This window comes from Lissotriton helveticus, chromosome 7, assembly GCF_964261635.1.
Source record: "Lissotriton helveticus chromosome 7, aLisHel1.1, whole genome shotgun sequence".
NCBI lineage: Eukaryota > Metazoa > Chordata > Amphibia > Caudata > Salamandridae > Lissotriton > Lissotriton helveticus.
The window spans coordinates 145,684,991-145,973,348 of NC_136068.1; the positions used below are offsets into that span (position 1 = coordinate 145,684,991).

The 288,358-nt window shown below is 45.5% G+C and overlaps 3 protein-coding genes across 10 annotated transcripts in view; 2 read left to right on the forward strand and 1 right to left on the reverse strand.

Moving 5' to 3' along the window:
* The window catches only part of EFCAB8 (EF-hand calcium binding domain 8), a 1,715,964-nt gene extending 1,683,262 nt beyond the window's left edge, over nt 1-32,702 (forward strand). For all 7 annotated transcript variants that reach the window (XM_078651814.1, XM_078651813.1, XM_078651812.1 and 4 more), the window contains one exon: nt 32,103-32,702. In XM_078651814.1, coding sequence (XP_078507940.1) covers nt 32,103-32,336 — 234 coding nt within the window. In that variant the 3' untranslated portion in view covers nt 32,337-32,702. The remainder of the gene's footprint in view (nt 1-32,102) is intronic.
* Nucleotides 32,703-77,461: 44,759 nt separating this feature from the next.
* On the reverse strand, nt 77,462-198,896 carry FAM217B (family with sequence similarity 217 member B). Of its 2 annotated transcripts, none has more exons than XM_078651820.1 (5): nt 198,781-198,896; nt 179,471-179,621; nt 153,284-153,395; nt 152,041-152,126; nt 77,462-78,703 (listed from the first exon to the last, which is right to left on the reverse strand). In XM_078651820.1, the coding sequence occupies exons 2-5, from the start codon at nt 179,554-179,556 to the stop codon at nt 77,524-77,526; spliced, it is 1,464 nt and encodes a 487-aa protein (XP_078507946.1). In that variant the 5' UTR covers nt 179,557-179,621; nt 198,781-198,896; the 3' UTR covers nt 77,462-77,523. The 2 variants fall into 2 exon arrangements, with proteins under 2 accessions (XP_078507946.1, XP_078507945.1); XM_078651819.1 differs by having other exon boundaries at nt 198,491-198,896.
* Nucleotides 198,897-199,744: 848 nt separating this feature from the next.
* Nucleotides 199,745-212,959, forward strand: PPP1R3D (protein phosphatase 1 regulatory subunit 3D). The gene has a single exon (XM_078651821.1). It carries the CDS (start codon nt 201,231-201,233, stop codon nt 202,173-202,175), a length of 945 nt encoding a protein of 314 aa, XP_078507947.1. The 5' UTR covers nt 199,745-201,230; the 3' UTR covers nt 202,176-212,959.
* Nucleotides 212,960-288,358: the final 75,399 nt, after the last annotated feature.

Here is a 288,358-nt window from a genome sequence, read left to right on the forward strand (position 1 = left end):
AAAAGACATGCTCCGTATGGGAGAATACACGTATCCAGATATCATTAAAATGTTAAAGGTCCTGTTGCCCGCAGGGGTATATGAGAAACTCAAGGAAAAAGAATGGGAGGTGGGAGAGAAAAAGATCGATTGGGCAGTTCTAGAAGCTGAAGATAAGGCACGAGTACCAGGTACCGGTCTTGGAGATAAATGTAAAGAATTACCTGAACTGTTAATACAAGTTTTGCCCAGACTATTAGCAACTAAAAAGGAAGACTGGGATGCAATCTCAGCATGTAAACAGAAACAAGACGAAGACACTAGTGATTTTTACTCTAGATTTGAAAAATGTTTTATTATAAACAGTGGCCTCAAGACGAGTAGTGAATCATACCCTCATCTTTTTGTTACTAAACTAGTCGAGAATTCAAGTCCACAAGTTAAGAATCGAGTTTTGAAAGTCGAAAGTACCTGGCAAGCTAATACCCCGTCCCAAATGTTACAGATGCTTCAATATCACCAGAATAGAATCAGAGAAGAGCAAGAACATGAGAGAAAACGTATGAAAGACACGAAAATGAAAGTACTAGTTGCACAATCTGTTCCTCAAGACAGTCAGAAGAGGGGTCCGAATCAAGCCAGTCATCCTGCAGCTCCCGTTAAAGGAAACTGCAATTATTGTAAACAGCCAGGTCATTTTATAAACGAGTGTGCAGTTCTGAAACACAACATAGCTACCGGTAAGACTAAAGAAAGACCACGTCCGCCTAGACAAGAGCAAGTTTCACAGACTTCTCAGCCACAGAATGCACAACAGACAGTTACTGTACCGCAGCCTATCGCTGCAACACAGCATGTTACACAGCAGATGTACCAGTATGCACAGTCTGAGTATCCAGAGTATCAACCGTATTCATGAAACAGCCTAGAGAGGGAGGTAGGCTTGCCTCTCATCGAGATACCTGTAGATCAAGAAGGTCCCTATGTTCATAGTCAAGTACTAGGGAAAGACAGAAAGTTTCTGATTGATACAGGGGCAAGTAGGACCACTATAAGTCACGCCGAAGTTCCAGGGGCTCCGCTCTCAGGCTCTAGAAATGTTTCCCTTGGATTTTCAGGAAAACCTATTGTAAATGAAATATCAAAGCCAGTTACTCTAGAAGTAGGTCCATTGTCCCGCACTACTGATCTGTTACTTACTAAGTCATGTCCAGAGAATCTATTAGGCATTAAAACACTGAAAGAGTTAGGTGCAGTTATATGCTGTTCCCCAGAGGGAATACGATTGTTCCTACGCGACTTCAAGGGTCACTATGTATTACGAGATTTTGATCCAAGATTGTCTAATGTTCCGCAGCATCTATGGGCGCAAGGTCCAACTGATGTTGGTTATATGCAAATCACACCCCATCGTGTGACTCTCAAGCCAGGTGTAGTCCTGCCACGAATAAGACAGTACAGATTGCCACCTGAGGCTGTAGCAGCCTTATCCAAAATTATTGATGAGCTCATGGCTCAAGGAGTAATTGTAGAAACTGACTCCAATGTATGTAATTCTCCGATCATTCCAGTCATGAAACGTACTGATCCAAATGCACCTCCAGTATATCGATTAGTGATTGATCTCCGAGAACTTAATAAATGTATTATTCCCCAGTATCCAGTTGTCCCAGATATCTCTTCCCTATTGACAGCCATTGATTCTGAAGCCTCATTTTTTTACTGTCATAGACCTCAAGAACGCATTTTTCAGTGTCCCCATTCATCCAGACAGCCAGTTTCTTTTCGGATTTTGCTTAAATGGAAGGAGCTATATGTTCACACGCGCTCCTCAAGGTTTCACAGAAAGTCCTAGTATTTACAGTCAAGCACTCAAGAGACAACTAGACAACATTCACATGCCAACTGACACCGCCCTGCTCCAGTATGTCGATGATCTCCTGATCACAGCCCGTTCTGAACGTGCTTGCGAGCGAGCATCCCTTATAGTCTTGTATTTCCTAGCCGAGATGGGACACAAGGTGTCCCCTTCGAAGCTTCAATTCTGTGTCCAGCAAGTGGTCTACTTAGGACACTTACTGTCCAAGAGGGGTAGGCAGTTGACACCAGACCGTATCCAGTTAATAGCGAGTCTTCCTCAGCCAAGGACCCAGAAGGAGGTACGTGCTTTTAATGGCCTCACTTCTTATTGCAGACAATGGATTCCTCAGTATGCATTTCTAGCCAAACCACTGATACAGTTAACGACACAGGAGGCAGCCGTATCGACTGTCCTCCCTTGGACATCTGAACATACACTTAGTTTCAATGAGTTAAAGAAAGCCTTATGTCAAGCTCCAGTTCTAGCAACACCGAACTACAGTAAGCCTTTTACACTTTTCGTCACTGAACGCGAAGGTACAGCATTATCTGTTCTCACACAAGATCAAGCAGGACAATACAAGCCTTGTGCTTATTTTTCAAGCACATTAGATCCTGTAGCCCAGGCTCTGCCTGCGTGCCTCAAGTCAGTTGCAGCCACAGCACTAGCTATCAGACAAAGTGATTCCATAGTCTTAGGACACTCCCTGACAGTACAAGTTCCACACTCCGTGGAAGTTCTTTTAAACCGAACACAAACTCAGCACTTGACAATTGCACGTTTAACAGGTTATGAATTGACACTGTTCCAGCCACACATAGAAATCAGACGCTGCAACGTTTTAAATCCTGCTACATTGTTACCATCAGGTACTTCGAATTCTGCCACACACGACTGTGTGGAAGTAGTTAACATCATGACAAAGCCAAGACAAGATCTGACAGATATTCCATTACCAGATCCCGACCTGACACTTTATGTGGATGGTTCATGTATGAGAACAAGTACAGGAGAACTAGTAGCCGCGTATGCAGTGACTACTGACACTGAAGTTATTGAAACACACCGCATTGACACCCTGTCTGCTCAAGCAGCGGAGCTAGTGACTCTGACTCAAGCCTGCATACACGCCAAGAACCTGAAAGTTAATGTTTACACCGATTCACGTTACGCATTTGGAGTTGTACACGACTTCGGAGTGCTCTGGCAGGAGAGAGGTTTCATGACTTCTCATGGAACCAAGATTCAGCATGGTCTCCTTATTCAGGCTCTGTTAGATGCCATACATTTACCGACATCCATTGCTATCATGAAGTGCAAAGCACATACGAAAGTTACTGACACTATTTCTCAAGGTAATGATCTAGCAGATCGCACAGCCAAGCTTACAGCTCAGACTCCAGACACTTCAGTTAATCCGACACACACACACACTCCAGATCCGACTACCTGTATGACAGTCAAAGACCCTACTCAAGATGTCATAGATATCCAGTTACATGCTACTCCCGATGAAATCAAGAAATGGTCCGAACAAGGAGGGGTCCAGACAGATCAGGGATGGTTAACAAAGGGTAGAGCCACATGGTTTCTCCCCGACTCCATGGTTCAAGTCATTATCAATACCGCACATAGTCCAGCACATTTAGGAGAAAAAGCTATGTTAGACAGTATCCAGAATATTTGGTTCAACAAGCATTTACGAGCTGCAGCCAAGCAGAAAGTCCGTACCTGTATGATATGTTGCCAGTTCAATCCAGGTAAAAGTGTCCCGGTGGAACAAGGTGGATTCCAGCCCCCTGACCACCCTTTTGAAGTCCTCCAGATGGATTATATTCAGATGGAGCGATGTCGAGGTTTCAAGTATGTCCTTGTAGTTGTATGCGCTTTGTCCAGATGGACGGAGGCATATCCAGTCCCAGATTACACAGCCGCGACCACTGCCAAGCAGTTGGTTCGTGAGTTCTTCCCCCGTTATGGACTCCCTAGAGTCGTATATTCTGATAACGGTCAGCCATTCTCATCTGAACTCATGAAACACGTGTCCCTTTTGTTAGGGTACCAGTGGAAGTTCCATTGTGTACGCCATCCTGAAGCAGCCGGTCTCGTAGAGAGACATAATCAGACCCTGAAAATTCGAATTGCAAAAGTTTGTCAAGAGAAAGGTGTGGACTGGCTCATAGCTCTGCCGGTCGCCCTGTTCTATATGCGCATGGTCGCACATTCCAGATCAGGTCTGTCCCCGTATGAGGTCGTTTTCGGCCGCCCCCCTAACATGTGGGGTACACCTAGACCTCGAAGTATTACCGATGTTTCAAGTAATATGCTGACAGATTACCTAGCTTCCTTGATCTCTGCCCTCAACTCTTGTCGTTCCCAGGTTGCCGCCGCATTTCCAGACAATACCGAGGTGGCACCGCATGAAATCGTTCCCGGATCCATGGTCCTAGTGCGAAATTTCGATCGCTCAAGTCCACTGGAGCCTCGCTGGAAGGAGCCCCGACAGGTCCTCCTGGCCACCCGCACAGCCGTGAAGTTGGAGGGACGCAAAGGCTGGGTGCATCTTTCGCACATCAAAAAGTTTTATGGATTGAAGCCAGTCTCAAAGAACATTTCCCAGGATTTAAAGGACTGCCAAAGTACTATTCTTAAGGACTGTCCCGCAAAAGACATTGCTACGAACCCTTCCCTGTTAGAGAAAACTCCGCAACAGGAGTATAAGCTTAAGTTAAGGTCTAGTAAAATAAGTCAGCCAGTTTGATTGTCTAAGTCCTCCCCTAGGTGAAACGGTTAGACCGGTTTCTGACATGTATAAAATAGACCCCCATAGTGAGAGAGTTAGTCAAAACTCAATCCGATGTATCGTTTTTCTATGTTTCATATTATTTCTCAGTATTATGATTTCCTGCACCAGTTATGCGTTTTATCTGTATTTTCCAGTTTCTCATGTAAATAAGTCCTCTAATGCTACAGTAGAGCACACGTTTAGTGATCTGCCTCCTCATGAACTCTCTTACCGCCTCGCTATGCGTAACAATTCTTTTATCCGCATGTTACATTATTCACACCAGACCAGCAATGCCACTAATTGTTGGGTGTGTGGTCGACTCCCCCCTTTCCAGACCCCGAAGGGAGTTCTGCCACTCTTTCCTTATCCGTTTTCACATAATGGTTCGTGTGGAGCATGGTCCACGTTAACGTCATCCTCAACAGATATGTCTTTCCTTAACAGTACATGTTTCCCAGACAAGCAAGGTCTTCCCCACAGAACAGGGTTAGATCTAGAAAATGAAGTTTACAATTTAGGTAATTATTCTTCGAATTTCATGGTCCTGAATGTTCAGTCTGATTCTACTCCAGACTTACCTGCTATTTCAGTACTACCAGTCAAAGGCGAATTATGTGTTAGAAATAATGGTTCCGTACATGTAGGACATAGCGATTGTACTACTATTGTCAAATATAGTGACAGTGGGAAATCTATTTTCAAAGCTTCACGTCATTCTTATTTTATTTGTGGTCAGACCGCATATGTTCGTCTGCCCCTCAATTGGGAGGGAACCTGTTACATTGCCTTCCTACTGCCACCTGTTTTCCTAGCCCCATCTGATTATCATAGAAACACACATCTAGTACACATTAGACATAAAAGGGAGATCGAGTCCCCGATTGTCGATTATACTGAAACTGCTCTAGAACAGTATACAGATTTCAATAGAGGTTTCTTCTTTTTTATAGGACCTATCCAGAATAGTAAGCTAATTCGTAGGTTAACCAGAACCCTTGAAGCAGTAGTTAATGAGACTGCCTCTGCTCTAGGTAACTTAACTGAAGAGCAATCTGCTATGAGATTTGTCGTTTTACAGAATCGTCTCGTCCTTGACGTCATATTGGCCGATAGGGGCGGGGCCTGTAGAGTCATCGGATCTAGTTGCTGCATTTTCATTCCAAATAACGCACCGTCTGTTTATTCAGCTATAACCAGACTCCATAAAATTGCCCATCTGTTACACCAAGATCCAGGCACCTGGACATGGTCCGGTTGGTTCTGGAATATAATTTCCGCTTGGGGATGGAAAGTCTTGTCCTTTCTAGGTATTGCAGTAGCGATCATGTTCAGCTGCTGTCTCTGTATACAATGTGGCCCTGCGATTTGCGGCATTTGTGCTACCTCTTGTATTCCTAGTCCCAAGTCCCGTTCTAAAACCCGTTCCCAGAAAATTCGAGACGAGCAAATGATACTGTATGAAATGATAGATGGTATCATGAATATTGATGTTTCCTGATGGAAACGTAGTGACAAGGAGGGAATGTGGAAAAGTAAATTTTGCCATGTTCTGTGTCCCTACGAGTCCTCCATCATATGTTATGTGTGCATGATTAATATGCATATGTATTCCCCATGTTTGATTAAAGACGCAATTACAGTTGTGTCCATCACTAGTATGCCAGTTTCCAGTTCTCGTGAAAGCTACGAGTATTAGGCCTATGTAAAGCTACGTTGCCACGTTTCTTAGTGTGCACGTTATTTCATTGTAAAGTTCCCGTTTCCAGGCCTCAAAAGGGCCTGGACACCAGATTCAGCTCCTGTCTCCTGAAGCCCTCGCTGAGGAGCGATACAGCCCCCACCTGTGTTCCTGACCCTTCACTTACTTCCTGCCTTGCAGTGCCCGGTTCAGCCTGGCTCTGCCTCTGAGTCTGCCAAGAGTATGTTATGATTCTAGTTATCAGTCCAGCCCTCCTTCTCTGCATTCCTAAGCTACTGAACCGCATCAATAGTTTCCGTCATTGTCTAGCCTTAACGTCTCCATGTAAGAGAAATACTGCATTTAATGGTCATTTAATATTCTTCATCACGCACTACATGTAGAATAATGCATGCTCCAGTCTTAGAGTCCGTTAGCCTCTCCTCTCCTGACTCTTAGTTTATATCAACATGTTCTCTAAACATCAGATACTAGATACTGTTTAGGTACATGTCGCCCTGACTCTCCAGACTTCAGTCTCTGCTCCTAGCACAGAGTTCGTAGCCCCCAGCTTCTCCTAGTAACACGTCATTGCCAGTTTGCGCGCACCATTAGGTCAGAGGTCCCGGCTCCTTAGGTAGCCCCCTCCATGTTTCCGCCCCATTCATGACATATTCTGTTACGTTTGCATCACATGTCTATGTATACGCCTCTGTTACACCTACTTTCACCCTTATCTTTCGCGATTGCTATTGACCACACCCACTGCTCCGCCTATCGTATGTATTGTAATGCAACTGTTTTAGTATATATGATCGTGTATTGTTATTAAATGTTAGCGCGCTCATCCCAGATCCTGCCCGGCAGCTGTCGGGGCCCCCCTGTCAGGCCCTGCCATCCTATTCCTGTGCAGGTTGTCCTGTTCCTGTCCTTTATACTGTAATAAACCTGCAAAACTCCTACTACCTCGAATCTTGACTCTTATTTATTGAGCTATCTGTTATTGCTATGCCTAGACAAAAATAGATCCGGTATTATTTATTTATATACCACAGTTGGCCTCAGGGCTCAATGCCCTATACCACTGCCAACCAGTGCAAAAGTGCTTGTGCTCCCTCCTCTAAACATAGTAGAATTGGCTTAGAACCAATTGGCATATTTAATGTACTTGTAAGACCCTAGTAAATTGGAAATATAGGTACCCAGGGCCTGTATGTTAATGCTACAAGTGAGCCTGCAGCACTTACTGTGCCACCCACTCAGGTGGCCCTTTAAACATGTCTCAGGCCTGCCATTGAAGCTGGTGTGCACAGTTTCTAAACTGCAATTTTGACCTGGCAAAATAAACCTTTTGCCAGGCCCAAACCTTCCTTTTCAAAACATATAAGTCACCCCAGGGTAGGCCCTGGATAGCCTAGAGCAGAGGTATTCAATCTGTGGGGCACGACCCCCAGGGGGGTCGTGGAGTCCTTGGAAGGGGGTCGCAGATTCTGCAGAGTGCAGTTCCTGGGGTTGGGCTGATCGAGGGTGCTCACGACGGAGGCCTAATTCACACCGAGGTGTGAAAAACATCAAAGCCTCATTAACAAGTAAAAGGTCTTTTAAAGACCTGTCAAGTACTCAGGTGTGGCTGTGTGTGTGTCCCTGAATCTGTTTTTGCCAGGCTCACATACACGAGCTGGGCAGGGGGGGGGTGGTGGGTGGGCTGGGGGAGAAGGCTGTGGTGTGCATCATGCAAAGCATTATCCTGATATTAAAGGTAAGCTTTAACAGTTTGGGAGAATCTTTATTCTTCTGTGCTGAATTACTGAATTGTTCAATTAGTCACTCTTCCTCCACATAACCAGTGTTGGTGTCCACTATAGCGGGGTAAGGCAGAAGATTACAGGCGCTATCTAGTGGTGGTGTCAAATAACAGCAAAAGTCCCCCAAAAATACAAACACATTTTCTGTGTATTAAAAGGTTTTCAGTAGCAAAACAGAATTTTTCCTCCAATGCTGAAAATTCTTTTATTGTAGCATATTTAAAGTTATAGTAATTTCAAAGGGTAACTAAAAAAAATCAATGAATGTTGCATCTGAAAAGGAACAGGGATATTCTAAGTAAGTCTATTTTGCAGCACGTCTGGTAGATAATAACAATAGTACGTAATTTCATAGAAAGAATGAATGGACTACAAATTGAGAGGGGGGGGCTGGGGGAGCAGGCTGTAGTGTAGCCCTTTGAGTTCAATGGATGTTGCGCGCCTGGAGCTGTGGGTCCCGTGACACGTCCCCCCCGCCCAGCAGGGAGGCACAGAAAAGGAGGGTGGATGAATGATGGGTGGATGGATGGATGTAAGGATGAAGGATGGATGGATGTGTGAAAAGGTGTGTGGATGAATGATGAGTGGATGGATAAAAGGGTGTGTGGATGGATGAAAGAGTGGATGGATGAATGAAAGGGTGGATGGATGGATGGAAGGATGAAAGGGTAGATGGATGAAGGATGTATGGATGGATGAAGGATGTATGGATGGATAAAAGGTTGCATGGATGAATGATGGGTGGATGTGTGAAAAGATGGGTGAATGGATGGATGAAAGGGTGGATGGATGAAGGATGGATGTATGGAAGGAAGGATGAAAGGGTGGATGGATGAAGGATAGATGGATGAAGGATAGATGTATGGATGGCAGGATGAAAGGGTGGTTGGATGAAGGATGGATGGATGGATGAAAGGGTGGATGGATGGATGGATAAAAGGTTGCATGGGTGAATGATGCATGGATGGATGTTTGAAAAGGTGGGGGATGAATGATGGGTGGATGGATGGATGAAAGGGTGGACGCATAAAGGATGGTTGGATGGATGGAAGGATGAAAGAGTGGATGGATGAAGGATGGATGTATGGATGGATAAAAGGTTGCATGGATGAATGATGCATGGATGGATGTGTGAAAAGGTGGGGGGATGAATGATGGGTGGATGGATGGATGACAGGGTGGATGGATGTATGGATGAAAGGGTGGATGGATGAAGGATGGATGTATGGATGGGAGGATGAAAGGGTGGATGGATGTATGGATGGATAAAAGGTTGCATGGATGAATGATGCATGGATGGATGTGTGAAAAGGTGGGGGGATGAATGATGGGTGGATGGATGGATGAAAGGGTGGGTGGATGGATGTATGGATGAAAGGGTGGATGGATGAAGGATGGATGGGAGGATGAAAGGGTGGATGGATGGATGGATGGATAAAAGGTTGCATAGATGAATGATGGATGGATGTGTGAAAAGGTGGCTGGATGAATGATGGGTGGATGAATGGAAGGGTGGATGGGTAAAGGATGGATGTATGGATGGAAGGATTAAAGGGTGGATGGATGGATGAAGGATGGATGTTTGGATGGAAGAATGAAAGGCAGGATGGATGGATTTGTGAAAGTGTGGGTGGATGAATGATGGATGGATGTGATGAGGTCTAACAGGCGCATTTATGGTTGGCAAAAGTTGATGATGAGGAGTACCAGTTTCTAGAAACTTTTGTTGGAAGGGGGTCCTTACGCCTAGAAAGGTTTTACAAGGGGGTCTCGGCATCAAAAAGTTTGAAGACCTCTGGCCTAGAGGGTAGGGTGCAGTGTATTCAAAAAGTTGGGTATGTTCTTCCTACGTTTTACATGTCCTGATAGGGATCGTTTTTCACTATTGCATGGCTTACCTCTCCTATAGGATAACATTGGAGTTACCATGTTACATTTAATAAGCTGTAATTTCCAAATGGGAGAAGGTAATCAGTTTATATTTGGTGTTTTTGGAATTGTAATGAAAAATCCTAACTTATGTTGAATTCAAAGTCTTAGCCATTTAGTTCCTGTAGCCTGTGTCTGGGTTCCATGACTGGGTGCAGCTGACAGTTGGGCCTTATGTATCCCGCCTAAACAGCCACACACAATAGAGAGATTAGGTGTGCCTTGATGGGCTACTACTGGAAGGTTGGGAGGGTGAAGCTTTGCACAGCCCTAATTATACTTGAATATGCTGTGTCCTGCCCCACACAAAGGGCTGCATACCCCCTGCAGTTAGTCTGGAGCCAGGCCAGGAAAGGCAATATGCCTTTGGACTTCAAAAGGAACACTAGAAACTTCACCCCTAACTTCAAAGGCACAAGTGGGTATAAATACTGGTCCTCAGACATCAACTCTTCAATCCACTTCCAGATCTGTGGCTTCTGTGCCTGGAAGAAGGACTGCTGTGCAGCTGAAGGACTGCCTCTCTGCTGCACTGCTGCCTTGCTGTGCTGCTTCTATGCTGCGCAGACTTTTTGACAGGACCTGCATCCCTTGAAGTCAGAACCCCAGAGCGACTCTAGGGGCTAGTTGGCTGGCCTCCTGTCTTGAGCCTCCGGGACAGAAGGGTCCAACAACCATGACCCAGCACCTGGACTCTACCATCTATGTGTCTAACCTGCCAAGTGGTGCCACTCAAGTCCTAGACCCTTAGAAGTGGGAATAAAGGGATCCGCCAGCCTCTGTTCATCCAGAGTAACAGAAGTATCTCCTCTGCTGCGTGGTTCAACCCTGGGCAGAATCAACGCATCGCTGCTATTGTGTAAATTGGAACCATCCCAAAGACCTACATTGCAGCCCGTCTCCGCATCGGAACCGCAGCTGCTCAACGCATCCTCAGCACAGGCTCTCACATCTCTCCGTGATGGCAGTCTTGACGATGATGCCGGACTCTGCATCACAGCCTCACAGCTCCTCGGAAACTATGCATTGCCCCAACTGCGCGGCACATCCTCGACTTCATACTTCGCAATACAAACCTTGCACGACGGTACCCTCAATGACTATGCAGGATCTGACACTGCAGCCTTGCCGCATCTGAGAACAGATGCATCACTTTGGTTGCACAACTCACTTTCGACTTGGATCCTAGCAACACTCCACAAACCAGGATTTAAGGTAATCTGTTTGTGGGCTTAAGTGGGTTCCTGTAGCCGGCCCGCACTCCATCGCGGTCGAATTGAACTTGTGACTTTGTCTCGGTTTGGCGCTAACCGATATCCACAGTTTGCGCTTTACTTCTTTTGGTGCTATTTTCACTAAGATCTTTAAAATTTAATATCTCTGTTTCTACTAATTGGATATTTGTTGTTTTGGTCTTATTTTACTTATTTTGTGGTGCACAAATACTTTACACATTGCCTCTGAGTTAAGCCTGCCTACTCTATGCCAAGCTACCCATGTGTTGAGCACAGGTTCATCTAGGGTTTGCTTGTGAATTCACCCTGAGAAGAATTGTGGTTATTGCTTAAGAAGGGTTTCACTCCCCCCAACCAATGACTCAATTTCTTACAGTTATTTAAAGACAAAAAACATTTTCACAAAAAACGTCACACATACTGACAGAAATAAGTCAATATTTCCACCTTCAATTTACTGAACTGTAAAATACCAAATTGTATCACGTAGTACACTACGCTGTTAAACCATCTTTTCAGAAACATAATACAGTTTAAATAAGTTTTGATTGATTGATTGATGAGGTGTGTATGTAGGTCACAACTACCATCCAGGCTCTGCATTAGCATATGTGGTAACTTCACAGGTGGGAAGTCTTTCTGACTTGCCCAGTTAATACTTTTTTTTTAAACACAAATCTGAGGTCGATGATTTGATATCACATGCTATATTTTACATTTTGATTTTCAGGATATACTTTCTCACTTAATACACCACTGCAGTGCAATCTTTGGAAATCGAAAACCATCAGGTTTCCATGTTACTTGAGGCAAAGAGCCATTAGCCATGTTTCTTTATGTTTTGGAGAATACTGGGACAGTTGGACACAGTGCCTTGCACCATGTTGCTTTTCGACACTTATGTTGTTTACCTGTTAGCATCCCACAAATAACCACCATCAGATGAGCAACCTTATCTGTCCCATTAGACAGTGGGTTTTAAGATAAGATCTAGCTCCTCTCTTTCCATTAAAAGCATTTTTTGTTTCCCCCTCCATGGCTTCCTCATCCCCCGACATTGCTTCGCCCATGCCCTTCTGATCCATCCCACCTTTGTGCTGCTTTCCCCCAACATCACCGTTGACCCCCCCCCCATGTCGTTGCTTTCAACTCCGATGTATTGCATCCTCCGACCAGCACTACTTTTTAGGTCTCGCCTACACACAGCATGCACTCTGCTGCAAGATGTATTGTTTACAATTCAGTGGACTTACAGTCCACCCACAGCATACCATTAGTTCATTTTTGCTGTCACTCTCGTTTACAATCTTTCGATAGCTTAGCTGCCATCAGAGGCTTCTCTTCCTTTCTTGTGTTAGCTCCTCCCTGGAGCATGGATCAAGTACGTGTTCTTCCTCATCTTTGTTCTTCCTCGACTTTTTGCAATTCACTATTTTTATTGAATAGTTGTTTCAGTATTATTTCTGGACATGAAATGTGCTTTCCTATTATTTACACAGACATACGGCTTCTTATTTATATTGCTTTCATCCTATCGGCCATCATTATTGACGCTTTAGTTACTTACACCCACAAATGTATTACTGTATGCCACTCTACTCTAAGCCACTCCCACCACTCCACTCTGTGCCACTCAGCTCCATGCCATTCCACTCTACACCACTCTATGCCACTCTTCGCTACTCCATGCCCCTCTACTCCCCTCCACCCCACTGTATGCCACTCTAGTATACTCTACACTACGCCACTCCTCTCTATTCGACTCCACTCCACGCCACTCCTCTCTATTCCACTCCACTCCACTCCACTCCTCTCTATTCCACTCCACGCCCCTCTGTTCTACTTCATGCCACTCTGTTCTACTCCATGCCACTCTACTCTGTCACTGTACTCTACTCTATGCCACTCCACTCTAATCTAAGCAACTCCACTCTAATCTGCGTTACTCCACTCTATTCTATGCCACTCTACTCTATTCTACGCCACTTCACTCCAAGCTATGCCACTCCAATATATTCCACTCCACTCTACAGCAGTCATGTGGTGGAAGAATAAACTAAGGATCATGTGGACAGCAGTATTGAATATCCAAATAGTAAATAAGATCTGAAACCTTCTGAGAGGATACCAAGATAAAACTCCAAACGCGTTTGCAGGAACAGGGCATAAATGGATTATCTGCTGATATACCAAAACGTAACCCCAGCCTGTGTGCTCAAGTGTTAACCCCAGTGTTTGGAGCTGTAATATGTGGGCAAGGAATACTGGCATCCTAGAATGGAAGCATAAGGGTCCAGATTAATAAAAAGTGCCCTCACAAGTTCTCAAAGAGCTACAGCATGATCAGCCTGTTGGATATAACAAGCACAATCTATGCCAAGCACCTTTTACAAGTACTGGATGCCTGGGTCAACAGGGATGGAGTGCTCTTGAAGACACAGTTAGGATTTAGGAGCGGGCATCACAAACGTGAAACTTAGATATTTTTCTCTCCTTGCATGTTTTTTGAATTCCAATTTTCAGTGAGTACAGATACATCGTCATCTTCGTGAAACACCATATCACAAATGAAACACTTTTCTACATCCATTTTCACTATATCTCACAGCAACTCGCAAGAACCTGTAACACATAAATGAAACATTTTTGATTAACAAAAAAATAAACAATAACAACAAAGTTACAAAACAAAACACAAACAATAGCACACTTTTTATTTCAAAAGTTAACTGTAATATTTAAGTTCCTTCACACTTTGTCATACAAGTCAACGAAAAAATTATACAAACTTTGTCTATCTGACATATTCCATGATTATTTGATATTATGGTCATCAGAAACAATTTTTGATGTTATTTTTGACTTTCCCGTCCCTAAAAACATATAAAATGATACCTCACATGGGCATATAAACAGTTATGCCCTATATCTCAAATAATGGGCAGCCATTTTGAAAAATCTGCCATATTGGATTAACGCGTCATGATAGACTGGTAGACTTTTCACCATCGTTTTCTCCGGAAAAATTTCAATAAGAATATACTCAAAGAGTTATTTCAAAAAGAAGGCTAGGAAAATAATTAAAAAAAAGATATTAAACAAGAAAAAGAAAGCGCTGGGGGGAATATTATAACAGGCCTAAGACTCAGCAAAGGCCAGATGGGCAAGGGAAATGGAAGAGTTACTGGGGGTCACAGTGGCTGCCCAAGACAGGGAAAAGAAACAGGGAGTAATAGGGGTGGGAACATGGTAAAATACAAGGTAAAAGGGAAAACCAAGTCAGGGTTCATAGTAAAAAGGGAAAACACAGACAAGACCCATAGTGTCAGAAGGTCACTGTAGACAAAATTACAGAAACACAGGTCCTAATGATTGAAAAAGTTACGGTAATGCTCAAAACGGAACAGAATGGTTGCTACTCATCTGTTGATGAAGTTGCTTCAGTGGGGAAGAAAGCTCTCCAGGGCAGACCTGTGGTAACCTAAGAGAATGATATAAGGAGTACGTGTGTGGGGACCTGTGGTAAAAGTACCATTAACGGTGACAGAGCTGTGATAAGGGAATGACTGCAAATTGTTCCATTTCAATAAAAGACTCAGTTATTTATTTATTTATTTATTTATTCGGATTTGTAATGCACATGGCTGCCTCAGCAACGAGGCGTCCCAGCATGACCAGAGACCAAAGACAAGAGCCTGAAAGTGCAACAGAGTGTTAAACAGCAGAAGTAGGAAAGAGCCAGGTCTTTAAGGCTTTTCGAAACGCCAGATGATTCGGAGTAGCTCTAATAGGAGCCGGGAGCGAGGTCCAAAGTTTCGCCGCCAGACAGTGGAACGAACGCTTCCCGGCCCTTGCTCTCCAGACTCAAGGGGTGCAGAGCAACGCTAGGTTGGCAGATCTCAGCGGACGCCCAGGCACATAGGGCTCCAACAAATTAGATAGCCCTAATGGAGCCTGGCGAGTCAAGATCTTATGTGATATGCACAGCGCCTTGAACTGAATGCGCTCTTCGACAGGCAACCATTGGAGTTTGGGGAGCACATGCGCCACTGAGCAAGATCTAGGCATTGCAACCAGAATCCGGGCCACCGCATTCTGGACCCTCTGCAGGCGCTTGATGCTGGCCTTATTGACGCCCAAGTAGAGGGAATTACCCTAGTCCAGTCTGAACAGAATTGACGCCTGGACAATGTTCTGGCGCACCTTGGGAGGAAAGAAACCAAGCAAAGGTTTCAAGCCTCTCAGAAGCCCGAAGCAGACCCCTGCAACGGCTTTCGATTGTTTGTCAAAGGGCAAGCCGTTGTCAAACCACACACCCAAGATCATCACAACCTCCTTAGGGAGTGGGCGGGTTTGAGACGATCCGGCCAGCACTGCTCGGACCATAGCTCCCGGTCCTTCCCAAACAGCAAAATCTCCGATTTACTGGCGTGCAACTGTAAACAGTTCGCCGCCATCCAGTCAGAGACAGCAAGGAGATCCTCTTTGAACTTACCCAAATTGGTATTGCATTTCTTCGAGAAAGCGATCACCAATTTGGTGTCGTCGGCATTCGACACCAAGGACATCCCCCTGCCCTTTGTTATGTCTGTGAATCACATTAAACCACAGGTGGGGTGACACATGCAAGGAAAGAAGTAGGCAAATACAGTGCTATAGCAATTCCTTTTCAGGCATCAGTAGTTAAGAGTGTTCTAGTAAAGACAGTAGTGCATCTCGGCATATTTGTTCAGTCCTTGTTCCACAGTATTCCATCGTAAAATATGTTTACTCTCTTTTTATCTTAGGATCAGTTCACGTTTACCACCTCTAGAAGCTGGTTTCACAAGTTCCAGTCCCCAAAATTTTTTTTCGATTGGGGTAGTGGTCATGATAATGATCTGTTAGTGCTGGCCCCACTTTGGTTCTGTTGATGCTTTGTTGCATGGACAAATAATCACATAAATTACATATGTGGAATTGCAATGTATTCAGTCCCTGTTCTTATAGACATTGCGATGGTTGTACTTGAATTCCAATTGTTTGTTACTACCCAGTTTGCATGCATTACAATCGTTGCAGGTATAAAAACCACAATGCTTGCTAAGAAAGTTGGGTCCTTGCTGTTTGCGCTTGTCCACAAGTTCATACCTACAAAGGATGTGTTTTAGGTTTCGGGCTCTCCTGAAGCCTATTTGTGGAAAGTTTTCCATCTTGTCCGTTAGAGATGCGTTATTGGTCAGAAGCTACCAATATTTTCCCAAGGTTTTGTGGATGTGATGGTGGCCTTTATGGAATTCTGTCAGAAACCTGGTCTTGTTGGGCTTATCCGTTTTCATGGTCGTTTTGGGTTGGGGTAATGTTTTCCGAGAAAGGGTTTCACAGTCTTTGGCATTTTTCACTAACAAATCCCTAGGGTACCCTTGTTGTGTCAGTCTCTCTATTAGGTTTTGCGATTTCTCTCTGTAGGTGTTCAGATTACAGCAGTTTCTCCTCATCCGTTTGAATTCACCTTTGGGGATGTTAATATGGTTTTCAGTGGATGGCAGCTGTCTGCTCTGAGAATCGAGTTGGCCGCTGTCGGTTTCCTGAACTCTCTAGTTTGTAATTTGTTTTCTTCTACATAAATTGAAATATCCAAAAAGTCAATTTCTGATGCTGAGATGATAGATGTGGTTTGGATATTCCTTCTGTTTAAATTGATATCTAAAAGAAACACGTAGTGATAGATTCCTTACCTTAGAATTACCCCCACGCATCAGACTGGATCCAGAAAGTTTTTCATCAGCAGTACCCCTGCGCATCTGTAGGCGTCGTCGTGCAGCTCCGCGTGCGTCGTTGTCGTCATTGGCGCCGTGATGACGTTGTCGTAGCTACCCACGCGCGCTGACGTCAGTTCTTTCTTTTTCCGCACCAGCAAGCGCAGATCCGGGAAGAGCAAGTACCCCAGTCAATTTTTGACTGACTTTTTTGAGGCCTTTTACTTCATTTTTTCGATCGACTCTTGGTGTCGTAGGGATGCCCGGTTTCAAGAACTGTGGGAACTGTCATCGCAAGATGTCGGTGACGGACCCCCACCGTGTGTCTCTACTGCCTGGGGCCCGTCCAGGACCCCAAGTCGTGCCCTGACTGCCCGGCCATGGTACCTAAGACTTTGCGGAAGCGGTCCCGAAAGTTGCTTGAAGCCCGGCAGTCGGCTCCGCGCCGATCAAGGTCCCGGTCCCGTGGGAGGTCAAGGGACCAGTCACGGAGTCGTCATCACCACTCCTCTGGATCTAAGTCTTCGCACTCGGGTCAGGTAAGTCGAAGCATTCCAAGAAGAAGTCGAAGAAGCATCGTCCCTCTTCGACTTCCCCTCACCCGTTGTGCAACGTGGCTGAGGGTGCGGGCAGAGCCACCCCTGCTGCTCCGGCGGAAACTCTTGCACCTGGGCAGGCGTCGCCCCCACACCCGGGAAGGAGGAGTAGACTGGGGGCGAGGCCTGCCCAGGTGCAAGAGTTTCTTGCGGCCATGGCCCGACCCTTTGGGCAGTCTAGCCCCGCCGGTGCGCCCATGGGCCCCACAGGCCAGACGGAGGGTCCTGCCTTACCATCTCCGGCGGCTGCGGCCCCGGTGTCGCCACAGGCCCCCCATGGATCCGGTATTGGACCCCGACCGACGCTGGTTGACCTCGTTATACCACCACTGGCATTAGTCTCCCCGGCACCGCTTCTTACGTCGCCCCCTCCTCAGGACGACGTCGTCCCCAGCTTCAGCCCGGACACGGCGCCGGTTCGGCGTCGCTCGATGCTGATACCGAAGCCGATGGGGCCTTTCATGCCTTATGTCCGTCCTCCTTATTTTGGGCCTGTTCCACACACTTCGAAGGAAGGGGAGGACTGTGAGGGGTCTGAGGACCCTCAAGCACAGGGCTGTGCTTATGATCAGGGCTGGGCGGAGGATTTGGGGGAGGCCAGTGGTCTTGACACCTCACCTGACCCTGGCATGCTGTCTCCTCCTACCGTGGCTACGGAGGAGAGAGCCAGTTACGCAGTGGTGTTGAGTAGGGCAGCCGAGGCTCTCTACCTCAAACTCCCTATAGTGGGCGTCAGGACTAACCTCCAGACAGAAGTGCTTCAACCGGCGGCTACCTCTTCGGAGCCTTTGTTGCCGTTTAATGAAGCGCTGACAGACGTTCTTGTGGGCAACTGGTCCAGGCCCAACACAGGGGCTCCTGTGTATAGGTACGTGGCCCGACGCCATCGCCAGGTCCGGGTGACCTCCTCTTCCTCACCCAACATCCCACCCCCGAGAGCTTGGTGGTCCAAGCCTCTGCTTCCCAAAGCGCGTTCCCTACCGCACCTCCGGATAGGGAATCCAAGAAGCTGGATCAGTTTGGCAAGAAACTGTTTTCATCTGCTAGCTTAGGGCTGCGGTCGGTGAACACCGCATGCCTCTTGGGCCATCATACCCACTTTCTATGGGACACGGTTGCGCAGGTGCTGCCCAAATGCCCGGAGGAGGCCCAGGCAGTTCTCTTCCAAGCGATTGCGGCCCGGAGAGATGCAGCAAAGTTCACCATACGTTGTGGGCTGGATACCGCCTACTCACTGGGCAGGTCGATTACCACGACGGTGGCGCTTCGGCGCCATGCCTGTTGAGGACAACTGGCTTCTCGGGGATGTCCAGAACACCTTGATAGACATGCCCTTTGATGGCATCTGCCTTTTTGGCAACAAGGCAGACAGTGCGTTGGAGCGCTTCAAGGACTCCAGGGCTACGGCCAAGTCCCTGGGCCTGTTGGCCGCTCGGCTTCCTCCACCTTCTGCTTTTTGCTCCTTTCGTGGACACGGAAGGGGCGCCCCACAGCGTTCACAAATCCACAGGCCACAGCATTAACAACCTCAGCGTGGCCACGGACGTGGGAACAGTCGAGGCGGTTCAGGGGGCCAGCGAGCGGGCGGGCCAGTCCACCTCCACTTCAAAGCCTGCCTGGTCCGACTTTTCAGGCCCATCAGACGCCAGTGTGTGGATGAATACGCCATCACCTCCACCACTGGCGCGACATCACTTCGGACAAGTAGGTGCTGCAAATTGTCCGAGGGGGCTACTCCCTCCCCTTCGAGGCAACCCATCCAGCCATGCCACCTCAGTACCACCGCATGTCGAGAGATCACTAGGTGCTTCTCCAGCAGGAAGTTGCGGCACTCTTGGCCAAGGGGGCAATCGAGCGTGTTCCGACGCCAGAAGTAGGTTGTGGTTGTTATTCCCACTACTTTCTGGTCCCAAAGAAGGACAAAGGGGGCCTGCGTCCTATCTTAGACCTTCGGAACATCAACTGCTACCTCCAGAAGGAGAAGTTCAAGATGCTCACGCTGGCTCAGGTCTTGTCTGCCCTAGACCCGCAAGACTGGATGGTAGCGTTGGACTTGCAGGACACCTATTTCCATGTCCCGGTCCTGCCTACCCACAGACGCTACCTGCGATTCACGGTAAGCCACAAGCATTTTCAGTTCACCCTGCTCCCCTTTGGCCTTACCAGCGCCCCTCGGGTGTTCACGAAAGTGATGACGGTGGTCGCAGCTCATCTGCGCAGATCAGGGTTTTCAGTCTTCCCCTATCCCAACGATTGGTTGTTGAAGGCAGGCTCAACCTAGTCAGTTGTCTCCCACCTCCAAACGACGGCCGACCTCCTGCATTTGCTGGGGTCAACGTGCCGAAGTCACATCTGATTCCCTCGCAGAAGCTCCTTTTCATCGGAGCAGTTCTGGACTCTGCGCGGTTTCGGGTTTATCCTCCAGAACAGCGAGTCCGGGACATTCAGGCTATGATTCCGATCTTTCGGCCTCTGTCCTGGGTTTCGTCAGGATGACCCTTAGGCTGCTGGGCTTGATGGCCTCCTGCATCCTGCTTGTGGATCATGCCAGATGGCATATGCGGGCTCTACAGTAGGACCTGATGTTCCAGTGGGCACAACATCAGGGCAACCTGTCCGATCACGTCCAGATCTCGGAGGGCACTGCACGGCAATTGCAGTGGTGGCTCACGAATCGCGATTGGGTCAATGGCAGATCCCTCTCCCTTCCCCAACCGGAGCATACAGTTGTGATGGACACGTCCCTTCTGGGATGGGGCGGCCACATGGGGGAGGCAGAGATCAGAGGCCTCTGGTATCCGGTGGAGTCCCAGCTTCACATCAACCTGTTGGAGCTTTGGGCGATCTGACTGGCACTGAAGGCATTCCTTCCCTCTGTCCTGGGAAGTGTAGTGCCGGTGTTCACGGACAACACCACCGCCATGTGGTACTGCAACAAGCAGGACGGGGTGGGGTCGTGGACCCTATGCCAAGAGGCTCTGCGTCTCTGGGCTTGGCTGGAACATCAGGGAATGTCCCTGGTGGTTCATTACCTGGCAGGTTCTCTGAACGCCAGGGCGGACGAACTCGGCGCATACAAAAGGGGGTGGTGATGGACGGAGCATCTGAACCAATCAAACACTCACACCCAGTCAACAGATCTGGGTTTAATCCATCACCGTTCTTTAGCCCACTCTGCCACCCCAGTTCAGACATGGCAAATGCAAATCAGTCTGACCCTGTGCCTCATGGGAACAGTCCAGCCAGAACTGCCAAGCCATGCCTTCCCTGGACTGGAAACAAACTTCCTAGGACCGGTTTCTGGCATTTCAGCCGTCTTCAGCCAGCCTTGCTTGAATCCAGCGGCAAAGTGGGCAAGGGACTCACGTCTGAGCATATCCTGCCAACTTATGGCGAACAAAGCGGTACAAAAGGGGGTAGTGATGGATGAAGCACCTGAACCAATCAAACACTCACACCCAGTCAACAGATCTGGGTTTAATCCATCACCGTTCTTTAGCCCACTCTGCCACCCCAGTTCAGACATGGCCATATGCAAATCAGTCTGACCATGTTCCTAGGACCGGTTTCTGGCATTTCAGCAGAAGACGGCTGAAATGCCAGAAACCGGTCCTAGGAAGCTTGTTTCTGGTCCAGGAAAGGCATGGCTTGGCAGTTCGGGCTGGACTGTTCCCATGAGGCACAGGGTCAGACTGCTTTGCATATAGCCATGTCTGAACTGGGGTGGCAGATTGGGCTAAAGAACGGTGATGGATTAAACCCAGATCTGTTGACTGGGTGTGAGTGTTTCATTGGTTCAGATGCTCCGTCCATCACCCCCCCCCCTTTTGTACCGCTTTGTTCGCCATAAGTTGGCAGGGTATGCTCAGACGTGAGTCCCTTGCTCACTTTGCCACCGGATTCAAGCAAGCCTGGCTGAAGACGGCTGAAATGCCAGAAACCGGTCCTAGGAAGCTTGTTTCCGGTCCAGGGAAGGCATGGCTTGGCAGTTCGGGCTGGACTGTTCCCATGAGGCACAGGGTCAGACTGATTTGCATATGGCCATGTCTGAACTGGGGTGGCAGAGTTGGCTAAAGAACGGTGATGGATTAAACCCAGATCTGTTGACTGGGTGTGAGTGTTTGATTGGTTCAGATGCTCCTTTCATCACCACCCCCTTTTGCACTCCCTTCTGTACAGGGCGGACAAACTCAGCCGTCGGTGCATGTTGGATCACAAATGGCGTCTGAACTCGGACTTGGCGCAAGGTCTCTTTCAGCAGTGGGGAGAGCCTTGATTAGATCTGTTCACCACCAAAGAGAAAGTGCAATGTCATCAGTTCTGCGCGTTGGAATTTCCAAGGCGGCACTCACTCGGTGACGCTTTTCGGAGCGAGTGGAGTTGCGATCTGTTGTACGCCTTTCCGCCTATACCTCTTCTGCCCAGAGTGCTGAAGAAGATCAGGCGCGACCGGGCCCAAGTCATCCTTCTGGCTCCGGACTTGGCTCGAAGAGTACGGCATCCCGAGCTACTCAGTATGAGCATTGAGCCCCTGATCCGTCTGCCTCTTCGGGAGGGTCTTCGGTCGCAGCAGCAGGGGACGGTCCTCCACCCGAACCTGTCCAGTTGCCACCTCCTTGCGTGGATATTGAGCGGCGGCAGTTGATGTCTTTCGACCTGCCTCCCGAAGTCTGTAATGTTATTGTGGCAGCCAGGCGTCCCTCCACAAAAACGGTATACGCCTGTAGGTGGAATAAGTTTATGGCATGGTGCACAGCAAAGGCTGTGGATCCCCTTTCTATCCCTCTTTCAGAGGTCCCGGTTTTTCTTCTTTCTTTGGCCCAGCAGGGCTCTGCTCTGGGCACTATCAAGGGCTATCTCTCGGCCATTTCCGCCTTTCTAAGGCTTCCAGATCAGCCTTCCCTTTTCAAGTCCCCTGTTGTAAATAGATTCTTGAAAGGCATCACACACATGTTTCCTCCTGTTCCTTTCGTGATGCCTCAGTGGGACTTGAATCTAGTTCTTACCTTTCTGATGTGCGCTCCCTTTGATCCACTTCATAATTGCCCTCTTCGTCTTCTGACTCTAAAGACTGCTTTCCTGGTTGCCATCACCTCTGCATGAAGAGTGAGTGAGCTCCAGGCTCTCTCTTCTAACCCTCCTTTTCTCTCTGTCCATCTGGACAAAGTTGTTCTGAGGACTCATCCTTTTTTTCTGCCAAAAGTTATCATTGCCTTTCACATCGGGCAGACCATCACTTTTCCCACCTTCTTTCCGCCTCCGCATCCCTCTAAAGAGGAAGAGAGGCTCCACCGTCTGGACCCAAAACGTGCGCTCTCCTTCTATCTGAGTCGCACACAACAGTTCCGGGTGGATGACCAGCTCTTTGTTGGCTACGTGGGTGCCAAGAAGGGTCGGGCTTTGCACAAACGGACCATCTCTCAGTGGGTCGTTCTGTGCATAAAGGTTTGCTACTCCTTGGCTAAAAAGGAGCCTCCGGTGGGGTTGCGCGCCCATTCTACCATGGCAACGGCGGCCACTACTGCTCTGGGACACGGTGTTCCCTTGCAGGACATTTGTCAGGCAGCTACGTGGGCCTCGCTGCACACGCTTACCAAGCACTACTGCCTGGACAACCAGGTCCGGAGAGATGGCTTCTTTGGCCGTTCTGTTCTCCAGGATTTTCTGGTGTGACCTTGGTTCGCAGACCCACCACCGGGTTTGGTATTGCTGGGGTATCTATTCTAAGGTTAGGAATCTATCACTATGTGTTTCTTTCGGATGCACAAGTTACTTACCTCAGGTAATGACATATCTGTAAGAAACATTAGTAGTGATAGATTCCTTACCGTCCCACCCATCCTCCCTGTTCTGCGAACTGATTTCTAGGGTTAAGGTCATCCCTTTCAGGGCCCTAGTATCATGGCACCAATGGACAGTATCTTGCATGGCTCTGCGTTGCTGGCGCGAAACGTCGTGTACAGAACTGACGTCAGCGTGCGTGGGCGCGTCTAAGTAGCTCCAACGAAGTCATCACGGCGCTAATGATGCACGTGGAGCCGCGCGAAGACGCCTACCGAGGCACAGGGGTACTGCTGACGAAAAACTTTCCGGATCCAGTCTGATGCCTAGGGGTAATTCTAAGGTAAGGAATCTATCACTACTAATGTTTCTTACAGATATATTGTTACCGAAGTAACTTGTGCTTTATGCAGGAATTCATCAAAGGTGGTTTGTGTACCCTGCCAAATGCAAAGAATATCGTCAATGTAACGTCCCCAGTACAATATATGGGAGTGTAGGTGGAGAAGGTGTCATCCCAAAACTAATACTTTTCAACTGGCCTCATAAAGATACAAGCATACGGTGGAGCAAATTTAGCTCTCATGGCGCTTCCCTGTAGCTGCAAATAGTATTTGGAATTGAGGGAGAAAACGTTGTTAATTAGGCTGAAATACAGCATCTCCAAGATCATCTGGTTTGATTCCATGTAGTGGACAGATTTGGTGGCTAGTGCTTTGCAAACTGCTTTCATACCATCCTCATGGTGAATTGAGGTATAAAGACTGACTACATCTATATTTGTCAGAATACAATCTTTATCCCATGGAATGTTATTAAGTTTGAGTAGGATGTCCTTAGTGTCTTGTATGTACGAGGGGAGATCCTTCATGAGTGGCTGTAGTTGTTGGTTAATATATTCTCCTATCTTGGAGCAGATGGAATTCACCCCTGCAATGATTGGCCTCCCTGGTGGTTTCATATCACTCTTGTGTATTTTTGGGAGTAGATAGAGGGTTGCCATGGTAGGGTGTTATATAAACAGATTATTCCGTTCCTCCAAGGTAAGTAGATTCTTGGCGTACCATCCCTCAAGTTTTATTCTTAGATCTTGAAGAATTCTTTTGGTTGGATTGTTAGGAAGTTCCTTGTAACACAATGTGTCATTCAGTTGTCTTTGAGCCTCTCTGATGTAGTCATCAGCATGTAGAAGCAAAACGTTGCCCCCCTTGTCCGCTTCTTTAACCCCTTCCATGCTGATGACGGCCCCCGACCGTCATGCATCACGGTGGGCGTGTGCTGATGACGACTGGGGGCCGTCATGATCCGGCCCACTCTTCAAAACGACCGCACAGGCGCAGAATCGTGGCCGCGCCCAAGGGGTTAATGACTAGGTCGGGTTGTTTTTCAACTCCCTTAAGATGTTCATTTCTTGGTTTCTTAGGTTTGTGGGTAGATAGTGTTTCTTTTTTGATATTTTTGATGTTCTCTAGCTAGGTCCCTTGAGACTGCCGTAAAGAATAAATCAATGGTATTGCCACTGGGTAACTGAGGACAAAAGGTTGATTTGGAGCATACTGTGTTATATGCAGAATAAGTGGTGTCAATGTCCAACTCACATGCCAAGGCGAGTGGGGATGATGATTGCTACTCTGGATCATCAGCAAATGTGGTTAACAAATGTATGTTCTCCAAATCCTGGACTGTCAATGAACTTGTGATCGTTGTTCTTAATTTTCTGGGTGTGGGTGGTTTTTCGTAGAAAAAGGCAGTTAGTTTAAGTTTCTGCGTGAACGTGAAGAGTTCTATCATGGTTTTGGTAAGGTCCCAGAAGGCTGTGGGACAAAAAGAGAGTCTCTTGTTCAAAACCTCTTGCTGTAAATCAGTGTTGGGTTGGCCTGAGATATTAACCATTAACTTGTTGGATTCTTGTGTTTGGTCTTGTGTCTTCTCCGTGCTCTGGTTATTACTCCCCCTGCTGGTTTTGTTGTTGATGTACTTGGGGCGTTTTCCAATGTAGTTCTGGTGTCTGGGGTAGATGGGTTCCGAAAACCTAGCTGATGTCTTAAAATCTCCAATAAAAAATTCATACCCACTATGGTGATTGTTGCTACAATTTCTGCTCCAGGAGATTCGGCCTCTGAGCTGGTGACTGTATCTTGTGTTTGTCGCTGTTAGGAAGTGGTTGTTCCTTTGGGGATGTTATCGTAACGCTTAGCGAAGGTGTAGACCCTTCCCAGTTGATAGTGTATTTGGTCTCGCCGCAATTTTCTATTTTTTCTCTGTATTAGGGCTTCCTCGTATTCATCTACAACTCTGTTACGTATATCTTAGTCTTTGTTGGTGATGTACCCCCAATTAGAGTCTTCTATTTTCTTTGTGAGGTCATCCACTTCTGTTTTGTTTGTATTGTGCTCTTCTTCCACAATATCAATTGACTGACAGATCATAATATTTGAAGCTTCCCTCAAGTTTTCTTTCCATCTCGTGATTTGGTCTGGTCTGGTTGTCTCAACTGGTGGAAATATAAGATCCGAAGGCCTCTCGGAATTCTGTCTGCTTCTAAGTACTTCTTAAGACTTGCTGCTTCCCACAATTTCGTCGTTTCTTTTTTGAGTGCCCTTTCCAAGGCCTGAAAGATGGACTTTGCAGATTGGGGATTGAGTCTTTTGGGTTGAACAAGTGTTCCTGGTATTAAAACAACTTCTTGTATAAGACGGTTACGGTGCTCTCTCCGATCTCTGCAATTGGCCATAAGTCATGAGTTCAAAGCTTGTTCTGTGTATTCAAGATATTTCAGGGTTGACTTTGTGTGACAAGGAACCAGTTCACAGATAATGAAGGGTAGGAAGAGTGAATGAAACTGGGATACACGCTACCGTTGTAGTAACCCAATAGGATGATGGTGTGCGCCTAACAAATGGCTACACCCAAAAGCCATTAAAAGGGAGATAATGCGAGTGGTTGGTGGAGGTTTGTACCCCTTAAATTTGAAAAAATGACCAAAATAATATCCAAAGGTTTTGTTTCATCAAACTGTGCTTGCTACTAGTTTATTTGTATTGGTTAGACATAGTATTGCTGCAAACGACAGAACAGCCGACACATGTTTCGCCCATTGGCCAGTTGGCTGAGGGCTTTTTCAAGGCTGAAACGTGAGAATATCACCATGCATATGTGGTACATATAAGTGCATAATATACACTTGGAGTGAAACCAGACAAAAGAATGTGCAGGAATTGAAGGTGAATGCGAATAAAACCCTGAGGGCAAGAACATTTAAGGGTAGGGGAATGGAGACGTCGTGAACAGAGGAGCACAAGAGTGAGCAGGAAGAGAAAGAAAATGGGGATAAAGGTAAAAGAACAAAAGTAAAGTTGTAGATGAAAATACAAATTCGAATTACATCATAAACAATGGTCTTACGACTTGCAATGGTGCATCATTACAACATGAAATCATTATAACTAGACTTTCAAGGAGAGAGACACATGGCTACATTAATAATAACATCATATTTGCATAGATCAACATTCTCAAAATAATAGTAAGTACTTGTATGTGTGGCAGGTGTTTACACATTTGCTACCTTACAAATTCAGAAAGTCCCTTAGCATATATATATAACAATAGAATGTAAAAAGAAAAATCAGTTGCTTACCAAAATAAAATCAAGATACGTTCCCTACAAACTGAAATGTAAGAAACTGCGTCTTAGAATACAGGAATAAAACCCAAGAGAAAAGGAGAGGCAAAACGCAAATCAGTAAAGTCCCAAAGAAGGGTGCGCTTATAAAGCAGAAGATCCAATTGCCATGTTGACTTGGTAAGTTCCACAAACTGAGGCTAATAGGGCACATGCTGTACAACAAAACTTGAATCACGGGTGGGCTAGATTATGAAGTGTTCAGCCATGTGAAACATAATGAAAAGCAACCTGGACTGCATGCACACTAACTGATGAGGCTGGAAAGGCTAATGCATTTGCATTGTAAATAGTTGGAAACATGCACAGGATAAAGGAAGCAGACAGGGTGGTTACATACTGCAATGTAAATAAGGCCCAAAATAGATCACGAAAGAGAACCAAGCTCAGGTCAAAGGACGCGCATGAAAAGAGAGAAAATCGAAGACAACATATATCATAAACAAAACGGCAAAAGTGCAAGACACGACGCTTGAAAATTAAACTAAGGAAAAACTCGGGTCCAGGGACACACATTAATTGAAAGGCGAGGTCCATTAACTTACTAGATAGTGCGATGCAAAGGGCATGGTCTCTGTGGTCCAGAGAAGAGGAGTGAAGTTCAAGGCTGAGTCACGCTGGGACTTATGACCTCTCACCCAAAATGCGACACGTGTAGTGTCAATCGACTGGGCACTCGAAGGGCTATGAAAGAGTTACTTTGAAAAGAGGGTGAAGAAAATAATGTTAAAACATGTACTAAACAAGAAAAAGAAAGCGAAGGGGAGAATATTATAACAGGCCCTAAGTAAAAAGGGGGAAAAAGATAAATGCCAGAAGGAAAAAATAAGACTCAACAAAGGCCAGATGGGCAATGGAAATGGAAGAGTTACTGGGGGTCATAGTGGCTGCCCGAGACATGGAAAAGAAACGGAGTAATAGGGGTGGGAACACTGTAAAATACAAGGTAACCATCAGCATTTTTTATCAAAACGTGTGGGGTAACTATACAAAAAGGGGCACTTTCCAACAATAATTTATTGCATCTGGGCAGTATTTACTATTGCAAATACATAATGATTCAGGGGAAACTCGAAAAGATCGGAATATTTAATAAGTATCTCTTCTGAATTGCTTTTTAAACCTATAGCTTGTTGTGTAGTTTATTTGAGAACTGTGTTGTTAAATGCACACATTGCTTTCTAGTTTAAAACTATATCTCAAATAGAGCCTTTTGGTGGTCCCTCCAACCCCCTTCTGGAGGGCGGGCATCACCCACTTAATACAATACAATCAGTTATTATTGCTCACCCCCCATTTTAAAATGTCTCCAGCCGCCACTGACAAAGAGGTTTGAGTTAATAGTTTTTTCCTACCTTGGGGGAAGATTTAGAGTTACCTGACATCTCTTCAAAGAGTTTCACTGATGAAACTATAGACATGGTGGGTTTCAGAGAATTGTTATTTAGATTTAAAAACATAAAGTGTATTTGTAAAGCACACGTTCACCTGTGGGCATCTTGGCGCTGAATAACAGATGCTTTTTATATGTATATTAAAAACAGGTAGGCAGCATGTACTTTGTATATTTCAGAAACAAGCCACTCAGTTCTAGTTTGAGAAGACCAGAGTGACCTGGGTAGGATTTTAAATCCCAGCCGCCCTGAATCTGTACTACCTATTCAGCCTTACGAAAAATATGTTTAAAAACTCATCCTAAAGTATTCTCTGGGAAAAGTGGGAGACTGGGTTCCAGCACAAAATTATTCAGAGGAAAGATAGGATTCCATGTGTACTCAAGGTCAGTAATATACCCATAACTATTAGAGATGATGTTTCAAAGGAGTTAGGCAAACTATAAGCTGCAGAGATTTTAGAATGGGTTGAGTCCTCGGACTGGGTTGCTCCTTTGGCAGTGGCACGAAGTGCCAATGGCAAATTCAGATTGTGCATTGGCTTAAGCGACCTTAATAGAAATTTCTCAAGGTACTAATTTCTTCTGACAGAAATCAACAAAATGCTGTCCTACCAAGGTCATCAAATGGTTTATCTCTACTGACCGTTCTGCAGCGTACCACAGTTTCAGCTGCACCTAGAGAGCGAGAATCTTACTGCATTAATTACACTGTTTGAATGATTCCGCTTACTAAGGGTACCATTTGGTCTCGCTTCTAAGGCGTCTATGGTTCAGAGACTTATGCATGAATTATTTAAAGGTATTGAAAAATGGATATTTTCCAAGATGACATTTTGGTGGTGGGAAAGACCAACTCAGAACATGACTCTAAACTTGCCAAAGTTTTGAGTATTTTTTAGAAGGAGGGCCTTACCGCAGACTACTGTCAATCCAAATTTGCCAGGAGAAGTTTTACTTATCTATGTCATGAGGTTAGTTGTGAGGCAATCAGTACTAAGAAGGAGTTAGTGCAGGAAATAAGGAACTGCCCTGCTCCCAAAAGAAAGGATGATGTGAGAGCATTTGTGGTTCATGCAGTGTTTTACCCACAATTTGTCAAACATTTCTCTTACAAGACATATCACATACATGTTTTAAGCCCAAAAATAAAATTGAGTGGTTTTCTGAATGTCCAACGGCCCCCCAAAATGTTAAAAGATCACATTTGAAAATGTCTTACCCTTACAAGGATTGGATTCAAAATGAAGGCATATGGTCACTACTGATGCAAGAGGTGAAAGTATTGGTGCAGTATTAACGCTGTTTGACAGTACTGGTAAGGAGAGTATTGTCACTTTTACTTCACATTCACTGACTCACACAGCAGAAAAATATTCTATTGACCAAGAAGCTATAGCATGCATTTGGGGTCTAAGGCATTATAGACCATATATTTGGAGCATGTGATCCTATGCGGTGACCACAAACCACTGACTAAAGTCTGTATGACAAAGGGGTTGTACAGTGCATATCCATGTATTGCTTGCATGTCTGTGAAATTGTTTGAAAATAATATCAAAGTGCAGTATATGCCAGGGGTAAAGAAAGAGTAGCATATTTCCTTAGTCGGGTAGCCTTCCCTCTGAAGAATACACCTGAAGATGATTTTGAGAAATGTTGTGTGTGCAGATGTGAATGACAGAGTCAGAATTGAGGGTATTTGTTGTGAAGAGTGGTGTGATGCTCAAGATAAGGATTTGGTACTAAAAGAAGTACATAAAATGGTTGTTGAGGGTTGGCCGGAGAAGTCATTACATAATGTACATGCCTACTGGGAATTGAAACATGAATTGGCGATTGACAAGAACAAAATCATGGGGAATGGGAATGTAACTCCATCTGAAAGTCTTAAGAATGAAGACATTGGATATGTATCATGAATGGCACTAAAGAACTAAGAAGTCTCAAAACTAAAAGTGGTTTGGATATGACAATTGAGAAGAAAGTAAGGGAGTGTATTGTTTGCGATAATTCTGACAAATCTCACACCAACTGAAGACCGCTATTATGCCTCATTAACAGTCACAGTATGCCATTGAAGAGAATCGGTATTGATATTACAGGAACAATTCTTGAAGGTGATGAACAGAAATATCTCATTGTCATAATGGACTATTTTTCAAAATGGCTGGAAATTGAGATTGCACATAAAGCTGAGTCTATTTCTATAGTGAAATTTCTTGAGAAAATACTTCTGAAGGCGGGGTTACCGAAAGTCTTTGTCAGTGATCCACAATTTCTGTCTAAAATCTTACATAGGTGCATAAAACTACTTCAATTTACCATCCTGCTGGGAATGGTGCAGTGAAACAGTTCAATAGAGTTACTAAGAGAATGATTCAGCTGGCCAAGAACATTAAGTTAGGGTGAAAAAAAGAGTTATTACACATGTTGTGGGCACATTGTGTTCCTTGTGTTTCTACTAGTTGTCGTCCTTTCGGCCTTATGAGCGGTAAAAGCCATTGTTGAAGGACAACCTGAGCTTCTGTTATGTAATGTGAATTTTACTTATACTGCTCTGTCTACTGGCACCACCGCTGTTACCTCTGGTGCTACTATTGCTAATGCTTCAATGTATAAATGCTACTGCTATTACCAATACCACTATTACTGCCATTGATACTACTATTGTAATAACGCAAATACTACAACTGTGGCTATTACTATCAGTTGTAGTATTATGGACAGTTTTATCAGTAATTTAACAACAGCACGTGCAGTATTAGTAGTAATACAGCTACCAGTGACAGAACCACTCATGGTATTAGTAATGCTTGTAGTTGTCACAATGCTTGTAGCAGTACTAATAGAGGTAAATGTAGTAGTAGGGGGGTTAAGTTTAAGTGGGACCAGTAAGTAGTAACAAAATAGGTAGAACTGGTAGTCGTCCCTGTAGTGATATTTGTAGTCGTACAGCTAGTATTAATAGTGAGACCATTATTTGTAGTGTCATGCCATATTTTAAGTATAATCAATACTAATAGTAACAATCAGTAATATATAAGCAACAATAGTAGGGATGGTGTTTGAAGCACATGTCTGCCAGATGAATGTCGTTTGGGTATAGGTAGGATTGGCAAGTACATATCGATGGGGATCACAGGTACAGAGTCTATTACAGCTAGGGACAGGAAAACCATGTATGTGAGTTTACTCGTGAAAAGTAAAAAAAAAAAAAGGCAATGTGTTACTTTTACCCCTATGTCGCTGTAATGTATTTGCAAAGTTTACTTCGTCTCTTCTTTTGATGTGACACCCTGTTTCAGGGTTTGAGGAAAATTTACAAAATGGGGGACACCATAAAGATCAAAAATGCTTGTTAAAAGTAAAACATAAGTAGAATGGAAAGTTTATGATTGTGAAATCCAGTAGAAGTTACATATTATTATTATTAAGGCATTGGATTTTAGTTTGTAAAATGCAGTATTTTTAAATCTGGAGGCCATGTATCCAGATTCTAGCACGTAAAGTAGTTAAAGGTTTTATCAAGGCCTTTATTAAGCCATCACTTGTCTAACAAAGCACTAAACAAACTTGCTTGTAATGTTGTTTTCGGTTCCAACTATATCTTATGTTTGTTTCTTTTACCTAGCCACGGATCTATAGCTCAATAAATATCTCAGACTTGCAAAATATTTCTCAGCCACAAGTTCCTGAAGCAGTACTGGAAACACAGATGCTTCAAACTCAAGTCGATAACCAGAAAAAAATCCTAATGCCAGGCAAGAAGTCACTTTCTGACATTTTTGGGCATCCTGTTAAGAATGCGTGGAAAGCAAGTCAGACGTCCTCTTCCTGCAGCTCCCCTGCACCTGCCTCCCTATGAAGAAGTGAAGCTTGTTCAATGAACTACATCTTAGGCAAAAGTAATGCAACTGTATAATATGGTAAAAATAAGTCAGAGGACAGCACAGTATATGAGCTTTAAGTAATTCTGTGTTTTTTCAACCAGTACAAAATGATTTTACAAGTGTGGCTGTTGAATAGAATATACCGTAACAAGTCTCCGTAAAATGTACTTTTTTACTCTCAAAAACATAAGGCATGAGGCATTTGATCATAGTAATGCATCCTGAGAGAATGATAGTGTCCTGAAAACATTGTTTTTGAAAGTGATACGTTTTATTTGATGTTAAAAGTTCTTATATCCTTTGTTTTGTTCTATTTAATTAAATGTTTGCATATTATTACACCACAGTGCTATAATTAATTGCTTTGAATGATGAGAACAACAGCACTATTGAACCTCTCCAGAGTTGAGATTCAGTTGAAGTGGGTACACACTTTCACACAAAAACACAAAGATACATGGCTAGAAACAGACATGAACAACAGTCAATTACGAGAAACGAACTGGTAAATCCAAAGAATCACCCATTGAATTTCCTCCAACACTGGGATACTATGTGGAAGTTCTTCCCGCCAGTGTGTTCTCTTCTAAATCTTGCACTTCCTCCAGATATTGGAGGGTCTTCCATACCCACTAAGCTCTAAATGAAGAATAACACCATTAAGTAGAGGTAGGTGGTAACAGGGTGTTTTCCAAAAATCTGCAGATGCAATGTGTGCCAACCTCTCAGTTATCTATCTCATTCAGAGGTGGTGGAACTGCTTTATTTTTTGTTGAGGTCGCAGTTTCTGCTGCTTCACAAAAAGCCCGCTGGCTAAATGGCATCAGAATGCTAACACTGTTTAGGTCGTTTTTGCCAGTGGTGTTTTTCGCTGCCCTGCACTATCATGCAAGACGTTACAGTCCATGGGATGTAAATGACAACAATGCCCTGCATGGACTAGGAGAAATGTCTCAACCCTGAAAAGTCATTGCTTTTTTGTTTTTCAAGAATAAATCCTTGCTTTTTGAATTAAAATACATCTGATTTGGCATTAACAGTTTCACAGAACGTGGCTCTCGCAGAATTGTAAGAAGCATTTTAATTAAAAAACATCTGACTTTGCATTAACAGTTTCACAGAACTTGGCTCTCACAGTATTGTAAGAAGCATTTTCACGTAAAATCTCAGCTAGGACCATAAAGAAGTTTTGATATGGCAGATTGCGCTCAGGTCAGCAAAGAATTTTACGCTCAGCGTCTTGGTTGCTCATTCACTCATATCAAAATGACTCCCTAAGTAGGATGTATGACGGTACGACGCGGGCTATTACCACGCGTACCGTTACAACGCGTGTTTTACAACGCAAGTCGTTATCACGACTTGCGCTGTAGGGTGCGGACTTAGGAATTTTTTAATTTACTATTCCAACACCAGTCCCCGTGGATAGTAGGGAAGGTGTTGGAATAGTAAATTAACTATTCCTTGTCCTTGAGTGCCCTCCAGCGCAAGTCGTGGTTACGACTTGCGTTGTAAGAGACGCGTCGTAATGGTAGCGCGGGGTAACATCCGCATCGTAAAGGATGTTCCCCCCCTAAGTATTTTAAGAGTTCTGGAGAGCAGGTGTTTAGCAGATGCTCAAAAGACTACCCACCGGAGTGGCTTTACAGCCCAGTACCGGTATGTTTTATGTAAGATGTGTTTTCACTAACGTGTTAAGTAGTGTGATTAGATTATTAACTGCGTTAGAATGATAGGTGATTCATAAAGTATTCTCCCAAAACAATCAGAGAGCATCCTCCCCATCGCCTGCAGCATCCTCCGTCCCTGAGAGTTAGCCTAATACTTTGGTAGCTATCCAAACATTGGAGACCTGGAATGCCTGTCAATGTTTTAAAAGCAGAGTGTGCTCTAAGAATATTTTTAGGGCATGTGCTGACAGAATCTTTCGGTATGAAAAGCATCCAATGATCCATAGTCTAGTTAGATTAGGACTTAGTATTTTGAAACAAAACCGAACCCTTATGGGTTTTGAACCTAATTGATAAAAAACGCCTTTATTTCTGTTCTTTATATTATTTTTTCTGATTTTTGCTACTGTTTTACAATGTTTCTTGTCATTTGTCTTAATCAAAAGATATCACAAATAGTGCCTGAATTCTAATGCAGCTTTATTAGGAAGCATTTATTACACTATATACTGGTGTATGCACCGGATTTCAGAGTCACCGAGTCTGAGATGCCACGCATAATCAGTGACGGTTCCTCCGCTAAGGCGGAGAAGCGTCGCTCCACTGCTTTGAAGCAGTGCTAGAAAGGAAAAAGAAAATGATAATAACAATGTTATTTTCATTTTATTTTGTCCCTCTGTGGCAGTTTTGAGTGACAGGGCGGGGTGCTCTGCTCGTAGGGCAGGGGAGAAGTGGTAGCCCTCTCCTAAGTGTGCAATGACTGGCTGGCCCTCTCGAGACGACCAGTCATTGCGCACTTCACATGTTGTCCCTGCAGGCTGCGTTACAGCCTGCAGGCAGAACATGCCTAGGCCCCCACTCTGGGCTGAGCGCCGAACCACGACGGTCAGACCAATCACAATGCTGCATTGAAGCGTTGTGATTGGTCAGGGGAGCCTAGCTGCCTGCTTCCTGTTCAGAGGAGAGAGGACGGAGAGACATAGTGGTATGGTAAGTTATGGAGAAAAAAATTATAATCCCCTTACCCCACACCACGCCCCACCATCCCGATCCATGCCGGCGAGTCTCTCGCCGGTCTAAAATGTCAAGATCAAATGCATATATGTCCATATAAGTAGAAAAATTCTGTCAGGTTTTCTTTTCTCATTGCTAAAATGTCATGTGTCCTTAGGTCTAACCAACATCCTTATGGTCTAAGGAATCTAGTCATGGTTACCTGTCCAAATACTAGGTCATTGGGTCAAAGATCATACGATTATTTGGCACTAGTGGCATTATTCCTGAGTAAATCGTAGGGATTTAAAGACATTAAGATGCTCTGGAAATTGCACACCCACATACTTAATGTGGAAATGTCCACAGGTAAGCTAGGTAATAACCTCCTCAGGGTAGCAAAAGAGTCCCATTAGACTACTTCAGATTTGTTAAGTTTAACTGACACAAAGGATTCATCAATAATCAACCTATGCTCACTGCTTTTCTGACAATAAAAGGTCCCTTTAACGGGAAGCAAGTGATGTTCACAATAGAAGCAGACCCAATTCATGCTGCTGAGGTATTTTACTCTTGAGATGAGATAAATGAAATTGCGACTGACACGCTGTACTTTACCAGGTATTGAGATAAATCCTACTATATTTACTGCATGTGATCAAGTTGAACGTCCAATCACATATGCTGAACATCAGGCAATTTTTAATGGTACTTGTGTATTCCTCAGCAGCAGCCCTAATGTAGTCATTATCTTTGAAGGGACAGACATGACCTGCTGTGGCTGTTGTGGGACAGCGTCAGGAGGAGAGAGGAACATTGAGATATGTGATCCGGAGTGGATTGACCTTTGAAGAATGTGCGACTACCAGTCCTCCCCACTCCACTCCTCCATGATATATTAGAATTCCATAGTTAGGGACCCTTTACTAAGAAGGAAAAGCTTCCAGACTGAAGTAACGTAACTAGAGATTAGTGCTCTGGTATTGTATGTGGTTGCAGAGAGTGCATGTATGATCATTTTCTATGAAGGGAAATACATAGGGGTTCACACAGTTTTGTGGTCCAGATTCCTTTGTGGGCCAAGTAAGGGCTGAAACATGTCGAACTGAGCAGTACATGAGTGGTATAATTAAGTCTCATATGTCCCATTATATATTTTAAACGTTCCTTCACTGCTGTTCAATAAAACTAGGGTGTCCTTTTGGTAGGTGAAAGGGATTTTTAAGTAGCTCCCTTTGACTCTACCTACACTTTCCCTCAGTCTGTTGACGAATGCCTGGCCGACCTTAGAGGATGCTTTGGGCACGGGATAGCTGATGATGAAGCATGACATCCCGTTCTTTTTAAACATATGACTGTGGGGTCCCATAAGAGGCACGCTGGGATATTTGGTCCACCTGTAATAGAAGAATTTTTCAAACGGCAGGGTGACCTAGCCCCAAATTAGGGCTGATCTGACGAGGGCACGTTAATTTGTTGGTGTTTGTCTGTTTCAAGGGAGAGCACAAACGCCTGCCCTAAAAATCTTTCACTTTCCCCTGGTCCGATTAAATTGAATGGGTACGCGTGTTATGGGCTACATATACGCCCATTCTCAGAGACATAGGCAGAGTATGGGAATTACTAGAGTTATGTTGGCTGAACTTATCAAGATACACATACAAGTAAGGCAGTATCATTTGCAGGTTAGAAGTACTGCAGTTTTGCCTGCTGTACATATGTGTAAAACCCCTTAACTATTAAAGACATTATAGGAATGTGCCTGACATCTCGGAAAGAAATTTCCTTTTCAGTAATGCAGAAAACACGTCAAATAGGTGCAATGAATCCCAATAAGACCCCTTTAGATAAATATATAATTATGACTAAGGGACTAATTTATGAGGAAGTCACGCGGTGGAGCACTGCTAGTCACCTTGCTGCGCTGAGCTGCGAGACAGAGAAAGGGCAGGACTGTGTCGTATTTAAGGCAATACAGCACATTCCTGTCCTTTCCCCTGTGCTGGCGCCCTTTTGGAAGCCTAGCGCTAACACAGGCATCCTTCATCATGGTGCAAGGGTGTCTGTGTTGCATGCAGGATTGTTTTTGTGCAGGAAGGGGCACGTTCCTGCACGAAACCAATCTTGGGAGGCCTACTCCTCTTACTATGTGTGCTATATAGATAAAGAGAGAAACAAGGAGAAATGGAGATATTTCTCCTCGTTACACTTCCCCTGGGAAAGTGTACGTTTTTACCGCATCCCCTGGTTTACAAGTTCTTGCAAATCTGGGGATGCAACAAAATCCATGGGAGTTGCTTGGGAACGCCCGCGCAGTGTACATGGAACGCCTACCCAGGGCAGAGTAATGCAAAGCTGCGATTTGCGCTGCATTGGGTTACACCAGATTTTGTAAGCTACTCAGAGCCAAGTGAAGTGGCTTGGCGTGGCTATAAAAATCTGACTAAGAGGTTTGCGTCACACATGTAACAAATGGTTCAAACGTGACACAAGTATCTCATAAATGAGGCCCTACGTGTTTACCTCTAGGTATGGCACCAGTGGTATAACAGCGCAGAGCATGAGAAATGGCCTTTGCTAAGGTATACAGTGAAACACATGGTAACTCCATCCTTTGTAGCAATTACTGATGTTTTAAGAAAAATACAGGAAGAACTGTGAGCCATTTGTACGAAGCATTTTTGCGATCGCTAACTGCCTGTTTCACAGAATCAGGCTGTTTGGAATCGCAAAAATGCCTTTTCATATGCACAAACCGAAAATTGCGATTTAGTAATAAGTTACTGAATCACAAATTGGGTTTATTGCGAAACAATACTGATTCAATATTTGGAAGGTGCATGTTTAGGGCATCCCTTCCAAATATCGAATCGGATTGGTATGTATTAATGTTCTGCAAACAGGTTCCGGTCACATAAGATTCATCTTTTACCACCTCCTCAAAAGAGATGCTAAGCCATTTGCAAACGAAATGAGGTCTCCAAGGGAGCCCTTGTCTGTTGTGAATGTGGTCAAAAACATGTTTTAGTAGTAGGCAGTGGTTGGACCACCCGCTACTCTTCAAAAAATTAAACTTAAACTTTTCATTTTTTTTTTCATGCATACAATTTTCCTTTAAGGTAAACGGGTTGCATATAAAAAAAGTATTTTATTTAGGAGCAGTTAGACATGGTGGTTTGTTGATCTCAGCAGGCAACCCTCCCTGTGGTGGCTGTGCTTCATAGTGTGTCGCAATCCATGTGTGCAGCAGAATGCAGCGCACATAGAAAGAGGAAGTAACCAGAAGAAATACAGACAAGTTGAAGCGTGAAGATGGCAGCCGTACTCCAAGAGTGCTCCGGACCCCTCCATCATCCACTTCACATTTGCCACCATCGGCTGCCATCCATTCCCCTAATTCAGCATCAAAGCTTTGCCATAATCCATACAGCACACCGGCGGCGAGAAACATTGCACCATCGGGTGACATTCCCGCCCTGCGCCCGGATCCCCGAGGCACACAGATCACAAGATGGCGGCGTCCGCCGGCTGCGCCTCGGGGTTGTAGCCTGTACCGGGCGCTTTGGAGCCCGTGGCTGAGACACCGTTGCTGAGGATTGGGGCCCCCTGTTTGCAGCGGTTCCCTGCCCGGGTGCCAGGCAACCCACCTGGAAGAGGAGAAAGGCTGAGAGACGAGGTCCTGAGATGACCATACTTCTGAGCAGCCCGGAGAGAGACATCCTGCCATGAGGCCTTCCGGGGCTGCGGCCGGGGCCTGCACTGTGGGTACACCATCTGGCTGACAGGTGGTATAAGGACTGGAGGATCGGCCTGGGCAGGGTGCTCCTTTCTGTGACTGCCTGTGGCCCAATGAGGGTGCCCCTGTGGACCGCCGATGCGCAGTGTCGCAGCTGTTTGTGGGGGGGAGGTGCCGAGGCCTCCCCTGGATATCCTTCCCGGCTTGGTGTGGCTTCGGCTGAGTTTCAAGGGTCCGCTTTGCGCGAGGTGGGTGGCTGGGTGAATCGGCTGCTGGGGTCGCACAGCTGGGGCCTCAGGAGAGGGTCCCTTCCTCCCCTTCATCTTTCAGCCACCATTTGCCTTCATGCCCGGACTCCAGGGACTCAGTCAAATCATGGCCTTTGGCCCAGACCCCTGAGGCACTGGACTGGGCTATGCTTGGGAAACTTCCTCACACTTTTTGTATGCAGACTGGACCCTGGGCCCCGAACCCCACCCTGAAGTGATTCGCTGATCGGACCCCCAGGGTGAACTGTAACGCATGTGGGGGAAATTGCGAGAGCCAGAGTCAACTGCGGGACCCCCGTTGCCTGGCTGGGCTCTGCATGTGCAAGTTACCCTTAGACCCCCTTGCACGCGGCGCAGGGGGAGCGCGCTGAGCCCTCCGGGAACTTCCAAGACTGGACCTCCTGCTGTACCGATTGAGGTGCAGACGTGCTGTGTGGGGGGCCGACTGGGCTGGAGTGGCTTTGTTCGGCTGCCGCCGAGACCTGCGGGTGGGGTGACGCCTGGAGCTTCCTGGGTGGAGGGCTCGGCTGCGAGGTCGTGCAGCGGTGGCCTTTCTGGGGCCTCTCTGCTCCGCCTGGCTAGGTCCAGTGCCTCTGCGTTCCGAAGCACCCCCATCTGAGCGGACGTAGCCCCCTCTCAGCACCTACGATGGGGAGAGACCGTGGCCCTAAGTTATCCGAAGGCCAAACTCAAACTAAAATGGAACAATATACTACAAGTGATAGGGGTCCGGCGGAAGGGGCACTTGGGGATTTATCCTCGCCGTGGACCGGTCTAGCGACAATCCTGCTGGCCATTGGCACCTCTCAGGCCTCGGTGGATGGCAAGATCGGTGAGGTCCGGTTGGAAATGGCCCTCATTCGCCAGGACCTGCACAACCCTGCATCTCCACAGTTGAGGATGAACTCAGTCACATAAAGGAACAGGTATTCCACTACAAACACATACTAAAAAGCTGCACCGAAGGGCTGAAGATGCCAAAAACAGGACGCGCTGTAATAACCTCCGCCTAGTGGGGTTTCCGGAGGGGGCCGAGCAAGGCCAGACAGCATCCTTTGTGGAAACCTGGCTGAGCTCTTGGATGCCTAAAGAAGCACTATTGACATGGTTTGCCATTGAACGTGCCCACCGCTCTCTTGCCCCTAAACCGGCACCCGCACCGTTCTATCATCGCCAGGATCTTAAACTTCAAGGACAGAGATGCCATCCTGAATGCAGCCCGGGCCCACAGCACCTTGAAGTTTCAGAACCACACCGTAATGCTTTTTCCAGACTATACTAGGGAGGTTCAGACCCAACGACACTCATATACAGTGGCTCTTTTTCGAGTCCCAACAATCCGCATGGACCTGGCTGACTGAAGAGCGGCCCCTCCGAATCCACTCTGCATCCATGACCGGGACGTCCAGATCACAGAGGACTGGCCCACTCTCTCCTAAGCAGCAAAAGAGGTGCATGCAGGGGCCAAGGGTCGCGTAGAGGGGCATCTGAGTCACCAGGCTTGGTTGCCCATGGATCCAAAACCATGGCAGGCCCTCTCACCTCACAGGATCGAGGTCGGGAGAGCTATGCGGACGAACTGCATCTCGGCCCCGGAGGCTACAGACTCCGATCTTTCCAGAAGCCGTACACTTTAGGGAATCAGCCGGAGGCACAGAAGCACAGATCTAGGAGGTCCCGTTTGGATAAGAGTGGGAGATATCTCCCGCGGAAACACAGAACTCAGAGGCATGCTAAGGACACTACCATATCCGATATTGTGGAAGGGTCCACCACGAAGTTCCCAGCTAGCCGTTTCAGTTTAGCTTGTTGTTGTTGTGATTTTCTGTCTTTTTTTCAGGGCTACAGACGCTTCAGTTCCCAAGTATAAGGTGAGGGTGGTAGGGCGGGGACCGTTGTCCTCCATGTAGTTTTAGGTCTGAATTTGCCATGGTTTTCTTTCTTTATTGTTTACAGCACCTTGACATTTGGTTACCGAGCCAACACCGCAATAACGCACACCACTAGGCACGAACTGCGATCGCGCAATTGCACTGAAGTGCACCAGCTCCTCTGGAATCCAGCGCCCTTTGACCCAATTGCTCCGCATACCAGTCACGACACAGACGACCGCCACAGGTAAGTCCCTCCATGTTCTATCCTAGAATGTGAACGGACTACTAGATCGCATCAAGTGAGCGGCGGCCCTAAAATACCCCCAGCGCCACACACCTGATATACTCTTGCTCCAGGAGACCTATCTCTTGGAGACCCAGTGCCCCTTTCTCGTACGATACGGGTTTGACAGGGTGTGGCACTGATTTCGAACGAGGCTTGCGGGGATTTCAATCCTGTTACTCCCAGCCACATCACGTCGGCCCTCCAAGGCCGGTTTGTGACTGTGTCCGGGAAGCTAGAAGGGAACACCTTCAACTTGGCATCCATATAGGTCCCGCCCACTATGCTTACCTCCTCCCTGCGGCACTTCACTGATATAATCTCCTCCCTACCCCAGGGGCAGACTGTAATAGGGGGCAACTTCAATGCAGTTATGCAACTGTCGCTTGACGCAACTGGCATACCCTCCCCAACGAGATTAGCCCATGCAAAGAAATTAGCTGAATGGGCAGCTGCCCTCGGTCTGTGTGAAGTCTGGAGGGTCTGGAATCCCAGAGGCTCCCAGTTCACCCACACCTCAGCAGCCCACCGCACGCACTCCAGCATCGACCTGATCCTCCAGCCTGTCCCCAACTGTCACAGAGTCTCAACCAGTGCCATCCTCCCCTGGGAAATCTAAGACCACTAAACCCTATCGCTACACTTGGGTGGAACCTCTGCCATGTCCCGGATGGTGTGGTGAGTGAATGCATGGTTCCTACAGGACAAAGAGGTCAAGAAGGCGATAGGGAAGGAATTGCACCAATATTTCCTTACTAATCAGGGATCGGTCCCCTCCCCGAGCATCCTCTGGGAGGCAGTAAAACCACTATCCATGAAGTAGCCAGGGGACAGGTGCATGCGAAGAGGTTGACGCAAAACGGCCGCTTGACCCTTCTTGAGGCGCAACCCATACGGCTGGAAACAGCCCTAGCTGAGACTTTAGATGTTCACCAAGACAGACAGCTCGCGGCCATTTGCGAGGAGATCAGACAAATCTCCCTGGACTCGGCCAAGATAATGTGGCATTCCGCCATGGCCCGAGTATACAGATGGGGCGATAAGAATGGGAGGCTGCTGCCCAGTTTAGTCTCCTAGCCCACAGAATAATCACCGAAGTCCAAGACGCCTCAGGGAACAACCAGGGCACATCACCCGCAATCGTGCAGGTGTTTGCTGACAACTATACCCAGCTATACTCCGCTCGTGAGCCGAAAGCTACTTTTTTTCGTTACTCTTTACCTCTCTTTCTATCCTAATAAATAAAACGTTATACAATCTATGTTACCTTTAGACAGATCTCTCCTGCTTCCATTCCTCTTAAAGTCGCTCTGTAAATTAAAATAAATTATGTTTTATTGCTTTTGTCATATTCTTTCCTAAACATAAAAATGGGACTAAGTGACGCTGACCTCTTTCTCCGCATACCTTCAAACGTGCATCTTGATTGGTTGAAATCTTCAACTTCATGTCTGTATTTCCAAACTCAATGCCCTGCAAAAGCTACTCGCCCTATTTCGTGCGAGCTGGTTCCTTCTGATAAACTCGTCCTCCTTATAGCGAGATTTATTATTGCTACAAATCTTCAGCATCTTCATTGCTTTTTTTAAATACTCAAAGCCCTGCCAAGGAAGTCGTCCTCCATCGTTCAAACTGGTTCCAGTAAGGTGAGTCACACATTTTTTCCGTTACAGTGTGGGTCTTAGCCAAAATTTATATCTATTTCTGCCAAACCATTACAACAAATATTCGTTGTAATGGTATATTCGTTGTAATGGTTTGCGGGGTGAAAGTCTATGCGGGGTAAAACACTTCGTAATAATTAACACTGCGTTATAATGGGATGCGGGGTGAAAGTATTCGAAGTAAAGGATTCGTTGTAAAGGATATTTACCCTCCCGGATATGCTGAGCCAAGCGCAGATCCAACCCCCACCACCTCACCGAGGACGAGGCGGCAGACTTAGACATCCCCTTTACCCCAGAAGAGATACACGGGGTAATCTCCCTGCTGAAGGCCGGAAAAACGCCGGTGCCCGATGGCTTCCTACAAGAATATTATGCAGCCTACCGAGACTTACTGGTTCCCCACCTCATTGAACTCTACCAGCATGTTGCTGAGGTTGGTTCCTCCCCCCCAAGACTGACGGGGCGACTATTGTAGCAATTCCCAAGAACCAGCCACCCTCTCCCGCTTGCGCCGACTACTGTCCAATCTCCTTAATTAATACGGAGATAAAGATAAACACCACAATCCTAGCCCAGCGGCTCCGTCCCCTTCTACACAAGTTGGTACACCCGCACCAGTGCGGCTTCATGCCAGCATGTAGCATCAGGCACTGCCTAAGGCGCCTCCATCTGGCCCTTGCTCACTGCCAGCTCCTTACCCCCTACCTAGCGCTCCTTCTTGTCGATTTTAAAAAGCTTTCGACAAGGTAGACTGGCGTTACCTGGATGATGCAGACGATGGGCTACGGACAACAATTTCGACACCTGGTCCAAGTCCTTTATTCTAACCTTAGAGCCAGAGTACTTACCAATGGAGTCCTTTCAGAGGCGTTACCGATTCAGAGAGGCACAAGGCAGGGGTGTCCTCTCTCGCCCCTTCTATTTGTGTTGGCAGTGAAGCCCTTGGCCAGTCAGATTCGGTCTGATCACCTGATCCAGGGCTGGGCTTGGGGAAGCCACTACACCGATAAAACGCCCTATACGCGGAAGACGTCCTGCTCTTCCTAGCAGACCCAGCCAGCTCTGGTCCTAGATGCCTCGAGGCACGCCACGCCTTCGAGAATGTCTCAGACCTCCGCCTCAACCTGGCAAAATCAACTATGGTGCCCCTCCACCTCTCCAGGGTCTATTTTGATTGGCAAACAACCATCCCCATCAGACGGCAGTCATTCAAATACTTAGGCATATGGGTAACTCTGCTCCCCGATTTTGAGTGGGCATTAAACATTACCCCACTAGTCCAAAAAGCCAAGGATGGTCTCAAGCGCTGGCAAACCCTACCCTCAACCCCCTCGGGAGAGTGGCGTTGTTCAAAATGATGATCCTCCCGCGCTTCTTATATATCATTCAGAACACACTTCCACTTCCCATGCAGCTGGTTTAGGGAGATAGACAGTGTGACCACGAGGTTTCTGTGGGGAGGGCGAGACCATGTATCGCCCTCTGCAGGTTCCCACCCTTTGACCGAGGCATGTGTATGAACGATCTCCACCTATACTACCTAGCCACCTGGCTCCTTGTAATTCATGATTGGTTCAATGGGGGCTGGTCTGACTCGGCCTACAAAACGGAGCTCAAGGATATGGAGTTCCCGCAAATACATGCATAACTATACGGTTGCCCAATACCTAAAGCAATACTGCCGATAACCAGAGTGGTCCTGGTGGCCTGGCCCACAGCCCTGAGGCATACACGCTGGGACAAACAAATAGGCCAACACACACCTCTCTGGCAGGGTATGTGGTTAAGAGAAGTGGCGGCACTCACAGGGTTCAAACAATGGGACCACATAGGTATATCACTGCTGGGCGACATTTGGGTGGGCGACCACATTAGGGCATTCCAAAACCTACAGGAGCGCCACACCCTCCATACCTCCCAATTTTATAAATATCTGCTGCTCCGTCTTGCCCTCAACGCACACATCTCAACAGGCACTTCACTCCATGAATTCAGCCCATTAGAAGCTCAGGTTATGATGGGGAACCTGGGAGGGGTGAGATGTCCCGAATATATCGCACCCTTGTCAATAATGGCCTGGCCACACTTGATCCGCTCCGGACCCGCTGGGAGGCATGAGTGGATCCCCTGAATGGAGTGGCCGTACTTAGGAGCGGTGCTGGACAAACTCGGTGTCGGGGATGCCTTCATGGACATGGTCGGGCTGCTATACCAGAGACCTAACGTCCGCGTACGGACGGGCAAGCTGCTGTCGGAGACGGTGCGGGTACGCCCCTTCTCTTCTCCCTGGCCATCGAACCCCTGGCAGCTCTACTGCGGGACAAGGGAGTGGAATGGGGGATCCCGCTGGCTGACGGGGTGCACACGGTCTCGCTATACGCCGACGACCTATTACTCTATGTGCGAGACCTCACTGCGGTGCCTGCAACACTGTCGGACATATTCCGGACCTTTGAAGAGGTGTCGGGCCTCAGGGTCAATTGGACCAAGTCCGGAGTGTACGCCTTCAGCCCGGACCTGGAGGAATGCGAGGTACACCTTGGTGGCGCCCGGCTTACCTGGTACCCGACTACGTTCAAGTACCTCGGGCTGCACATTTACAGAGACCCGCAGAATATACTGGAGGGCAACCTGGTGCGCGCCGTGTCCTCGCTGAGGGCCCAGATGAACTTCTGGAAGACCTTGCCATTGAATGTGCCTAGCCGGATCGCTCTGTCTAAAATGATCGCGCTACCGAGACTACTTTACCACTTTGCAAATGTCCCACTGTATGTCCCCACAAGGATATTCCGCGAACTGGAGTCGATGCTCCGCGGCTTAATCTGGAACACGGGGCGCCCACGAGTAGCCCTGGCGAAGTTGTACTCCCCGACGGCGGAGGGAGGGCTGGCGGTCCCCAATATGGAGTTGTACTACCTGGCAGCACAGCTGCAATGGGTCACGTACTGGCTTAGTGACTCACACCTCGACGACACCGCCAACGCGGACTACCAATGGACGCACCCGCAGGTGTGTGCCCTGTTTCACCCACTGACCAAGGGACCTCGCCCTCTGCCCCTGCACATGGCCGTAGCCCGCAAATGTTTCCTTCGCTGCTTGAAGCTGACAAGGAATGTCAAGCCGTATGCCCCCGCCCTTCCCCTGCTGGGCACCCCCCGGAGGAATGGGGTGGTGTCGCTACGCAACATGGAACCCTGGGTTGCCGCCGGAGTGGAGACAATGGGAGACCTCTACACGGACGGGGGCCTGCTTCCTTTCGCGGAACTATCGGAGAGCACTGGCCTGCCGGCGGGGCAATTCCTGCTCCACGCGTCAGTGGTGAGGACGTACGCGGAGTCCTGGGGGGATATCCAGGAGGAGCCACCACTCCATCACTTGATCCAATACCTACATGTAATGGGCAGAGGCTCACACATTACACACTGGCTGGCACAGGCGCTCCTCATACACACCCAGAGGCCCACACAACCGATTAGGGACAAATGGGCGACCCACCGAGGGAGGGAATGGACAGACAAAGAATGGAAACTGGTCCTAGCCAGCCCTGTGAACATCCCACGTAACTCCCGCTTCCGCACTATTCAGCTGTACATCCTACACCAGGCATATCTGTCGCCAGACAGAATAAATAAATACTTCGCGACAGACACCACAGCCTGTCCCAGGTGCGACCTGCTGGATGCCGACATCCTGCACATGCTTTGGAGTTGCCCGACTCTGTCTACATACTGGGGGGAGGTGACATCGCTCCTGACACACAGCACAGGCCCGGGGCTACCCAGCACGTGGGAGGCATGCGTTCTTGGGCTATACAAGAGGACTAAACAAAATAAAACACAAGCCCGGTTCTGGGACCTAGGCCTTATCACGGCCAAGCGCCTGCTCACCAGGCACTGGAAAAGAAGAGAACCGCCAACCCCCGCACACTGGTACACATCCTTTCTCAACTGGGCCAGAGCAGAGGGCACGGCACTGCGAGGAGAGGAGATAGCGGGTTTGAGACAGTTCCCGATCGCACACGTCTGGGATGACATCCTGGGGTCCCTGCGGGGTGAGGGCGAGGCCAGGGGGCTCACGCAGAGACAGCTGAGAAGGGTAGGCGCCCCGCGAGCGGCGACACCATAGACAGGGCTGCGCGCCGCGCTCACCCCCCCCTCCATGAGAGCAACACCGACCCCCCGACACACAAGCCACGACTACAGTCGGCCACACACATGAGGGCCCTCCACCACACAATGGCCCGACCACTGCTCTTAGCACCATTGCCTTGACACAGCCCCCACGAGTACACTCCCCCCCTCCCCCCCCCATTTCCGACCCCCCTTACGCAATCCCATGTTAAAGGTTTCGCACTCCTGTTCTTACTAGCCACGTGGATACCCACCATCACACGGCGGCGGGCAGGTGCCGCTGACTGGACACTCGGCAGGGAGCACGGGAGCGGGTGACACCCACCGAAAGTGCGACAGGGGCGACACACATGTCTGCCACACACGCCGTACACTGAACCGACAGATGGGGGGACACTACCGCTCACCGAACCTGCTCCCCACCAGCTATACAGCTAACCATACAAGCGAGCCATAGATCCCACATTTCACTGATGCGCCACCAGCGCATGCCTAACAGGTTGATGGGACATTGGTGCCGTGCGCACCGATGGTGCGTGGTGCAGCACTGGCATCACGGACACACTGGGACATACCGATGTGCACAGCCCTGTTTTATGTTGAAGAGTTAATGGTTGAATTATAGAAAAATGTAAAATGAGACGTCAATTATAGAAATGATCGTGTGCGAAATGCAAAGAGTATGCATAATCTACTAATGACAAGGCACGCCAGACAATGAACGAGACGATGCATAATGCCTTCCCCTGTAACCCTATGTCCCAACAATACACGGACTTCTTGCAGCCGGCCCGCAGGGTTGTAGGCTTTGCTATATGTACTGCACTTTTTTTTTCACAATAATAAACGTCTTCAAAAAAAAAATAAAAAAAAAATGAGTGGATCCCCTGAAGGAGGAGGACTGGCGAGACGCCCTTATGGCACCCAAAACCATCACGACCTCAGCCAGGCTTCACCTAATTCACTTATACTATTTGCATGCTGCCTACCTCACCCCAGAACGCCTACATATGGTGGTGTTGTGCCCCTCTCCAAACTGCACGTGATGCGGCCAAGACCCGGCTGACTTCTACAACATGATTTGGACATGCCCTAATCTTGCCTTGTATTGGTCAGCTATAGAGTCCAAACTCACACAGGTCCAGGGCTGGCAAGTTCCCCATGACGAACCATGTGGTGTACGCATGAAAATGCTAATACATCCCCCAATGAGGCACTCCAAATAGGGTCAAACAAATTGATTCCAAAGTTGTTCAGCGATTTAAAGAATTTATTTTTCCATGAATAGTTCCTTTAGCAATCTCGTTGGTATTTAAATCATATCGACGATGAATGCTTAATGTAGGCTCCAAATGCTTAATACAAACTCCAATGCATTTCGGGCGAAACGCCCTTTATCAAGGAGAGCTAAAACGAAAGAAGAAATAAACCCGTGTTAGGGTGAGGAGGAAACATAAACCGGGTGAGGTGACGATTATTATTAATTCTTAAGTGGCGATCAAATTAAGGTGGTGGGCAGACGTTTATTAAAAGTGTTATGAACGGTGAGTGTTAAAAGTGCAGCTAACAGGTGACAGATAGACCAGCGAGTGCCGAAGGTGCACGGAAACCAAAAAGGTTCCGTGTGAGACTGAGGATGTGGGACTTACTTCTTAAGGTGCATGAGAGGGTTTGTCTCTCCTTGCCGAAAATCTGGAGGTCTGGTTAGTTTGCTGTTAGTGTGTGGAAGTAAATAAAGTTCAAGGGCGGGATGTGAAAAAGAAAAGGGGCGGGCTAACGCGTGGTAAACGGACGAAGGGCATTACTGTGGTGGCCATCTTGGAGTGGTGTTAGGGATAGGGGATGAGTGCTCAAATCAAAGGATGGGAAGGTTACGGATAAAGATAAAGTGTGATGTAGTAAAGAGCAATCGATGGTAAAATCAGTATGCAGTGATTACAAATAACAGCTGTATTCAACACGATCATTAAGACCATGTGGTTTTAATGTCTGTAAACGAAAAATCCATTCAAGTTCTCTCTTAAGCAATAGCTTGTGAATGTCGGAGAAATGAGTTCAAGTACAATAAACTTAAGTTGGGCAACTGTGTGGTGAAATTCCTGGAAATGCATAGCAACGTTAGATTTCTCCTGTTTGGTACGAATATTGGATTTGTGTTCATTCATGCGAGTTTTTATTTTCCTCTCGGTCTTACCAATATACATTTTACCGCAGGGACATTTCAACGCGTAGATCAAATTCATAGAATCACAAGTGGCGTTGACGTGTAGTTTGATGGGGTTGCCTTTCATGGGATGTCCGATGGTATTGCCCTTGATGACGCAATTACAATTATTACAGTTGAGGCATGGTTGTGCTCCTTTGTAGTTGGTACTGTCAGGTGTTGGTTTTGCTAAGATTTCTTTGAGATTCTTGCTTCGGGTGTATGCAAACAGTGGGGGATTTTTAAAAATGTCCCGGAAATCAGGTTCAATCTGTAGCATGGGCCAATGTTTAAGAATGATTTTCTTGTATTTAGTACTGGCTGTAGAGAACTTGGATACCAGAACCATGCGGTCATCTGATTGTTTGTGTTTTTTGGAAAGGCTTTCTTGTCTGGTGATCTTTGTCACACGAGTTTGAGCTTCCTTGAGGATGGTTTCAGGGTATCCTCTTTCGCGGAACCGGTTGTGCATTTCTTGGATTCTAAAATTAAAGGTTTCTTCATCCGATGCAATCCGTCTAATGCGTAGCATTTGAGAGTATGGTAGATGCTTTTTGAGCGATCCCTGGTGGAAACTGGTAAAGTGTAGTGTGTTGTTACGGTCAGTGGTCTTACGATATAAATCAGTTCTGAATCCTTCTCCTGTAATCATAATGTGAACATCGAGAAAAGAAATCTCGTTGTCACTAATTAACCATGAGAGTTGAATGCGTTCATCTTTCGTGTTTAATTGCACTAAGGCATTCGTGAGTGATTCTTTCGTGTCAGTCCATATGAAGAACAGGTCGTCAATGTACCTGGCATACATTTTGATTTTGTCACTGAAGGTGTTTTTGGCATATATGTGTGTATTTTCGAAATTCTCCATGTAGATATTGGCATATGTAGGAGCAGCACAGTTTCCCATTGCCATCCCGGATAGTTGAAGGTACCATTTTTTGTCCGCTTGAAAATAACTGTGATACAGTGTGTACACCATGAGTTCCATGATGAACGACTGCATGTGTATGTCTATGTCACTGTTGAGTAAGGCATGTTCAATGGCTTCTATTCCTCCCTGATGGGGTATGGAGGTGTATAACGAGCGGACGTCTGCGGTGCAAAGTATCAACGGGTCATTGTTATTGAATTTGATTTCATTCAATTTGATAAGAAAGTCTGTGGTGTCTTTGATGTAGCTTTTGGTTTTCATCACCAACGGTTGGAGGTACTTATCTATAAATTTCCCTGTGGGTTCATGAATTGAGCCTTTAGTAGAAACAATGGGTCTGAAAGGTGGGTTGTGCAAATTTTTATGTATTTTAGGACTCAAGTGAATTGTGGGACTCCTCGTGTGTTCTTGCAGAAGGTAATTTCTGGTACGCTCTTCGATGATCCCGGTTTGGTGAGCTTTGTGCACAATGTCTTTCAAGATGTTGTGAAAGTCCCGAGTAGGGTTTTGGTCAAGTTGCATATAGATGGTGTTGTCCTCAATGTGTTCTCTAAGTCGTTGGTAGTACATGCTAGAATTGAGAATCACCAGGGCACCGCCCTTATCAGCTTTGAGACATTTAATATGTGGATTGTTGGCTAGGCTTTTGAGGGTGTCATAATCTTTTTTTGTGATGTTCTTGTGTGTAGATTGAGGTTTAAAGTTGATGTTCAACAGATCTTTCCGTACTAGGTTTTCAAAAAGGTCAATGCACTTATGGCTACTAGGTGCTTGGTAGCTGCTAGAGGGTCGTAGTCCCTTAAGTTGATCGCTTTTGGTATTCGTATTGGTGGGTAAGGTGTTCTCAAAAAAATGGCGTAGTTTTAATTTCCTTGTCAATTTGAAAGTACTCACTTCAAGTTCTAGTAGATTGGTGTGTGCTACTGGTATGAACGATGTGCCTTTCTCAAAGAGATCCATTTGATGTTTGGAAATAATGGTATCTGATATGTTAATAACTAGGTGGGTTTTTTCGGTTTCGGGTCTTTCTTGGTGACAGTGCTCCTGGTGGCTGGTGGACTTTTCTCCCTGTCTTTTCTTTTTGCTCCGCCGGAGTCTTCGATGTTTTCTGGGTCTAATCCTAAAAAAGGGACCGCAGAAGGTTCTTATAGTCTTATTTGAGATGTAGATGCTTGTTCTTGAGTTGTGGTATGGCGGGTCGAGGATGTTGAACTCGTTTTTTGTGAAGGACGGTTAGAGGAGTCGCTTCCCGACGATGAACTGTCGGTCTGTGCATTGAAGGGTTTATTGCGTCGTCGTTGGGCGTAGACATCAGCAAAAGAGTATACTTCATCTAGCTTGTAGTCAAGCGTATCCCTTCGAAATTTTCTGACTTTACGTTCGTTGATCTCTTTGTAGTGTTTGTCTAGGATCGTTTTGATGTCATCAAGTGTAGCAGTGAGTTCTTCTGACGTTAGTAATTCTTTCATTTCACTGTCTATTTCCTTGATTTCGACTTCCAGTTCTTTGAGAATCCCGGAAAGTTCTTCCACAATTAAAAGAATGAGGTCAAGACTACATTTGTTGAGTATCCCGTTCCATTTGTCTTTGAATGTTTTGGAGTTCTTGCATAGGGAGGGCTTCAAAGCTATCCGCAATCCACGTGGGATTCTGAGTGCTCGATGATATTTAAGTAAGGTGCTCGCATGGAGCTTTTGGTTGATGTGGCGTTTGGAGAGATACAATAGTTGTTTTACGCATTGCTCTTTATTACGAATGGTTGTGGTGGGGCTGATGTCTTCTTCGATTAGCCAGTACTAAATCATTCTTAAACATTGGCCCATGATACCCTGAAACCATCCTCAAGGAAGCTCAAACTCGTGTGACAAAGATCACCAGACAAGAAAGCCTTTCCAAAAAACACAAACAATCAGATGACCGCATGGTTCTGGTATCCAAGTTCTCTACAGCCAGTACTAAATACAAGAAAATCATTCTTAAACATTGGCCCATGCTACAGATTGAACCTGATTTCCGGGACATTTTTAAAAATCCCCCACTGTTTGCATACACCCGAAGCAAGAATCTCAAAGAAATCTTAGCAAAACCAACACCTGACAGTACCAACTACAAAGGAACACAACCATGCCTCAACTGTAATAATTGTAATTGCGTCATCAAGGGCAATACCATCGGACATCCCATGAAAGGCAACCCCATCAAACTACACGTCAACGCCACTTGTGATTCTATGAATTTGATCTACGCGTTGAAATGTCCCTGCGGTAAAATGTATATTGGTAAGACCAAGAGGAAAATAAAAACTCGCATGAATGAACACAAATCCAATATTCGTACCAAACAGGAGAAATCTAACGTTGCTATGCATTTCCAGGAATTTCACCACACAGTTGCGCAACTTAAGTTTATTGTACTTGAACTCATTTCTCCTACAGAAGGCACAGACATTCGCAAGCTATTGCTTAAGAGAGAACTTGAATGGATTTTTCGTTTACAGACATTAAAACCACATGGTCTTAATGATCGTGTTGAATACAGCTGTTATTTGTAATCACTGCATACTGATTTTACCATCGATTGCTCTTTACTACATCACACTTTATCTTTATCCGTAACCTTCCCATCCTTTGATTTGAGCACTCATCCCCTATCCCTAACACCACTCCAAGATGACCACCACAGTAATGCCCTTCGTCCGTTTACCACGCGTTAGCCCGCCCCTTTTCTTTTTCACATCCCGCCCTTGAACTTTATTTACTTCCACACACTAACAGCAAACTAACCAGACCTCCAGATTTTCGGCAAGGAGAGACAAACCCTCTCATGCACCTTAAGAAGTAAGTCCCACATCCTCAGTCTCACACGGAACCTTTTTGGTTTCCGTGCACCTTCGGCACTCGCTGGTCTATCTGTCACCTGTTAGCTGCACTTTTAACACTCACCGTTCATAACACTTTTAATAAACGTCTGCCCACCACCTTAATTTGATCGCCACTTAAGAATTAATAATAATCGTCACCTCACCCGGTTTATGTTTCCTCCTCACCCTAACACGGGTTTATTTCTTCTTTCGTTTTAGCTCTCCTTGATAAAGGGCGTTTCGCCCGAAATGCATTGGAGTTTGTATTAAGCATTTGGAGCCTGCATTAAGCATTCATCGTCGATATGATTTAAATACCAACGAGATTGCTAAAGGAACTATTCATGGAAAAATAAATTCTTTAAATCGCTGAACAACTTTGGAATCAATTTGTTTGACCCTATTTGGAGTGCCTCATTGGGGGATGTATTAGCATTTTCATGCGTACACCACATGGTTCATTAAGTTAAGCGTTTGACGGTAACGCTACCCTCGAGAGCACCCACTCCGACTCACCTGCATCCTAACATTTGTTTAAACTCGGCAGTGCACCACCTACTGACTTTCTTTGTCAAGTTCCCCATGACCCCATACAGGGGGTAATGGATGGCCTGGACAGTTCTCGATTAGACGAGCTCTTCCTTGGGACAGCAGTTGCGGTGGCCAAACGTGATATTGCAGCTACCTGGGCACAATCTAAATCCCCCAGCATAGCCAGATGGAGCCGGGGAGTCGACTGGTGTGCCACACAGGAAAAACCCTTATTCGAGGCCTGGGACTTTTCAACCAACTACAATAAGGTCAGGGGCAAATGGTTTAATCAGCTCGTCTAATCAAATCAAAGTTCACTTATGTGCACAAATGTATTGTTTACACATCGTGGATGTGCTCTCAACCAGTGGTGGTGCTTAGTAGCATTGTCCAAATGTCTTTCACTGTTAATTTGGCTTTGTATGAGCTTAAAACCAATAAAGTTGATTGTCAAAAAAAAAAAATACAGACCAGTTGTTGATTGAAAGAGGCTCAACATTCCTTCACAACGCAGACGACTTAGAATGGCAATTTTGCAAGTGATTCTTCCCATGATCTGCCCAGGAGCTTCCTCTAGCAAACCTTGATCTGTTAGATGCTTACTTGTAAGTCCTTATTCATCAGGATTATCAGACATATCTTTGTTTTTGCATCTAGGGCCCGCACTAGAAGTTCATAGTGATTCTGTTTGGTCTCTCCTTGGCTCTAGGGGATTTACTTATGAGTGTGTATGTGTGCGCAGAAGTCTGTACTCATCCATACTATTTTTACCGTAACAGTATTACACAAACAAACGCTGTAGATTCCTCAGAGACCCAAGACATGGTGCCCGGCTAGACCAGGCTGAGCGAAGAAGCAGTGTGTTTCTCTTCTTTCTCATCCACTTTCTCTTCCCTTTTGGAAGATCTGCCAGTGTAACAGCGTTCTAGTCGCAGCACTGAGAGGTGTTCCAAGAGGTATTGGGAGCATTCATCATTCATCACTCCTGTAGACATCCTGAAATTTCAGGTGTGTGGTTACGCCACATCCTTACACTGCCCAGTCAAATGAGTTTTATGAGGCCATACACCTCATATTGAGACAGGTCAACCCCTCTAGAGCATGTTCAGGTGCCCCCATTGAATGCCCACTGTCGGGTCCGACCTCAGCACCAGTCAGGCGCTTTTGGATCTTTTCCTGGATCCGGATTGTCTCTAGTCGAGAGACCGCAAACTTCCCCAGAGCCCGTTTCAATATGGAGCCAGAATGGAGCCGCCCAATGTCGACTTCGGTGGCCCCCGGAACATGACCTTCTGAGTTGGAGACAACGCCTCCTTTCACTGAAAGGCTCTGTGGGGAATACAAGTGGGGTGGATTTAAGGATCTTTATGGCTATCCCAACCCCGTGGAGGCTCCATGAGTCTGTGCCAGCCCCACTATGGCTTTTTTCTCTTCTGTGGCGATGGTAGGGGGCTACAAACAGTGTCCAATCATGCCCAGAGACCACTGCCAACATACTTCTCCAGTCCCTTTGTGGTCGTGGACAAGGGTCCCATGTGCACCATGGCAACCAAGACCAGGGACCTGCCCAGTCCCCCAGCCCTCAGCAGCCACAGCCTCCTAAACCCTTTAATGTGCCCTCTCTTCATCACTGGCACTCAGTCAGCAGGACCATCAAGTGGTCCATCACCTTGAACAATGGGTTTTTCAAATTGTTAAGCAGGGTTACACCCTTCCATTCATAGAAACGCCACCACCCATGCCACCATCCACAGACTGGCTAACAGAGGATCACCTCTACCTGCTTCGTCAGGATGAGCATGCTCTTTTACCCAAAGGACAAAAAAGAGGGTGTCAACATCTGTTCTCGGTTGTGGTTGCTATTTCCGCTACTTTCTAGTCCCGAAAAAGAACAGAGGCCTCCGCCCTATACTAGGCATGCACCCTCTCCACTATTTCCTGAAAAAGGAGAACTTTAAAATGCTCATGTTGGCTTAGGTCCTGTGTCCGTTGAGCCAGATGGTAGCATTGGACTTGCAGGATGTCTATTTTCCACATACCAGTCCTGGTAGACTACAGGCGTTACCTGTGGTGCACAGTGGGCCACACGCATTTTCAGTTTGCTGTGCTCCCATTTGGCCTTACCACTACCCCCTCAGGTGTTCACAAAGGTGATGGCCGTGGTTGCAGCCCATCCGCAGATGTCAGGGACCTACCTCGACAGGCTGTTGAAGGCAGGCTAACCCCAAGCAGTCATCGCTAACCTCCAGGCCTCTGGCATTTGCTGGGGTTCACTATCAACGTGCCAAAGTCATACCTGACTCCCTCTCAGATGCTCCCTTTTATCAAAGCCATTCTGGACACAGTACAATAATCAGGTTATAATTCCAATTTATTTTATTTATTTTGAAAGTTTTATATAGCGCTAACAAGATCTTTACAGATATCAGAGCGCTTTACAGAGAAAGGCAGCAGCGTGTGAGTATATAACAATTGGGGTGGGGAAGATACATGTGGGAACATAGTCAGCCAGATACATCAGTAATGAAACAGATACAAATAATTAAAAGCGTAAACACTCAGGCAGGTCAATAATACGAGTCATACAACAAGCATAGAAGATCAGTATAACTGAATGGTACAACGTCTGTAAAATCATCCCCAAGAACAATTCAAGTGTATTTAGCCATGAGGATAGCTTTTACTTCTTTCTTAAAAAGTATGGTAGAGGAGATGAGCCTGATTTCAGGGGGGAGTGAGTTCCAGATCCTGGGCGCCATTCCTGAGAAGGAGAGTTTATACGTTTTTTCCTTGCGGAACCTTTGGGGCTTTAGCAGGAGATTGTTTGTGCCTCTGGTCTTTCTAGAGCCTCCAGAGATCGTCAACTTCTGGGCGAGGTATCCGGGTGAACTCAGGTGGACAGCCTTGTGCGTGATGCAGGCGATTTTCAGATGTATTCTTGCTTCAAAAGGCAGCCAATTCAGGGCTCTCAGGTCGGGGGAAATGTGTGAGTGTTTTTTTGATCCGGTGATGAGTCTCGCTGCGGCGTTTAGAGAAGCTCTTATGGGTGCCGTGGTAGTTAGTGGGAGACCGCAGAGGGCGATGCTGCCGTAATCTATTCGGGGGATGACTAGAGCTTGTACCGCAGTTTGGAAATCTTTGGCTGGAAGGAAGGGTTTGAGTTTCCTTAAGGTATTGATCTGATAGTTTGCCCCCTTAGTTGCTTTGTTGATGTGCTCCTGCATGTTGAGGTTGGTGTCCAGTGTTATGCCTAGCGATTTTGCTGAGTCCACGATGGTGGGTTGAACATTGAGTGCCGTTAGGTGTTTAAGCCAGATTTGAGTGGTATTGGACTTCGCAGGAGGTGAGATCAGGAGGAACTCCGTTTTAAGAGCATTGAGTTTGAGATGATTAGCGGCCAACCATGATTGGGTGCTTCTGATCGTTGAATTCAGGAGCGTAATGACTTTGGGTGATTTTACTTTGAGATAGAGTTGGGTGTCATCGGCGTACATGTGGAATTGAACATTGGATGCTTGTAGCAAGGTGGTGAGAGGTTCCATAACTAAGTTAAACAAAGTTGGGGATAGGGAGGATCCTTGTGGGACGCCTAGCGATACCGGTATAGGCGTAGACAACACGTTGTTACTCTTGAATTTCTGCGTTCTGTTGTGTAGAAAGGACGTGAACCATTTGAGCACAGTTCCAGATATACCCATTCTTGTGTTTAGGAGCTCGAGTAAGTTCTCATGTTTGACGGTGTCGAATGCAGAAGAGAGATCAAGAAGGATAAGGAGGCAGGTATCGTTTTGATCCAGGATTTGGAGGGCGTCGTCAATTATGTGAATCATGGCAGTTTCTGTACTGTGGTCCGCTCTGAAGCCTGATTGATGAGGGTTGAGTAGATCAAACTGATTAATGTGTCTAGTCAATTGAGTTTGTGCGCATTTTTCCAGCAGTTTGGCAAGGGTCGGGATATTGGTAATGGGGCGGTAATTATTTAGATCAGAGGGGTCGGCTGTAGGTTTCTTTAGTAGTGGTGTGACTTGTCCAACTTTGAGGGAGTCAGGAATGGTCCCTTGTTGGAGTGAGCTGTTGATAATTTTAGTCCAGAGCGGGAGGAGCGACGGGGTAAGGTCTTTGACCGCGTTGGCAGGAAGGGGGTCCGTGAGGTGGTTGGCTGGTTTCACAGTGCTGAGCAGTCTAGCAATTTCTTCTTCCGAGTAGGTGGCAAAGGATGACCATGTAGCATTGTTTTTTGGTTCAGTGGGTGCTGTGCAGAGGGGTTTGGGGTAGAGACTTAAGTCAATGAGGAGATCGTTCTTTATGTTGTCTGTTTTCTGGATAAAGAAGGAGGCGAAGTCTTCACAGGAGGGTGCTGAGTGGTTGGGGTTGTTCCTTGGATTGTGTTCTGATTAGGTCAAACAGCTTTCTCGGACGATTTTTGGCTTGGTCAAGCTGGCGGCTGAAGAAATCTGATTTTGAGCGTATTATTTTCCTGAAGTAGGCATTCCTCTTTTTCTTCAGCGCTTTTAGATGCAGTGCGGAGGGAACTGATCTCCAGGTGCGCTCTGCCATTCGCATGGCCCGTCTATCGTCATTGAGACTCCCGTTGTTCCAAGGGTTGGACATTTTTGTGGATGCTCTTTTTAGTTGCATAGGTGCAGCTTCGTTAACTATAGAGGTCATAGCGTTGAGATAATGATCCGTCAAGGATTGTACATCCGTAACGCCATTGGGAGGAAGTAATATATTGCAGCTGTTGGGGGGCAGAGAGTTTGGGTTGAGTTTTTTCAGGTCTCTTTTCCAGACTTTGGGCTTTAAGGATTGAACCGGGTTAAATTTGACTTTTTCGTTGATGAAGAAAGTGACAATGTGATGATCTGACCAGTCACAGGGTTGGATAGATTCGAGTTGGATAGAGTCCTCTTTGGAGATGATAAGGTCGATGATGGAGCCTTTCTCGTGGGTCGGGCTGTTGCAAATTTGGGTGAGGTCAAGGGCGTCGAGGAAGTTTTTAAGACTATTTACCACCGCGTCATTATGATCGTTCCAGTGAAGGTTGAAGTCGCCAAGGTATATTTGTGTGAGTTGTCGCCCTGAATTGGTTGTGATCAAATCCATGATTTGTTGCGAGAAGGTAGAATTGTCCCCTGGTGGGTGGTAAATGCAGTGAAGAGAGCATATCGGTTTGCCCCCGCTGATAATATCGAGGCAAATGTATTCACAGGACGTTGGGGATGGTAGGGAAGGAGAGGTTACTTTCAAGACAGAGAGGTTACTCCTGTGTATACATGCGATCCCCCCACCTTTTTGACCAAACCTGTCTAGTCTGGTGATGTGGTAGCTAGGGGGAACCAGAATGTCCAATATGGGTGTAGAAGATTCAGTTAGCCAGGTTTCAGTCATGATGATTAGGTCAAGGTCTAGTGATAATATGAGCTCAGCGATTGCAGAGAAATGCCTAGAGGCCGATCTGCAGTTGAGGAGGGTGCATTTGAGACGGGGTGTGTCGAGGGTGGAAGGGGGTTCTAGAGAGAGGGGGACTTTTCTCAGGTTGCTCAGGGTAGAAATTCTGTTGTTTTGCGTTGGGGGTCTAAGGGGATTTGGATGAATCGTTGGGATGGCGTAGAGTGTGGAGGGTAAGTTGGTAAGGGGAGCTGGGTCGTAGGAGCGGAGGAGGGTAACTGTTTTAAGGTCCGATAGTGTGTTGCAGGAGCGATGCGGACGGTTTTCCCGATTGCGAACAGGGATTGTGGTCCAGTGCGGGGGGCGTTGAGTGCGCGAGTCAGCCAACCCAGTGGTGGTCCTGTTAGGAAGGGTGGGGCTGGTGAAGGCGGGTGTGGGGTGTCTGGGATGTGTGCTGAGTAATTGTTTGATGATGTGAATGTCTTGTTTGAGCTTGAGGAGGGTGGTGGGTGAGGAGTGACTGGAATGCGTGCAGAGTAGTTGTTTGATGATGTGAATGTCTTCTTTGAGCTGGAGGAGGGAGGCCATAACGTAGTCTGGTGTGGTATTTGTGTTGGTAGTGGGTATTGGAAGGTTGTTGGAGGATGACATAGTATGGAGGAGGGTATTGGTGGTAGGGGGAGAGTGCATGGTGGAGGATGGGCGTGTGTTAGCGGTGATGGGGACGCCTGTAGGGTGATGGGGGGTGAGAATGGGAGGGGAAGTGTGAATGTACGTTGTTCTATTTTGTGGAGTCGACGTTGGGTTGATAGCGACGTGCTCAGTGTGGGTTGTTAATGGGTGGAGGTGGGGGCTAAGAGTGGGGAGGAGTAAGGGGTGGGGTTTGTCTGTGTGCGTGTCGGTCTGGTGCTGAACTCTGTAGGGCGTATTGTGAGTGGGAGCTGTGGTGTCATGTGTGAGAAGAATGGGCATGTGGGCTGGTGAAAGGGGGGAGGGGGGACTGTTGGTGTGCGTGGGTGACCTAACTGTGACTGTGGTTGAGGGGTGTGAGGTATCAACCGCAGGTGGGTGTATGACTGTGGTGCCGGTGGTGGAGGAGAGGTGCGTGATCGTTTGTGGCAGAGGTAGGTTAGAGGCGTTGTGGTTGGGGGCTGTGTTGTCAGGGGAGGGAGGAATGGGAGTGGTATGACTGGAGGTCAGGGTGTTGGTGGGACGGGAGGGGGTGCGGCTGGTCTGTGCCGGGGGGGGCATCTGAGTCTGTGATTAAGGAGTTTGAAGTGGTTGCAGTAGGTGGGTGGATGACGGCGGTACCGGTGGTGGAGGAGAGGTGCGTGTCATTTAGGGACTGAGTTGTGTTGGTATCGCTATGGTTGGGGGCTGTGAGGTCAAGGGTGAGCGGATTGAGTGGGGTCCGTGTATTGGAGAGGTGCTGTACGAAAGTGGGGAACAGGTTGTCTAGTAGTTCCAGGTTCCTGTCAGTGGATTGGATTAGGACAATCCAATTGTTATAGTGAAGGAGGTTCTGCCTGGGAAGACTAGGGATGGTGTGATGGAGAGTGTTTGGCCGTGAGCGGATTTCCTGGAATTGGATACGGTGAGTAGAGAGAGGAACGTTTTTCTCCATTGAGCTCTGCAAGCGGTGTGGAAGATGATATCAATGTTTACGTCACCAATGACTGGTGAGTAGTAGGTGTCTGCAAAGGGTGTTTCAGGGTGAGACCTCAGTAAGTTGTGTTTAAAGCGTTTAGCTGCTTTTTTGGTGAGTGCGGGTGGGTAGTTGATTCTGTATGTGTGCTTGCCGATGAGCTCCATGTTGGGGTGTTGTAGTCGGCAGTTGTGGGAGGGTGTCCAGTAATCGCCGGTTGCATGGAATGAATGTGACCCTAGTGGACAGCTAAAGTGTATGCTGTAGTAGTCAATGCAGATAGGGGTAGGATCTGTAGTGGGTACGGGTTGCACAGGTGTAGGATGCACAATAATGATATACGGGAGCAGAATACAAACACTTAAGCTAATACACAATCGCATATAACAATAGTGATATTGATGAGCAGCCAGAGTATATGAGGTAGTAATTGGTGTCTAAAGGAATGAAGCTTGAAATGGGGGCAGGTTACATAAGTGTGGCAGGTCAAAATGTGCAATTATTCGGAGCATTACAGTGAGGTCATCGTGGGTCACACAGGTACAACATAAAATATAGGTTTAACACTGATGGTATATTGGACTGAAATACCGATGCAGATAGTAAAGTGCCTGAGTCAAAAGAGACAATAGTGAAAAGTCAAAGAAGAGTGTTTCAAAATAAATGAGGTACATGAGTCAGTAGCAAGATAGAGTTGCACCAACAGTTATGTGCTATAAACAATAGTGAGTAGTCAAAATAAGTGAGGTATATGAATCAGTAGCAAAATACAATTGCAACCTAAAAATTACATGAGATCTAAAGTGACAATAGTGAGCAACCAAAATATGAGGTAGCAATTGGTGTATAGAGGTGCAGAAAGAGTGGGATGTGCAGTATACCATTAAGAAAAAGGACATATAATCACACCGTAAAAGGCAGACACCCTATCATTAGGATTATAACCATATAATATCACCGTAAAAGGCAGACACCCTATCATAATCTTGCGTGTAAGCAAATGATGCAAGGTCTGGGGTAACGTCGGTACATTACAGGTGACTAAAAAGTGAGGTGTGCAAGATACAAATAGGCATCTCCAAAAAGTACCACTGTAATAAGGCAGACATAGAAACGTGGGGGATGACTAGTCCATGATGGTCGCCAAGGATAAGGATAGACAGTCCAAGATGGCCGAACCGCTAGAGGAGATAGAGATATTAGTCCTCTGTCTGCTGCTCTTCCTTTGAGCACAGGGAAGGGCTGTTTCACTTTCCGTTAGTGCAGGCACTGCTCATAGCATGCTGAGAGGGAGGCTTATCTCTACTTCTGGTGAACTTGTGTGGAGGAGTTGAGCTGCAGGGCCTCGTGGGCATCAGGGGCGTCGGTGGGATTTATTACTACAGTTTTATGGCCCCAGCCATTTTGAACAGTGGAGGTAGTTTAAAATGTGGGTAGGCGGGAGGGGTGGAATAAATACCTTATATACCAGCTGCACCGCGTGTATGCTGAGTTTGCCAGCCGGGATTGTCCATTTGCTGTTGTCCCAAATTGTATACAGGGCTGGGGGGGGTCCCTCTCTCAGCCCTCCGTTGACTCTGTCACTTCAGCCTCCGGTGTCAGGCTCCCCTTATCAGGCGTCCCTGCTGATCCCACCTGGTCCCGTTGGTGTGCCGCGTCCAAGGTCTGAGGTGCCGGCTGATCGCAGCACCGGTACACCAGCCCCCATCTGCCGAGGAACTGGGAGCGGGGAACGAGAGGGGGGGCCCTCTCACAGCCCTCAATGCCGTCAATGCCTTCACGCTTCCCCTGCTGTTGAGCCGGCGATACTGCTTGGGTGCTTCCCCAGTAATCCCTGCTTCACCGACACAGCAGCCCACGTCACTGCCGCGGGGCGGGCGGGGGTGGGGGGGGGGTCTCCCGGTCCACCGAGGGCGCCGCAATTTTTATGATGTGATGCGGGCGGCTCCTCTCTGCAATTCCCCGCCAGTCGCAGCAGCCGGCGCACCAACTCGCGCCTCTGCCTTGGAGCGGTCGGGGGGCGGGGGGCCTCACTCACCTCCCCAGTGCCGCTGCGAGTCCTCTTCTGTGATGTGTGCCAACACCAGGCAATCCGCAGTGCAGGTAGCACGGTGCACTCCGCAGGTTCCCGGAGCCCCAGCCGCCCAGTCCCGGCGACGCAACGGGGGAAAGTCCAGAGGCAAGGTCGCGGGGCTTTGCAGACACCCAGCATCAACCCAGCCTGACTCTTCAGCCCGCTCCGACTGCAGTCTCCCGGCGTCCGGTCTCGGCGTCGCGATGTGTCCAGTGGCAGGTCGCGGTGCTCCCCAGGCTCCAAGCTCCGCCGTCGATCAGGTCAGCAATCCAGTTACTTGTAGTATCCTGTTACTTGTTTATTGTTCCAGTTACTTTTCTTTCTGCTTCTGATGGGTGCTAACCGGGATAAAGCCCGATGCGGGGTCCCAAGCACTGGGAGCTCTTCACAGGAGCTCCTACCAGGATTTGTGTGAGACTGACGGAGGCAGCTGGGCCTCATGGCCTCCAGCTGGTAACATTTGCCTGCTGGCACATGCAGGCTCTGCAGTGTGACCAGATGTTCCAGAGGGCTCAGCATCAGGGGAATCTTTCAAAAAATGTCCAGATATCACAGGAAACTGCAAAATATCTGGAGTGGTGGCTGACAAACTATGATTGGGTCAGTGGTAGAACCCTCCCGCTTTCTTACAGGGGTGACAGTCTCACGCCTTCTGGTTTGGGACAGCCATCTGGGAGAAGGGGAGATCAGAGAACTCTGGTCTCCCGGTGGAGTCTCAGCTCCACATCAACCTGCTGGAGTTGAGTGATCTGCTTGGCATTGAAGACCTTCCTCCCTTCCATCAAGGGAAGGCTATTTCAGGTTTACACAGACAACACCATGTAGTACTGCAACAAACAGGGTGGGTTATGGTCGTGGACCCTGTGCCAGGAAGCTCGACCCCTCTCGACATGGCTGGAATGTCAGGACATTTTCCTAGCAGATAAAACCTGTTGGGCTCTCGGTCTGTCAGGACATACAAACTCAGTCGTTGATGCCTTGCAGATCACAAATGGCATCTCCATCCGGAGGCGGTGCAAGGGCTCTTCCATGAATGGGTGGGGGAGAACCTTTATTAGATCTCTTCACCACTGCCGAGAAAACGCAATGTCAGTACTTCTGAGTGCTGGAGTCTCCAAGACAGCACTCGCTCTGCAATGCATTTTGTCTCAAGTGACTTTAGGCCTCCTGTACGCCTTTCCGCCAATACCACTCCTACCCAGAATTCTCAAAAAGGTCAGGAATGAAAAGGGCCAAATCATTGTGGCTCCAAATTGGGCATGGAGAGTATGGTATCTCAAACTCCTCAGTATGAGCATCAACCCCTTGATCAGGCTGCCTCTTCGGGAGGATATCTTGTCCCAGCAACAGGGCAGGGTTCTGCACCTAAACCTGCACATGCTCCGCCTTCATGGATAGGGATTGACCGGCAGCAGCTGACAGACTTGGACCTTCTTTCCAGAGTCTATGAAGTTATTCTGGCAGCCAGGCATCCCTCAACTAAGACCGCATACGCCTGCCACTGGCACAAGCTTGTGGCCTGGTGCGCTAACAAGCATGTCGATCCTCTCTCTGCACCTTTGTATGAGGTATTGTTCATTTTATCTCTAGCCCGGAAAGGCTTTTGTTTGGGCATAGTTAAAGGGTATCTTTTTGATATAGATCAGCTTTCTTACAGGGATCTGACCAACCCTGCCTGTTCAGGTCACCAGTTGTGACTCATTTCCTAAGAGGACTTCTGTAGGTTTCCTCTAAAACCCTTCCATATTCCCCAATAGGACATCAATTTTAATGTTTCTGATACACTTGCTGTTCAAGCCTATATGTTTAGTTGTACTTTATGCCTCCTGACCATCTAAACAGTCTTCTTAGTGGCTATCACAATGCCAGGAGGGTTAGTGAGTTTCAGGCACTCTCTGTGTACCATCGTACATCAGCTTCTACCCAGAAAAACTGGTTCTGTACACCTGTGCCTCTTTCTTGCCAAAGGTGGTAACTACTTTCCACGTCAGCCAAAATATCACACTGCTGACTTTCTTTGCTCTGCCACACACCTCCAAAGAGGAGAGACTCCAGTGTGTGGGCTCAAAAAGAGCATTGTCATTCTACATTGACCTTACTGAAGAACTAGGGGTGGATGATCAACTCTTCGTTGGGTTCACTAAAGCATAGAAAGAGAAGGCTGTGCAGAAATGGACCATCTCCAGGTGGATTGTCATCTGTATTAAAATCTGCTGCTCAATGGCCAAAAAGCAACACCCTGAGGTCTTGCAGGCTCATTCCACCAGAGCAAAGGCTACGATTACTGAGTAAGCTCACCGAGTCCAAGTCCTGGATGTGTCAGGCTGTTACGTGAGCTTCTCTGTACACGTTTAGTAAACACTGCTGCTTTGACAGTCAGGTCCAGCGTGATGGGCTCTTTGTCTGTTCGTTCCTCCAAGACTTTGCAGACCTTCTCCCCGCCCCCCACCAGGAAGGTATTACTTGGGGATCCAGTCTAATGTAAAGAATCTGCGGCTAAAATGCGCTATCAGATGAACAATTTACTTAACTTCGGTTACACCTTATCTGGTAGGAACTATCTAGTCACAGATTACTTACAGACCCTTTTTGATTTTATTTTTTAGGCGCACAAATCATCCCTGGGAGGGATCTCTCGGCGCTGAAGCAGTCAGATGCAGGTCACAATTCCGTACAATGATTAAAGATCAAACAGCCATGTCGTCAGCAGTTTCTTAAAGAGGATTAGGTCTGAGCAAGAGGGAATGGGCAAGGGTAGCTGATTCCAGTGTTTGGGAGCCAAGAAAGAAAAGAAGCGGCTACCATATCTGGCTGTATGGATACATTTGGGGCATAGCAGTAATAACTCACTGGACCTGAGCTGGCGTACCGGGTTATAAGGCTGCAGTTTGTTTTTAAGATAGCATGGTCCCCTGCCGTGCAGTGATTTAAAGACCAAACACATAAGTTTGAAGAGCGCACTCTTTTATAGGAAGCCAATGAAGGTGCACATAGGCTATCATTGAGGAAGATTACAGACAAGGCGCGCTGCCGTATTCTGTACCATCTGAAGTCTTGAGAAAAGGCCGTCATTCATACCGACCATCAGGAAATTCCCATAGTCCAGGTGGCTCACTTTCAACACCTGGACTAGGGTCTTCCTAGCGTGCAGAGGGGTCCAATGAAAAGCCTTCCTAAGCATGCACATCAGGCCGAAACAGGTTCAAGAGGTTGTTTTAACATCTTAAGTCATAGAGAGGTTATCGTCCAAAAAGACACCCAGATATTTAACCAATTTTTGGAGTGTCGGGGCAATCCAATTTTTCGATGGCCACCAATCACTGGACCAGATTGAATGAGCCTTCCCAAAAGGCAGGACCTCCGTCTTACTGGTGTCGAGCTGAAGGAAGTTAACAATCATCCATGATGCAATTTTTAACATACAGTGTTTGAATTTGACTTTGGCGAGTACCGGATTAGGATCCATGGTGATGACAAGTTGCATGTCATCGGCATATGAGATCGTATTGAAACCACATGACCTGATAAGCCTGGCCAGGGGAGCCATATATATGTTAAAATTAGTAGGACTCATGATCGATCCCTGTGGCACCCCTTTTTCCAGGACCATGGATTTAGAATGGTAAGGATCCATATGTACTATATGAGTTTGTTCTGATAAAAACAAAAATCCACCCATTTCAGAGCTTTCCCGCTAACACCAATCGCCTCCAATCTTTGAGATACAATTGGAAGGGAGATGGTGTCAAATGCAGCTGATCGATCAAGGAGAATCAGCATAGCTGAATTACCCATATCTAGAGCAAGTCTGATTGTGTTGGTGACCTTCATTAATGAGGACTCTGTGCTATAAGAAGCCTGCCTGGGAGGGATCCAACAAACAACTGGATTCCAAAAAAGACACCAATTGGTGGTTTACCAATGGCCCTGAAACTTTGGTGATAAAAGGGAGCAGTGATCTAGGCCTATAGGTTTGAATTTCCATAGGATCTGCCATATGTTTTTTGAGAATGGATATCATCTGTGCAGTTTTCCACTTAGATTGGAGAGTTGTTTGCTTTATTGAAAGGTTACATGGATCTGTGAAGGGGGCAAGAGGGATTGGAGCCAGAGTAGTAATGAAGTGAGGAGAGGGGGCTGGATCCAGCAGGGATCCAGATTTAATCTTATTTAGCCAATCCAAGACTTGATATGGAGTGACATAATTAAAAAAGCTCCAGGGTGGGGGAACTGGGTGTCAACTCAGACTTCAGAAAAGCTAGTTTTATCTGTGCCGTGTTATTTGAAAGAGATTGGTAGAAATAGTTGATCTTTTGTTCAAATTGCGCTGCAAAATCATCACAGAATGTCTGGGATGCAGGGATAGTAGAACTACAAGTGGTCGGCTTGATAAATTCTTTTAACATTTCAAACAATGTGGGTTCTTCTTGCAGTATTGCAATATTTTAGGTTTTTCTTAATGCAATTTTAGAGATGAGTTTTTTCTCATCTGATTTAGACTTTCTCCTTTTATGCTCATGTTCCCTACACATTGACTTTTCCTTTTTTACGGATTCAGTATACCAAGGAGCAGGTAGATTGTTTTGTTTTGATTTTACTCCATTTCAAGGGGGCAATGATGTCAAAGTCATGCGTAAGCGATATCCATATCTTGATAATCCCTCAAAGAAGGAGGAGTATAAGGGGGGAAGAAAGTAGAAGGAGCTACCTTCCTCCAACTCTGGTAGGTTTCAAGATATTGGAGTGGACAGCACTGGATTTCTGAAAGGCTAAAAAAAATGTAGAGAGAAGTGTTCAGTCAAAACCAGGACAGCCGGGGGATCAACCGGTAAGACAGGGGCATTGGTGAATACTCCAACCAGGGTATGTCCAACAATGTGGGTGGGACCAACTTCCTTTTTATAGAGACCAAGGGATTTCAAATCTGCAAGAAGACAGATAGAATCCGAGTCAGATTGATTGTTCATATGGAAGTTGAAATCCCCTAAGAGCAGAAAAATGTCTGCTGGGGTTAACCATTTCATAAGCTTTGAGCAGAAATCTTTCTTTTTGCAGGTGGGCGATAGACCAAAGCCCCCTTCCAGGTTAGATTTGGGATAGTTTTCAATTAAAATATAATCATTTCCAACTAGGTAGTGGAGCAGGAGTCCAAGCATTTAATCTTTAGCAGACTTTGTGCAGGAAAGGCCACTCCAACTTCCATTTTCGACTGCCTATCAAGTCTAGTTAAATCATAATCATCCGGGAATGCTACTGTAATTGATGGTGAGGCAGTAGAGTGTAGCCAAGTTTCAGTGATAAAGCATAAATCTGGTTTGTTAGTGTCTAAAAGATCCCAGAGCTCCGAAGCATGCTTCGGGATGGAGCTTGCTGTAAGATATAAGCCATGTAACTGAGAGAAAGTACACCTGTAGGTATGAGGAGAAATACTATTTTTTACCCATTAAAGGCCTATGTCCTGTGGTACCGAGAAGCTCAGACTTGGTCTGGGAGGGGGAAGGGCACAGGAGATGTTGCACACATTCAGGTGCCATAGACCTTCATTATAATTTAGATTCCTTCTCTTTGTAAGCTCAGAAATGGTATAAGATAGGTGGCACATAGTTCACCCAGTAAAAGATGCCACCTTTATGGCAGCATCTGGGCGCAGATGGGCTTGCCTTTGGTGCATCCGCATGAAGGCTCCGCTTAAATAATAAAGTGAAAACCCAGAACAATAAGTATGTTGAAAACTAGATCGTCAACTGCCCAAGATGGCGGCTGCCGACGATCCAGAAATTACACAGTCTGATGCTTCCTCGCCCCGCTCAAACGGCACAACCGCGGCGGAACAGAGACACACCACCAAGACAATAAGGTAAGTAAGTGTTTTTTAAAAATAATTTTAATCATATACAGCCAATGATAACATCAGTGAGAATGTTGAGTTGTAAATTCAGCCTTGGCGTAGGAAGGTTTGCATTGCCTACGAGCGTGTTCCGGGGGACTTTTACTACTTCAACGTTTGTTATCGAATCTCCTCCTCCACGTTATCACCCATCCTCATGTCCTCGGAGTCCGTTGCGGTCGTTTTCCCTCCCTGCCTTCCCTTTGGAGCTTAAGACCCGTCATTGTTCTATGTGGCCTCCATCCTCCCTCCCCTTTGTTTGTACTCAACGATATGGAGAGTGGAAACACATTTTCCGTTCCGAGATATTTTATATGAAGAAAGTTATATGAACTCTGACCCTGGACCTGTTCTTTTTGCCGTTTGGGAGCCAGCTTCTTGGAGGGACCGGACGTGTGCTTTGCTGCCGACTACACAGGGGCCGGGACTGCGAGACCCAGGGTTCCGCGCACGACCAACGTAGCGCACCTGGTGTCTCTTCCCGCCCCCTGTTCCTCCCTGCTCCTGCTCCTACAAACAGCTCGCGGCCCCCGCTCCGCGGGAGCCGCTCGCAGCTGTTAGCTGACCTCTGACCCTGGACCTGTTCTTTTTGCCGTTTGGGAGCCAGCTTCTTGGAGGGACCGGACGTGTGCTTTGCTGCTGACTACACAGGGGCCGGGACTGCGAGACCCAGGGTTCTGCGCACGACCAACGAAGCGCACCTGGTGTCTCTTCCCGCCCCCTGCTCCTCCCTGCTCCTGCGCCTACAAACAGCTTGCGGCCCCCGCTCCGCGGGAGCCGCTCGCAGCTGTTAGCTGACCTCTGACCCTGGATCTGTTCTTTTTGCCGTTTGGGAGCCAGCTTCTTGGAGGGACCGGACGTGTGCTTTGCTGCTGACTACACAGGGGCCGGGACTGCGAGACGCAGGGTTCCGCGCACGACCAACGAAGCGCACCTGGTGTCTCTTCCCGCCCACTGCTCCTCCTATTTAGCCACGCCCTCATCGCTTAGCGGGACGCCGGACGAAGCCCGGACAAAGGGCGGACAGTCTTAGACAGTCCGAGACAGGCCGTGACTGGACTGGGCACGACATACTGCCCATACTGGCAATAAGATACCTGGCTAAAGTAAGATTTCCTGCGCCTGGTTATAACCACATTGTAACTTACCACTGTCCCCCTTTCTCCCCCAGTGCTTTACCCATTTGTAATTGTATGGTTTAAGAATTTGTGTTCTAACTAACTCTATCTAGGATGCCAAAAAGGATTCCTGCTGTTGCGGCAAACACTATGGATAATTACATGGTACATGTTGTATCTAAGATCAATAGTGAAAGAAGACAGTCGTTAGGACTAAGTCAATCCCCCATTCTTCACCCTCTGAGCCCACCACCAAACTCCCCGTGGGTAGATATATCATCTCAGGATGTAGGAAACAAAATCCCAGACACTGAGATACATGATAGCGAGGCTCATAACCATAGTGTACTTTTAGAGTCTGATCAAGATTTAGATCACGTTACCGACATTGAGTCCCAGCTTGACGATACTGTACAGGATTCCCCCATACACGTGGACACACAGGCGGATACTGTAGCTGAAGATCCTCCAGTTCTTGTGCCTGCTACACGGGCGGTTAGAAAATGTAGAAAAGCACAGACAAATTGTGGAGGGTCGCGCCCAGGGAGAAAAAGGGTAGCAACACCACCAAAAATTAGGGATAAAAGTAGGGGGCAAGGGGTGGATAGCGATAAACAAAACGTAGATGATGAATTATTTAACAGGATAGCGGATATGTTTGATAGTAAGCTTAAGGCTTTTATCAAACCGGTGGTGGCTAAATTAGATAAGCTCTTCGCTGAAGTAAAGAAATTAGGCACGGTTCAGAAAAAGATAACGGATGAGGTGACAAATCTATCAACTATAGTCACAAATCTAGCTAATACAACCAAAGAGCTTAACACGAGTGGGATAGAGGGAGGTGCAAATGTAGCACAGACCAACTCACCTGGACACATACCAGTAATACATAATAATCATGTACCGCTAAGAGGAGATCCACCTCCAAAACCATCTGAATTGACCCCATTAAATCCAGAAAACGATTCATTACAATTTATAGAAGATGCCTCACCCCTAGTATTGGTACTCGCAAATGTCCCACCTCTGGTTACTGGCCAAATAGAATCCCCTACATCATTGATAAGTAAGGCCCTGCATTGGCTGTCTGGTAATATGCAGATGGCCTCTTGGGGGAAAAACCAGTTAGCAGGAGAGGTTAGGTCAGCCAGAAGGGTACCTTGGATAGGACAAAGCCCAAAAAAGTTTACTGGTGACTGTATAGTTTTAAACTTCACGAACTCAGCAGCACTACCTAACATCCTATCAAACATACCCCCCCCCCCCCCCCCCAACGCAGGAGAGGCACTATTGTCCCACTTACTTTAGAATTCTTTGGCAAGAAACAGCGTAGCTTGACTTATCCTAAGTTAAACCAAGCCTCCACAAGGTCAGCTTGGAATGGAACATCAAATGGATGGGGCATAGGTGCATCAGTTAATAACTGGGGGTGCAGTTTAGATAGGTGAGAAGGGCCACAACAGATATACCAACACGAACATCAATACCCTACCCATTTTAACAATCAGTACAACATCCCTATCTCCAACAGGTTTGACGCCTTTTATGGACAGGGCGGGATGGAAGGGGTTGAATGACTACCTGATACATTCCTTTCTCCCGTTCATAGTAACTGTACACAACAAGGTGTAGGATTAGGGTACGAGGATAATATAACTGTGTTGCATGGACCTAACCTCGAGTTGACTGCTTTACCAGCCCAGATAAATCAATCTATCAATTTACCAGACATGCATAACCCAGCCTCTACACATGTAGACATAATATATAATTCTGTGGCAGAACAGGCAGACAGACTAGCCAACCGCATGTTACCTCAGCTGAAAAGGCTGACATAGACACAGATATCAAAACTTTGTGTTTATTATCACCCTGTAACGAAAGCCTAATATCATGGAATATTGCAGGGCTTCGTGATAAATCTAATGATATTGGTTGGCTGTCTCTAGTCAAACAATATGCGGTAATATGTCTCCAGGAAACATGGCTGGTGGGAAAAAATGTACATATCGAGGGTTTTCAAAGCTTTTTCATTCCAGCAGAACCCTCAGTTAGTGGTAGAGCAAAGGGGGGCTTGGCAATCTATGTTAACCTGGCTCTTACATGCTCTAAAGCTGAGTACCATTCTGGTAATCGAAACATTCAGGTTCTGGAGCTAAAGAGGGGCAAAACTACTTTCACCCTGATTAACTTTTATAATGCAATTAATCAGACAGGTGACTGTAATATACAGCCTTTATGTGACTTTTTGAGAGAAAATGTTGAGAAATTGCCCCGTCAATTGCTGCTCGCAGGTGATTTTAACACACACCCATGTGGAAATCCCGGAGTGACTGTCATTAACCAACTAGGATGTAACAGCCTGGAAGGTTTCCACTTTGATCACTCGCGGCGTGGAACAGATTTAAACACGCTAATGAATGAAAACAATCTAATTACAGCAATGTCTACGGTGGCGGACCAAACTCTTTTTCCCATTCCCACGTTTAAAGGCCACACTTCTGGATCATACATAGACCATATTTTATTGTCCGCTGACCTCGCCAACACTGTTCAGGACTTCTACATCCAAATGAGTATTTATAGTGATCACAATCCTATATGTATCAAAATGGGTGGGGGAATTTGTGAACAGCGAAAGCCACGAGGTGATTGTGGGTCCACGAAATGTATAAATGGGAAGCGCCGCATAACATGGTCAATGGTGAACCATGAAAATCTGTATAATTCTATTAATAACTCGTGTAGTTCTGAACTTTCCCTATGTATATCACCTGAATCATCATCGCAACAAATTTTGGCATCCTTTGAGGGCGTCGCACTAATAGTAGGATCGATGCTAACGGTGCCAGCTAAAGGGAATGTAAGTAGTAATCCAAAATGGTTTGATAATGCTTGCTCCAAGGCCAGCCGCGAGCTCAAGTTAGCAGTGAAAACCAAACCTAGAGATCCGGTGCATATTAAGGTTATGCGTGCTAGGTACAAAAAGTCCCTTGCTATTCGTAAGAGAGAAGTAAAGAAAAGTGTATGGGAGTCTCTTTTAGATCCCGAAATATTGAGAAACAGTGCCAAGTTTTGGGATATTATAAATAAACCCTTATTTGATCACTCAAACAACTCCACCATGGGTACAAATATCCCAGAGGAAGAGTGGGTTAATCATTTTAGTTCTATTTTTAAAGGCAATGAGTTACAGGCGGAATTTATCCCGGTTGAACCTAAGGAGAACTTATTGCTCTTCTCAATAAACGAGGTTGAAAAGGGTATTGAAGGGCTGACAAGTAATAAGGCCCCAGGACCGGACGGTCTTCCACCGGACCTCTTTAAATCCTGCAGATCGCTATGGGCACCAGTCCTCACCGCAGTACTTAACGCGGCCGTGGTTTCCGGTTGCCCAAAGTCTTGGGGGGTATCCACTATCGTACCCGTGTTTAAGAAAGGTGACCGTAATAGCCCCCTTTGCTATAGACCAATATCTCTAATCAATTCTGTTGTCAAAGTAGTGGGGGGTGTAATTTTAAATAGACTGGTCGCATGGGCAGATGAAAACAAAGTAATATCCCCAATTCAATACGGATTCAGGCCCGGTCACTCTACAATTACCCAGTGTTTGAACTTGTACCTAATTATAGGGAAGTACACCAAGGCCCGACAAGGTACAATTCACATGGCGTTCATGGATCTATCGTCGGCCTTCGACTGTGTGAGCCGTGGAAAGCTCTGGAACGCCATGACGAAAATGGGTGTAGAGCAGAATCTAATTAACTTACTAGCAGATATGCATTCTGACACAAGGGCAAACGTCCGGTACACACAGGATTTAAATGTGACAAAAGATTTTGGCGTGCACCGGGGCGTTCGACAAGGGTGCATCTTAGCCCCGTTCCTTTTTAACTTATATATAAATGATTTGGAAGAGCACCTTTTAAGTACAGGAGCAGATTACCCTTACATTGGACGTAAAGGACTGCCAGTTCTGCTTTATGCGGATGACGCAGTCCTTCTGTCCAGAACTGCTAACGGTCTTCAAACATTATTAAACTCCTTTTTTACATTCATGAAATCTCGAGATTTGAGTATAAATAACTCCAAATCTTTCGTAATGAAAGTTGGCCAAGGTAACAAAAAGCCAAATTGCTTAAATGTTAATGGGGTCACAATCCCTATAACAAAAACATTCTCCTATCTCGGAGTCCTGTTCGATTATCAACTGAACTGGGGACCCGTAACACAGAAAAAAAAGGGAGAGGTAATTAGGGCAAATGCTGCAATACTTAATTTGGCAAGAAAAATGGGCAACAGCCCAGTGGCTGCATTACTCCAACTTTACCAGGCCTAGAGTGTTGCTACTGCATGTTATGGCAGTGAGATATGGGGATACGTCCCACTAGGAGCCCTGGAGATAGTAGAAAATAACTTTCTCAAACAGTTACTAAGGGTTCCTGGTGGAACAGCAAATTTCTCTGTACATGAAGAGCTAGGTGTACCATTTCTATGTGACAAAATAGCAGTAACCCCCTTAGTATGTTGGCTAAATTGCTGGATAAATAACGATGTCCCTCTTACCCAGCTTATACTGAGGGAAGCGTTAACATGGGAAAACAGGCTTAAGGTTCCTTGGATAAAGTATCTAAGCAACTGCTTCAGGGAAATTGGGCGACCCAAACTCTTCCTAACTCCAAAATCTATTACGAAATTGGATGTTATTCTTGTGAAGAAGGCTTTTATTTCTTCCAGGTACTTAGACAGGGAGGCCGGTGAAATAAGGAAAGGAAGTGTACGCAAACATGTGCTATTAAAAACAACCCTGCTCATGGAACCGTACCTGTCATGGTCAATGTCAAGCTATGATCGCTTCCTACTGACAAGGTTTAGGCTGGATTTATTTCATTTATTGCTGGCCGTGCCAAAGGGAGCCTACCGTGGACAAGTGTTGCCGGCTTGCGGCTGCGACGAAAAGTCTCCGCAAGACCTGGCACATTTTTTATTCTTCTGTCCATTTTACATTATAACACGGAGGTTATATCTAAAACCCTGTCTTAAAAAATTGAATTTTTCTCAATTTAGACCAGCACTTTGTTATCTTCAGATGTTAGGCTGGGATTGTACCTTATTTGTGTGTAGTTTTTTAAAATTAGCACTCAAATTCAGGAAAAGTATGGAAGGCTAACTGTGCTTGTAACAGAAATATCTTTAGAAAATTTTTAATTCTTTTATGTCTGCTGAATATCCCTTTTTTAACATCTTGAGTGTATATTTTGCCTGTAACTTTTTGTAATTATTTATAATCAATTCAATCCAGTCGTTTTTAACTTTTTTATGTAAACATGAGTCAATATACGTTTTGTGTATAATGCTTTTATGGTTGTTATTTTAAATAACCGAATAAAGATATTTGACTTGATTTGACATCAGTGAGAAAAAGATAAAATCCCTCTTAGAGCTATTTTCAATTAAAATGGTATACAATAGTAACCTGCATCTTCCCTTCCATCCTCCACGCAATGTGAATGATTGTTTCTATCTATAAGGGCTGTGTATGTCTTTAGTGTCTACACACAGGTTTATCTGCTTTCTAACGTGGCTCCATGCTTCTGGTGTGGAAATGTCAAGTAAAGAAATGGATGCAACGGTTGCGCCCATATAGGTGTCCGGCATGGACAATGCCAACGTGGCACCGATCAACGCCACCTACCGGCGCACAGAGGTACTGCTCAAGATTCTCTATTCAGACTGATGCCTGGGGAATATTCCAGGGTAAGGAATCTGCAGCTATATAGAGGCTCTACCTAATAAGGAATTTCCAAAAAGGTAAGCACCTTGTTCTTCGAGGCTTTAAATATCTCACTTGACAACTTGTTTTAAGGTAGGTGTTGTAGAGGGCAGTTTCAATGCAACTTTCCCTCCGTACAGAAAATACATCCTGTGCTAGTCACCCATTGCCCACTTCTTGATTGCAAAGTCTAGGTCCATTTGTGTGCCATGGAGCCATTCATTTTTATGATCATGTTTTATGCTCTATGGTATGAGGTGATATCCACTGCATCAATTCCTCCCAACTGATGGTAGTTTTGCAAAAGATAGTATCAGCAGAAATGAGGTGCCTGCATAATGAGTGGAGTGTTTTGATTTAAGTGAGACTATCAAGCGCTTTGGTTCATCTCCATTTCTCTCCTTGTCTGCAAATTGTATGCTCGTTCTCATTGAGGCCTTCTAAGTACCATAGCGCTGAGGGTTTAGTTTTCGTGGACCACGTTTTCAGTGGTAATCTGTTTTTTAATGGTAGTTTGTTTACCTTGCAGAGTGTGTTGACATCGATTATTGGATGCTGGCGAATGGTGAAATATTTGAGTTCTTCTTGGAGCATCTCTGTTGGGAAGTCCTTGAAAGACCAATTATATTTTTTAATTTTGGTTTAACAAAATGTGTCGGTGTGGTATGTAATAGGGAAAGTGGTATAATGAAATCGAAATGATCTGACCACTCCAGGGGTATCTGGGTCATGCATATGATTGATAGAGAGGCTGATATGATGAAGAAGAGGATGGTTGCTTTTACACTGGTTAGTTCTGTAAAGAATTGCTGATATCCATGTAGTAAGGGAGGTTGTCAAGAGAGCATTTCAGTTTCAGGAACCTTGAGTCCTTAGCTAAAGCCTTAAATGATGTGGTGTGTTGAATGGAGGTAAAGCTGATAAGGTCTCATATAACCTAGGTAAATTCATCGTTTGGCCCAGAAAGTCAGTTGATAAGGTTGAATTTGGCTATTTATGAGAGAAGGAGGCAGGAGGAAGAAGTAGTTTAAGGGAGGAGGAAGGGAAAAAGGAGAAGGAGGAAGCGGAAGAAGCAGAGAACAAGAGGATGAAGAAAGAAAAAGAAGAGGAGAAACAAAAAGAAAATGAGAAAGAGGAGGAGGAAGAGGAAGGGGAGTAGGTTAGTCAGAGGAAAGTGATAGCCGGGCGAGTGTGATATGGATGATGTCAAGGTCGAGGAGTGAGTAAGACATTGTAAACACAGGTGGTGATGGCTTACCCAAGGGGTTTGATAATTCCGGTCCTCCTGCTGCTCAGATAAGCCATATGGAAAGGGGAATACTACTATAAAGAAAGTACCAGAAGCATAATTTGCAATTGTTCATTGCCAAATGTTTCTTATGAAAGTTCAACAAATGCCTCCAAGGTTATGTCCTCCTTTTATCATTTGCCAGCTTTTCAGTTATAAAGACTACTACACCTCAGCTTTTTTTAATGCAGTCAGAATGAATGAATGAAAGCTTATTCGGCTCCCTAACATTTTATTCTCCCTGAAAATAGACACCTTTCTTCTGTGACATCTTCCTCCCTTTCCTGCTCATTCTGCTTGACTGACTCAAGGAGCACAAGGGCATAGGAAATCTTAAATTGCAGTCTGAGAAATTAAAGGTATTTAAATTACTTGAATGAAACCAGTATTCTTTTGCGATGATGTAGTACATCACCAAATGTAAAAATAGATAGGAAAATAAAATAGATTTTACCTTTTTAAAAGTAATGCTTGACCTGCAGTGTCATGCTCCAAAAGAAATGGCAACAAAGCTGGTTTGAGTGGGCAGCATCATCATTGTATAACTCAGAAAGCTTGTGATCTTAAAAGTGTATACAACAACAAGTTTTTATTTGAAAATAATGGCCACATAATTTCTGAAGCGAGCAAAACACACAAATGCATGTTGATAATGCTCCCTAGAGCACCTAGATAGAACAGTAGAACACATTAAATCATCACCTGCAAAGTAAATGTTTTGGTACCATGTGCAACATGACACTGACAACCCTGTATCCATAACCTGGTTAAAGAGCAGCCTTTTTTTTTTTTTAGAAGCTTTCACAATACTTTACTTTTTTGAAAGATCTCAATCATGTTTGCTAACGTTTGCTCAAAGGTTGCTTAACTCCATTTGTCGTCTTCTTCCGATCCCATGTTTCTCTTTTGAGAGGCACATATCGGTTATCGTCCAATGCAATTTTCTTTGTGTTCGCATTAGGTTTTGTACCCTTGACAGTATGTAAATAACTTTGGGTGGCAAGAGGAAGTTTTGAGGATCGTACATTACCAATTGCCTGAACCTTTGAGTTGCTCGAAGAAGGCTGAAGCTCGAGCAGATGTTGCTTGTTGATCCCCGTTGCTCTTTTTTTCAATGCTGCATTAGTCTCTTGAGTAGTTTTAACATGAACCACATCAGCTGCCTTGGAGTATTGTCCAGATGTCTTTGGCAACCTGGTGGCTTCAGAGTATAAACTTTGCTTGCGATTGATGTCAGTGTGCCAACTTGGATGTCTGAACAAATTTTCTGGCTGAGCAGGCATTCGGCCTGGTTGTGAATTATTCCACAATCTGCTTTTAGCAGGACTTTTTAAATTGGAAGATTGACTTGGGGCAGTATGAGGCCTGGGCTTAGTTATCTTAGCTTTCTCATTCTGAACGGTTTGCATTTGTAACCATTCTAACTGGAGAAGCCGATCAACATACTTCTCAAGGTGTCCTGCTGGTTTTGGTCGTGATGTGGATTTCCCTTCTGTGTTAAGAAACATGGCCAACTGCCGAAGGTCCCACAAGTTAAATGGTGGAGGGAGGATGTCTGGGTAATAATGCTCAGACTCTTTGTAACTCAGCTCGAAAAGGTGATCAAAGGATGCCGGATCGATTCTTTCAGCTCGAAGAATAAGATCTGGTGGAGTGAAGGGAGATGGGGGCATAGCGATTCTTTCAGAATCTGACAGGTCACTACCACTGTCTTCATTTGCATCTTCCTTTATGAGCATCAGTGATTCAAAATCAAGACGCAGACGCTCCACAGATTCGCCCTCATTTCTTGGAGTTAAAATACAGGCTTCAGCCATAGGCTCTTGAAAAGTTACGCCAGATTCATATTTCTTGCTGAAACTGAAACTTGGGCGCAGACCCTCCTCAGCTTTGGCACTTGGCAATGTGTCGCACTTTGGATGGTGAAGTGATTTCTCTAGTCTAGCTTCCTTTTGCTTCTTTTGTGACAGGTCCTTTGTGGATTCCTCTCCCCAATGCGGGAATGAGAAAACATTCTTAGTCCTACAGAAGAAAAAGAAAGAATATTAAAAATCAGTTGTGCAGCTGAAAGGTGTGGACATCATTAACCCTAGCCAAGCTATGTAGGGTGACATGGCTGATTGTTTTCTCTTCAGTTTGACAAATGAGTCATTGATAGAGTACATTTTGTTCCACTGACCGACTGTGCCAACTTGTATTGTGCAGATCTAGCTTTCTTTTCTACCACCTAGCTCTTAAGACTGCCCTAGGTGAAGGTTTGAAACACATTACTTTACTTAAACATGAGAACTCAAGTCTCCCGTCTGATTTTTTTAAGCCTTACAACCACATAGCAGAATCAAAATCGGAATGCAGAGTTGTGACAAGAACATACAATCTAGTTTAAACGCAAGATGAAGTTGAACTGCAATACCACAAATTGAAGGTACTTAAGCTAGGAAGCACAATTTCTAAATGCCCGATTGAAAGGCTTATATAGATTTTAGAATAACTAGCTCATTCATCAGTTCTAAGCTCTTAACTATTAATTTAAACGAATCAACAAGGGCTGAAAGCCTCCTTCTAAAAACATAGCATATGTTGCCAAATGCTACATACACTGCCAACATGCATTTTGCCACTTTAGTTATGAGTCACAAAAAAGGCATTTAAATATCATAAAATGCAATGTTAATATAGGAGTACCACCCTCTATGCTCTTCATTCTTATAGAATGGAGTCACCTACCAGGAAAGTATATAACGATAGTTAAAAAATACTAACCTCATGTTGATTGTCCAAATCATAGTATTAGTACATCAAAACCGTTCAAACTCCCCAACCAGGAAAGTATAGCAGAGGTCTTCAAACTTTTGTAGGTTGAGCCCCCCCAGCTGAATTTTTTAAGATGTTGGGCCCCCCCTACCACCTGACAGAAATTTCTGGAATCTGGTACACTACATAATCGACTGCCACGTGCATATCACGGGCCATATTTGGCAAATAATGTTTAACACAATAAGAGTGCTTAGTAAACTGCAGGTTTGTGAATGAGTGTGGTGAAATGACAGAGGCTTATTACACAGCTCAAAACACAATTTTCCAAGAGAAAATGCGCGCACATTCTTTTTACTACGATGCTTTGTTTTACACATGACCTAGATTAATAATAACACCACCAACATAAATGTGTGGACCCGTTTTGATCTAAAATTGCATGAAACAAAAACATTTCTCTGCAAATAGTAATAGACTCTCTCACATCAATCACATTAAAAAGAAATTAAACAAAACAGTATTTACAAGAATCTGTTTAGGAATTATTCCATGCCATCAGGGCAAAAACAGGGCTGCCTCTATTAAGGGAACCAATGAAAGGCTGGATTGTAGTGCATGTAAATATGTCCTTTTGTAATTTAGGAAGAAAACCTTGATGGGGCACGACATGCCCACACTTGTGTACAGGGGCGCAACAAGACCCGAACTTTGGTGGGGCTAACACTCCCATCCAGGGCTGGCCCTAGCACTGGTCGCACATAGTGCAACAGTCTGTTTTGATGCCCCTCCCCCATATTCTCCTTTTCCATGAATTTCCACACTACCACTCACTACTAGAGAGACAGTTCAGAAAACAATGGCTTAATTTTACCTAGTCGGTTCAATCCAAAGAGTTTTTAACACAACTGTTCGGACTCTAAGGCTTAGTATATCCAGTACATTACATTGAATAAGACAGGCACATATTAGGTGTTGACCAAGAAGGACACTTGTTCAATCACGTTTCATAGCTGTTTGACCTGACATCCTTGATGTGGCATACCCCAAATGTTTTGTCTTCATTCCCTTTCTTTGATGAACTCGCTGGCATTGGGACTCTGTGCACGTTATCCCTGCTAACCACTGCTAAGCTCCTTGTGTCCTCTCCTTAAACCATGGTAAAATTGGCCTCTCCCTAATTGGCACATTTTTATTAATTTTGTGAGTCCCTAGTAAATGGTAGTACCTGTACCCATATCATGCACATTAAATTCTGTCAATGGGCAGCAGCACGCATTGTGCCACTCACTAACGTAGCACTGTAAAACATGCCTCAGGCCTGTCCCTGCAGATTGTAGTGCAGTTTTAAATCGCCATTTTCGACCTAGCAAAATAAACATTCTACCAAGCCTAACTCCTTCCATTTTACTAATTAGAAGTCGCCCCTAAGGTAGGCCCCAAAGGCTCTTAGTGCAGGGTGCAAGTTATTTAAAAAGTAGGTATGGTGCCTAAGCTTTACATGTCCTGACAATAAAAAACGACTAAAGTGGTTTTGCACTGTTGTCCATCTCTCCCCCACTAACACCAGGTTACCTTTTTACACTTAATAGTTGCTAAATTCAGTTTGACACAGATAGAGACATGCATTTTCCACTCAAACGAATTGTAATATAAAATCATCTTCAATGGTAAAGTCGAATTGTAAGTTAGTGTTCTCAAAATGTTACTCTAGAAAGTTTGCATATCTGTTAGAGACTTCTAGACGCAAATTTCTTAACATATACTTATCTCCAGGCATCAGACTGTATCTGGAATTTTTTGTGTGAGCACTATCCCTGTGCGCCTGGAGGTGGGGGGTCGATTGGCTCGGTGTGGTGTTATCGGCACCCAATGCAACATGCACGGTGCCTATGCAGGCCCAACTCCAGCAGGCAGACATCTGTTGTTTTCTTTCCGCACTAGTCAGCACAGATCAGGAGAGAGCTACCCCCTTCAGTCCCTTTTTTACTTTGATTTTTGATGGTATGTCAAAGCTTTTTTGAGAGTTCTTCTCTTGGTGTGGCAGGGATGTCCACTAGAAAGACTGGCTTCTAGCTCTGCAGCACCTGCCATCAACAGATGTTGTGAAGGACCCGCACCTTGTATGTCTCTGGTGCTTGGAATGAGAACACAACACAAAAACCTGTGCAGATTGCCACGCCATGCACCCAAAGACCTTGAGGGAGTGATCCCACAACCTCCTTACCACCGGTCGCTGCAAAGGACTTGATTCCACTCGAGAGGAAGGTCCTGGGATTGGTTACGGAGTCCACGATCCTTGTCGCACTCCAAGCCTCGGGTAAGTCCCACAAAAAGAAAAATAGTAAATCCACAGATGGATCCAGACCAGCCCAGGTCATAGCACCTTGGCAGCGCAGTCCCCATTCTGATCCCCGTTACCGACTCAGGCGCAATCTGAAGTCATCCCTTCCAGCCTGGAGCTTAAGCTCTATTCCAATGGGCTAGGACTCTGGGAGAATTGGGAGGGGTCGCTAGACCCGGAGGAATACCAGCCCTTCGATCCTCAGATGGACTGGTGTGAGGACTTGACAGCAGCCAGTGGACCCTCCCATGGCTATGGAGGAGGGAGCGTCCAAGAGGCTGGACAAGATGTTTTCTTCCACAAGCCTGGCACCGCGGTCCGTGAACACTGCATGACTTTTGGGGCGTTATTGCCATGCTCTATGGGATTCAGTTACGCAGGTGATGCCCATGGTTCCAGAGGAGGCCCAGACCATACACTAAGAGGCTGTTGCCGACGGGAGAGATGAAGCAAAGTTCACGATCTGGTGTGGACTGGATACCACCCATTCGCTGGGCACAGCGGTTTTATCGACAGTGGCCTTACGGTGCCACGCCTGGCTGAAGACTACTGGCTTTTAAGGGGATGTCCAACCTTGCTTATGGATTATGCCCTTTGATGGCTCCCATCTCGGAGACAAGGCAGATTCAGCACTGGGGTGCTTCAAGGACAGCAGGGCTACGGACAGGTTATTGCGCCTTTCCATGGCTCCTCGCCACCGCCAATCTGCCCTTTGTTCTTTTCGTGTCCACGGAAGGGGCTTCCAACCTAGTCTATATCCTACCAGCCACCACTGCATGCAAGCTTCCTAGCCGCTCCATGGCCGAGTATATGTGGGTTGGGCAGCCAGAGTTCAGGCCAATCCACCCCTCACCCCGGTAGCAGCAGCCTCCAAACCCTTCTAGTTTGCCCCCTTACCATCATGGGCACCCAGTTGAAGGCAGGATATGACATCATCTACCCCACTGGCAGTCTATAAGCCAGGTCTGGTGGCTTAGAGGACTAATGCATCCACTTTAGGGGCCTGTGTTCGACCTCATGGTCACAGGTTCAAATCCCGGCAGGTTCACTCAGCCTCTCATCCTTTGAGGTCGATAAAATAAGTACCATTGAGATGGGTAATAATAAACATTTGTTATTCAGCGCCAATATGCCCATTTGGGGTGAATGTGCACTTAACAAATACACGTTAAGTTATAACATCAGACTGTCCGGATGGGCTACTCCTTCCCCTTCGAGACTACCCCTCCACCCATGCCATCTGCTTGCAGCAAGGTGACAGAGGACCATCTTTCCCTACTCCGCCAGGAGGTGACGGCTCTCTTGGCTGAACTGAGCCATAGAGAGGGTGCAAACGGTAGCAGTAGGTCATGGTTGCTATTCCAGCTACTTTCTGGTGCCCAAGAAGGACAGAGGCCTTTGTCCTATCCTAGAACTATACCCTCTCAATTCCCTCTTCAAGAAGGAAAAGTTCAAAATGCTTACGCTTGCTCAAGTCCCGTCCTTGCCCTGGTCCTGGGGACTGGATTGTAGCTTTGAACTTGCAGGACATATACCTCCACATTCCCGACCTGCTTCTCCACAGGCGCACTGTGGATCACGGTGGGCCATGAGCACTTTCAGTTCGCTTTGTTCCCTTTTGCCCTAATCAGCACCCGTCGGGTGTTCGCCAAGGTGAGGACAGTGGTTGCAGCTCATTTGCAGATATCAGGTGTGCCAGTCTTCCTCTGTCTCGATGACTGGCTGTTAAAGGCAGGCTCGTCCCAGGCTGTAGTCTCTCACCTCCACACTACGGCGGACCTCCTACATTTGCTGGGATTCACTATCAATGTGCCGAAGTCACAATTGACTCCCTCTTATATGCTCCCCTTCATCAGAGCTGTTCTGGACATGGTGCAGTTTCGGGCCTATCCTCCCAGATGACGTGCCCAGGATATTCAGATTATGATACATATGTTTCAGCCTCTATCCTGGATTTCGGGCGACTGACACAGAGGTTGCTGGGCCTTTTGGCCCCCTGCATTCTGCTGCCGCCTGGTGACACATGCCCACTGGCATATACATGCTCTGCAGTGGGACCTGAAGTTACAGTGGGCACAGCATCAGGGAAATCTGACATGGTACAGATCTCAGAGGGAACTGCAAAAGATCTGCATTGGAGGTTAACTAACCACGAGTAGGTCAGTGGCAGTCCCCTCACCCTTCTCCAACCAGATCCAATGGTGGCAGGGCCAGTTTGAGCGGAGAAACGTCGCCCCACAAGCCCCAGAGCTGAAATATAAAACGATAATAAATTAACAGTTTCGGGGAGAGGAGTTGGCCTAACAGCTAGGGCAGTCAACCTTGAATCTGGGGAACTGGGTTAGAGTCTCGGCATTGACGCTGAACATCCTGTGAATCTGGGCAAATCACTTAATTTCCCTGTGCCTAACAAAAATGAATGTATGTCCGCATGTAAGGTAACTGGTGCTATGTAAAGCGCTCCGATACCCAATTCAGGTCAAGTTTGCGCTATATAACACTATTTTTTTTTTTTAAAACAGTTCAGTAACTGACCCGTCCTGAACGAAGTGTCAGGGCGGGGCCGGACCAGCACTGCAGATTGGCAGCAGGGAGCTGTGTGCACAAAGCACTTTAAAATGCATTTTAAGGTTCCCCAACCTAGCTGTCTTAGACAGCTAGGTTAGAAAAAGCACAGGCCTCCACTGCTCTTACCAGCACTGACAGAGGCCGCTCCAACCAATCTTGGCACTGCCCTCATGCTGTGAGAGCAGCGCCAGGATTGTTTAGTGCAGTTTCCTGGTAATGCGTTGGAGCCTGCCTGCCTAGTTGCTTGCTTGCTGGACAAGACCGGATTGAAGAGGACGTTGCTTAGTGCAGGAAGGGAAGTGTTTTTATTTTAAATTTATTTGCGATTCCCCCTTTACCCCCTATTCCTCCCCACCCCTCCACTCTCGGAAAATGGCAGCCACCACTGGATGGGGGCGACAGATGCACTCTTGGGATGGGGCAGCCATCTGAGAGAGGTAGAGATCAGAGGCCTATGGTCCCTGGGGTAATCCAGACACTCGGTCTACCTTCTGGAGCTCTGGGTGATCCGGCTAGCATTAAAAGCCTTTTTACCCTCTATCAAGGGAAGGCTAATGCAGGTGTTCATGGACAACAGCGTGGGGTGAGGTCATGGTCCCTTTGTCAAGAAGCCCTGCATCTCTGGGTATGGCTGGAACGAACATCAGGGCATTTCCTTGGTGGTTCAAGACCTGGTGGGTTCTCTAAACACCCGGGTGGACAAACTCAGCCAAAGATGCATAGCGGTTCACGAATGGAGGCTTCATCCGGAGGTGGTTCATGCTCTCTTTGAGCTGTGGGAAGAGCCTTGGTTAGATCTGTTGGGCACTGTCGAGAACATGCAGTGTCAGCAGTTGTGCATGCTGGAGTTTCCAGGGTGGCTATCATTCGGAGACACTTTTCATCTTGACTGGATCTGTGGCCTACTGTACACCTTTCTGCTCATAACATTCCTGCCGAGAGTTCTCAAAAACATCAGGAACGACCAGGTCCAAGGCATCAGCCCTCTGATCAGGTTGCCTTTTTGGGAGGATTGTCTGTCACACCAGCAGGGGAAGGTGCTCCACCCGAACCAGTCAAGACTCCACCTATATGCTTGGAGATTGAGCGGTGACAGATGATAGCTTTCGACTTCCACCCAGAGTCTGCAATATTATTCTGGCAGCCAGGCGTCCCTCCACCAAAACTGAATAAGCCTGCCGTTGGGGCAAGTTTGTGGCATGCTGTGCAGAAAAGAAGATTGACCCTGTTTCTGCTACCCTTTCTCAGGTGCTTTTCTTTATTATTTCCCTTGCCCAGCAAGGCTCTCCTCTAGGCACCTTAAAGGGTTATCTTTCTGCGATCTCAGCCTTTCTGCGGTTGCCTGACCAGCCATTCCTCTTCAAATCCTCTATTGTACATATGTTTTTGAAAGGTTTGCAGCATATATTTCCTCCTTTAGCATGCCTTAGTGGGACCTTAATCTGGTCTTGGCATTCCTGATGTGCACTCTCTTTGAGTCCTTGCACAACGTCATCTCAGGCTCATTACCATCAAGACGGCCTACCTGGTGGCAATAACGTCTGCCTGAAGGGTCAGTGAGCTTCAGGCTTTGTCGTCCAAGCCTCCCTACCAGAAATCTATCCAGGCAAGCCAATTCTACGTAGTAGAGTTTCTGCAAGAAGTTGTCACTCCCTTTCTTGTAGGCCAGTCTATCACCCTGCCTACTTTTTAGGCTCCACCACATCCCTATAAAGAGGTGAAGTACCTTCACAGACTGGGCCCAAAAAGGGTGTTTTGGTTCTACCTTGACTGCACAAAAGAGTTCGAGATGGACGGCGAACTCTTCGTGGAATATGTGAAACAACCCAGAGGGCTTGCATGCTCATTTTTGCCAGAGGTAAGGCAGCGACCACTGTGCTAGCAAGCGGAGTCTCGGCCCTGGACATTTGACAGGCAGCAACGTGGGCCTTTGTGCAAACATTCACAAAACACGACTGCCTGGACGGTCAGGTCCGTCAGGACGGGCACTTTGCCACTTTGGTCCTGCGGAGCTTTTGGTATGAAATTGTTTTGCAGACCCCACCTCCAGAGAGGTATTGCTTGGGTATCTGTTCTAAGGTAAGGAATCTGCTGCTACAAGTCTTTTATCAGGAGAATAAGTTACTTACCTTCGGTAATGCCTTATCTGGTCAAGTCTTTCTACCCATAGAATAATTACCAACCCACTGCAAACGGATTTCTAGGGACATGGCTTTCCCCTTTCTGGGCGCTTCCACATCAATGGTCAGTGTTTTTCGTGGTTCCACGCTCCTGGCGTAGAAAATCATGAAAAGAAACTGGCATCAGCATGCTGGGGTAGCGCCTATTTAGGCACAGTGCACGTCATACATGGCAAGGATGCGTACTACTCAAGAAAAAAATTCCAGATCCAGTCTGATGCATGGGGATATTCTAAGGTAAGCAATATACAGCAAGATAATCTCTACCAGCTAAGACATTAATGAAGGTCAGTAATGTGTTCTTTTCTGCCCGAAGCCAACTGTTCCTTTCGGTTGACTGTACTGGGTCACATGACTGAATGGCTTTGCTGTTGTGGGTTGTGTATTCCTCCCAGACAATGACACAAAAATAGCCAATGTGTGAGGAGAGAAGATGTTTCTGATAGGATGGCTGGGTATTATTAGTGCCCTTCCCCGATTACATATCAAAGGGCTCTGCCTACAGCACACACAAAGGAACCCGACACCAGATCTGCCCTTGCCTTTGTCATTATAGATAGTTTGGAGCCAGGGGAAGGGCTGACCAGAACCTGTTTTGGGAGTAGGTCAGGGAATTCCCCCACACAAAGGCTAGTACCAGGTATAAAAGTGGAATCTTCAGAATATCTCATCAGAACACTCCTGGACCTGTGGAAGATTCAGAAGTACTGTCCTGCTGTGTGAGGAAGAGGGTCTGCCTTGATGACTGAAGGAGGAAGACAGGACCTGCTTACCTTGAACCCAGGCTACCCAAAGTGACTCCAAGGGGCAGCTGGCTGAGCTCCTGTGTGAGCTAGAGGGACACCACAAGCTTCCAGAGGCCTCCCTGCAACTGCCCACATGACCAGCACCAACTGGACCTACCTGAGCCCTGCTGCTGGAGTGAGTCCTGGTCCCCAAAAAGTGCGCCCCACCCCCCAAGGTACTGGACCCTTAGTTGTCATCAATGTGAACTCCCCTCAGAAGAAAAGGTGATAATACAGAAGTTTTTTAATTCTTGAAATTGCAAAGTGACTTCCTAGTGCCAAAGATCACCTTCTCACTCTGACCACCAACGCAAAGCTCTCACAGGACCTGCCCTTCGTGGTGCTGGCAGCCACCATCCACAATGACTGGCAGCACAATAGCTGCACTTCACGCAGACAGCCTGCTACAAGCGCCAATGCGGTGCCGACCGGCTTGTCACACTACAGCAACGTCTATCCATGACGCACAATCGGTTCTTCGCACTCCAACAACGACTGCCCGCAACACTTCAGCTGCTCCTCGTAACCGATAGCCTCCCCCTTCCTGCCCTCGCCACCGCGAAAGGCTCACTTCACACAGGCCTTGAGAAGACTACTCTTTAATAGGACTAACTTCATCCCTGTGTCTGACCAGCACTCCATTGCTGTCTGCCTGAACTTGTGACTTTGCCCCAAACCAGCACTGCCTGGTAACTATGAGTGGCGCTTTAAGGTTCATGACATTATTTTCAACGAAAACTTTAAAAACCCATATCCCCTAGTTCTACTGATTGGAAAGTTGTTATTTTGGTGTCATCTTATTTCTTAAAATGTACTCTTTTTTCCTAAATTGGTTTGGGATTTTCGTTGTGTTGTGTTTTCATTTTATTACTGCTTGCTTATTGCATACATTCTTTACATATTGCATCAACATTAAGCCTCACTGCTTTGTGTCCTGCTACCAGAGGGTTCAGAACAGGTTTAATTAGTGACTTTTGGGGTTCACCCTGACCAGGACTGTGTTTATCATTTGAGTGGAGCTTCCATCCATTTCAACGAACAAATCAATTGCTTACAGGAACCGGCTGCCTAAGGTAGAGTACTGAAACTCATCACCCACTTCGTTGTCCATCAAAAACACTCATTGGTCGAGGTGAATATTCCTTAACTGCTAAAGGTTCTGTGGTAACCTGCTGGTAATCTCATACTAAAAAATGTATCCCCACAGTAGACACATTTGTAACGTCTTTAGCCAAGCTAACAGTCATTCATTACCAATTACTTGTTTACATTGAAAAAACACTTATTTCTTGCCTTGGATTATTCTGGTTTTCATGCAGACAGCTCTGACTTTTGAATTGCTAGACTCTACAACAGCTACCTCTGCCAGAGGCTTTTGCAAAAAAACTTTGTTATTTTCAAAGAAGGCTTTACTGTCACAAACCTAACAAATAGACTCCCAAATCAAACTGGCAAGACGTTTTGTCATATACATCAATACACGTGATATATATTTTGCTCACTAAAGGCACTTGTGATTTTGTCTCTTAGGTTATCCATATCTAGTCCAGAAGAACATTTCACTGACCATCTAAAATTACTTTGACTAGTTGTCAAAATTAAATGCAACTATTGTATACAACAACTTGGGGCCATTTCCCCCATATCCTGACACTGGCTTTCCAGTAAAAGGAAACAAAAGGACAGAAATGAGAATACTCACCCTCATCCTTCAAGGTGTCTTTAACCTCGCAGTCTACAAAACCTAATGTCCTGAAAATGTTCACGAGTAAAAGTTCAGTCCTTATTGTTGTGCTTTCTTGCTACCTCTCCATTTCGTCAACACAGAGCGAATGTAAGAACCTCCAAAACCCCCAAACCCAGTGTTAGACTTGGGTTTTACAGCGGGTTTACCCCCTAGGCTTTTTGCTTTGTGGCCTCCTATTTTTGACCCTGTTTTTGTTGGTTTCAAAGTCTGGGCACTTTACCAGTGCTATTCAGTGCTAAAGTGCATATGCTCTCTTTGTAAAATGTATTGTGGGTGGTTGGTGTTCCCATGATAGGCATATTTAATTTTCTGGTAAGTCCCTAGTAAAGTGCACTGAGAGTGACAGGGCCTGTAAATCAAATGCTACTAGTGGGCCTGCAGCACAGATTGTGCCAACCACAGATGTAGCCCTGTAAAGGTATCTCAGACCTGCCACTGCAGTGTCTGCGCGCAGTTGTGACTGCCATGTCGACTTGGAAAGTGCACCCACTTGCCAGGCCCTAATCTTCCCTTTTCTTACCTATAAGTAACCCCTAAGGTAGGCGCAATGTAGCCCTGTGGGCAGGGTGCTGTGTATGTTAAAGGTAGGACATGTACTGGTGTGCGGTATGTTCAGGTAGTGAATTACAGTGCATTTTGTTATTCACTATGGAAAGGCTATCTGTCCCATAGGATAGAAAGTGGAATTTAGTATGACTGAACTCAATGTAGAAATGTATCTTTTAGTGAAAATGATTTTTATATTCTATGTTTGAAAATACTACTTTTAGAAAATAGGTATTTTCTTCCTTAACCATCCTATGTGCCTCTGCTGGTTTGTGTATTGACTGTCTGGCTTTGGAGTGACAGGGGCTGGGGATGTGCATTGTCTCAGACAAAAATGGGTGGGGGTGATGTGTGTCCTGCCTTTCCTGATTGAGTCAGAGCTGGGCGGAATAGACCTGGGCTGCATTCAGAGTAGTGGGAGGAGTTTTCACTAGCACCTGAATATGCCTGGATTTAAGTACTACTCCCTTTTTAATTTCTTCCCCTACTTCTTTTATTACTACATCCACCTCTGCTCAAAGCTTGGGAATTATTTTGCTCTTTTCAAAAACAAATTTTCCTTGGTCTTCCATACATGTGAGCCTGGGGTGTCAGCTCTTCGGGGCTCATCGAGAGGTCGCCGACGCCCTGCATTTCGAAAAGGTACTATTTTACGGGTCTTCCTGACACGTAGCTGGCCCACGACACCGCGGTCAGCCAGAACTGTTTGGATTTGTTGTTCACGATGCCATGATAGCGCCGGACGGAGCTATTGAGTTTTCTCAAGCTCGATGGTAGCAAATTATATGATTTTTGCAGCATATGTAAAGATTAAAATTTTGAGGTTTTGCTAAAAGTTGGGAGAAATGAAAGTTTACACTTTTGTGCAGTCAGGCCGAAATTCTAAAGAATTATCATTCTCTTGTGCTGGGGAGAAGTCCACTTACCTTATACAATTGTGCTTGGGAAATCTACTTCCCAATAGATAAAAGCACCACAGAGGGAACAAAAAGCATAAAGACCCCTCAGGCGTATTCTGCTGTCAAGTAAGTGTGGACGGCCTTCATGCTGATGTCCTTTCAGTCAAAAAAGAACCACAGGAGGGTTTTTCTGTAATGATTGACAGGAAGAAAGCTTCTGTACTTTCTGGAGGAGTCTTTTGGGCTGCAGGAGTTTTCTTTTTGTTTGAGAGCTGGCCTTCTCACTCGGAAAGTATTCCACCATAAGTATTTCTTCCCGGAGACCTTTGTGGAATCTGGAGTGCTGATAACCAAACCTGCATCGACATCACTGCATAATAAAAGATATGTTTTTTGGGGGAAATTATTTTATTTCTCGTTTCTCTCATCCAATGCAATAGCAGATTTTTTGTATAAAAAGGACATGCATACCGCTGACTAACGGTTCAATCTTTGACACAGTAAGAGCACTAGAATGCAATTTGCCTGGCCAAAAAACAGACCGGTTTAGACCTTGCGCATTAACACTTCTCTCGTAAAAAAAATTGGATTCCAATCACCTGATCTTGGAAAGTGGGGTGACCACTGGAAGACTTGTTAGTCCTCGCAAATGTAGCTTAGAGAAAGGTCCTGTGGCCCAGAGGAAGAAGTTCACCTGTGCTGGCTTCTAGATCAATTGAATACGGAATGCCTAAAAGGTGAACATAACTAATCGAAGAGGGCAACATGGGTTCCTATGGTGCAACAAACTTAAAACTCTGACTGTATGCAGATATACTTCTAATGGAGACTTATCCTGAAGATACAGGAAAAAATGATCAAGTGAAAAACATATTTCTATATTTTTTAATTTGAACCAGAAAACTGCACATCTGAATGGAGTGAAACCCTGAAACTTACACCATCAGACCTGCTGTAAATTATGACGGTGGAGTACTTTCTACCACATGTCCATTTGTGACCACGAGCTCTTACAAAAAGTGCCCTGGATCACCAGTTCTTAACCCGCGGTCCGCAGCACCCTCTCAGAGGGTTTGCAAATATTTAGAAAATTAAATAGTATTAGCAGATTAGTAAAGTACACATATAAAAATTAAATTTAGCATTTTTAAATGTTTTTTCTATGCTTGAATTTGAAATTGGAGGCCAAAAATAAAGTTGTCATCCTTAGCTTTATTTTTAAGAGCAGCCCAATTACAGCATAAAGAATCTAGTATGTCTCAATTAAAATAATGATGTGCCAACAAAAAAATGCTATGGTCTAGTGTATTTTGTCTTTTATAAGAAAAACACATTTTGAAAAGCACCATCGTTTCCCATTCCAATAAAAATTTCGATCTTTCTTTTTTTTGGCTTGGTAAGTACATATTTCTGAATCAGTTTGATGCATACTTGTTTCTATAAGTTTTGTGCATTGTATTGAGGGTCAAATCATACAGGTTGCTTAGGCTGTGGTCCTCTGCTTTCACTGGGGATTCAGTAGGGGGAAACAGAAGTTAGAAGCTTAGGAACAGCTGCCCTAGGTACTAGAACCAAAACCAGCACCGTTTTGAAATTTGTTCCATTCGTAGCTTTGTCAACTGAAATTTTCTGCTTGGGGTAGTCCATTTTTTTTAACCCAAAACAAAAGTTTGTTCACAGTCAGGACATTTGACATTCACAATTTCATGTCGGAAGGTTACATTTCTTATGAGCTACAAACCTTCTTGTATCCAACCAAATGTGCTGAAAAATCATCTATACACCTTCACAAAGTCCTGTATTTAAATTTGTATTTTATGGAGCGCTCGAGGCTACCAACGCGACCAGCACCTCTGCACCCAGACTCACTGGCACATAAAACCGAACTGCTGGTGGTTTCTTAGACCTTGGCCCCTAACCCAAAAGGCACTCTCAAGAAGCGCTCGCTAGTATATGTATGCAGTGTATGTTTCTCCCATTGGATAACATTACCGCAACACCTTCAAGAAGTCCTATATTTACATTATTTTTTCCTACTTTTGGTTTTATCTATTTTGTTTTTAATGTAAAGTTTGTTATTTTCCTTGGCGACATTTAATTATTGTTTTAACTGGTAAGTAGTGAGCTTTTCAGCACCAATCCAGATTGGGGGGGGCGCTTAAGTGGCATCCTGACTCAGTGAAGAGACATACCTTCCTCACAGTATGCAGATCAACCTTTACTGTGCCCAGATGTCTTTGAAGGAACTCCCTGATTAAACCTGACTGTGGGCTTTTTGTGTCTCTGGCTCAGTGATGGCTCTAGATTATGTGCCTCTGCAGTGCTTAGTGTGGCTGCTCCATCATTGTTGTGCTGAACCTACTGCTAGGGAGTGGCCCTAGTGGCTCCTCCTCCAGTGCAGGACCATGCATGCAGACATCACCATCCCCGCTAAAGTTGTGGGTTCTTGCTGCTACTCCCTGAAGGCTTTTCTCTGGCTAGGCTGTTGAAAGGCTTTAGCCACTTAATGCACTGAAGTAAGTGCTCCACGCGTTCTGTAGTTTATGCTCATCCTCTGGCTTCTGAATGGTTGTTCCCAGGACAGAGACCGCTGAAATTCTACTTTTTGTAATTTCTCAGCAAATCTACATTACCGTTCAATTGCTCCTTGGAATGGATACCCCAGCCTTTGACAGCCTGAACCCTCAAGCTCGCTCAGCACATAGATTTCCGGACAGCCATATCGTAAAGCTCTACCAGGCTGCAGTGTGAACAAGTGGAAAGGTAAGGAAGGTGCAACAGTGTTGCATTGCTTAAATTATTCTAGATCAGTGGTTCCTCGAAAAACGTTTCTGTTTCTTATTGCTTGCTGTAAATACTACCAGTAGCGACTGAAGAGGAAGCTCAACCATTGAAGCAGAACTGCTGGGTACTTAAACAAAGAAGAACGCACAGCAAATGTGCCTGAAATATTTGGCACTTGGCCACCCGCCCAGAACAAATTGTCTTTATACCTTCTAGTTGTAAACAGCATGTACGCAAGACCAAGGAAAGTTTGTTTTTGAACAAAGTTAAAAAAGAGAGGAAAATAATACCCAAGCTTTGAGCAGAGGTGGATGTGGTAATAAAAGAAGTAGGGGAAGACATTAAAAAGGGAGTAGTACTTAAATCCAGTGCATAAAAGAACATTATCTCAGTCTTGGGTGTGTTTTGATCAAGAAAATGAGACCTGATGCAATGGCGGAGAGACAGGTGGAAAAAGATGAGCATAAATAGAGTTACTAAAAGTTGGAAAGAGTGAATCCTTTATGGTGAAAGCAGGGTACTGCTCAATGAGTGTGATTGATAGGGAATGTAAGGCACTGTAATTGTGTTGCAGATACCCCCCCCCCCCACACACTTTTTGCCGCCATTTGAACTACTTAGATGCTGGTTGTCGACTCTGAACCCGCTAACCAGGCCCTCAATGCCAGTACTCTTTCCCAAAAAACAAGGTAAATGTCTAGTTGTAACTCAATTGCCAAGGACCTCTGAACATCCCTAGCAAATGATACCCCAGATACAAAGGGCATGTGTACTAAAGAGGGTCCCCAAGGGCTGCAGCATGTATTAAGGCACCCTATGGGACTCACACACAAACTGCATGCATCTGCCATTGCAAGCTACGTGAAACGGTGCAAACCATTTTGAATACACAACATGGCACACTCCCTGTGTGCCATGCCCTTGTACACTGCATATAGTATACATATGTAAGTTACATATCTAATTCACCCCTACAGCAAGGTGCATTATATTATGTGTAAGGGCACATCTGCATGAGAAGATGTGCCCATGTGATGTCTAGTTCGATTACTAGTTATTACACAAGTGATCAGGAAGCCATCTTAAGGACATGTACTGAGCACCGTCATTATGAGTTACCCAGCGGCATGAAGTCTCCACTGAAACGAATGGTGTTTGGTATAAAACACCTTGTCTTAATAAATCTGTACTGATTCCAGTACTATATTTATTCGGACATTCACCCAGAGGGCACCTCAGATGTGTCCCATAACACCTACTAGTCACAGAGTGTGCTGGATGACTGGTGTCTTCCAGACCTGCCACGACAGACTAGTTCCTGAAATTTTGAATTTGGTGAAACTAGGAACTCCGGTTCAAGTTTATGCCCACTCTCCACAGGAAGTGGTCAGAAAGGGGATGTAGTCGTCCCAAGGGTAAGTAGCCCTTTGGGTACTACACTACACTCTCCTAAGTGCCCCTAATTTCAGTATTTAGGAGTCCCCCTGACACCAGGAATTCAGATTTGTCTACCTGGGAACAGAAGAAGGACAAAGAAGAGCTGAAGACACGAGAACAAGGGTTCTGCACCAAAACTGGCACTAAACCCAACCTGGCTGCTTGCACCACAACAATCAAGAAGACAGACTTGTCCAGAAGCAGAACATCCTCCCAAAACACTTGGAGGACTGTCCAGCGCTTCAACAACCAAGCAGCATCTCCCTTGGGGTGGAGGAGACACACCCCTGCATCTGCAGGACCAACCACACTTGTCAGGTACTCCATTTTGCTGACCACCGGGTCCACCGAGGGAGTAACTTGCAAGGAGGAGGTCACTGTGGTTGTAGGTCAACCCTGTTTCTCCAGCGAGTTTCAAAACTCTAGACCCTCCAGGAGCCCTACAGCACCAATACCCTGGGTAGCAGAGAATTTGCAGCAACCACAGCTTGTTGAGTGTCCAGCCCAGACACCACAGATGCCAAAGTCTACCTGCTTATGAGTGTCAATGGGGCCTACCCCGAGAGTGGCCCTGCTGTATTTTCTTCTCTTCTCCGGGTCACACAAGTAAAGTGAAAGCCTCCAACGCAAGCGACCCGCTGGACAAAACCCCTCTGCACCTGAACCCTACAGTCCGAATTCATGTAAACCGACAGGGTCCCCTTTCCCCAGAGACCCTCAAGTGCTGAGGCCTCCTCTGGGTTCTGCTGGATTTGTCCTCACGTGCAGCCTTTCTTTCACAGGTCCCCTGCCATTGACTTTTTTTTTTATATATATATATATTTAAAGACCTTTATTGTAGAAGACATCTTTCACACAGCTCTGAGCCTACAACCCTCACGGGCCGGCTGCGTAGTATGGTAATCATAAAGAATATTGACAAGATGACACAGCCATTCAGCCGGCAATCCTGGGGTCCGGCGGCGTAGTATAGTAGGAACATGTCTGCAGCTTGTAATACACAGTGTATGAAGTAAGCAGGCCTATGGGTTTTGTTTTTCATATTTTGTAGTATCGCTATGTATCCCTGGCATCTGTACCACATGAGCAACAGCCCATGTCCACTGTGAGATACAGCTAGTAGTTACTACAGTCAGTTACTGTGTGGACAGGCAGTAGGGGAACTGGAAAGTATTCATTCGAGATGCCACTATGATATTAACAGGTGTATGTTAGTATAGCTCACCAAGGCAAGGGAGTTGTCTTGTGTGATCGGCGGTGTCAGGTAGTGACCGCTGTGGCCGAGGTCGCTGCGTCCGGTGACCTGTCCTGTGTGGAATCTTCCAATGATAGTGTTGTAGGTACGGATATCAGAGGCAGGAAGCACCGCCTAGGTTCAGCTGTCCGGTTCCGGAAGGCACCCGCCCCGATTTCTTCCCTTAGACCATGTGTGTAGGCGGTTGCGGCATGGCACCGCAAAAGGGGGTGTATTGTGTCTACATGAACGTTGAGTCCAACGACACCGTCATAGCATGCATAATGTCTTCGTCAACAGTAATAGAAGGTCTGGTCGGGGAACATGTCCCCTGCCATTGACTTTAACGGGTACCAGCACCTCTGCACCCAGACTCACCGGGCAGGTAAAACCGAACTGCTGGTGGTTTCTTGGACCTTGGCCCATAACCCAAAAGGCACCCTTAAGAAACGCTTGCTAGTATGTGTATGCAGTGTATGTTTCTCTCACTGGATAATATTACCGCATTCGAAGCTCATGCCTCAAAAATCGTTATTTAAGCATTTCACTGTTTTACTGTTAAAATCCTATCTCCGAAAGTTCCTACCGGATTCTGATGATCTTGGTGTCTAAAAATAAATAAAAAACGGTTTTATTTTTCTAAATTGGTCTTGGATCACTTTTTGAGTGTGTGTCTCATATTGAATCGGTGTACAAAAAATGCTCAACTCTCCCCTACGATAAGCCTTAGCTGCTCGACCACACAATCACAAATTGAACACTTGAATTTGAACTGCGATTTTAGGACATTATCACTACAGATAAATGATGTTTAAGGCCAGATTCTTTCAAGCTAGAGAAGCCTAAGAGATATATCTCCTATTTGAACTAGTAAATTATATGTACCCTAAACAACATCTTTTCTCTTTAAAGCCTCAAACTACCATACTTCACAAGTAGCTACCATTATAAGACAGAAGGATCGGTTATGCAATTTATTTTCCTGCTGTTTAAGTAGCACATTTAACGTACACTAAATTTCCCACAATACTTTTCACTGGGCTGGAAGTACCAACAAATAAAACCCACTCCATAATCAACTACGTCTTTTAATGCGGCTTAAGTTAAGTACTTTGTACTAATTTTCTGTGATTTAAGGTGTCTGAGGCGTTTTTCTTTTGTAATTAGATGTATTTGTATGTAAAGTTTGCGTGCAGGCCGTGGTGAGGCAACTGCAGCCTGCCTGCACTGCTGTTGTTTTACTCAATTGCTTTTCCTGGGAGCAACTTCTAGAACAAACATTGTAAGTGAAGGAGTTAAAGTCATTGATAGTCTGTTTCACGTTTACACAAATATTCGGCAGCCAAATAGTTTATTCATCGAGACATTGTTTCTTTGACAGCGCTCTTCTTTTTTCACCTTTTATTGATATTAACAGGATTTAGGTCAACAATCTGCATCATCTTTGCATGTGTATTCCTTTTGTTATACAACAACTGAAATAACCAACAGTATTCAGGCATATTTTTCCTCCAACTACCCTATCTTTCCCAGGCTATCTCTCCCCAGCCAACTGCCTCCTGTTAGGCAGGAGCCTCCGAGTGCTCTCCATATTACATGTTCCTCATAGTTTCTAGTTTCTTCATCTAGTGACTCGGCCATCGGACGTATCAATTCCAAGCACATTCCCTGGCAGTCAACCCATGCCAGCCAGATTTTGCAGCTTTTTCCAGAAGCAACCCCATCCACATATACCGGCCTTTCCATACCCATGCAGTGATCCAGGCCCTTGTTCCACTCCCCAACCCATGGGGGAGCTGCATCTTTCCAGTGCTGGGTGACTTCCCATTTGGTGATTACAAGCCCCAGCTGGATTAGCACCCACTTGTATCTGTTGCTGTCTAGGTCCTCAGGTGTGTGAAGCAGAATCAATTTGGGATCCATTGGGACCCTTCAGCCAAGGAGGGTGCAGAGGCATGAAGTAATATTCTTCCAAAACAGTTTAGTCTGTCACAGCTCCAAATAGAGTGCAGGAAGTTCCCTCTCAGTGATGTGACATCGCAGTTATGAGGAAGAGCCTGTCACCCTCATCTCCTGCAGCCTCCACCTCGTAAGAGAAACTCTGGCTGTATTATAATTGTATCAGCAGAAGCCTAGCCGCTATGGCAAACCCCCAAGTGACTCTGGCTTCTGTCCATTCCTCATCTGTGAGTTGTCCCACGTCAGTCTCCCATGCAGCGCCTAGTGCGCCAAAGGGGGCCGGCTGGTGCAGGATCAGTAAGCTGCAGGCGCTAGTTAACTTATGGTCTCTAAATGGATTCAAGCAAGCCAGGCTGAAGACGGCTGTAATGCCAGTAACCGGTCCTCGGAAGCTTGTTTCCGGTCCAGGGAAGGCATGGCTTGGCAGTTCGGGCGGGACTGTTGCCATGAGGCACAGGGTCAGACTGATTTGCATATGGCCATGTCTGAACTGGGGTGGCAGAGTGGGCTAAAGAACGGTGATGGATTAAACTCAGATCAGTTGACTGGGGTGAGTGCTTGTATTGTCAACGCTCCGTCCATCACCACCTTTGGTTTTGCTTTGTTCGCCATAAGTTGGCAGGGTATGCTCAGACGTGAGTCCCTTGCTCACTTTGCCACTGGATTCAAGCAAGCCGGGCTGAAGACGGCTGTAATGCCAGAAACCGGTCCTCGGAAGCTTGTTTTCGATCCAGGGAAGGCATGGCTTGGCAGTTCGGGCTGGACTGTTCCCATGAGGCACAGGGTCAGACTGATTTGCATACGGCCATGTCTGAACTGGGGTGGCAGAGTGGGCTAAAGAACGGTGATGGATTAAACCCAGATCAGTTGACTGGCGGTGAGTGCTTGTATTGTCAACGCTCCGTCCATCACCACCTTTGGTTTTGCTTTGTTCGCCATAAGTTGGCAGGGTATGCTCAGACGTGAATCCCTTGCTCACCTTGCCACTGGATTCAAGCAAGCCGGGCTGAAGACGGCTGTAATGCCAGAAACCGGTCCTTGGAAGCTTGTTTCCGGTCCAGGGAAAGCATGGCTTGAAGTTCGGGCTGGACTGTTCCCATGAGGCACAGGGTCATGTCTGAACTGGGGTGGCAGAGTGGGCTAAAGAACGGTGATGGATTAAACCCAGATCAGTTGACTGGGGGTGAGTGCTTGTATTGTCAACGCTCCGTCCATCGCCACCTTTGGTTTTGCTCTAAATTAACCCATTAGAAGTTTGCCCTCTAGCAGGTTAAATTCTAGGTCATCTAGCTCTATGATATACGGCGTGAGATCATGTCGGAGCTGGTGGTATCAGAAAAATTGTGTGCAATGTAGGGTGTATTTTGTCTGCAGGGCCTGAAATGATTAAAGGGTAGATTCCTCCAGTATGTTTCCCAATGCTTTGAAGCCTATGAGGTTCCATTGTTGGAAGCCCTCCAGCACCGCCACTTGTCGCAGCCAGGTTCCTCCCCACACTGATGTCTGTTACGCAAGTCTTCCCTCTCAACCCTTCTGTGTCAGGGTGGATTTCCACATTCTCACCACCATCCTCGTCCCAGGAGAGTGTCAAGTGTCTCCACTCCCCCCTCTGTATAAAAGGAAATTAAAATGGATGTTCCGAGGATTTGCTTCTCTAAAGCCTAAGCTGGCTCCCCGTGAACGTCAGTCCACCACTCGATGATCAATAGGTGTGATGCCATGTAATAGGTTTCCACGTTTGCAGTAGCAATACCTCTTAAGTATGTAGACTGAAAAAGTTAGCTTATGTGGGGTAACCCCTGGCTCCACAGGAAGCTACGTAGCATCGAGGTAAATTTTCCTTGAGCGGGAACGCTGGATTCTGTAGGGGTAGTTTATGTTGCTTGAATACGAATTTTGGCAGGAACAGCATCTTAAAAATGGCTGATCTGCCCAGTAGCGACAGAGGCAGCAGGGCTCAACTTTTTTGGGGCAGAGGCTAGCCTCTCCACGATTCCTGTATGTCATGCTCCCACACCACCTTCGAGTCCAGAGTAACATACACCCCCGATATCTCAACCCCGGGCAGACCATCAGTAGATCTTCTGCCCACTCAAGGTTTTGAGAGTGGGACTTAGCTGGGAACACTGAAGTCCTAACCACGTTGAGGTGTAAGCCTTAAGTTTGACCACATTTCTTAAGGTTTTGTAAAGCTCGTGGTCTTTGAGGAATATCAGGATGTTGTGGCATATAATGCCACTCTATTGGAGACACCACCAACCCATTTGAATCCCTGCATCTAGTTGTACATCCGGAGCCAAACCTCTAGAGGCTCCACAGCAATAGCGGAGAGGAGAGGGAAGAGGGGAGGGGAAAGGACAGGGGTATACCGGTCTTGTACCCTTCCATATTGGAAACAGATCAGTTCAGTCATTCCCCACTCTCACCATCGTTGTAAGAATGGTGTATAGCAGCCGTACAGGGGTGATAAACCTAGCCCAAAGTTAAGGCGACGCAAAAGGGCAAACCGATATGACCAGCTTACTGAATCAAAGGCCTTATCCTAGTCGGCAAGAAACACTGCTGCAGGCTGTCCCGTGTTCTCCGCCCAAGCCAATGCGTTTTGGAGATGCCTAATATGTCTGGTGCAGGGGATAAAACTGGATTGATCGGGATGTATCAGTGTGCAGATCACCTTCAACAGTCTGTCGGCTAGTGCTTTAGCAATGATTTTGACCTCGAAATTGAGCAATAATATAGGACGGTACGATGAGCACTTGTTCCGAGGCTGCCCAGGTTTAGGGATGACCATTATTTCTGCTCTCTGGTAGTCAGGAAGAAGGTAACCTACCTCCAGGCCTCCCTTAGGACCTCGGCCAGAGCGTCTTCCAATTTATGCATACTTTTTTAAAAAATTCAGCTGGGAGGCCATTTGGGCCAGGGGTTTTCCCCGGTTTGAGTTCGTTCAGGGCCTCCGAGAGATCATTTCGCCGTGAGGACTCACTCTAGGGAGGTCAGTTGGCTCGCTGAGAGGCATGGGGGTGGGAGATCGAAAACAATCTCCTCTATTTGGTCTATCGACACACTAGTCTGCAGGGCATATAACTGTTGATAGTATGATGTGAATTGTTTAGCAATTTCATCCCACACATCACAAACTGAAACAGGCAAAAAATTGTAGACCTAAACCACATTATGGGGTTTCATATTGAAGCACAGCTGGTGGAGTATTCTGCTTGATTTGTCTCCTCATTGATAAATGCTGCTTTGTGAGGTATGCTCCATCCTCCTTGCTTCGTCTGTCTGGATTTGTCGGAGGAACTGTTTGGCATGTTCCAATTCCCTTTGGACTAAGAGGTCTGAGCCATGTCAGCTTTGCACCTCAAGGAAGGAATTATTGGATTCTAACTGGCTAATGCCACTTGCCGCCGTTTCTCCCCAGTCGAGTAACTGGTAGCTGTTCCATTGAGGGTGGCTTTAAAATGTCTCCCAGAGGGTGCCTGGGAGTCTACTAATTAGAGGTGAAATAAGAGTCAATGGATTGGCCTATGTGTTTTGTGTACTGTTCGCCTTGTAGGGACCATGCAGCCATACACCAGCGTTTGGAGGGGTAAGTTGGTGCCGCAACCGCATGTGGTGGCTCTCCGGTGAGTAGTACAACAAGCCCAGGGCTAGTACGTGTGTCTGTGTAACTTTACTTATCCTTGATCTTGGCAGGAGGTAGTAGCTCTCGTCGATTTTGAAGAGTTTCCATTTCATTCAGGCTCCGCCTGCCTCTGAACCTAGTTAGGGTTGTAATCTTTTTCTTTAAAGACACTCACTCTGAGATTTAAGAGTTCGAGTTCTGAGCTCTCAATGTTCTTGTGTCTGTTATTAAGTCTGTTTAATTACAAAACAATTACAATGATCAACAAAAACATTAACAAAGCTGATGCATGGAAGTCCTATGTTCGAGGCATATGAGCTGCAGAATATATACTTGAGCATAGATTGCCATCTGGTGTTGGGCTCCGATGTTCGTACTTTGTTGTTGTATTGAAGAAGTTTTTTGTAGCCACAAGATAGGTGACTCCTCCTTAGGACGATAGTGCGCATGGGCATCAACTCCATCCTCAGATTTTTTTATTCCGCCATTGGGTTCGGATGTAAATTTCCGCTCTCTGGGTTGGTGTCGTGCTTGATCCCCCTTTGACGCACGATCCCTCACGGCTCGACGGTATTGTTTTGATCACGTTCCCCTTCTGCGCGCATCCACAAAATTAATCAAGACCTTCAATTCCGGTCGTCGACGCGGGCCGTTGGGCCTATCTGCGCCATCAGGCTCTGCAGTCAATGGAAAGAACTCCATTTAAAAAAATGCCCTGTGTGGTCCTAAATTCCCACATACCGATCTCCACGAGGTCTGTAACCTTTGCCTCTCTCCAGAACACGAGGACAAAGACTGTGAGGCTTGTGCTTCCTTTAGATCAAAGAAAACCATACCTGATTGGCGGGGTCGACGTCATGTAATGTCTCGATCAACTACCTCGGTGCCGGATTACATCTTCGATGCAGGCCCCGATGTTCCAGAAGAACAAGAACCGGAGGATGAAGACATCAGCGTCTCCAAGGCAGACGAGTCAGATGCAGAGGATCAGACTGTCACTCCAGGTCAACGGATCGTGAGTACGGAGATCGAGACCATTGCCGTACGTGTTTTGCGTTTTCCCAAATTCCTCCTTCTGGGTGATTTTAACATCCATAGGCTTTCCTGTTTTCAGTTTCTATTTTTGGTAAATTCTGGTGGTTTTTTTTCAGTGTTTTCAATATCTTAACAAACAGTTGTTATCAGTGGTTACACATTTTTTGCACCACTAAAAACAACAGAAAAAGTGTTTTTCCGGTGTTTATGGAACGTTTTGCTTTTATTATTGCTTGCTTTCTGCACTGAAAGAACATGGTATATAGACAGTGTACTTATAGTGTATATGAGGTCCAAATAGATTTTTGAAAATTAATCTTATTGTAGTACATCACACAATACTTCTTCAGTGAGTCTTTGGGTCATGTGCGCTCGCTCTTTCCTTCCCATGTAATCTTCTGTGAAAAGCCCCTCTCAGCATTCATAGCCCCTTGGGCTGAGAACCATCAGCTAAGGGACACAGTTGGGATGACTCTTTCTTTGATGCCACATAAAGCACGAAATGATAAATTAAGGCGTTTTAGTTCCTGTTCATAAGAAAACAGTGCACCAGAATGGACTAAAAAGTCAATAGCATCCCTCATTAAGTCTGAAGATGGTAAAGGTACTTTCAGCATACCTTCTAACAAGTGGCAAGGATCTCCTACAGGGAATCACTTAAGCTCGGGTATCAATTTTGACAGGTCATCACACAACGTTTTTATATAGGTAGCTGAATCACTGCAAATACAAACAATATCACTCCAATCTTTGTTGAACTTGGAAAGAACCTTTTTTGCAGAGCATTACAAGTGATACTGAGTTCAATGCTTTCCAAAAGTCTGGTGTTATGTTTTCACCACTATCCCAGATGCTTGATGATATATATACTTGTCACTATACCTTGCATTGAATGTTTAAAGCCTGAGGTGTTGGCAATTCACCTACTATAAATACTGACCCACTAGAAACTATGGTCTGATGTGTTAAGGGTTTTTACCCATTCCCTGTGGGTAAATGTGATGACACATATTAGGAAAGATTTTTATGAAACCAGCCATTTTACCTATCCGTGAAAGAATCAAATGCAGCCAAAATATCAAATATGAGTTTTGATATTTTCTGATTCTCTACAGTTTATAAAATAAATAAACTAGACGTAAAACATGAAAATAAACCCTGCCTCTTTAGACCAAAGGCCACAAAATTGAAAAAAGTAAAAAGGAAGAAGAAACAACATTTTAGTGGCATCCCTAAAGAATCAAACTCAAGCAGAATAGTGTTAGCCAGTCTTCCTTACTGCTAGCTTGTATGACAAAGTTACATTGTATTGACACCTTCAGGAAGAAAAAAATGCCTCTTTCACTCTCTTTTTCCCTTCTTTGAATTGCATTTAGTTTGTGGTTGTGCAGGTGTTTTTTCAGTGTTTATATGTTTTCACCGGTGAGGGCTATTAATCTTTCAGTGGGGTTTTATCAGTTATTATAGGTTTAAACCTAAAACCCCACAGCCTAAACATCCATTTAGATACCCCCAGAGGCCCCCGACTCCACGGCTCTGCTGGACCTTCTGGCCTTGACTCAGCTGACTCAGTGGGTCTCCAAGCCCACCCACTCAAGGGGCCACTTGATTGATTTGGTGTGTTCTAATTTCGAATTGCATGTCAAAGAATCTTTGCCTGTTACTTGGTCTGATCATGCCCTGATTATATTCTCCTGGGACTTAGGGAAATCTTCCCGTTGGCCATCTTTGCCACTGGGCCCTTCCACCCGCAAGATTAATATTCCTGGGCTAATAGAGGCCCTGAACCACTCGCAGGTAGTTCCTGCTGCTGACATGGAGGGCTCGGTTGACCGGTTTAACACCTGGGTTAGCCGGGGAGTTGAATCTTCATGCAAACCTTTGCCTAGCAAGGTTCACCGGCTGTCCCCCTCTCAGCCCTGGTATTCCCTTTCGTTAAAGGAGTTAAAACTGGGTTGTAACCAGCTGGAACGCCAATGGAGGGTTGCTTACTGCCTAACAGCTAAATCCGATCTGCACTCGGCGCAGAGAATCTACTACACAGCTGTCAGAAAAGCCAAAAGCGAGTACTATACCAATAGAATAATGAAAGCCAATAACAACAGTAAAGAGATTTTCTCTATTGTTAAAAGCTTTATGTCGCCCTGCGCGGAGCATAAGGCCATCCCTGCCTCCCTTGGATGGTGTGAGGAGCTTTCAGCATTTTTTATCAATAAAATTCAACTAATTCAAGAAAGCCTGGCGTCATCAGTGACATCGCAGAGCCCTCCCCTAGCACCCCCTCTTCGTACCCCTCCCAACTCACTACTCTCGCAGTTTGCCCTGGCGGAGAAGTCTGACAACCTTACTATTCTCAAATCGCTCAAGTCAGGCTCTCCCTCGGATCCGTGCCCGGCCAGAGTCCAGGCTGGGGTGGCAGATATTGTGTGTACTGAAGTTACGTCCATTGTCAACTGGTCGCTTCAGTCGGCGATGGTACCAAGACAATGGAAGCAAGACAGGCCGCCCTGCAGGCAGTGTCCGCTATTTCTGGGGTGATGACGGAGACCCCACTGGCGGATTCAGGCTCCCGGCAGGGGACAGATGAGGCGGACTCTGGAGGCTCAGATAGGGGCTCCGAGAGGGATCCGGGGGACCCGCCCCGGGTCACCCCACAGACAGCCGAGGACTTGCTGGATGAATGACCCTCCTGGATGAATCGAGATGTACAGTAAAGGGGAATTGAGGAGCGCTTTCTCCTGTGACATGGGGGGGATTTGGGGAGCCGGGGGGGGGTACTCGAGGAGCAGGGGGGGCGCATGCGGGGTGGGGCGCTGCTGGGGTGAGGAGGTTGAAGGGTACGAGGTCAGATCAATAAGGTGTGATGAGATGATCGCTGTCTGGCTCGATTGGTGAAGGGTCACCCCCTCTACCTCACATAACTTGTGAATCTCTGGTTGCTACCAGAGTTTCCCCACTAGTCGGGGCTGGGTTTGGATGGGTAGCATTTGTTTGACGCCTGTTCTGGGGGAGGGTGGGTTGGGGGTTTGTTGGGGTTGTTCCAAGTTAGAGGGGTCTGTCAGTGTGTCTGTTGGGTTACACAGGGTTGGACCTACCGGTTTACCTCCATATGGCGACCAGACTTGAATTAAAATGTATCACTTGGAATGTGCGGGGACTCAACTCGATGAGGAAGCGATATAAAGTGCATGCATATTTGGTCCGTAGAAGGGTCCAGGTGGCCTTTTTACAGGAAACACACATCACACAGGCGGAAGGGCAGGCGCTGCAGCGAAGATAGAGAGGGCAACTCTTTTTTACCACCTATTCCGCTTATGCTAGGGGAACCCTGATCTGGGTGCGAGCTGGGGTTCCATTTCAACCTGTGACCACGGTGGTGGATTCGGAAGGGAGATTTGTGGCAGTGATGGGCCGTCTCGATGGTCGAGATGTCACGCTCTGCAGTGTCTATGCCCCGAACTCTGACCAAGCCGCGTTCTTCTTGAGACTTTCGGGGAGATTAGCGTCCATATTGGTGGGCACAGTGTTTATGGGGGGGATTTTAATTCAGTGGAGGACATGGAAACGGTTCGCTCTCATCCGCCGTTAGCACAGTCGGTGGTGCGCAAAGTAGCAGCGGCGCGGCTGAGTTGGCAGGGGGAATGGTGCCTCATAGACGCCTGGCGTACGCATCATCCCGCAGACCGGGACTACTCCTTTTATTCCGCGCCCCACGACCTCCATGTACGCCTGGATGCCGTTCTTTGCACCCCTGGGGCCCAGGAACTCATGCATCACAGTGAGTATCTAGCGAGAACCATTTCAGATCATAACCCATGCCTGATCACGGTTCTTTGGTCACGACAGCGGCAAGCGATCCCCACGTGGCGATTGAACCCGAGTACACTGGAGGACCCGGCGTTCTGTGCGGAGGTTAGGCAGGGCATTGAGCATTACTTCCAGGAGAATGCGGGGACGGCGTCGTCCAGGGCACACGATTGGGACGCCTTTAAGGTCGTGGTGCGGGGCTTGTGCCTCTCGTCATCGGTGGGGGTGCGACGGGCCTTGCTATGCGACGTGGAGCGGGAGGAGGCGAGCTTGCACCAGGCGGAGAAGGATAGCCACACCACCGCGTGTGGTCAGGAGGAGGTGCTGGCGGCGGGGGAGCGGGTGGCTACGCAGGTAGAGAGGCTCCGCTGCTTTGACCACAGAGAATACATGGTCCGGGCACATGCAGAAAGAGACAGGGTAGGAACACTGCTGGCATGGCTGGCCAGCCCAAATCCCTGGGGTAACCCAATAGTGTCGTTGGCCACACCTTCGGGGGCCTGGTCTACTCACAAAAAGAGATCAAAGACCAATTCCTGGATTATTACAGAACACTCTATCGGAGCAGGATGACAGTACTCCCGGAGGGTCTTGACACCTTTCTGGAGGAGGCACAGCTGCCGCGGCTAGATTCGGAGCAGGGTGACGCGTTAGGGGCTCCCACTTCCCTGGGTGAGATTAGGGCAGCAATCAAGCAAATGGCCAGGAAAAAGACGCCGGGGGCGGACGGCTTACCGGTGGAATTTTATGCCGCGTACGCTGACCTGCTTGCACCACAACTACATCTGGTTTATGGAGAGGCTTGGGAGTTGGGGAGGCTGCCACCATCAGCCAGAGAGGCGATTATAGTGCCACTATTGAAGAAGGGTGGGTTGCCAACTGCGAGGACGGCTTACCGCCCACTGTCGATGCTTACGGTGGACTACAAGGTGCTGAGTAGAATTTTAGCCACACGACTTTCGGGCCATATGCGCGCACTGGTGCACCCGGATCAGTCGGGCTTCATCCCCACGCGGAATACGGCAACTTGTATACGACGGTTGGTGCGGATCATGGGAGTGGACGGGGAGGGTCCATCCGGTGCGGCGGTACTTTCGGTGGATATCGAGAAGGTGTTTGACAGTGTGGAGTGGTCGTACCCGTTTCAGGTGCTTCGCAGCTTCGGATTGGGGGATGGTTTCGTCCGTTGGACGCAACTGTTGTATGAATATGCCACGGCAAGGGTCCGTACGGGCCGCTCAGTATCGGCAACATGCCCGGTGGATAGAGTCACTCGGCAGGGCTGTTCCCTATCCCCACTTTTATTCGCACTGGCGATTGAACCTTTGGCTGCGTGGGCCCGGCAGGGACATCATTATGAGGGGGTACGGATGCGAGGGGAGATGCATTATATCTCATTGTATGCCGACGACCTCTTGCTGTACCTGGCTGATGTGGAGACATCGTTGCGAGGGGCCCGGACCCTCCTGCGCGAGTTTGGTGAGCTTTCGGGGTTTCAGGTCAATTGGTCTAAGACTTGTCTATTCCCATTGGCTCCGGACTGTGCCCGACCGTCGCTGATGGAGGACCTGCGCTGGGAATCGGAGTGCCTACCGTACCTGGGGGTCCGTATTTACCATACCCGCTCGCTCCTTTGTGAGGGGAATATAGGTGGAGAGCTAAGGGGAGTCAGGGGCAGTATGGGGTTTTGGCGCACTCTTCCGCTCTCGGTGGCAGGGCGAATAGCGTTGCTTAAGATGGTGGTTCTCCCACGATTGTTATATTTCTTTCGCACATTACCGGTGTGGATCCCGACATCTTTCTTCAGGACACTACGATCAATGGTGATAGGGTTCATTTGGGGCTCTGGTAGACGGCGAGTAGCATTGAATACCTTGCTGCGCCCACGCGAGGCGGGTGGGATGGCGGTGCCGGACTTCGAGCGGTACTACCTGGCGGCACAGCTGCAGTGGCTCACACAGAGTTTAGAGGCCCAGACGGACCACAGGGTAGAGCTATCCCGCGCAATGTTTTATCCTTTATAGTGCTTCAGCAGAAACTCAGGCTGGATCAGCTCACTCTAGAAGAACGTACTATCCGACAATGCTGGTCGCGCAGCCAGAAGCGGGCCGGGATTGCCGTGCCGTATGCACTGGAGATTCCTCTGGGTATGTGCACCGCTCTGCCACACGGCGGGGATTGGTCGGCATTGGCGGGATGGGAAGAATGTGGAGTCCACGTGATAGGAGATCTATATAGAGCTGGTGCGTTACTGCCATTCCAGGAACTGCAGAGCACCTTCGACTTACCAAGGGGTGACTTTTTGCTACATACCACACTAGTGGCCGGAATCCGGAGACAGTGGAGGACGGGCCTGGTGGAACCCCCGACGTCGATGGGCTGTCAATATATCACGATGGCCGTAGGCACCTTCAAGGCTATCACCTGTCTTTATAGGAGATTGACATTGGAGGGATTACAGCCCCATGACAGGTTAAGGACTCGCTGGGAAGGGGACCTTGGCCAGCCGATACCCGAAACAACTTGGTCGCAGCTGGTGCGGAGGGCCTGGAAGGGCACGCGCAATGCCCGGTTTCAATTGATTCAATATTTTACACTCCACAGGGCATACCTGACGCCGGTTAAACTTCAACAAATATTTGGGGGAACTCAATCAATGTGTCCCCGATGCAATATGGAGGGTGCTGACTTTGGTCACATGTTCTGGTCCTGCACGGGGCTGGGTACATACTGGACTGATGTCATGGCATGTCTGAATAGGGCAACAGAGCGACAGATTGAAGTGGGAATGGGGACGTGCCTCCTGCTTTGGTTCCCGCACACGCCTGCTACGAAAATCAAGAGTAAATTCCTTCACCTGGGGCTGATTATGGCTAAAAGGGAACTCACTATGCATTGGAAATCCAGAGCGGCCCAGTTTTTCGAGATGGCATGGGAGCTTTCAACAATGGGCGGGCAGCGAAGGGACGCTCAGATTACAAATAGCTAGGCGCACTTCCAGTGACAAGGCGTTAGAGGCGGCCAGAGTGTGGGGCGCGTTAGTAATAGAGCTTCGGTCTACAACAGAGACGGATGAGGGGGACGGGAGGGAAGCGCCAGCAAGTCAGGGTTCAGCAGCTGAAGTAGGGAACGTAGGAGAATAGGTGGTGGATGGAACCAAATAGAGTATTGACCATTACAATAGGTGATGATTGCTGCACAACAAGCCGAGGGGAAAGGCGAACCTGTTTGAGGACACGGACGATGTAGGCTCATTGGTTAGCCACCCTGGACCCCAGGCTGTAGATGGTTGACTGTGGCGATGAGGAGGAGTTGGGCACCGACACATAGGGGGTTTATGCCATTCCAAGGGGGAGCAGAGAACGCACACTGACAGGGGGGGTGATGGTAGGGGGGGAGGTGGGAGAGGGGAGATAGGCGGGGCATTGGGTTGTTGGGTAATGTTGATTTGTATCCTGAGGATGGAACACTGCAATGAGGACCTAGATTGTATTGTACGATTGTAAGATGCTTGGAGAAAAGTCAATAAAATATGTTTAAAAAAAAAAAAAAAAAAGGACAATGGAAGCAAGCTAAGCTTCTCCCGCTTCTTAAAAAAGCAACAGCGGACCCTTTTGGACCAGCCAAATATCACCCCATATCCTTACTACCAGCATTGGCCAAAGTTTGCGAAAAGGTGGCTTTTCGCCAACTGGAAGCCTTTGTGGAAACCTCTGGGGCTCTGCATCCGGCACAGTCAGGCTTCAGAACATCTTACAGCACAGAGACTGCGCTGGTGGAAATGACTGAGGCAATCAGGGAATGCCTGGATGGGGGCGGCAGAGCGGCTCTGATTTTATTGGACCTCTCTGTCGCCTTTGACACGGTACCTCACCAGCTTCTTCTTCCCCGCCTTTCTGCCATTGGCCTCTCTGGTGCAGTGTGGGCCTGGCTGGAATCTTTTTTGGATGCCCGTACTCAGCAGGTCTGGATGCCTCCCTTTTCATCCTCGGCCAGGGAGGTCTTGACTGGAGTCCCTCAGGGCTAGACTCTGAGCCCTCTGCTTTTTAATATCTATCTGACTCCACTGATCTCCCTGGCTGAAGAGCTGGGTGCCAAAATCATGGCTTATGCGGACGACACCCAGCTTCTATTTACTTGGAATGGCCCTGACCTGTGTACTGGGACATCACAGAGGTGCCTGGCTGCCGTGTTTACATGGCTCGCACAGGCCAAACTCAAGTGCAACGAGGGGAAATCTGAAATATTGTTCTACGGCCAATTTCCACCACTCTTCACACAAGCCTTGTGGCCCCCTGATTTCCCCCGCCCACTCTCTGAGGGTGGTCCGGCTAAGAACCTGGGAATCTGGTTTGGGGAGGATCTCAGGTTCTCGGAACACATCAAGAGACTAACGGGTGTCTACTTTGGTACTCTTAAGTCACTGAGCAGATTCTTCCCTATGCTCCCCCAGCCGGCGAAGGAAATGGTGGCTCGGGCACTTATCCTGTCCCGCTTGGATTATGCCAATGCGCTTTTCCTTGGCATTCCTGGATACTTGGTGAACAAACTGCAATTGATCCAGACGCGGTGGCCAGACTCTTATTTAACATCTCTAAGAGATCAAGTATTAGATCTCACTTGTGCGACCTTCACTGGCTGCCCATGGTTCAGCGTGTGCAGTTCAAGGCGCTTACATTAGCTCATAGAGCTCTGTACGATTCAGGACCCTCCTACATTAGGAAACGGGTGGCCTTTTACACCACTCGTTGATCCTTACGATGTGCTTCCCACCGTCTGATGGCCACCCCCTGCTTTTGTCGCTCTAGGATGGGGGGGGGGGGGGGGGGGGTCAGTCACTTTCAGTCAAGGTAGCAATTCTATGGAATTGCCTTCCTGTCTCGCTGCGCCACATACAGGACTTCCGCTGTTTTAAGAAACTTCTCAAAACGTATCTTTTTAAACAGGCTTTCTAAATCTTTTTCCATTTGTACGTCTGTAGTCCATATCATGCCAGGATACTCATGAGTAATTGTGCGCGTTATAAATCCCATATAACATAACATAACATAACAGACCCGTGTCCCATCTAAAACAAAAGATAAGGCTCCGGTCACACCTACGGGCTCAGGTCGACACCAAGATAGTACTTCAGATGCCCCGCCCTCTAGCCCGGCTCCGAAGTCCAAAGAAAAGCCTTGAGGCGGCTCGGGACCGAGCCAGCCGCGTATCGGTACTGAAAAACTATCCCCGGCACCAAAACAAAAGCCGAAAACAAACACAGTGCCACGCCCTGTTCCATCGGAACCGAAGATTGCTTCGACGCTAAGCGTTTCGGCACCGAAACACACCGAGGACAAGCCCTCGGAACCGAAAAAACTCCAGAAATCTTCGTAACCAAAAAAGATTTCTGACTCGAAAATTCCACCAAAGTATAAGGAGACCAAGACCGCTCCTAAAGCTACAGAGACTAAACCAAAGTACCACTGGGAACCAAAATCGTCGGTGCTGAAAAAAGACTATGGTTCAGAAGAACTGTTTCAAGCAGATACATCGGATCTGAAACAAAAAATACACATTGACCCTGTTACAGGTCATGTTACAACAATACCACCTAAAAAGAGGAAATTGGACCCCTCAGAAGCACCTGAGGTACCCTTAAAGAGGAGAGACATAGGAACTTCACCTCTCAGACCTTCCTCTCCATCTCCAAATCTTCTTCTAACTATACCACTTTCTCCAGCACACTCTCCACTGCTTCCTTCTTCACCTGCATTACAAGATGATGAGGATGATTTTGGGGGTGGGGATGAAGACCCATAAGGGGTTGATGACGATTACATTCACAGTATCCCACCACCTGACCCTTGGGATGATTATAATAATGTCCCAGATGTACCTGAACCAGACTTCTACCCATCTAAACCATCCCCTCCATACAACAACATAGGTTTTGCGCAACTCATAAATAGAGCTGCCAAATTTCATGGGGTAGAGTTACACTCAGACTGTTTGGAGGAAGATTTTTTTATTAGAGACTTTTACACAATCACAAAAGTTACACAAACAAGTACTTTACCTATGTTAAAAGGTATGCTTAAACATGCACCTGATGTGTTTAAAGACCCTGTCAGGGCTAGAGTTCTCAATCCCAGGGTGGTTAAAAAGTATAAACCAGTTCCAAATGATCCAGCTTATATCAAAGTGCACCTCTCTTTAGATTCCCTAGTAGTGTCAAATGCCCGTAAACGGGCAAATTCCCAAACAACAGGTGATGCCCCTAAATTATTGGACGCATCTGGTAAACGGGTTGCATCTCAGGTGGCAAATTACTGGCGCATTGCCAACACCCAAGCTTTACTGGCCAGGTATGATAGAGCTCATTATGATTTGCTTGAGATGCTCATGCCACATCTTCCAGAACAGTACAAGTCTAAAGCTAACAATCTCGTACAAGAGGGAAAGCTAATTTCAAACACCTCTATCAAATGTGCTCTTCCTGCAGCTGACAGAGCATCTCATGCCATTAATACAAGCGTTTAACTACACAGGCATGCATGGCTATGCATATCTGGTTATAAGCAGGAAGTGCAGTCTACAATTTTTAATCAGCCTTTTGATCAAGAACACTTGTTTGGACCTACTGTAGACACATCTTAAGAAAAGATGAAAAAAGACACAGAAACAGCTAAGTCCATGGGGGCTTACAGTCACCAACTACTAGAGGTTCCTTTAGTCACTCCTTTTATAGGGGCGCCTCTAAAACCATTCGGACAGACAACACCTCTTCTTCCTACAAAAGCCCCACTCAGACTTCCTCTAATAAAGGATATTTTAGAGGGGGTTACAGAGGGAATAACAACAAAGGTAGAGGCCACGGGAATAACACCCACACCTCCCCTACCACAAAACAGTGACTTCCCTCCACTCCCCCCAGACCATTCCACTCCGGTCAAGGGAAGGCTATCACAGTTCCTTTTTTTTGTTTAAATCTTTTTATTCACAATTTTTCATAATATACACAACCCCTCCCCCCACCCCCACCCCAAGGTCATACCATAAACGAGAAAGACTTATTACAATCATAAATCTGAAGTTAATCCATTATAGTTCATTAAACACATAAGAAGGCAACAAAAAAAATCAGAGGTGTGCCCCAAATATACATTGCATTAGTTATACATGTTTTAGAAATAGATAGAAGGACACAACAAAAACAAAAACGAGATCATAATAAATGAAAAGCAACCTATGTACATCTCTGAATCCACTGCAGCAGTGGTGCCCAGATCAGCATACCCCTTCTTCTTTTGTTAGAACCTTTATTTTTATAGATTGCCACCTCAAGGCTGCAGGTCGCAAGTAGCCTAGCCCTCCATTGTTGGAAGGCAGGTGGATTAGGATCGAGCCATGCTGAGGCAATACAGAGTCGCAAGTTTGCCATAGGCACAAAAATCAACCCCTGTATGTTTGTCGGCCGCCCAGTTTGCTACACCCAACACAATTTCCTCCGTTGAAACATCCACTCTTATTTGGAACACTTCTGATAAAAATTCAGATATATCTTTGATCAGGATATTAAGCGTGTTACATGTGGCAAACATATGTATAATACCAGCCCCGAACAATGCACACCGTGGGCACGTAGTTCCCTTCCCTGTCCCCCATTTGGCGATTTTATTTGGTGTATAATATAGGAAAAAGAATGTTTTATAGCATTGTGCTTGTAGCTTTATGGACATTAGCGATGTTTGGGCTAAATCATAGGCACGGCGGGGGATTGTAGGCTGAACTCCCAGCTTGACCTGCCAAACAGAAGACTGTTTGTCCATATCATCTAGAAAAGCTGAGTTCAGGGTTTCATATATTTCCCCAATCTTGGGTGTGTTTTTTGTACAAAGATGATCAATCAGTTGATTATTCTGAAAATTGCACCGCCCGCCACATTTCTTTGCTAAAAAATCTCTAACCTGCAAAAACTTTAAAAAATCCCTGTGGCTAATATTATATTCAACATGTAGATCTTCAAACACCTTAAAGCCACCTGGTGCATAAAAACAGCCCAGCTGCACCACTGCGGCCGAGACCCATCTATTTATGCAGCTATCCTGGAAAATTTCGGGTAGATCATTATTAAGGCTCACTGGAGTATAATATGAGTATCGCCAGAACCCCAAGAGCTAAAGCACATTACACCACACTTTGTACACCCCCGCGATAGTTTTAAACTTAACTTTCTTAAAGTAGCTATCGTTGACGTGCCGCCAAAAGCAACCAGCACATTCTTCTCCTAGTATGATTTCTTGAGGGGTCGGGATCGTTTGACTGATAGGATCGTGAGAAATCAGTTTAGCACAATATTTTAAAACGGTGGCCCAATAGTAAAGTTTAAAATTAGGCAGAGATAACCCTCTTCTTTCCTTTGGTAGCACAATCCATTTAAAGGCACATCGGGGTTTCTTGTATCCCCAAATAAAACTTGAAAACATGGAATCCATAGTTCTAAACATTTGGGGAGAAAACTCGAGACATAGTCAAGAAAAAATATAAAAAACGGGGCAAAAAAAGCATCTTAATCACATTACATCGACCACCGATAGTCAGATGTAAATTATTCAGTCGGACCAGCTCTTTCTTAGTACGGGATATCAGTGGGTTCAAATTATTATTAACGATATTTTCTATTTTGGCACTTATGTTAACACCTAAATATACGGCCTCCTCAGTCACTCTTAAGTCTCTCATCACAATTTTGTTGTTGAGAACAATCTGGGTTTTGATGGAGTTCAGTTTGTAGCCAGACACTAACCCAAACCGATGCGCCTCTTCTTCTATCACAGGCATAGCTCTATTGGGGTCTCTGGTGACAAGGGCGATATCATCGGCGTATGCTAAGATTTTGGTGTTGTGATTACGTATTTGAATCGGTGGTATTGATACAAGCTTATCCAGCCACCGGATGAATGGGTCAATATATATTGCGAAAAGAAGATGGGAGCAAGGGCACCCCTGCCTGGTCCCTCTCGAAATCGCAAAAATCTCTGATAAGAGCCCATTGACCAAAACTCTGGCGCTTGGCTTATCGTATAACCTTTGGGTAGCCGTGATAAATCTATTAGTAATTCCACAATGAGACATTGCAGCCCATAAAAATCTCCAGGAGACCCTATCAAACGCTTTCTCCGCGTCGAGCAGGATAAGCGCCATAGGGTCTCCTGTTGACTCCGTATAATCGAATAGAGAGATTACCCTTTGTACATGGTCAATTGTTGACCTTCCTGGTATAAACCCATGCTGGTAATTTGATACTGCTTTGTTTATATTTGGTGCAAGTCTAGCTGCTAAGAGTTTCGAATAAATTTTAGAATCCCCGTTGATCAGAGTAATAGGACGGTATGATCCTAAATCGAGAGGGTTTTTATTCTTCTCCAAGAAAACCACAATCTTACCTTCTGACCATAAGGCGGGTGGGGTTCCCCCCAGAAATATATGAATAAAGAGTACTACCATTATCGTTTTTATTTGGTCAACAAATTTCGTATAGAACTCTGTCGGGATCCCGTCCAGCCCTGCTGCCTTTTCGCTGGATAACTAATTTAAAGAGAGGAGGATCTCCTCCCAGTGAGGCAAATCATCCAGCATTTCCTGATCTTCCTTCTCAAATCTAGTCCCTGGGATTACATCTAGATATGAATCAGGGTCCCCCGGCCCCACTGCAGGTTCTGTGTATAGGTCTTGATAACATTTCTGAAACGATGCCCTTACTTCAGATGGTTCAGATCTTAAACCTAATCTGGGATCCTGAATTTCTTTTATAGTACTAGCTCATATCTTCTCTTGTATGCACTGCCAGCTGATGCCCAACCTGGTCACTTAGCTCATATACTTTCTCTTTCTATATCGATGCTTTGATGATAGGTTTTTCAACTAATATTTCTGAGATAAGATTTCTAGCGATGGCTTCCTGAGCCAAAACGTTATCTAGCACCTGGCCCTATTGTGCTGCTTTAATCAGGTCCTCCTCAGCTTTACCCAGATTGTGTTGTAGTGCTGCCAGATGGAGTTTTCCTTCCCTGTTTGACCTAAGTGAAATTTGCAGTGTCTCACCCCTTATGCCCGCCTTCAGGGCGTCCCACACTATCGCAATAGGCGCACTACCCAGATTGTCCCCTATAAACCCCAGAATCCACCCCCTCATATGTTGACAGTAGTTTTCACTCTTCAATAAAGCCCTCTCAAATGTCCAGGTCGTAATCGGACGACTATTCTGAGTGCATAGTAAGTTTAATATTAGTGGACTATGGTCCGACAATACACGTGGGAATTTTTCTATCGTGCACAAAGATTTCAATGAGTTCGACATGAGCATGTTGTCTAACCGTGCATGTCAGGAGTGTGGATATGAATAAAACGTGAATCCGGGATCTCCTATATGATTATGTTGCCACCCATCTATTAGGCCATGTACTATGCACATATCTTTTAGCGCCTGGAAGACTCTTGGTTTTCTACCATGATATTTGAATTCAGGGCCAATTGCCCAGTCCCCTGGAAGATGTAGGTTGAGATCCCCGCATAAGATCAGGGGTAGGGGCCAGTGTGTTAGTTCATTGGAGATATCAGTCAGCATCTCTGGCTCATCGCAGACACTACCATAGATGGTGCAGAGTGTCATCTTATTTAGCCCATTATTATACTGGCACTCAGCGATTGCCCATCTACCGAATTTATCAGCCAACATTCTGCTGAATTGGAGCCCCCCAACTTTTGCTAAAATCGCCACCCCCTTAGTTCGGACACCCTGTGTTGAAGCAATGATAAGTTTATACCCCAGCGTTTTGAGCAAATATTGCTGAGAGCCTTCAATATGCGCCTCTTGCATACAAACAATGTTAGCTTCCATTAATTGCAGCCCCGCTGCAACCTTCTGCCTTTTTTTTAAATATCATTGAGGCCACAGATATTAAGTGAAACAATTTTTAGCTTGGCCATGTTATCATTAGAGCTGTTGCTGGCTGCCGAGTGCCATGTCCCTGCCCTATTCTCCTGATCATTACGTATTTTTTTATGTGCCCCACAACAATGTCTTTTCCACCCCTCCTGTACTCGAAATCTCTTGGTCTTGAGCCCCCCCCCCCTCTAAAATATAAGCCGCAAGGCTCAATCCTGACCCTGTGCGATGGCGTCTAACCGTCCTCACCCATTCTCCGCAGCCCTTTTACCTCCATTTTTGACTAACAATATTCATGCACCCCAGATGGATAAAGGACCACGAAAAAGCAAGAAGAGAAAAAAAAAAAGAGGTAGACTTAGCGAACGTGCCCCAAAGAAAGCAAAGAAAAAGGAAAAATATCGCAGAATAACCATGCATCATTATCAATGTCTTTGCTAATGTCATCATATTAACTTATTACATTTAGGCCATACAAAGGAACACCCCACAAAGTGTCCCAAAAAAAAAGCAAAAACTATCATAGAAGAAGCATACATCATTATTAATGTCTTTGCCGTTGTCATGTTTTTTTTTCCCTTTCCTCTCTCTCTTTCCTTTTTCCTCCCCCCATCAGCCATTGTTCCCAGTACCGCTCCCAGCACCCCTAGTTGGGCCCGCAATAATATCTTTCAGTGCCTGCTCCGCCTGTATTTCGGAGGTAAAAAACCAGGTTCGGCCTTGTGATACCACTTTCAATTTGGCTGGGTTCTGAAGAAAAGCAAGGGCCCCTGCTTTCTGGAAAGGTGTAATCAGCTGACAAAGCCTCCATTGCCTTTCGACCGTAGCATGTGCGAAATCCGGTTTGGCAAAAAATGTGTAAGCTTCCCAGGACCTTTTTTTGTTCAGACGAGCTATGTCATATATTGCTTGTCTGAGTAGGAAGTTCCGGAAAAATATCAGGATGACTCTAGGAAAATTCTGCTACGAGCGTGATTTTTTTAGGTGGTGAGAGAGGAAATCTATGTATACGCTGGATTTCTCTGTCCCAGTCCCATTGCTCCAGCTCGGGGAATGCGTTCTTAAAAAGCTTGATGGTGAATGCCCGTATGTCGTTCCCTTCGCTATTTTCGGGGATCCCGAGAATTCGGAGGTTATTCCGCCGCTGACGATTTTCCGCCTATTCCAGTTTCCACATGATGTCTGTCACTGTGTGGCCATGTGCCGTTACCTGAGTTTTAAGGGCATCAACTGTGGTTTCCAGTACCTCCGTTCGGGTCTCCACCATGCTCATTCTCTCAGCGATCTCGGTGCATGTTTTACCAATTTTCCTTACAGAGCCTTGTAGTTTTTTAGCAGCCATGCGAGTGGATCTGTTCTCGGATTTCACCTCGCTCTGGAAGGCATTTAGAGAGTGTAGAATTGTGGTTAATGAGGGTTCAGCTTCAACTGGTTGTACGGATCCCCTCTGTTTAGGCACACCTTCCTGGGATCTCCTGATCAGACTGGTCGGGCCGTGACCCCCCCAAGTGGGAGAGTGGTTGAGTGTCCGAGTAATCCTATCCAAGGTCCTGCTCCTCCTCTGTATCTGTCAACTGATCACGTTTCCTCCCTTCTGAGGTTCTTTTTAATTTCCTCCAGGTTTTGCTCTCATACTGGCTAGCATCACTCGGTGAGGAATCCACTCCTTCCTCCCTGCAGCTTTCACTCGGAGATTCTGAGAGCTGGGAGCCATTGGAATCCTCATTTAGAGAGAAGTTTTCAGTAGGATCGGGGGACAGATACCCCTGTTCAGTGTTGTCTGGAGGGGGTTTAAGCGTATGTTGGGGTTCCGCAGGTTGGCTCTCCTTTTCACTCACTCCTTTTACGTCATGGGAAGATCTTGCACCAGCACCGTGATCTCGCTAATTGACCCCCATGAGGTGTGCGTCTCCTCTGTATCAGGTAGGTGCACGGGAGACAAATGCTGCTGTTGTTTATCATCATCTCCCCCTGAATCCTTATTGCCACTAGCAGCAGCAGAGACTGAAACGGAAGCATCTGTTTTTTAATGGAAAACGCTAGTGAGGACAGTCTGTTTCTTCCCACCACCTATGGAATGACCACTAGTGGGGGGGGATTTAGCAACATTGTCATGCAAATTCCTGCCAGCCTTACCGGAATTCCAGCCGGGTTTTGGTTTCACAATCTCCTTTTTTTTCTCTGCTTTCCCCGTTTTCTCATCAGGCTTGGTCCCGTATTGCAGCGCAGTCACCAAGGGTAGCGGCACAATGGAGCGAGCTTTGCTCCTTGCTCCGCCGCGCGCTGCCATTGCCTGCCTCGTGTGAGCTTCCTCCTTCGCCTTGGCGTCGTGGTTGCTAGGCGACCCACTGCTGGCTCCCTTCGGGTCAATCTCGCTTCTGCCGGCAAGTGCGATGAGAAGCAGCCGAGCCAGCGTCTCCCAAGGAAGGACGCGATCCTTGCTTCCGCGGCGATCAGCCTGGATAATCCCTGCACCGACAGTCCACCGGGGCCAACATCGATTGCTGGGGCGCATTATCAACGGGTATGCATTCCTTGGAGGACCCAAGCGCTGCAGAGGTGAGTGCTGAGGTCTCACTCAGCCGCCATCTTGGCCTCAGGAGACCTGCATCCCATGGGATCAAGGCTATCACAGTTCCTACCTGTCTGGGATTCCATCACCACAGACAGGTGGGTGAGACAAATTATCCAGTAAGATTATTGCCTGGAACTCACCTCTACTCCCCCCACACATACTTCCCAAACAACGTCCGATGTCCACAGAACATCTAACGCTTCTAAAACAAGAGATTCTTTCTCTCTTGCAAAAGCATGCAATAGAACCAGTTCCCCTACATCATCAAGGTACAGAGGTTTACTCCCTCTACTTCCTCATTCCAAAAAAGGACGGTACTCTCAGGCCAATATTAGACCTCGGACCGTTAAACCTGTAGATACAATCCAACCACTTTCACATGGTCATTCTCCAACAGGTCCTCTCACTGCTCCAACAAGGAGATTTCCTTGCCACTCTAGATCTCAAAGACGCCTACTTTCACATTCCTAATCACCCTTCTCACAGGAAATATCTACGGTTTGTACTGGACGGTCAGCACTACCAATTCAAAGTCCTCCCATTCAGAGTGACTACAGCACCCAGAGTCTTCACAAAATGTCTCGCAGTAGTAGCAGCTCACTTGCGAAGACAACACATTCATGTGTTTCCTTACCTCGACGACTGGCTCATAACAGCCAAGTCACACAACGAATGTGTGCACGACACACACAAAACAATCCAGCTGCTGCACGACTTAGGATCCACAATAAACCTCACCAAGTCACATCTTTAACCGTCCCACACACAACAGTATCTAGGCGCCATAATAGATACTTCAAAAGCCCTTGCATACCCCAGTCCAGTCAGGTTAGCCAGCATGCAAGCGCTCATAACAAAATTTCAACCTCAACACTCACTACCAGCTCGAGTGTTCATGCAGCTAATAGGGATGATGGCCTCTTGCATTTTCATCATAACTTATGTAAGACTCCAAATGCGTCCATTACAGGAATGTTTAGCACATCAGTGGAACCAGGCTCAAGGTCAGCTTACAGATCTGGTGTCGGTAGACAGCCGCACACATCGCTCTCTGCAGTGGTGGAACACACAAAGCCTTTCCAAAGGGCGGCCGTTCCTAGACCCGGTTCCACAGATAGTGCCAACAGCAGACGCATCACTCACTGGCTGGGGAGCTCATCTCTTAAGCCATACTACTCCGGTCATGTGGACCCCTCAACAGAAACTGCTCCACACCAATCACCTGGAATTATTGGCGATTTTTCTTGCATTAAAATCATTCCAAATACATCTCATAGGCAAGCTGTCCTCGTACATACGGACAATATGACAGCAATGTACTATGTACAAAAACAGGGTCGGGACACACTCTCTGCAGCTTTCACGCCTAGCGCAAAGCATATGGAGATGGGCCATTCCTCCAAAAATATACCTCTTAGCAGAACATCTCACAGGGGTACACAATCAGATATCTGCTTAGTCGTCAGAGACAGCAGATCCATAAATGGGAATTTCATCCGCACATTCTTCATCCCTTTTTTCAGATGTGGGACCCCCCCAGACATAGATCTGTTCGCGACACATTTAAACACAAAATGCCCAAGCTTCGCCTCCAGGTATCCACACACATTGTCCAAAGACATTGCGATATGGATGAACTGGTCAGGCAGATTTGCGTACGCTTTTCCGCCTCTCCCGCTCATTCCATTACTGGTGCGCAAGCTCAAACAGTCTCTCACAATGATCCTGGGTGCTCCAACATGGGCCCGGCAACCATGGTTCACAACCCTGCTGGAACTCTCTGTAGTTCCACATCAAAAGGTGCACCTTTCTCCAAAGCTTCACACACAGAACCATTGAGAAATAAGGCATCCAGATCCAGCTCAACTGAACCTAGCGATCTGGCTCCCGAGTTTGGTTACCTCAATCTCCCACCAGACTGAATGAATATCATTAAGGAGGCTAGACGTCCTGCCACTAGAGCATGCTATGCAGCTAAATAGAAAAGGATTTGTTATCTACTGTAATAACACAATCGATCCACTAGCTGCTTCAATTCAAAACATTATTTGTTATCTCTTGCATCTACAAAGATGTAATCTGCCATACACATCTATACGATTACATCTTGCTGCCATAGCCGCTTACCTACAAAACAGACAACATTTTTCATTGTTTAAAGTACCTGCCATCAAAACATTCATGGAAGGCCTTAAAAGGATTATTCCTCCCAGAGTTCCACCCTCACCAGTGTGGAATCTAAACATTGTCCTTACTAGGCTCATGGGTCTCCCATTTGAACCTTTACATAAATGTGAGTGACAATTTCTCACATGGAAAGTAGCTTTCTTGTGGCGATCACATCTCTCAGAAGAGTGTGTGAACTCCTGGCATTAACCATACCAGAACCATTTTTGCAAATACATCACAGCAAAGTGGTTCTTAGGACAAACCCTACACCTTTTAAGCCTCTGCGGATCTTGTGAAGCCGTTTTCTCTAACTGAGGACCTCTCGGCTTACCGCACATGCTTGGATCACCCGACCCATCCCCTTTTGTACGGGGCTTGGTGTAATCATAGAACCAGCTAGATTAATCTTAGGCTACACCCCCAACTCATAAAAGGATGCCAGATGTTTAATGACATCTCCTCTACGCCTTCATATTCTAGCCGGGCCATAGCACACGAGGCTTTGAGCCAGTCCTCTCTTTTTGGTGGGAGGGGATCTTTCCATTTCTTACAGATCTCTCTCCGCGCCAACAGAATCATATATAATAAAAGACCTGTATGTAGCTGTGAGGCTATCTGGCAAAAAAAAACATCATCTCCGAATAAAACTAAGGAGAGATTAACATCAATCCTGATTTTAAAAATATCCCGGAGTGAGTCACCCACCTCTTTCCAGAAAGATCCAAATTCTGAGCACTCAAAAAAGACGTGGAGGTCATTAGCTAGAAGTGTGTGACATCTTGAACATTTGGGTGGAGGTACTGGAGCGAACTTTGCTATTCTGGCAGGAGTATAATAGAGTCTATTAATGACAAAAAAATTATTATTTTTCAGGCAAGCAGGTTTTATATACTTACATAGTGTTTTCAATAATGGCTCAAAAAGGGACTCTACTGAGGATTCTAAGGGGGTTCGGTTCCATACTGCCTCTAGGGGAGGAATCACTAGATCTTCAGCTTCTAGAAGGTCGTGATACCATATCGAGATTTCCTTTTTGATTGGGAGAGCAGATTGACACAGCCTCTCGATCACTCCACTTCCCCTTACTTCCTCCCTCTCCGCATCATACCAAGACACCAGCTGTAAGTATTTGAATCTGGATAGTCCTGTACCTATCTTACCTCTCAGATATTCCCAGGGGTGTACTCCTTCGGAGTGTGCTAGCTAAATTCAGGTGTTAATGCCTGCCCTCTTTATAGGCAACTCCAGACTGTCTCTCAGGCACTCCGGAGTTCCAGGTGATTCCCAGACTGGTGCCAGGTCTGAGTAATAGCCTATCCCCCAACTAAGTCTCGTCCTGTGCCACAACTCCAGAGCTGCCCTCAAAACCTTCAGACGTACCCGCTTAAAGAATCTGGGGGACCCAAACTTGTACAGAAAAGCCTCGCCTCCTCCTTTAGTTCTCACCATTTCTTCCAACAGCCTTCCCCAAGCTGACTCATCGAGTTTCACAAGTAGCATCCGGATGCTCTTAAACTGAAATGCTACTGCATACAGGCCGATGTCAGGAAAGGCCATCCCTCCTTTGAGTAGTCTATGTCTGAGTTTTTTTCAGGCCAAACGGACCCCCTTGTCCCCCACACAAAGCTCCCAATCTTGCTCTGTACCTTACTAATGCTCTTTTTCGAGAAGGTTAGAGGTATAGTGGAAAATAGATGGGAAAGTTTAGGAAGAATGACCATCTTTACCAAATTGATTTTCCCGTAAATGGTTAAGGGAAGATTTCTCCATCTACTAAAAAGACAGTCTATTTCTTTAGTCACTCTGTTTAGATTAATCTGAGGGATTTTTTCCAGATCTTTCACAATATAAATCACCAGATATCTAAACTCTGTGCTAACTGGTCCCCTCCACTGCTCCAAATTCCAACACATAACCTCTGTTTTTGATCTGTTGACCGCATAGCCTGACATGGACCCAAATTCGACCAATAGCTCCTCAACCCGAGGAATCGCCACGGGTCACTCGTATATAGTATCAGGTCATCTGCATAGAGGGCTAATTTCGAGCTATAGGGTTCAGACCTATAAGGGCAGATTGATTCATTTAACCTTACAGCTTGCGCCAAGGGTTCTATATAGATATTAAATAAAAGAGGGAAAATGTGGCACCCCTGCCTAGTTCCTCGCTGGATATTAATACTTTATGTCATTAGACAATTTAAGAGAATCCGCGCAGAGGCTCCCTGATAGCAATTTCGTAGGGTTTGGATGAAAACGGGATTAAATCCCATTACCTCCAAAACCTCCCAAAAGGTACACCCAGCATACTCTATCGAACGCCTAGGCCACGTCTAATGCGACTATGGCCAAGGGGTCAGATCTCTGAATGGCTAGATCTATATTGCCTATTAAAAGATGTGTCTCTCTTGGATGTGCCTTCCGGCCACGAACGCCTTCTGATCTGTATATATCGGCTTGGGAACCAGTTTTGCCAATCACCCCGCCAAAATGCCCATAAAGATTTTATAATCGGCATTTAGCAGGGAGATTGGCCGATATGAGTCTGCCCTTAAAGGACCCTTACCTGGCTTTAAAATTAGAACGATTATTGCCTCCTTCCACGAGTTGGGTACTCTACCTGCAAGACAATACACTGCGTTAAAAATAGTGCCCAGAACGGGAGACAGCTCTTCTACAAGATGCTTATATACTTCACTTGGAAGTGAGTCCGAGCCAGCAGCTTTTTTATTCTTGGATTTTATAATCTGCTCTGTGATGTCTTCCAACGTGATAGGAGCATCTAAACTGTTCCTCAGACAAGGCGGGCAATACTTTATTGCTCAACCATGAGCGGATGGAGCGTGGGGATGGAGCCAAGTCCTCTTTATAGAGGTCTGAGTACAGCGAAAGAAGGCAGGTTTGCATATCCTCATTTTTACTTGATGTCTCTCCGTTACCATTAACGATCAGTTCTTTAATGTTGTTTCTGGTACGGTCAACTCTGGCTTTCCATGCCAGTAAAGCTCCTGCTTTTTCCCCATACTCAAACTTTTGCATATTTCTAGCGTCCCATTGCGCTCCACATCTTGCATCTAATTTTCCTCTATACTCCTGTTGTGCCTCTTCCAGGTCCTGCAGAACTTGCGAAAGGTGCTCTGAGTCCCCATTATTTAAGCCATTTCTGTCCTTCTCCAACTGATTTATTCTTTCCTCAATGTTATCTAGTACCCCGGCCTCTGCCCTATTCTTGGAGCATATAATGCCATGTAGTCTCCCCCTTAGGCATGCCTTGTATGCATCCCAAATAAAATCCATAGTTGAAGATCCCATATTCAAGGGAAGAAGTTCTAAAGAGAAAAACTTCATAGTCTCAATGACTTCGGGGTTGAGAAGCATGGTCCTCTTTAGCGTCCATCGTGACTGTACCTGCAACCCTTTATTCTGAAATATAAACTGCAATGGTGCATGGTCTGAAAGGTGGCTTGGCATAACGGTAATCCCCTCTATGTCATTCAAGAACTGTCTGGCTGTGAACATATAGTCGATCCTAGAGGAGTGACCGTATTTCTTACTATAGAGCGTAAAGCCCTGTTTACCCATACATCAGTCAGATCTAGATCTTGGATCAGGTTTAATAATGCACGACGTATCTTTGGGGCGCCTATATAATGACTCAGATTAGACCTGTCTTTTAAGGGGTCCAATAAGACATTGAAATCCCCACCTAAAATATAGGGAGGTGACTCAAATATCAGTATTGATTGCAGCTTGAGTATATAGGTCGAATCGTCAATATTGGGACCATAGAACGAGGCACACACTACATCCGTGTTATTTAATGTAATTTGAGCCACTAACCATCTCCCAGAGGAGTCTGTTTGTGTTTTCTTAATGAAGCATAAGGCGCCATGTTTTATAAGTATTGCGACGCCCCTACTATGAGACGTCTGATGAGACACACTAAAACATTTTATCCATGGGACTTTAGAGAAAATTGAACAGCTTTCTGTAAAACTCAGATGTGTCTCTTGCAATAAGCAAATGTGGGCAGTGGATAATTCCAGATATTTAGGGATTAGCCTTTGCCTCCGAGGGCACCTCAATCCATTCACGTTCCAAGAGATAAAGATGGTCCTTCTATTCCTTAGACCTTGGTTTCCAGCCATCTTCCCAATCTACATGAATGGCCTGTGTGACTAACTCCTCAACTCGGCATGATGCATTACAGACTAAGGTGAGATGAGATTGTTTTTTATTTTTTACCCAATGCTCCCCACCCATGTGCCACCACCACCCCTCTCCCCAAACCCCCTGTGCCCCCTCTTCCCATGAGGAATCCTCCCTTCCAAAAGGCGAAGCCTATTTGGCTCCTCCTCCCCCCTGAGATGCATAATCCTAATTTAACTAAGTTCCTGCTAGTACCGGTACAATACAGTCAAAAGCTTTTTACTTATCTTTTACCTCTTACCCCCCCTACTTTTTAACCCCTGCTCCTCCTTAATCTTTACAATGAGGGTGTCGGCTTCCTCGCCTGATTTTATCTGGTACATGTGATTGTTCCACATCACACGAAGCAGTGCTGGGAACATCAGCTGTGCCTTGGCCCCCATACTATTCAGCTCTTCCAGCCTTTTTTCCCAACTCCCACTGTCTAGTAGCAGTTACATGGGAAATATCTGATCTGATTTGAAAGGAGAAGGGATTAGAACTATTAAAGGAGATAGATCTTTCTTTTAGGGCGGAGGACAGGATCTGCTCCTTAACTGAATATGTTAAAAAATTAACCAGAATCTTCCTTGGTTTTTGCTTAGATGGGTTCCTTCTAAAGGGATCACGATGCACCCTTTGAATATCGTGCACTAAGTCCACTTCTTGCGCTCCTTTCAGGACTGTTCCTTTTAACAGAGAAATTACAAACCCCTTAAAATCAGACCCCTCCAAAGCTTCAGGAACATTTAAAAGCCTTAGGTTGTTCCGCCGAGAATGATTTTCTAGGCGTTCAATATCCTCTTTCAATTCTGAGTGGATAATTTGGCTACCTCCACTTTAGTAGATCACATAGAGTCCTTCATCTTCGGGATTTCTTTCTCCATGGCCTCAGTTCTTAATATGACTTCATCTAATCTTTTTGTTAGTATTTCACAGGAGGCTTGAATTGCTGCCTGGTTAGCCTCTGAGGTTAGGAATCTACTGGTCATCTCTGCTTGATTATTTTCGGAGACTGTAAATCTACAAGCTATTTCGTCCTTCATTGCCAAAAGTATATCCGCCAAAGTGGATGAAGATACATCAGGTTTTCTTGTTATATCTGCTACACTATTAGTAGTACCATTGTCCTCCACAACTCCTACAGCTCCTTGTTCTAAATTACCAGCACCAAACAACTCCATCGAGGAACTTCCTGGGTCGCTGTTTGCCAAAACTGAATATTTATTTGATAGGTTTACTGAAGGATGAATCATTATCAATGATGTAACTGCTTGCTGATCCCTCGCCTCTTTATTTGCTGGACTTATGATATTGACAGTGTTAGCAGTGTTTGCAGTATTGGCAATGTTAGGGCCTCCCCGACTTACATTTACTATGGTAACATCTGCATAGTTTGATTGGGTGGGGGTTGTTGAGGTGGTACTGGTAGACATAACTTTATAAAAAGATTTAAGCGAAGGGGTAACTTTTATCTTAGGAGGAGATCCCTTCTTACCCTTTCCTTTTCTCATGCCAGCAGTATCTCCCTTTTTGATTTTAGATCCAGCACCTTCGTCAGAGTTACACCCTTAAGTTTTACCTCGTCTGGTGCAGACCCTTACTTCGGAGACAGGGGAACGTGTGGGAGGTAGACCGGTTTTTCGTTTAGAGGATCAAAAACTGACCTGGCACGGAGGGCATACCTTTTGACTTTAAGAGCCTGAACCTCCTTTCACAGCGCCACTTCCATACTTCCAGGACCACCCAGCCCAGCAATACTACCAATACTGGACCCTCCCTCTGCATCCATCCATCTGTCCGAACCCTCAAAAGCTCTCTCTCCCCTTTCTACAAACACGGTAAATTCCTCCAGGGTCCGCACTCTCCTACAAGTCCTCCCCGAAATAAAGCCTCTAATGGTGAAAACAGGATACCGGCTCCCTACCTCGGTGCTGGCGTCCGCTGCAAAAGCTGAGCAAAAACTCACTCCTCTCTCTGCTGCCTCTGCCACATTCGAAAACAAGCCCCTGCTACCTCCTTCGCTGCCTCCCGTGACCGGGAACAGGGACAGAGCTGAGTCGCGTCTACTTAGCGCTCGAGCTGCCTCCACCCACTGCCAGCTCCAGCCGCGACCGCCGTCTCCTTCTCTGCCCGGACCACTCTCCTTGCTGCACGGGGATCTGAAATCCAGCGCGATGTGCTCTGGCTGCATAACAGGTAACGGGGGGGTTATAGGGGGGTTATGACCACAATTTCGGACTCATAACCTAGCAGGAACGGCAACACAAACTAAAAAAAAAAAAACATCTCCTGAGGGGAGCCGAGCCGCGGCCATTCAGGTGGCGGCCACCATGTTCCTCTCGACAAACCCTAAACTCTTACCAAAAGTAGTTTCTGCTTTCCACCTTAACTGGTCTGTTGAGCTGCTAGTCTTTTTTCCTCAACTAGACTCAGTAGCAGAACAGGCTCTTCATACGCTTGACGTTAAAGAGCCATTCTTTACCACAGTGAAAGGACAAAAACTTTCAGGAAAACTAAATAACTTTTTGTAGCTTTCTCACCACCACATAAGGGCAATCCTATATCAAAAGCTGGAATTGCCAGGTGGATCGTTAAATGCATCCAGATATGCTACCAAAGAGCAAAGCGTACATATCCATCCCCCCAGAGCGCATTCCACACACAAGCTAGGGGCTTCTATGGCATTCTTAGGGAACATTCCCATAGATGACATTTGTGAAGCAACAACATGGACTACACCGCACACTTTCACAAAACACTATTGGGTAGATGTGCAGGCAAAACAACAGGCTAGTGTGGGCCAGGCTGCACTAAGGACACTTTTTCAAACCACTGCAACAGATACAGGTGGCCACCGCTAGGGAGAGTACTACTGTAGAGTCTATGCACAAGTATATATTCTGCACCTCATATGCCTCGAACGGAAAATGCTACCTACCAGTATGCATCTGTTTTGGCATATAGAGCTGCTGAATCATATACGCCCAGCCACCTCCCCGGGTACCTTTATCTGTTGCAGTGCTATACTTAGATACATCCAACATGGACATCTCTTTCTGTTTCTCACAAACTCCATCATCACCCTTTATGGCGAAAAACAATCTGAGGATGGAGTCGATGCCCATGCTCGCTATCGTCCTAAGGAGGAGTCACCTATCTCGTGACCACAAAGAACGTCTTCCAATACAACAACCAGGTGCAAACATCCGAGCCCAACACCAGATGGCGATCTATGCACAAGTATAGGATTCTGCAGCTCTACATGCCAAGATCATATGCATATTGGTAAGTAGCATTTCCTTTTTGGTATGTTAATACTGTTCTAAATTATGAGTGTGGCGAGAACAGTGAAACGGAAACTGCATTGTTTTTTGTGGCCTAATTGTTAAAGTCTTATTCGCTCAATCAGGAGATTAGTGGGTCATGTTTAAATAACCGTGCTTGTTGTGTGTTTTCCAATTGCATGGAACTCTTGTGTACCATTTTAAGATTAAAGTTGTCTGGGTTAAATTCAATTCCCTATTGATAGAATATTGGCATTATGAATAATAATTAAAACCTTAATATTAACAGTAATAATACAGAGGAAGATGAGGCATTCAAAAGGAACCTCTGTAATTCCCTGGGCACACTAATGGACAAATCAATCCTTAACGCGGTCTCCTCATCTTTTAAAAACTTAGCAGTTGCATAATTTGTCTAAAATCAGGACTCTCCTTCACCAACTTCCTATGAGAATCCGCAATTCTCAGTCATTTGATCTAACTGAGAATCTGCTAGTAAAAGTAAATGAAAGGGAGTGGAAGGTAGAAGTGAATAAAGATGTTCTATACATTTTGATTAACAATAAACAGCCATTTCATATTGTACATCAGTTAATTTGAACTGCCTACATTGTTTTTTTGGCAACTGCTTTCATGCATTTTACAGTGAAGTGAAATGCACATTTAGTCCACATTTTTTCAGATTTGTACTGAGAATTCTCCAATACTTCTCGTAAAATGTGGAATCATTTGGTAGACCATGGAATATTGAAATATTTACTCAGTTTTTCTTCAGAACTAACAATAGCACTTATGCTTTCTATAGCCAAAGTTACAACCTATCAGTTTGAAAGTTGACTTGCTACCATTCAGGGACTGAAAGGTGGATCTGCTCAGTAGTGCTATATAAACGGACTCTCAGATTAGGTAATGTTGATTGCTTGCAGCTAAATAAGAACAAAAGGAAGAAGGAACAATTTGATAGTAGCCAAGATAGGTCAAATCATGCTGATGACCAACCCAGCAGCATATTCCATGCAGAGTTGAATTAAGCTGTAAGATTGTTTTTCTTCACTTAAAATATTGCTATCTGGCCAGCACAGATTGTGTCAAATAATATCAGTTGTGGATATAAAACCCATCCCTCTGCAATAGGTCGGTATTGCTATCTTTTTTGCCTGCAAGCAGAGAACTGCTTGTGCATGCAGAGATGTATCAAAGCATTCCAAATTAGCGAATCAGATTTGTGAATGGATGCTTGGTTGCAAATTTGCATGGAAAGACAACAGCTCTTGTTTCCCAAAACACACTTTCAAAAAACAATTTCCTAAATAAAAAATTCCCACTCTTTATTAACTGCATACATCTTCGGCATCTGGCTGTGCATGTGCTGCAAAGAACACCTTCGACTCAAGAAAGGAAATGTTTATGGCATGTAGTGCTGTAGATTCATATGCTTTGCATACTACTGCCATCTAGTGTTGGGCCCAGATGTGTGCAAGTTGTTTGTCTTCGAAGAAGTCTTTCGAGTCACAAGGTACTCTGACTCTTCTAGTGGGTTATACACATAGGCATCAACTCCATCGTTAGATTGTTTTACCGCACAGCGGGTGAGGATGAATGTGGAGCTAACCGATGTATAGAGCAAGATGTCAATGCAAAAGAGAGATAGCTACAGAAGAATGATTATTGCAACCTCAGCAAGCGTCTGGGTAGGAGGGTGGGTATTTGTATCTTTGACAATATATACAGCTCACTATACCAAAGGGTGACAAAGCGCTAGCAAAGAGTAGGAGCAAATACAAGAGATGTGACCAAACCTATCCATCTCAGAAGGGAGAACAGCCAGGTTTTCAACTGCTCGCAAAAGGCAGCATGGGAGGAACGACTTGCAATGCGAGTGGATAGCGTATTCCACAACTTGCCAGTGGTGACCCAAAGACCCTACCCGGCTTTTCGAGATCTAGGTATCTTCACCTTCCTAAGAGGCAGACCTCAGCTGTCTAATGGGAATATATCAGTGGAAGTCTGTTTAAGTGCAACAGCCACTTTTAGTGGAGAGCAGTGTGAACAAGACAGTATTTAAAAGTTACACTTCTGACCGGCAGCCATTGATGGGACTGAATACCCTCTCTGGTCGACAGGCATTTTGGAACATCCAGGACTAGACAAGAGGCCGCATTCTAAGTAATCTGAAATCTATTTAGAGTGGCTTTATTGATATTTAAGTAAACAGCATTGCAATAGTCAAGGTGTGATGTAATGAGCGCAATGACCACTGCAAATGTGAGCTCTGCTGGAAGGAGACGAAAAACCTTTTTACGTTTTGAAAATAAAGAAGCAGGAGCTCACAGCTTTCTTGGCCTGAGTGTCAAAGGAAAGGGAGGCGTCAAAAACACCCCTACATTTTTAGCCTCTGTGACTGGAAGAGGTAGGGGCCACAAACCCCTGGCCACCACAGTTCAGCCCATACAGATGTTTGCTCTCCAAAAATCAGGATCTCTGTCTTGTTTGCATTCAGTTTCAACCAATTCTCTCTTCATCCAGTTGTTTATATTAATTGTGCAGCATTTGACCCTTTCAGCCACCATCGGGTTATCATAGGATATTGATACAATAATTTGGGTATCATCCACACAATATAGTACCTGGAAGCCAAAGGACCTAAGCTGCTTGGCAAAAGGAGAAACATATAGATTAAACAAAGTCGGGTTGAGAGAAAAGCCCTGCTATCCCTTAAGCTAATTGGAAAGCGCCTACCATAAAGTGCACACAACTCACAGTGTGTGACATGTTTGTAAGAAAGGACTCCATCAGGGCCAAGATGGTGTCCCTTAAACCTGCCAGGTGGAAACTATGAACCAGGCGGTAAGGGGGACACTGTATCAAACGCTGCTGAAAGGTCCATCAGCACCAAGATGGTAAAACCTCCCAGATCAACCTGACAACGAATGGCATCAGTAGCAATTAACAGATCGGATTCCATGCTGTGGCCACTCTGAAACGCATTCAGTAAAGGATTCAAAAGATCCTGGGAGGCCATGAACTCCACTAATTCCAGATTAAGATAATTTTCAAATATCTTTGCTGGCACAGATAAAAGAGAAATGAAGAAATGGGGGCAGATTGCTTAAAACTTCAGGGTCACTGGTTGGCTTCTTTTTAAGGGGCACAATTATTGCCTCTTTCCAGGATTGGGGAAAGATTCCAGTTAAAAGAATTTGATTATAAACTTTGAACAACAGGCCAATCTGATACTGTACTAACTGCAAGGTTATGGGAGGAGACGGATCGTCCAGAGAACCGATCACAAGTGCAGAAGAAGCAGATTATTTTTCATAAGCGAAATAGGGGGGGGGGAGGGGTCAATGGATAGTGTGGCAGGGTGCATGTGAATCTAAAGCACTACATTCCACAAACATATGCTTGCAAGCAAAGTAACATTTTCCATTCGAGGCATGTGTGGCTGTAGATACACATGCTCTACATAGACTATAAAACAGCTCTCCCCAAAAAGTGGTGGCTAGCCTGTGGGTCCGCAGAGGATGGAAACTGCACGGAGTACTGCCTGGTCAACATTGGCAGCCAGCATGTCTACACAGTAGACTTGTATGAGGGTGTGTGGCATTACAGATTGGAACTATGGCAATGTTTTCCAAGAAGGCCACAGTGGCCCTCTTGATCCGGATATAGTGGGCTCTTGGAGGAATAGGCAAAGCTCTTTTGGCTTTTGCGTAGCATGTTTGGATACATTTGACTATCCACCTACCTGTGCCTGATTTAGATAGAGCTTTTAAACTCAGACATCGAGGTCTGCTGTTCTTCTTTCCTGGCTCACCGTTGTTCGTTCTTTTCCAAATAAGTCGGTCAGAAAGCATATGGAGCCTTCCCTTTAAGGGGTTAAAAAAAATGTAACAAAGAGGAGTTGTGTCTTTCTGAAGGGTTTTGATCCAACACCATAGTACAAGAGGGCTTGATTTACATCTAAGGTGTAGAGAGCCCTTTCTGAAACCAAGTCAAGAAAACTGGAAGTTCAATGGATTGTTTACAGTGGAATGGAGAGGCCATCTTTAGGAGGAATTTGGGGTTGGTGCCAAGGACAATCCTATCCCTCTGTACTTGAAAGTAAAGTTCTTCTAGTGTTAATGCCTGGAGCTGACTTACACGCCTGGGTGAAGTGATGGCAATCAGACGTGCTACCTTTCAAGAGAGAAACTGAATGGGGCAGGAGTGAAGGGGCTCAAACGGGAGACACATCAGTCTGGTGAAGACAATGTTGAGATTCCATGTGGGGGTCAGAAGACCAGAGGTGGAATGACCCTCTTGAGGCCCTCCATGAAAGCCTTCGACCATGACTGTATTCGAAAGAGGGACATGTGCTGCCTGTTCTGAAGATAGGTAGCTACTGCAACTGAGTAAAGACGAATGAATGTGATGGCCAGACCACCCGTCGGCATGTGGAGTAGGTGCCAAAAAGTGTCCTGGACCCTGGGCGTAAAAGGATTGATTTGTTTTGAATGACAGTAATAGACAAAAAGTTTCTATTTTGCACTGTAACAGGTGCATGTGGAAGGCCAGCATGCTTCCTTCAGATGCTCATGCGTTCGGTGGCAGATTAAGGTAACTCAATTCTATGACTTCACGAGCCAGACCTGAAGTTTGCGTGACCTGGGATCTGGGTTCCTGTTTTCCCCATGGTTCTGCATGAGATGGTCCGGCCGGTTAGAGAGTCTCATGCAGAACCACAGAGTTTCAGCAGGGTTGTGAACCAGGGCTGGCAGGCCCAAGTGGGGGCCATCAGAATGAGGGGGAGGGACATCTGCAGTAGCTCCTGCCCACTAACGGAAAATGGGTGAGAGGTAGAAAAGCATAGGCAAATATCCCTGATCAGTTCATCCATAGTGCATTGCCCATGGACTGTGCGTGTTGGAACCAGAAGGCGAAGCTTCAGCATTTTGTGTTTTCTGCAATGGCGAAGAGGACTACCTCTGGGAAACCCCACTGTTGGAAATACAGTAGAAGGACTCACGGGTGGAGTTCCCACTCGTGGACTTGTTGCTGCATCCTGCTGAGGTCAGCAAAGTCATCTGCTCCTGGGAAGTATTCGGCCAACAGGTGCCTCTTGTGGCGTAGAGATCAATTCCAAATACCCTGGCTGGGCGAGCTAAGAGAGCTGGTGGGGAACAGTGTTGCCCTGTTTCTGAAGCTAGTATATGGCTGTCATGTTGTCTGTCTGGATGAGAACAACCTGGTCTGTCAGGAAGGGTAGTAAAGCCTTCAAAGCTAGGAGGCAGCTAACTGGTCTAGATAATGGATGTGGAGACCCTGGTGTGTGGGCCCCCATTGATCCTGGACAGTCACGTCCTATTAGTGTGCCCTCCACCCCATGAGGGAGGCGTCCATTAGGAGGGTTATCTGTGGACATGTTTCAAGAAAACTCCTCCCCTGCAACAGATGGTTGGTATTCCACCACTGCAGAGCACAATGAGTGTAGCGGCTAATCAAGACTATATTGTCCCACTGACCCTCACTTGACACCACTGCTGCAATAAGCATTCCTGCAACTGACACATGTGCAGGCTGACGAGGGGGACTATGGCAATACCTAAGGCCATAATGCCTAGGAAGCTTTGACTGTCCTGACTGTGACCTGTCAACCTGGCTAGAAGAGAGGAAGCAGGGCCTTGAAAGACTGTATCCAGACAGGGTTTAGATAGGCCTTACTAATTTCGGAGTTTAAAATTGCTTTAAGTAGGACGGGATCTGGAGGTATTATTTGGTCCCGTTAATCATGAACCCTAACTGGTGCAGAAGGTTAATTGGGACCTGTGTGTGTGTGTTTGCAACACTGTTGGCGAGTGATGATCTTGATCAGCCAGTCGTCAAGATAAGGAAGACGTGGATGCCCTATCTGCGCTGCAACTACTGAGATGCACTTAGTGGATATCTGAGGTGCTGTGATGACACCGAAGGGGAGCACCTTGAAAGGAAAGTTTTTCCATGACCACAAACCTGAGAAAACTGTGATGCACTTGGGTGCATTGGTATGTGGAAGTGGGAGTCTTTTAGGTCAAGTGAGGGCGTGAATTCCCCTTGCTGTAGCAGCGAAATAACAACCTGAAGAGTGACCATGTGAAATTGCTCTGATAGAAAGTATTCGTTGAGAGGCCTGAGGTCTTGGACGAAGGGAGCTGTCTATTTTTTGGATCAAGAAGTACAGCAAGTAGACTCTCATGCCCTACAGATGATGTGGGACGGGTTCTATGGCCCCTTTGAGAAGGAGCACTGTGACCTCTTCCCTGAGCAGGCTTTGGTGTTCTGATGAGTATTTTCAGGGTGGCATGTTGGGAGGTGTGGAAGTAAGCCCCAGAGAGTAACCATGTTGGATAATATCCAACACCCACTGTTCGGCTGTGAAATTCGGCCACATGGGGAAGAGCCCTTATAAACGCCCCCAACAGGTATTGTGTGATCAGGGGGGAGAAGACGCAAATCAGGGCTTTCTGGTGGCGGCAGCTCCCTTGGGGAAGCCACCTTTGCCTCTACCTTGAGCATGATTGCCTCGATAGGACCCCCTAAAAGAGCCTGTAGGAGAGGATGCTAGGCCTGCGGGGCTGAAAAGGCGTCGAGAAGGTGGGGAGGTGGTCTTCGAGCCTCCACAATAGGTTATGCAGCAAAAGGGCCCACGAGGGGTGGGCGTTTGCAGGGCACCGATAGCCTTTGACATCTCTGTATCTTTCTTTCTTTTTTCTCCCAGCATTTGGTCAACCTGCTGGCTGAAAATTTTTTTGCCGTCAAACAGCATATTGAGCAGGTGTTGCTGGATGTCTGGCTTGAAGCAAGAGATACGGAGCCAAGCATGTCTTTGGAGGAGCACGCTTGAGTTGACGCCTGAGCAGCAGTATAGGCGGCATGAAGGGCACATGGAATGGTGATGTTCAAGATAAGTTTGCCCTCAGACACTATCTCATGTTACGTCTTTTTGTGCTTATCTGCGAAATACTGGAGACGCTCCTCCATTTTGTCCCAGTGGGCACAGTCATAACTGGAGACCAGACTAATCAAGTTGGCCAAGTGCCAATGATTGGCAGACTGTGCCACGACCCTCTTGCCTGTGGTGTTGATACGTTTGCTCTCCTTATCTGGTGGAGGGGTATCACCAGTGCCCTGAGACTTCATCCGCTTGCAGGCGGTGCGTACCACCAGATTCAGGTGGTGCTGGACCCTGATTGTAGATGGGGTCTGTTGGGGAAGCTTTATATTTTTTGTCCACCTAGGGGGTGATAATCCTTGCTCTTACTGGGTCTTGAAAGATATCAGGGGCATGTCACAGCATGCTCTTGAGCATGGGTAAATATTGGGTGGAGTGGTGGGTAGTGGAGAGGGTTTCGAAGAGGAAATCCTCTTCTGTGGGATCAATATGCATGTCAACTTTAGGATACGAAGCTACCAGATCATGGTGAGATGTGGAATCATCAGGGGTGAGGGTCAGGCTAGGTACAGCCGGGATCCGGGCCTCCTTGAGGGTCCATGTCATAAGTTTCCCAGGCATCACAGTCTAGAGGTGTGTTGTAGGTATCCCCCGTGCCCCCTCATTTGAAAGTGGTGACCCCTAAGGTGTGTATGAGCGGAGTCAGTTGGAGAATTAGACAGTGACGGGGAATGCTGTGGTCTCGGTGGAGATAAAGAGGGTATGGTAAGTCAATGTCTGGCACAGGGTTGGTGGCCTTGTCCGATTTGTTTAGAGGTTTCATCGAAATGGGACATTGAGAGCCTCCTTGAAGCTTATCTTGCTTTTGGATGCTTGTGGAGCAGACACCGGTGAGTGGTGACGATCAGGCCCATGTAAGGGTGAATGAGAATGTGCCTTTGCTGAGCGTCGACCTCATCCTGAAGCTTTTGGAGGGTCGGTCTGAAGGCTATCGTGACGAGGTTTTGAGAGCTGGCACTGAAGTCTTTGGGTCCTACACCGAATTTGGCTTTGATGATGACAGATGTGTCGGTGCAGGGGGTGGAGTGGTAGGTACAGAGAGCGCTGGCTTAAATGTCTTCTTTGGCACAGAGCCAAGGTTGAGCATTGCGTCCAAAGCGGAGGTTTGAGCAGACTATGGCCCAAAGGCAGTGGTGGCCAGAAACTGTCCTCCTTGGCTTCAGAGCAGCTGTATGCCCCTTTGCAGTGGGCTGCTCGGCATTCAAGGGGTGTCAAGGAGATAGGGAGGGGGGAACCGTACTCATAACCAACTGTGTAGGCAGAAGATCTTCGATCTCCTGGTAGGAGCCGGAATTGGCATTGGGCAAGAAAGCCTCCTCATGAGAGGCTGACGAATGTGCATTTTGTTCCCCCTTGAAGTCCTGGGTGCTGAAGAGGTCTTGGGTGTCATCTTCACTTCTAAGCGACATTTCCAGTCGACTGGCTTAATGGTCAGAGGATCCTTGAGCAGAAGGAAAGAAAACATTCTTACCCTTATAGAACTGTATATGTGTTATGAATCCGAATACTGGAAAGTGCTGAACACAACATAGACCTCTGCCCAGGTCTCTCCCACTACCACAAACCACCCTATTCTGCCATACCTGTGCTGCAATTAATATCTTTGATCCATGTAACTCAACCCATGCAAGTTCCATACCTAGACTAATTAGCGCGCATACATGACTTTGGTACTCATCATCCTCTGGCTTATAAATACATAAGCAATTGAAAGCGCTCTAATACCTACACTAATTATCATGCATACATAACTTTGGTAATCATCATCCTCGGAGTAATAAATCCATGAGCAATTGAAAGCACTCTGGCTCAATCTGAAATATGGCAGCACCACTAATAAAATCTTTGTCTGGAAATTTCCCACAAAATAGTAGGTTGGCAGCTTTTTTCAAACAACTGCACACAACCTTTTTGGATAATATACGTATGAGAAGTGCTAAATAAAAGGACTTTGGAATATAGTCATTGATTACTCATGATTTTAAAATGAAACCAACAGTCAACGTCCATCATAGTGAGCCATTCCTATGCAAGGAAGTTCGATATCTTTGAATGAAAAGGTTTTCCATTCAAGATAAGTGTTGAGAAGAAGAGCCCTTGAATTATTGATACTCTACGCAGTCTGTGTGCTGCACTGATGATGTACAATGGAACAGGGACACTAGATACGTGCATGATCTCTGCTGCAGGCGGAAATTCATTCTAGTCACCATTGTAACCATGAAATGTTAATGACATTGCCACCAAGGCAGTCAGCAAATACAGTCACATACCACTGTAGGTGAAGTGAAACACTGATCTTATACAAATGTAGATCAGCCTTACAATGTATTTTCGAGAATGTGTTTAAGCAGCAAAGGATTGCTGGTATAAATATGCTTTTTTTTTTAAGGACTGTTGAGGAGTTACTTTTCGTTTGTTAAAATCTTTACTACACAACACAATTCATTTATAAGCAAAATAGTCCATAAGTTAAATAGGTTTCATCGATTGCCCCACGTTTTGTTAGTGTATTTTTGCTCTGGTACAGAAACCCTTATGGTATCTTCACTGGGACATAATACTCCATTCCAAACGAAACAAGCAGCAAAAGAATTAAAAACTGATTTACCCTGGGTTGGCTCTTTATTATGCAGCAGTGTAAAATTTCTGAAATATTACCACTCTGCACTGTAGAGGTCAAGCTTTAAAAATCTGCACATGGTTTTTACAGATGCAATTAAGGAACAACAACATTTGCATAACTGTATAGATTATATATACACACACATATATATATACATGCACACACACACACTTTTTACAAGCTCCTTCAAACTAACACTTGCTTTGTCTATGATTTAGATATCATGCAGCCTGCAGCAGTCTTTCACCCACCGTCCCTGAGCCCATTACGGGCTCCAGGGAACCCATTCCCGGGGCCAAGTATATTCTCCCCAAGCCTTGAAAGGCCCCGAGGATCCCATCCCTAAGGGCCAATTAGTAAATAAAATGGGGAGGAGGGACGTGCGGACCAGCCCTCCCCAAGTCTTTATAGGCCCCGTGGATACCATGCTCCAGGACCATCAAGTACTCTGTCTCGGGAGCCGATGCCCAAGGACAGAGTAGTGTCCCTGCCCACACCAGCGCGGGTAGGGAAACGTGTATGCTCCTGTCTGGCAGGAGCATTTTTAAGTCTCCCACCAAACGGGAGTAAACACCAAGGGATTACAAGGCTGGTATTCCATGGACCGCCATACTCAGAGGGGTGGGTCTCCCGAACAACCACCCTATTACAATAAGGGCAGTTGGACTGCCATTGCCCCACCAGTCGCCAGGGAACTATCGTTCCCTGGCGGTGTTGCGGCGGTCAGAAGGTAGTAATATGCTTGGCAGGACTGCCGCAATCCCACCAAGCATATTACAAGTTTCCTCTCCGCCACGGTTGAAACCTATGGCAGAGAAGAAATAAAGGTGCCTCACGCCCTGTTGCATGCTTTAAAGTCCATGCTGTGCAGGAACGTTTTTTCGCGTTCCCATCGCCGTGCCCATTTACAGGGCACCGCTGTGGGAATATCAAGAACAAAGCCTTCCAGATATGAGGAAACTCCTGGTCTGGCAGGCGGTCTGACTACGGCTTTGGCAGTGTGGCAGCGAGGCGGACCCGGCACCACACTGCTAAAGTCGTAATTTGGCCCAAGTCTGCTCCCAGCTGGCGGGAGATTTAAAACTGCTCCCCCCGGCTAGGAACAGACTTGTGTTCTGTGTCCCTCCAGCCCTGATGCGGGCAGGGAAACGGAACACTAATTGCTACCACCCAGAGGGAGCAAGCATAGATAGCTGTTCCCTCCAGATGGCAGCAATCCTGGCTCCCGCACCATGTGGGGAGCTGGCTGGGTCCATGAGGGAACTTTGGCTCCCCCCGCGGCCTCCAACGTATGCTTTGTGGGTACCCCCAAGTGGGCACCCCCTCTTGCCCCGGGGGATAGGAGTCCAGGACCTTTGAAGCTTGGGGAGGTGACCCATGCAGACACTCTCCTCTTTTGTGGTGAAATCAGTCCTTGTGGGGGGAGGGGACAAAGGCTGGGCATAGTGTGAGGTTAGTTAGAAATTCACTAAAAAACACAACGTAATGTTTTAAACTTCAAAAACACAGACATTCACCAGTTATAGTTAGCTCAAATAACTAGAACTCACACCCTTGCCATTCACTGCTAATTACCCCACATATTACATCACTCATGACATCTTACATGACATCATTGATAATATCACTGGTTAATTTTTATTTTTATCATAAGTCTTTATGGAGTACTGGGGTAAGGTGATTGCATTTGTTTGTATCAGAAAAACGTCGAGCTGTGGACTGATTCACTGCTTTAAGGAATAGTAGGTAATGGGATGCCCACCAGCACAGAATTTTCTTAGATTTTAGAGAGGACTAAAGACTGAGCGACAGCTCTGAAGTAATTGGGTTTTGCATAGAGGGTGTCTCTGCTTTATAGGTTGTTCAGAATTATATGCCATGGATAGATTTGAAACAAGACAGATTTGAATAGGTTTTACATTGGCGGCTGAAGAAAATAAATAAAAAGAATATTTAGAATGCATCTCTATAGACAATAAATATAGCTTGCAGATCAGCTGCAAACCCTCTAGAAGTCACGTTCTATGGTGAACGTCTGCTACATCATCAATAGGTCCAAACTCCTTGAAAGCTAGTCTGCAGCTGTGGGCAACGCATTGTTGCCCCCACCATGTAGCTATGGTTTGCCAAGTAGGGTCAAGGCTCTGTTTCCACCGATTGGAGGGTACATGAAATAGATCTGAAACAGGCTCCTATCTGGACTATTTCTGGAACCCTGTGTATGGTACTTTTGACTTCAATTGATCATATATAGTACTTCCTCCTAGAACGTAATGCTTTAGGCATCACTAGGACACATGTTCAAGGTATGCTGCATCCCCCACCCTCTCCAGCAAAGATCTGCTCTTCAATTGTCCCACACATGAACTTTCACCGTTGTATAGTAGCTGTACTTCATTAGCGCACTTCTAGCTGTTTTGTGGCCTAAAGAAAACTCTCCCCATTCCTTGGACAGGCCTTCTCCAAGCCTCTCACCCACTGCCCAACTTATCCCAGCAATTACTAACATATAAATGAGGGAACAGTCTTTGTGACACTGGATGATGACGATACCTACAAACAAGTTTTAAGTTTAATACCAGGCAAAAAGGAGCTAACCACCAAGCTTGACACATTCTTCTGCTTCTGAATTTGAACTTTATGACCACCACAAGACGTAAGAAAATGCAGGTAATGAGGGAGAAAGCTTTAAGGCTGGGCACTACAGTGTGGAGAAGCGTGGCTCAATGGTTAGAGCGGCAGACCCTGATGCAGAGGTCTGGCCCGGGACCAGGGTTCAATTCCCGCCTCGGTGGCTCTTGGACTCAATTTCCCCGGACCTGATAATTCTCGCCTCGGTGCCTAGTCTAATCATGGGTCCCACTCTGTGACTCTGGGCAATAGCTTGCTTAATCTCCACAACGGCCCCAGCAGCGCTTGGATGCCTGGCTTCACCTTGGGGGTGCCCAGAAGTGGCCATTTCACAGGAAAGCCAGGATGGGTTCCACAGCGGTATGAATACAGCGCTACGAGGCCTCCGGGTAGAAGTGCGCTATATAAATACAATACATTTACATTTACATTTTACAGTCTCGCTTATATTCCCCACTAGATTTGGGGCTGTGGTGACTAGGTAATGTTGGGGTTCAGGGATGTGGCAACTGCAGAGGTTTACATGGACAATCTGAACCAGCCAGTCGAGAAAAGGTGATAACTCTAGACAAAAAGCCAGAGGACAACCAAATCCTTGGTTGACAGACACTACTATATCATTGAAACAAGCAAGCATGGTTTGTCTCAATGTGCTTTTATGGGTTGGAAGGTAAATGGAGATTGGAGAAACCAACTAACCACCATAGGCATCCAGTGCAAAACTCCATATTCAATTCATTTTCCTCTGGTTCTTCTTCCACTAATTCCTACCTCTGCTTCGATACTCGCCAACTACTGATGGGGACAGGCACAATCCATGACCTCCTCTACCTCTTTATCTGTCACAAGTCTTATTTTTCTCCTCCGGTGTCCTTTCCCTCACTTTTATTTTGAATCCCACAAAAATTCTTTGGCGAATCCTAACCAAGCATGGGCAACTACTGCGTCTTTCCCCTGTTTAAAGGCTTCCTATAGAAATCTAAATAGTGTCTCTGCTTCAATCAGTTACTGTAGTTGGTCATGGTTGTTACTGTAGACACCATTTTGTTTATGTGTACTGCGGTTTAATTATGTTTTCCCGACTGTGTATAGAGGCCTACAGTGTACAGGTGTTGGTATTAGCAGGTATAGCGACCTAGATCTCAAAAAACTTACTTTCTACCTTCACAGCACACATCCAACCTCATACACATACAATTAACTACCATATTCTCTAAAAAAGCAAAACACAAACTCCACATAATGCTCATCAATGCACACTCTACACTACTTAATGCTACAGATACTGCAGGCTTAATGACCTATTACAACCTTTATGGACTCTACTTCAGAAATGTGGCTTAACTCCACATACTCAAGCATTCTAAACGTACTCCTTCCCACAGCCAAGGACATCCGGCATGCAGTCCGTAATCATAAATTATGGTGGGACCTCCTCACGTCTAACAAGTCTCACTGGTTCTGTACCACTGTCAAATAGCAACGCTAAATGTAATGGTTCTGCACCACGCTTCATAGCAAAGATAGCCATATTCCTCCTCAAAGATTTCTTCTGGACAGAAACAGAAAATTCTTATAACGCCTCACCACTTCAACTGTCCAACATGCCCACACCACCATTAATCAATCACTTCAACCACCCAGATGACTCAAGCATGAATATTCCAAAGGCGAGATTTTAGACTTTGTCGTCTCAACATCACCAACCATCCAATACAAACCTCCTAAACCCTGAACAAACCATCTTGCCACACCCATCACTATCCTAATGCACTGCCAACTACATGTCTGATTTTAACATCTTTCTTAACAATTTCAAAGCATTTCTAAAAAATAAAATAAAAACATGCTGTATCTAAAACACAAAAGTGCAAGCCAAACCCTTCAGCACCTTAGTATTCCAAAGACCTCACCGACAACAAACACTTCATATGCAGATAGTAAAGAAAATTGAAGGAACCAGCATGCCTAAAGACCACACACTAGTGAAGTATCTTTGTGGAATACACTGAGAATGCATCATATCAGCAAAGTCAAGTTCTACACCAACATCAACAAATTTGCAAATAGAAGCAGAACAAATCATTCAAGCACTGGATCAGCCAGCTGCCTACCCTCCTATTCCATACAACACTGACAATGCAAAGCCATCAACCACTTCTTAACTGAAATACAGACGCTACAACGTCGCAATCATAACAACAAACCTTTTCCAACACCCACATTTAAGCTATATCTCACAATGGTCATCCTGAAAACCCTCTCAAACATACTCATCTCCTTCAAACCATTACCTGTGAAGATGATGTCTTACACTCATCCTTCATCAAAGCCTTTTCTAGAGAAGCTCTTTCTTCCCTACTCACCTGTCAACACCTCTTACTCAATGCATCTTCCTAGAAGCTCATAAGACAGGCCAAATTCTCCCACTCCTGAAGAGACCCACACCATCAGCCCCTTGCTTATCTACCCTTCTTCAGTAAAATCACGGAAAAAAGCAGCCTAAGAACAACTTGAAGATCACATCAACCACCTCTTGCAGGACTATCACCCTCTTCAGATCATGATACAACATGGATAAAGTTATTATACAAACCATAGATGACACCCTCAGGAGCACAGCTAAAGATGAACCCTACTCCTTCATATTACTGGACTTATCAGGCTTTGACACCATCAATCACTCCACCCTCCTCAACTTCCTGAAGTCTAAAATTGGATTGCCTTGAAAAGGAGTTAACTGGTTCTCCCCCCCCAACCTATCCAACTGATAACAGTTAATCCACATGGGCACCTCCAAGCTAGAGATGACCCTTATCACCTGTGAAAGTCTCCAGGGTCAAATCATGTCCTCCTTCGTCCTGAGCTCTACATGAACCCCATTAGGACTTTACTCACTGTTACCATCAGAATTCACCAATACACTGACAACATACAGCTATAGTTAAAGGTCTCATCTCCAGACATCCAGGGCCTCAGCCACTTTCTGCAGCGAATACAGGCCACTCCAGCACCTATCTGAATCTTAACCCCACCAAAACAGAATTCCTGCTATTTGCAAAGAACTAAAAGCATCCAAACTTTTATCCAATGCAAGCCACTGAGATTCATGCTGGACACCGGCTTATTACCCTCAAGGAATACATCACTGGCAAATCGAAGGTGGTCTGGTACCAGTTCTCACAACTTGAGAAAATGAAAACATTCTTTCCAGAAAAGTGCCTTCAGAAGTGCTGTTCAAGCCCTTGTTCTTTTCCATGTAGTTAGTGGAAATGCACTGAACTACACCCACAATACTCCCCACTGCCCCCCCCCCCCCTTAAGAGCATCCTATAAGCTACAGCACACCCAATTAAGGGCCAGATGAAATATGAGGATATTGTTTCCACCCTGATTAATTTCCATTGGGGTGCCGCTCACTGACCTGCCCTTCGTTTCTGGCTGGAGGAACTGCTCCTTTGCTCACACATCTCTCCGCATTCCCTGTGGCTGAGGTCGGCTGGTGGGAGCGTTACCGCATTCGGCGGTGATCAACCTCGCTCTCAGCGCGACCCGCCCAGGTCGTAGTGCAAAGCCTGTGTCCTGGAAAAGCCGACCGGGGGACTGCGAGGCCCACAAACCACCGCTCCTTGCAGCAGCCGCCTCTTCCCCCGGCGGCCACGCCCTTATATCCTCCTCTATATCTAGCCAGCCTCTAACGCGCCGCGGGTCGCGCCGCGGGTCGCAGCCCGGGGCTAAGACCGGGCAAAGACCGGGCAAAGACCGGGCCGTTCAAGGCCGTTAGAGGCTGGTAGAGACTGGACTGGGCCACCCCCCTGACATCTTGATTAGGATCCCTCTCACCCTTACATAAACGAATTCTATAAGGACAAAAATGGTTCTTACGAGGGGATCCAAAATTAAGACCAAAGCCCCCAGCTCCGTGGGTAAATTGCTTGGCCCTATGGATGACTTTCTAGCGAAGGCTAATACACTCATAGATGAAAGCATATTAATGATCGAAAAAAGGGTCTCTTTAGATCTGGCATTCGCCAAAAGATCCTCATTAGGTATCCTGGCGGAAGCCAGATCCCCTGCATCGGGACCCCCAAACGCTGTGAAAATACCAACACGTGAGAGACGCAGTTTGCCAAATACTGTGGATTTGTCAGTTTCCCAGTTTGCGGACTCTCAACTCAGCTCCGACCTAGAAAAAACTCCAGATTTGCTTCCTTCAACACCCTCACCAACCCCCTCACTAATTTCCTCCACAGACAAAAGAATAGAAAGGGGCAGGAGGGAGGGAGCAATTAGTAAGAAAAAGGCGCCCAAAAATCCCTTTACATCGGAAAGCCTGACTTTACCATCTAGCACCGAACAAAATCATGGGGATAGGTCAGCACAAATAGAGATCCCAGCGACAGCCTACCAGACAGAGAAGGAACTAGCCTCCCCGAAAGCCTTGGAGCTCCATTGCAATAAGCAAGCCCAAGCGGACTTCAAGGTTACGGAGAATCAGGAACTAATCACCAGTATAGCTAGTATAGTTAAAGAGGTAATACAACCCTTAGAACACCGACTATTAACTATAGAGTCACAAATCACTATACTTCTAAAAAACCAACAGTTAATCCTCTCATCATGCCCACAAAAAACAGGAGGAAAAAATATCGAAAAACCAATTTCCACTAATACAGTTAGTACTAATCCCTTCTTGCCCAATCCAGAACAAAAGACTCTTAGGATAATTACACCTAATGTCCCTGTTAACAAAAATACATCAATTCCACCAAAAATAGCAAATACCGTAACAACCTCGTCCAGTACCAATAACTCACCGCAGATAATTACTCTAACCTCCCCAGGTGTGGCATCAACAATTGCTGCCAACTCGACAGCACCTACTAGCACCGCCAACAAAACTCCAGGCGAGAATGCAAACAAACCAACAACAAAAACTTCCCTTCCCCTACCTCCACCACCGAAGACCCCCTCGGACAGGCCCAAGAAAAATCCTGCGAGGAACCTTGGTCCCCCAAGACTCCCAGCAGATTTTCCCCCTGAGGCCTCGCCCTACGTAGTGGTCATGGCTGGAGTACCTGAACTAACAGATCTTACATCAGAACCAAGCTGGTCCTTAAAAAATAAGGCCCAGCATTGGCTCCAGACCAACCGCCCGATACCATCTTCCTGGCGCGGAAGAATTAGATCCGTTGCCAGGGTGCCGTGGGTGGGCAGCACAAGAAAAACCATCCCCGGGGACTGCATAACAATTACATTTGAGGACCCACGAATAGCAGACTATGTCTGCGCATGGGAAGACATCACCCCAAATGGAGGAATTAAGATCAAGCCACTTTCCTTCTGTTATCCTTTTAGGCAGGCGGGTGGCTTCACACAGGAGCAGGAGCCTCCCTGGTCCGCCCCACTCCCCAGGCAGGACGACTTATCTATTCCTAGCTATCATGGCCCCCCCAACTTATACGAGCCAGATTACTCCTGGCACACAGTAAGACAACGTTATCAGGGTGGACGATGGGACGATAGAAGGTCCTATATCCAACGGCCCCCTCACAGAGACCAACCTCGGTGGGACCCATGGCACAACATCCCGCTACACAATAGGTATAGTGGCCTAGAAATGGTCGACTGACCATTAACAGAAACCCTGCCAAATGATCTTCATGTATCTCCCCTCTCACAGTCTTTCATAATCTCTCCTGATCTCAGAATTAAGGAACCCACAATTCCAACAGGAAAATGTAACGGCGATTTTTCATTAATCACAGTACTTTCCTGGAACACCGCAGGCCTCCGAAGTAAAATCGAGGATGGTTCCGCGCAGGAGTTCCTAAATCCATACCAAGTAATTTGTCTTCAGGAGACATGGTCTGTAGAAGTACTACACCTACAAGGCTATAAAACTTATTCTGTCCCAGCATTGACCAGCCCAATGGGCAGACCAAAAGGCGGGCTATTAATTTATATCTCAAATACGCTACCCCTCAACAAAGTGGCCATACTTTCCCAGGACGCTAATCATCAAATCCTTTCACTAACTCTTGTAAACAAAGAAACAATTATCCTGACCAATAGCTATAATAATTTATCGGAAGAAAACTTCATAATTCTTCTTACCACCTTATGTGATAAACTTAAACAGATCAACCATTGTAGATCTGCAAGCAAGGCAATTCATCTAATTTGGGGCGGAGACTTCAATCTCCACCCCTGCACAGCCTCCAATCTACTGTGCTGCGGGATAGTGGACGAATTTAATGCCCCAATAGCGCACTTTGCCCACAATAAATTAGGTAACTTTATTAACACCGTCCTATCGGACTTGGATCTTCACATCGTAAACCAGCAGGATGCAGACCCAAATAAATTTACTCCGACGTACGTGGGCAGAGGGCATCAAACCACCGTAGACTTTATATTCCTCTCTTCAAGTCTCATGAATAAAGCTAAAGATTTCAGGGTCATTCTCACTCCCCTTAGTGATCATTCTGCCTTAACAATAAAGATATTTATGCTATCCAACTCCTCTCATAAGTTGGAGATGGCGACCACTCTTACACAGAACAAGATCCAGGTTGGTAAACACAATGGCTTCACAATCAAGTGGGCAAAAATTAATCCCTCTGAGATATTAAAAAAACTAATAACTCGGACCTACCCCAACATTGTGAAGTGCCTGGACCTTGCATCAAGCCATAAGGAAGTCCTGATAAATTTTAAATTAATTTTGGATTCCATAAAGGTTCTACTAACTTCAAAGTCTAACCGAAAGTGTTCGACAAAACCGAAATGATTTAATCACAATTGCACTGTTGCTCTAACAAAATTAAAATCTGCACTTCAAAACAAACCACGAGACATAGCCCAGATTCAATTCTTAAGGCGCCAATACATAGGGGAAAGAAAGCTGAGAACTGCCCAACTCAAGCAAAAACTATGGGATGATCTCCATAAAGGTGCAGTCTCAAATAACAGCGAGCTTTTCTGGCGTACAGTCAGAACCCCCTATCTTATGGATAAAGGCACCCCGAAAATAGAAGTTGCAATTGATGAAAACACATGGGTCTCCCATTTCGAAGAGATCTTTAAAAATACCTCACAATCAGAACCTCCGCTCCCAAAGCCCCACTATCCTATTTCGGTTCCCTTTGCTATTCCAGATCTTATGGATGCACTCCAGAGTAGTAAGTCGGGCAAGGCACCAGGACCGGATGGGGTCCCGGTGGACTTCTTTAAAAACAATCTAGACCTCTGGGCCCCCATCCTGACTAGAGTCTGCATAGCGGCAGTGAACGAGGGAATTTTAACCTCTTGGACCAAATCAATAATGGTCCCCATTTTTAAAAAGGGGGACCGGCAAGACGCAAAATGTTACCGGCCCATATCACTGCTGGATTCGCTCGGGAAGGTAGTGGGGAGAGTGATCCTAGAGCGCCTCCAGCAGTGGAGCGAGGACCGGGGCATAATCTCCGATATCCAATTCGGCTTTCGTGAAGGTTTTGGCACACTAGAGCAGGTCTTAAATCTCACCTTAATAATGGGCAAATATACCCAGGCTACCCCCACCAAGATATATATGGTCTTTGTCGACCTCTCCGCAGCTTTCGACTGCGTCTCGCACACAAAGCTGTGGAAGGTCCTAGCTCAACTGGGAATAGATCAACCCCTTTTAGACCTTTTAAGAGTGCTCTATACCGGGGCAACAGCTAGAGTGCGGTTTGGCAAAAATGGAGAGCTGACGTCCCCGTTTGGCGTAGGGCGTGGGGTCAGGCAGGGATGTGTCCTGGCCCCCTTCCTCTTCTCACTCTACACTAATGGTTTGGAGGGGGAGATGTTGAGGGGGGCCCAGGACCTCCCACGCATAAACCGTCGCCTGATCCCTGCCCTGCTCTACGCGGACGACGCTGTAATCCTTGCAAGAACTTCCCGCGAACTCCAGAAAGCAGTAACCAGGTACACCTCATTCATGGGCAATCTCGATTTAAAGGTGAATGTGAAAAAAACGTTTGTAATGACAGTTGGTAGAGGCCAAAAAAGAATAACTCCCATACTCCTCAACAATCAAAAGCTTGAAGCTACCCCTCAGTACCCTTATTTAGGGGTCATGATAGATGACAAACTTAGCTGGAAGCCAGCAGTGAACACAAGGGCACACCTATTCAGGAGGGCAATTGCCGCCTTAACAGCTTTCTCTCAGAGATTAGGCAAAAGACCACCAGTAGAGCTCCTCAAGATTTACAACGCCAAATGCCAGACAATCGCAACATATGGCGCGGGAGTCTGGGGCTACATTGATACTAGTTCCATCCAGAAAGCTGAAAACGCTTTCTTAAGATTTTTACTAGCCACTCCCAAAGGCACTTCCACTTATGCAATGCATTTAGAATTAGCCATACCTTATATAGAGGACTTAATTAAAATAGAACCGCTGATGCTGTGGCGCCGCATTTGGAATTCAGACAAAAATGCCCTCACACAAGCCATCATCTCGGATTCAATGAACTTGGACAACTCCACAAAAATAAAATGGCTTCTTTATGTCAGAAACTTTTTTAAAGATTTAGGCGTCGAAAACTACTATTTGGATCCGGTGTCAATAACAGACATTTCGAAAAAAGATCTTAAACAGAAAGCATTAAGACACCTGGAAACTTTAAGACTTGCATCCATTTCCCCTAAAACGGCAGTTATCCATGCAAATATGATCCAAGTAGCCTTTGACATTCATCCGTATTTGGCTCTCCAAATATCAACCTACGAGAGAATGCTAATCACAAGATTCAGGCTAAATACCTTCTTTAGAATGGTCACATTCCCACTACAAAATTGCTGGAACGCCACACTTCCCCCCTGTCCATGTGATGGTCTCTCAATACAATCTAATTTGCATGTGATTCTGCTTTGTAAATACCACCTAGCCCATAGAAAGATCTGGCTGTTACCGATATTAAGAGCGTGGGGGCTGAGACAATGCAGACCCGCTCTCCTAAGATTACAAATGTTGGAAACGGAAAAAGTCTGTTATTTTGTTAGTAGTTTTCTAAAATGCATTATGAAACACAGAAAGAATCTTTAAAATTTTCCCCAGTCTTGAATTTGAGCGGCTTTTTGCACTCCTTGATTAATTCTCGTAGATCCCGATTAATCCTTTTATTGTGAAATGTATTTTATATGAAATTTTATGTAATACATGTATTTTCGCACTGTATGTTATTTTTTTGCTCTTTTATGGTTTTTCCATTGTGAATAAACCGAATAAAGAAATTTTATATATTATATATAATTTCCACTGGCTCCCACTGCCAGCTTGCAGCACCTTTAAAACTTGCATCATCTACTAAGCCATCACAAACTGCAGCCCTACGGGAACTCCTGCATACCTGGCGGATAAACTCACCATCTGCGATGGTTCTCAGTACAGTTGCAGACAGGACACCATCAGATTGGAGAAAAAGAAGTGCAAAAGGAAAGAACAAAGCAACAAGCCTACTCTATCTGTGCATTTAGAATGTGGAATAATATCCTCATATTCAAAAAGACTGCCCCAACCCTACTTCAATTTGATTTGGAAAGAGCTGAATACTTATGTATTTAAATAAAATTACATCATGATGCAGTAACACTCCACAAACCAGTCACCCCTCCTACCACATTTTGACTGTCTTAGCCTTTGAACCTTTATAAACACTCCGTTCCATTTCAGCTAAGTGTAATCAATATAAATACCAAATACATACATATATAAACAGATGAGTTTCTTTTCTTAGACTATCATAACAATGATTTGTAAAAATAAAACTATTATTGAAAATAGCGTTTTTCCACTTAACAGGACTTTTGTGCCTTTGTATGCCAAGCATTAGAGTAAGGGTGAAGGAACCTGTGATAGGCATTCACAACATGCGTAAAGTGCTGGGGTGATATTTTCGTTTAGTTCTTCCCTTGGTGGGTACCATTACGCTTACCATATTTCATAGATTGCAGTGGAGCGTTAAAAGGTAAAGCAATGTATGGTTTATGTGGTGATTCACTGAAATATGTTAAAGGTTTTGAGCATGTAATGGTAATACCGGATCAATGAGAATAACACTATAAGACAATGGCAGAAGCATGCTATGTAAAAACTAAATACCAAAATACCTGACACGTCTGCAAGTGCGGTCTTTTAATCCCCGAATAAGCAACCTGGTTGCTGGCTGGAGAGCTATGTTTTTGTGCATGTTCTTTAACAACACCCTTCCCTTAAACCCAAGAACAAAAAAGTATAAGTGGAACAATACCTGTTTTGCTGATGAGCTAGGCATACCCTGTCCCCCTCACTGTCAAAGCGACCTGGTGGAGAATGGCGGACTTCACTTTGCAACACCTAATGAAGTACCGATAGGGTAACATTACATTATGAATACACGAAAAGTAAGCATGTATTTTTTTCAAATTAAAAAGGTATTTACTATTTCCACTTAGAAAAAATTAAATCAGATCACCACAAGAGAAGTTAAAGAAATAGACCAAACATTCACCGCATAATATGGCGCAAGGCTTCAAACTCTGGTACGGACATGTTGAAAAGCTCCCAACGGACAAATTAATAATTATGTTTGGAAGCACTGGTGGCTGATGTAAGGATTTTGCCATCATCCTTGACCCAGTACACATGTGCGGCTAGGGTAACAAACTTTAAACATTTTCTCCATGGGTGATGGTGCTGCGGCAGAGGCTCCAGATCACCCTGTGGAAGACAAACACTATCCATCCTCATTAGATATTTGGCAGGCTATTTACATCCTAAACTTATGATAGTGCCCCATCCATCACTACTTGAAAGATGATATTCCAGTGTTTGAGATGATAGGACAGTGGGACTTTTGTATTTACCTCCCATTACAGTACGAGTTCTCGTATGACTTAGTTTATGGGGAGTTATTAGATCATTTTTTCATCTATTTACTTACACTTTTATTACCAATCTGTCATCTTGAGTCTCTAGGAAAAGGCCAAATCCAGCTCCTCTTAGTAGGAATACAATCACTACTAAGAGGGAAGTGATGCATATAGTGGCCTTCAACCAGCCACGGTTGCAGCAAAAGCAGTGATAGAACTGAACCGATGCTGGAGGTCCATAAAGATGAAGAGGAATTGGAGCCTGTGATTGAATACAATGCAGAAAAATGGGTGGACGGATGTTCCTTCCCTACTGTCACATTCCATGTTGATTTTGCTGTCCCAACCAGCACTGCTCTAGACCAATGGATTACTTTGTATTAAATGCACCACAACCAAGGAGTCATAAGTGGTTTAGATTCCTGCCTTGTATCAGATAGAATAATGTATTTCATGGGGTTCAGAGAAAACACTAGTATGTCTCAACAAGGTACATCAGAAAAATGATAATTTTGCAAAAGTGAACATGGCAGATGTCTACAGAAATAAGGACGTGTGAGGGATCAGGAACAAGAAATTGAAATGGAGAAAAGAGGGAGGAGGGAAGAAATGGTCAGTTTATACCTCATACAACGACCCTACCTTTTGTGATTTGTTGGTGATGTTGCTACCCAGTTTGATAGCAGAAGGTCTGATCGGGGTCAGCATTGGCTTTGGATCTCTGCTTCCAGACCGATTCCTAGTACTCTTGTTACTGAAAGATCAATTTTTTTACATATCATCTACTTTTACAAGTAAATGATTTTACGAACGATGTAACATTGGGAAACATATATATGTAAAGTAGTAAAAATAAAACAGACTAAGGTTTTACATGTGAATTTTAATCATCTGGTATTTAAAATTGCTTAAACATTGTCAGTCTTTCAAAATCAATCAATGATAATCGGAAAAAGAAAAAAAGTAACTACCTAGAAATAAAATCTCATTGCTCAAAAAAATAAAACTAGGCTGGCAATAACAAAATCATACAAATACATTATGATCTAATAAACAAATTGATAAGGACTTTAGAAAAGTACTCCTTTTTTTAACCACAGACATTTACTTTGTCCACAATGACTGTGGTTGAAGGATAAAAATGCAAATGTTAAAGATTGCTACTGTCAATGAATGAGGTAGGGCTATTGGTATTGCTTCAGACATTTTCCAAAATTTTGAGTAAGTTAAATAGCACTCTGCATTACACAGGAAGGGAAATCAATGTCATGGTGTGGGGGGATAGTAGTGAAAGGAATGAATGCATGTATGATCCAAGAGAAGGCACTGGAGTGGATCATCTCGTTCCTCGCCGGAAGAACACAAAGAGTCCGCCTCCCCCCGTTTCGCTCCGAGGCCACCGAAGTCATCTGCGGCGTCCCGCAAGGATCTTCACTCAGCCCCACCCTCTTCAACATCTACATGAAACCTCTCGCAGCCATCGCACACCAGCACAACCTCAACATCATCTCTTATGCCGACGACACCCAGCTGATCCTCTCCCTCACCAGAGACCCCGACACCGCCAGAACCTGCCTACACGAAGGGATGAAAGACGTCGCCGAGTGGATGAAGGACAGCCGCCTGAAACTGAACTCGGACAAGACGGAAGTCCTCATCCTGGGATCTTCGCCCTCCGCCTGGGACGACTCCTGGTGGCCCCCAGCCCTGGGCACCGCACCCAAGCCAACCGACCACGCACGCAACCTGGGCTTCATCCTGGACCCCTCCCTCTCGATGACCAGACAAGTCAACGCCGTCTCCTCATCGTGCTTCAAAACCCTGCGTATGCTTCGCAAGATCTTCCGCTGGATCCCGACCGAGACCAGGAAGACTGTCACCCAGGCACTCGTCGCCAGCCGACTGGACTACAGAAACGCCCTCTACGCGGGAACCACAGCCAAGCTACAGAAAAGACTCCAGCGCATCCAGAACGCCTCCGCCCAACTCATCCTGGATGTCCCCCGACGCAGCCACATCTCCAGCCACCCGAGGAACCTGCACTGGCTCCCCGTCGACAAGAGGATCACGTTCCGGCTCCTCACCCACGCACACAAGTCTCTCCACGACCTGGGCCCCAAGTACCTCAACGACCGCCTGACCTTCTACATGCCCACCCGCCAGCTACGGTCCACAAGCCTCGCCCTCGCAGCCGTACCACGCATCCGAAGAGCCACCGCCGGAGGAAGATCCTTCTCTTACCTGGCTGCCAAGACTTGGAACTCCCTCCCCATCCACCTTCGGCTGACCCAGGACCATCTCGCCTTCAGGAAACAACTCAAGACCTGGCTGTTCGAGCAGTAGCATACACGTCCCCCCAAGCGCCTTGAGACCCTCCCGGGTGAGTAGTGCGCTATACAAATGGCATGATTGATTGATTGATTGACAGAGAGTTTCTTCGTTGAGAAACATTTAAAAAGCTTCTGCTGTTTGGGAGTTGGAACTCGAGAAGCTGAACTGCAGGAAATAGGGCGAACTTGAGCATAAGTAGAAGTATGTTCAAAAGTGTGACTGGGGTGGTGGTACAGAAAGGTTTGTTTAAGGATCCTTTGTTTGTGACATTTTTGATATAAAGGTCCCGCCAGAGCTTGGCTCCATATAGTGCAAATGCAGCCAAAGAGAAAGAGCATGTTGGGAAGGTAGTTTTTATTTTACTGTGAGTGCCCTGTAGGTGATAAAATAATTCTGTAATCGAAGTAGAGCCGGTTACATTCTCTCAAGGTGGGTGAACTGGTTGGATTCTTACTCATTAATTAGACATGCTGCTCATTGTGAATGCCTTAGGGTGAAGGGGAATTACAGTGCACATTGGGTGCGCTACCTTTGTGGGATAAGACACTGGGATTATAATTGCCATCAAGAGGTAAGATTTAATGTTCTGGGGCACTTGGAGCCAAATGTACGAAACACTGGTTGTAAAATGTCGGAAATTGCGACTATTACTTTTGCAACTAGTGTGGAATTTTGTAAGCCGACCTATGTATAAATAGGTTGGCTCACAAAATTACAATTGGAGTGGTTCTCAATCTGATCTACCTACTCAAAATTCATTCATAAGGCATTTGGCAAATTCCAACTCAACCCAAAAAAAACTTTAGTTCCTAATGAAGTCAACATTTATACAGCAAACTTGAAGTAAATATATTTCACAGAAAAAGCTGATGTTGAAAAATGAAATCAGCCATCAATAGTTTTATATATATATATATATATATATATATATATATATATATATATATATATATATATATATATATATATATATATATACATATACATATACATATATATATATATATATCACCATGGTATTTTTGTATTTTTCATATGTATATACAACCCATGCTCCTCAGTGCCAATGTGATCACGCAGTGAGTGACATGACGAGAGGCTTACAAGTGTGTATAATACAAAGATTTGGTAATTGAACAATAGTAAATTCTAGTTTGCAGTTTTGTTCAATAAAAATCCTTGGTCTCAGTACAGTAAAGAAAATTAATTGCAAATCAGTCCAACTGTTGATGCCCTTTCGTCCCGTAAGTGTTTAAAGGGTCATCATCACGACAAACAATCCATTAGCAGTCTCATAATTCAAATATGCAATGGATAGGGCTTGAAAAAAGTTGGGCAGCATTCTTATTCAGGTTAAACTGAGGCAGCTGTAAATTGGTAAAGCAACTGTTGAAGAGCCTCCTGGAAAACACGAACTTTTGCGCTGTCCCATGTGACTAAGGAAATAACTGCCACATGGAGAAAGAAACCGTGGAGCCAAAACAAGCCACAGCATCTGTCGGGGAGCTCAGTGAATCACTTTAAATGTACAAAACACTGGTCGTAAAATACTGGAAATTGAGTCTAGTATTTTGCAACCAGTCTAGAATTTTGCAAACGGACCTATGTATTAACAGCTCAGAGCACAAGATTATGAATGGTAGTGGATTGCAATTTGCCTAGGTCTTCAATATTCATCAGGTAGGTTACAAATTGTGGCTCACTACTACTGATAGCCAACACAAGGATGGTGGCGTTACTTTTTAAAATATATATATATATTACACAGTTGTATAGTTAAGTCAGACTTCCTCATAGCTTGCATCACTCGTGATCTGTTCAATGACATTATTGATGAGATCACTGATAACTCAAGTTATATCAAATGCTATCATTGCTAACAATACTGGGCATTGTGGGGGGCACAGATTCTACTTTTTTCCTTAAATGATTTTCTTTAAAGGAACAGGGCTGCATTAAAAATTACAAAATAAAAAAAATAACACAAGTTTAGATCACTACTCATTCTAAAACAATCTTTTGTTTCTACATTAACGAAGAGGTCCTAATGGGACCCTTATCTTTTTGTAAATAAGTTACTGATTCCTCAAAGAACGTGGTTACCTATCAGTGGTTTGCAACCAAAACTGCAGTTGCAAACTACTGATGCATAGCACTGTGAATTGCAATTTGGAAAGAATGCTCTAAACACACCCTTTCCAAAGTGCAATTCCTTATACCTTCCTGAACCCATTTTGCGATTCAGTAACCTGCAAATGAAGCATAAAATAAGTTTATTACATTCAAAAAAGCCATTTAGCAGTCGCAAACCCTTTAAGATTGCAAATCGCAGGCTTTGCATTGCATCCGCTAAACGGCTCCTTGCAACTAGCCCCAAGTCTGGTACCAATAAGTTTGAGACTTCCTAATGTGTTGAGTGAAGGAGGGCAATGAATGTAATATTCAAAAGATTTCACGAAGTTGTAAAGGGGCAAAACAATTACATTTGACATCCGGTTTTTTAATACGGTTTGTACTGACTTAAAGTTCAAAGGTAAGAAGTTCACTCCAGCAGAGCACCATGCCACTGTTGTGGCTTTCTGCATCATATTGATGCTAGATTATTGTCACTGACTTTCTTTGGGTTTGACAGTTTATGAGATCGCTACATTGAGATTGACTTTTCACCTTAAGTCCATTCATGTGTAGGCTCCTAGAGATCTACACATGTTAGTGGTGGAACAGCAGATTCAATTCCGGCTACCATCTCCGAAGTCCCCCCATGTGGCACATCTCTTCCCCCAATATGCTTTCACCGACTTTTTATGTTCTGCGAACCAGATATTGCTGCAGACTGCTAGGGTCAATTGTGATCAACCGGATAAAAATCTTCCTCTATAGTTGAGAAAAATGACATCACATTTGGCCCTTCAGAAGGCTCTGTAAACCTTCTTTGTGCGTTAGGGTGCTGGTTAGCAATCTCTTCCTTCCTTTAGGGTTTAGTCCTTTTACTACCAGGAAGCAAGACATGGCCTATGCTAATGCTCTATAACAAAAATAAAAATGATTCTCTATCGAAGAGAAAGATTACCTATTTTCACAGGCAGATGTTGACATTAGAGACTCTCAGGTGAAGGAAAGAGAGAGAAGAATCCTTTTTAGGTTTTGCCTGACCGCGCTTGCACTGTGCTTGAGCAGTCTATTGCTTTTAATATAAACTTAAAAGGGAATTACAACCCGCCTCCTCCATTTCCTGGCTTCTCATTGGTTCCTGTGTGTGCCACTTACCTTTCCTCCATTTCTATTGGCTGCAGCACATTTTCCTACATTTACTAATGCTTGTTCCTTGACTGCTTCTCTTATCAGTTTCCCACAGGCAAAATACTGTTAACATCCTCTGTGGTGGAACTATATTTTCGTAAAGTTTTGCCTTTTAGCCTTGCAGCATATTTATATTACAATTTATCACCCAGAGAGATTACGTGATTTAAATAGAATCACAGGATTTTGTGGGGCGCTGCCGAGACTAGAACTGGGATCCCCAGCTCTCGGGTCAGCAGCTCTGGCTGTTGCGCCAGACCCACTCCTGTGTTATCTTAATATAAAAAAATGTAATCTGTGAAACTATCAAGAGGTTCATAAAAGGAAGAAATAGTGATCCCATGCACAGTTGCGGTTTTAAATGCAACCACATTTGTTAAATAAACCTTTGTGCCGCTATTGCTAATTAGCACCATTACAAAAGAACTGCTTGCATCTGCAAATGTTCTCTTCTAATAATGACAACCAGAATTAATATTTATAAGTTACCGAGAGAAAATTGGAAGGGCGAGGGGAGGATTTTAAAATATCTGAATATGCAAGTGTTCGGCAGTGATGTTGTATGATACAGTTTATTTTACACCTCTATATTTACAAAACGCACTTTATGGCAGACAAATGGAACAAGCTTACATTTCACATATCTTTATAAGGATTTTTTTACTATGCTGTACCCCATGTATACACTTAAATAAGTGCACCTGGGTTGCCAAGGGAAAATAGGTAATGTCAATGGAAGGTTTGGAAAAGCCCAATCTAAACAAAAACGTCTAAAATACAGATTATTCTATTAACTGCACAATACAAAGAGAATCAAATAAGATAAAAGATCAAATTACTAAATGGCAACATCAATACTACCAGTATCTGTGGCTAAAATAGCACAGCAGATGAGAAGGAAAAGTGGTGAGGTCGCCGGAATTCAGCAACAGCCCTAAATGGAAACCAATAGATGCAGGAGGGTTCCAAAGTCAGCCAAGAAGTCTGCAACTTTTAGAGTAAAAGATGGAGAATCCAAACTTTAGAGCCAGCTCACCAACTTGTGACTTCTTCATAGCTCACAGGCCAGACATAGAAGCGAGATGCGATGAAACAGCACCATTAGCTCTTACTTTAAGGTAAAGGGTTGATCTGGAGTACTTCGTTTAATTAGGCAGAGCTCTTGCATGTCCCTGTAGGGCCAGACATATGTCTACTCCATGAAGCTACTAGTGAGACAGTACTATGCCCACAAGCCTAGATCTCGGATTGATGATTATAACTGATAATAATAAAAAGTACTGCAAATAATGATTGGTCCAGCAAATAACTGGTGTAGGAGCACAACAAAAATGCCAAGGTACAGTCCACGAACATGCATACAAGTACACTTTGAGATCCCTGGGTGCTTGCCAAAAAAGAGGATTCTCTCACCAGCTAAACGTTCTTTCTGGAACATTCTTTTTTTCCCTTCTTGACAGTAACATTAGTTTTTTTTTTTGCAGTTTTATATAGCACAAACTCGACCCGAAGGTACTGAAGTGATTTACATGACAAGTGCACCAGTTACATTACAGATTAAATTCATTCCTTTTTTGGCACTGGCAGATTAAGTGATTCGCCCAGAATCACAGAATGTTGAGCAGAAGGCAAGACTCAAACCTGGTTATTTAGTGCCAAAGTCGGCAGCTCTGGCTGTAACGCAATATCCTCTCCTTACCTGGGATGTATTTATGAATCCAGCGTAGTCACTATGTGCTCTTCATGACCTGCTTTTAAAGGTATTTTTATTAGTTATCTACAGACAACTAAAAGTCAGTCGCCATCCCAGACCTCCCGATGTATTTGTTTTCCAACACTACACCCGCTCTCCAACACACTCTCCTTCCCCTTCGGTCTTCTACACTTAGTTTTCCTAGCCTCCATGGCCCAGGAAGTCCCAGATTCCAAAGGGACGGGTGCATTATGTCATTTTCGTTCTAGATTGTAATTTTGTTTTATAAGACCACTTAGACCAAGAGGCATATCTCAAAATAGGCGTGAATAGGGGACATGGTTGCTGCTGCGATCACAACTCATTTCTGTACCATTGCAAATAATCATTTGAATCTCTGGGAGATGGGATCTGCATCGTTATCATAATAAAGAAAGCCACACGTATGACGCGTGTGTAGCACGTTGCCCCCAGGCTAGGATGTGATGTCTAGTTTATGCACATAAGAGAGACTTCTGTTGATGAAGCTAAACAGGTCCCATCATCTGTCTCTTGGCCCTTCCTCTTGACCTCCCCATTTCAAAGTCTTTGTGGAGGCGGCCTAGTACATGAACAATTCTCAGTTAGATCAAAGCCAAAGAAGTTCATTTCACCAGCCTAATTTGTGCCGATTTTTGCAGGTGGGGGCACAGGAACTTATTTTGGAGGACCTTCTCAGCACAGCAGCATGAGAACAAAAAGTAAGAATAAGGATATATAAAGGAAGAAAAGGAGAACAGTGGCAATGCAATAGAGCAAGAATGCAAAACCCTGCAGGAATTATAGAAAGATCACAAAGAGTAGGGTGCCGAAAGATGGTGGGTGGGGAGAAATCAAGACTAGGCAGCCTTGGCAGAGCAACCAGGGGATTCAGCAGTCAGTAGTGGGCTCATGAAAAAAACTGTGGGTCCCTGCTCTTATTTGTATTTATATATTTTTCAAATTAAATGCCGTAACCGGGGGCGATGAGACATTAAGACATACGAAGTGGCAGGTTCAGTGATGTCACTTATTCAAGCTGAGGTGCCATTGCTGTCAAGTGAAAAGCTCCTGAAGCTACCTTTGAAAGGTACCAGACTTCACGTTGCCTTGTTATCACTCGACATCTCAAAGGGCTGGGTGTTAACCCCTCTAGAAATAATCAATTTATGATTAGGTCAATTACTGTACCCAGCAGTTTAGGTGTGCTTGCTGTCAGGGCACAAGTCCTAAAACAAGCATTGACAAAGCCAATATGTCTCACGTAGAGTGGCATGAGGAGATGGAGTTGAGTAGAGTGGAGGGGTGTAGAGTGTCGTGGAGGGGCAGAGTGGAGTGGCATAGAGTGTAGTGAAGTAGAGTGTCATATAGTGGATGGGCATATAGTAGAGGTGCATAGAGCGGAGGAGCGTAAACTGGAGGAGTATAGAGTGGATACAGTAGTGTAGAGTGGCATAGAGTGTGTGGAGTGGCACAGAGTGGCATAGAGAGGAGATGTGAAGTAGAGTTGAGTAGTGTGTCAGAGTATAGTAAAGTGGCATGGAGTGGCTTCAGGGAGTTGCGAAGAGTGGAGCAGAGTGCACAGAGTGGAGCAGGGTGTTGTAGAGAGTTGTGGAGTGGCATAAAGTGGAGTGGCGCAGAGTGGAGAAAAGTGTCATGGAGCAGCATAGAGCGGTGTGGCATACAGTGGAGGACAGAGTGGAGTGTCGTAAAATGGAGTGGCGTGTCATGGGTCGTAGAGGGGAGTGGAGGAGAATTGAGTAGTGTGTAGTGGAGCGGTGTATAGTGGAGTGGCTTAGTGTGGAGTATGCATGGTGTGGTAGCACACTGCCATTACAAACGCATTTTTAATTGAAAGAACCATTACATTTGCTGCGACAGTTTTACTGATGAACGTATATCTCGCACAAAGTATAATGTGAGGATATGTCATCACCTAGTGTATTATTTTGTTTTGATCATATTAAAATATTTGTTTCCACCATACTTCACAATTATAAAAAATTAAAAGGTGTGCCTAATTTGTGCTATTCTAACTGATATATTCAGAAATATCTGCACGGTTCATTTATAAACTTTAAAATGTTGTGTGCTAGAAAAAAAGCCTTTCTTTTCACAGCAAGATTGTCACATAAATTCTCTGACTTCGATGTCAGAGAAAGAAAAGTAAACACCAAGCTGCCTCAGAAGACATAGCCCAACATTTGGCCTCTGTTGAGCAAGACGTGACAAGATAAGAACAAGATTTAAAAGGCCTGTGTTTAGAAAGTGAGCACTTGTAGAAGAATATAGTAATAGGCTGTGCTCCACGGGAGGGATAAACTCGAGCTAGAAAGCCTAAAACAAATAAAACCAGCAAATAAAAAGCAAGCAAATGTAAGAAATAAAACCCAAAGCCAACGGTGAACAATACGTGGAATGCATTCCCGGGGAAGCTTTCAGAATGTCTCCAAGATATCGTAGGCTTCCATCTAAAAAGCCAAGCAGTGAAGTAACCCAGTCACAAAAGGTGACAAATTAAGCAGCATAATTTGCCTTTTCTTGCTGCATAATATAATCCTCCCTTGCCACATAATTCCAGTGGCCCTGACCTTAGCACTCTATTAGCATGGTGCAGGAATGATCTCTCGTTGGAGGCCATGCTAGCCTTCTATAATCTAGACCATGAGCACCTGCTGACGATTCCATTATTGGCCTTGCTTCTGACAACAACTGGTGTGACCACATTGGCAGTTTAGGATAGTGCCTACAGGGTCACTATGAGCTAGATTTACAGATCCAAGAAGCTCTAATACAACTATTACTGTAATTCGGTTTTAAAATTGTATTCATTGGGTAATTTTGCAAGGTACAGGATACCGGGTCGATTATTAGGGGATTGAGCAAACATTGTGTTGGTATGAGGCATGAAGTCTGAAGACTTTGTGAAAGGGAGGACCAACTGATGTAATGGTCTTGGTCCGTCCTGAGGAGTAGGACAAGAAGAAGCCTGCGGTAGCGACTGGAGGGGAGCTCAGCTTGTACCTTATTTTTAAGTCCTTCCACAAAGAAATTGGCAACAAGGAGAAACATCGCAATAAATGTGTTTTGCCTAACTGGCTGCAAACCCTGTATTTTAAAATATGCTATGAGGTTAAGGCACCGGCTGTAGAGATCTTAGTGTGATTGGTAAATCTCCGGATATAAGCAACAAACAGGCACTGCTGAATGTGTCCCGGTGTCTGGAAATGACACTGGGACGAGTTTAGCATATTACTCCAGTATTGGAACTTTCATAGATTCCACATGATTGAATCATTCCCCATCGTCGACATGGGAGTCCCCAGCAATGCTTAAATCAATACAAAGCAGAAAAAAGGCCAAGGCCCATTTCAGTTTTGTAACCCATAACTTATTTTGCAAAAGAGACCAAAAATTATCCCTGGACCAATCAGGACATTTCACCCTCTAGAAAACGCCTGAGAGAACCTTAGACCTTCAGATTTTCTACCGCATGTTGTTCTAGGGAGTCTCTTCTGAGCTCTGATCAGTTTTCACTTGTTAATTAGTGATTTTGGACAGTATTCTTAGCTTTCATCTGTAGGATTCGTCTTCTGTGTTGGTTGGTGATCACTCTGACTTTATTATGTCAGGAAAGGAGAAAAAGGGTCTGTTTAGAGCCTGTGCTACCTGCTCCAAGAAGAGACTTTATACTGATGACCCTCATGAGGACTGTATGTATTGCCTCTATCCAGACCAACAAGCAAATGTATGTCGTACCTTTTCTAATAAGACCTTAACGGACCTTGAGGGACGCCTTTTAGTATGGCTTCAGAAGCTAAAGGCCAGAAAGGAGGTGATGAGCTAGTGACAGCGATGAGGCATCCTCTTCCTCATCCAGAAGGTCCCGTAAAAGAACATCACTACATACCCATTCTTCTGAGGAGCGTCCAGGAAAAGCCCTTAAAAAGACCAGTCAAGGGTCTCATGGGCGCATTCTTCAAAATCTCCTCCGCGACATGAAAAGGAGAGGAAGAAACATGGTTTGGGGAATAAAACTGCTAAAAAGGTGAGTTCTGAGCCGCCTAAGGCACCCCCTCAGGCCAGGCACTCCTTCAAAAAGACTTATTCAGTTCCCCCTGAAGTAAAAACGTCGACGAAATCCTCATCGTCGACGGGACCATCAACAAAGAGACCATCGTCTAAGTCTTTGTCCACAAAGGTTAATATTCGCCGGCTTCCAAAGAAGGCCTCAACGCCCACAGCGGAGGGAGTTCCGTCAACGAAGATTGTTACCATCTAAGGCGATATCAACGTCGGTATCATCGACGACTGCATCTACTCCATCGACTCCGATTACGGTGTTGACGACAGCACAGACGACTACAATGACAACAGTAACCACGTCATCGACGACGGCTGGACCATCGCGGATGGTTTCAAAGTTACAGCCGACGGCTGCAACTGTGACGACGGTGTCGTCGGAGAGGGAGAAAACACCAGACAGGTCAGAGAGCGATAGGAAGAGGGGAATTACACCTGAAATCACATCTCCTAGCAAAGTTATGCCTCTTTTGCCATCTCACCTGCTAGAAGAGCAGGATTCTGAGGAAGTAGATGAAGGACCTTATGGCTGTGCGAGTAGCCCATCCCAGCTGCATGTTAAGTGTCGGGAGGACTACTTTGATGAGGAATATGGCGAATATCAATTCCCTCCTCAGGAACAATACCACCAGTTATCAGGAGGAAGTGGTTTGCATGCAGTCTTCTTTATTGATAAACCTACAATTCATGTCGGCTGACTACAGGAAGAGATTTCCACCTACTCCTGTATCTCAAGAAATGCAGTCAGCAGCTCCTCACCCACGCTCTATACCATCTACTCCAATGAGGGGTCAAGCTGTGCTGGTGGAACACTTACAGAGATCGTCTCCACCACTCCCTCAACAGGATCCGGTTACTACAAACGACAACCAAGAGGAGGGAGAAATTATAGATCCTAATAGAGAATGTGAGGACCACGTCATTCCCAATCTAATACAATTTGGCCATACATTGGAGTTCCTTCAGATCCCTCCTTGTACTCCTCTGGGACGCCAGGAAGTCAAACATCTACATCTCATGCGCTTGGAGATTCTTGCAATGCTCCGAAAAGGAGCAATAGAACCAGTGCCAATCTCCCAGAGGGGGAAGGGATTTTATTACAGTTTCTTCCTGGTTCGCAAGAACTTTCGTCAATGGTGTCCTATCATGGATCTGAGAGCTCTAAATACTTACCTCAGAAAAACAATCCTTCCGTATGGTTTCAGTCAAGGACATTCTGCTACTCCTAAACCCAGGGGATCACATGACCACCTTAGACTTACAAGATGCATATTTTTACATCCCCATCCATCCCTCCGACAGGCAGTACCTTTGATTTGTCGTAGCTGGAAGCCATTACCAGTTCAAGGTGCTGCCGTTTGGCCTCAAGTCAGCCCCACGAATTTTCACAAAATGTCTGGCTCCACTGGCAGCTGTTCTGAGGAAACAAAGGCATCAGGTGTACCTGGATGACTGGTTGACCAAAGCACCTTCACACGCAGTTGCTCGGTCGTCCACGGTGACATGCACAAGACTATTTGCTGAATTAGGCCAGACTCTGAACAGGAAGAAATCTTCTCTCCATCCTTCCAGGAGCATTACGTTCTTAGGGGCAATTCTGGGCACCACAATACACAGGGTGTTTCCTTCTCTAGAGAGACAGCAGAAGCTAATCACTTTGTCCCAGCATTCGCAAAAAAAAAAAATAATAATTAGTACGCCACTACAAGTCACACTTGGGGTCAATGTCTTCATGTATCCCTCTTGTCCCTTTTTGCTGGTTAAGGATACGTCCAATTTTGGAAAAAGGGGGTGGTGATGGACAGAGTTTCTGAATGATGCAGAATACTCTTACCAAGTCAAGAGATCATGGTTTTAATCCATCACCTGTTTTTTAGCTCATTGCACCATCCCAGCTCAGAACCTGGCTATATGCAAATTAGTCTGTTCCTGTCCCAGTGCATGATGGGAACAGGGCAAACCAAACTACCAAGCCAATTCTTATACTGGGAAGGAAACAAGCTTCCGGGGACCGGTTTCTGGCATCACAGCCTTCGTCGGCCCGGCTTGCTTGAATCCTGATGGTGCAATGAGCAAGGGACTCACATCTGAGTATACCCTCCCACACATAGTGTGGATAAAATCGATTTTGGAAAAAGGGGGTGGTGATGGACAGAGTTTCTGAATGATGCAGAATACTCTTACCAAGTCAAGAGATCATGGTTTTAATCCATCACCTGTTTTTTAGCTCATTGCACCATCCCAGCTCAGAACCTGGCTATATGCAAATTAGTCTGTTCCTGTCCCAGTGCATGATGGGAACAGGGCAAACCAAACTACCAAGCCAATTCTTATACTGGGAAGGAAACAAGCTTCCGGGGACCGGTTTCTGGCATCACAGCCTTCGTCGGCCCGGCTTGCTTGAATCCTGATGGTGCAATGAGCAAGGGACTCACATCTGAGTATACCCTCCCACACATAGTGTGGATAAAATCGATTTTGGAAAAAGGGGGTGGTGATGGACAGAGTTTCTGAATGATGCAGAATACTCTTACCAAGTCAAGAGATCATGGTTTTAATCCATCACCTGTTTTTTAGCTCATTGCACCATCCCAGCTCAGAACCTGGCTATATGCAAATTAGTCTGTTCCTGTCCCAGTGCATGATGGGAACAGGGCAAACCAAACTACCAAGCCAATTCTTATACTGGGAAGGAAACAAGCTTCCGGGGATACGTCCAATACAGGAAGAACTGGATCTGCATTGGCGTCAAGCTGTGGGATCCTTTGAGGAGGTCATCACAATCACACCAGATAGGATTCAGGCCTTGTCTTGGTGGACCCAACGTCAAAATATCTCAGTTGGCCTTTCTTTTCTCACCATGCTGGCTCCACAGGTCATCACCACTGATGCTCCCCTGGAAGGTTGGGGGGGCCTTAGTTAAAGACCTCTAGGTCAATGGACATGGCAGATTCAAGCCCAACAACTTCACATCAATCTATTGGAACTCAGGGAAGTAAGATTAGCATCTGAAAGAGACACGTTAGTGATAGATTCCTTACCTTAGAATATCCCCAGGCGTCAGACTGGATCCAGAAAGTTTTTCGTCAGCAGTACCCCTGCGCGTCGGTAGGTGGCGCTGTGCGGCTCCGCGTCCGTCGCTGGCATCGTAAGCGCCAAGATGACGTCACGGAGACTACTTAGGCGCCACCCATGTGCGCTGACGTCAGTTCTTTCTTTTTCCGCGCCAGCAAGCGCAGATCCGAGAGAGAGCGGTACTCCTAGTCAATAAAATGTACTGGTTTATGAAACTTGTTTCATGTTTTTGTCGAGATTTCGACTTTTTGATGCAGTTGGGATGCCCGGGTTTAGTCCTGTTGGGACTGCCTTCGGACCATGTCGGTGACAGACCCCTTCACGGCGTGTCTCTTCTACTTGGGGCACGCCATCTCCCCAAGCCGTGCCCCAATTGTCGGGCCACGTAACAGAAGGCTTGCGGGAGCGTTCCAGGAAGTTCTTGGAGGCCCGGCACTCGGTACCATGCCAATCAAGGTACCGCTTACGTGAGAGGTCGAGGGATAGCTGGCACAGCAGACACCATTCTTCATCGGAATCGGGGACAGGTAAGTCCAAGCCCCATTAAAAGTCGAAGGAGCGGCGTCGCTCTTCGTCTACTCCTCATCGGTCGTGGGATTCAGTGGAGGGGGCGGGTGGTCTCTCCCCCACGGCTCCTTGGGACCTCTGTTGTGGCCTGTGGCTATCCACGTTTGTGGGGACCGTACGTGCCACCGGAAGAAGTACAGGTACTTCCATCGGCCTTGGGCCGTTTCTTTGTTCAATCGGGTCCCTCTGGAGCGGCTTTGGGCCCTGCGGACCCCTTGGGTGGTTCTGCCCCTGTGCCGCCGCCTTTGGCCCCGGTTACGCCGGCAAGATACCCTGTGGCTCCAGCCTCATCGTCACCGCCATTGGCTCCAGCCTCATCGTCACCGCCATTGGCTCTGGACTCGGCACTGCCAATGGCTCCGGCCTCGGCACTGCAGTTGGCCCCGGCCTCAGCGCAGCCACTGGCAAAGGTCTCAGCGCAGCCACTGGCTCCGGCCTCGGCGCAGGCTCCGGCCTCAGCGCGGCCGTTGGGTCCGGCCACGGCACTGCCGTTGGCTCCGGCCGCGGCAGTTGGCTCCGGCCGCGGCAGTTGGCTCCGGTTTCAGCGCCGCTTTCTGCCTCGGTGCCGCCTTCCGCCTCGGTGCCGCCTTCGGATCCGGCATCGGCTCCGGCCTCGACGCTGTCTTCAGTTCTGGCATCAGTGACACGTTGCGTCGTTGCCTCCAGGGCCGGATTATATGGAGCCTGCCTTGTCCTGCCTTCTATTCTTGTTCCTAACCGGAGGAGGGTACTAAGAGGGGTCTGAGGACCTTCTCGCAGCTCGCTGTGAGGATGATCTAAACCAGATGGACCATATTGAGAATCCCAGCATGCTGGGCTTATCTCTGAACCCTGATACACTGTCCCTCTCCTCTGTAGCTACAGTGGTGGTGGGTTCACTCTGTGATATGACATGAGGGAGGCCGCCTGTGCATACGGGGCGACCCCAGTGTCATCGCACATCACCATCCACCACGGTGTCTAGTTGTCCAGGGCTCTGCATCTCCAATGGCCTTTTGGCCCTCTGTTCCAACTCTATGTGGGACACGTTGGCGCAGTGCTGCCACAGTGTCTAGCGGAGGCTTGCAGGATGCTCTCCCAAGCACTTGCCGCGGGCAAAGATGCGGCGGGATTCACCATCCATTGTGGTCTTGGGCCTGCATCCTCCATAAGCAGAGCAATTTGTATGACAGCGGGTGGGTCCCAGGGCTAGCAGGCAGATCAGTCCACCGCCACCCCTACCACCGCTGCCTCAAGGCCTTCCTAGTCTGCTGATTCAGTCCACAGTTTCGGGCCCCCCACACGCCAGTGGGCGGCAGGTTTCATCATCACCCCCCTACTGGCGTGCCATCACGTTGGACAGGTGGGTTCTGCAAACAGTCCGAAAGGGCTACTCCTCCCCTTCAACACTACTCCTCCTGCTATGCCACGTCAGTACCGCCGCAGGTCGAGGGATTACTTGACGCCTTGCAAACAGGAAATTATGGCGCCCTTGGCCTAGGAGGCCATCAAGAGTGTTTCATGCCTTCGGGAATGTCCATCGTTTCCTGGACTCGCAACACCAGATGGTAGCATTGAACTTGCAGGATACCTACTTTCACGTCCTGCGGGACACCGGCGTTACCTGCGGTTGACCACGAGTGCTTTCAGTTCACCGGGCTCCCCTTTGGGCCTTACCAGCGCCCCGTGGGTGCTCGCTAAGATTATGGCTATGGTTGCAGCTCGTCAGCGCAGATTGGGGGTTTCAGTTTTCCCCTATCTCGACGACTGGTTGTTGAAGGCGGGCTTGCCCCAAACAGTAGTCTTCCACCTCCAGACTACGGCAGACCTCCTGCATTTGCTGGGATTCTCCATCAACGTGCAAAAGTCACACCTGATTTCCTCTCAGGAGCTCCTCTTCGTCGGAGTGGTTCCGATCACGGCGCAATTTTGAGGTTCTCTCAAGAACAGCGGGTCCGGGACACTCAGGCTATGATTCAGATTCTTCAGCCCTTGTCCTGGGTTTCGGTCAGGAAGACACTGAGGCTGCTGGGCCTCGTGGCCTCCTGCATCCAGCTGATCGATCATGCCAGTTGGCATATGCGGGCTCTGCAGTGAGCCTTGAAGTTCCAGTGGGCGCGGCGTTGGGGGACACCTGTCCAAATATGTCCACATCTCGGAAGGCACTGCACAAGATTTGCAGTGGTGGTTCACTGACCAGTGTTGAGCCAGGCGGCAGATCCCTCTCCCTTCCCCAACCCGAGCATACAGTGGTGTCGGATGCGTCCCTCCTGGGTTGGGGCTGCCACTTGGGGGAGGTGGAGATCAGAGGCCTCTGGTCTACGGCTCCATATCAACATCTTGGAGCTTCGGGCGATCCATCTGACACCGACGGCATTTCTTCCCCTGTCCGGGGACGTGTAGTTCTATTCGCCACCCAAGAGAATGCGCAATGTCATCAGTTCTGCGCGTTGGAATTTCCAAGGCGGCACTCGCTAGGCGCCGCTTTTCGTCGCTAGTGGAGTTGCGGTCTATTGTACGCCTTTCCACCTATACCAATTCTGCCCAGAGTGCTGAAGAAGGTTCGGTGCGACCAGGCCCAAGTCATCCTTGTAGCTATGGATTGGGCACGAAGATACTGGTATCCCGAACTACTCAGCATGGTGATCGATCCCCTAAGTTGGTGTCACCAACAGGGATCCTGGGGGAATAGGTTTTTTATGGCAAAGTCAGGAGTCTTTGCCTACGCCTTTCCGCGATTCCCCTACTACCACTTCTCACGATGATCAAGAGAGCGGTGCAGAATGATCCTGATAACCCCATGGTGGTCCAGACAACACTGGTTCACTGAGCTCCTTCTATCGGAAACTCAACCGATTCTCCTTCAGCCCACTCCATCTCTCTTGACAATGTCGTGGGGACAAGTGCTTCATCCAGACCCCAAGTCACTACATTTAGCAGCACAGCTCTTGAACACTGAATACCATCTGAATGCAGGAATGTTCTCTAAAATGCCAGAGCACAGAGTACGAATAAGACGTACAGGATGAAATGGAGACGATTCTGTTTATGGTGCCAGGAGTCTAATATTTATCCTCTAACATCTTCTCTTGAGATTCATCCTTACAGTCTACTTTTGGCAAAATCTGGATTAGCACATGCGTCAATAAAAGTTCATCTAGCCGCTATATCCCGTTATAGAAGGACCTCATCAGGACCATCGTTATGGTCGGAAAGAATCAGAAAACAGTTCATGAAAGAATTACTTTGTGCCTTTACCCCAATTATGCCTCCACCACCTCTCTGGCAGCTGAATATAGTGTTATTGCAACTCATAAAACATACCTTTGAACTCATTCACAGGGCGGACCTTAAATTCTGTTCTTGGAAGGTGGCTCTTCTCCTGGCACTCACATCAGCCAGGAGAGTTGAGAAGATGCAAGCCCTGACCATATAGGAACCTTTTTTACAGTTCAAAGAGGATCGGATAGTCCTTCAAACTAATCCAAAGTTTTTACCCAAAGTACCATGAGACTTTCACTTGAATGAGTCTCTTATCCTTAAGAGGTTCCTTCCTCACAGACTACTACAGCAGAGAGGACTCTCCATTCGCTGAATATCCAATGTGTTGTCTGAAATACAAAGAACTAAGGTTTTTCGTAAATTGTCACAGCTCTTTGTATCCTTCAGTGCACCCAAAAAGGGCTATCCTCTTTCGCATAGAGGAATTGCTCGTTGGCTCTTAAGTGGAATCCAATATTGCCATCAGGCTGCAGGGAAGTCTTTGGGAGCAAGGGTTCATGCTCATTCGACGAGAGCCATATCTACATCCCATCCTTTGTTTGCTGGAGTACCTATACAAAATATATGCAGGGCTGCTAGCTGGAAGAGTACACACACCTTCATCAGGCATTACTGCCTGGATGCAGCCGCTGACAAGGATATGGCAGTGGGACAGGCGGTGCTGAGAAACCTTTTCTAGTGAAAGTCCTTCCTTCCTTTTTTACTGTTAAAGTATGCACATATTATTAGAAAGGCATTTCTCATTGTGTAGGGATTTATATTGTAGTGGTTTCCAAAAGAACGGTTATTCTCTGTGATATTTTCAATTATAGAGGTTAAGCATGGAATATTTAACGATTGGGGCTTCAATGGTTCTCAGGTAAAACTGTTCCTCCCTACAAATAGACAATTCAAAGTACACTCATACATAGGTCCATGTTCATGCAGTATAAAATATGCTACGTACTGCTAGCTACTCTGATTTAAGCATGTGAATCTATGAAAGTTCCAATATTGGAGTAAGAATACAAGTTACTTACCTGTAACTGTAGTTCTCCAATATTGGAAACTTTCATAGATTCACATGCGACCTACCTTCCTCCTCGGAGAGGCTCACCTTTGGGTTTTTGCCAGGGTTATCTTGGTCACAAGTGTTCGGAAAATCTGAAGGTCTAAGGTTCCCTCATGAGTGTTCTAGAGGGTGAAGGGTCCTGATTGGTTCAGGGATCATTTTTGGTCTTTTTTGCAAAACGAGAGTTTTGGGTTACAAAACTGAAATGGGCCTAGGCCTTTTTTCAGCTTTGTATTGATTTAAGCATTGCTTTTTTGATATACTGGGGACTCCCATCTTAACGATGGGGAATGATTCAAGCATGTGAATCTATTAAAGTTTCAAATACTGGAGAACAACAGTTACAGGTAAGTAACTTGTTTTCTTTAGGGGGGCAACCTCTTAGCAGGGTAGACTACATCCACCCTGTGAAAAGAGTGGAGGGACATTCGTGATTTAGGAGCACAAAGAATGACAGAGCGTTAGATTACTTTTACATGGCGTTTTAAAATAAGATGGTTGAATGTAATATAGATAAACCCTCAAACTAACCACACTAGCATCCTGTAAGAAAGGCCATACCGTCTTCAAAATGTGTCATGAATCGACGTTTCTGTAGAATAAGCTGCATTTATTGCTTTGGAGCGAAGTCAAAGTAACAAAGTAATGTGAAAGACTAAGTTTTGCAAAACTTTGAAGCGGCCACAAAATGGTAGTGCAGTGCAAAACATGATACACAAATAAATAATAGACTAATTTCCATGGCAATATCAGTCAGGTTCATACTGCACCTAGCTTTCAGCCTCAACGTTTAAAATAGGAAAGTGGGCGTGGTCAAGCAAGATAGCCCAACGGATGTGAGCCGTTCAAGCTCCGTCGCCAGCCCGCTGACATCCAGCATTTCCGGAGGCTTAACGTTGCTGCTGAGTGCAGAAATGAGGTCTCACCGATTCAGAGGACAGGAGGATTAGAAGAGGTCCTTGGACGACCGCGCAATCTGGAGAAAAATGCCGAGCGGTGAAGCAACGTAGCAAGATCTTAGATGGCGCCGGCCCGCCGAGGCTAGCCAGGAGCCGGGGGACCGGGACGTGTGGGAACAAAGCAGAGGTCCCGTGGCACCTTTTGCAAACAAGAAGCGATGATCCAGGCAGACTGACAAGCAGGAAGTGCTGCGGGAGCGGCGAGCTTCGGAGGTCCCATCGCCGAGAACAGAGATGACCTCGAGGGGGTGAGTAGACTCCTAGGGGCCCCCGGGACTCACCAGCGTTTGGCACATTCCACCGGAGTGCGGGGGTACTCCGAATACGGCCACAGTGAAGGAGGAATAGCACCTATTCTGGACCGCCTGACCCCAAAATGGCGGTCGTCACCCCCCCCCACACACACACACACACATAGGAGACAATACAGGAGGCATCCCTGAAGTTCCTGTTGGGAATGGAGGGCTATAGTGAGGCTCCCTGAAAGGTTGTGGGAGGATATGAAAACGGCCCAAGATCAGTGAGACACGAGAACACACAGTCATTGCCTGACCTTAAGATGGCCACCAAGTGACATTTTTACCTTGAGGAGACCCACCATTTCAGGCACTAAGAGGGACCAAGGCACACACCGGGGACACCTCTCTACAAGCGCAACTGATTCCAACACCACGAGGAGGGGACCGCTGGAGAGTCTGAGGGGCCCGGGACTCCCTGGTGGTAGGTAGAGACCGCATCTATGCCACCTAAAAATGCTGTAACAAGGGTGTCTAACTACTTTACACCAGCAGAGAAAAAACAGGCGGGCAACCAGGGGAGTGCCGAATCCGGAATGGAGCTGACTAAGGAAGACCTGTTAGCGTCCCTGAAGTCCTTCAGGGACGCTAACAGGTCTTCCTTAGTCAAGATGGAACTACGCAACGAGCTAAAGGGCGACCTTCAGGCCTCAATGGACCAACTGAAATCGGACCTGTCAAAAAAGATGACCACCCTACAGCAAGATGTGGATTCCATTGGGATGCAGTTGTTGGAGACAGAGGCCCAAACACAAAAATTTGATAAAAGGGTGACGGACACCGACGACAAGGTCCAGCTTCTACCCACCCACAAATGGCCCTTCTGAAGAACGAGGACCTGGAAAACAGGTCAAGGAGAGACAACATTCGAATCAGAGACTTGCAGGAGGGGGCGAAGGGACCTGATCTGGAGGTCTTCGTAGAGGGGCTCTTCGTGGAGATCCTTGGTCCCAAGCAAATGAAGATCAAAATAGAAAGAGCACACAGAGTTGGGCCAACCACCCATGGGGAAAGGAGGAGCACCAGGGACATTAGTGAAGCTCCATTCCTTCAAAGTAAAGGAAATCATACTGAAGGAAGCCAGGAAGAAAGATACAATCTCTTTCCAGGGTTACCGTTGTTCTCTCTTTCAAGATCTGGTGCAGGCGACCCAACAAAGACGTCAGACCTTCAGGGCACTCACAGAAAAACTGCGAGGCGACCAGGTGAGATATCGATGGACTTACCCATTTGGGCTGGCCTACGAATATCAGAACAAACTAAGTCACAGAGCTGAGGGATTGGCTAGAGATCCTGGGCCTACCGTTGCCGGAGGAGGGCATATCAACCGTGGCAGAAGGAGCAGGAGAAGCGACACAACAGATAACAACATCTTGAAGGGAGGTCTCCAGAGGGCGCCAAACTAAGACCTCACCCACGAGGGAGAGGTGCGGCAATTCAGGCACAGGTTGGACTTAGTCAGGGCCCTGAGTCGGAGGGGGCTCGGAGGTGTGAGACATCCAGCAACAGGTGAGATCTGTGAGGGCCATTTGAGCAGAAGGCATGATGACTATCCACATCGACACGGACACACGGAAAACGCCAATTTAAAACTGAAGTATATATATATATATCTGAACAGCGACACTGCAAATTTTATAAATGTGAGTGGGCCGGTGGGCTAAGGCCAATGCCGAACGCACATAGCCTGGAACGATGTCACAGCGGGGCCCCGGGGGTCCTCTGTTCCAGGTTTAGTCATTTAAAAATTGTTGGTTAACTGTTCTAAAAGGGGTGTTTTTTATGAGGGAAGTAGTGCAGACGTGCGGGGGAGAAAATACAGGAGGGTATGTCTTGCAGCAGCATAGGGAATGAGAAGGCAAAGGAGAAGCCTCATGAGCAACACTCGCAGGGAGCGCTGGAGACTGGTACGACTGGGGACACTATGGGCAGGAGTGAGGTGTAACGCAGTGCCATGATTATGATTGCCTCGTGGAACGTAAAGGGGCTGAAATCCCTGTCCAAGGACTGAAGAGCTGTAAGTACTTAGTGGACCACCAATTTGAGGTTGTGGCTCTTCAAGAGACTCACATTAAAAGGGTGGAAGAAATGAGACTCAGGCATAAAAGTTACTCACTGATATACCGTTCACCTGCCAAAACAAAACATAATGGGGCGGCATTAATGCTCCATAACCGCACTAAATTCCAACCAGAGGGGATAAAGACGGACAGGGAGGGATTTGTGGGTCTTAGTAAAAGGGAAGCTCAGAGGGAGAAAGGTCACCTTTGTCTCGGTCTACGTTCCAAACAACATTTATACTGACACTACTAGATATGGTGGAGGGCTTTGCAGAGGGCCAGATAATTATGATGGGGGACTTTAACCTGACCCGGCACCCAAAAGACGACAGCACCCACCCCGACAAAGCGTTAAGCGGCAGCTTCCCTTATATTTTGAAGCACACATTCCAGGACTGGGGACTCGAGGACGCACGGAGGGTTCTTTATCCCACCACAAAAAATTACACATATTTCTCACACGTCCACCAGACTTATTCCCGGTTGGACTATATTTTCCAGTCCCAGGGGTTACAGGGTATTCTCCAAGGAGCCAAGATTTTTCCCTTATCCCTGTCAGACCATAGCCCTGTCGTGGTGTGCCTATGATGGGGGGGGGGGGTGATAATGCAGGGTCCTCAGAAATGGTACTTTCCAGTTCCATTGACACAGGATGGATAGCTATGGGACGAGTTGAGGGTGGCAATCAGGGACTGCTTTCTGATAAATGACCCAAGGGATACATCTCCTCAAATCAACTGGGACGCTTTCAAAGCAGTCCTCAGGGGAAAATGCATTGCAATGGTGTCTGCTCTGAACAAGCAGAGGGCAAAGGAATGGGCAGAGTTAGTGGCGTCCCTCGCCCAGACAGAAAGCGATTTCAAAAAGACTCCCACGCGAGACTTGAAGCACCAACTGAAAGCTCTGAAAGGAAAGCTAGATGCAATATACTCCAACAGGGCTGAATTCACGCATCTGCGTCTACGGCGCAATGCATATGCTCAGGGCAACAAAGTGGGCACCCACTTGGCAAGTGAGCTCCGGGAAAAACAGGAATATATCGGGGCATCAACAAAGGTGACGGGGAGTTGGTACATGAAGATCAGACTAAGGCTAATATTTTGGGAAACTTCTACCAAGACCTATATAGAGATACCCCCCCCCCAAACACTAAAGTGCAGTCAAGATTACCTGCCCCCTCTGGCACTTCCTGAGATCTCGCACGCCTGGAAAGAACAGTTACATGAACCTATAACGGAAGAGGAGGTGAGACAAGCCATCATGGCCTTAAAGCCCCATCAGTCACCAGGGACGGATGGACTAACAGCTCACTTTAATAAGACATACGCATCCAAACTGACTCCACACATCACGCCTTTATTTAACGACATAGCGGCCGTCCGGACGGGGGTGACACCGCCCATAGCAGAGGCACCAATTACAGTGATACCAAAACCAGGGAAGAATCCCAAAAACTGTGCTTCCTATAGGCCAATAGCACTACTTCATTTGGACGCCAAACTCTATTCAGCAATCCTAACGGCCCGTTTAGAAGACTTAATGTCTGGCATTATCCACCCAGACCAATCCGGATTCATAAAAGGGAGGCAAATACATGACAATATACGCAGGACAGTTCAGCTCATAGAAAAGGTGTCAAAGTTTAAAATCCCAGCAGTGATGGTAGGATTTAGAGCAGAGAAAGCCTTTAACAGGGTTGAATGGCACTTCCTGTTTCTTACGTTGGAACGCTTCGGATTTGGGGAAAAGTGTATTAAAATGATCAGAGCTAACTATGCGAGCCCCTGTTCTAGAGTCCTCTCACGTTGGATCGCTTCGGATTCGGGGAAAAGTTTATTAAAATGATCAGAGCCAAGTATGGGAGCCCGTGTTCCAGAGTGCTGGTGAACGGGGTGAGCTTGAGCCCCTTTGCACTAGGCTGAGGCACCCAACAGGGGTGCCAACTTTCCCCAATAAGGTTTACTCTGAGCATTGAGCCGCTGGCGGCTCAGCTCCAGGCGAAAACGGAAATCCAGAGGATTACTTTCGGGGGAGACAACAAAGTCTCATTGTTTGCGAACAACGTCCTCCTGATGCTCTCATCCCCCAGATCCTCCTTACGAGCTCTCCAGGGGGAACTGAGGAAATTCGAGGTGGCCGGGGGCTTCAGGGTTAATTTGACTAAATCTGACTTTGACGGAGGGGAAGAGGGTATTGATTCAGGGTGAGTTCCCATTGCATGGGCCAAAAATACAATAACGCACTTAGGGATCCAGGACACCCCTCCCTTAGAGGGTCTGTTCAAAGCAAACTTTCTGCCTTTACTTTCCCAAATACAGCAGGAACTGAAGAGGTGGAAACCCCTTTTTATTTCCTGGCTGGGCAGGATAAACGCAGTCAAAATGACCATACTCCCTAAAACGCTATACCGGTTTTAAGCGCTCCCTATAGAACTGAAGAAGGACTTTTTACGGGGGGTGCGCTCCATGATCCTAAATTATATCTGGCAGGGTGGGAGAGGCCGTCTACCCTTCCAGGTACTGTGGAAGCCAAGGTCTGAGGGGTGTGTGGCACTACCAGACTTTGGGCTATACTATAGAGCGGCCCATTTGAAAGTGATATTGGAATGGTCCTTGCGGGAGTCGGACAAGCACTGGCTCCACATGGACTGGGCTATAATGGGTAGGACAATATGGGACAACCATTGGAAGCCCAAAAAAGAGAGAACCCCAAAATGCTTACTTAAGTACCCCCACTCAAACCCCACTCAGGATCTGGGATGAGGTGACTCGTGGCCAGAGGTGGACCTCTTTTCCATCCCCATACACACCCATACATTTTAACCTGGAGTTCCCACAGGTGTTGGAGGCAGGCCCGTTTGATGCTTGGAGGGAGTGGGGATGCTTGGTCCTTTCTGACCTGTTCCACAATGAGGATATTCTAACCTTCGAATACTGCCAGCGGGATTTTAATGTATTACCAGCAGAACACTTCCACTACCTTCTGAAACATTGGGCACTCCATCCATCAATAAGGGAGGCAGCAACCCAGGAGCGAACCTCGATAGAATCCTTTGTGAGGAAGGCAGGCACCACAAGATGGGTAATTTCATATTTATATAGCCTTCTGGTCTCCACAAAGAGTACAGAGAGCCCGCGATACACTCACTTTTGGGAGATGACTCTAGGGAGAGAAATGACGGAAGGGGAATGGAAACACTTATGGGCCAACATCGCTAAACACACCCACTCGCTAGAAATAAGGGAAGCTCACTATAAGACAATATTTGATTGGTATCTATACCCTTTCAAACTCAAAAAGATCTATCCCCACACCTCAACCCTTTGCTGGAGGGGATGTGGCCTGTTGGGGGACTTCAGCCACATATGGTGGGACTGCCCTTCCATCAAACCATTCTGGGAGGAGATTCTGGCTCAAATGAAAGGTTCTGGGGTATCCCTTACCGGGCACGATTAAGGCGACCATCCTAGGAATCCGAGACGACAACTTAAAACACCAAACCAGGGCAGAAATGTCAATTGTGTGGGCACGTATGGGAGCGGCCAAAAAGGCCATAGCAGCAAACTGGAAGAAGAAGGAGGCGCCTGTGCTGGCACAATGGTACTGTCAGCTAAGGAGAATCAGTATGATGGAACTGATGGCAGACATCTTTTGGGAGGACTATAAAAAATGTTAATATAAGTGGGGTCCAGTGGTAATATACCTAACAAAGGGGCTCCCACTGGCGGTCTTCCCTCCCACACTGAGAGGCTTGCACCTATGCACAGATGAAGGATGTCACTCCACGCGTATGGACTCAGTAGGTAGCAAGGATATGCCAATACCCAGCTTCTCCACCACAGAGGAGGGGGGGAAGGTCAAGGGGGGGTGTTCTTAAAGTTATGCAATGTAATTTTTGTACTTTAAAGCCCTGCCAAAAAGCAATTTTATATCTTAGGTCCGGCACAGTCAAAGACTGTATACATGTTAGCAGGGGGTTGCACGCAGGATAAAATGCGAGGCCGGGTGCCTGATGATATGAAGCTGTAAAACCTTTTTTCCTTTTTTCAATAAACAGATTTTTGATTAAAAAAAAAATAAGAGAGTGGGTGTTCAGCAACAGGTTATCAAATACAAATATATCTCATGTCCTTACATTAACATTCCTTCGTTGCTCTCGTGGTCTAGGCTTTGCTTTTTGCGCGCCCCCAAAGAGGGCAAGTCTTGAATGGCCGGTCCCATAGCAGCTCCATCTACAGTCCTGGCTGCAGCAAGCTTCTTTTTCGCATCATTTTATCATCTGTTACCTGCAAACATTAGAAAGAGTTAATCACTCACGACCTGAGGCCAAGTGAATCACATGATTTAATGTGCACAATGAATAAGACACTCCTGAGACACGACAGCATGCCTACTAGGAATGCACCTAGGCCTGCAGCTAGCTGAAGTCTTTCTTCACTTTCTATACACGTACCACCTCACATTCCATAAAATGTTTAGGTTTGTAGACCTTTCATGAATACATTTTTAATAAAACAATAGACAGTGTTGAGGAGTAGTGGGCTTAAGTGATTCTGTGGCTGTAGTGTTTACCGCATAATAATGGATTTACAAATGTGCAAAACTTCCTAGGCAATCATGAAAAAGGGAAACTAATGCAAGGAGGGACGGACAACTAAGTAAATGCACATACATACATGTATTATTTATTTCTCAAAACCATATTTTATACACAAAATTATAAAAATGACAATTCATAAATCACAATAACACAAAAGAGATTTTTTTAAAAACAATAATAAAAAATCAACATAGAAGTAAATAGACAATTAACATTAAAAACCACGTTCAAGACAACGCCGAAACGCGCGTCGAAAAACATAAACTTGCCACCTTCGGTTTTTAATGTTAATTGTCTATTTACTTCTATGTTGATTTTTTATTATTGTTTTTTAAAAAATCTCTTTTGTGTTATTGTGATTTATGAATTGTCATTTTTATAATTTTGTGTATAAAATATGGTTTTGAGAAATAAATAATACATGTATGTATGTGCATTTACTTAGTTGTCCGTCCCTCCTTGCATTAGTTTCCCTTTTTCATGATTGCCTAGGAAGTTTTGCACATTTGTTTATTTCCCTGTCCTAGGAATCGCTATTTCTATTCAGGGGGCCCTTGTTTTTCACATATAATAATGGATTTACTACATCTGCCACATAATTTGCAGATTTCACAAATATGTTGTTTCTTGCTTTAAATGGATAGAAATAATACTGCTACAGTATGTGCAGTATAAATTACATTATTTTGCCTCATAGCTTGGATATTCTTGCAACATAAATTGCTTCTCCGGGTCACATAATCCTAGTAGCCCTGTTAATATTAAAACTTTGCTGAGTGGTTTGAAGAGCTGTCATTATAATGATGAAATTCAGTTTCACCGGAAAGAGTGACATATTTTCCATATTTCATGGTTCTGTGTGAAATATAGGCTTATATTCCATTTCATTTTATGCAATAAAAAGAACTAAACGTGTAGATGAGTGTATGTATGTGTGCGCGCACATGTGTATTCCATCACAGACACTGTCTGCGGTACACATTAAACCAGTGCTACATTCGCCTGCAGACACTGCTTGTATTATATTTTAGACCAGTGCTGCGCTCTACCCTTTTCATTGCCTGCAATTTGACCTCATCACTATCTACCTTTCACACCATCAAGGTCGGTCCACATTCCATCAGGACCTCCACTTCACCCATCCTATCAGCATCAGGGCTTGTATCATGCATTGCCCCAGTGCCTGCACTTCACTCCTCATAACGGTCACCTTGCCCCTATCTCTTACAGCAATTTATGCTTAAGACTGCTTGTAATGCATTTGCCACCACTGACGGTGGGAGAGCCTGGCATGAATGTATTAACGGCCCTGTTTTTAGGTCTCGCCTGTCGATGCGCATGCGCATCGAGCAAGGCGAGAGTATTGCGAGTTATCCACTCTTTATCCACACTGCAAGGAATCGTGGCGATTCCTTGCAGTGCCCGTGACTTTTAAGGTCAATGCGCATGCGCATTAAGCTTATGCGCATGCGCATTGACCTTAAAAGTCACGGGCGCGTGCATGTCCGTCTTTGTTTACCGTGTCGCATTTCTCCTCCCCCCTCCCCTCTCTTCCCTTCGGCTTGTTTGTTGATTTGACCCGCTCCGCCCCCTCCCCTTCCCACCGTGTCGCATTTCTCCTCCCCCCGCCCCTCTCTTCCCTCCGGCTTCGTTTTTTTTTTTGTTTATTTTACCCGCCGTGTCTCCGATCCTTTCGCTTGTTTATTTGAATGAGCGTTTCCCTGGCTTAGAGCGGCACCCAATTCATGGGTGCCTTACTTTAATGTATACAGATGCTTGCTCTCCTCCCTTTGTGAGTGTTTCTCTGGCTCAGGCAAGCATGCTGCTGGCTTTCACGTTCCTGTAGCTGTACCCTTTACATCCGTGTTCCTAACCTTACTGCTTCAGACTATTAAGCCACCTTCACACCACCAGCCCCCTTTAGCAGCCCACGCATGCTCCTCCGCACAGAGGTTCCAATCACAGTAACTGCATGCCACAGCTTCTTCGTAACTAACGTCCTCCTGTGCCGTGAACCTCAGAGAACGAACAAGAAAGAGGTTACTGGAGGTTCTTTCAGTGGGTACACACTCTCCCTGAAATCTCAGCTGAGGGGCACCGACAGCGAAACTGGTTAATGCAATCTAGTATCGCATTTCTCCTCCCCCCTCCCCTCTCTTCCCTTCGGCTTGTTTGTTGATTTGACCCGCTCCGCCCCCTCCCCTTCCCACCGTGTCGCATTTCTCCTCCCCCCTCCCCTCTCTTCCCTCCGGCTTCGTTTTTAGGTCTCGCCTGTCGATGCGCATGCGCATCGAGCAAGCGAGACTATAGGGGCTCATCGACTCTTTATCTAACTTGCAAGGAATCGTGGCGATTCCTTGCAGTGCCCGTGACTTTTAAGCTCAATGCGCATGTGCATTGAGCTTAAAAGCGCGTGCACAGCCGCCCGCATTCCTCCGACACCTTTGAAGTGAAGCTTAGCTTCACTTCAAAGGCCCGGCTTCTTCACACCTACATGCCGCTCTGCCCCGCTCCGCCCCCTCCCCATAGTCATCCTGCCTGCCCTCGACGTTCCCCCCGCCCCCTCCCGCCACGCAATGCCGAGAGCTTGATGGCGGCTTTGCTCTTCAGTGAACTTCTCCCTCCCGCTTTGGCTTTCCACCAGCATTTGCATGTCTTTGCTTACTTTCATCAGAGCGGTATACGGGTGCCTGTTCCCTGCTCTTTCCCCTCCCATTTGAGCAACATTTGCACTCCTTTGTTTTAAATGCTCCACAACGTGATCACCGTCATCCTGCCTGCCCTCGACGTTCCCCCCGCCCCCTCCCGCCACGCAATGCCGAGAGCTTGATGGCGGCTTTCCTCTTCAGTGAACTTCTCCCTCCCGCTTTGGCTTTCCACCAGCATTTGCATGTCTTTGCTTACTTTCATCAGAGCGGTATACGGGTGCCTGTTCCCTGCTCTTTCCCCTCCCATTTGAGCAACATTTGCACTCCTTTGTTTTAAATGCTCCACAACGTGATCACCCGATCCTGGATGGTTTAAAGGCATTCCCTACATCGTGTGTAATTGTGCATCACGATAATAGATCCGTACTCCGGGGATGATTAATATTCCTTTTTTTTCACACTATGCATTTATAAGCTCTGTGAATAACGCTTGCCTTTATTTACAAAATACGCGCCTCACCCTCCATTGCATAATTTTTATTAGCCTTGCGTCTCCCGTGCAATTCCCCCTTCCGCTACGGCTTTCCACCAGCATTTGTTTGTTTACTTTCATCAAAGCGGTACAAGGGCATCTGTTCAGTGCACTTCCCTCTCCCGCTTCGGCTTTAAGATGCATTTGTATTTTTAATGCTCCACGTTTGTTCACCCGATCCTGAGTGGTTTACACGCGTTCCCTACATAACGTGTAATTGTGTGTCCCGAGCATGGGTCCATACTCTGGGGGTGAGTACTACTCCTTTTTTTATTTATACACATATTGCTCTCAATTTCCACATGCATACAATATTCAGGTAAGTCACCCATATATGCTCTTCCGATTGTCTCATGTTATCACACCACTGCAACAAAAAAAAAGTATTGTACAATGCAATGGGTCTCGAATTAATAATTGGCAAAGCAAAATATGTCGACAAGTGAACTGATTAAAATATCTAAAATGTAAATTACAGTGTTATTTACATTTTGCGCTAGTTTTGTTGGCCTGCCTCTGCTTTTAAGTGTTCTGTTTACTTCCTGCAAGGGGGTTTGCCCTTCAGTGCCATGCTGTGTGCTTCAGGTTTGCTGCTACTTAATCCCCCAGCCACTCCCACCTCACAGCAGTTTTTTTAATTTTTTGGCAGTATTATATAGCGTGAACTCAACCCTGAAGGTATCAGGGCGCTTTACATTAACACCAGTTGCATTACAGATGGACACATTCAATTTTCAGGCGGTGGAGACTGAAACCTGGTTGCCCAGCGTCAAGGTCAGCCTCAATGGCCCTTAACCACATTCAACCAATGCTCCATCCTCTCCTCCTTCTTTTATGGCCCCTCCACGTCCCCGTTTCATTTTTTTTAAGGCACATTTTTACCGAGACGGAGACTTGAGTCCGGTTCCCCAGTCCCATAGTCAGCAGCTCTGGAGGTTATGCAACAGCCTCTCACCTGATAGGCATAGGCATCAGTGAGTTTGGCTGCAAGTGTCGTCTTTTATTTTTTTCCCCGCTTGATTTTTTCGCGGAAATAACTTTAGAATAGCGTCATTCCAACTCAAAATAAACATAGCTCACCATAAAAGCAACTCATAAATAAAGGCCTATTGGACAAAACGTTTTTGTAGAAATTTTCTCAGCGGGTCTTGTAGCGTGGATCATCATAGGTGAGTTGCTGTCACTTTCATGCATTTCTCTATCATTGCAGGACATGCGACACCCAGTGGCCATGGCTAACAGTGCTTCAAATTACGGAAAGCCAGTGTCTATTAAACACGGCGCCTTGATAATATTTTTTTTAAAACGATTCGTCCGCAGTCATGTTGATCATGGCATTTAAATATTGTTGTAAAGGAATATTGAAGACCTGGTTTGTGAATGGGCCTCATTATCTATGCAGGTTCCCCTCGCTCCATTCAAGCCTCTCTCCCTCCTCTGCTCTTTTCTACAGACCCCGTGGGGAGGAGGAAGTGCTCTCTTCATGACCACAAACTTTAACGCCCTCGCAATCTCCTACTTTGGCACCATTGGTGCACCGATTTTATATAATTGTCTGTGCGCGTATATGCCTTTGTTTTTAAAATAAATTAAACACTGCTCTTAGTCCCAAATCAGACACTCTATCACTGACGCTTTGGGATCTTACGGGATTATTGCCCCAGCTACCATGTCAGGGAGGGAACGAGAGAAGCACCGGGAAGCCAGCAGCTAGCCCCCTCCTCTTCTCTGTGATGGATGCAGCTAATTGCACTCAGCTCCTTCTCAGCAGAGGCTGCGAGCATCTCCCCTCCCCCTCTCCGTGCATTTTTTGTGAATGGGCCTCATTATCTATGCAGGTTCCCCTCGCTCCATTCAAGCCTCTCTCCCTCCTCTGCTCTTTTCTACAGACCCCGTGGGGAGGAGGAAGTGCTCTCTTCATGACCACAAACTTTAACGCCCTCGCAATCTCCTACTTTGGCACCATTGGTGCACCGATTTTATATAATTGTCTGTGCGCGTATATGCCTTTGTTTTTAAAATAAATTAAACACTGCTCTTAGTCCCAAATCAGACACTCTATCACTGACGCTTTGGGAGCTTACGGGATTATTGCCCCAGCTACCATGTCAGGGAGGGAACGAGAGAAGCACCGGGAAGCCAGCAGCTCCCAGTGCAGGATATGGGCTGCCACGGTATACAAAAAGAGAATGATAGTAGGAGACTTACGAGTCTCCTACTATCATTCTCTTTTTGTATACCGTGGCAGCCCATGCTACCCCCCAAATACCGATTTGAACCCTCACTCACCCTCACTCACCCTCACTCACCCTCACTCACTCACCCTCACTCACCCTCACTCACCCTCACTCACCCTCACTCACCCTCACTCACCCTCACTCACCCTCACCCACCCTCACTCACCCTCACCCTCACTCACCCTCACCCTCACTCACCCTCACTAACCCTCACCCTCACTCACCCTCACCCTCACTCACCCTCACCCTCACTCACCCTCAACCCCTCACCCTCACTCACCCTCAACCCCTCACTCACCCTCACTCCCTCACCCTCACTCACCCTCACACTCACTCACCCTCAACCCCTCACCCTCACTCACCCTCAACCCCTCACCCTCAACCCCTCACCCTCACTCACCCTCAACCCCTCACCCTCAACCCCTCACCCTCAACCCCTCACCCTCACTCACCCTCACCCTCAACCCCTCACCCTCAACCCCTCACCCTCACTCTCACTCACCCTCAACCCCTCACCCTCACTCACCCTCACCCTCAACCCCTCACCCTCAACCCCTCACCCTCAACCCCTCACCCTCACTCTCACTCACCCTCACTCACTCACCCTCACTCACCCTCACTCACTCACCCTCACTCACCCTCACTCACCCTCACTCACCCTCACTCACCCCCTCACCCTCAACCCCTCACTCACCCTCACTCTCACTCATCCTCACTCACCCTCAACCCCCCACCCTCACTCACCCTCAACCCCTCACCCTAACTCACCCTCACCCTCACTCACCCTCAACCCCTCACTCACCCTCACTCACCCTCAACCCCTCAACATCAACCCCTCACCCTCACTCACCCTCACTCACCCTCACTCACCCTCACCCTCACTCACCCTCACCCTCACTCACCCTCACCCTCACTCACCCTCACCCTCACTCACCCTCACCCTCACTCACCCTCACTCACCCTCACCCTCACTCACCCTCACTCACCCTCACTCACCCTCACCCACCCTCACCCACTCTCACCCTCACTCTCACTCACCCTCACTCACCCTCACTCACCCTCACTCACCCTCACTCACCCTCACTCTCACTCACCCTCAACCCCTCACTCACCCTCACTCACCCTCAACCCCTCAACATCAACCCCTCACCCTCACTCACCCTCACCCTCACTCACCCTCACCCTCACTCACCCTCACCCTCACTCACCCTCATCCTCACTCACCCTCACCTTCACTCACTCACTCACCCTCACTCACCCTCACCCTCACTCACCCTCACCCTCACTCACCCTCACTCACCCTCACTCACCCTCACTCACCCTCACTCACCCTCACTCACCCTCACCCTCACTCACCCTCACCCTCACTCACCCTCACCCACTCTCACCCTCACCCACTCTCACCCTCACCCACTCTCACCCTCACTCACCCTCACCCTCACTCACCCTCACTCTCACTCACCCTCAACCCCTCACTCAACCTCACTCACCCTCACCCACCCTCACCCACCCTCACTCACCCTCAACCCCTCACCCTCACACAGTGCAATAGGTCTCGGAGCATTTGAGTTAGAGCTTTTAGAAATGTTTATGGCTTTTTTTTTTTAATTCTTTAGCATTGGCTACAGGAAACAAAAATGCTAAAGATTTACAAAAAAACCCATAAACAATTCTAAAAGCACTAACTCTAATGCTGCGAGACCTATTGCATTTCCAATGCTTGTTTTTTTTGTTTATTTTACCCGCCGTGTCTCCGATCCTTTCGCTTGTTTATTTGAATGAGCGTTTCCCTGGCTTAGAGCGGCACCCAATTCATGGGTGCCTTACTTTAATGTATACAGATGCTTGCTCTCCTCCCTTTGTGAGTGTTTCTCTGGCTCAGGCAAGCATGCTGCTGGCTTTCACGTTCCTGTAGCTGTACCCTTTACATCCGTGTTCCTAACCTTACTGCTTCAGACTATTAAGCCACCTTCACACCACCAGCCCCCTTTAGCAGCCCACGCATGCTCCTCCGCACAGAGGTTCCAATCACAGTAACTGCATGCCACAGCTTCTTCGTAACTAACGTCCTCCTGTGCCGTGAACCTCAGAGAACGAACAAGAAAGAGGTTACTGGAGGTTCTTTCAGTGGGTACACACTCTCCCTGAAATCTCAGCTGAGGGGCACCGACAGCGAAACTGGTTAATGCAATCTAGTAGCACAATTAGGGGAGTGATGATCATTTTTATGTGTTGATACATTTTAATTATTCAATGAAAGTTTTACTGCATTTTTTTTTTTGTTGGGTAGCTTCATCATTAACAATGGCGGCGCGTGCCTTTATTCATCTTTAATAATGGCGGTAGCATGCCTTTCTTTTGTTCTGCGCGGCTCGCCCATCTCTTTATTTACTTTGCTGTCATTCAGAAGCTGTCAGTGGTGGCCGCTGTTCAACAGCCTGTTGCGTTTTTGCGGTCACAGGAAACAAAGTTCCAAAACGTTCCTGGGGCCGTAATCGAAAAATGTCATGTCAGCATTAGGAATAGGCGTGGCAGAAAGCAGCATAGCTTTTTCACACCGCCTACAATGTCTCCAGCCTTATATCTGCTTTATTCGCTACAATCAGCAAGTCATGAATATTTGTTGGGCGAAGCGACATTTAACGCTTTGCAGTGAGTTATAGTGCGTGTGCATTTACACATGGGGAAGGGGGTTGTTAAGCGCCTGCTGCACAAAACATTGCTCTAGGAGCGCTGCGCAGCAGACAATGGAAATCCGATGGAAGTAGATAAGCACTAATCACTGGTTACATTCTCAATGGCTCCCAATGCTGATAAATAATGTTTAATATTTGTTATCAGACGCCACAGTGGAGCCGCTGCAGTTCTGTGTTCATTTCCACACAGAAAGCCGGCCCTCTTCTTTCTCTCACTAGCTCGCCTCCAACCCTCATCTCCCAATGTAATTTCATGTAATTCTTTTAGTGAACGACTTTATTACAATGATGCCAAATCCACGATAAGAAGACAAGCAGGTTTATTGCAGCACAGCTAAGGCGTCCGCCCAGGTTGATCTCCAGATGCAACTGGAGATAACTGAGTGGAATATACAGTTACAGGCACTCCATTAAGAATGTAGAACGCCATGTGAAAATACACAGAGCGCACAACAACCAGGCCTCATCAGCTGTACCTCAAAACAACCAGGACTCATCACCCCTCTCTCACAACAACCAGGCCTCATCACCCCTCTCTCACAACACTCACTCTCACTCACCCTCAACCCCTCAGCCTCACCCTCACCCTCACTCACCCTCAACCCCTCACCCTCACTCACCCTCACTCACCCTCACCCTCACTCACCCTCAACCCCTCACCCTCACTCATTCACCCTCACTCACCCTCAACCCCTCCCCCTCGACCCCTCCCCCTCAACCCCTCACCCTCACCCTCACTCACCCTCACTCACCCTCAACCCCTCACCCTCAAACCCTCACTCACCCTCAACCCCTCACCCTCAACCCCTCACTCACCCTCACTCTCACTCATCCTCACTCACCCTCAACCCCTCACCCTCAACCCCTCACTCGCCCTCACTCTCACTCACCCTCACTCAGCCTCAACTACTCCCCCTCACTCACCCAAAACCCCTCACCCTCACTCACCCTCAACCCCTCACCCTCAAACCCTCACTCACCCTCAACCCCTCACCCTCACTCACCCTCAACCCCTCACCCTCACTCACTCACCCTCAACCCCTCACCCCCTCACTCACCCTCACTCTCACTCACCCTCACTCAGCCTCAACTACTCCCCCTCACTCACCCAAAACCCCTCACCCTCACTCACCCTCACCCTCAACACCTCACTCACCCTCACCCTCACCCACCCTCACCCTCACTCACCCTCAACACCTCACCCTCAACCTCAACCCCTCACCCTCACTCCCCCTCACTCACCCTCACTCACCCTCACTCTCACTCACCCTCAACCCCTCACCCTCACTCACCCTCACTCACCCTCACTCACCCTCACACAGTGCAATAGTTCTCAGACCATTTCAGTTAGAGCTTTTAGAAATGTTTATGGCTTTTTTTATTTGTAATACTTTAGCATTGGCTACAGGAAACAAAAATGCTAAACATTGACAAAAAAAACCCATAAACAATTCTAAAAGCACTAACTCTAATGGTGCGAGACCTATTGCATTTCCAATGCTTGTTTCAGATGCCGGTTATCCTGCTTGTGAAGGGTACCCAGTGGAGAGCTGCATGGCCTTGGAACCATTTCTTATTCAGATGTGCCCAGAGAGCATGCGCCTCTGCGCTGCCTTTTGGTTTGTGCTCTACTGAGTTACTTGGCACTTGTTGACAGACTAAAATGCTGAGACATGGAGTTAAAATGGCCCCGTCCATAAACGAGGGCAACAGACGCTCTGTGCTCCTATTCGGTTGCATTGTGTGATGTGTGGTTAGGGATTTGTTTTTATCTACCCATCCAGTGTGAGTGTTGCTCAAGAAAGTGCAAGAGCTTTGTTCTGGTAACAAGACATTTCTCATGCAGCTGGCTGTGGAGGAATGTCGATCTCAAAGGATGCGCGCAGCAGGGTTTTGCCACCTGTGGTGGGTTGAACGCAGGCCCTACGGGCAACCCGTGCTGCACAGTTGAGTAACGCAAACTGTTGGATTTTCCTTGCAGAACTTGATGAGGGGCTCCTGACTCATATCTCACCAATAATCATTTGCCTTGGGCTGAATGAAATGAAATAATGAAATATTATTTGTAACGCGCAGCTATGCCCAGTGGGCGTCAAGGCGCCTAAACCAAAATATAAAGCTGATAGCAGACAGAAACAGAACCTACTGGTATGCCTCAATAAAGAGCCAGGTCTTCAATGACTTCCTAAAGAGGTCAAGGGAAGGAAGTCGTTTGATTTCGAGGGGGAGTGAGTTCCAAGTAAGAGGTGCCAATATGGAAAAAGCTTTGGACCCCCATCTGGCCTTCTTGGCTCTGGGGATTACCAGTTGGTGTTGCTCGCTGGAACGTAAACATCTACTCGGAACATATCTAATAAGTAATGAACCAAGGGCATCAGCCGAGCCTGCAGTTAGAGCCTTATAGGTAAGGCAAAGGAGTTTGAAAATGACCCTTGACGGGATGGGAAGCCAGTGGAGGTTCTTCCTCGCTAGGGTCATAGAAGATAACCAGGGCAAAGCGAGAGCAAACCGCGCTGCCGCGTTCTGTATGACCTGTAGACGCTGGAGCAAGCCCTTGTTGGCCCCGGCGTACACTGCGTTACAGTAGTCGAGCCTTGAGCCAACAAGGGCAATCACCACCTGTTTCCGCGCCTGTGGGGACAGATAGTGTACAATCCTTTTCAGGGTCTTGATGACACCCCAACAGGTCGCCACCGTTCTATTCACCTGTAGCTCCATGGAGAGCTGGGTGTCAAAGATGACCCCTAGGTTTCTAGCAGATTTGGTAGGTATAGGGCAGCTACCTAGAGAAGGAGGCCACCAGTCATCTGACCATATGTCCTGGTCCTTGCCAAAGACCAGGACCTCTGTCTTGTCCCCGTTCAACTTCAGGGAGTTGGAGACCATCCACTCTGCAACAAGTTGCATGCAGGCCCTGAAGTTAGAAGCAGTTTCACTGACAGAGTGGGTCAGGGATACCATAATCTGCGTGTCGTCAGCATACGACACTACCTCCATCCCCTGAGATCTTACAAGTCTTGCAAGGGGGGCCACATAGATGTTGAACAGGGTCGGACTCAATGCCGACCCCTGTGGCACCCCACACTGCAAAGACTTGGCAGGGGAGAGGTATTCACCTAGCATGACACGCTGCTCTCGATGTTGTAGAAAGGAGCTCAGGAGACTGAGCGCTGGTCCGACTACCCCTGCCTCCCTTAACCTAGATGTTAAAGTCAAGGGAGACAGGGTGTCGAAAGCTGCTGAAAGATCAAGCAGCACCAGTACGGTGGTAAGACCCAAATCTACTTTTCTGCGGATGTTGTCCATGACTTTTGTCAAGGCAGACTCCGTGCTATGTAGCTTTCTAAAGCCATGTTGGGACCCATCCAGGAAGCCAGAGGCGTCGAGGAAGTTCGAAAGATGGAGATTCAAGTGGGTCTCCAACATCTTAGCAGGGGCTGGCAGCAGAGAGATGGGTCTAAAATTTTTCAGCACTCCAGGGTCTAAAGTGGTCTTTTTCAGAAGCGGCTTTACAATAGCTCTCTTCCAGAGTGATGGAAAAGTGCCCTGTTCCAGCGCTCCATTCATTACCTCAAGCATAGAGGGAAGAATTATCTCTCTGCAGTTTTTAAGTACCTTAAGGGGCAGAGGATCAAGAGGGGATGAAGATTTAGTTTTATCCAGTAAGCTACTGAGATCTTCTAGCGTAAGAGCCGGGAAGTGTTCAAGGGATGGAGGGGAGTCTACATTCCAAGCTTCCAATCGTGTGATTTGCACGGAATCCTCCAAGCTGAGTAAGTTCCTCTGCGCCTTTAGGGCTATGTAGATATCGTCTATCTTATTATAGAAAAAGTTCGATATATCATCACATAACTCCTGGGAAGCAACAACTGGATCAGGAACCTGAAAAGAGCAAAGGGAGTCTACAATTTTAAAAAGCTCTTTGGAGGATGTTAACGAACAGGTTAAGTTGGAAAAATAGACCTGTTTTTCCTTGATGATTCGCTTTCTATACTCCCGTAGTAGACTCTTGTAACCTTCTCTATCTTTTAAATCCCAAGATTTACGCCAGCCACGTTCCTTCTGTCTACATTGTTGTCTGAGCAGCCTCAGATCGGCAGAGAACCAAGGGGCAGATGGCTTCTGTCTAGCTGCAAATTTCAGGGAAGGGGGGGCAAGCTCATCAGCAGCTTTGATAATGACATCAGTTAAGTCTTGAGCCGAGTCATCAACCTTCTGTTTAGTTGAAATACTGATGTTGCGGAAAAAAGGTGCAAGTGCTTCCTTAGTAAAATTTTTGAAGCTCCTTTTAGATTGTTTTTTACCAGTGTCAGCCGTGACATCAGGACAAGGAATGTCTAGAGAAAGCGGGACTGCTAGGTGATCTGACCATGTAATTGGTACCGGTAAACCGACTTCAAGTCTGGAATCGTTGGAGAAAATCCCATCAAGGATGTGCCCCGCCTGATGGGTCGGGTGGAGAACAAGTTGGACAAGATCGCAAGCCTCCAAGGAATTAAGCAGAGAAGAGGTATCTTTAGATGCAGAATCCTCTAAATGGAAATTAATGTCACCCAGAATAGTAAAATGAGGCCTACCAAAATAAGGTTCTAAAATTCTAAAAAGTTCTGGGCAAAAATTGACTCTGGACCCGGGGGGTCTATAAAGCAGTATGCCGGAGAAAGAGCTCACCGGAGTGTGCGTAATACAGAAATAGAGTGCTTCGAAAGGATCTGAGGAGACTGATAAAGGTTTTATTATGCAGGAGAGAGTAGATTTAAAAAGAATGGCTATTCCACCTCCTCTACAACGTTCTCTGTCTAACCTTAGAAAGGAATAACCTTCAGGTATAGCCAGGAGAAGATCATGACCAGCGGACTCAGAAGCCCAAGTTTCTGTAACAAAAACCCAATCTGGATTTCTCAAGCTAACAAAGTCATGAAATTCAATCCCATGTTTAATCAGAGAACGAGCATTAACCAAAAAACCCTGTTTGGGTTGAGAAATATAACTGGTGGACTGAGGAGGGGTGGTACGAATAGGGGATTGACTAGAACAAATAAAAGAGCTGTTGCACGAGGGACAAAAACGAGCCCGGCTCAGAACTTCAGGTCTGAGCCGGTGATGGCAGCAAAGTGCACGAGGTCTCAGAGAACAAAGGGTATTGTAGAGATTCTCTGGTGGAGGGGGAGAATGAACGACGGAGAGCCCAGGGTCCAGCCCGTCCTGCAGCGCGTCCTCAGCGCGGACGGGCTGAACTCTGGCGTAACTCCGGCGTCAGTCTGGCGTCCCCGCAGCGCGTATCCGCTGCGCGTCTGCATGACTCTCTTAAGTATCCGCCTAGCGTCCTCCTGGCGACTAGAGCGCGATACCAGCCAATCAGCGATAGTGTTAAGCCATCCCTATCCAAGATGGCGCTGAAAACGGACCTGCGCCGGGAAGCGGACCCGCCAAACAGCGGTGGGTGTCACCAAGTTAAATGCAGGTAAGGGCCAGGTGCAGCGAGCGCTATTAAAAACAGGGGATAATAAATGAGGAATAAAAATAAATGAAAAACGAGGCAATATTAAAACGAGCAGCAGCTCGGTTCCTGCAGTGCATTAAGCGCATGCACAGTTCAACTGTCAGCTAGAAAGAGAGAGCAGAGGGTTTACCTCTCTTAAGTATCCGCCTAGCGTCCTCCTGGCGACTAGAGCGCGATACCAGCCAATCAGCGATAGTGTTAAGCCATCCCTATCCAAGATGGCGCTGAAAACGGACCTGCGCCGGGAAGCGGACCCGCCAAACAGCGGTGGGTGTCACCAAGTTAAATGCAGGTAAGGGCCAGGTGCAGCGAGCGCTATTAAAAACAGGGGATAATAAATGAGGAATAAAAATAAATGAAAAACGAGGCAATATTAAAACGAGCAGCAGCTCGGTTCCTGCAGTGCATTAAGCGCATGCACAGTTCAACTGTCAGCTAGAAAGCACTCTAAAGGGACCTGGGGTCTCCCTGCACCGCAGTGACCTGTATTAATGTTTTCTGCAGACTTTAGTTGCATCTCCGGGACAATGTCACTGAACAGGAACACGCAGACTACTCTGCTTGCAGTAATACAGCTTCACGCTCAGGAGATTAGCGTGCAGCACGAGATCATATAGAAAAAGAATGCTCCTCGGACATCATCACCGGGTTCTGACACGCTTACGGGTACAGTCATTTTATGTTATTTTACACTCAATAACGGATTAAGAAGACACCCCAAAGACTCTTCCCTAATCAGTTCCCCATGAGGTAGCATAAGTATGGCAGCTATGATTAGATAGGGCAGGGATCTTCACATTAAGCATGGTCTTCCAGGGAAGGCTGCCTTTATGGCAGAAGACCATAGACATTGACTGGACTGAACATACTTCAAGAGCAGAAAAACTATAGTATGTGAAAGGTTCTCTATGAGCACAGATAGAAGACCGTAAAATATACATTTCAAGTCCTACCAGACGACATCAACATCAATTTCAACTTTTGGGATGTCTGAATAAATTGCACTACGAACTTAGTCTACATATTATCTCATGAATGTTGGAAATTAATTAACCAAATTATTTCACGTTAAATAAGGTTATATAAATAAACCTAACCATTGAATTTATAGGCGTCCCTCTCCTCCCCAACTGCCAACAGTACCTGGACTGGGAGAGGATAACTTGAGATGTCACAGAATTTGCTTTCAGTTTTGTTACTCCAGGCGGTTGGAAGGGGAGGGGGGTCTTTATATCGGGTATATTATGGAGTACCAGTCAGGGTTATTTGGTAGAAGATGTGCACTGTGTCCTTCAGTGACTGCATAGCTGGAAGACAATTTATCCTGATCTTTTAAAGAATGTATATTGCACTTGTATGTACATTTTACATAAAGCTTGTTGCAAAAACCCAATAAAGTTTATTTCAAAAAATAATTTATTTGATAGACCTCTGTGATTTTATGTAATACATATCACCAAATTAATCAAATAGTCTCTGCCGTCATCTCTATTACAGTGGTTATTGTATTATCAACTCATCCCATTCAACTATCGCATCCTAAGTGTTGCTGTTGTGTAGTTAATTAACACCTTCACAATTTATTATTACATAGGAGTTGAGATAGTCCGAAAGTCTCATAATTTTTATATTCAATGTGTAAATTCCAAGTGTAAAAATAAATTACAAGATATGAAACCACAAGCTCATTCTTCAGGAATCAATATTCAAAATTTTAAAATGTATATATAATCATTTAACGTCTGTAACAGGCAAATTTCCTCACATAAGCCGGCATCTGCAACATAAACAAAAACAACTGTAAGTTTGTGTGGATTCTGCTGTAGTGGTGCATACTGACACCATCTTATATACCATATTGCAGTGGTTATCCTATAAAAAGTTAACTCAGAACTCTATCTGCCTGATTCAGCCTCTTATTCAAGTACATAGCCAGCAAGGTTTTAACATCTACATTTTTCACGTATCTAACAAAGGCAGGTAAAAGCAGTTTGTCACTACATTTAAAACATTTTTTAATTGCTGCATTACAAGTCCTCAACCCTAGTCCATGGAATAATGGTTTTAAGATGCATTGCCCTTTTACTGATCACGCTTGGACAGGGGCAGAAAAAAATTACTCAATGTACAACTTGTAAAATTTCAATAAATAAATCCATTTATCGGAAGTGGTCTTATTTTTCACTACTGACCAGCATCGCTGAAACTCAACAGCCTAGTATGCACAAAAACGATTTTTATACACTTTCTCAAATTATATGCAAAGTAGGCTATACGCCTTTATGCCTCTAAAGGCAACATAATCTAAAATTTTGCAACCTCTTTTTTAATCTTATATCATACATGGCCACAGAGACTTAGCAATATTCCACTTTTTCTTACATAAAGCCAATATACATTGAATAAAAAATACGAGTGAGGTTCTTCATATAGTTTTAAATTATACATCAAATCAAACAAGGGTCTAACATCTAAAGATGGATCAAAGGGCTGCGGTATTGTGGGGTTCAACCTTTGAAATTCCAGACATTCGTATGCTGTCCAGGGTCTGGAAGGCCCCCAAAGATCTAACAAATCCCACTGGAGCCGGTTATCTCCCTCCCTGGAACACTCCTCCCTTCTCAGACCGATGCGAGTGCTCTGTAAAGCTCTGGGTCACCTCTACCCACATCTGATAGAGTACGTCTACGTGTCCCGCATACTTCCTCTGGCAACAATGCTTCTTCTGCCTTTGACCACTGTTCCACTTCCACCAGCCCCCTAGCGAAAAATAGAGCCTACTCCTGCATTCCAAATACTGGCTACCAGTTTCCCAGATGGGGCTAGGGCAAGGTCCAGCAGTTTATGACCAACCTTCTTGGGTGTAAGTCTGGAGATACCGCCCAATAGGCAGACCTCGGTGGTACATACATCTCCCTACCCAAGTGCCACAATTTTGTCCCAGTAAGTGAGTACCACAGGGCAGGCACAATAATCAGATATGTAGAATTTGCGTCTAACCTCCTTTTTCAGGACACTTTTCAAGATAACAAATAAGCTCTTGTTCCAATACCCCTCTTTTCTGAGCTCCCTCTGGGCGGTATTCGGGTTTACAGACCACCTATTGGACTTAGCTGTATAAATGATTAGTTATTTCCATAAAATGGTCTTGACTTTCCAGGGCTAGCACTTTTATTCCAATCTATGCATCTAATTAGCACAGCGTTACATACCTATTGTTGATTTTCCAAAACAAATTCCAGTCTTATATGAAACTGAGAATTGGAGCAGGGCACAATAAATAACAGTGTGAATAAATAACAACCGGAAAGAAAGGTTGTCCACAAGGGACTCATTGCCATAGCTAACGTCTGGTAAGAAATCTGCACAAATAATTTCTAATAGAGGTTTTGAAGAAGGGCCGGAGATGCTAGCTTGTAAATAAGATACTCTTTATAGTTTTAGGTTGAATTGATGATTTGAAGCTCATGGCTCCCATGCAACCACTCAGATATCCAAGATGTTGATATTGTAATAGGTTCTCCCTATAATAACCAACTGCGATTCATAACCCTTTTCCCCCAATTATTAATGAATATGTTTTTGAAAGACTGATTCTTAAGAAGCTGTTTGCACAATTGGTGTCCATGCCAGAGAGAACATGCTAAAGGCCAAAACGTATTTGGTCTAAAAAGACTGTTGCCCATGTGTTGCAGAATTGGCACTTCTCGGTCCCACTAATTTATTGGACCTAGAGCTATCATTCACAAGGGCAAGACCTATCCCAGCAACAGATTAAAAAGCAGACTCAACAAGCAACCCTGGTTCAACCCTTATTTTGAATATATTCTGCTTAGTATGGAGTTAGTATTCTTCCTTAATTTAGTATAAACCTAGCTGTTATAGTACAGCTGCTGGATTGCTCTGAAAGGTAGTGGGGGGAGATTCCCCTCAGATGAAATTTACTCAACAGAAAAGTTTTGTTTATACCATCAAACGCTGTTTTAAAGTCAACAGAACAGGCTATAGAGGAGTCATTTCAGTAATTAATCCAGTATTTCCATATTTGTTCTGCTTTGTGCAGTTATTCACAGGATAATGAAGACACGTATGCATAAAACATGAAGTCTGTCACATATCCGACATAGTAACTATGTCAGAAATGTACCTGATTAAGTTCTGTATTGTCATAAAGGAACAAAATGTGTTGGCTGCTATGTTTTGATGAAGAATAATTAGAAATTTTAACTAACGATTTGAATTGTTTGTTATTCCGTTAAATTTTAAAGTTTGCCCTTCACATTTGGATAGACTGGCTGGTTCTGCACGTTTGCAGTGGCATTCGTAGCCGCGGAATACCGGGAAAAGGAGCACTTGATGACGAAACCTTTATAAAGACTTCTCTTTGGTGCGCTGCCACAGTTGGTTACATAGTTTATCTATACTAATGCATCATAACAAGTTAAAAAGCACACCCTAACCACTTAACATTAAATAATGAATTCTCGCACAGCTATCAAACATTACTGACAAGAAAAGCAAATGATTTTTTAGTTGCACTGAAGATGCCATTTTTTATCACGAAACAAATGGTGGCACTTTAGGTTATTTCGAGCTCAATATATAAGGACTTATAATTTTTTTCCAAACCTTTTTAATTGTTACTTCTAACGTTTCGATCATACACTGAAAAAAAGAATATCGGGACAGTACACAACATCTTATTCAGGTGCTTTCTGCCTGGCTTTTCGGTGGGGTGGGGGTGGGGGGGGACTCGAACAGGTGGCCGATATGTTTTTTTCTTAAAAAGGTGACTACCCTACATGAGTGGAAATACATTTGAGAGAAACCAAAGAACACAAGTTAAAAATACACATTCATCCCGTAATAAGATAGCAATGTGAGATTTTAAGGGGGGGGGCAGGGGTGAGGGGGCCTCACTGGGAGCATAAAAGCTTACCTCGCGTTACAGCCATCGTGTCCTTTCCAGCGTAGCTCACCTGCTACACTGGTTAGTTTATTTGATGTGAAAAAGAGTGTGGATAAACGAGTGTCCATATTCATTACGCAGAAACATTGCTGTGCGTTTATATGAATGTCATCAAAGAGCCAATGTGAACAAACGTATGTACCGAAATATGTATATATATATATATATATATATATATATATATATATATATATATAGACGCCGATCGATGTCTGTATGATTTCTTTAAGTACTTAGCAAAAACACTGTATAAAACGCACAAAGTATCGTTAATTCTACGAGGGACGCGAAGACTCAGTGTAGTACTGGCGACTTAGGTCCTGCTCTCCTTCCTATCAAACAGCCCGCAACATCCGTTGTTTCCTTGGACCCAAAACCTCTGTGGCTCTCAGCTGAGATGATAAATAAACGCTAGACCCCGCCCCCTTCCAGCTTCCCTGGACAGGTAAACAGTAGTCATGGAAAAAAGGCTTAACTCCTGTCTCCTGTACAGAACAAAAGATGTGTTGCGAATTTCCCATCCGCTGGCGGTAAATGCTTTGGCTACCATTAAACTACTGTTTTTCTTTAGCACTACTATATTCCAAATCAAACTAGCAGTCATGGCTATCTTTGCTTTGGAAGTCAATTGAAGCAATAACACGCGATTGTACCACAAACGTATATATAAAGTAGAATTGTGCATCATTAAATATGTTTTTCATAGTGATGACTAACCGTTAGGTTAGGTTTTAGCAAGTCCCCTCGAAAGAGACTTTTCATTTTCCAATATGGCCGCCACGTTCGCGCTGTTGCACTGTCATCTGAGCACAATGTCTTTCACGTTTAGCGACGCATGAGTTCACTCCTGCTACGGGTTGGCATAGTGTTTTCGAATAGAACATTAATTTTTGGAGTAATTGTATTCGATTTTGGGAAAACATGCGCTCATAATTAAAATGAATGGGAAAAAATATGTTTCCAAGTATACTGTCTTAATATCAAGAATTGTAACAATCACACACGCAAACGCATACTTCCGTTTCCAATAACTTCCCTCAATTTCTGTATGCTTTACAGTATGAATCAGGTGTGTTTCCATTCCCATCAATTCACTGCTGGTAAAGGAGCACGCGAGTCCAGCACTCTGGTCCTTTTCATTGGCCGGAGAGCCTAGCGATCAGATGACGTCAGACAGTTTCTTGATTTTTAGCCGAGGGTTAATGTTAAAGGCAAAGTCAACAAGGCTGAAGGAAACTTCCGGAATCAGAAGTCTACGAAAGAGTTTCCCGAGTGCCACCCTTCTGCCTGGAGTGACGGATTTTGTTTGGTTCTCCACCTGAAGCCCAAGCGAAAGCGATCAGTAGCTAGCAACCGTGAGATACCTGAAGCTACACGGATAGCTTCAACATGACTCGGTTCTACGCGTTTTGTAGTACAACTCTTCTGTTTAACATTTTATGCGCTGCTGATCAGAATATGAAAGACATTGCGCCCTGGTGACGTTAAGAGAACACACATCGCCCTGGATATGAACTACAGTGCGCGTTTCTCATGTGCTACTGGGTGTAACACCATTTATTAATTTACTTTGCTGATTCGATGTTGGAACATGCTTTGCACTGCTGATTGGAAGAAGGGATCCGTTTTGTGCTTCTTATCTGAATATGGGACGTACCTTGCACTGCTGATCGGAAGAAGGGATCCGATGTGTGCTTCTGATCTGGGTATGGGACATACTTTGCACTGCTGATCGGAAGAAGGGATCCGTTTTGTGCTTCTGATCTGGGTATGGGACATACTTTGCACTACTGATCGGAAGAAGGGATCCGTTTTGTGCTTCTGATCTGGGTATGGGACATACTTTGCACTGCTGATCGGAAGAAGGGATCCATTTTGTGATTCTGATCGGGTATGGGACATATCTTGCACTGCTGAGCTGGATGCACGACGCACTTATACGCTTGTGATGTAGGGATGTAGTAAACGTGAATCCGCCTGTACACTGATGAATTGGTGTGCGCTACTGATCTGAGACTGACTGTAACATTGCACAGCTTGTGAAGGATTGGATGCAAAACTGCTTAAATGATCTCGAAGTAACATAAGGCCATTTCTGACCTAGACATAGCGTATGCTATACACTGCAGATTTTTAATCTGGATGAAATACAGCGTGCCCTGCTGAAATGGATGACAATGTGCACTGCTGATCAAGAGATTGCACTTCTGAAGTAGCACTGGAAACTTGACGTTTTGGACTAGGAGTTACATTATACTACACTGCTGATGTGAACACGGGTATTTCACTCTGCACACTACTTATCTCACTGGGTGTACTACGTTGTGCACCACATTCCTGGTCTGGTACGTGTTGCAACACATTGCATGTAGTGGAGGAATTTCACATTCACATAGAATTTTAGGAATAAAGACCCTGCAAGGATTAAACATTCTGAAAATAAATGTGTTGGGATCTCGAGAACAACTGCTTTACTGATTTTGGCCATACTACAGTTTGACATGGAACAAATCTAACCGGAATTATTGGTGGATTCTAAACCGATACATACGTTTTCAGAATCTCAAAGGCAGATTTAACACTGGCCAAACGCATTACAGTGATAATCAGGCTCAGGCTACTGCAACTTGCATTCACAATTCGAGACTAGGATTGCCCTTCTGAAAGTGGATAATTCAGCTTGTGTTACTGTGCTAAAGATTAGTTCATCATGGCACGCAGAATTAATTCGCTTGTTACGACTCCTACTTGCTATAAAAAGCAGATCCACTTGGCCATGCCAAGAAATCTGAGCTACATTAGTGATCTTTACAAAGACGTGCAGCTGGCTGATGGCTTTGGAGCTCCCAGACCTACTAGTGGGTCCTCAAGAGAGGTACAGGAGGGGTCTCGACTGCCTCCACCCACCCCTCCTTCTGGGCCCAGGAAATCAGCTACCTGTGACCCAAACCTGCGGCCCATCATGCGCCGCCGTGCCCGATCCCTCCCCAGCTCTCCAGAGCGGAGGAGCTTGGGACGCTGCCGTTCCTCGAGCCGGTGCTGCCAAAGGGTTCGATTCGCAGATGCCCTTGGTTTGGAGCTGACAGAGGTTAAAGTCTTCAATGTTGGGGAAGACCCCTCAATTCCCTTGCATGTGCTCTCTAGGCTTTCCATCAACTCAGACTTGTGCTGCGGTAGCACGTTGGACCTCGAGTTCACAATGCAGTACCTGCACCCTGACTTTTTGCAGCCCATTGACTGTGCAGACTTTGCAGAACGACTCCAGCGGCAACAGATCTGCTTGGAAAGAGTAACAGGAGGCTCAGAGGAGCTGGGCATCTCTGGCACCATCATGGTTTTGAACCTGGATTTTGTCAAGAGAGTCTATGTGAGATACACATTCAATGATTGGCGGAGCCACCAGGAGTTGGAAGCAACCTGGCAGCAGAGCCACAGGGATGTAGTTGCTGGGGACTGCGACTTGTTCTCGTTTTCTTTCCCAGTGCCCCCATTTCTGCTCCAACTATGCCCAGCAGTCCAGCTTGCTCTGCGATACATGGTGGGCGGAAAGGAATACTGGGACAACAATCAAGGCAAGAACTACACCTTTACCTGCCAAAGCCATGCACTCAAGATGCCCAAAGACAGTGGGCAGAGCTGGATCCACTTTATTTAACTATTAAATGCTACTTATTGGTTGCCAGTTGAAGGGCCTAGTTAACAAAGTGCAGGATACAAAGGAAATGCTGACAAGCTCTTGCAATTTAATAAAAAATAGGGGGCTGCACCACACAATAGAACACCTCCAGTGGAAAGTGCAGTCTGTGATCAGAGTTCAAATCATTTTTGTAAAGTAATGACTTTGGTAACCTAGTTCTGCCCGAAATAGCCAAATAGATCTACGATGAATAAGGAAGTAAACATTAAATCAGTTAATCTTGGCTGCTCAGAGATTGTTGCTTTTCCACGTGACCTCCTGAAATTGCCTTTAGTGGTTGGTTTAGCTACATATACAATCAAATCAAGAGAATCGTTAATTCAAATTTCCCAGGAGAACATGTAAAATGGTTAAGTCTTGGTAACTAAAACGCCACATTTTAAGGGTTTATGGAACATCTATATGGAAAAGTATCCAAAAGCAACGCCCATTACCAGTGCCCGAAAAAGAAATAACATGAATTGTTTATGGATTGGTTTTCAAGAAAGTCATCTCGCACTGTAACTTTTCATCTGGAAAATTAATCAGATTCTCAGAAATGTGTGACTGTGTTTATGGCATATTTAAAAGAAACTCTTTTAAAAGTCATTAGGATAATTTTCCAACAAACTTTCAGAAAATGGGTTTAGCAGCCATTAGGTGTGTAAAGCAGTGCAGGGAATCGATTCTCGCTTTTGAGCACACTCCTTGTACTGTATAGTTAGTGCATGATGTATGCAAATTAAGTTACCGTAGAGTGGTGTTTATCCCCATTGTTGAGCTGTGGGGACAGGGTTTGATACACCGGTGGTGAAGCCACATGTAGGTCATGATTTCCCACTTCTTTTTCAACAATGGTGGTAAATCTAGCAACAGTAAGGTATGCATTGTCATATTAGGTGGTCAATACTGTATTCATGACATGGATTGCACTATAATTATAGATGTGTGAGAGTATATGTATTAGTACACTTAAGAAACAGATTTTATTGGGCCACATTTTTTTCATTAGCAGGGCATAGACTTCTACATTTGTGTTATCCTTCACAAAACTACGGAGGAATAGGAAAAACAATACTTGCAAATTTCAAACTGAAATCGATTCATTATAAGTTTCTAAACATTCACTTTTTATTTTATTTTTCCAATTTGAGGATTGCAAATTTAGATTAGTTCAGCAAACCTTTGTTTCGAGGATGACCACTTCTTTGGGGTACAAATCGGCACACACAACTGCGAGACAATTTTTCTCACTGATTCTTCTTTTCTGTTTAACAGTGTGTCTGGTAAAGTACCAGTCTTTATAACATGAAGGTAAACAACACGGTCAATATCAACTTGAAAAAGGATACATGTGCATCCTATCCAAATGTAAAAAATGAAGCATTTCTGAACTCAAAATCATTTGAGTTCAATTTGACCTTTGAAAGTTTTGTGCTTCATATACCTCCCTAGTGCTAATATAAATAATGTAAATTGATAGAGTTGACGTCACAGTGTGAGGATTGGGTGGAAAAGAGGAACCCTTTGAATTCTCCTGATTGTTATATATATTGTGTGTGTGTGTGGTCTCTCGCCCTCTTTTCCTCGTCAGTCTTGTTTTCTTTCTCGCTCTTTCTCCCCGGAAGCAAAATTTGAAAGAGGGTATAAGGGCAGCCTTCTGTGATATAAGTTGCATTCTCACTGCAAGCCCCAAGAAGTCCTGAACTTTCACTTCAGCATATTTCATGGATAAGGCGAAAGTACTTCTCCTTAAGAAACTTTGTAACCCGAGAATTGAAGGCTGAAAACTTACCAAGGTCATCTCGAAAGCCAAACCCAAACAAATAACCTTTAGGGCTGCATCCGCGTGTTTGATGTGCTAGGAAGGCAACAGGAATCACCTTTTGTAACAGTGTTTTTTTTTTAATGCTTGCGAGGTACAAGAGGCTTACTTTAAGAAATGGTCTTCATTATTGCATTACTTAAGCGGGGGTTCGCTTGATTTTTACCTAATTCAATCGATGCTTGCTAATATGCCCAGAATGTCCAACTGCTACTAAGTACAGTCTTAAGTCTGCACATTTGTCCATGGGTGACACTAGAAACCTTCAGTGCCAAAAATCTGTACTGTAGAGTGTATGAATTGTTTCATTTCTACTACTGACTGTCCCTGCAGCGAACAAGCAAAGAAAAGTGTTGTTTTGTGGGGGGGAAAGGGATAGCTTCCTTTTACACTTTTTCAGGTATTATGATACTTACATGTCTGTAAACATAAAGGGCTGTTGATTACATTTTATGGCTTGACTGTTACCACTTTCAAATCCAAAATCAAGCCGTTCAAGTGCTATGCAAAACATGATAGTAGGCCTCTTGTGTGCTTGAACATCTTCTTAGCAAATCTGCAAGTCATATTCATATGCACTTGTGTGCTGTTCATACATTAGGCGTTAGCTTCTAAAACATTGTGGGAAACAGACCAAGCATGCTGTGCAATCATTTTGATGCTAGTTCATTTTGGTCTGGCTTGGCAGTGCAGCTATCTGCAGACCTTTCATTACCAATGCTGTAAATGTAGAGTGGGCCTTGTCTTTTCTCAGAGGAGTGTTTTGTCTCACCTCATTCTGTTGGCTGTTTGGTGTATCATTCTGCGTCCTATGGAGTCATTTCAATACAGTGCCTGAGCGACTAGTTTACATCTCAAAAGTACACTCAGCATCACATATTACATTCTTTCTAGCGTAGATGCATTGTACACACAAATATTCATTATTTGTTTTTTTTCCTTCAATTCTTGAAAAAGTAACGTCAATACAGTGCCTGAGCGACTAGTTTACATCTCAAAAGTACACTCAGCATCACATATTACATTCTTTCGTGCGTAGATGCATTGTACACACAACTAATAATTATTTGGTTTTTTTCTTCAATTCTTGAAAAAGTAATTTCAATACAGTGCCTGAGCGACTAGTTTACATCTCAAAAGTACACTCAGCATCACATATTACATTCTTTCTAGCGTAGATGCATTGTACACACAAATATTCATTATTTGGTTTTTTTCTTCACTGCAGAATGTTTAAAAAAATGTTTGTCAGTAATCAAAATGCAAGCCAGACATATTGGTATTGCCAGTGTTTGCTATAGAATACTAGTCAATTGTTCCAGCAGAGGAAATGTAGTCCTGCTTAATATAAAGAATTTCCTATGTAAGGCATTACGTGTTTCAAAGTGGTTATACAATTCCAACGGTAAGAAAAACAAATGAAACAAACATACTGTAAAATGTGCAAGGCTTTAATAAAGCTGCTGACTGTTGCTGAGCACAAACAGATAAGCAGGTTTCTGTACTAGAGATAACATGTTGATACAGTGGTGCGGTTTCATATCAGAACAACTCTTTTATTGTTTTACATTATTGCACATGATTTGCTGCAACAACACTTTCATGGACTTGAATTATTTATAAATCTGTCTGCTGCAAAAATTTCAGAGTTTACCCAGTCTTTTAAATACACATTCTAATTTTATGTTTTTTTAATGTTGTTATATTATTGTGGGCGTACATGTGCACACACTGTAAGAATATGCTTTTCCACCAAGTAAAACAGTGGACATCGCACACTGTGGAGAGCATTTATGTGTGTGGGTGGATTTATTGAAATATTCCAATTTGAGAGCAGCAGATACTGATGTCTGTTAGAATTATGCCAACTTCCTCTCACTTGCCTGTCAATAAATCCTTCCTGCTCTCTTCTTCAGTCCTTGGCCCCGGAGGTGAGCTTGCCATTCAGCCTTTATACTTATGCTAGATATGATCCTGTTTTTATGTGAAGTAGACACTTACCTTTGGTGAACTAGGTGTTCTCTTGAACTTAGGAACCACCCCATAACTTTATAAAAAGAGCTTGCATTTTTTCTTATCAACCATGGGTGTTGAGGTGAACATTTTGTAACCCTGTGCCAAATCTTAGAGCAGCTGTCGCCAAAGTTTAGGGAAAAAGCACACAGTTCACAATTTGAGCTCCTTCCCCTGTGCCATGGCTGCATCCCTAGGCGCTTCATTTTATTGTTAAGGTTCTGAGGAGGGAAAACCAGGAAAGTTGGCCCCAGCCACTACTTCTTGGTCTAATAGTTTCTTTTCTGAGTCTGTCAAGAACAGTTACTTAGATATGTATGGTTCAGTACTGCTTACAATATTTGAATGCCTCTTATCCTGGAGGCATTGTGTGTATAGGTTTTCATTTGTGTAGCACAGACACATTTTTTCTTGTACTATACATGATTGTACTGGTTCACTGCAAACCAACTTGACATGAATTACTCTTCTACAAATAATTTGTAGTAAACACGCATTCTCTGTGCATGTTATATTGTGTTCTATTACAGGCTTTTTAATGAAAAAATTCTATATTGGAGGTCGTTTCATTACAGTGAATTTTCCAAGTGTTCAGTATCTCTTTATGCTTGTAAAGGTGTTAGTTTTAAGTATTTTTCAATTGATAAAAAGCTAAAGTAAGTGAGCATTTAGAAAACATTCTGGGCACCAAACACATTGGCACGGATATCACAAAGGATTTGAACTCAGGTGTGTAAGGACTATTAGCTAAATCACCTCGGTAGAGAAGAAGGCTTTTATTACCTTTTCAATCGAATCCTCCCGTTAATGATGGAATGATGGTTACGTTTTGGTTATTGGCTTGTATAGTGTCTTATTTTGTCGAGATAAAGCAGTGTCCATGGTATGAGACCCAGGACATGCGGTATGTTGAAAGTCATGGGAAATCCGATGACCATGGAACATTGTCCTCTTTTCCATACTCCAGGAAATAATCCGGATTGATCGACCTGTCGGTTCATAGATAAAGCCAAAGTGTGTGTATATGCATGATAAATAACTTTCTTCTTCAAATCCTTTGCCAGTCTACAATCCTAGACTTTTCTTATTAGCATATTGTCGTACATCAGTGACTAGTTTCCTATGCCAAGGAGCCACACATGTGACTCTCTTCTTTTTTGACAAAGTGTGGCTCTGCGCCTTTTTATTAGCAAGATTGCGTAGAGTGAATTGCCAGGATCGTTATCACCCAATATTCTGTTTACTGACTCATCCACATACATGCACAAGTGAGCACCCTCCTTATTATTCAGGATGAACACGGAAATAAAATACTTTTTTTTTTTTTTAAAGGAACACAGAGCATCACTTTTTTTCATCAAAACAGATTTTATTGTGTCAAGCGTCAAATACAATGCAGGGCACTGTAAGCCAGAAGCCTTCTGCTTCAGTGAAAAATACAAAAGGATTGCATTGACATTTAGAATAGACATTTTCAAAAAGAAACAATAAAACATGAACTGTATAACACACCCCGTTGCACTATAGTAGCACCACAGTTGAAATACCACATTTAGTCCCACCTCCTCTCATATAAAGCAGCACTGAGTCATCGGTCTCTCGCTCCACAATTCTGAATGATCATCACAGGATTAAGGCATCCCCGAGGGAACTGGTTCGAGGTAGAGACCCCAATAGTCAGCCCATCGCCTCCAGATCTTGGAATGTTTTAGCAGACAGCCCCTAACCGTAAATATTCAAATCTCCAATCCCATACAGAAATCTAAGCCATTTTTCCACGCTGGCAAAGAGGGTGGGGCCACTGCTTTCCATTTCCATGCAATATCTCTCTTAGCCAATGTAAGCCCCAAAAACAACAAATGTGGTTTATAAATATTTCCCCCAACACCCTCCATTATATGTAGCAGTACCAATTTGGGTGAAGCGGGGAGTTCCCACCCCAGTACTCCTGCAAGGCAGGCCAAAACCCCTCAGCAGAATTTTGTGAGAGTTGTACAATGCCAAGTCGTATGGATGAGGGTGCCCTCCTCCCGGCCACATCGTAGACATGTTGGGGATGACACCAGACCCGGCCTCCACAGCCTTGCCCTGGTGTAGTATACCCGATGTAGGTAATTAAATTGAATTAGGCGAAGTCTCATCACGATCGCTGCCTCCTGCGGTGAGGCCAGTGCCTGCGTCCAATCATCCCCATCCAGTGGGCCGAGGTCCCCCTCTCATGCCACTCTAAGTTTGTCTAATATGGTGGGACTATCCGTCACCAAGGACTGATACATTTTGGAGATTTTATGATCTTTTAAGTCTCCCATGAAAACTTTGGCTTCATTGGGACTGAACTCGGGAAGTGCCTCCTGGCCCGCAATACTGGGGGATATGGCATGCCTAAATTGGAGGTACCTGTAGAATTGGGTCTTCGGCATTTGATATTCTTGTTGGAGATCCTGGAAAGACTTCAGAACTGTACCGCACATCACTTCCCCCAGGACGGAGATCCCTATATTATCCCAGCCTCGAAATCCCACAGGGCTGCTAATTGCGGCAGTCGCCCATTAAACCATGGTGGGGTTCCCCCGTTAACCTGCCCTACCACCCCATCCTACGCAAGACCTGTTTTCAAACCTGGAATACTATTGTGGCCAACGGTAAGGAGTTACGCAGGGGAGCAGAGTATAGGATAGTATGTAGGGTAGAGTCCCCGATGCATCTTCGTTCCACCGCATATGTGCGATCTGACCTGTCCCCATACCACCATTCATTCAGGAATAACAGGTTTGAGGCTATATAGTATGATTGGACATCTGATGTGGCCAGTCCCTCACAATATGTCGATTGAAAGCAGGTCCGCAATGCCACTCTGGATGCCCCCCGCCCATAAGAACTGCCCCAAGACCGCGTTGACCTGGCGTAATCACTGAGATGAAATGGGGTATGGGTGATTCTGCAGTTGGTAAAGCAAACACGGCAGCGACACCTTCTTAAAGACGGCCGATCTACCGTAAATAGACAGGGGCATATGCGACCATGTCTTCAGCTCCTCTCGCACCGCGCCCATATCGGAACTAGGTTCCTGTCCTAAGACATACTTGGTGAACCTGATAAGAAGACTCCCAGATACTTCAACCCCACTGTTGTAACCTGTATCGCCGATGCCCAAGACCCCAACTCCATTCGGTCCTTTAAGACCCACAGGGTAGACTTACAGGGATTCATATATAAACCAGACGACTCCTCGTACACCTGCATGATACGAAGCAGTCGGGGCCCTGTTTGATTGATATCTGTTAAAAAGAAAAGGACATCATCGGCATATAATGCAATGCCGTCTGAGAGCCCCTGCACCCATTCAAATCCAGTTACCTGTGTATCCATCCGTACCCGCACTGCCAGGGGTTCCAGGGCAAAGTGAAATGGTGATAGGGGGCAGCCTTGACGAGTGACCCGTCCAATGGAAAATGTGTATGATGTGGACCCTGCAATCCTCACCGATGCCGTAACATCATGTCAAAGGTTCTTATATAGCGCCTTATCACCGCATGGTCTCAAGGCGCTTGCTTTGGGAACCCGTCCTGGCTTTTCCCTGTGAGATAACCCCTACTGGGCATCCCCAAGGTGAAAGCCAGGCATACCGCCGCGGGGGCCGTAGTGGAGATTAAGCAAGCTATTGCCCAGAGTTGCAGAGTGTGAACCCGTGATTTGAGTAGGCACCGAAGCGAGAATTACGGAGTGACATTTGGGCTCAAGACCCTGCCGCGTTGGGAATTGAACCCTGGTCCCGGGTCTGACCTCTGCTTCAGGGTCTGCCTCCTCTAACCAGTGAGCCACACTTCTCCTAGTATATATCGATTTTACAGATCATCGCTTTTTAGGGAGTTAATTTGTGGTGCCACTGGCTGCTCTGATATCTTCACCCAGTTTCATAGGGAATTTCTGGCAAGCATTTGAAAAACCTTGATTTTTCTCAAAGTTCAAATGACATTATGAGTCCTTAGCCATTGCAAACCTTAACAGTATAAATGGAAATTGTTATGTGTAGTTATACTTAAACATATAGCTGGTTTATGCATTTCTGTAATTTCATGATTTTACATTTGTATTTACCTCACAGATTAAGCGGTTAAGAATTGAGAAATTAATGTCAAAATACTTTTGCAGCACTTTTGAGGCTGTACAGAAATTCACCTTGTATGCTTATTATGAGTATTGATGTTGCACTGTCACAAATTCTCCTGTAGGGAAATGGCAGCGTTTCAAATTCAAATTGACTACAGAATAGTACAGATATCAACGAGTTATTTAGTATTCGCCTATTCATGCACTCTCATGCCACCAATTAGGTACGTTAAGCAGCACTTGTTTTTTTACCAACTGGGCGGGCCGATGACATCAAGTCTGAGCGTGATAGTGGCTCACCCTTATATGCAGTATTAAAGATTGAAAAAGGCTGTTGAGGACCACAGAGGTTTACTAATATGAGGGTGAAAAAATTGGAAACCATGGGGCAAGCTACCACTTCGAGTTTTTCATTATACATTACTTTACATTTTGATTTGCTTTACACATCTGTTCAACACTTTGAAAATTAGGAAATTAATGATCAAAACTTTATTTAGGCGTTATTAATGCAGCTACGGTGTGTGACAGTTTTTGGATTTACAATGTTGGACAGTCACTCATGCTTCTATAGGCAAATAATAATACTTGGTGAAAGTGATTAGGCTAATAAAACATATATTATTAGTCTGTTAATTGTGCTCCTGGACCACCAGTTACTAGATCTGAGTAGTTTGTAATGAATATTCTGCCATTAGTGTGCCTTTACAGCAATAGCATGTCTGGTTCCTTCTTACTCTAATTTCGAGGATTCTGCCACTTACTGTAGCCGTTCATGAGTTCCAGTATCCGTATTGTATTGAATTTGGAGGTCTTGCCAAAGTGTTACATGCTGGAATATTTTACTCGAAGGAGAGTTTGGTGTTTCCTTTATAGGGATCTTCATTTTGACTGGCCTGCCCGCTGTAAATCTGGTTTATCGGTTCATAGTGAATAGGAAAAAAAACAGTTTGCATGGTGATATTTTTGGTATTGGAACAGGCATGCTTTAGAACCAAAGCCGCCATATTTGATCTGTTGGCAATTCCACACTATCTTCTATACTGTCCTGCTGACAAAACTAAGACTAAAAAATCACATCAGTGGAAAAATAAGTTACCAAGATTTTTAAGCAAATCTGTGTTCTATTTTTACACCTTATATTTATGAGCACATCACATTTATTATTGTGATCATCAATATAAACGTAATTAATTTTTATGAGGTATCACGATATAGTTACTTAATAAGGCTCAAATTCTGAAAACGAAAGTGTTTGATCAGCAGTGAAAAATATGCATTCTCACAACTTTTGTTAGCATTCTTGTAGGACAACAACCATTTATAAAGAGCTGAATCGTTACTGTAACGTAATAAGATACTCACGGAAGAACAAATACTTTGAGCTCAATGTTTCTCCAAAGTTACTTTATTCATTGTATTGAACCTTAAAATAGACTACACTTAACCCGTTAAGTGCTGTCGTCGGCCGTTGAACGTTCGGAGCACTACCTGGCTGGTGCTGCGCACGTTCAACGCAGCCCCGTCTGTTTTTTAAAACGGCCGCACAGCCGCGAAATCGCGGCAGCGACCAACGGGTTAAGAACACTTCTTTCAGGCTTGGTGTGGGCTAGAGTGTCTCTGTTATCAACTAGGGGGAAAGTAGTATTTTTTGTGTCTTACATTAATAGCCTTTCCACAGTGATCTTAATCCACTGAAGACAGTCACAAATTTATAGTGGTTCTTGATGCAAAAAGGGACATTCGGTACTCCATTTTGGAATATCCTTTAACCCCTTACATGTGGGGCTCATTCCCCCGCTGTGCTGGAGGGAGGAGGGGGCGCGCACAGCGCCCCGGTGCTCATGACGAGCTCAGCTTGTCATGAGCCACGGTGGTCGTGTGCTCATGACGAGCTGAGCTCGTCATGACCACACCCGTTTCTTTAGAACGCTCGCACAGCAGGGGAATTAGCCCAGCGTACGAGCGTTCCAACGGTCATGACGAGCTCAGCTCGTCATGAGCACACGAGCACCGTGGCTCATGACGAGCTCAGCTCGTCATGAGCGTCCAAGTGGTTAAAGACCAGTTAGGCCTCGTTTTTATGTAAACGGAACCTTTCCTTAGCTTCCCGCTTCTTTGCTAGTCTGTGTAAAAAAAAAAAAAAAATTCTATGAAGAATAAAGTTTCTTTTTTTCTTGGTGATGCCTGATACATTCACCGTAAGGTATCATCAGGAGAGCTGTGTCTTCTTAGTAGAGGTCTAGATTAAATGCAGAATAGACCATCATCTGATCAACAACCTAATGCTAGACTCGTGTAGAGAAGCCATAGTTTTCACTTTGTAGGTCTGTGGGTGAACATATCAAATTTTCCCTCCTAAAACCGAAACAATAATAGCAAATAAAACGTGCTGTTCCACCATGAACATTCTCTCTTGCTGAAGAACATCAATGGATGTGTTGCCTTGCTTTGTAAGTTTTTAATATTCAATATCTTTTAAAATGCACAGTTTTGTATGTTTGCTAGTGTCTCACCTGTGGTCTTCTGAAGTTTCTCATTTCAAGTCGTTAGGCAAACATATTTGATTTCTTGATGTCATTGTGTTGGACAGTATACGTTCTGGTTGAAATATAGGTGTTTTTTCTGTATGATGTAGCACACATAATGTTCACAAACATACTGGCTGTTTCCCCATTTTTATGTGCATTGCTGTTTTTCACTGTAAACTGCAGCATGGCTGAATGCATCATCACAGCCTGCTTGTTAAGTAAAATGCTATCCTGCACTAAATAAATCCTGTTCTTTCCTACAAAAATAAAGTTTGTTAAACGTGGGTGTTTCTTTTCAGTGTGAATATCTTGGAGCTCTTAAGACGGTTCACAACTGATGCTGAAAGTTCTGGATTGCTTTGTATTGAGTGGCTTGTAACATCGCTTCTATCCAGAAGAAAAGGGCCATTCCTCAGACCAGTTGCCGCTGTCGAGAGTGCATGAGTTAAAACTGAACATGGTTTAGTGGTTGCGGGAAGGAATTTGTTTTAGGGCAGCTGTGAATCATTTTAGCTGTTTGCCAGAACTAATACCATTAATATCCAGCATGCACAGAGCAAGGACAGGGGATTAGCGCCTACTTTGCATGTTGCTAGTGTTGTTTACATTTTGGATCATCCCACACACACACATTAAGTTTCAAGTTTCTTTATTTCCTGCATAGTTACTTAAAACCATTGCAATGTTAGTACATAAAATACAAAAATTAGAACATAAAAAACATCTGTATATATAAAATTTCCACAGGGTATAAGCGAATACCTCCATTTTCTCTGCTTTTTTTTTTTTAGTTATAATGGCAAACTTCAAAATAAAACTGAAAATAAAACCAATTGTTAAATGTCTCTTTGCAAATAAAACAACGTATGTTTTGGTCATGATTTATGTCCTTATGTAGCTAGCTATATGTTCAGTTCCATTTTTTCCGGCCAGCCTTAAACTTCTTTCTACAGGTCGTCTTGTTTATGTCTCACAGAATTTCTCCGCTTGTGGCAAGGGTTTTCTCTTTGCCGCTGGCAATATCTTCTTACGCTGGACTCATTTGGGGCTTGCTCCTATCAAGATGTACGGCAGCGCCGCGGACTGGTTCTGTTTTTGCAGAGTTGGGCAATTTTTGTTCAGCCAGCAAAAGGAATTTTACCAGTCTACAGTTTAGTTGTATATTTTCTGGATTTAGGCAGGCTACCACATTAGGTTTTGGAATAGTCGGTCATGATTTATGGAGTTTTGTCTCTTCACCCACCTCTAACCTTTTCATTTGTGCATTAGGAGTATGAGTCGTTTAGGCAATTGCTTGCATTGTAGTGAATGGACTGTGAGATGTCGTTTCACTGATTTTGAAGCACATTGCTATCATATATACTTATACTCTTATCACATTTGTCAGGCTGATAAGCATGGGACCAGCGCAATACATCGAGCCTGAACCAGGTTCCCATCCCTGCCATGCTGAACGCAGCCACGCATAAGTAATAATTTTCAGTCTTTATACCTATCTGCAGTTTTGATGAGAGCTACTCTTCTGTGTTGGATGTTTGCATGTGTCGGGCTGAAGAGCACAGATCCATCATTGCTAACACACACAGCCTAAGATTACACCTCTAAAGCCCTGCCACTGACTCCTGCACCATTGTACTACCATATCGCTTGGCCCTCATCATGCCAGTGCTGCTGCACACCCAAGTTTAATCCTACTACCCTCAAAGCTCTGCTTTTGCAGGTGGCACCTCACCTGGTGGCGTCATCAGCCCCCATACTTTTCCTCTCAGCTCTCCTTCATCCCACTGTATATATTTATGTGGAATTTGTATAGTGAGAACTTAGCAAAAAGTGATTGGAGAGTTAGTTGTTTTCCTGGAGCAAAAGTGGACTGTTACTGCATTGTGGTGTAGTGTTCTTTAAAGAGGTGTATCTTCAGCTCTCTACTAAGTGGTAACAGGGTTGGGGTATCCTGAGGGATACTGAGATGCTGTCCAAGATCCGGAATGCATGGGTTTAGAAGGCCTGGTACCGAATTTGGTTTTTCTTTTTCATATTTCTTTGCCTCCATTCTGATGGTGTCCTTTTCCACAGATGGTGAGTTTATCAACCTGATAGGCATTGGTTCTGGTTGTGATTGCTTTGTTAATGGTGTAGGTGGTTTTGAAAATGACATAGTCAGACTCACACAAATGAATCAGGTTGCATCCTTGTATGCTAAATACCAGGATGGGCTTGACCTCAGTGTAGGGAACACTTAGATATTTTTTGTAGGGGATCTACAGGTTATAAATACCTCATGAATATGCTGCTATCCCTTTATTTTGACTGCCACTGGTATGGTTGAAAATATAATGTAAAGGATTATATATATATTTTACCTTTACTGGTGGCATTCAGCCACCAGGTAGTTTTAATCTCTGGATCTCACTTCAAAAGAAATATGTATGTGCCCCCTCTACTGTTGTCGAGCCCATACTGGTATTTAGTATTCCAGGATGAGATATGATGATGAAGCTTGAGACTAATAGATTGGGTGAGGGTCCTTTTTACACAAAAAGTGTGAGTTCGAACACATCATCTATCAGTACTCCACACCAAGTCTAAAGAGCATAAGTTTAGGATACATTTGTGTTGTGTAGGTTACCTGAGAGGCTGTATCCACAGTCCATTCTCAGTCCTCTGATCCCCGAGGTGATTTTATGGTTTTGAATAGGGTGCTATCTGGTAAGGGGATCCAGTGGACTTCCATCAGGATGTGGTTGATTTGGTTTTAATACTTAAGGCTATTGGTGAGATGTGCTGTGGCTTGTGGGACTTGGTGCAGGGATCTTTAATCCATCCTGGTACAAAAGTGCAAAGGCTATGACCGCGCATCCTGCAGAGTAAGCTTTCACTTTCTTTAGCAGAGAAAGGTGGTCCAGGGTATCTTCATCTTATCCTCCCCATATAGAACAAATGTAGTTAGTAGCTGTCTGCTGCCTCTACGTGTCACAGACCCAGAAAATTCACTAGAAATTAATGGGTGAGGAACGTAGCGCTGCTGAACGAGGAGCAAGGAGAGTGGCAGCCAGCGGCTACGGGATTAAAAGTATCATGGCGGGCTACCTGGAAATTGAGTGCTAATACTTGGAGAGAAACAGCGTGACACAGCTGGGAGCTGCCGTCGACAACAGTGCTAGCGTGAGTTATTTGCCGTTTATTTGCTACTGCGGTGGCTTTGGGGTTGCTACACGCGGCGCTAGACTGACTCTGGACTCTGGACCCTGGCCCTTCGTCGTTGTGTTGATAAAGGCGTTTAAGGCGATAAAGGCGTCCCACCATTTTTTTGCTGGGTTGGTTTGGCGGCTGAGTTTTGGTGGCTCAGGCTGCGTTGAGAGTCGTGAAGAGGAGATAGGGCAAATTTTACCCGAAGGCGTCAGAGCGCTTTCAATAGAACCGGTTACATTACATACTGGAAAATTACCCAGCAAAGGCAGAAAATTTCAGATGTGTTGCTGAGGGCTCAGGTCACACCGGATTCCGAGGAGCGAGTTGTACAATTTCCAACCAGAATACAATGGGTGATCCATGGCAAGAGTGTATGGATTATGCAGTTACCATAACAAGAAAAGCTGGAACGGACAGCTAAGATAGTGCTGCTCGAAGTCGCTTCCTGACAGCCCTGGGACCATTAACTGGGCTAGCGGAGAGTTTTCCCGGGACAGCACAACTTCACGGGTTGCCTTCAACAGAACTGCTCGTGACTGCGGGAGCTGGCGTGCTCCATCCGGGTTTTGGATCACCGTGCTGACTCTGAGGACATTTCCACCGGGAGCGGGACTGCGAGGCCCACAGGTGATTGCGCCAGGCCACCGCGCACACCTGCTGCCTCTTCCCGCCCACTCCTCCCCCTACTTAACCCTGCCCATCTGCGCGAACGCGGGACGCGCGCGGGTGAAGCGCGGGCCAAGAGCGGGCCCGTTGTAGCCCGTTAGAGACCGGTGGAGACCGGACCGGCCCATTCCTCCTTGATCCGCAAGTACTTCTCGTACTCATAGTTCACTGGACCTTTGCATTCAAATGTCGGGCCGTGAAACACGGAGTTCTACAACCAAGAATGGCACGCAATTAGTGGGGACCATGGACAACTTCATTGTGCGTGCTAGTTCACTTTTGAACAATGAAATAACATCCCTGGAGCGTAGACTTTCTCAGGGAATTGTAAACTCTAAACGTTCCTCTCTGGGAAGTATAGCTAAAGCCCTCTCTCCAATTAGACAGGAAGCTCCCCTACACATTAATGTTCAGATTGCCCAACCTAATCCTCACTCAAACTCCGGGGATGATCTTATCGCTCCCGACCCATCTAGCCCTCTAACCCAGGAAACTATCAATGTAGTAAAAGCAGGGGCCCTCCCAACACCGATAGATGAAGCCCACAGGCAAGGAGCCATTAAAAAAAGGAAGCTTGGTCCCGATTTACACTGTGGGATTAAGTCAAAGGTCCCCAAAAAAGATTCACAACCACCTGTCAGAATGGGTAAAAGGAGGGGTCCACGAGCACCTAAATCACGGTTGGTGGCAGAGGAAGCTCACCAGTCATCGCTCTCTGATAGCTTGATAACTCTCTATAGCACCGTAGGGGGGGGGGTGAGGATTCAGGAGGGTGTAGGGACCTAAGTTCACTGATGGAGTCCCTGATAGATCTCTTAGAAGCCAGATTAACTAGGATCGAGGACAGAATCAGTAACATTGTAGAATCTATAGGGGCTGCACGCGGCAATTTGAGGGAGGTAACAGTACGTCACGGGAACTCTGAAGATAGGCTGGGTAAAATTGAGGGGTTACTGGGAGAGCTACTTGGCTTTGTCAAGGCTGATAAGGTGCAGGAGGAGAATAGAGGTTTGGGTGGAACTTCTGGCACCTCGGGGGCCCCCGTAGTGGAGGGGGACAGTAACTAATGCTAATAATAACCCATTCTTACGACCCGACTCAGGTAGCCCACCAACCCTTTCTGCCATTACCACAGGTATATTCTTGGACGGTGGTAATACTCTTCCTGCATCAAATCCCTTTACTATACCGCCTCATATTATTCCCCAAGATCCACTGCCTAACCAAGTTAGGGGGAAGGAACCTGACTTGGCACAGCAGCGACAAGCACAGCGAGGGAAAGTTGGAAGCGGAAGTAGGAAAGCAGCACACCTTCCCCCGGGGGCGGCCCCTTATGTAGTCGTCCTCAGTGGTGTACCAGAACTTTAGGAAGCTGTGAGGGAAAATCCAGTTTCCTTAAAGAATAAGGTAATTAGTTGGCTTAACAGATATAGACCATTACCCCTAGGGATGCACAACGAAATCATTCTTGCAAGGAGAGTTCCCTGGGTGGGCGAGACAATAAAAAGGAGTACCGGGGACTGTGTGCTGGTAAATTTTAGAGACCCGAGGACAGTAAGTTTTATCTGCAATTGGGAAGGGCCATCACCTATGACGTCTATCCAAGCGTTACCGCTGAGGGCATTCTATCCTGACAAACGTGAGCGGTTTGAGGAAGGGGGCAATGAGGGCTGGTCATGGGTTCCCCCAAGAAGACTACATCGTGCAGCTAGAGCGGGGCCCCACGGGGGAGCCTTTGGGAGGGAAGGCTGGAATCATCTTACCCCAAGTTCCCCTTACTTCCAATTCACCCATCCCAATAGGTTCGACTGTTTAGATGCAGTGGATTGACAGCTGATGGATTCTAGCGCTGGGGTAAAGCAAACACTTGATAGGGAATTAGCTATCGAAAGTAGGAGTATTACACCACCCCCTCCAGTGGAGTACCAGGTAGACTCTGCTCAGGAACGAGGTATAACTTCAACGAGAGTGGGCCAATCCTCATCTGGAGAAACCAGTGACCCTGGGGGCTTTGTACATCTACAGATCCAGGATAACAGACCCGATGATACGAATGTAACAGTGCACCAAAACAGGAGTACCACACCGAACCGGGAGGCGGCCCCAGGCTTGGTGTCCATTCTTTCGTGGAATGTAGCCGGCCTGTCAAACAAACGGGACTCGCCTGAATGGGAGACATTCATAGAGTCTTTTGACATTTGCCTTCTACAAGAAACCTGGGCACGGGGAAGCAATACCCGACCAGGCTATGCAACATTTTCAGTACCAGCCAAATGGGGGGGGAAGGGACACCCGTCAGGTGGGTTACTGATATGGGTTGCTACTCATTTAGGGTGTAGGGCCAGGGCACTGCAAACGAATTCTGAGGATTTTCAGTGTGTCGTACTAGACTGGGTGTCTGGCCAATCACTATCGCTGGTTAACGTGTATTCACGACCAGTGGGGCTATCAGGGACCCTCCCCCCACTGTTCGCCCTACCTTGTGGGAGGGGATTTCAATAACCAGTTTGAGCCGTTGCCGACCTTTCTGGAGGGCGCTACAATTGACGAGGATGATGCTTGGGGAATCCCACCCCCGGAAGGCCCTGTAGCCAAGGCATGGTCCCCATTGGCTGTGCAGATTACTTCCTTTACTCTGGCCAATTCACTGAGAGCCTGTAATGGGCATATAAAAGGGGACATACCACCAAGGCCCACTTATAATAAACCAGGGCAAGAGTCGCGAATAGATTACATGTTGGTGGAAACCAGGGACTGGGCGAAAGTTAAGGACTTTCAGGTACTTACCAGAACCGACAGCGACCACAATGCGCTGGCGCTCAGGTTCGAAGTGCAGGGGGTAGTACCTGGGGAACAGGAGTGTACTGCGAACTTAGCACCAGATCTAATAGTAGCCAGTAATAGGCGGCGTATTAGATGGCCTAAAATAGCGGGGAATCCCGATGACATCCAGAGACTGTACACCATACTGCTTCCAAGTTTAGAACAAGTGGAAAAACTACTTCCAGGGTTACCGTCCCCGGATGGACACAGAGTACTGGCAGGTATCCACCAGGAGCTGGTCATGAACTTAGCGGAAGTCCTGAACCCCGTAGCGAAAACTAGGAACCCAAGGAGGATGCGCGCCTCATGGTTTAACGCTGAGTGTAGGAGAGCGAAGGCAGATCTCTTAAAGTCCCTCAAAGAACGGGAAAGTCCCACTAAGATCCGGATTAGGCGAGCAACATACAAAAATCTTATTCATAACGCCAAAATTGAATGGGACTTTGAAAACTGGTCAGACATGAGGAGCGCCCTACAATGGAGGGACACCCGCAAATTCTGGCAAATTGTCCAACATGGGTCAGCCGAACCTTCCAAAGCGGTCGAGGCTAATATTGCATCGTCCGTGTGGGAAGAACATTTTGCCTCTCTGTACAGAGCGGCCGATGTGGACCAAATGGAAATCATGGATGTTCCAGATGGTACAGATTCCACCCTGGATGCAGTCCCTATGGGTATGTTTACATTGGGAGAGGTCAGCGCAGCAATTTTGGGTCTGTCAGCTGAAAAGGCCCCGGGGTTGGATAAACTCCCCGGGGACCTTTTCAAGCATGAGGTTGACATCTGGGCACCTTATCTTCAGGTGCTCTTCAATGAGGGTATGTCGCCCCCTGCCACATGGCTGGGGGCAGAGATAGTCCCAATATTTAAGAAAGGGTGCCCGCTCCTCCCTGTTAACTACAGGCCAATTAGTCTCCTGGACGTAACACAGAAAGTGTTCTCCCGTCTGGTCCTTGACCGTTTATTAGAATGGGTGGAAGATAATGAAATATTGAGCCCGTTCCAAGCAGGGTTTAGATCCGGGGTCTCTACAATCGACCAGGTCTTTCGTTTGGCACTCATTTTCTGGAAAACGGTACAGTTGGAGGGTGGCAGCCTCTACACTGTATTCGTGGACCTGAGAGCTGAGAGCTGAGAGCTGCCTTCGATCTCGTTCCGCGTAGCAACTTGTGGAGGGTCTTGGGCAAAATGGGGGTCCCGCCAAGCCTCTTGAAGGTGATAATTTGTCTCCACACTGACAACTACGCCCGGGTTAGGTGTGGTAGGATTGGGGGCCTCTCCGGTGAATTCCCCGTTGGCAGGGGGGTAAGACAGGGTTGTGTGCTTGCACCAACCCTGTTTTGCCTCTATGTCAACGGGGTTATTGACCACCTCAACAGGGTTGTAGACAGTGATGCCCCAAGGCTCGCTGGCAGCAGGGTGGCGGCGATTATGTTCGCAGATGACACCCTGCTGCTTTCCAAATCCCCAATGGGGATTCAACGTGTCCTTAACGGGTTTGTGGATTTTTGTAGTGAGCATGGGTTGGAAATTAACACCGGAAAGACCAAGTATATGATCTTTAATCCAACTCCCAAATCCCGTTTTGTTCCATCTATTGGCCCGGACAAACTTGAAAGGGTTCGTACCTTCGAATACTTGGGGGTCACCCTGAATGAAACCTTAGCCTGGGGCCACCAACATGAAAAAGCGCACCTTAAATTAGCCCAGTTTGTAGGTGGGATTTCAAAGATGATTGAGAAGAACAAGTCATCGATGAGACCTGTTGGCCCATCGTTAGAGATCTATAAGATCCAGGCAAAAGGTGCGGCAATGTACGGTAGCGAATTGTGGGGACATCTACCCTGTAATGAACTGTTGAAGGTGGAGAACAAGTTGATCAGGAGGCTTTTGTTACTCCCACCTAGCACGCCGCTGACGCCACTGAGGCTGGATACAGGCTTGAGACCAATCGATGAAGAATTATCCTTGAGACCACTGATGTTCTGGCGCAGGATTCGGGCGACGCCAGAATTAGCCAGTTATAGGGAGGCTTTGCAAGAGATTCTTTCCCTGCCCAAAGCAGGTAAAATTCCCTGGCTCAAGTTTGTCAAATCGGGGTTGGAGAGCATTGGGCTACATACTGTATGGTCTAACCCTATGATCACCTGTCCAGTGCTGCCCAAGAAGCGATTGGCAAAAATCTACTATGACCACAAACTAACAACACTAGTGCAAAATAAAAATATGGGGTCCTGCACTGAGTCTTTTTTGCTCTTTAAAGACTGTTACTGTTTTGAACCAGTCCTAGATATTATCTATCCGCCCACTATAAGGAAGCTTTATGTGCAGTGGAGGCACGGGTCACTACCGATTCGTGCCCTCACAAGCAAGTGGGGTAAGCCTACTGAGATTAGTTGCCCTGGGTGTGGAGCTGATAGAGAGACAGATATCCACATCCTCTTTTTCTGCCCAGCATATAGTGGTGCGAGAAAGAAATGGATAGTACCTTTGTGTAAAAACTTAGGCTTCACCAAGTGCTTGGTGGCTTACAGGGTGCTTAAATCTGACCTTGCTGAAAACATCGTGTTTGCTGTTGCAAAATACTTGGGCACTGTCTGGCATAGGAGGCGCTATTGTCTGAATGCAGCCCTTCGAAATTAGGAAGATTGCGGTCAACTTGAGTATCTGACTGAAACAGTTTTAAATCTTTTAACTGTGGTAGTTTTTTAATATTGTAATACTAATTTTTAACATTGTATGATTGTACTGTTTGTGTATCTTTTATGATGAACAATCATCGAAATAAAGATTATGAAATGAAATGAAAGTTAGGCATGCAGTAAACATTTCTGACTTGGGTAAATGTCCAAGGTTTCTGAATGTTGGTACAAATATCATTGTGCAGAGATTATTAATGAGTGATAGTGCAAATCTCTGGATCTTTTGAGGATTAATGGGTGAATATACGAATATGAATATGCACCGAGTATTAATGAATGATGGTGCACATGTGGTCATGCAGCCAAGACCTGTAAGCGAGATTGTTATTATGACTCAGTAGCAGATTTTAACCAGCATTAAGTATTACTAAGCATTTAGAATAAATGAAGGATGGTGCAAATATGAACATTTGCTAAGGATTACTGAATAGTAGGGTAAACCTGACATGCATAATGAGGGTAGTTCTTGATAAACCCTCTGTATTCATGGCACAACTATGCTCTCTTGAGTGGCACATGTCTGACATAATTAGGGTAATAGATGGCTCAGTAGTGTATCCCACAATGCAATTATAGCACTGGCATAGCGGTCCAAATTCTTTATATATTGTGGCCATTCCAGGAACAATGGTGTCCAGCACTAGTGTAATGGTAACACTGGCATAATATTAACAACTTCTCACATTTGATCACACTGTCACTGCTGTCAGACCTCAACCAGTAGGACTCCTGTCTGTGTTCATCCACAGACTGATCCATTTATCCATCAATCTATCCATTAATCCATTAATGCACTCATCCATTTATCGATCCATTTCTGCATTCACTATTAATTATTTATGCTCTCAGACACACACTCGCCAACACATCCATGCTCACTTATGCATCCAATTGTTAACTATTATATAGCAACTCACTTATACCTACAACCACAAATCAACCTGCCAATAAAGGAACAAGGGCTTTCACTTGTAAAATGCCCAAGCTTTATAACGTTGCCAATGCTTGTATCAAGATGGCATGGTTTCGACTGGGTTACAGGACTAAATCCATTGGAGGTTCCCATCTTCTGTTTTTGCTGTTTGGAAACCTCAGTCATTGCTCTTTGCTCAGAACTCCGTTTAGAGGGCCACAGGGCCAGAAGGAGCTACTGGGCCCAACTGTGGGGGTCAAGGCTTTTTACTCTTGATGTCCTGGGGCCTGACATACTATGGGTCATGTAAAACTGGGCAAAGTCCTACCTCCTTGACTTTAAGGATTAGCGTGGGTCAAGCAGTCCATGGCTTCTTTCCGGGAGGTAGCTGCATAGGAGCACAGGCTCAAAATTCAACATACATTTAGCAACCCCGGTAAATTAATGTCCTGCCAGGTACTTGCTTTTATGACGAAAGTAGTATTTATATATGAACACAAAGTCAAATACGATACAGAAAAATATACACAGCTTTGCGAAGGCCAGGCACTCTAACATTGCCCAGGCTCTGTCCTGAGTTCCAAAACAAAATGGAGCATAAATTAGCTTCATTTACATGTCGCACAGCGTGAAAAGGGCAGTGAAATCCATTATTCATCAAATATTCCATTTTATGCCATTGTTCATTCAAGTTTTATTTCACAAATTTGTCACAACGTTTTCGTTCTTCTGTTCAAGACATCATGAATCCCATCTTTTTACTGCAGACGACAAGCCAATCCAGGCCTTAATCACCAGCACGCAGGCAGACTGCCTGATTGGTTTGACTGCAGCAATATCTTCATGGCAGTTCCATCTGGCATACAGGGATGCCAACTTTTTTCAGCACAGGGGTGGATGGCCCAATCTGCAAGGCAGCAGCGTTATTTTCACGGTGGCACCCAGTGGCATATGGGTGGACAGTCCGATCGGTGCATCAGTATAAAATGTTCATGGTGGCCCATCTGGCATACAGGGTCTCTGATTTTTTGTCAGCATACGGATGGACGGCTGGAGCGATACAACAGCATATCTCACACTGTACACCAGGAATCCATGCATTCTCACTCTTCTCCTCACAGAGACCTCTTGTTCATCAGGCAGGTAGGCGCTTGTGCTACAGGCTCCAGTGCAGATGTCTTGATTTCCTGAGTGAGGTCCTCTTACCCAGCTAGGGGACTGCCAGACCATAATCCCCAATCCTGATCACACAAGGCTAAGTCTTGCCGAGCTGAGCTTTTTCACATCGAGCTACAGCCACGGCTGACTGTTAGTTGGTTGACCATTTGGGAGACTCAAGCTCCCCTTTTTATAATCAATTTCCTGGCACAGAAGTGTTTTCAGGCTTTGAAGTTAGTCTTGTGGAGAGGGCCTCCTTTGAAGTGCCCACTCCTCTGTCCTGTCCTTTGCCGAGAAAGCAGTCTGCCACAGTGTAAGGAAATCTAATGTATTAAATTGTGTAATTATGAGACCTCCCAATGTAATACAATTACCAACCCCTTTAGGGCCAGTAGGTTTTGTTGGCTAAACCCTGTAGCTCAATCGTGGGTAGCTGTGGCTCTGAGCAGCAAGGCTTACACAAAGGAACAAGCGTACATTATTTAAAAAGTACCAAAACAATTGGAGGAATACATGAGGCAACTGATTAACAAGCATTGAAAATGCAATAGGTCTCGCCTTTGATTAAGTTAAAGCCATTTGATTTTCTAATGGTATTGTATAGCAAAGCAAATGGCTTTAACTTAATAACATGCGAGACCTATTGCATTTTTAATGCTTGTTTCCTTGTGGGTTGAATGCACTTTCCGAATTTTGCATTGATGTGCAGAGTATCTGTAGTGTTTTATAGGAGGTGTGAGATGTTTATATATTGGGCATATATTGCTCAAGAGAGAAGTGGTTGCTTTCCAACGCGCTGCTTATCGCCAGGCGAGACCTAAAGAGCAGTTCTAAGCCAAAAACAAAATATACAAGAGGAAATTTACTAATGACGTGTATTGACTGTATTTCTCAACTAGATGAGCTTTACACTTTTGCTTAATATGTGCTCTTCCTGTTTGGCCATTGCCAGTTCCCAAATTCTTTCTCATGAAAATCTAGAATCCACGACACAGGCATTGCGGTGTTGTCATTGATGTAAATAGAATATGTCAAAAATCAAACCAAAATGTTGACGAGCTGAACCACAGCCTGAATACCAAATTACAAAGACATTGAAGCAACGAACATTCATTTTCATAAAGAATCATACCCATAATATTACAGTCAGCGAGCAACTAGATAGGATGTGGGTAACAGAAATATACAGTTGTTTTACTTGTAGATTGATGTCAATTAGAAGATTCGCATGACAGGACTTCGTATGAAATTTCACATTTCACACCCTTAAACATGCTGCCAATAGCAGACCTTCCTGTCTTTGCCCAGTTCCTGAGATTGCAATGCAGTGACTTACAGTTTCCATGTTTAATAACTAAAACAAGCTTTTTTTAATCCACTATCCTCCTTTACAGAAGGAAATGTTCTGCTTTGCCTGTCAGAGGAGAAATGTTACCTGGGTGTGGGGAGCAAGTTTTTCTCTCTTCATGTAGCACATTTGGTGCATGTATAAAGAGTACCCAACAGGGGTGTGGCCTAGCCACCCAATATGGTGGTTCCATTCAAGCCCCACTGATCTGTTGTTAATCCTGTGGCTCTCCTGCCATCTGGCAACAGTGCCTGGCCCCCTCCTGCTAGGAGGCGCCATTGTGATCCTGGCTGTCAGCGCCTCTCTCGCGACAATGTACTGTGCTGCAGTCTAAATCTGATGTAGATCTCCTACATCGCCTCTAAAGCCTGGAACAACCTGTACCTTTATATCAGAGCCTCTTTTTCAACTGTTGAACTCCAAAAGAAGATGAAGACCTCGCTCTTCGAATTGCCCCCTCCCCAGACAAGGCTAGTCTCACCCCTCCACAGTACAAGAATATCCTTGCAGGTGATAGCGCACCCTACAGATACACATAACATTACATTATATTCTTGGCCTACGCCAGTCTTTGATGTGGGCTCACCTCACATGGGAGGTGAATGAGGCAGCTAAAGGAGGAATACCAGTACTGCTTCAGGAATTCCAGGGCCATGATGTAGCCTTGAACTCGAGTCCTGTGAGAGCCACTGAGGAGAAAGAGGCAGTGGATGGGATGGGGGCCTCAACAGTAAGAGAAACGGTGCGCCCTACAGCAAAGGGCCCTCAACAGGGGTAGAGAATTTAGCTTTGCATGACTGGATTGGAGCAATGTTGCCTCGCCTGGATCTCCTGCCCACTGCTGGATTAACGCTTACTGGCTGGACTTATGGTGAGACCACTGAGTCGGTGTTGGTATATATTTAATGGAAAGGAGTGTAGTGGCCTACCTGGGTGTGCTTATCTGATGGAGATATCTAGCCACAGAATCTTTACCTTTGAATTTCCTAGGCGTCGGACTGCATACAGAAGAATTTTCTTCAAGCAATACCCCTGCGCACCGGTAGGTGGCATTGGTCAATTCCGCGTGACATCGGTGTCATCTGCTCCGAAGAGATGTCCGTGTCACCTATATAGCCACCACCTCGGTGCACTGATGTCCGTTCTTTTCTTTCTGCACCAGTCAAGCGCTGATCCGTGAAGAGAGCTACCCTCTGTAACTTTTTGACAGGCTTTTCTTTACCTCTGTTGAGCCCTTTTTGGTGTGTAGGTGTTTTCCTCATGTCTAGGAAGACTTCTGGGTTCAAACCGTGTGGCCCCTCTCCCTGTGTCATGTTGGTGGTGGACATCACCTGGTTTGCCTGTGGTTCCTGGAGCGCGTATATAAACACATCGTTAGGGAGGGCCTAAGGGATATTTAAAGACCTGCATAGGTTGTATTCCCCCTTGTACCAGAATCCGATCAACCTAGAAAACCCATGGGTCTATCATGTATGATCAATATTCTCAAAAATGTGTTGGTGACAAAACTCAAAGTAATAATTATATAATATACTTGAACAGTATGACACCTGGTAATTCTGTTGAATCTATAGAGGAAGTTTGGTTTCTTCCTCTATAGATTCAACAGAATTACCAGGTGTCATGGAGGAGTGAAGCCACAGTATTTGGAGACTCATATCCTTTACTGTTCAAGTATATTATATAATTATTACTTTGAGTTTTGTCACCAACACATTTTTCGCAGTCGCATTATTAAGAGAACAGAGGCCCTGATGAAAGCCTAGGGTCAAATTCCCGCTTAGGCTGAAACATGTCGGCCCCGATGCAGATATTGGTTAAACTGCATGAGTATTGTTTTTGCGCTGTTCTTTGGTTTTAATTAGGAAGAGGTCTTGGTAGAATAAAATTGGAATGAGATTCTCTATCCTATTTTATCTTTTCACACACTTATTATTTTGCACTGCACCGACCCGTCTTATCAGATTCTTATGGTTGTCCTTGTGTTGGCATGTGGAATCCATGTGTCCGCAGATGGTACCACTTCTGTCTCAATGATCTAGAGACACTGGACGGAGGACCACATGAGAATATTGATCATACATGATATTGATGGGAATCCTACATAGGTTTTCATTTTGCTAAACACAGGGTTAACCATCTTCTGGATGACGCCTTGAGCTAGTACTCTTACTAATCTGAGACAATAGCTCCTTTCCTGATACATGATTCAGATGTTAGACCCATGGGTTTTCTAGGTTCCTGGAGCGCGACCATGATTCGAAGTCGTGCTCCGACTGCTGGGCCAAACTTTTAGGGAGTAACCTGTAAAGCAACTTCTAGCCCGGCTGTCGGCGCCACGTCATGCGACTCCTAGGAGATCTTGTTCACGATCCTGGTCGAAAAGAAGGCCTGGAAGCTGTCCCAAGTCCTCTTCGTCCCACTCCAAATCACTGGGACACTTGGGTAAGAGGCACAAAAAGCACAAACGTCTCCCCGTCCGTTGGCCAACTCGACGGGGGAGCCTCAGCGTTCTAGGCCTCGTTGTTCAGGACATGCCCCTGAGTTGACTCCATGCCTCCCCAATTTTTGGGAGCTGGAACTACCCCCGCCCAACTTCGAGAGTTTTATGAGGACATGCACCTAATTTTTTGGTAACCTAACCCTGAATCACTGACAAATTATGGATTTCAGTAAAATCGACCTACAGAAATATCGTGTCTCAAATATCGATGACATTTACATCGACACCCTATATTTATTTAAATAACTACAAAAACATCGATCAAACAATATCGATATACAAAATTATCGTCAGCACAAATTTCGATAGCACTTTTATCGCAATATGAAATATCGACCTTCAGATTTAAAAATAGCACTTTATAATAATATCGATTACACAAATATCGACAGCTAATATTTCGACTATATCTAAATATCGACAACTCTAAATGATTAAATAATTTTTTTAGACATACTACACATTTAATCTATTACAAATAAAACCATAAAAATATATTTTAACATACAAAACACATTTATATACATATATCTCCCTAAAACATTTACTTAACATTAACACATCAATAAAAAACATTTATACACACACATTTAATATATACACATTTGCAAATAAATATGATACTTTTTTACAACATATACAAATTTCAAAAGCTATTCGTAAAATACTTACAACTACACTACTTCTCAGGATAAACATTTAACAGACAACTAACTTAATAAATTAACTTAAAAAAATTCAAACTAACCAATACCAACACTTTTCAAGGTATGTAACCAATCAGAAACAAACACTAATTAAACATACTCTATATAAAGAAGCTTTAAACATACTCTAAACCCAGCAGAAAATATTCAGCTTCAAGCTAGACTGCAAACTTTTCAACTACCTTCAAGATTCTTCTATCAAGGAAAAGACTACAAACTACAATAAGTAAGTAATTTTATGAGTCTGAATAAAATGTTACAACAAATGTAACCTACTAATCATAGTCAAAACTTATTAACTGATTTTGCTTTCTATCGCTACATTTTTCCTCCACAGATTCTACTTTAAAAAAACAGATGAACATTTTCTACAGAACTACTACAACATACTTACAACGTAAGTATATGAAAATTACTTTATAAACACTGAAGAAAAGCTAAATTAATATCTAAAATTATATAAACTTGTAATAAAATTCCCCTTAACTATCTAATGTTTTTTACTTAGTAAACACAGGTTTAAAAGACACAAAAAATGATATACATTTTTTTAAAATGCAACTTAAATTATAAATACTGAACAAATTATTATTCACACAGTTTTATTTTTCAACAGATAACTGAAAAGCGAAAAGCTGCAATATATCAATCAAGAATATACATTCAACAACAAAGAATTAACACTTGGTAAGTATATAATACATACACATGTACTATTTTTTAGCTTTTAAAAAGCCACAATCTTAGAACGTTACTTTATTAAAATTTATAAAAGTATTTTCACTAAATATTTTCGAATTTTTATTAAATAAACATAACTTTTTTATAATAAAAGATAGCACCCTACCAAATGTGTAACCAAAATACACATATAATCATTACCTAAAATATTCTTCACTTTCTTTCAACAGACCAGTAAAACCTACAAAAGCATCAGGCAAAAAACTCTTCTACTTTCTAAATCTACAATTTTACTATTGGTAAGTACCTAAAAATTGGACATAAATAAATATGTACTCTTTTAAAGTTTATACTTTTCCTAATAATATTTAATACACCCTTTCTAGATTTAAGAAAACAACAATGACAGAAGAAGCAAGATTTGTTACATCTCAGAAAGGAAAATGTTTGTTGTGCTATATGGGGTATACTTATACTCAAGAGAAACAAAAAGACCTTAAAGTTAACTGGAAATGTACTAAGTACTATTCTAACAAATGCTATGGGCGTGCAACAACCAGAGAAACAAGTGTTATTAATACTACTGAACATAACCATCCACCTAACCTCTCAGAAATAGAGGTTAGATCTACTCTAGACAATATTAAGGAATTAAGCAAAACCTCTGACCTACCAACTAGTGTAATACTTAAAGAATTAATACCTAGAGTACCTAGAGAGGCAAGAGGTCAGTTACCAACAATAGCTGCAATAAAAAGAACCATAGCTAGAACCAAAAAATCCAGGAGACCAACAATACCAATACCTAAAACATTTGAAGAAATCATAATTCCACCTGAGCTTACCATAACACATAATGAAGAACCTTTTATCTTCTATGATAACAACAACAAAGATAAAAGGATAATAATGTTTGCTACAAACAACAACCTAAAAAAATTAAAAGAAAGTCAAACATGGATGATGGATGGCACTTTTACCATATGCCCTAAACCATTCTATCAATTATATACCATACGTGGTCAATACCATCATACCTGTATTCCATTCATCTATTGTTTGTTACCAAACAAACAAACATCTACTTACACAGAAATATTAAACAAAATAAAAGAAGAAACATCTGACTTCTTTCCCCTAAAAATTATAATTGACTTCGAACAAGCAATGATTAATTCCATACTTAAAACATATCCACACACACCCATACAAGGATGTTACTACCATTTTAACCAATGTCTATGGAGACATTTGCAAAAATCTACACTTAGTGTTGAGGATGCAACCAATATTACCTTTGCATACCAAATAAAACACCTAATAGCCTTAGCATATGTGCCAATCACAGATGTGGCTGAACACTATAACATTTTAATAGAAAGTCCTTTCTATACACAAAATTAACAAAAACTAGCTCCACTTTTGGATTATTTTGAGGACACCTGGGTGGGAAGACTACACAGGTCAGGCCATAGTCGCCAACCAAAATTCCTAATACCTTGGTGGAATGTATATCTACCAACCCTAAACAAAGAAGCCAAAACAAACAACGCAGTTGAAGGTTGGCATAATGCCTTCCTATCTTCAACTGGCCGAACAACTCCAACACTACACAAACTCCTAACAGCAATCCAAAAAGAACAAAGTTTTCAATAATTAAGAATGGAGCAATCTGTCTTACAATTAAAACCCAAACTATCAAGACAAACTGCCCAAATGTACCAATATTTACAACAAGTACAAATTTACCCTACAACAAGAGGACTAGAATACTTGAAAATGATAGCTAAAACACTCAACTAAAATCACTAACCATATAAGAAGTTCAAAATCCTAAAAAATCATGAAATATAACACCACACATCACCATAAAATATTATAAGATATTTATTTTGTCTAATATATTTACTTATTTTTTAATATATAGACAAAATAAATATCAAACTAAAAAAAATATGCTTAATAATAACACATTTCCCAACCCACAAAAAGATTGTCATAAAATCACTTACCTTTCACAGGAACGTACTAGGCAAATCCAATTATCCTTACCAATCCATGTAGTAATAAATCCACAACATAAAAAAATGGCCCAATAAAATGAAAAAATACAACTGTGGTAAATCCATCGAACATCCAAATAAATCGATAATTCCGAATCCAACAAAAACCAGAAAATGGCTTAAAAATGTAATAAACGCTCCAGGAAACCCGAAAAATAAAGGAAGTGTAAAATACATCTCAGTTAACAACTGAAACAAACTTCCTTTAAAAAAAAAACGTCACAACTCGGAAACGGAAAAGGCTGTATCCAAAAACCTATAATAGAAAAATAAACATTCCCACCCACAAAATACTGAAAAGGACACATGAGTAATAACCATAACATACATATTTTTAACCAAAAGTCAATAAAATGCCACAAACACAATAACTCCAAGGGCGTGAAACGACAAAACGCTAAAAAAACGGGAAAACGTATATAAACAACTACATACTACCTAAATCATAATATAATAGTCCACCAACACTAAATAACAAACTACTACCTTCAAAACTTACTTAAAATAGTTAAAATATAATAAAAACCACTCTTACCTGCTCAGACGTGAAGTAGCTGCCAACCGCGAGCTTCAATCTTCAAAAATGACCCAAAAAGACAATGAGCGGTTACAAAATAAAAGACCCAAATAATAGTATAATCACAAAAATAGTGAAATAAATGTCTAAAAAATTTATTTTACTAGTAAAAAAATTGTAAAACTGTTATAAATTGTTTTGCAACATTAATACAATTTATTTATCTTTGTTCCAATAACTATTTTATTATAATCATATTTTTAATTTCTTTAAAATTAAATATTAATACTTTTTAAATTACATTTGTTAGTTTCTATGCCCCCGTGGAAGACTGCGCCCCAATTTATGAGGAGTTATTTCAATCCTTATTGTTAGTCAGGGGGGACATAGTGATAGGTGGGGATTTTAATATTCTTATAGATTTAAAATTAGATTCCACCAGTAGGCCAAGAAAACAATCGAAACCAAAATCAAGAAGATCCATTATGCAGAATATAGCTTTACTGGATCTCTGTGACCCGTGGCGTCGTAAATTTCCACTGAAAAAAGAATTTACGTGTTGGTCTGGGAGACATAAATCATCATCGCGATTAGATTTCTTTCTAGCTTCAAGATTATTAACATTTTCCTATCAAAAATGCTTTCATAATGGTTTTTCAGACCACGCAATGCTGCTAATTGAATTTGAAGTAGGTGAAGAGATGAAATCATTAAAAAGATGGATATTTAATAAAATGTACTTGCAAGACAGTAATTGGGTTTCTTTTTTAGAATTAGAAATCTCTGAGTTTATAGCTCGTAATCTACAGACAGCCCCACTTCATATTGTTTGGGACTCACTAAAAGCTTTTATTCGTGGGATCATAATTAGTAAAGATGCAGAAGAATGGCGTATTCTTAAACAAACTAAGACCTTACTTTATCAAAAAATCCACTCACTTACTCTTCGGCGTCAAGTGAACCCTTCGAGTGATGTGCAAAAAGAATTAAATGAAGTTAAACGGGAACTTAATACGTTCCTTTTTTCTCAGAGTGAACAGCAATTTTTAATAAACTCTCAGAGGGTTTATGAGGAGAGTAATTTCTCCGGGAAGCTCCTTGCCTGGCAAGCAAAAGAGCAAGCCGCCGCCAAATTAATCCATTCTTTAAAATGTCCTGTTACTCAAATTGAAGTTTCACAGACGGACACCATTGGAACCATTATGTTGTCTCACTATAAACAGATATATAGTCAGCAGCAAATTATAGATCACTCTAAGCTCAACATTCTTTTAACCAAGCATAATATGCCCTCCCTAGCTGAGATAGATAGTGATTCAATGCAACGGTTATTTACCAAACCAGAAGTAGAACTAGTGGTTAAAAACTTACCAATTGGTAAAGCTTGTGGCCTGGACGGTTTCCCGGCTGAATTTTTTAAGAGTTTTTTCTCTCCGCTCTCTGATTTATTATTGCAATTATTCAACTATATGTTAATGGGTGGTCAAGTTTCAGATTCTTTTGGGGAGGGGATTGTTGTTAGTTTTCCTAAAAAAGGTAAAGATCCAAAAGACCCTAATTCATACCGACCTATTACACTACTCAATACCGACTATAAGATCCTAACGAAATTACTAGCAACACGTTTTAATTCAATTGCAACAGATCTTATCCATCCAGATCAGAATGGTTTTGTGGCAGGCCGGCAATTAGCAACTAATACCCATTTTCTTACAGAAGCGTTAGATTATTTTCAAGTTAAAAAAGTCCCGGCCTTAATTTTATTACTAGATGCGGAGAAGGCTTTTGATTTAGTAGTTTGGTCAACTTTATTTGTTATTTTAAAACACTTTGGTATTCCTGCACAAATTACTAGTTTAATTCAAAATCTATACACGGGTGCTAGAGCAAATATAATTATAAATTCTGCTATGGTGGGCGCAGTTTCGGTCGAACGGGGCACCAGACAGGGTTGCCCCTTATCCCCTATCCTGTTTGCTTTTTTTATTGAACCGCTAGCCATTGCTATCCGCGAATCTGTAAATATCCCTCCTCCTATTACATCTATGGCAAAAATTAAACTCTATGCCGATGACATTATGTTGATAATTAAGACGGATATCCATTCTCAAACCGCTGTCTTGCAGCTCTTTGAAGAATTTGAGGCTCTAGGAGGATACCGAATTAACAAAAAAAAATGAAATTTTAGTATGTGGAGGAGGGGAGGTAGTCTTACACGCGGATTTAGCTGGCTGTATTAATTCAAGACCAAAACGATACTTAGGGGTTATGTTTACTACCTTGGTTTCTGAGTTATATACGTTGAATTTTGACCCACTTGTACGAAAAGTTCAATCCTTATTTATTAGATGGGGCTCACTACAACTTTCTATTATGGGACGGGTGGCACTGATAAAGATGTCTGTTTTACCACTATTCAATTTTTTATTTTCAGCTGTCCCATGTTTTCTACCCGGTAGTCTTTTTTCCAAAGTAGAATCTCTATTTTCGAATTTCATATGGGCTAAAAAACGGCCCAGGATAGCAATAAAGATACTCTACGTAGATACTGAACTAGGAGGTCTATCTCTTCCCAATCTCAGAGATTATTATAGTGCATATTTTGCTCAGTATTTAGAACGATTTAAATCAGAAAAACAGAATCCACATTTTTTTATTAATTTTTTTTGGGACAAAATTAGTCAAGAGGCTCAAACCCCTGTTCCTTTGCACATCCCTAAATCACCAAAACTTACTCGATATAAAATAATGTATTGGTTTTTTAAACGTCGAGATGCTCTTCTTAAAAAATATTCCCTTCCGCAGTTCAATTCTAGAACTCCTTTAAAGAATGCTCTCATTTTTATGAGAATTAATATCGGATCAGATATTGTTTGTCAATGGGAGCAAGCTGGGTTTACCACTTTATTTGACTTTATAAGAGAAGGGACTTGGTTGTCACCAAGAGAAATGCAACAATTAATCCCAGGGAAGTTTATGTTATTTAACTCATATGTTTCGATTTTTAAAGTTCTGGGGCAAGCGGAAGTAAGAATGATTGATTCTCCTTGTCAGTTGTGGGATGATCTATTTCTGATCTCTCAGAATAAGAAACCAGGAGCATGGAAACGTTATTTAGTTCAATACACTGATTTGGACCTCAGTGTAAGATGCATTAAAAAATGGCAAGAGCAAGAAAATCATGTTCTTACTATGAATACTTGGAACTGTATAAATAAATTGAATTTCAGTGTTCTTCGTGGATCTAATTGGAGGAGAATGATTTTCTTTACTAAATGGCTTGTTTATCGAACTCCCGCTGTCATATCAAAAATGTATACGAACGTTAGTGCTGTCTGTTTTAGATGTAAGCAACATAGTCCTGCTAATTGGTCCCACATTACAGCTCACTGTACTAAAATCGTTCCTTTTTGGACTGAGATATTCGAATACTTACAAAAGTTTTGTGGAATTCAGATTGATTATAATGTTAAGTTGATACTTTATGGATATGACAGTGAACTCGGCTTGTTGGGACAGTCGGTTAATTTATTATTTATTGTGATGGCAGTTGCGAGGTCCTTGGTTCTGCAGAATTGGAAATCAACTCAAGCTCCTTTGTTTAATATTTGGTTTCAGAAAATGAGAAATGTCAGAACAAGCGAATTTTGGTATGCAAAGCGAATTGGGGGGATAAGGAAATTTGATAAAATTTGGAATTCATTTTTTGAGTAATTTTGGAAGCTGTAATATGTAAACTGATTTTGAATTGTATCAATGTCAATATATGCATTTTCTTTACTACTTGAAATTTGATACAAAACTTCAATAATAAAATGTGTTAAAAAAAAAACACTAAATAACAAACTACTACCTTCAAAACTTACTTAAAATAGTTAAAATATAATAAAAACCACTCTTACCTGCTCAGACGTGAAGTAGCTGCCAACCGCGAGCTTCAATCTTCAAAAATGACCCAAAAAGACAATGAGCGGTTACAAAATAAAAGACCCAAATAATAGTATAATCACAAAAATAGTGAAATAAATGTCTAAAAAATTTATTTTACTAGTAAAAAATTTGTAAAACTGTTATAAATTGTTTTGCAACATTAATACAATTTATTTATCTTTGTTCCAATAACTATTTTATTATAATCATATTTTTAATTTCTTTAAAATTAAATATTAATAATTTTTAAATTTTAATGTTAGAATTACGAGAACAGGTTTTGTTAAAAATTGTGAAGCTAAATGTATAATTTTTCTGTATTTATGTTACTTTTTTTACAAATATTTTTAATTTATTATTATTAATACTATATAATTAATAATAAAAAACTAAATATATTTAAATGATATAATTTAAAAATGTTATTATATAAATGTTTATTGTATGATATGAAAACTTTTGAATATCAATGTTGCTATGTAAAAATATATAAATCTATATAACATAATTTGTACAGCACATAAATATGTTAAAATTCATTTACATTTCATTTAATAAGAATGTATAAATATTTTCATTTGTCTCTAAATATATGTACTCTCTTATTGTTATCTTCAATCTATTTTCATTTACTATATTATTTTGATATACAAAAAATGTACTGTACTGAACAACTATCAAAAAATTTATATTTGTATTTTACATTGTACTTATAATTATTTGTTTAAATATTATACATGCCTTATTAAATCATTTCTCAATTAATTAATGTACTATGAACAAATAAAGAAAATTTATTTTCAAAAAACTGAGTGATGTTTGTCTACTACCTATTATAAAATCATGACTAACACTATATAAAAAAGATTTAATAAAAACATTATATATATAAATATTATACATTCAAATAAATAAAGTAAAATATTTAAATCCTTTTAATATTCACATTTAAATCTAAATTTAATTTATGTTCACACTACAAACTTAACCTATTTACTTTACTATTCCAATTCAAATTTACATTTAATTAGGGTAGGTGCTGGACACTGAACCTATTTAAATTACTATTCCAACTCCAATCTACATTTAATTAGAGTAGGTGCTGGACAATGAACCTATTTAATAAACTATTCCAACTCCAATCTACATTTAATTAGGGTAGGTGTTGGACACAACCTATTTAACTAACTATTCCAACTCCAATCTACTTTTAATTAGGGTAGGTGCTGGACACTGAACCTATTTAATTTACTATTCCAACTCCAATCTACATTTAATTAGGGTAGGTGCTGGACAGTGAACCTATTTAATTAACTATTCCAACTCCAATCTACATTTAATTAGGGTAGTTGCTGGACACTGAAGCTATTTAATTTACTATTCCAACTCCAATCCACATTTAGGGGCTCATTAGGATGGCGGACGGAAGAGCCACCGCGGCCCTGGAGTAGGCGGAAAAAGCCTTTTCCGTGTCCGCCTGCCGCGGATACTCCGTCCGCCATATCAGGATAGGAAAACGTGTCAAATTTGCGTCCGCGACGGAAAAGCACGCACCGCCGCCGAACTACACACGATCACGTGGCGGACGGAACACATCCGGAGGCCCCGCCGTACGTACTGACGTCGAAGACCGTCCCCCAAATCAAGATGGCGGAAAATACACATAAAACCGCAGCGGAAAAACAACCTGTCTGAACACGGCGGAATCCCCACAGCGAAGATAGGTGACATAGCAGAGATACCCACCGCAAGCTGACCACCACCATGGACCCAGCGCTACACGCTTTCCCGATGCTCTTCGCGATCCACCACGTCCTAGTCATGGCCCACCATGGACGACGACGCAGGTAAGGCACAAACCATTGGCTGTCTGCAGGGGAATACCAGTAAGGGACGTGACGTAGGGAGGGGGAGTGTCATGTTACCGAAACCACTGATGAGAAGCAAATACGAATACACATTTGTAGTACGCAAGCAGGAATGACAACGACAGACCACGAGACTTGATAGACTACCTTTATTGTACAAAATAGGGGTATAATCACAGTGTATGCGTGAGCATGGGCAAAGTGGGCACCAGAGCAGCTACATCATTGGCAGTCAACGAGAGGGCAGAATGCAGTATCAGAGCATCAACAGGGCATTGTGGAGTACAGAGCAGGTACATCATAGGCAGTAAACGAGAGGGCAGAATGCAGTGTCAGAGCATCAACAGGGCATTGTGGAGTACAGAGCAGGTACATCATAGGCAGTAAACGAGAGGGCAGAATGCAGTATCAGAGCATCAACAGGGCATTGTGGAGTACAGAGCAGGTACATCAGAGGCAGCACGTGAGAGGGGCTAAGTGCATCAACAGTCCATTGCACAGAACATGTCCATCAGAGGCAGCACGTGAGAGGGGCTAAGTGCATCAACAGTCCATTGCACAGAACATGTCCATCAGAGGCAGCACGTGAGAGGGGCTAAGTGCATCAACAGTCCATTGCACAGAACATGTCCATCAGAGGCAGCACGTGAGAGGGGCTAAGTGCATCAACAGTCCATTGCACAGAACATGTCCATCAGAGGCAGCACGTGAGAGGGGCTAAGTGCATCAACAGTCCATTGCACAGAACAGGTCCATCAGAGGCAGCACGTGAGAGGGGCTAAGTGCATCAACAGTCCATTGCACAGAACAGGTCCATCAGAGGCAGCACGTGAGAGGGGCTAAGTGCATCAACAGTCCATTGCACAGAACAGGTCCATCAGAGGCAGCACGTGAGAGGGGCTAAGTGCATCAACAGTCCATTGCACAGAACAGGCCCATCAGAGGCAGCACGTGAGAGGGGCAAAGTGCATCAACAGTCCATTGCACAGAACAGGCCCATCAGAGGCAGCACGTGAGAGGGGCAAAGTGCATCAACAGTCCATTGCACAGAACAGGCCCATCAGAGGCAGCACGTGAGAGGGGCAGTATGCAGTATCAGAGCATCAACAGGGCATTGTGGAGTACAGAGCAGGTACATCATAGGCAGCACGTGAGAGGGGCTAAGTGCATCAACAGTCCATTGCACAGAACAGGTCCATCAGAGGCAGCACATGAGAGGGCATACAGCAGCATGTGAACAACAACAGGGCAGTGTGGACACCAGAGCAGGTACATCAGAGGCAGTACATCACAGGGCATACAGCAGCAAGAGAACAGCAACAGGGCAGTGTGGACACCAGAGCAGGTACATCAGAGGCAGTACATCACAGGGCATACAGCATCAAGAGAAGAGCAACAGGGCAGTGTGGACACCAGAGCAGGTACATCAGAGGCAGTACATCACAGGACATACAGCAGTATCTGAGGCACCACAAGTACAAATCACCAACAACCCGTAACAAGGTCCACAGCAGTGGAAGACTGTGTACAATGGACAAATCACACACCATGTCCAATTACATGTGAGTGAAGACAACAGCACCTTACATCACACCATCAGGTGGATTGCGTGAAGTTCCCGCATCGGACAGACTGGCAGCACCTGAAACAGGAGTGTGAGATACAGCCACAGCCCGGGTGACCGACACATGGGCCACAGACCCAGACAGACTGGCAGCACCTGAAACAGGAGTGTGAGACACAGCCACAGCCCGAGTGACCGACACATGGGCCACAGACCCAGACAGACTGGCAGCACCTGAAACAGGAGTGTGAGACACAGCCACAGCCCGAGTGACCGACACATGGGCCACAGACCCAGACAGACTGGCAGCACCTGAAACAGGAGTGTGAGACACAGCCACAGCCCGAGTGACCGACACATGGGCCACAGACCCAGACAGACTGCCAGCACCTGAAACAGGAGTGTGAGACACAGCCACAGCCCGAGTGACCGACACATGGGCCACAGACCCAGACAGACTGGCAGCACCTGAAACAGGAGTGTGAGACACAGCCACAGCCCGAGTGACCGACACATGGGCCACAGACCCAGACAGACTGGCAGCACCTGAAACAGGAGTGTGAGACACAGCCACAGCCCGAGTGACCGACACATGGGCCACAGACCCAGACAGACTGCCAGCACCTGAAACAGGAGTGTGAGACACAGCCACAGCCCGAGTGACCGACACATGGGCCACAGACCCAGACAGACTGCCAGCACCTGAAACAGGATGAGGCACAACTGATACAGTGGCACTACATGATGCATGACAGCAAACAACAGACACAGTGCCACTACCTGACACATGCGAGTCAACTGCAGCGGCGCCACTGGGACCACTGAAATGATGAGCCACAGGGCTGTATGGGCCAGGAGGCAGGGTGGCTCTGGGAGCGGGGGATAGTTGCAATTGGCCGACATCGGGTTGGGCATGTGTCAATGGTGTGTGTTTCCGTTTCTTGGTGACATGTGACTGCACCCTGGACAGGACAGGACTGGCAAGTGGGCCTGACTGGCCAGAAATATCACCCACCATGGGAGGTGCATCTGCTGGCGGGGGAATGCTCTCTGGGGACGTGCTTGAGCCAGCTTGTCGTTTGCTGTGTGGCTGCCTTCTGGCCTCAGCAACATGTGGCATGGGGGATGCTACTACAGGATCAACCTCCATCCGCACCTGACGGGCCCTGATGGGAGTGGAGGTAAGGGGTGACTCCACTGCGGAGACATCTGTATTCCGTTTCCCAGAAAACAGCAACCGCAGTGCATCAAGGGGTGATGTATGCCTGTCCTTGACAGCACCACTGTCCATGGGAGATGCCTTTGCCCTTGGATGTCCAATTTCCGTAGGAGGAATGATGTCTGTGGATCCTCCCTCTTCCCTGGATGGTGCCCTGTCCCAGGCAGCAGACTTGTCTTTGGTGTACACATCCCCAGGACACACCTTCTCCCTGTGTGTGTCCCTGCCTCTGGGAGTGTCCGTGCTCTTCTTAGGTGCGTATGTCTTGTGACTGTCCTTGTCCATGCCCTTGGGAGTGTCTCCTTCCTTCCTAGTCTCCCTGCCCTTGGGAGTGTCTCCTTCCTTCCCAGTCTCCCTGCCCTTGGGAGTGTCTCCTTCCTTCCCAGTCTCCCTGCCCTTGGGAGTGGCTCCTTCCTTCCTAGTCTCCCTGCCCTTGGGAGTGGCTCCTTCCTTCCTAGTCTCCCTGCCCCTGGGAGTGGCTCCTTCCTTCCTAGTCTCCCTGCCCCTGGGAGTGGCTCCTTCCTTCCTAGTCTCCCTGCCCTTGGGAGTGTCTCCTTCCTTCCCAGTCTCCCTGCCCTTGGGAGTGGCTCCTTCCTTCCTAGTCTCCCTGCCCTTGGGAGTGGCTCCTTCCTTCCTAGTCTCCCTGCCCTTGGGAGTGGCTCCTTCCTTCCTAGTCTCCCTGCCCCTGGGAGTGTCTCCTTCCTTCCTAGTCTCCCTGCCCTTGGGAGTGTCTCCTTCCTTCCCAGTCTCCCTGCCCTTGGGAGTGTCTCCTTCCTTCCCAGTCTCCCTGCCCTTGGGAGTGGCTCCTTCCTTCCTAGTCTCCCTGCCCTTGGGAGTGTCTCCTTCCTTCCTAGTCTCCCTGCCCCTGGGAGTGTCCCTGCTCTCATGAGGTGCCTTCCTCTTCTCACTGTCCATGTCCAAGGTAGTGTCAATGGAACTGGGAGTAAGGTTTGCCTTGGGAGTACCTTGTGTGTGGGATGCCTGTGCAGCATGTCTTGCCATTGAACCCAAACCCTCTATTGGATCACGTGTCTGTACTCCACTGTCTCTGACGGTGTCTCTGTGAACAGATTTAGCTGACCTAGGGGATGGTGTCTGAGCCCTCCGAGACTTGACGTGCTGGCTGACGCTGCTTCTAGTGCAATGACCTGTGTCAGACAATTGACTCCCCCCTGAGACATCCAGTGTTGTAGATGGTGGAACAGAAGTTGCACCCAGTCCCTGCGACTGTACAATGGCAGACGACACACTGTTCCCCAATGACTGCACTGTCCTGTGTAGAGCAGCCAGATCGCCATGCATACCTTCCATGAAAGCTACCACCTGCCCCAACTTCCTATCGTGGTCTTGCAAAGCATTAATCATATTGGTCTGCCCCACACACAGCTGTCGCAGCAGATCAACAGCCTCAGCACAAAGAGCATTTTGGCTCACGGAGGCCGGGGCAGCGGTTCCGGCACCGAACGCTACTCTGCTCCCCCTACTCCTGCGTGCACGAACAGTACATGGTGCAGTTGGCGGCAGGGTGGGCCCTGTGTGCTGTGTCCCGACCAAAGGTGTGAATTGCCCACTCCCAGTCTGTGACAACAGTGCTGACTCACCAACACTGTCGTAAGATGTTGACGATGTTGTCTCCACATGCGAGTCCTCCGGGACGGTCCTGTCCCCCTCTCCGGCGCTGCCCCCTTCTGTGTCAGTCTGCGTGTGCCCGACGTCTGATCCGGATGCATTGGCTTCAAATATCTCCTCGGTCTGTGGCTGAGTGTCCACTGCCAAAGCTGAAATTCACAGGAAAGAGGTGTAAGTCACGGCCACACTCACGTACAGTACTGGTACGGAAACCCTATTGCCATTGCTGACGATGTACTTCGATCCCCCAACCTACACACGGGCCACCCCTACCAGTCATCCTCACACGAAATAAGTGGCGTTGTCCGTGCGACATGTACAGCATGCGGACAGGGCATGAGCAACTACATCTGCACACCAGTCTTGCCATGGGGTGACGGAGCACTACAGCATGTGCACCAACACTCAACTGCTTAGCGAGTGCCGTCTCAATATGCCGCACCGGAAAGTGACTTTTAACTGCGCCAATGTCACCAACATGGCATTGCAACGAGACGCACGAATCACGGAAGTCACTAATGTGTCTGGCCAACATAACATGCATTGCACTCACAAGCAACATTCACTGACAGTATGCTTACCGCCACGTTGCTGGTCATCCACACGCAACCGCTCGGACAGGGCAGGATGCGTCACAGCTATGATACGGTGCATGAGAGGGGTCATTGAGCGTCGGGCCAGTCGTGCCGTTCTTGGAATCATCCCTAGTGTCACTTCCGCTACGTTCCTGCTCAGCCTGGAAATGTCGTCCCAGCGTTTGTGGCAGTGTGTATGTCGTCTATTGGACACCCCCACTGCTCGTACATCACGTGCAATGCTCCTCCACACGTTCTTGCGAAGGTGCAGCTTGACCTACCATGATGGGAGACAAAAGGGTGCAAGTTAGTGGACAGTTGGCCAGTCACACAGATTGGGGCAACACGTTACTCTCAAGCAGCCATGCACATTGCGATTCATGCGTTGGTCCCACATCACACCGCCAAGATCCCAGAGCCCAGGTGTCATGGTACACATCATGCACACCAACTTGTCCCCCACTGCACTTACCACCTGTCCGGGTGCGCCGTACAGGCGTCCGTAGTTGCGGAGCACACCGTCCACGAGGACATCCAGCTCCGCGGCGGTGAAGGGACGAGACCGGATCTCTTTGCCTCTCGACATGGCAAGGTCACGGAGTAGGGCACTAGAGCGGCAGTCGGTGGTCAGCTCCGCAGCAGCAGTTGGAGGTGATGGTCACAGGCAGCAGTCGGTGGTCAGCTCCGCAGCAGCAGTTGGAGGTGATGGTCACAGGCAGCAGTCGGTGGTCAGCTCCGCAGCAGCAGTTGGAGGTGATGGTCACAGGCAGCAGTCGGTGGTGATCGTGGAATGTGTGGTATTGCACATGACACATTTATAGGGCCCTGTGGCCATGTCAGTGGCATACGGCGACAGCCATTGGGCAGCCCTAGAAGCGTGTTTGGAAATGGGCCAATGACTGGCCCTGGTGTTGCGCTGTCCAGCATACGGTACATTCTATTGGGCACACGCCGCCCTTGTTCGCACCTCCCATTCCTGCACGTGCACAGACCGTCACGCTCACACACCGGCAAGTGCATGTGCAAGGTTCCGGGACGGATGGTCGATTTGCAACAATGTTGTATCACTGGCGCCAACATGGCGGGGCACGTGATCGGCGGGGGACGTGCAGGCCAACACATCCATTAGCTGATGTCAATGCACATGGCAGGTCATGCCCCCCCTTACAGTGCCATTGCATCATCCAGCCTTCACCGGCCGGCCGGCCGGCCCTGCCCTGCCCAGGACCGCCGTGCCGGCCATGGCAACCACGGCCGTTGCACGGCCATTCCACTACCGCCGTGCCAGGCCCTGCCCAGGACCGCCGTGCCGGCCATGGCAACCACCGCCATTGCACGGCCCTTCCACTACCGGCGTTCCCTGGCGGTCCGTGCAACGGCCGTGGTTTCCATGGCCGGCACGGCGGTCCTGGGCAGGGCCTGGCACGGCGGTAGTGGAATGGCCGTGCAATGGCGGTGGTTTCCATGGCCGGCACGGCGGTCCTGGGCAGGGCAGGGCCGGCCGGCAGGCCGGCCGGTGAAGGCTGGATGATGCAATGGCACTGTAAGGGGGGGCATGACCTGGCATGTGCATTGACATCAGCTAATGGATGTGTTGGCCTGCACGTCCCCCGCCGATCACGTGCCCCGCCATGTTGGCGCCAGTGATACAACATTGTTGCAAATCGACCATCCGTCCCGGAACCTTGCACATGCACTTGCCGGTGTGTGAGCGTGACGGTCTGTGCACGTGCAGACAATGTGAATGTCGAAGGCGGGCCGCGTATGCCCAGACGTAAACAGCGGATGCAGTGCACCGCCATGGCGTGGTCAATGTTTGCATCTTAGCCGATGATGCACCTTGTACCATTGTCTGCAGCTGCCTGCTCACGTTTGTGTGCGTGATTGCGTGGCTACACATGTCATGCTCCATCCCATGTGTGTCCATACCATGGCCATCGGTGAGCCACAAGTGTCCATCACGTGTGCATGTCCACATCGGGTAGTACCCTACACAAGTTTGTCGTACCTCACATGTACACAGTAGATCCCGTATGTATGGGCACCTGTGAATCAGTTGTCAGTGAGTGGTATGTGTCAGATGATGACTATGGTGGGGGTTCTGTTGTGTACTGTACATGTGTGTTGCCTATTGTGTCCCCATGCATGTGATGTCCGTATGCCCACCATTACTGGTGTTGCCATTGGTGCATCATGAAATGGGGGGGTGGGGGGGTGTTTAATTTAGTATGTGTGCATGTACTTGCATGTGTGCATGTGATGTTGGGCCTACACATGTGGGTCATGTCACATGTCTGGTTGGCAGTGATGTTGAGGTGAGACACTGTGCATTGCACATGTTGCTAAACATCATGTTGCTAGTGGATGCACATTGTTGCTACGTCAATCCATGTTGTCCTGACAATCAGAGGAGTCACACATATGACAAGCATACACTGGATACTACATGTTGGTAGAGGGCGTTGACATGTGATTGAGTTGCACACACATGCGTTGTATGTGAATTGACTTCCATTCCATCTACTCCCACACAGGAGGGCTCCAAATGTCCTTCGCCCATACACTGTGCTGGAGGATATGGTGGACGAGGAGGTGATCCGGAAATTCAGGCTGGATCGCCGTCGATTGTTGGAACTTGTGACCCTATTGTCTCCTCACCTGCAGCCGCGAAGAACCTATCCAGGTTCCATGACACCCACGCAAAAGGTGATGGCGGCACTCCATTTCTTTGCAACAGGCACATTCCAGTACACAGTTGGAGATGCCGGGGGAATGTCACAGGCCATGTTCAGCACGGTACTCCGGGATGTACTGACAGCCATGATGCTGTACAAGCATGACTATATACATTTCCCTCAGGCGGCGGAGTTGGCAGCGGTCAAAGCTGACTTCTATGCCCTGGGTCGTATACCACACGTTGTGGGTTCCATTGATGGCACGCATATCGCTATCATTGCACCACGGGCACGTGAGCAGGTGTATAGGAATCGGAAACACTTCCATTCCCTGAACGTGCAGGTGGTGTGCCAGGCCGACAACATCATCTCACATGTGTGTGCAAGATTCCCTGGCTCTGCACATGACGCCCACATCATGTGGAGCAGCATGGTCCCCCAACTGATGGCTAATCTGCGTCCGGCACAAGCGTGGCTTGTTGGTGAGTATGCTGTGGTGACAGGAGTGATATCTGTGTGGCATGGTGTGCCCCACAATGCAGGTTGTGATGTTTCTCTCTCTCTCTCTTCCACCAACACAGGCGACTCGGCTTACCCAAACAGGCCTTTGCTGCTCAGTCCCATACGCAATCCCACTACAGCTGGAGAAATGAGATACAATGATGCCCATGGTAGGACACGTCGAGTGGTAGAACGGACATTTGGCCTGCTCAAGTCTAGGTTTCGGTGCCTGGATAAGACTGGAGGGGCCCTGCCTTACTCACCAGGCAAAGTATGCAAGATCGTGATAGCGTGCTGCATGCTCCACAACCTGGCTGTGCGCTATAACATTGAACTGCTCTTGGACCCTGATGAACTGCAAGTTCCTCGCCCTCCCGACCCACCCATGTCAACTGATGAGGATAGTGGTGAGGAGGAAGGTGTGGACCAGAGGCGCCAGATCATTGATCGCTACTTCCCTTGATTGTGAGTGTGCTCCTCTTGTGCTGCTTGGGTATGCCCTGTGAATGTGTGCTGGTGTTGTGGCATAGTGGTGTGCTTCATCTCTGTGTTCTGCTATGTGATGCATGCATGTGTGTGTGTGTGCTAAATTGTGGCCAATGCACGTCTCCATGATGTGTGTCGTCTCATCCATTACTGTTGTGATGCGAGGGGGTTCTTCAATGTTGCACTGCAGTGTGTTCTGATGAGTGTGATCATGTTTCCTGACGTGTCTTTGCGGTTTCTATTTTCCCTAGGTCACTCCCGCAGCGCCATGATTCTGTACCAGTTGGATACCTGTACCTAGTAACATCTGTTTCTGATGCATTCATGTGAATAAACATGGAGGCAACACATGATTGAGTGAGTAAGTGGCTTTTATTTACAAATTGTGCATGGGTGTAGGTGCATATTTACAAATGAGTGAAGGGGTGGGGGAGTGGGAGTAGAAGGTTATGGCAGATGAAATGTCCGTGCTGACACCACATAGGGTGGTGTCTGCCTAGTACAGCAGGCCTGTGGCAGGTGGGACCGGATAGTTGGCAGGGTGAATGGCATGCTCAGGTACTGGTATAGTCATTTTCGGTTCCTCTTGGAGCGTGTGCCAGCTGCTTCCACACTGCTCTCGCCCACTTCCAGCCTCGGACGGCCCCTCCGTCTTTGTGACGGTACGGAGTCAGCTGGTTGCGCTGGGGCATCAGGTACCACATCCGCCGCAGGTGGCGGTGGCGGTGGCGGTGGCGTTGTTTGTGGGGTTGTGGGGAGGGTGGTGTTAGCGGATGTACATGGCATCCGCATGTTGGTTGTCCTGGTAAAAATGTCCACTAGTTGGCCAAGCCGCCTCTCAATGGCCCCCAACATAGCAGTGTTGTCAACAAAGTCCTGGTGGGCCCGGTCTGCCTGTGCCTGACCACGTTGATAGCTTACCTCCACCCTGCCCAGTGCTTCCAATGACTGTTGCACAGGATTGGGTGTGTTGGTATCCTCATGTCGTCTTTGGCGTATGCTCCTGCGTGCCGGATCTGGCCTTGCATCTCTGCCTTGCCTCACACTCTCCCTGCGTGGCTGGGATGGCGCTGGCACGGCGTTGGCCGGTGGGTTGGGCAGGGTGGCAGGGGCAGGAGTGGTGGTAGTAGTGGTGGTGGTGGAGGTGGTGCTGGTGGTGGCTGTGCAGGTCACAGTGGCCGGTGTTGTGACAATGGCAGAGGCCGTAGTCGTTGGTGCAGGTGTGACCTGGGAGCCAGATGGCCCTGGCTGCCTGCTTGTGCCGGGATCATCCTCTGCCCCGGAGGTGGCTGCCCAATCGTCCCCTGAGACTTCTGTGAGTGGCGAGTCTGGAGGGCGGGTGTTGCTTCCAGCTGTCAGATTAGGATGACCTGCAAAACCAAAATGTGAGGATGAGTAATGTGGACTTGACAGGTTGTTTTCATTTTGTTGCCGATTCTGTCTGCACTGGTACTCACCCCACCCACCACCACCACCGCCATCCCTATGGACAAGGGGGCCTGTTGGGAGTTGTAGTTCCATCCCCTCACACCCACCACCACCCACCACCACCACCGCCATCCCTATGGACAAGGGGGCCTGTTGGGAGTTGTAGTTCCATCCCCTCACACCCACCACCACCCACCACCACCACCACCACCGCCATCCCTATGGACAAGGGGGCCTGTTGGGAGTTGTAGTTCCATCCCCTCACACCCACCACCACCCACCACCACCACCGCCATCCCTATGGACAAGGGGGCCTGTTGGGAGTTGTAGTTCCATCCCCTCACACCCACCACCACCCACCACCACCACCACCACCGCCATCCCTATGGACAAGGGGGCCTGTTGGGAGTTGTAGTTCCATCCCCTCACACCCACCACCACCCACCACCACCACCGCCATCCCTATGGACAAGGGGGCCTGTTGGGAGTTATAGTTCCATCCCCTCACACCCACCACCACCCACCACCACCACCACCACCGCCATCCCTATGGACAAGGGGGCCTGTTGGGAGTTGTAGTTCCATCCCCTCACACCCACCACCACCCACCACCACCACCGCCATCCCTATGGACAAGGGGGCCTGTTGGGAGTTGTAGTTCCATCCCATCACACCCACCACCACCCACCACCACCACCACCACCGCCATCCCTATGGACAAGGGGGCCTGTTGGGAGTTGTAGTTCCATCCCCTCACACCCACCACCACCCACCACCACCACCACCACCGCCATCCCTATGGACAAGGGGGCCTGTTGGGAGTTGTAGTTCCATCCCATCACACCCACCACCACCACCACCCACCACCACCGCCAGTCCTATGGACATGGGGGCCTGTTGGAGTGATTTCGACGTTGGTGAGTATGTGGACTGCATGCATGGGTTGGGGTCTGGGAGATGTGTCTTCACAGTTGTGTGAGGCACACCATGTAGTTGTGCTCGTGGTGCTTGGTTTGTACTTACCAGCCTCTTCTCCCTCAGCAAGTCCATCAAGGCTCTCAGGGTGGATGATGGTCATCACCTTGTCCTCCCACTCGGTGTAGGGTAAGGGCTCCGGGGGGGTTCCACCGCCTGTGTGATTTGCCCGGAGATAGTTCTTGGCTCGAATGGATTTCACTCGGGTCTTGAGATCATGCCACCGCCTCTGTATATCCTGCTTCGTCCTCGGGACGCTCCCGGAGGCATTCACCCTGGTGACTATCCGGTCCCACATGCTGTTTCTCCTGGCTATGCTGGTCTGCTGCACTAGGGCCCCGAATAAGTGGGGTTCGACACGGATTATCTCATCTACCATAACCTTTAACTCGGTGTCAGTGAATTTTGGTTTTTTTTTTGGTGCCATGGTGTGTGGTGCTCGGGGTGTGGGTTTGCGTGGATGGGGAGGTGCAGGTGTGTGGTGTGTAGGAATGGTGTGGTGGGTCTTTGTGTGGTGGGTGTGTTTGGGTGTGGGTTGTGTGAATGATATATGTCTTTGCTGTCAGTTCAGTAGTGTATCCTGCTAGCAGCTATGCAGTGATGCAGAGGAGTTGTGGAGTGGGTGGGAGTTATTTTATGGTGTGTGTCTTGGCCGTGTCTGAATGGTTATTGGCAGTCAGGTGCTAGGTGGGAGTGTTGCCAGGTGTGGATTGTGTGGTGCTTGGCGGTGGATCATTGTGTGTTGTGATTGGTTTGGATGTTTTCGGTGGGTGGCCGTTTTTTTTCGTGTGTTTGGTGATAACTTCCGTGGCAATGTATGGCATTGGTTTGACAGTAGGGATGTTGTTTGTGTTGTCGTTCCGCTGTGGAGCACGGATTCTCGGTGCATTGGTACCGCTGCGGACGTGGATGGCGGTGACTACCGGGGTACTTGCGGAGTTATCCTAATTGCGGACACGGACATTGCGCAGGTATCGCGGGGGTAGTGGATGTATTCGCGGTCATGTGCGTACGCGGCGGTCGGTGTTCTTTCTGTTCCGTCCGCCTGCCGCGGACTCAGGTGTACTCCGACCGCCGCGGACGGGGATTGGTGTGCTCCGTACGCCGAGGTCGGCGTTTTTTGCATGTTTTATCCTAATTGCTGTTGCGGATTTTCCGCCGACAGGTCCGGAGTATCTTGCCACCTTCCGCGGCGGACGGTACACGTTTCCGTCCGCCATCCTAATCGACCCCTAAATTAGGGTAGTTGCTGGACACTGAAGCTATTTAATTTACTATTCCAACTCCAATCCACATTTAATTAGGGTAGGTGCTGGACACTGAACTTATGTAATTTACTATTCCAACTCCAATCTACATTTAATTAGGGTAGGTGCTGGACACTGAACCTATGTAATTTACTATTCCAACTCCAATCTACATTTAATTAGGGTAGGTGCTGGACACTGAACCTATTTAACTAACTATTCCAACTCCAATCTACATTTAATTAGGGTAGGTGCTGGACACTGAACCAATTTAATTTACTATTCCAACTCCAATCTACATTTAATTAGGGTAGTTGCTGGACACTGAACCTATTTAATTTACTATTCCAACTCCAATCTACATTTAATTAGGGTAGGTGCTGGACACTGAACCTATGTAATTTACTATTCTAACTCCAATCTACATTTAATTAGGGTAGGTGCTGGACACTGAACCTATTTAACTGACTATTCCAACTCCAATCTACATTTAATTAGGGTAGGTGCTGGACACTGAACCTATTTAATTTACTATTCCAACTCCAATCTACATTTAATTAGGGTAGGTGCTGGACACTGAACCTATGTAATTTACTATTCCAACTCCAATCTACATTTAATTAGGGCAGGTGCTGGACAATGAATTTATTTAATTGCCTATTCCAACTCCAATCTACATGTAATTAGGGTAGGTGCTGGACACTGAACCTATGTAATTTACTATTCCAACTCCAATCTACATTTAATTAGGGTAGGTGCTGGAGACTGAACCTATGTAATTTACTATTCCAACTCCAATCTACATTTAATTAGGGTAGGTGCTGGACACTGAACCTATTTAACTAACTATTCCAACTCCAATCTACATTTAATTAGGGTAGGTGCTGGACAATGAACCTATTTAATTAACTATTCCAACTCCAAACTACATTTAATTAGGGTAGTTGCTGGACACTGAACCTATTTAATTTACTATTCAAACTCCAATCTACATTTAATTAGGGTAGGTGCTGGACAATTAACCTATTTAATTAACTATTCCAACTCCAATCTACATTTAATTAGGGTAGGAGCTGGACACTGAACCTATGTAATTTACTATTCCAACTCCAATCTACATTTAATTAGGGTAGGTGCTGGACACTGAACCTATGTAATTTACTATTCCAACTCCAATCTACATTTAATTAGGGTAGGTGCTGGACACTGAACCTATGTAATTTACTATTCTAACTCCAATCTACATTTAATTAGGGTAGGTGCTGGACACTGAACCTATTTAACTAACTATACCAACTCCAATCTACATTTAATTAGGGTAGGTGCTGGGCACTGAACCTATTTAATTTACTATTCCAACTCCAATCTACATTTAATTAGGGTAGGTGCTGGACAGTGAACCTATTTAATTAACTATTCCAACTCCAATCTAAATTTAATTAGGGTAGTTGCTGAACACTGAACCTATTTAATTTACTATTCCAACTCCAATCTACATTTAATTAGGGTAGGTGCTGGGCACTGAACCTATGTAATTTACTATTCCAACTCCAATCTACATTTAATTAGGGTAGGTGCTGGACACTGAACCTATTTAACTAACTATTCCAACTCCAATATACATTTAATTAGGGTAGGTGCTGGACACTGAACCTATTTAATGTACTATTCCAACTCCAATCTACATTTAATTAGGGTAGATGCTGGACAATGAACCTATTTAATTTTCTTTTCCAACTCAAATATACATGTAATAATTTGTAAACACTCCCCAACCTTATCCCATAGAAATCCTACATCCCACTACTAACAATTAAAATAAATGCATATTTATAAAAATTATTCTAAAATCTAATTTGGATTAATTTTCTAATTTCAATGTATTTATTCAAATTAATTTTTTGTTTTAAATAAAAATAAATTAATCTCTATATATATTTTTTAAACACTCCCCACCATTATCCCCTATAAACCCTACATCCCGCTACTAACAATTATTAATAATGTACAATTTCTATTTATTATCTATTTTAAAATTCCTAAATATTTTCTAAATTTAATTTTTTTTTCTTTTTTCTATTTATCTAATTTCAAATTTCGAAATAATTTCTAATTTCATTTTTTTTTTCTATTTTCTATTTATCTAATTTCTAATGTAGAAATAAAATCTATTTACAAATTTTTATTGCTAATTTTAACTTAATTTAAAAAAAATTAAAAAAAAGTCTCTATATATATTTTTAAAACACTCCCCACCCTTATCCCCTATAAACCCTACATCCCGCTACTAACAATTATTATTAATGTACATTTTCTATTTATTATCTATTTTAAAATTTCTAAATTTTTATTTTTTTTCTATTTTCTAAATATTATCTAATTTCAAATTTCGAAATCATTTCTAATTTCAATTTTTTTTCCAATTTCTAATTATCTAATTTCAAATGTAGAAATAACATGTAATTACAATTTTTTTTCTAATTTTGACTTAATTTAAAAAATAAAAAAATTCTCTAAATAGATTTTTAAATTACTCCCCACCCTTATCCCCTATAAACCCTACATCCCAATAATAAAAAATATAATTATTTTAAAATTTCAATTTATAATCTATTTTAAATTTTTGAAAAAATTTCTAATTTAAAATTTTTATTTCGAATTTCTATTTATTAGCTATTTTCAAATTTCGAAATATTTTCTAATTTCAAATTATTATTTCTAATTTCTACAGATTTTTTTTTTAAAATGTATATAAATCCCTATATATATTTTTAAAACACTCCCCACCCTTATCGCCTACAAACCCTACATCCCGCTCCTAAACTTTTACATTATTTTTAAATTTCTAATTTTAAATCCATATTTATAATTTTTTATCTTCACATTTTTACTATATAAATATATCTTTTTAAAACACTCCCCACCCATATCCCCTATAAACCCAACATCCCCCTCCTAAAAAAATATTATACATTATAAAACTATTTATTATTTCTATAAACTATTATAACTAAAAATTTACACACTTATTATTTTTATTTTTATTACAAACAACACTTTTTTACATGTCGATATTTTTACTTTTCGATATTTAATACATTGATATTTCTTATCTCGACATTACTTAAATCGATATTATTGTCATTACACAAAATTCGATATTTAGTACTACGATATTTCCTAGTTCGATATTTATTACCTTAGATTTTTTAGACTCGATATTAGTGCTATTCGAAATTAACAACTCGATATTTTGACTGTGTACCCCTAACCCTACCTAAGCACCTGCGGGCCAGAGGGGGCTTCATCGAGTTCCATGCCAGTGGCCTCAGCCCCAAAGTCCCCCTATGGATCCAGTCTGGTGCCGGACATGCCATTGTGACCTTCACTGGTGCTGGCCCCGATGCTCCCAAAGCTGCTGGTGCCCCTTGGCAGGACAAGCCCCATTCTGATCCCCAATGACCTGGGACCAGTACTGCGTCAATCTTCAAGTCCTAGGTCGTTTCCTGAGCCATATTCTGAGGGGCTAAGAGTTGGGGAAGATTGCATGGGGTCGCTGGGCCCTTTAAAAGATCAGCCTTATCAGGAAATTGGCTGGTATGAAGAATTGGATGAGACGGGAGAGATGCAGCAAAGTTCATCATCTGTTGTAGTCTCGACACGACCAACTAGCTGGGCAGTAAGATTTCATAGATGGTGGCTGTTCGACGTCATTCTTGGTTCAGAAATTCTGGCTTTTAGGGGGATGTCAAGACCTCTCTCATGAACATGCCCTTTGATGGCACCGTCTCTTCGAAGACAAGGCAGGCATGGACCTGGATCGCTTTAGGGACTCACGGATTAAGGTCAAGTCCTAGGGCCTCTCTCAGTGGCTACACATCCACAGTCTGCCTTTCGCCCCTTTCATGGCTACGGAAAAGGCTTTCAGTCGTGCCAGCCCTATCCCAGGCACAAGACCGCATATGTTCCACAATCTCCGCATGGCCTAGGGTGCGGCATCGATCAGACCCCGTGGGTCAGGCGTCAAGAACTCTGGTCAGTACACCACCCCCCCTGCAGCCTCAGCTTCCAAACCCTCCTAGTCTTGCCTTTCTAGGTCATGGGCAGTCAGTGGGTGACAGGATCAGCCATCACCTCCACCACTGCAGACCATCACATCAGACAGGTGGGCCTCCAGATGGTCCAAAGGGGCTACTCCCTCCCCTTCATGTATATTCCCCTCCATGCCTCCATCTTACAACCAGCTAACTGAAGATCATCTAATTTTGCTTCAGGAGTGAGTCATGGCTCTCTTGGTCAAGGGGGCCATAGCGAGGGTTCTGGCACCAGAAGTAGGCTGTAGTTATTATTCCTGCTACTTTCTTGTCCCGAAAAAGTACAAGGGCCTTCATCCTATCCTAGATCTAGACCCCTCAACTGCTTCCTTAAAAAGGAAAAGTTCAAGAAGCTCACATTAGCTCAAGGCTTGTATGCTCCGGACCCAGAAGGCTAGATGGTAACGTTGGACTTGCAGGATGCCTATTTACACATTTCCGTCCTGTCTGCTTATCGGCGCTCCCTGCGATTTACAGTAGGACACAAACATTTTCATTTCACGTGCTCCCCTTTGGTCTTACCAGCGCCCCTCGGATATTGACCGCCAAGGAGAGGGCGGTGGTCTCCGGTCATCTGTGCAAATCAGGGGTGTCAGTCTTCCCCTATCTTGACGACTGACTGTTGAAGGCGACTTCACCCCAGGCTGTCGTCTCCCACCTCCAGACTACAGCAGACCTCCTTCATTCGCTGGGGTTCACTGTCAATGTGCCAGAGTTGCACCTGACTCCCTCTAAGCTGCTTCCTTTCATCTAACCTTTTCGGGACACACTGCAGTTTTGAGTTTATCCACCCGAGCGGCGAGTCCAGGATATTCAGGCTATAATACAGATGTTTCAGCCCCTATCCTGGATTTCGGTGAGAATGAGTCTGAGGCTGCTGGGCCTCATGGCCTGCTGCATCCTGTTAGTGGCACATGCCTGATAGCATGTGCGGGCTCTGTAGCGGGACGTGAAGTGTCTGTGGGTGCAGCATCAGGGGAATCTCTCCAACATGGTCCAGATCTTGGAGGGAACTGCACAGGAATTGCAATGGTAGCTGGCAAACCATAATTGGGTCACTGGCATACCCCTCTCCCTTCCCCAACCAGATCTCACACTAGTGACAGATGTGTCACTTCTGGGAAAGGGCGTGCATCTGGGAGGGGTGGAGATCAGAGGACTCTGGTCTAAGGCAGAATCCAGACTCCACATGAACTTGCTGGAGCTCCGAGCAATTTGTTTGGCATTGCAAGCCTTCCTTCCTTCCATCACAGGGAATGAAGCTAATACAAGTGTTCACAGACAACACCACTGCCATGTGGTACTGCAACAAACAGGGCGGAGTGGGGTCATGGACCCTGTGCCAAAAGGCCCTGAGTCTCTGGACTTGGCTGCACAGCATATCTCTAGTGGTTCAACACCTGGCAGCTTTTCTGAATGCCATGGTGGATAAACTCAGCTGTCGATGCCTAGCGGATAATGGATGCCGTCTCTTTCAGCAGTAAGGAGAGTCTTAATTAGATGACTTCCCCTCAGCCGTGAACATACAATATCAGCAGTTTTGTGCACGGGAGTTTCCAAGGCAGCTCTCGCTCGAAAACACTTTTCGTCTCGAGTGAAGCGAGGCGATGTGATGTGAGAAAGATTTATATAGCGAGCGAATGCCCGTAGGCATCTAGGCACTCATAGCGCAGGAAGAGCCCAAATTCCAGGAGTGGATATTTAGATTACGTTAATTTGCAAAACGCCATGTCTTCAACAGCTTTTGGAAACCGAGTAGCGTTGGACAGCTTTTGATGTTTATTGGGAGCGAATTCCATAATTTTGTTGTGCCCAGAATGAAGCTTCTTCCACCCCAATTGACTTTCCTAAATTTTGGAATCCGGAGGAGTTATCTCTCTGCTGAGCGGAGGTGCCTTGGAGGATGGTACCAGGTGAGATGTTGTTTCAGGAATACTGGTCCCTTTCCATGTAATGACTTGTATGCTAGACAGAGGGCCTTGAAGTCTATTCTCTTTTTCATGGGGAGCCAGTGGAGTTTCCGAAGGCCTTTCGATATGGGCTGAAATTTGGGGATGTTCAGTATTACTCTGGCGGCTGCATTTTGAGTCCCCTGGAGATTAGCTATGTGCTGTTTTTGGATTCCTAAGTATAAGGCATTTCCGTAGTCCAGTCTGAATGCTTTTCCACCCATACCTCTCCTGCCCAGAGTTCTTAGAAATATCAGGGACAACAGTGCCCAAGTCATTCTTGTGGGCCGGATTGGGCACGGAGAGTCTTGTATCCTCAGCTTCTCCAACTGAACATCGATCCTTCGATTAGACTGCCAATTCGAGAGTATCTTCTGTCGCAGCAGCAAGGGAGGGTCCTCCACCCAAACCTGTCAACTCTATGCCTTCTTGCGTGGAGATTGAGCAGCTGCAGTTGACCGCACTCAACCTTCCTCCAAAAGGCTGTAGTGTTATTTTGGCAGTCAGGCGTCCCTCCACCAAGACAGTATACGCCTGCAGATTAAACAAATTTGTAATATATTGTTCGGAATCTGATGTTTTGCGTTTTGTTTTAACCCTTGCCTAACAAGGCTCTGCTCTGGGCACTCTAAAAGGGTACCTTTGAGCCCTGGCTTCCATTCTGCAACTGCCAGACCAAACCCAATTATTTAAATCTCCTTTTGTTAATAGATTCCTCAAAGGCCTTAACATATGTTCCCACCTTCCTCTTTCGTTATACCTCAGAGGGACCTTAATTTGGTTTGCACTTTCCTGATTTGCGCTCCATTTGAACCTCTGCACAGTTGCCCCCTCTGGCTGCTTACCATCAAAACAGCCTTTTTTGTGGCAATTACATCTGCCAGGAGGATGAGCAAATTGCAGGCTCTGTCATTCAAGGCTCCTTATCTGACAATATTCCTTGACAAGGTGGTTCTTCGCACTAGGACCTCTTTACTTCTGAAGGTGGTAACATCTTTCCATGTGCGGCAATCTGTCACCTTGGCCATTTTCTATGCTCCGCCACATCCTTCTAAGCAAGAGCACTACTCCACCGCCTGGACTCAAAAAGAATGTAGTCCTTCTACCTTGACCACACAAAAGAATTCTGGGTGGATGAACAACTCTTTATGGGCTATGTTGGGAGATAAGAAAGGTTGTGTGGTGCAGAGGAGGACTATCTCATGATGGGTCGTCCTCTGCATCCGGATTTGCTACATTCTGGCAAAGAAGCAGCCCCCTGAAGGCTTAAGAGCTCATTCCATCAGAATTAAGGCTACTACTACAGCGTTGCAACGTGGAGTCTCAGTCTTTGACATTTGTCAGGCAGCGATGTGGGCATCCCTGCACACGTTTACCAAGCTCCACTGCCTCGACGGTCAGGTCAGCAGGGAAGGCCTCTCTGGCCGTTCTGTCTTGCAGGACTTTATGGTCTAAACCTGTCCGCAGTCCCTCCTCCGGGGATGGTATTGCTTGGGTATCGATTCAAAGGTAAGGAATCTGCAGCTAGATGTCTCTATCAGATGAACAAGTTATTTACTTTTGGTAACTCATCGATGTAGCCGCAGATTCCTTACCGACTCAAAGTCAAGTCAAAGTCAAAGAAGTCTTTATTTCGATATACATATCATTAAAGACTATCCAAACAATCCAATATCAAATAAAAAAAAGGCATATACAGTATAATATATTAAAATCAGAGGCCAATCAAAGACAATACTGCCAGGATGTTCAATCGTCCAGGTAATCCAAACTATACAGAATAAATTAAGTTAAAAAGTTAAAAAGTTTTTTTATAAAATCCCTATACAATAATTTGAGACAATGTATAAATATCCAGGGCCAAAGATCCAAGGTCAGAAATCCAGGGTCAAAAAGTCAATCGATAAGCATCACAGAAAGAGTTAGACATGTTAAACAGTTGAATTAAAAGACAACAATTTTTATAATTGGCGAAGCTTTCTCATTCGTATAACCCACATCCAATGTAGGAATTTAGCAACAGCAATTGCAATGGGTTCTGAAGAATCAGTTAAGAGGATTCTCATTGCCTCAACACCGGTGGTGATGCCCTTCTGAAGACAGATGGGCTTCAACCACGTGTGCCTCGGATGTTTATACTCCGGGCATATAAAGAAAATGTGCACTACACTTTCCGGCTGTGATGGAAAAAATGGACAGCATACGTTCTTATTGGCTTGCCATTTGCCCGTGAAGGTGTTGACGGGGAGGGTACCCACCCTGCATTGATGGTACCGTTTCCTGTCTCCTGGAAGTGTAATGAAGTCCCAATAGCCCTCATAAGCAGTGCTTTCTTTAAGCTCCAGTAGGTTCCTTGTTAGTGACGGGCCAGAACAGCTACTAAAGTTTCTTAGTGTAAACCATTGACCAGTATAACTCCCTGAATGCCTTTTTAGACGGAAATGAATTGGCAATCGGGTCCTCCCACTGGGAGTTGAGTCCCATAGCAATGTAAACAGCCTTTACATCTCTTAACCATGGTATTTTACTGGCAGTGTCCGCACCACGTACTTCGAGGAGGGCCTGGGCGTACTGGGAGAGTTTGGGTGTAACCCAAAGTCTCCTCCAGTAGGCCGCAGGTCTAAAACGCGCCATATCCTCTAGATGCTGGCAACCCAGGTCATAGAGGAGAGGCAAGAGTGGTGTGGATGGTGGAAGGCCAACTAACCCCCTCAAAAATGTGTTTTGTGAGCTCGTAAGTTGCGCTAGATTCGAAAACCCCCATAGTTCTGCCCCATAAAGGACAGCTGCGCTTATTTTAGTACTGTAAATTTTTAGCGCTGGGGCTATGGGCTTTGTGGCCGACAAACGATGTTCCTTCAATAAAGCTCCAGCTAATTGCGCATGTTTGGTGGCCAAATAATTTATGTGGGGTTTCCATTCCAGCTTAGAGCCCACGGTTATACCTAGGTAAGAGAAAAGTTGGGTCTGTTCCAGCAGTTCCCAACTCATGGTTACCCTCCCTCTCACTGCCTTTTGCTTATTCATGACCATGAACTTAGTCTTGGTCACATTGATGGTGAGTCCATAGTCTTTGCAGAACACTTCAAAACACGCAATTGCCTTCTGTAGCCCTTGCTGTGTTTTAGATATTAACAAAGTGTCATCTGCAAACATGAGCAGGGGGATAGGTTTGCCATCAAGTTTTGGGGCATCAGTTGGGTGGTCCTTAAAATAATCAATCACCTTATTGATGTAAAACGAGAACAGTGTAGGTGCTAGGACACACCCTTGTCGCACCCCTCTACAGATCGGAAATCTATCCGTAGTTTTACCTTGGTGGTCCCATCGGACTAGGGCAAAATTATCTTCATGAAGTTTGATTAAGAAAGCCATTATATTTCGTGGCATACCTTGTTCAGAAAAAACATTCCACATCTTAACACGCGGTACTAAGTCAAATGCCGATTTAAGGTCGACAAATGCCGCGAACAGGGTACCACCTCTAAGGATTACCACGCGCCAGTAAATTAGAACAAATCTAAAGACTTGGTCTATAGTGCTCGTGTGTGATCTGAACCCCGCCTGGAGTGGGGACAAAATGTCCTCCTCATCGATCCAGGTTTGGATCCTTGTCAGCACGAGCCTAGCTATCACCTTCTGGATGCAATCGTTCAGGTTTATTGGCCTGTAGTTACTGGGGTCTGAACGGTCCCCCTTCTTATAAATTGGGATGACTTTGGCACCCTTCCAAGAATGTGGTATGGGAGAGCCTTGTGCGATGGCGTTAGCAAGGGACTGGATGTAAGGCGCCCACACTCCCCTATCCCTCAAATAGAGGTCGGCCGGAACACTATCCATCCCGGACGCTCTACCTTTGGGAACAGAGTTAAGGATTAGTTCCACCTCCTTTAAACTAAAATTTAACGGAGTGATGTTTAGGGGAGAATTCGGATATTCAGAGGCAGGACTGTGTCTAGGGTCGGGCTCGCAAACTGAGTTGTAAAATGCGAAACCCACAAATCTGGTGCAACATAATTATGTGGTTGTCCAGCTCACTCATCGCTTCCAGGTGGTCCTCTATGAGGAGGCACTCAGGCCATTTTATCCTCCTACTATCATTAGTTGGGAAGATCTCCATTACAGCAGGGGTAGGTTCTGACCGCTTACTGTCAAACAGCTCAATGGATAATATAAACGGATTATGGTCGCTCTCCAACCGCTCTAAAACCACCATATGCTTAATGGATGACCAGTTCTCTTTATTAAATAGGATGTAGTCTATGCGACTACTTCGTATCGCAATATTGAAGGTAAAGGCTCCCTCCTTGTCCAAGACTGTTCTTCCATTTGCCACCCTAAGTCCCTGTTCCAGGCATAAAATTTTGAGCTGCAAAGCTGCCTCTGACCACTTCTTAATTGGAGGTATGGAGAGTTGCGGAATGTCCCAGGTAGAATCTTCCTCCAATGTGAGATCTATATCATTCATGTCTAGTGGTTCGAAGCAGCAATTTTAGTCGCCTGCTACTAATATGGTCCCCTTCCCTTTATAAAGGTCAAGATACAAATCCAGGAGGGTAATAGTCTCCGAAGATTTACCCCCTGGCATGCCCCTAGCATAGATGTTAAAAATATAGACATCCCTGGATTTGGGGCACTGGACTTTAATTAACCCGGTATCCGTCGTCCTGTTTGACCCAGGTGGTCAGACCCCCCCATCGGTCTCCCCCTTGCACTGGGGGTAGCAGGATTATAGAAATTTAAGTAGCCAGGTTTGTACGATGTTTCCACTTGCCAGGTTTCCTGTAGCAGAATGACATCATATTGTTCTACAAATTTCTGCCAATCATAGGATGTTAGCTTATTCCTCAGCCCTGCGATATTCCACGATACCAGGGCTCGTACAACAGGATCGTGATTAGGTTGGTCTTGCTTCCCAAGCCTACTAGCACCAGTGTTTGCTTGGGAGGTCAATGGTTCTGATCCTGGTCCAGCGATTGGACTAACAATAAGGTCTAGGCTATTAATCCCCTGGGAGTCTAACATTTTGTTATTGGCAGCAATATTTATGTTGCTGTCATGTTCTACTGTACTAGTGGGCGATGGTGCATTGTTTAGTTCAAGTTCTATATGTTCGACGATACCATGTCCTTGAGGTGGACCTTCTACGGGTTCTTTTGAATTTGACGATAGGGGCAGTCAATCATTGGCATCCAATGAACTTAGTGCCTCATATCTGTTGGACACTGGGAACGCACCATTAACGCTTCTTGGCAAATTAGGTGCTAGCCTGCTGCTACTTGTCCCTAGTGGTAGATCAGGTCGATAGAAAAAGTCCAACGGGAGAATGTTAATACCCTCGTTATTCATCCTGAAGTGGGCTACCTGTGCCAGAATGTCCCGGACCAGTATCGGTGACCTAAAACTTGGCACCACACAATCCCCCTCCATGTTTTTTTCGGAGCGACCAACCCAGGCTACCTTTCTTACCATTTTGAATTCCCCATGAAGGTGGTTCCCTAGCCCTGTTTTGGTATTAAGGAAGTGTAGTGCCTTATTCTTAAGAGAGGACCAGTGCTCCTCTCCGTGGAATGGAAGTTTAGGTACATTTGTTAGGACAATGGTGTATGGAGTCGCATCAGGAGGGAAATGTAATACATCCGACCCCGGCAGGGCACTTCCCCCACCCCGAGTTCCCCCTAGAGTACTCTGTTCTTCCCCTATCTGGTAATGATGTGAGTTGGTTCTGGGGTAATGCCTCTGGGGTTACTATACGGGCCACCGGTCCATTTTGCATGGGAATACACGGGGGTCTTGGTTCTCCATTGATCTGCTCAGTGTCGTATCTGTCCCCCGTAGCAGGAGGTAGATTATTTGCTATTTTCTCCTCTAGGGAGTTTAGCCTTTGTTCAATAGTGACTAACTTCGCCATAACGGGTTCAATCAGGACAAGCAGTCTTTCCTCGAGCTGTTTAAAAAGGTTTAATGGGAACTGTTGGGGGCTACGGCCAGGTCCTGTGTTCAATAGGATACCACTAGTCTCACCCGCCAGAGGACTATCTGAAAACCTTGGCATCTCCGCAGTCCCGCCCCATTCTAGGACAGCAGTCTTGTTCTTCGCCTGCTTAGCTGTGTGATGGGTTGTTTTTGGGGCGCTACTGGCTTTTCTTTTCTTGGACTGCTCTTTTCCTTTAAGAAATTGAGTGGGCCTAAGTTGCCTAGTACGTGTAAGTGGAGGGGAGGGAGGTGGGGAAATGGGGGGGGGTATTAGCCGAGTGTGCAGCTTCCACACTGGCCTGCTCAGGGTTAGGTGAAGCAGTATTGGGCTCAGTGTTACGATTTGATATTATTGGTAGATTCAATGGATCTAGAGAGAGCCTTCGCTCAGTGAGCTGAATTTCGTGTATTAACACGGACTCAGCTCTAGTGAGGAAGGCGTCTAGTGTCCCTACTACCCCTGCCCCATGGCCGCCCTTTCTAAAATATTTGCTCATGGTATTGAATATACGGATTAGATTGGGACAGTCACCCTCCTGACCAAGTTATACAGTACAATGATTGGAGTATAGATATCCTCATATGTCCAGAATCAATTGCTTACTTAAATTCCAAAGGGAGAAGTTAGGGCGGTGGCCCAGCCAGCCTCTGCCAGTCGCGGACGGGCCATCCCTTGGCCCGGGCTTTGCCTGGGCAGCGCCCGCGCGCGTCCTGCGCTGCGGAAGTCCCCGAGGATTTTTAAATGACCAAAGTCGCAGGGTCACGTGAGGCGGCTCCTCTCCTCTCCTCTCGCGAGACCGCGCTGCCCTCCGGGTCTTGTGGTCCGGGCAGCGCGCGGTCCGCGATTCAGGAGGAGCAAGGAGCGATGAACAATGACCCCACTGTGTCAGGGGCAGCAGCGTTTCCCCCGTTTGCCGAGCTCCACCGGAAAAGATGCCACCAGGAGTCAGGTAAGTCTCTTACAAAGGCGCGTCCCATGCCGCGGAAGTCCCCGAGGATTTTTAAATGACCGAAATCGCGGGTTCACGTGAGGCGGCTCCTCTCCTCTCGCGAGACCGCGCTGCCCTGTGGGTCTTGTGGTCCGGGCAGCGCGCGGTCCACGATTCAGGAGGAGCAAGGAGCGATGAACAATGACCCCACCGTGTCAGGGACAGTAGCGTTTCCCCCGTTTGCCAAGCTCCACCGGAAAATATGCCACCAGGAGTCAGGTAAGTCTTTTACAAAGGCGCGTCCCCTTACCGACTCACCCATCCTTCCTGCACTGCGGACATCTTCTAGGTCAGGGCTGATGTCTTTGGGGGCCCTAGTTCAAAACACACAAATGTTGGTGCACTTCATTGCTACGTGCTTCTGGCCTCAAAAGTCATGGAAAGTAATTGTTATCAGCACGCCAAGGTGGTGCCTATATACATGATATGATGTCACTACGGCACAGACAACGGCAGCAATGTCATGCGGAACTGACCGACACCACTTACCGGCGCACGAGGATATTGTTTGAAAAAAATCTTCTGGATCCAGACTGACACCTGAAAAATGTAAAGTTAAACTGCGACTATATTGTGTCTCTGCCAAATAAGGGGTTACAAAAGATAAGTAACTTGGTCATTAACCATGCTCCGATCCTGGGATAGGAGGTGTGCTGTTAATGACTAGGTTTGGCCAGCTTTATTCACAGACAGTCAGGAAGGGAGGCTCGGCAAAATAATTCATCCACTACCAGGATACATTTTCCTCACTCCGCTACTCGCACTTATCACGTGCGCTCTCCTCCATGCTCAGTCGGTTTCAGGACGCCACTGGCCCTGCTACCCTTGCCGACCCGAGCTACCTCTCCTTGGCGGTTTCACCGCCCGTGCATTTGCGGTCAGAGTCGTTTCTCCACCGCGTCTTATCGACAAGATTCCACCCTACTTCTAGCCCTACAGCCCTGATGAGTTACACCTCCTTCACGGTGTGACTAAACACGTGTCGGCTGGCTACCTCCTTACTGTACTGTCCATTGTTTGACTTATAAAGACTTTATTCACACGAATCATTGACATTCCTCGCTTCCTTTTTTCCAAGTACTGCACTTTTTATGAGTAGAAACCCAGGCACTTGACTGGGACTATTAACCATACGTGCGTGTGCACAGGATCTGTTCTCATTCCAGTTGGTCTTGGCCTGCCCAGATCATTTCAGGGGCCTTTTTCACGAAGGGTTTGTGTTCCCCTGTCCTGTTTTGCACCGCGTGCCTACTGCACAACGATCTCAACCACAACATCATACTGCCCAGAGCGCCACTACTTCCTACTCCTCAACACAAACCCAGTCTCCTACCATAATGATGTAGCTCCTCCTATGGAAAAATTGACCATTTCACCAAGCCAGAGGCTGCGGCATAAGCGAACCACTCAGCTGGATCTAAAATGGATCCACCCAAGAATATGAGTTGGCACCAGGTGGCAATCGTGTAGCCTATTTGCGACTCCTGTGAGGCCCTGGAGGAAAGAATTGATGTGAAGGGCCTAGAGGTCTCCCTTCTGTGCCAGGACTAACGTAATGGTGGCCACGCACATGGCAATGGTATAGACCTGTTTCTCCTCAGCGATAGACCTGCAGTCGCTCAAGTTGGATTTCACAAAACTCTGGGACAAAATAGTGCAATTGGAAACGCAGGCCGAGGATGCAGATGGCAGATTCAGACACAACAGTTTATACCTGCAACTGCCTGTGAGTACATCAAAAGGCCCCAGCCAGAACATTTCTTATCTACATGGTTTACATTTTGGGTCCTCAAACAAAAACTGTCATCCTGCTTTGTGATTGAAAGGACACACTAAGCTCTCATCAAGAAGTCCCCACCTGGTGCTCCTCCACAACCCCACCATCCTTTTCCTACTCAACTATCTCAATGATGCTATTCTCAAGGCCCCTATCCCCTTTTTTTGGCATTCAGCCCAGGAGATGGGGTCGTCAAGGCCTGTTTAGGCTCCGTGTGGGGGGCTGTGCATCATCCCACCCCTTTTATTTGCAATTTGGCCCTGCGGGGTTGGGGCCTATAGTAGCTCAGGGAAGGGGTGGACGGCCATGCGTCTCCTCCCCTTTTTAAAAAGTTCGCCCAAGAGGATTGGCTTTTTTTTTCTCTCCACAAATCTGCCCTGCAGATTTGGGGAAAAATATCTGATTTTGTTTGTTTCTTGGGCCTGGGGGGTCCCTCTGGGACCTACCCAGAAGAGCTAGGTGTTCAAGTAACCCATACCCTGCCCTCTTTTATATATATATTCTTTTTATTTTATTTACAGGACAGGGGGCTAAGTCCAGTATTGCTGGCAGCAACATTTTTGTTAATGTTACTGTCAGCCAATCAGAGTGCTCGCAGAAACGTATCTTCTTTGGGAGCGAATCGACCCAAGGGGGGAAAAAGACATCTGGGCCAATAAGAATGCTCTTTTTTTTTAAAACTGGCCTCTGACACAACCGTCCAAATTTGCAAATATTTTGGAAGCTTAATATCTCTAAAACTACTGAGTGGATTTACAACGCTTTCTGGACCAAGATCTGTCTTTCTTCCACATTTGGTGTAATTCTGTTCAGCAGTCGGGCTTCTATCTATATCTATGAAAAATGTGTGGAAATTTTGTGTTTTGAGAGCCCCCTTTTTCTCGGTCTCTGCTTGACGGATCACCCTGAAACTACTGCACAAACTAGTTGAAAAGTAGCACTTTTTAGGAATGTTTTGTGAAGATTTGACAAACGTCGCCAACATTATTAGCAAACTAAACAAGCATTTGCAATGCAATAAGTCTCGCATCTATGCGAGTTTAAGTTATTGGCATTGTAAATGACAATGCCTTTTATTCAGGACTAGCTTACCCGTCGCGCGTTGCTGCGATCTCAGAAGAAAGGAATTTTAAGGAAACTTGTTATGATACCATTCAATTTACATTGTGTCATTTTTATTGAAACTTATTCATTTTAATATGGAAAACATTTCAAAGTGTTGTTTTAATTCTGTTTTTTTATTCGTTTGCTTGTGGATACACGATATTTTTTGTTTTTCCGTCTGGTGCGTAGACGAATAAATCAGAAGGTTTTCCGACGCGTGAGCTGGCCACATACAGTTGTCCATGTGAGAAGCACGGATTCTCCAAATGTAGTCCACACACTTGCAGCGATTGTCCTTGTGCTTTGTTGATAGTCATTGCAAAAGCGAGTCGAACCGGAAAGTGTAAACGTTCAGTATTGGAAAGATTATGAGGGCGCTGGGTGGCCAGGGGGCCTATATTTAACCATTTTTTTTGTTTGTTTTGCCAGAAACCTTCGCGGGAGTGTACTCAACAACTTTTAACAAATTTTTTTTTTTAGCCAGAAACCTCCGCGGGAGTGTACTCAACAACTTCCCAAAGTTTCATGCCCATCGGATGAATGGTGTAGTAATGCATAAAGGACAAACAGACATACTTTGTTTTTTATATATATAGCTTAAAAAACCAAAACATAAATAAAAGGTATTGTCATTTACAATGCCAAGAGCTCAAACGTGTGTAAATGCAAGACCAATTGCATTGCAAATGCTCATTCCTAATCTGATGTTAGCAGATGCTAATCTTGGGACAATTTCACAGGATTGCATATTTTTTTATTTAAAGTGCTGCAGGTAAACGGCAGTGCCAGCACACACAGATCCAGCAGTGAGAATTGGTGAATTTTGCGTACTACTTTTTTTGCTTGAATGTTCCAGTCGCCCTTATGCCCTCAAGTAAGAGACTCACAACCTGGCAGTAACACCTTCAGCAAACAACTGAACAAGCTACACTGCAAGGGGAAGTGGGGTTGGGTGGTAAGGGGAGGGGAATACATCATCAACACTTCACTACGCACACACTGTCTTGGGCTCACAAAAAGCGCCAGCAATGCGTTGTGCCAGTGAATACACCGACACTGCCCCGGAGCCAGGCACCATGCTGGCACCTGGCTATGGAATACAGAGGCACCAGGCCACAGAATCCTAGAGTGCCAAGAAGCCACGAGCGCCAAGAAACCATTAGTTGTGCAAATGCTGCACTACTTTAAAGTTGAGTATTTACATAACAAAGCATCATCTCTCATACTACCACAACCTGTAATAGGTGCAAATACATTCACTGAAGCAGAGTAATTTCAGCAATAATACTAAAGCACACAATGCCCCCTGGTTCACTCACGCACGCATCCTCAATGAAATAATGGGTTTTATCATGAAATGGCCAGCTTCATTGATGCCTCAGCAGTCTTTCTATGAAGTGTTTCCTTTGTTCCAAGGGCTGCTCTATTCCAGAGCTGTCAGACTGCATACATCCCACACATCTGCCTGTATCCTCTACACCAAAGAAATACCTCCAGTCATAGCCCACTCCACTTTACAGTGTTAGATGAACGCAGTTGCTCAGACCACTGTAGCTCTTCAAACTAAGCAAGACAATAAGGGAATATCAAAACTTCGCACATCACATAAAAGAAGCCAAGCCACCTCACCAACCATGACCAAATACCCCTGCTGAACCATTTCCAGTATATTACCTACGGGGCATGGCCATTAAAGTCCTCAGCCTGTTGCAATAAGCATAACATTTGCCTGTTTTCTGCTTAGTGGCTCTTCCCACTGTTCTCTGTAAAAGCGACGGATCCAAGCCTAGCAGGCAAGCAAAGACACACTAATCACTTTCGATCCGATGCATGTACTTGGTTTACCTGTGGAGTTGGAGACATAGTTCTTCCCGGGGCTGAATTCCAGCTGAACGATAGCCCAGGAAAAAGGTGGAGGCTCCTGGCAGGTAAAACGGACTAGTAAAGTTAGGGCCAGATGCATCAAAGGGTTTTGCCCATTCTGTGTCTATGGGAAAATGTGTTCATGCATTTGGCCCTTAGTGCTGTGAAGAGGACGCCAACAGAGCCACGGGCGCCCCAGGTGGAATCTGCATTCCATCTGGTGATGTAGAAGCCACTCAGTCATTCAAAAGTCACAGGAGGGTTTGTCAGGGACAGCATAATCCTGCTATCTCCGGCCTTAAGAGTACTCGCTGTGTGCACCTACATGGCTCAGTCAGCTTATGTTCAATGCAGCTGGGAAACATTATCTGGAGCACTGTTGTATCTTCTGATGCAGCAGGGGAGATGTGTTTAGTGTTTTGTAATGCGAGGCGTGGAACAGTGTTGCATCTTCCGGTGCAGCGGGGTAGAACGACGAAGTTGGAGGAAATAAAGGCAAGCGCCTTGAACCTCCCACCCGATTCTGAAGTGTTGGCAGGGAGGATCCCTGCCGTATCGGTAGGTGCCCTGACTTGGTTTCTGAAAAAGTAAACATTCAATGCAGGCGTTTTTTTTTTATTTAATAAAATGACAACAGTGTTGTGCACACGTTTAAAGTGGCTCCTCCCAAGATTCACTAATTCGACATCTTTGCTTGCTTTGCCGTACAAACAGGGGCCGAGTGCATACAGGGTGGATGTCCGATGGAAATTAGTTAATTATCAGCACTAAACGAACTCCCGTACACAGCTATAGAGCGGGGAGGGAGATTCTAAAAAATAATGATCGGGCGCTGCATGTGGCCCCATTGTAAAAGTAAAAGTGCCATAGCACACTGCAAAAAAATAATAAATACAGTTTCTACAAATGCAAAGCGAGGCGGACATAAACCATGTGTGGCGCTGAGGCAGGGAAACACAAAATGAAGAAAAAGTAGTCCCAAAAGGAAAACAGAAGCACGAAAGTGGACGAAAACTGTGGTTAGGCGTTGCTGCTTCCGGAATAAACGTAAGTGACGCATCGGATCATCACCCAATAAGAAGCTTGCTAACAAAAGCAATGCCAGAGTTTACTAATGGCAAGCGGCAGGAGAAATTACCCTGCGTTTCACCCCTGATGCAGATTACTTGACGTCTCGGAGAGACCGCGTTTGCGCGCTGCCTAGGTGAGACCTAAAAAGGCATTTCCTTTGGAAATGCAAATCTAACTATAACTTCCCAGTGGTTACTGCCACTGGGTAATATATATGGTTTGCTAATAACATTAGCCCCGTTTGACGGATCTTCACGAAACGTTTAAAAAACAAAGTTCATCCACCCCAGCTCTTTCCTAAAAAGTTTCAGGGTGATCTGTCAAGTGGGAGCTGAAAAAAATTACATCCCAAAACATAAATCCCCATGCATATTCCATAGACTTCTTTAGACACGGTTACAGCAAAAATTGCTGAACAGAATTACACCAAATTCAGCAGAAAGCTAGATCTTGGTATGTAGATTGTGCTTTTTGTGATATTGTGTAAATCCATTCGGTAGTTTTTGAGATATAAAGGGCAAAAAATAATTGTATAATTGGTCGTTGGGATTGCAAGAGTCCCGCCAGGTTCCAACAAGAGTGCAAATTAAAAAATGGAGGCCTGTGATTGGGCAAGAGGCCAATTTTTCCCATGAGTCTTTATGCTCTCACAGGAGTAAGAGGCTCTGGCGAGTCTTGTGAGAGTGAGCACTCTATTTGGCGTGCTGTTGGAATGAAATTGCCCCCATTACTGTTTACTGTGAAAAAGTGAATGTGTTGTGGAAATGAAGTAAAAAAGCAAAATAAGGGGCCAGCAGAAAGGCATGCTGCCCCCCCTATATTTAGAGAGGAGGTGTCTAAGGGATAACAACTGGGAAGATAATAAATGTATACTGTTTTTAACAAATTTTTACAATCTTGTAGGACTCTCAAGGGATCGTGAATAGTAAAAAGGAGTAGATACGTTCTCAACACACTCTATTAGTAGGAATGTATATTGTAGTTCTTGTTTGTGACAGGATGTATATAAGCGATAAGTACTCTGCTGATTAGAAGGTTAAATCTTTTTTAGGTCGAGCTCGACCTGCATTCAATGCGAAGCATTGATTGCTGTCTGCTCGACAACTATTGTCAGCCGTTTTGGGGAATGAAGACACGAGAGTGGCACAAGCGCAGATTAGCGCAGATTTGACCTCGTGGGCGCGCACGGCGCCGTGCCCATCTCCTGCCTCGGAAGCTCCAACATCCCACACGCATGCGCATACACAGAGACACACAAGCGTCCATGCACGCACGCACCCATACATACAGAGAACCTATCCCCGCCGTTGCATACACACACGCACACACACACACACACACAGCACACACACAAGCGCACCAAGACCCCCCGCACCCCCCCTACAACTAAGGATTGATAACGTTGGGCGCGTGCGCTTCTGACTCAGACAGCATGGCATGGCAGCGCGCACACATCCCCCTCATACCCCACTCACCAGGTTCTTCGTTCGTGTCCCTCGGCAGCCATCCGGTCATTCTGGGCAACAGGCGGGTGCCGCGCTGAGACGCAAATCTTCCGGCGGGCACAGGAGCGCGGGGTAGACTCCCGTCTGCTTCCTGTATTTGTCTGGCCCCGCCCCGTCCCAACAAAGGTTGCCTGGCTTCCTGTTGAAGCCGGGCTGCGGCATTTCACCCTTTTTATTACCCTTTTCCTTTCCGTCCTGCTCCCTCTCACGAACGGCAATCCACTAAGATGCCTGCCGTGCGAACCGGTTTTGACTAGACCAAGACAGTACTTAAGTGTACCTCGAAGCTTCCCGCGCTGTTATCACATCCAGACAGAGGCTTCAGAGGCGACACGTAGCAGCTCCAGGCATTTTTTTGCCGAATATTTCGGAAGGTAAGCCTCACGCACAATCAACTTTCTTTAACGGCTGGCCCACAGTTCGTTATTCTGCACACCACCCGTACACTAACTTAATCTGTTTCCCAAACTCTGGTACCATTGAGGCACTATCAGCCAATAAGAGGGTGGTGCAGGTATAGTCTACACGACTATTAAGCAATTTATGGGGATGTTGTCGTGCGCATAAATATTTTGCGCAAATTACTTTCATAGTTTGAATGAAATGCCACACACTGGGGCACTGAATGCTTAGCAAAGTGACTAAATGCGCTATTAAGGTGCGGCACACCAGCTTGCGAACATAACCCGGTCATTTAACATGGAGCATCTACACATCACAGTAACTCAGCAATGTGAAGCAAATTAATTCGCGATGACTGCGTGCCCGATTTAATCTCACATAACTTCCTGAACTCGGTAACTGATGGACAAGTGCATCCTTTCAGATATCCCAGGACGGAACATATCCAGTTACCGCGCCCATTTCATTGCTACCTGTGACTTGGCCTACCTTAATGGAGGCCTACACGGGTAAGAATTTTCCAAGTTTCTACTTGTCGTTTTATACATTTTTAATACATGATGCACTTATTCCCTTCATGTACCACGCCTCCTTTGCAGGTAATAGCTCTCAGGCTCTGATCCATAGACAGCCGCATCTGCCCTGACTCATCGTCCACCGCCAGCCTTCCTTCTGCTCCTTCCTTTCCACCCCACCCTCACACAGAAGAAAGCATCCTCACCTACAGTTGTTCATTAATTTCCACGATTTCCAGTACCCCCTTTACCAACATTTTTCCCCTTTTTTTCTAACACATACAGTAGTCGGCTGGGTCCAGTGTGATTATATCTCCATTTCCTTTTCACTTGTTCCAAATGAGAGGACTCTGATAAGAATGTTTTCTTTTTCCGCAGGCCTGCTCAGACTGGCGTTGTCTCTGATTACTCCTGAGGCCGGGTTACGCACGTGTTCACGTGGAGAGATAAAGGAAGACATCTTTCTCAATTCAAAATAAGCCGCGCAGGTAATCTGGTCGCCTCATCTCGACTGACGGAGTCCACAACAACTTTAAAGGCCAACTATCTTACAGCTCTGCGGTCAAACAACTTGGCCCATTTTATTTATCAAAGTCATTTAATCCTTTTGTATTTAAATGCAGGCGAGTCCCCCCTTCTTAGAACTGCAAAAGGAAATTTACAACTGTGTAATATTAGGTGAAACAGCATTGCTGCTGAATAAGTTTGTTCTGCTTTAACGAAAACACAATTTAATTACTTTATTTATGTTATGCTCAACCAGATACTCAAAAGTTAAAATGTGAGGTCGCTACCTTATCTAAATGGTTACGGTCTGGTTCTGTCAATTTAATTTACTTTGTATTCAACCAAAATAGTCCCTATGTATTTTCTCTGTTACATTTGAAATAGTTCCACTGAAAAAGTGGATTTTGGATTACTATTGCCCCCACTCTATCTATCTATCGCCCTCACTCTATCTATCTATCTATCTATCTATCTATCTATCTATCTATCTATCTATCTATCTATCTATCTATCTATCTATCTCCGTCACTCCATCTATCTATCTATCTATCTATCGCCCTCTATCTATCTATCTATCTATCTCACTCACTCTCTATCGCCATCACTCTCTATCACCATCACTCTCTATCGCCCTCACTCTCTATCGCCCTCACTCTCTATCGCCCTCACTCTCTATCGCCCACACTCTCTATCTATCGCATCACCACAGCATCCCTCAGCAGCACCACAGCATCCCTCAGGGGCACCACAGCATCCCTCAGGGGCACCACAGCATCCCTCAGGGGCACCACAACATCTCTCAGGGGCACCACAAGATCAATATGTGCTACCACAGCATCACTCAACGCCACAGCATCACTCGTCAACAACACAACATCTCTCAACGCGACCACAGCATCAATCTGTGCAACCATTCAACAACAACTGTTTCAAATATGTTCTCTCAATGTTTCAAGCTTTATTAAAAATGTCACAAAACGATGTTAATATTTAACTTCTGTTCTTGGATTTTCCTCACAATAAAATACACTGAACATAATCTTCACAAAAGTTATTCACAAAAGTTTAAGCTATTGCCATTATAAATGACATTAACTTTTATTTAAGTATTAATTATTTAAAAAAATTAAAAGCCATTGTTATTTGTAATATCAATACATCTAAGTCACGTAAATACAACACATATTGCATTACAAATGCTATAGGTGTCACATTTGCGAAAGTTAAAAGTATTGGCATTGTAAATGACGAAGCTATTAATTTCGCTATTTTCAAAACCAACACATAAATAAAAAATGTGTCATTTACAATGCTAAAAACTCAAACTTTCCTAATGCGAGACCTATTGCATTGCAAATGCTTGTTGTTTTTATGTTATGATCTCACAAGACTCTTTTGGGATCATGAAAGTAGGTAGGGGTAGGTGATACTTGAATATACTCTGCTATGCACACTTGTATGAAGGAGTATTACTGGAGGTGGTGTTAATCAGACTCAACTATTTATGCTTATTGGCTTGAGAAGAGTTGTAAGTAGAGTTAAGTCACATCCACACACCCTACTACACATACCTACATGTGAGAGAGAGGTCTGACAGGAGAGGTTTGTCATTCCCCATACACCCCACGACCCACACCTGCCATCTGAGAGAGAGGTGTGATAGGAGAGGCCAGTTCAATTACACACCCTAATATGCACACCTGTCATCTGAGCGAGAGGTCTGACAGGAGAGGTAGTCCATGTACACACCCAACTACACACAGCTATCATGTGAGAGACATCTGACAGAAGAGGCCAGTGTCTGTACACAGCCTACTACGTACATTTGTTATCACAGAGAGAGGACGTATTGGAGACTCCAGTCTTTCTTCATGCACCCTACTACGCAACCTGACATCTGAGAGAAAGGTCTGGAAGGAGAGGGCAGTCCATATACAAACTTTACTATGCTCTCCTGTTATCTGAGAAAGAGTTGTGTAAAGGGAGGGCAGTCCATGTAGACACCCTACTACGTGCATCTCTCATATAGGAGAGAGGTTTGAGGGAAGAGCCTAGTCTCTCTTCCCACCCTACAACGCACAGCCATCTTCCAAGAGAGGGGTCTCAGTGGAGAAGACAGTTAATCTCCATAGTCTACTACAGACACCGGTCATCCAACTGAGAGGTCTCTGTGGAAAGTTCACCCCCTCCACATACTCTAGTATGCACACCTGCCATGCAAGAGAGAGGTTTGACTGTAAAGGCCTGTCCCTCCCTGCACTCTACTAGATACACCTGTGGCCTAAGAGAGAGGTGTAAGTAAAGAGGTCAATTTCTGCCCACACCCTAGTATGCTTACTTGTAATCTAAGTGAGAGGTGTCAGCAGAGGGGCCAGTCTCTACCCAAACTCCAGTATGCACACTTGTAATCGAAGAGAGAAGAGTTAGCAGAGGGGACAGAGCCTCCAGGCATCATACAACCCACACCCGTTATGCAAGAGAGGAGTCTCAGTGGAGAGGCCAGTCCCTCAACACACACTGCTAGGCATAGCTGTCATCTGAGACAGAGGTCTGTATGGAGAGGCCAGTTTCTCCCCACACCATACCACACATACTTATCATGTAAAGATAGGTCTCAGTGGAGAGCGTACTCCAGCTCATATAAACAGTTGGAATTAGGTATTAGGGTGCTTTCGCACTCACAGGAGTCTTGCAAGGTCATATTTAAAAAAAAGTTGGAAGGTACAGAAAATCTGTCCCTAGAGAGAGGTTTCAGTGCAGAGTGTTGTAGTACTGACATTCTATTATGCGCAGCTCTCATCCATGACATATATGTTAAATATTTGAGCCTGTGAGACTCCTGCGAGACAGCCGAAGTCCTCTGCTCATCTACACCTTGTCTAAAGTACAAGGGTTTGAATGAAATAAACCAACAAACCAGATCACAAGATGTGAAGAACCAGTAACGTGAGTCCCCACTGGTGTAGGATTCCCATCAACAGTCTTGTAATGATCAATATTATCATTTGGTAGTCCTAGGACTACCAAATGATAATATTGATCATTACAAGACTGTTGATGGGAATCCTACACCAGTGGGGACTCACGTTACTGGTTCTTCACATCTTGTGATCTGGTTTGTTGGTTTATTTCATTCAAACCCTTGTACTTTAGACAAGGTGTAGATGAGCAGAGGACTTCGGCTGAATCCTCAATAAGACCCCTAAGTTTGTAGTTGTTAGTTGATTCCTATGGGGGATAATACTTAGGCTAGGTCTATAAACATCCCTCTAGCCCTGTATAAACTCGTGTTTTTCTAGACTCCTGCGAGAGTCAGACAAATACATGAGTGGAAGAAGGCGTTTGGAAGTTCTCGTTCTTGCAAGACTCTCACGGGTATCGGTATTTAAAAAAAAGAGGGAATTGTAACATGAAAGTATCACTATCTACGAATAGAGTAGCTCTGACAAGAGCCATTGTGTTTATAGAGTGGAGTGTTGAAATCCACATAAAACTAGATGCATTCCTTGATGGTATTGGGGAAGATCCTGTTCCCTTCTGCAGTGAAGTGTACTCCATCTCCTATAGACACCTGGCATTTCAAGCCAAATGTTGTTGTGATATATAGAGCCCATCCCATGGTCATGAAGAAATGCAGATACTGTTTTATTCACATGTTTCCGGGACTTCTCAATCTTAGGACAAAACTCTTTAGACCATTGCAATTTCTGCCTTTGACATACATTGGAATATACAAAGGCAGTTTGAGGAAATAGAGACATCAAATTGAGAAAAGGTCTCCTTCATTTGGATTGCAGGTGCAACTCCTGCGATTGTGGCTAGGTCATTGCCACCCCAGTGAACAATCATCAGTTCTGGATGCTCACAATCCAAAATGCTTTCAACCATTGGTAACAACTGATGCCACTTCATACCTCTCTGGCCAATCCAAGTTATATCCAAGTTTGTAAATCCAAAAATCCAAGATTCTTGTCAATACCACAATTAATGGCATATTCTATAGCCCAGTGGAAGAAGATGTGTCCCAAAATTCAGAGGCGAACTATGGTGCAGTATAGAGATCTCAGTCACGAGAAGTGCTCAGCAGAATGAGTAAGCTTCAGGAGCAACATTGAGTTATATGAGGACAGAAAAAGGGGAGGGAGGCAAAATTATATATGTAATTGGTAGGTTTTTGGCAGTTACAAAACTAAGTTAGGTTGTCACCAACAGCTGTCTGTATGGTGCACAGTTGCTTAATAAACAGTATAAGCTTTTCTTTTGGCTGACTTTCAGGTTTTGGTACGATCCCTCGAGAGCCATTGACAAGCTTCTGCAGGTGAAGATTGATGAGGGGGTCTTCGTATGATCCTACGAGACACTTGTGAGAGTCGGATGGAACTTGCTTGAGTGACCCTGGCATGAGGTGTTTCTTTAGATCTTGCAAGAGTCTTGCGAGTCGGAATGTACAGGAAGAGAAAAGAGCGTCTATTACCACAGTACAAGTGCCATTAACTGGTTAAAATAAGCATAAACCAATATAAGTAAAGTAGAGGTAGTGAATGTTAATTACTAAGCTAAAACAAAAGTTTACAAAAAACATTAATGGGGATTATGGTACATGTAGTACATGTACTGTGAAACAGATACATTTGTTCTCTGTAGAAGGCAAGACCGAGGTTTTATTAGGGTCAATCAGTAGTTGAATTTTCCTCTACAAAATAAAAAAAAAGCTGCAATGTTATTGGCTGCAGGGTTCAGATACTAGTATATGGAGCATAACCTCCGACACCTGAGATTGCCCTTGGTGGTTTGGAGGTGAAACAGGTGTACTCTGTTTGACTTCCTCTCAGCAGAGGCCATTTGACTTCTGACTAAAATTAACTGGTGTATTCAGCTACCTTCAAGATGCAGCTTATTTTTCAGGTAATTAAAAAATATAGGGACATTTAATTATGAAGTCTCTGACTAAATATTAAGATAAAATAATGTATTTAGAAACATCTTTTGATATATTTGTTTATTATGCCATTACTAGTAATTTCAATGTTTAAACAGTAAATTAGAAATCAAAAGTGCTTCCTATTCAAAGTTAGCTGATGATATATATATTGCTCAAACGAAGTTGCGTAATGTAGAAACCTCACCTCGCGGGTTGGCGCTGGTTCGGCGGTCGCCTCCACCTGTATATCCCAAACAAAAATCCTTTGCAAGTGTGCAAGGAAAAGACAGCCGCTCCAACGTGGCAACATAGCAATTTGTATTTGGAATTTTAATCTGGCAACAGAAACAGGCGCGTTTCGACCTGACGGTCTTGATCACATAACCCATTTCTTTCAATGAACAACATTTATACTATAACACAGGACGCGTTTCAGTAAACATAAACAAAATAAGTCTAGAGTAGATTACACCCGCCTGAGTTTAAAATTATATAACTTTATCAATAGGATGTTCCCCAATTCAACTTTGTATGCAGTGTCACCTCGACATTGCCGTACTTTTACAGTTATGATCCCGGAACTTTGTACTAGTTTATACCTGAAATTATAATGAAAACACCAGTATACTCAATCTGAGTCTTATTTACACCGTTTGTTACATGTGGCATATACATTACTGCAGGATTGTGAATACATTATGGATATGGTGCTTCATAATTTCAACTGGGTTTAGTACCCTACTTTTTGATTTGTCAAGTTTTATACTGTATTGATTATGCATATTTTGCAGTGACCATACATTGTTTGACCTCAAGGAGATCTCATCAAAGTCTCTAACTAGCCAAACAATTCCTACAGTTATCATTAAGTAAAGGGTATAGTACCCAAATCCAAAATCCCAATTAGACAATTATAAACTCAACTTCTTATTGATACTCAATGATATAAAGGTGTTTCCTCATGGGGATGGCTTTCTACTCTTCAAATGTGCTCTTGCCTGCATGACTTGCATGTGGACCTTCCTTAAGTCTGTAGAGAAAGAAAACAATTATTATTATTAGACATATGTTATTGGAATTACACTATAAGCCCAGGCTCTAAAAAACAGGGGAACATTGGGGTATTAAGCTCAAAGAGGGAGAAAGACATATAATAACAAAACAATTAAAAATTCATAAACTGCACAGGTTATTCTTAATGTGCTTATATAATTCATAAGTGTGTGTGCAATTCTTCATCGTTGTTCATACCATGTGGAATTAGACCTGCTTCGAATATATATCGAGATTCCATTCTGCGTAAAGCAGAAATCCTATTACCTCCTCTCGGACGTTTGACTACTGTGTCGATTCCAAAGTACTTTGCTTTGGTCCAATCCCCTTATGGTATTCCCTGAAGTGTCTTGCTGCATTGTAACTCATGTCAGAGTTTGTGATTGCTCTCCAGTGTTCTAAAATGCGTTTCTGTACTGGGAATGTCGTCGTGCCTATGTACCATCTGTCACAAGGACAGGTGATTACATAGACAACTTAGTCAGTCTTGCATGTGATTAGTTTTGTGATACAATGTCTTTTCCCAACTTTCTCTAGGGTGATCTCCTGAACGTTTGTGCTATACTTGCATGCCTTACAGTGTCCACATCTTTTGGAGCCAGCTAGTAATTCTTGCGTTCAAATGACTATGTACCAGCATGTCCTTTAACAACAGATTCCTTTGGTAAGTGATGTTAGGTGCTTCTCCTTTCTTGGCCCTCAACAATGTGTCTTGTGTGAATATTGTACATCTACTCTTCAAGGGGTTTGTCTTGTAATAGTTCCTTCCTAGTTTTCGGATCTGCTCTGTCAGTGGCTTTAAGGGGACTTTTCCTGGGGTATTTCCTGACAGTCAGGCGTTCTATCATCTCTCATGATAATATAGACACCTTTCATGACACTGTTTTTTTTGTATTCTGTTTTTTTAACAAGAAAGGGTCAGGTCACTACAATACATTAAAAATTAGTTGCAACATCACAATTCGAAACATGTCATATCACAGTACATACATCAGAGCTGAGTCCAGCAATAGCATTAGGGTCAAGGCTTTCAAGACACTTTGTTGTACATGACCTGATGAAAGCTAGACAACACAGAACCAAAAATACTACACACCACAATTTGTTCTTTGCTCAGAATCAAATCATAAAATCCTTATCGGAAGATGAAATGAAACACTGGTCATACACCCAGCAGATAAGGGAGTAAACATTGTCTTATGGGACAAAGGTATGTACAGAAAGGAAGCTCTACAGCAACTCGAAGACAAAAGATACTATACGAGGATAAGTACCCAGGAATACAATGAAAGTATTCTCAGTTTGTGGAATAACTCAGAACAATGGAAAGATAAAGGTATCCTGTTGTGGAAGGAATATTGCTATAAGACTATCCCAAACTACCCATTTTTTATCTTTTACAAAAGATCCACAAAAATACATTGACACCGCCTGGGAGACCGATTGTGAAATTGATTGGCATGTGTCGGAGCAGATCGCCAAATACGTAGATCATTTGCTCAGCCAATATGTCTGGACTCTCCCATCATATATCAAGGATACAAAAGACTTTCTGTGTAAATTGAACAACATTGTGTGGGAAGAAAATTTCCCCCTCATCACTATGGATGTAAATTTGTTGTACACAATCATCAAGCATAATTTAGGCATCAATGCCTGCCTACACTTCCTTGAAAATAGACCCATGAGATACCTTGAACATACTAATTTACTTGCGGAGATGATGAGATTCTGCCTCAACAATAATATTTTAATGTTCGATTGTACAATATACAAACAAATACTAGGGACAGCTGTGAGCATATGTTTTACTTCCAGTTTTGCCAACCTGTTTCTGGGAGCATGGGAGGGAGAAATCAGGAAAGACCAGACATTTACACCTATGTTTGACGAAGTGGCTGTATGGCTCCAATATATAGATGACCTTTTGTCATCTGGAAGGGGAGTGAGGAAAGTGCAGAGGAGTTTGTTAAGAAACTGAATAACAATAATTGCAACCCCAAACTAACATGCAACATGAACCGAACATCCATTGAATTTTAAGATGTGATGGTGGTGGTGGACAAGGAGAAAAGACAACTACAGACTAGATTACATAGTAAAATCACGGCTGGCAACAGTTTACTTCATGCCCTCAGTAGTCACCCAGATACTCTCAAGTGGAGTATCCCCTTTGGGGAACTGCTGAGGGCAAAAATAAACTGTAGCACAGATGATCTGTATAAAGAGGAACAGAAATGCGTGATTGAGAGATTCAAAGAAAGAGGCTATCTGAGGTGGGTCCTAAACAAAGCTATTAGGAAAGTTAAAACCATCCAAAGGGAGGAATCACTATAAGAGAATGATACCAACATTGTACTAGATGAGGAAGCCAACACTACTAGGGTGATCCTCTCATACAACTCCAAATCGAATGCAATCCATAGGATACTTGCTTAAAATTGGAATATCCTGACATGTGACCCCACAATAGGACGGAGCATACCCTCACGTCCAAATGTAACCTACAGGAGAGGGAAAAACTTGAAGGACCTCTTACTGAAAGGAGACAACCACCAGGACACAAGCCATACAACACACTTTGCAAGGTTTTTTTCCCATATGAACATTGCAAAGCTTGTAGCAACAGCCACATGAGGAAAACGTATGAGACCCCTAGCGGTGAGAAAAGCATAAAACAATTCCTCACATGTAGTACCAATTTTGTGGTTTATGCTCTCGAGTGCCCATGCAACCTAAAATACGTGGGGAGCATGACCTTTGCTGCCAAAAAAAGAGTGCTTGAGCACATGTGAGCAATAAACACAAGGATATACATTATCCGGTTGCCAGGCACTTTGAGGAATACCATCTTTCCAACAGCTCCCTCCTGAAATGCTACATACTGGAGCAAATCAAACAAAACCCTAGAGGAGGAAATGGAACGTTACAACTCAGACCTCCAAATCATGGTACATATTAGACCTACAAATAAAGAGCTCCATGAACCATAACCTAGATGAAGAATTGGGGATCCATCTTCACGAGAATTAGGGTAGAGCATTTTTTCATTAGAGTATTTCATTAGATTCTTCTTTTTCCATTGGATTTCCCATTGTCCTTAGATTCTCTGAATCCAAATTTCACAATATACTGTTTAGTAAAAGTCTAAATTGATGCAAAAAATAAGTTTCTAATAATCAACCTATATCGTAGTAACCTGTATCATGACATATGCTTGTTTTCAACCTGGAAATTGAATTTTACCAGCACTATTTGTCTTTTTTATTGTAGGAGGAAAGGAAGGGGCCTTAACAGGATGTTAAGGAGGATCTTGGTTCCCTACCCTTTTCTTTGTGAATTCACATTGCAGTGATTGGAATACAGCATAAAGTAACACTGTTGATTTTCTTTGTGTAAATACATTTTGTATTGGTTTGAAATTGTTGAGTAGACTTCATACACTACAAGACTAACCTAATGCATTCACATGGGATGGGGGAACACACGGTATTGATCTAGTAATTACAGCGCATACGTACAACTGGTCAGAAAATTGACATTCTTACTTTCTCATCTTGAGCACAGGGGGCATGATGGGCACGGAAAGTTAAATAGCCAATAGCCACTGCTCGAGAACAATATAACAAGAGAACATGGTGCAGTACTACCCAGACACATACAAGGTGCTTACCCGTACAATGTATGAAGGAACATGCATTGAGCCACTAGGCGCTGACAATGTAGGACATGAGACCAACCTAGGATACCACTTTGGTAGAGATTCACTCGATACGAGCGCATGCCAGTGGGCAATAACCATGACCGAATGCACTAGAAAAACATCACAGATTTTGCGCACTGTATCAGGTAGCCCAAGTACTCATGGGCCAACAGGAATTCGTACAGATAACTTTATTAACACAACGAGCAAACAATACGTTGAACTATTTAGTTCATACGTAAAACAGGAACAAGTCCCATTTACTCTACTGATTTTGTGTATTTCATACATTTCAGGGAACACCATATAGCTGCTTTCTAAATGTGCAATTTAACCTGAACTCAATTTGGTTAGGACTACTATAGAATTAATATGCAATGATAGTACTTACAGCCCATGATGACGGTCTATTGTCTTGCTTGATTCTGTCCAGGAAAGACATGGCTTGGCAGTTCGGGCTGGACTGTTCCCATGAGGCACAGGGTCAAGGCTGATTTGCAAATGGCCATGTCTGAACTGGGGTGGTGTGGAGTGCAAAAAAAACGATGGATTTAGGCCCAGATCTCTGTACTGGGGTGAATGTATGACATTGTTCTGCAATCTGTCCATCAACTGTTGTTTTGCATTTGTCACCCCGAGTGGGATGGGTATGCTCAGACGTGAGTCCCATGCTCGCCACACCACTGGAGTCAAGCTATCCTGGCTGAAGACGGCTGATAGCCAGAAACCGGTCCTAGGATGCTTGATTCGGTCCAGGAAAGACATGGCTTGGCAGTTCGGGCTGGACTGTTCCCATGAGGCACAGGGTCAAGGCTGATTTGCATATGGCCATGTCTGAACTGGGGTGGTGTGGAGTGCAAAAAAACTATGGATTTAGGCCCAGATCTCTGTACTGGGGTGAATGTATGACATTGTTCTGCATTCTGTCCATCAACTGTTGTTTTGCATTTGTCACCCCGAGTGGGATGGGTATGCTCAGACAGTGAGTCCCATGCTCTCCACACCACTGGAGTCAAGCTATCCTGGCTGAAGACGGCTGATAGCCAGAAACCGGTCCTAAGATGCTTGATTCGGTCCAGGAAAGACTTGGCTTGGCAGTTTGGGCTGGACTGTTCCCATGAGGCACAGGGTCAAGGCTGATTTGCATATGGCCATGTCTGAACTGGAGTGGTGTGGAGTGCAAAAAAACGATGGATTTAGGCCCAGATCTCTGTACTGGGGTGAATGTATGACATTGTTCTGCATTCTGTCCATCAACTGTTGTTTTGCATTTGTCACCCCGAGTGGGATGGGTATGCTCAGACGTGAGTCCCATGCTCTCCACACCACTGGAGTCAAGCTATCCTGGCTGAAGACGGCTGATAGCCAGAAACCGGTCCTAGGATGCTTGATTCGGTCCAGGAAAGACATGGCTTGGCAGTTCGGGCTGGACTGTTCCCTTGAGGCACAGGGTCAAGGCTGATTTGCATATGGCCATGTCTGAACTGGGGTGGTGTGGAGTGCAAAAAAACTATGGATTTAGGCCCAGATCTCTGTACTGAGGTGAATGTTTGACATTGTTCTGCATTCTGTCCATCAACTGTTGTTTTGCATTTGTCACCCCGAGTGGGATGGGTATGCTCAGACGTGAGTCCCATGCTCTCCACACCACTGGAGTCAAGCTATCCTGGCTGAAGACGGCTGATAGCCAGAAACCGGTCCTAGGATGCTTGATTCGGTCCAGGAAAGACATGGCTTGGCAGTTCGGGCTGGACTGTTCCCATGAGGCACAGGGTCAAGGCTGATTTGCATATGGCCATGTCTGAACTGGGGTGGTGTGGAGTGCAAAGAAACGATGGATTTAGGCCCAGATCTCTGTACTGGGGTGAATGTATGACATTGTTCTGCATTCTGTCCATCAACTGTTGTTTTGCATTTGTCACCCCGAGTGGGATGGGTATGCTCAGACGTGAGTCCCATGCTCTCCACACCACTGGAGTCAAGCTATCCTGTCTGAAGACGGCTGATAGCCAGAAACCGGTCCTAGGATGCCTGATTCGGTCCAGGAAAGACATGGCTTGGCAGTTCAGGCTGGACTGTTCCCATGAGGCACAGGGTCAAGACTGATTTGCATATGGCCATGTCTGAACTGGGGTGGTGTGGAGTGCATTGGTCTATTGTCTATGCCTATGAATACATTCAGCAATTTTATCCAATTTCAAACTTTATTAATTGAAATTCAATGATAATAAATTTGCTACAGTCCAACATTATAAGAATTGTTCAAATGAACTGAACGTAAAATGCTTAAGCAGAATGAATTTACTATGTTGTAATGTAATTTTCACCGTTACAAAATGGATGGCACTTTACCTCTATCTCTGGTAGGCATATGTGATTGGACTACTGTTTATATACATGAATCTGTTTGTAAAACTTGCACTGACCCAACACGCTAGTGTGTGATCAAGACTGCTTTGACAGAGACTGGCGTAACTGGCAATAAAATCTTATGTATTGCAGATATCCGGAGTGTTCGCCTACTTGGTCTTTGTAAAAAATTAATTTTGACGGTGCGCTCCGTCGGCGAAGCGCACCAACTATCTACCGGCTTGCATGGGGTCAGGAAGGAGCAAATCGAGCGATCGAGTGCTTGTATATGTATCCATACTAATATTATAAAGAGAGAGCCCAAACCTCTGAGGCGGTTAATTTCAGTAACGACAGCACCAATCACAACACCCAATACAGCGTTGGAAAGGGCAGTTGCAGCAGAAGGACATAGGCTATGCGGGCGGCCACCATATACATTTAAAAGGTAAAAGAACCATGCCAGCAAAGTAGTCCCTTGAGGGCGTGTCTGCGTTGTGCTGTGGGCGTAGGCTGGGGGCATGACTAACGCTGGGGGCGTGTGGTACGGCCATCATATCGTGGGCTCTGGGCGTGTGCTGGGGGTGTGACAAATGCTGGGGGCGTGACAAACGCTGGGGGCATGTGTCCACCCTTCATGCCATGTGAGTTGTACATACAAGCGCCAATTACGTTGCTGCGCAGCATCAAGGGGCATGCTGGGGGCGTGAGAAACGCTGGGGGCGTGTGTCCGGCCTTCATGCCATGTGAACGCAATTGCGCCGCATCAAGGGGCACGGTGGGGGCGTGTGCTACGTTCCGCCCTTCATGCCATGTGGGTCGTACATTAATCAGAAGATCGTCTGCTGTGGCCGTGTGCTGGGGGCGTGACAAAGGCGTTCAGCTGGAGGCGTGGTAAGTAACGTTACTGCAGCCTCTCCTGCGCGCTGTTACAATTACGTATTTTAGCACAGATGCCTCTATATTGCACTACCGCTGCTCAGATGTATTAATTTTAACATGTGTTAAAAGTATCAATGTCAACCTGTAAATACCATGATATTTTTCCTTCTATATGGGATCACATTGAATAGTTTTGTATAATGCGCTATGTGCCTGCAACATAGTGTTTCTTCCATTGCATTTGCATTGTGACACAGGGGGGTGGATACCCAGCATTTAAAATTGTTATGGCGGATTGTGTTCTCTATGTGTGAACAAGGGCACAGGGTGCTCGAAACGCGTCACGGTGTGAGAGGACAATAAAACATCTTACCTGCCATATATATATATATATATATCCAAACTAGTTTGCAGCGCCCCTCCTTCCACTTTCACTCGCCGTGGTTGCAATGAAAGGGCACAAACTCCTCTAGTAGTTACGCAAATAATATTTTTATTTAAGCGGTTTAAGCAGTCATAACTCGTTTCGGTAACAGCCGTTACTTTGATCACATCATATACATATATATTATATGTGCGCATATATATATATATATATATGTATATATATATATATATTTATATATATATATATATATCCTTCTCATCAGAGTAACAAATCAGCTCAATCTCAGGAAAGGCAGACACAGAGTGGTTCAGATACCTGTTATTTATTCAGGTATCTGAACCACTCTGTGTCTGCCTTTCCTGAGAGCGAGCTGATTTGTTCTAATGAGAAGGATTTAATTTGCCGGACTACTCTCCGTGGGTTCGTTGAAATCCGGAAGGAGTTTCTTTGTTGTGGGATATATATATATATGTATGTATATGTATATACACATGTATAGATAGATATATAGATATATATACACACACATGTATAGATAGATATATAGATATGTATGTAATAATTTTGCTACTGTTTAGCCATCATTGACAATATACACGCTTGTGCTATTGTTTTATTAAATGCAAAAGAAACAGTTGATGGATGGAATGCTGGACAATGCAAACATTCACCCCCAGTCCCATAGACCTGGGTTTAATCCATCATTCTTTTGCTCACCACACCACCCCAATTTGGACCCAGCTAAATGCAAATCAGTCTTGACCCTGTTCCTTGTGGGAACAGTCCAGCCCGAACTGCCAAGCCAGGTCCTCCCTGGACTGGAAACAAGCATTCTGGGAACGGTTTCTGGGCATCACCCTTCATCAGCCAGGCTAGCTTGAATCCAGTGGTGTAGTGAGCACGAACCCACGTCTGGGCATACCCTTCCCACTTAGGGCGACAAATGCAAAAGAAACAGTTGATGGACTGAATGCTGGACAATGCAAACATTCACCCCCAGTCACAAAGATCTGGGTTTAATCAGTCTTGACCTTGTTCCTTGTGGGAACTGTCCAGCCCGAACTGCCAAGCCAGGTCCTCCCTGGACCGTAAACAAGTATCCTGGGACCGGTTTCTGGGCTTCAACCTTCATCAGCCAAGACTACTGCAAGAGATTGTAGGACGGAACCTGTGCCATCCAGGGCTCCTGCACAGACTGTCTGCGCGCTTGCGTCGAGTGAGGAGAAAATTAACTAAATATTTAAGCTTGGGCGGCATCAACTGGTCGGTCACCGGCAGTGGGAGGCATCTTGTTCATCTGATGATCTCAGAGTATTGCGCCTCTGAAGCCGTGACAAGTGTCCTGCTCGGCGTGTCATGGTTGTGACACCCTGATGAACAGATGGCTTAAATGGGCTGCGGGCCATAAGAAGTGTGAGTTTTGAGGATTTCAGTGAATGCGGTCAAAAAACACAAGTAAGAACATGCACGAAAAATGTCTGCCTGATACTAAAATGGCGGCCTTAAGGGAAATCTAATGAATCTAATGAAGGCCCAATAGACTGTATCTGCCTTCAATGCCTTCTATGCAGCGTCCAATTTAGATCAGGCTGGACAGTGATTGTGGTGGTTGTGGTAGCTGGTAGCTGTAATCAAATGCTGACACTAATACAGTTATGCTTAACTCCCTGCAATGCCTGACTTCAAAATGGCGGCCACTGTAAGGATCTCTGAAATCTCTTTGCAAATCTAGATGAAACCAGCCATCTGTGTAGAGTAATTCCCTACTAGCTCATTGCTCCCAAAAGACCAGGCTATACTATTGCGGCTTACACGTTTGAAGAGCGCATGACTTCGAAGAAACACTTACCTGAGGCCATGCTGGTCAGGACTTCGGTGGACTGGCAAGTGGGCGCGGATCAGGAACAAGACCCTTGTTGTGGGAGAGGATTCCGACCTCGGCGCTGGCCAAACTTCCCGCTCTGCTGAAAGCGGACCGCAAGCCCGTAGAGTACACCCCAGCAGGGTCAGTGTTCATCAGAGGTGGCGATCGCACCCTCGGTCCTGGCTACAACCACATCGCCGGAGGAGGTGGGCAGGTCCTCGGGTGTTTCACCGCTTCTGGGGCTCTGTATGGGGTGGGTGGCGACCATCTCTCCCTTGCCTATGTAACTTTGAGAATCGAAGTCGCGGCTGATGCACCCGTCGGTGGGGGAGTGCTTATCCCAGGAAGGTCACCGCTGCAGGGGCTCTGCTTGTGGCTTGTGACAACCCTCCCTCATTACTTCCTTCGCTGACAAACTCCAGGCGCTGTGGAGCCAGCTGCTGGATGCGCACGTCGATCGGAAGTTAAGTGCAGTTCGCCGGTTTGATCTTCGCTGAAGTAAGAGACACGTAGTGTGTGCAGAGCTTGTCTCCAAGACAGAAGAGATAGTCTCTTGGCATGTTGCACCCATCGTTTGGAACTGACACTAGGTTCAGTGTCCTTGAGCAATACAATTCCGTGGCATTCCATCAGGAAAGTGGACACCGGTCCTGATGATGAGCCCACAGGATATAACTAGTAAGATTAAGTCATAATTAGGCACAGCCACTAACTCTGAATGGTGGTCTGGGAAGCTAGATCTTTGGATTTGACATTGCTATTGGTCATCTGATAGACCCTCGTACAAGCATTTAATTATATTTCTTTTGCACAATTATAGTGATGTTGACCCAATGGGCAGTGCAATGTCACCATTTTAGGCTTGCTCGATAAACTTCACCAGTGCCTTTCTTCAAAATGGCTTAACAATCCAAGCAGAGATTCTTTTGTCTCTTTCCCTACTAAGTGATGAATGATTAGTCATTCATCACTTAGTAGGGAAAGAGACAAAAGAATACAACTCAAGGATTGATACAAAGAATCACGTCTAATCTCTCTGACTGGTTAACAGAAAGTGACAGAGGACTACGCCCCAGAAAAGCCTGGTACATTGAAAGAGTTATAGGACTGCTCCACAGATTGAAGCTTTTCATGGCAGCCTTCTTGGATGGGGCAAGGTATTGCAAGCACCTACCTATATGTTCATGTATACACCAAAATTAGTCCATTTTAAGTTATAGAGCATTCACACTAAGAAATCAATGTTGAGCCAGCTTCGATAGGGCAATGTATTTCAAACACCTATATATACGTAGTTTATACACCGAAATCAGTCCATTTTAAGATAGAGAGCATTCGCACTCAGGAATTTATTTAAGCTTTAAACTAGTCCGCTCCATAGATTCCTAAGTCAACTAAGGAAGA

Coding starts and splice junctions, on each gene's coding strand:
- FAM217B (XM_078651820.1), bottom strand. CDS start 179,556: ATGGGACCGGCCATTCAAGACTTGCCCTCTTTGGGGGCGCGCAAAAAG. Junction 152,127..153,283: donor TCACCAACAAATCACAAAAG/GTAGGGTCGTTG, acceptor GTACTTCATTAG/GTGTTGCAAAGTGAAGTCCG. Junction 78,704..152,040: donor CTAGCTCATCAGCAAAACAG/GTATTGTTCCAC, acceptor TTTCTTCTGTAG/GACTAAGAATGTTTTCTCAT.
- PPP1R3D (XM_078651821.1), top strand. CDS start 201,231: ATGGCACGCAGAATTAATTCGCTTGTTACGACTCCTACTTGCTATAAA.